Source organism: Pelodiscus sinensis, chromosome 1 (assembly GCF_052426305.1).
Source record: "Pelodiscus sinensis isolate ZL-2025 chromosome 1, ASM5242630v1, whole genome shotgun sequence".
Taxonomy (NCBI): Eukaryota; Metazoa; Chordata; order Testudines; family Trionychidae; genus Pelodiscus; species Pelodiscus sinensis.
Genome location: NC_143052.1, coordinates 292,679,802 through 292,952,625, shown reverse-complemented (window position 1 = coordinate 292,952,625; position 272,824 = coordinate 292,679,802). Strand labels below are relative to the sequence as shown.

Below are 272,824 nucleotides of genomic sequence, written 5' to 3'. Positions count from 1 at the left end.
CTCTCCTGCCCCAGCTCTGACTCACCTACAAAGCTGAAGCTCTCATCCTCATCCTCAGCCTCACTCTGGAGCCCACATTTTAGTCAAATTATATTGGGTTGCAGGCATCAACAATTTTCTTCAACTTGGTCATGAAAAAAGTTTGAAAACCAGTGTCCATAAAAGAAAAGTTTGGGCAAATGAAGCACCACAAAAATTCATAGGAGACTTTGTACGACTATAGTAAGCTGCTGGTGAAGAGGAAAACACTCTTGAACAATTATACCAACCTTCACCAGAAGCTGACATATAGGCTGTGTCTAGACTGGCAAGTTTTTCCGCAAAAGCACCTGCTTTTGGGGAAAAACTTGCGAGCTGTCTACACTGGCCGCTTGAATTTCCGCAAGAACACTGACATGTAAGAAATCAGTGCTTCTTGTGGAAATACTATTCTGCTCCCGTTCAGGCAAGAGTCCTTTTGCACAAAGCTTTTGCGCAAAAGGGCCAGTGTAGACAGCTCAGATTTGTTTTGCGCAAAAAAGCCCTGATCGCAAAAATGGCGATCGGGGCTTTTTTGGGAAAAGCGCGTCTAGATTGGCACGGTCGCTTTTCCGCAAAAAGTGCTTTTCAGAAAAGCGTCCGTGCCAATCTAGACGCTCTTTTCCGCAAATGCTTTTAACGGAAAACTTTTCCGTTAAAAGCATTTGTGGAAAATCATGCCAGTCTAGACATAGCCATAGAGAATTTTTGAACATCCGTGATGTATGCTGTCCAATGTGACATAGAGGGATATCACATTTTGCAACATTGAAAGCACTCAGCTCCAAGTTCTCCAGTTCATTCATGATGCAGAGCTGAAAGACGCTTTCCAAAATGTGTGCATAGTTTTGAGGATTCAGCTTGTGCTGTCAGTCAGTCATGAGTGGTGAGCGCAACTTTTTGAAGCTCAGGTTCATTAAAACATATCGGTAATGGCAAATGATAGACTGACATCACTTGCTATTTTATTGCTTGAAAATGCATTGGATCTCTCTGACTCTGCCCTTGTGACTGAAAGTACAAACTCAAGAAAAGTGACCTTTTGAACTAACAAACTAAGGTCTAAAGCTGTCACCTACTGTAACATCATTTAATACAGGTCCACACAATGTTGGTAACATTTCAGTGAGTCTTAAAATTAAAATGTCTTTAAGCTTAGAGGAAACAATTTTTAAGTTACTTTTATATCACATGAATAAATATGGATTTGGTCCTAGCATTAATCTTATGAGACGGAGATAAATCATGCCTGCAAATTGTGCATCAAAGTTGTGAAATGGGCAAAAAATGCAATAAAATCAGGTATACAAAAGTTTAACAAATGGAGAGGGGTGCTGAATCCTCTCCTCACTGAGGCTCTAGTTAGCCTAGAGCCAGGCATAGCATTAATAAATGAAATTTCTCAATTCATTTTTAATTTTATTCCTCTGGTTCATCAGACATGAGTCTCAAAGTTTTTAAATTTAATTTGGAAGATCAGTTCATTTAAAGAAATTGCTATAGAATAATGATTTCTACTGTACCATTTTACAGATAATTTAAAACATAGCAGGAAGAGATAGCTCAGTGGTTTGAGCATAAACCTGCCAAACCCAGCTTTGTAAGTTCAATCCTTGAAGGGGCCATTTAGGGATCTGGAGCAAATCTGTTTGGGATGGTACTTGGTCCTGCCATGAGGGCAGGAGTCTAGACTTGGTAACCTCTCAAGTCCCTTCCAGCTCTATGAGATAGGGGTATATTATAGTAATAAAATTAAAAAACAAGGATTTCAGCATAGACTGAGAAACTGCAAAAGGCAGTTCTATTGTTTCCACTAAAACATCAAATTTAAATTTCACAGTAAACTTGAAGTAACAGACTTATTGTTCATGTTGACAGTTAAATGTCAGCTGGGTCTCAACATTATTTTGTATATTCTCCTCATTATCAATAATCATTAATCAAGAACAGTTTGTTTGAAACATGATATAAAAAAGAACTCAGAGTCTATACTTCCAAAGATGATAGTGGTAGGTTTTTTGACAGCTAATTCATTATATCCATTTCAAAGTATAGTTGCTCTAACAATTGACAGTGAGAGTAAAAACAATCTTCTTTTGGGGTGAGATTAAGAAGTTTGAGAAATATGGTCTGAAGTGAGAACACCCTAAAGTTTGCAAATATTATTTAAATACAACCAAAAAAGAGAGAAAGCGAGAGAGAAGCAACTGTCACGCTTTCATTTTTCCTCAACACTTTGGGATTTTTCCATTGACTTTAACAGCATCAATGCTTTTCAGAATACTATGAGTGAAACTATATAGTTCAGAAGTTTGATACTCACATCTCAATACTTCAAAAGCTCCTCAATTCCTAACATGGAAATACTTGGAAGAAAGTTTAGTAGTTATTGCTCAAAAGATTCCATCCCTTCTCCCTGAAAACGTAAAATATAATTTAAAAAAAATATTCTTTCCTGTAGTGAACTATTTAGTTAACATATTATAACATTGGGCACAAACTTTTTTCCCCTGCAGTATTTTTTAATGTAGTTTATAAAGCAGGATTTCCAATACCTCGTTTGGGAAGAAGCTGGTGGCCAGATAATAAAGCTATGCTTGGTTGAGCAAACTCTCCCTTGATACCTATCTAGTCTGAGGTCTCAAAAAAATTGACCCATTTTTCAATGAACTTTTAATGCAGCCTGTGTATAGTGTACTCGTCAGAGCATGTCTACACAGCTATGTCAATTACATAGCTTAAGTCAAAATAGCTTATTTCAGCTTTTGGCGCTGTCTACAAAGCAGGAAGCACTCTTCCCCTGACTTCTCTTACTCCTCATAAAATGAAAGTTACAAGAGTTGAAGTAAGAAGTCCTCCAGCTCAACATTATGACAAAATAACTGCTTGTAGTGTAGTCACGGACTATGTTATTTCAGAATAACATCACTTATTCAGAAATAACACTGCTGTGTAGACAAACCCTCTGTATCTAAAATATCCTTTCTACTCAGAGTAGCATTCTATGATGAAAAACATGTATCAACATTTTTGTAGGTGGGATGTAGTTTTAAGAGATCCCACTGAACTGTTATATCGTTTGAATATAATGCTATATAGACTGAATATAATCTTCTGGCCTTAAATTAAAGATAAAGAAAAAAACTTTAATAGATCAAATACAGTTTTCAAAGAAAGGATTAGCTAAAAACCTGGAGAAGTGAAGTGAAAAACAAAATCACAAAAATTACTTTATGGCTCAGAAAACGTGGCCCATGATAAAAGGCTTAGGGAACTAAGTCTGTTTATCAAAAAGAAGCTAGACCATAGTGAAGTCATTGCTCAAAGTACCATCACAGGGAGAAAATGTCAAGACCTAAAGGCCTTTTTTAACCTAGCAAAGCAAGGCACAACAAGAACAAATAACTGGAATTTAAAGCCAGATAAATTTAAATTGGAAAGAAGGCACAATTTTTTAAATAATGAAAGGAATTAGCAATTGTGTGGCAAGGTCCTTGCCTAGGCCCCTTGCCCTAGGACCCCTTCTTCAGCCACAAATCACCAGGAGACCCTCTCTTGTGCAATCACCGGTATCTTTTTATTGTTTGTGCCAACTTCCCACCATCTTCCGTTTACAGAGCTTTGTTTTCCCAGCAGCTAACTCAACTACCATCGCCTTCTGGCTGGGGAGCACACTCAGCCACTCTCTGGCTCCTCCCCTCTGGCTGTCTTATCAAGCCCTGTGGCTATTGAGGCCCTCAGCTGTTTCCATTAGCAGTTCAGGCCTGGGTTTGCTCAGCTGGCTGTAATTGGCCTTTTCATCCAGGCTGTAGTGGCAGGAATCTGGTTTAGCCAGCAGTCTGTGACTACTGTACCAAAACTACCATCTCCAAGGCTGTGTCTACACTGGCGCGATTTTGTACAAAAGTGGCCGCTCTTGCGCAAAAACTTGCTGCCTGTCTACACTGACTGCGTGTTCTTGCGCAACTAAACTGACGTTCTAATGTATGAAATCAGGGCTTCTTGCGCCAGAACTCTGACGCTCCCGCTCAGGAATAAACCCTTTTGCGTGACTGTTCTTGTGCAAGAGCCCAGTGTAGACAGGCAACATGAATTTCTTGTGCAGGAAAGCCCTATGGTTAAAATGGCCATCAGAGCTTTCTTGCGCAAGTGAGCGTTTACACTGGCAAAGATGCTCTTGTGCAAAAGTACATGTCAGTGTAGACGCTCTCTTCTGGAAGAGTTTTTGCAGAAGAACTCTTCCACAAAAGAGCTTTTGCGTGAGAATGCTCCAGTGTAGACGTAGCCCTCGTCTTGATCTCAAGATAAGGTGCTGGAAGATATGCGTTAGTCAAACACAAGTTATTGGTTCAACAAACATAAATGGGTGAAATTCCATGGTTTGTGGTGTTATACAGAAGGTCAGACTAGATGATCCAATGGTCTCTTCTGGTCTTAATCTCTATGCATTTATAAAGGCATCCAGATGAGAGTACTGCAAAGACATATCTAGAAAATAATGGAATAGAAATACCAACATGCAGAAGACTTCTAATAGTAGAAAACACTTCAATTTAGCAGAAAAAGCTATAACAGAATCTAATGGTTGGAGGCTGAAGCTAGATAAATTCAGACTAGAAAAAAAAGGATTATAATCTCTAAAAAACATACTAGCCATTGGAACAATTTACCTAGCCCTAGGATGTAGTAAATTCACCATCTTAACTCTGTGAATCAAGACTGGATGTCTGTCTAAAGATATATTTTAGATCGGCCAGAAGTTAATGCAGAAATTAGTGGGTAAGATTAATTGACCTGCATTATGCAGGAGGTCAGATATGATGATGGTACCTTCTAATCTTAAAAATCTCTGAATCGTTGTCTTTGAGACATAGTTTACTTTAAAGTTAACAGTAATTATATTCATCTACTATAAATCTCAAAGGAATAATCTGAATTAATCTCAACTCAGTGAATAAAGAATTCTTCCTTGTAGGACAGCTTTACATTGAAAGGCTGTATTTCTTCCTGTAAATCAGTTCCTTGTTTTCATATAGGACACCAACAGCAGCAGCAGCTTTTCTAAAACTCAAATCATTCAAGGCTTCTTAGTTTCCCTGGGGGAACTATCTCAGCATCTGGTTCATCTTCTCATTTTAAATTATGGTTGGAAACTTTAATTTATTCAGAAATATTTCAGTTCTTTTATTATCTATACTCCCCTCGGACCTACATGAATCACAGAAATAAATGTTTTTTCTCCAGGGGATCAGATATTCCAAAAGTCATCTAGATATGTTACTATACTTGATCTCCAACAACAACAACAAAAGCACTGCTGTTTTCATATGTCTACTTTGAATCATTTAAAGTATTACAACACAGATAAAACATCTGTGACAGATTCAGTTAATTAATAAAACATAGTTTTCTACATTGTTAAAAACTTTTTTCTTAATATTTTCTCAATTTTAGAATTTCACATTTTATCGTGTGAATTTTACATTATTCTTTGCTTTTCTTTTGCTATTCCATGACAAATAATTGCTATTAAAGTGCAATTGTATGCTGCAAAATTAATTTTTAAAATGGCATTGTGGGGTTCCATGTTTATTATCTTTCAAATTTGCACAGTTTACAATTTTTTTCTGTCAGCCCTGCAAATTCAGCCTGAAATGTGATTGTAAAAATTAGTCAATTCCATCTTTCACACCATCACTGTTATAAAGACTAGCACTACCCATCCTGTTGTGACAGTCGGTGTACACTCAGCTTGGCCTGGTTTGGAGTTGCAACTTCCCATGAGAAGGTAAACCACTGACATTCAGAGAGTTCAGGAACTCAGCTGGATAAAGAGCTGCCTGATCATTGTCCTGAACTGTGTTGATGCTTTTTAGGAAGACACATTTCCTGGAAGCTTTTCCGTAATTACACTGCTGCATTTGCTGCAGTCAATATGGCTCTCCTTTGGATTGGCTCTCCTGCAGGAGCCAATCCACATATGATGTAAGTCTTCTGGCTTCTTTGGAGTGGCCCAGTTGCCTGCAATTTTCAACTCCCATATTCCATGTCAGGTTGAGCACAATGCAGTGATGCCACTGAGGCAACTGTTTTAAACTTGTATCAGTGATTGCTGATTTCTGTCCATGTCAAACTACTGGAAGAACTTGGAGAAAATCACCCAGCAGGCCCCCATGTTGTGTTGTCATCTCCAAGCATTTCAGCCTGAATGAGATGTTCAGTGATACCTGGCCCAGTAACAGTCGTCCCCCCCCCCCCCGCCCGCTCCTCCAGCCATGTGTCCATGGCCTGAGTAACAACCTCCTCCCCCAGCTATGTGTCCTCAGCCTGAGGAACAGGCCCCCCCAGCTGCTTGTCTCCCGGTGGGAGGAAAGTGAAGCCATGGTCCAGTGGGCTGCCAACCCAGGAAGTGGCTGATCACTGCTTCAGCCACTGCCATTTTCTCATCCCCCACCCCCTTTTCTCCTGCGTGCATACGTATGTACGTCTCTTCCTGCCTTCCCCCTCCTCTGAAACAGGCTCAGCAATGCTGAATCCACCTCAGGCAGGCTCCAGCCTGCTGATGTAAGTTTTACATTTGCATAGAGATCTCTGAGGCCTCTGCAGCAATCTGATAGTTTTGAGTGGCACAAGAACACTGAACCCCTCACGCCTGCTGGATTTAGCTGGCCTGCCAAGGCACTGGAGGCAGCACTCATCAGGCCACTTCATACCTGGCCTTCTGCCACGGTCTATTGGGCTTCTGCCTAACCTAGTAGTCCATGGCCCGGCAAAAGGTTACCTGCATCAGCAGGTTTTTCATTAGTTTTGTGCAGTGGCAGTATTGTAGCCAATGAGGTTAATCTGAGGTGCAATTATTGCTATTGGAAAACTTTTCCCAATACCCCGCTATGAGGACTTGAAATATAGTCAGCATTATCAATTTTTGACAGTGTCTATGGAGATGGAACAGCATTGTTAAATAATAGAATGTGTTCTATAGCCATGTGTTTGTGCTGTAATTGTTTGTTTGTTGTTTATCAGCTGCCTTTTAGCTTTCCTTTGTATTTTTAACTTCTAAATGGCTTTTGTGAGCTGTTTTTATGGTTTTCTTTTGGAGCTTTGTGCTGAAAGTTCTAAGGCAATAACTCATTCTGCCATTTTCTAGAAACTTCTTGGCTACATCTACACTGCAAGCCATTCTTGTGCAAAAACTTGCAGAGCGTCTACACTGCACATGTGTTCTTGCGCAAGTAAATTTACAGTAAAGCATCAGAAAAAGAGGGCTTCTTGCGCTAGAGTTCTTGCACAAAAGATCTTGCACAAGAGTGTGTCCACACTGCTGTTATGCTATACAAAGCACACGGGATCTTTTATAGGGGAAAAGGCAGTTCGCTGCATTTATTGAGAATACAAGAGAAGCATATGCTTTTCAGTCACTCACACACAAACACTATACACACAGACCCACCAGACGATGTTATAGTTACCAGTCCAGAGTCTGGATCAATCTAGTGGCCAGCCAGACTGATCACAGAGGGGGAGCCGGGCTTTGCTGGTCGTGATCTGATGCTCTCCTAGGGTATGTCTAGACTACAGGGTTTTGTTGACAGAAGTTTTGTCGACAGATACTGTCGACAAAGCTTCTGTCGACAAAGAGCGTCTAGACTACATCCAGTTCTGTTGACAAAGCAAGCCACTTTGTCGACATAACAGTGTGGACGCAAAGGACAGTGTAGATGCAATAATGCCTTCTATCGACAGAACTCTGTCAACAAAAGGTGTTATTCCTCGTAGAATGAGGTTTACATACATCGACAAAACTGCTGAGTTTTGTCTACATTATGTCGACATAACTCAAAGGCAGTGTGGACGCAGGTATAGTTTTGTCGACAAAAGTCCACTTTTGTCGACAAAACCCTGTAGTCTAGACACACCCGTAGAGTTGGTGGCAACATGAACCCAAAGTTCCACAGCAAAGCACCCTGCTTTTATAATCCTTTTCTCTGTTGAAGTCTATGGATTTTGCTGTGCTAGTCTGTGTCTGGTGTGTTATCTTTTTGATGTTAATCATTCCCAAAACATCTCCAAAATCAATTGTAATCAATTGTCTTTTGGGAGTGCTAGCTCCAATTTAGAGTCATCAATCTACCAATCTGATCAATTCTTAACCATGGGTACGCACTGATGGTTTTTCTGACACCGAGGATTCTGTCTTCACCCACACCTCACTCCTCCTTTCTTGGCCATCTGGCTCTGAGGATAACCTTTGCACCTTTATCTCAACACATACATAACACTTTCACACATAAACAATCTTTACAAAGATCTTCAAAGAAAAGCATAAACAACAGTGTCTCATACTGGGCACAGCAAAAGACATTGTAAATCAAACAATTAAGACTCCAGCCTTCAACATTCCTCTAATCTCATTAACATAGACACAATACCAAAACTCTGTCTCTTTACTTACTAAACTCACTAAACTTTAAAACAAAGAAATGTATATTTAACTAAAGGGCTTAATTAATAAAATGTTAAATGTGTTACCTTACATTACTACATTATTAAACCTAAAATGCAAATATAAAAAGATATAAAACTCTTACTCCAACACTACCATGTGCTTTTGCACAAGAGATGTGCTTTTGTGCAAGAATGTCCATGGCAGTGTGCACGCTCTCTTGAGCAAGAAATTTCTGATGGTCATTTTAGCCATAGGGGTTTCTTGCACAAGAAACCCCTGTTGCCTGTCCACACTGCCTTCTTGTGCAAGAGTGTTTATTGCTCATGGGGAGAGGAATAACGCTTGCGTAATAATCCCTCTGTTCCAATGCTGTAACGTAAATTTACTTGTGCAAGAACGCACGTGCAGTGTAGATGCGCCACAAAGTTTTGCGCAAGAACAGCCATTGTTTCGCAAGAAGCCTGCAGTGTAGACATAGTCCCAGTGTATTCTCAAAAGTTCTTTGTGACAAATGGCATGACAGATATCTCTCCTTTTATAATACTTTAGATTTTGCAAGCCAAATTAGACTCTGAGGCTGTTTCTAGACTGGCATGATTTTGCGGAAATAATTTTAAAAGAAAAGTTTTTCTGTTAAAAGTATTTCCGCAAATGCGCGTCTAGATTGGCACGGATGCTTTTGTGCAAAAAGTGCTTTTGTACAAAAGCATCCGTGGCCAGTCTAGACGCGATTTTGCGCAAGAAAGCCCCGATCGCCATTTTAGCCATCGGGGCTTTTTTGCGCAAAACAGTTCTTCCCTGTCTACACTGGCCCTCTTGCGCAAGTATTCTTGTGCAAGAGGGCTTTTTCCCGAGCAGGAGCGTGAAAGTATTTGCGTAAGAAGCATTGATTTTGTACATTACAAAGTCAGTGCTCTTGTGCAAATTCAAGTGGCCAGTGTAGACAGGGAAGAACACGCTTTTGCGCAAAATCTTGCCAGTCTAGATGCACCCTGATTGATATATGTGCAAGCCCATTGTTGCCAGGGAATTTTCACAAATTTCACTGATTGGTACTTAAACAATTCCTTTGATAATCCATAGAATTGAACAGAATCTGCAGCTCATTAATTCTACCTACTCTTTTGGGGCTACATCTACACTTCAGGCTTTTTGCACAAGAACAGCTGTTCTTGAGCAAAAACTTAAAGAGCGTCTACACTGCACACGTGTTCTTGCGCAAGTAAATTTACAGTAAAGCGTCAGAAAAGAGGGCTTCTTGCGCAAGAGTTATTCCTCTTCCCATGAAAAATAAGCCCTCTTGTGCAAGAGCTCTTGCACAAGAAGGCAGTGTGGCTAGGCAACAGGCTAAAATGGCCATCAGAGCTTTCTTGTGCAAGAAAGCATCCACACTGCCCTGGACGTTCTTGCGCAAAAGTCCATGGCAGTGTGGATGAGCTCTTGCGCAAGACCTTTTGCACAAAACCTTTTGCACAAAACAGTTCTTGCGCAAAAAGCCTGCAGTGTAGATATAGCCTTGGTGGTTACTTGTCCAGACACTATGAGGGTTGGTTTGTTATTATTTTAGTAAATAGCTTTTAGATATGTTGACCTCATGATCACTCTTCTCATACAACAAAAAGGTGTTTGGACACCTTCCAGCTAGATGGTATCTTGTGCATTTCCAAGTAATGGTTAAACCGACAGTTTCCCCACAAGTCTTTACCTCTAGCTCTTATTTTGATTGTCATTCTATTTATTTCTGGAGCTTTACCTTACTTTATTTGATAAATCGCAAGCCCAATTTCATTCTATGCTGGTGGTGCAGAGATTAATTGATGAAAGACTGCTAAAAATCTCAGGGGCCAGAAAAAGGAGAGCCCTCTCAGGGTGTGTACACACAGCAGGGCTTAACTTGAAATAAGATGCATGAATTGAGCTACATCAATTGCGTAGCTTATTTCGAAATAGGGAACATCTCCACAGCACTTATTTCGAAATACAGCACTCTTCCTCTGACTTCCCTTACTCCTCGTACAATGAGGGTTACAGGAGTTGGAGCAAGAAGTCCTCCAGCTTGACAGTATTTTCATACTATTTCAAAATAACTGCCGGCTGTGTAGACATAGATTAAGTTATTTTGGAACAATGCTAGTTATTTCAAAATAGTGTTGCGGTGTAGACGTACCCTCAGAATGTACCTACAACTGCAGTACACTGATAAGAGACAACTCGATCAACTATTTCTTTTAGTACAAATTAATTCTCAACTTGGGAAGAATCAATCTCGTTCTTAGACCATTTCACAAATCCTATTTTTAACATCTCTTCAGTTTGGATTTAATGATTTTAAGCTTCTGAACATATAAATAAATTCTGAGTCACTATTTGCAGCCAGATTGATAGGAATGTAGGAGTTAAGATCCTCGTTCAGCAAAGCACTTTATATGCTTAAATCCCAGTTTAGCCAATTTATAATTGAATAGTATTTTAAAGCTGCCCGTACCTAAGGGAGGCCCCAAGAGAGGATGATAACTACTGCTCACCTTGTCCCATAACTGAATGTCCCCAAAGGTACTGCTTTCCCTTGACACTAGTGGGGCCAACAATTTAATTTGTGGCCCTTGAATCTTGTTGATCCTCTTATAAACAGTTGGCTTCTAGACCTGTTTATTCAAGTGAACGCACATTCTGGACTTTCTCTTTGGCAGATGGCTGTGATTGATCCCATAAGCTGTTAGAAATTATTCCAGAGGCCAGTTCAGTCCTATCAGGTGGAATGATCAGAATAAGGGAAAGCTCACCTACCTTTCTCAAATGAGAATAATTTTGCTTTTTGTACCTTCCATACCCTATATATCTTATTAATATAAGTGAAAATGTACAAACATAAGAACGACCATACAGGGTCAGACCAAAGGTCCATCTAGCCCAGTATCCTGTCTGCTGACAGTGGCCAATACCAGATGCCTCAGAGGGAGCCAACACAACAGGTAATCCTTACGTGATCCCTCTCCTGTCACCCACTTCCAGACAAACAGAGGTTAGGGACACAATTCCTACCCATTCTGGCTAATAGCCATTGATGGACCTAATCTCCATGAATCTATCTAGCTCTTTTTTGAACCCTGTTAAAGTCCCAGTCTTCACCACATCCTCTGGCAAGGCGTTCCACAGGTTGACTGTTGTCTGAGTGAAGAAAAACGTCCTTTGATTGTTTTAGACCTGCTGCCCATTAATTTCATTTGGCGACCCCTAATTCTTATATTGTGGGAATAAGTAAATAACTTTTCCTTATTCACTTTTTCCACACCAGACATGATTTAATAGACCTCTATCATAGCCTCCCCACCCCCAAGTCTGCTCTTTTAACTCCCCTCCGGCACTGTGGCCAAGGGCCAGGATGGAAGGAAGGAAGGGAATAAAGGGAGGGGAAAGGGTTTGTGACAGGGGGAGATGGTGGCACCACAGCCTTAATGAGCACTCTCTAGGTGGCATGGTTGCCCCCAGTGAACACTCTGCAGGGTAGCTTTAAGAAATATCTGCTGCTTATCTTTAGAATAATTATCTATGGGCTTGAATTTTTTGGCATTTAAGACTTGATAATGCATTTCTTAAAATGTATTTTGATCTCCATTGTTTAGAGACATTCTTCTCCTTGAAAACTTGGCAGAAACGGACAAAGAGATGGCTTTTTGGCAAGAATGTTGTTCTTTTGATCTCTTCAAAAATCAAACATGTTCCCTCCTTTCCTTTGGATGTTTAGAAACTAAGCACATGACAGAATTATACCCCTACACCTATTCATTTCTCCAGCAGGAGTAAAAAAAGCCCAATTAGTTCTTCAAGCCACACTGGCAGGAGAGGAGGTTCTGTCTGAAGGCCAGAAAAGATAGTTGAAGAAATATTTTTTTCAAGAAACAGTCCTCATCAAATATGATTTGTGATGGGTGATCACTCATTGCCAATATGATCATCTTTCATGGGCGTTATGGACCCTCAGATGACTGATAAGCTGATCCTTGAACCATGGAGTTGTATTACAATGAGAACAGATGTTTCCAGGTACAGCAGGAGGCTGTTGACCATGGCTTGTTGGTGGGCAAATTAAAAATGCAGGCGGCCATGGCATAGGACTTGTCTCCATTTTGAGAGCTCCTCAGCAAGTGTCTCCCAAGTGTCAACGTCAATGTTGCACTTCTTTACATTATCCTTTCGCAAGTCCTTATAATGCTTCTGTTGCCCTCTCACTTTACGGTATCCTTCTTTTAGCTGAGAAAACAGGACCTGTTTTGGGAGGTGATGGTCTGACATCCGAATAACATGAGCAGTCCAGTGAAGCTGCTAATGGATGATCATTGCCTCCATATTGGTGGTCATCACCTCTTCCAGAACACTAATGTTAGTGTGCCTGTCTTCCTATTTGATCTTCAAGATCTTGTGGAGGCAGCGTTGGTGATACTTTTCAAGGACTTTCAACCTGTCTGTAGATTGTCCAGATTTCAGACTTGTATAATAGTGTTGGGAGAATGAAGACTTGATAGACAAGACGCTTGGTATCTGATTGAATTTGTGATCTTCAAAAGCCCTGTGCCATGAATAAGCAACGATTGCACTGGCACAGCTCAGATGCTGTTGGATTTCTACATCTTGGATGAAAGATAACTTCCAAAGTAGAGAAAACGATTGACATTCTTCAGTGTCTCTCCCTTGATTTTAATAGATGGAGCTTATGGGACCTCATTTGGAGAGGGCTGATCATTTGGTCTTCTTGATGTTGAGAGTGAGACCAAGACATAAGTGTTACTGATATCCTGCTTGGGTTCCAATGTGAGGTGGTAGGTGACAAGTAGGCATGAGTGGTAAGAATTTATTATATTATTATATTAATTATTATTATTTCCTGTACTGAAGAAAATACCCTCTTGTCGGTATTTGGGTGGCCCCTTCTGTGATGCCAGCCCTAGAGGGGGTGGTGACCCTCTGTGGATGTGTGGGAGAAGGAGACCCTGGAGCATGTGGAGGGGGAAGAGAAGACTTGAAAGGGGCAGTAACACTTTTGGGGGCAAGAGGAGGTGCTCTGGAGGACGTAGTGAGGGGCAGGGCAGTGGTCCTGGAAGGGACAATGACACTGGGGGAGGCAGCCCTAGAAGGCTGCCTGAAGGGAGGTTCCAAAGAGGATGGAGAGAGGCTGTTCTCAGTAGTGACAGATGGCAGAACAAGGAGCAATGGTCTCAAGTTGTGGTGGGAGAGGTCCAGATTGGATATTAGGAAAAACTATTTTACTAGAAGGGTAGTGAAGCATTGGAATGGGTTACCTAGGGAAGTAGTGGAGTCTCCATCCCTAGAGGTATTTAAGTCTCGGCTTGACAAAGCCCTGGCCGGGTTGATTTAGATGGGATTGGTCCTGCCTAGAGCGGGGGGCTGGACTTGACGACCTTCTGGGGTCTCTTCCAGTTCTATGATTCTATGATAAGGGGATGGTTGGATGAAATAACATGATCTTGGTAACTAATTGACCATTCATTATCAGTTGGAAATAGGTCAATGGAGGGATGATAGGAGTTGCTATAGGGAACTTTCTGGGTGTCTGGTTGGTGAGTCTTGCCCACATGCTCAGGGTTTAGCTGATCGCCATATTTGGGGTCGGGAAGGAATTTTCCTCCAGGGTAGATTGGCAGAGGCCCTGGAGGTTTTTCGCCTTCCTCTGTAGCATTGGGCACAGATCACAGCTGAAGGACTCTCTGCATGTTGGGTCCTTCAAAGTATTTGAAGGCTTCAATATCTTTGATATAGGTGAGAGGATTATTCTAAGAGGGGTGGGTGAGATTCTGTGGCCTGCACTGTGCAGGGGGTCAGACTAGATGATCATAATGGTCCCTTCTGACCTTAAAGTCTATGAATGTCTATGAATGAAAGCAAAATGCAGGACAATGTAGCACTTTAAAGACTAACAAGATGGTTTATTAGATGATGAGCTTTCGTGGGCCAGACCCACTTCCTCAGATCAAATAGTGGAAGAAAGTAGTCACAACCATATATACCAAAGGATACAATTAAAAAAATGAACAAATATGAAAAGGACAAATCACATTGCAGAACAGAAGGGGGATGCGGGGGGGGGGGGGAGGAAGGAAGGTAAGTGTCTGTGAATTGATGATATTAAAGGTAGGGAGAGTGGGATGTTTGTGAGTTAATGGTATTACAGGTGATAATTGGGGAAATAATTGGTGAGATAGTTCAAATTCTTGTTAAGTCCTTGTTGGCAAGTTGCAACAAACCCCGTTGCCAGCTTTGTCCACATATTCATTCTGCTGATACCATTATTGGACCTAACCAAGTGAGTTATAAGATCAAGAACACATATTCCTGCGCATCCAGAAATATAATCTATGCTATCATGTGCCGAAAGTGTCCGTCTGCTATGTACATTGGACAAACATCTCAGACACTTCGCCAAAGGATTAATGCCCACAAAACAGATATCAGACAAGATCACAAAGAGAAAACAGTTTCTTGCCACTTTAACCAGAAAGGTCACTCTCTAAATGACTTAGCCACCTGCATTCTGCTACAAAGACCTTTTACATCTGCACTTGAAAGGGAATCCTCTGAACTGTCATTCATGTTAAAATTCGACACTTGCCAACAAGGACTTAACAAGAATTTGAACTATCTCACCCATTACCAAGACAGTTTCCCCAATTATCACCTGTAATACCATTAACTCACAAACATCCCACTCTCCCTACCTTTAATATCAGCAATTCACAGACACTTACCTTCCTTCCTCCCCCTTCCCACCCCCCCCCCCCCCCCCCCGCATCCCCCTTCTGTTCTGCAATGTGATTTGTCCTTTTCATATTTGTTCATTTTTTTAATTGTATCCTTTGGTATATATGGTTGGGACTACTTTCTTCCACTATTTGATCTGAGGAAGTGGGTCTGGCCCACGAAAGCTCATCATCTAATAAACCATCTTGTTAGTCTTTAAAGTGCTACATTGTCCTGCATTTTGCTTCAGCTACCCCAGACTGACACGGCTACATTTCTATCACTATTCTAAATGAATGAAAGGCGACTGACACTGGGGGGAGGGCAGGGAAGTGAGGGGCAGCGGGAAGGTCCCTGGTGGTGACAGTGGGGGCCGTGCTGGAGAGAGCGGGATGGGGTCCCCGGGGCGGCGGAGGCAGGCTCTGGCGGTGGCCCCGGGGCGGCGCTGTGGGCAGCAGTCGGGGAGGCGCCACGTTCAGAGCCGCCCGCCCCCGCGCTCTCGGCTGCTCCAGCACCGCGGCCCGCCGGCGCCTCCGAGCCCCCGCACGAGGTAGGCGGCGGCGCGGCCAGTCTCCCTGCCCCCGGGCCGCGCTCGCTCTGCAGCTGCCCCACGCATCTGGCGGGCACCGGGAGGGCCCAGGCCGCTCCTCCGCCGACAGGCCCCGGTCCCCGCGGGCAGAGCCAGGAGCAGGCGGCCACTGTACAAAGCGGGCCCGGCCCCCCTAGCTAGTCCTAGCCCCCCAGCTCCGGCCTGGCCGCGGGGGCCTGTCGTGCCGCTTGCACAAGCCCTGCGGGGAGAGCAAGCGGCGCCGCCGGCAAAACTCGCCCATGGCTGTGGGGTGGGGGGTTGTGCTCTCAACGAGACTCCCGTCTGCTGCTCTGCGCTGGGGGAGGGAGCGAGGGAAGCCCCCTCCTGGGTGCCAGTGTAGACAGCACCATGCCCCCCTGTGCTCAGTGGCTGTCTGCAGTCAGAACAGCAGACAGGCTGCCAGGAGGTGTGGGAGAGGACTAGAGACGGTCATGATGCCCCATAGCAATCCATGGGGCTGTCGTTTGGAGTGCTGAACGTGGCATTGGTCATCTCTACTGCAGAGCTAGAGGACACTGCAGAGAAGCCTGGGTTAAGGGCATGGAGTATCCCATGTGAAGAGAAACTTTGAGGATTGGCTTGTTCATTTGAGAAAGGAGATATGATAAAAGCGCGTCAATTAATGAATCTTTTAAAAAAAGGTAAATTAGGAACTCCTTGGAGTCACCTTGCCTGACTCCTGTATTTCTAAAAAGTTCCAGTCAGGTAGTAAAGGAAACAAACAAAGCCTGAAGGAAATCTGTGCAATAGTTCATCATAGTGAGATAAATGCAATTGTCAAATGGGAGGGAGAAATCATCCATGCACTTTGAGCTTCTTTGCTTCAACACTTCCAAAATTAATTTCTTATCTGACAGCAGGTAACCTTACAGTCTGGCCCTGGTAGTTTCATCTCTGTGCCACTGAAGGTTCCTGGCTTGAATTCCTTTCTAGCTCTCCTTCCAGTTGCCTTTTTCTCCTTCAGTAGTGACAGTGTTTTCCCCTTACTACTTGACATGGGTTTCCCCCATGTATTAAGTAAATGTATATATGATCCATTTACTTTTAAAACTCTAACTCCATCAGGCTGTCTGTTCTCCGATATTCCTTATGGTTTGTCCACAATCTAAGCTTTGTTTCCTTCCCCTGTAGTTTTTGTCCCTCTAATTGTACTGTATAATGTCTCTGATTTAACATGCATCAATGTCTTTCACTTCAGAACCCACCCACCCCCCATTTCAGAATCAAGTACCATCCAAAAATAGGTGTACCTCCTACATTTAAAACTTAGAGAAGGTGGTTGGGGTAAGTTTTTTTTTTTTTTTTTAAACTGAATCTGCTTATGTTGGTGAGAGGCGTGAGCTTTTGAGCTGTATGGTGCTCTTCTTTAGGTCTGACCCGCGTAGCTCAATAACTTGTGTTTCTCAGCAACAGAAGTTGGACCAATACAAAATATTACCTCACCCACCTTTTCTCTCTAATAATACTTTGGGACTGACATGGCTAAAAGATGGCATACTACTAAAACTTACCAGAAGTTAGGTGTCAACAAACCAGTATAATTTCTGTTCTGTATTATTTTATTCCTTGCCAGGGTTGGAAAAAGTGTTTGCAGATGAAGAATAACACAATGATCCCAAAAGAATAGGTTTTAAATGTAAATACATTCGTGTTGTGTAGGAGTAGATGCTGCAGAATAAAAGCCTATAGATTGCAAAGGGTGACATGACTTCATAAGAAAAAAAAAGTTCAAGTCTGTCTACCCCAAAATAATATTTAAGAAGGTGTGTTAGTACCTTGATCCCACCCCCTTCATACCATTGCTGTTCTCTCCTCTGTTAAAAGTTTACAAAAACCCACTTGTTGAAGAACCATAAATTTGTTACAGTTATGAAAGCTGAAATGTTCTTGTAAGGCAACTGAGATTTTGTTTCTGAAATCTGGAATTTGTGTATCTGGAAAAAGATAGATGTTGTTTGTAGTCACCTGAAGATTGATAATCAAAGTATTTAAAAGTCTGTTGGCTGGAAATACTCTGTTTTGAGAAATTGTAATGCTAAGTGAAGATGCCACAGATTGAGTGTGTTTACTTTTTTTCTTAAAACAGCTGAGAATATGGCACTGAAACAGATTTCCAGCAACAAATGCTTTGAGGGTTTCCAGAAGGTATTTGAACATGACAGGTAAACATTGCTAAATTTTTAGCAATAGTTTAGGTTGTAAAGGGCGAATAATAGCAGTATTGTATTACTTCCAGTATTTCCATAGTCAAAAGAAAATAATATAAAATTAATATAGAATGATACTAATATCAGTGTTTAGTAGTTTCATTTTTATATTAATATTTTATCTTCAGCTTACTGGTTGCTTTATTCTACATTTTTAAACTCTTAATACTAAGCTTTGCAGAAGGCAAACATTAATAGTAAATTTACTGTCATAGAAAATATCAGTGTCCTGAGAATTGGTCTTATCACTTTGGGCTGCTGTGTTTACAGTATGGAGATAGGAACATATATTAACTTTCATGTGCATGAAGCAGTTAAGTGTTTTATTCACATGACAAAGCTTACAACAAACTGAGTCAGTAGTAGAAAAAAACTTGTAATGAGAAGAAATTACCTTTACCAGTGGATCTCAAGCAGGAGTCCAGGGCTCTCTGGGTTGTGAACATGTATCAGGGTATCCTTCAAGCATGGCTAGTATTAGACTTGCTAGAGCCTTGGCCTGAAAGCCGAAACCCCACCACATGGGGCTAAAGTCTGAGCAATGTAGCTTCAGGCAATAACCCTGCTTCTGAAGAAGCCTTAATGCTGGCTCTGGCTTTTATATGCAGAAAACCAGTTTTTGTGTCACAGGTGGAGGTTTATAGCATGCGGGGATAGGGGGAGGCTCAGAAAGAAAATGGTTGAGAACTCCTGACCTGTGCAACTATTTATAAGCATTTAGTTTTCATTTTTGGTCTCCAAGGGGAACACATTACTCATGAATCACCAATTCTTTGCTGTGAAAGAGAGACTCTTTTAGATAAATTTCACACTCCAGTTGCTTATCTGAGACTTTTCAGCCTGTTTGCTTGTGCATAAATCAGTATAATTCACATGAATTGCAGTATGCCTTAACTTCCCTGCTCTGGGAACACCTGTGGTTTGGACTTCTGCAGGGAGCACAGGAAGTGGTTCTGTGCGCTGCTGCTCCCTTCCTTCCCTCCTACAGCTTCTCTGGAAGCTTTTCCTCTGCTGCTCTCGTACAGGGATGTGAATGGCTCCAGCCTGCCCACCCCAGTTTAATCGATTAACTGGTTAAACATAATGCTGAAGTGGTTAAGTAATTAAATAGGATTTTACATCCCTGCTCCCATAGAGAGTGTGGGAGGGTGCCTGGGAGCTGGGGAGAGGAAGCAGAGCCATCTGTGTCCCTGGGAGTGCTGCATCAGGCAAGCTCCTCACCCTTCTCCTCATGCACCCTCCTTTCCGGACCCCGTGCCAGCGCCATCCATTGAGCCAAAAAATCTTTAATCTGGTATATACCCTATTTCCCAGGGTTGCCGGACTAAAGAAGTTCAAGTGTATTAATTAGGTGCTTCTTCATCTTTTGAATTATTATGTTTGCATATATGTAATCACACATACACCGCTCTTGGAAGATCTTGCATCTAAAGAAAGTAGCTTCTGAAGAAAAAATGCTTTCTACTGGCAGTTTTAACATTTAATAAAAATTGGGCAATTGATTATTCAATCAATGTGGGAGACTGAAACAACTTGACATTTGCTTCTGTATGGAATGCACTGTAAATGATGTGAGCTATCTGTATGTGTCCTTAAAATAAGTCTCTCCGATTTCACGGACGAGTTAGGTTGAGTGTTGGTATGTCTTGAATTCCAGTGCTAATTTTCAAAATATTCCCTACCAGCCAGACTGTCAGGATCTGGTTTATTTTGTATTTTGTTAATTGCAGTCATTATTACTCAGTAGCCTAATGTTGAAACAAAAAACAGGACTATAGCACTTTAAAGACTAACAAGATGTGGGTTTGTCAGTTAAATAGTGTTGTTAATCATATGTATTTTGTTGCCACAGTGTAGAGTTAAAATGCAAAATGAGGTTTGGAATCTATTTGCCACCAAAAGCAGAAATTGGGAAGTGTCCTGTGCTGTACTGGCTCTCAGGTGAGTAAGGTGAACTTCAGTATTTTTAAAACTTGCTGTTAGGTTGATGTAGGTAGCAAAACTTACAGTATCTACAAAAGAGTGAAGAAAAATTGAAATACTTCTGTGGCAGTTTTAAAATTGCATTGAACACTGCTTTTGTTTGGGTTTAAACATTGCGCTGTAATGTGGTATTGTGCTAACACATGAATCAGCCAGTTTGGAAGGACCGAGGGAGGGACAGGCTCCCAGATTATGGCTTTTAGTTTTCCTACTAGCCAATTAGGCCATCATTTCAGGTCTTCTCTCCTGAGCTCCCTCGCTCCGTCTCTCTCTCTCCTCCTACTGATCCCCCCCCCCCCCTCCCCCTCCTCTGCCTCTCACTCTCCCTTTCTCTTCTCCTCCTCCTCCTGCCTCTCTCTCCCCTGCATCTCTCCCTGCCCCCCCCCCCTTTCCTCCCGCCGTGGCGCTCGGCTGTGAGCTGCCTGCTCAGCCGGGCTGCCGTGAGGGGGGGGGGGGGGGGGGCGGTGACGTACACGGCTAGGGGGCGGGGCCATGTAAGTCACCACCCTGCCCCCCCTTCCCTTCCTGCCATGGAGGAGCCCAAAGGGCCCCTTGTGCTGCTGGCTCCCCCGGTGGCCTGGCAGAGGGGAGCAGCACTCAGTTGAGCGCCACAGCAGGAGGTGAAGGGGGGGGCAGTGACATACACGGCCCCGCCCTCTGGCCGTGTATTTTCAACACCCTGCCCCCTTCCCCTCCCGATGTGGCAGCTGGGCTGAGTGCTGCACCCCTCAGCCGGGCCCCGGCGGGGGAGGGGAATGGGGGCGGTGATGCAACACTCAGTCCAGCCGCCATGGAGGGAGGGGAAAGGGGGCGGGGCTGTGTACGTCACCGCCCTCCTTTCCCTTCTCCCGCCAGGGCCCGGCTGAGGGGCGCAGCACTCAGCGCTATGGCGGGAGGGAAAGGGGGAGCAGTGACGTACATGGCCAGGGGCATGGCTGTGTATGTCACCGCCCTCCCTTCCCCTCCTGCCGTGGTGCTGAGTGCTGCGCCCCTCAGCCAGGCCCTGGTGGGGGAGCAAGCGGCGGCAAGCGGCTGTTTGGGGTCCGCTCTCCCCATACATGGGGAGTGCGGACTCCAAATGGCCGCTTGCTGCCACTTGCTCCTCCGCTGGGGCCCAGCTGAGCGGCACAGAGCACCACGGCACAGAGCACTAACGTCTGTTAGTTCGAATTAACTTCGTAGTGTAGACATACCCTAAGAGACTTAACCCGGCGTTGCCTGAGTCTCACCATGCACCCTGTCCTGGCCAGAGGTATGAGCCTGCGCACCCCAACTGCCAGTTTTGCCCCCTGTTCTGGGCCAATGCAGGGAGAAACCAGCTGGGACAGCGGGGCCATGCAGGATGCCCTCCGTTGCTCCCTGGGCCCAACCTAGGGGCAGAGGCCGTGCCAGCTACCCTTCCAGTGCTCCCTGGACCCGGCTGGGATGTCAGCTGCTGTTGGCCACTTGCTGATACCCTCTCCTCCCTGGCCCTATGGTCATTCCTCAGCTTAACTCCCTTGTACTGGCGTCTTTCCTTTCTGTTTTATAAGAAACAATCTAAATCTGGGCACATCCCATTGTCCTGGCACAACCAAACTCTGACCTTACTTTAAATTAGGATAAGAGAAAGAAAGCATACTAAATTTGGTGGTTCTAGCTCCTTTATAGTTTAGGAGTTTTTGAACAAATGGACTCAAAGCCAGACATACATTTCTAAAATAAATAGATACCAATTTAAATAGTAGTTGTTGAAATCAATGTTTTGCAATAAATTGTAATTTTACCAGTAGGCTAATATGCAGCTATAGCAAAGCTTAATTTTGTTACTTTCGTTGTTTTTCCAATTACTCTGTATGAATTATCAAACATTAGTAGATTTATATTAGTGATGGTTGACAAAATTAATAAATGACTCAATTCAGTGCACGAGCATAAGTCACTAAAATTTAGAGGCAGATATGCTTCTACTAGCTTAGTGCAGCCCACATTGAGAGAAGCTGCTAACGGGCTGCTCCAGTTTGTTTATCCTTGGCTGGAAATGGTGAATCAGAGCCAATGGGAGCTGCCAGGCTCCATGGTTCTGGAGCCATTATCTGCTAACGGGCTGCTCTGGTGTATCTTTCTCAAAATGGGCCCCACTGTCCATTTTGAGAAACACTGCACTAACTTTAACATAACTGTAAGGGTAGAATAGGCTGGCAATGGTGCTTGACTCCTATTATAAGTGAGTGTTGCTATCATTCCAGTGCACAAATTGCAAAAGAGTGTTCACATCTAATATTGGAAGCTCTTTGTAGGTTAGAAGAAATTGTTTGAAGAGGTACCACAACTCTTATAAAATACCTAGAGTAAAATAATTAATTACAAACAAGCCACTAGTGCTAATAAGTCAAATAGTTGAAGCTATTTAATGCTTACCACAAGCGAAGATTAAAAATTACTGTTCGTGAATGGCATTGTGAAGACTCCTTAAAATATTGGTCTAAGTTATCATAGAGCAGTTCAACTTCAGTCTCACACCTGTTCTGACATAAGAAGCATGTGGATATCAGGATCCACTATGCTTATAATCATTGCTAATTAATTAAATATAGGACTATATTTGTCATTTAATATTTTCTCAAAGGACATATTACACAGTGTCTGAAAACTCTACTTATCGAAAATGAATAAGCCCTTGCTGGCTCTGTGGATGGTTCATTCAGTGACCAAACGGTCAAAATCTAACCATGGATAAAATCCCATAATCTCTAAAAGGAGTGGTGGTTGGTCCAAGTGGGAGATGAAAAATTTAGTATGTTTAAACCTTTTTTACTGTGAAAATGTAACTGAGTTTTTCCCTGGGCTGTTATACTGATATTCCTGCTTAAAACCGGAATCCCATTTTATATTTAATCTTTTCTAGTATATGTTGGAAACTGGAAAGCCAGGAGTAGTATGTAACCAGTTATTTTTACCTCTAGGATTAACTTGCACGGAACAGAACTTTATAACCAAATCTGGTTTTCATCAAGCTGCATCTGAACATGGCCTCATTGTAGTTGCACCAGATACTAGCCCACGTAAGTGTCTTCAGGTTTTTTGAGAACCTTCAGCATATAAATGTTTACTACTGATTATCCCAAATAATGGAATGATTCATGCTACTATTAAATGTATTGATGTAATTGTATCTGAATTTGGAATGTTGTTCCATCTGTTGATTCTATAGTTCATACCAAATTGCTGGATTAAAATATACTAAATCAGGGCTACTCAACATGCAGCCCGTTTGCATGCAGCCCGTGACGCCTTGAGCTGCTTCCCGGGCCACCTGCCTACCTCATCGTTGTCGGCTCTAGTGGCAGCACCTCCTCGTGAGCCGAGCTGCATTGAGACAGGCTGCGTGTGCAATAGCTGCTGGCCAGCCGGGGGGAGGAAAGGGTGGCAAGAGGCAACAGCAGAGCATGCCTGTTGTGTCGGCCAGAGTGGCAGCACCTCCCCGTGAGCGGAGCTGCATGGCACAGCACTGAGCCAGACCACATTGGCATGTGTGTGGGAGCTGCCAGGCTGGGGGGGAGCAGCGCAGCAACAGGTAGTGGCAGAACACATCTGCCAGGGTGGCAGTGCCTCCCTCCAAGCGGAGCTGTACGGCAGAACGTGCGCAGGAGGCAACAGGGGAGCGAGGCACATGGCAAGGCAGTGGCAGAGCTGGGCTGCAAGAGAGTGAGGCGGTGGTGGAGCCAGGCAGCGAGGCCAGAGTGAGAGAGGTCTGCGCTGGGGCTTGGGTAGGGTTATACATCTGGTTTTTCTTGGACATGTCCTTGTTTTCACATGTTAAATCACCATCCGGACGGATATTTTAGAAGGTAAAAAATGTCCAGGATTTTTTGCCCTGCAAAGGAGATCGGGGAGGGGGCAGCGGCACGTGCCTTCAATATAATGTTCAGAGCTGCACACCCGGACCATTCATAGCTGCTCTGCACACAGGCTGCAGCGCCTGGAGGGAAAAGAGCATGGCTCTGGTTTTGACCCAGGGCATTGCCCTTCTCCCCGGTAATGTCCCCGGCTCTGGGGAGGGGACGGGCATTGGAGCAGAGGACTGGGAGGTACCTGGCTCTGTGGGAGGGGAGGAGCATTGGGTTTGAGCAGGAGGGCTGGAGGGTGCCTGGCTCTGGGAGACGGGTGGGTGCACTGGGTTAGAGCAGGGAGCTGGGCATTAAAACTTCTGGCTTCTTTCCTTTCCTGTATGTGGGCAGTGGGTCTGTTGGTTAGATTTGGGGGTTCCAGTCTCTGCTCTGTGGGAGTTGGTACTTGGTGGGGCAGGCAGGGGAAAGGAAGGGATTCTGGGAAGCAGGATTCCTGGGTTCCTTTTCTAGCCATGTCACATTCTCCCCTCGGTGCCTTTAACTTCACATTGATTGTACTTGTATTTCAGTAAATATTGTATTGGCAGTTTTTGTTTGATTTGTTAAAATTGTGAAGCCAAAACAAAAAAGTTGTCAATATAATGGTTTTCTGTGGATATGCGTTTTAGTAGTTAAATTCCTGGACTGTCATTGCTTATTAAAAGTGCTGTCATATGGGTGGAAATTGGGCAAATATTGCATTTTATTAATATAAGCAGAACTGACTTAAATGGGGCCTGTGTGTTGTGAAGTCTTGCCTTAATTTTTGGATTTATGCTCTTCGATGTGAAATAAGCTATTTGCATATATTTGCATATCTATATCTACATATCTATATATATATGCAACTGCTCTTAAGTTGCTGCCCTCCGCATATACTTTGGGTATGATTGTGGCCCCTGGGGCTTCCAAAGTTGAGTAGCCCTGCACTAAATGAATTGTAACTTTAGAACTCCATTATTAAAACTATGTTAATAAAAGTGCCCTAAAATTAAGGTGAGGGGGCAGTTCAGCTCATACATTGACAATGTCAGACTCTTGTCTCCCTGCCCCCCATTTTTTTCAGGTTCTCTGGTCTCAGGCTTACACTCAACATGGCACCCATGTGTAGGTCCTGATACTCAGACTGAGGCTGGAGACCTGCAAGTGCCTCTTTTAGGGATGTCAGTGTGTAGTCCACTACATGATTAACTGATAAGCCTTGGCTTATCAGTTACTCTTAGTGACTACACACACTCCCCATTTAATAGGATGGCAAAAAGTCACTTTTGTAATTCTGATTTGCATAAACAAAGGCATGTTATCAAGAAAGAAAGTAGTAGTCCCTATGTTAATGGCATCTTAAATACTACATTCAGTACTCAGGGGACCAAATTCAGTGATTAATCCTGGTCACATCCCACCTGAGGTATATTGCACATATGCTAAGAAGAAGAGTTCTGGGACCATTATTGTCAAATCATCGGCAAACTGAAGAGGGATAAGGAATGGATGGATGGATGGACTGTATTTATGGGAGACATAAAAATCAAATACTGACATTATAGTCTTGGTGAAGGAGCATATGTCCGCAATTATTCAAAAGAGGAAGGACTTAAGTTTTATAAGAGGTTATAATTGACATGAAACAAAGAAGAGATGAATTTAATATTAATTTACAGAAGATATTTCTGATGGCAAGACTTAGTAGACTGGGAATCTCCCAGGGAAAGAAGTGGAACATGTAATTTGAATAAGTCAAAAGTAGACTGGACAAAATATACAAAAGTATTTAGTAGCATAGGGTGTCTTGTACTTGGCAAGAGAATAGACTGCATTTTCTGTTTTGAATATGTCCCTGGACTTATTTGATAAAAAATTCACAGTTTAGACAGTAAAAATCAGTCAAGTTAATAGCTGACTGTAAATGAGACTAGTTTTGATAGTTTAAAAAAATTAATGTGTGATTTAAAAATGCTTTTTATACACACACACACACACACACACACACACACATACAACTCTTGATAAATCTGTGTACAACATTTCTGTATTTATCTGAAACCTTTTTGAAAAGGATTTAAAGGATGAAGAAAAGTGAAAACTTCAACACTTTGCATCAAACATCTGATAAAGATGGGACAATAAATACATATTTTCATGGTAGGTGGCTGCAATATTGAAGGAGAAGATGAAAGCTGGGATTTCGGCACAGGTGCTGGATTCTATGTAGATGCCACTGAAGAACCATGGAAAACCAACTATAGAATGTACTCATACATAAAGGATGAGGTGACTTTTTCCCAATGAAATTAATTATGCTAAATGTGTTAAATTCAATCTCATTGTTTTGTCTTGATTAGAAGGACTGATCTCTTTTTAATTGGACTGTGGTAGTGAAATGGCTGCTTATCATACATATCAAAGTTGAACCATTTTCATTAGTTAGATGTCATCAAATTCAAAATAGAATGCTTGAGCAAAGCTATTAAGATGAATAACAAGACACAGAAGTCTGTTAATTTGCAGCATGCCTGGTTCAGATTAAAAACTAATGTTGACTGGAACATGAAATACAAAAGCTGCACCAGAACAAGTTGTCATTCTGCTGATTTTTGTGAGAACATATTTAAGGATTTAGCTGCTCCAGGTAGGCTCCTCCTGCCTCAGCCCTGATCCCTCAAAGCCAGAGCCCACTCTTACAGCCCAAAGCTCTCATCCTCAGCCCCAACCTGGAGCCCATATGCCAGTCAAATTAGGTTGGGTCACAGGCATCAATGATTCACTTCTACTGGGTCATGATAAAAAAGAGTTTGAAAACCACTGGTTTACAAGATGTTAATTGGCTAGACATATTACTGCAATACATTCATGTAAATGTGCATGTATTACAAGTCTGTGACCCAACCTAATTTGACTGGCATATGGGCTCCAGGTTGGGGCTGGGGATGAGAGCTTTGGGCTGTAAGAGTGGGCTCTGGCTTTGAGGGGTCAGGGCTGAGGCAGGAGGAGCCTACCTGGAGCAGCTCCTGGTCAGCGGTGCAGTGGGGGTGCTAAGGCAGGCTTCCAGCCTCTCCTGGCACTGCAGACCTTGCTGTGCCCCAGAAGCAGGTTCCAGCCAATGGGAGTATGGAGCTAGTGCTCAGCGAAGAGGCAGTGTGCAGAACCCTCTGTGTTATTCTCTGACCCTTCCCCCCCCCCCAACTAAGAGCTGGGCCTGCATCGCAGCCCACAGCGCAGGACAGGCAGGTAGCCTGCTTTAGCACTTCCGCTTGTCACCTGATTCCCCTTGTAACAAGAAGACCCAGTGCCTGATATTCCACGACTCAGTAGTGGTTTATGACCCATAGTTTGAAAATCACTGTTATAGACCATGAGATTATTGCAGTGTCAGATGTTTGAAATGTTTCCTTTTAATAGTGGTATTCAAAAGTTGACAGTTTTCAGACTGTCACCTCAACTGTTGAATTAAATACAAGTACCAAAGAAACATGTGGGCTGTGTCTACACTGGGCCACTTATTCCGGAAAAGCATCCGCTTTTCCGGAATAACTTGCCAGCTGTCTACACTGGCCGCTTGCTTTTCCGGAAAAGCAATGGCGATCTACTGTAAAATTGTCAGTGTTTTTCCGGAAAAACTATGCTGCTCCCGTTCGGGCAAAAGTCCTTTTCCGGAAAAACTATTCCAGAAAAGGGCCAGTGTAGACAGCACAGTAGTCTTTTCCGCAAAAAAGCCCCGATCGCGAAAATGACGATTGGGGCTTTTTTCTGGAAAAGCGCGTCTATATTAGCCATGGACACTTTTCTGGAAAAAGTGCTTTTCCGGAAAAGCATCCTGCCAATGTAGACGTGCTTTTTCCGGAAATACTTATAATGGAAAACTGTTCCGTTTTAAGCATTTCCGGAAAAGGGTGCCAGTGTAGACGTAGCCGTGCAGGTTCAACCTCTCTAGCCCAGCACACTCTGGTCTGGCAACATCCAAGGTCTGGCATGAGTTTAGTTAGCTGGATGCCCACTTGCCATGGGCTTGGCCAACTTTCTCATGATCCCATAAAGTTTGTTTATAGCCACCTGTCCTGGGTCTGTGTTCTGTGCTGTTGTTCAGTTCTGATTTACCCCGAAATATCTATTAAAACCCCACTAATCAGTGGAAGTGCTGCTAGACAATACTGACCTCTGTGATTCTGCAAATTCTCTGGTTTGGCACCAGTTAGGTCCCCAGGGTACCAGACTGGAGAGGTTCAACCTGTACTTCTAATCTGTTGGTTTTTTCTGAATTAAAACGCAACAGTAAATTACGTTAATTTGCATGACTCTCAAAGTCCAAATTTATTAGTCTTTTTTTGTCACACTTAATTTTTTCAGCTGCCTAAATTAATAAAAGCCAATTTTCCAGCTGACTCAGAAAGGATGTCTATTTTTGGGCACTCAATGGGAGGCCATGGAGCTCTTATCCTTGCTTTGAAGAATCCTGGAAAATACAAAGTAAGATGCTACATTTTATTCAGTCTTCTAGAGAAAAACAGTAAAAAAATCAAATTAAAGTTAAACTCTATTTTTACAACCTGCACGATAATAAATATCTTTAATGTTAATCTAACTTTAGCCTACTGGTAGTTGGTACTACAGAATTTAAAAAGTTAAAAATTGAGTTAAATCTCTTTTCCAGTGGAGACTATAAAAAAGTCATATTGCTGTTCTATCCAGACTATTGTAGTTAAGCAGTAGCAATTTCACATGGATGTAGTGTACCTGTGGCATCACATAGAATGGATTTCCATCTTAAACAGTACTTTGCAAGTCATCTTTCTTCATCATGAGAGAGTATGGGAGAATTTGGACTTTTTAAATCCCTCAAAAATCACATCTTCCAATCTCATTTTTGACTGGTCTCATTAGGTATGAGAAATCCCATTTAATTAGTTAACTGGTTGAATGTTATGTTTAACCGGTTACGCATTTAAATAGGGGCTGGAGGGGGGGGGGCACAGCGCCTTCCCCCCAACCCTGCTGTGAGCAGTGGGAGGCGGGGCAGCTGCTCTGGTCTCTGCCAGTTAACTGGTTAACTAGTCACATCCCTAGCCTCTTGCTCTACTTCCTTTTACCTCAGCTCTGTAAATCTTTTACAGAAATATTCCTTTTTCGGCCCCTTGGACAGGACTCCATCGTTGCAGTCCCTGTTTGCATTTGGGCATGACTGCAGCTTGCCAGAATCATCCAAGTTTCTCCTCATTTGTGACAAAGTCAAACCAATAGCTGTTAAGAATACACCATAACGGCCTTCCAAGGGAAGTAGTGGGGGCAAAAGATCTATCTGGTTTCAAGATTAAACTAGATGGGTTTATGAAGGGGATGGTTTGATGAGATAACATGATCTTGGTAACTAATTGACCATTCATTATCAGTGGGAAATAGGTCAATGGAGGGATGATAGGAGTTACTATAGAGAACTTTCCGGGTGTCTGGCTGATGAGTCTTGCCCACGTGCTCAGGGTTTAGCTGATCGCCATATTTGGGGTCGGGAAGGAATTTTCCTCCAGGTTAGATTGGCAGAGGCCCTGGAGGTTTTTCGCCTTCCTCTGTAGCATGGGGCACAGATCACAGCTGAAGGACTCTCTGCATGTTGGGGTCTTCAAAGTATTTGAGGGCTTCAATATCTGAGATATAGGTGAGAGGATTATTCTAGGAGGGGTGGGTGAGATTCTGTGGCCTGCGCTGTGCAGGGGGTCAGACTAGATGATCATAATGGTCCCTTCTGACCTTAAAGTCTATGAGTCTATGAGATATGGAAAACTGTTTAGTTTTCTGTCCTCAGCTGTTTTAATGATTTTGTTTCTGCTCTGTATTACAGGGTAGTCTCACCACCACATTGAAAACTCATATCTTAGTAGTCACACATGTATCATGTCATCCAAAGTCCTTTGAGAAGCACGTGTGAGAGTCAGTGTTTGCGGGGAGCCAGCTTTTAAGCAGGCTCACCACAAGCACTGGCTCTCATGGAGCCACCTACCCACGTTAACCAAAGAAAAAAAACAACCCAAAACAAAATGCTTTTTAACATCCCTACTATTGGAGGAATTTTATCATGGTGTATATAATTGTGTGGGGTCGATGGTAGCATTGGACTGAGACGCAGGAGTACTCAAGGGTTGGATTCTTTTTATTTCTAATGGATTATGTAATGACAAAGCTGATGTAGGCCTATGTACAAGATGCGGAATTTAAAAATTCATCTTTAGAGGATGTTATTTTTCTCCCCCATGTGACCTTTTTCCTGTTGCTATGCAGGATCATGCCTGCTCAATTAGTGCTTCAGTAACTGATCTCTACATTTAGAACCAGGAAGCAAAAAACCATAACTCATGTGTGCAAAGGTCACAGTGGTTAGTTCATACATCAACAGAATAAATTAGAATAAAATTCACAGTGGTACAGATTAGCTGTAGTTAACACTAAAATACTACATCTCAATTTATCCTCTTCTTACTCTTAATTCAAACCAGGATAAAACAATCAATCTTAAATATATTTAATTTAAAAATGATTCAAATAATGAGGAAGAGAATTGCTATGTCACAACCCTGATCTATAACATTTCCCTTAAACACAAATTTTGAAACCATGGCAAAAGGACAATTTAAGGAAGATACGACATCTCCACTCAGAAAAATTACTAACCTTTCTTACTACTAAACTATTTCTGTCTTTTGTTAACAAAAAATTAAATTTCACAGTGTGAGATCTTGAGAAGAAAGATTTCTTTGCAAAAGCTAATTAGGGAGAAATTCCAGAGCTATTTTAAAGCCTTAGAACTGTAAGATTAAAAAAAAAAAAAGGTTTGAAAAGTAACTATATACGTTCATGGAAGTTAGGTCTCTCAATGGCCGTTAGCCAGGATGGGCGGGGATGAAAATCATGCTCTGAAGAATCCCTAATCTCTGCCAGAAGCTGGGAATGGGCAATGGGATGGATCACTTGATTACCTACTCTGCTCTTTCCCTGTAGCTCCTGCCATTGGCCACTGTTGGAAGACAGGATACTGGGCTAGATAGACCATTGGTCTGACCCTGTATGGTTGTGTAAGATTGTTTAAAAATGTCTGAAAGTTTGTTCTGAGTTAATTCCCAATTCTGTCCCTGCATTGTAATTTGCATTTTTAAACTCTTCTTTCTTCCTCGACATCTTCAATAAATGCGCCCATTTTAGGGCTTTAGAGATTTCAAAATTCGAAGTAACCCCTTGCATTTTTGGTTAGCAAATCATTTAGAACACTATTGTTAGTTGAGTGCCATTAGTTTCAAGATAGGAGAGGTGGAAGAGCTCGTTGTCCCTTGTCCCTTTTGTTGTCTCTGGGCATTTATTTGTGGGTTGTGTTCCTCTATGCATAACGAAGTGGGGTGGGGGATATTCAGATTGTTACAGGGCAGAGACTGACTGCTACCTAATGGTGAGACTAGTGCAGTTGTTCCCCAGTGTGCTAAAATTGTAACATTAGGTAGGACAACTTTTGAACATGCTATCTGCTCACATCTTGCTTATCAAAATGACATTTCTTAATGCTTGTGTTTTCTAAACAGTCTGTATCCGCATTTGCTCCTATCTGCAATCCAGTTCAGTGTCCATGGGGGAAGAAAGCCTTTGGTGGCTATCTGGGATCAGACCTAACTCAATGGGAGGTATGTGTTGGAGAGTCCCGTCCTTTAATGAACCGTAAAAATGATTGTGACTGCACTGTGCAGTAGGGAAGCAGAACATGAAATGATAATGTATCGTTCAAACAGAAGTCATCCCAACAGCAAACACTGAACCCTGCTGCACAATAATTGTGTAGTTACTGATCACCATGATACTTCTGGCTCTGTACAAAAGCCGTATTTTAATGGGAGGCTGCTCTTACCACATACAGTAAGTTCTCTCTTCACTTCTGAAGATCTTAAACTGTGAGATAAGTAGGAATATGAGCAAGCTGTGGCTTTCTGGAAACCTTAAACTGATGCAAATCTAATCCCCCTTTTAGTGGGATGAAAAGCACTGCAGGCACCGCTTACAGTGTGTACACTGCAAGTGAAGGTGTTGTCATAACATGGATAGGCTAACTTTAGTTGAGTTAGCACATCTGACCATAGCAGTGTAGACGTGGTGGCCTGGACATCAGCCCGGGCTAGCAATCAGAATACATATGTAGGCCAGTGATTCTCAAACATTTTGGGCTCCGGAGCCATTTACGTATGTAAAAATTTATGCGGCACCGCAGCGGTCCACTTATGTGCAGAGCCCCAGTGGTCCACTGATTGTATGTATTGTACCTATCGATGTTTCCAGTATGTCAACCTCGCGGAGCCCCTGGAGATGTCTCGCGGGACCCCTGGGCCTCCCCGGAGCACAGCTTGAGAAGCACTGACCTAGGCTAACTGAAAGGCTTATATGCTGACTGCTCACCCATGCGATAAGGATGTAAGCAACTAGTTGAAAACCTGATAAGCATTATCGGGTAGTCGAATAGGAACTCAACTAGTCGCTTTCCCCCTCTTGCTGCTTCTATCAGAGAGAGGCAGCCACGGGGGGAGCAGGAGCCGGTGCTGGGAGGAGCCGTCTTAAAAGCTGGTTCCCACCAGCGCTGTCTTTGTGGGGGGCGGAGAGCAGTGGGGAAATGGCACAAGCGGAGATTGAAACAGTCCCGGTCACGCCGGTCCCGGCTAGTGCTCCTCTGCCATTGAAATGTACAATAGCCGCCTGCAACAGCTTGTACATTTCAAAGGGAGAGGCGCAGCAGGATAGCGAGCACTCTCCTTATCGACTAATCAAAATTTAACATCCCTACCATGCTACCACATCTAGCTAAACTAAAGCAGTCAGACTGCGCTGACCTTAGCTACAGTCAGACATTAACTTACAGTCTGCATATCCAGATTGTAGATTTCTGTATTTTCTGTGCACAGAGCAATTGTTTCTCTCAGTAAGTGAGTCTGAATTCTGTTGGGACAGGCTGACAAAACCTTTGGTGGTTTGATCATGATTCAATGCTATGGGCAGTGATTCCAAAATAACAGAGTTAGAGTCCATGTGAGAGAGAGATAGGGTATTGGCCTTAGAACCCTACTTTGAATTAAAAAAAATCAATAATTCACATTCAACATACTCTATAGTTTGGATAGCCTTTTATTATTTTTACTTTGTGTAAATATTGGACACCAGTTTGTTGCATTGTATGTCCCTATCCTTTACTGAACAATTATTCTAACCTAGTTGTTCCTGTATTTAGTTAAGTGAAAAACCACATTCTTCAACAGTGTGTTACACTTTTAATTCATTTTATTTCTACAGGCATATGATGCTACCCATCTTGTGAAGTCTTATCCAGATTCCCATCTTGACATCTTAATTGATCAGGGCAAAGATGACCAGTTCCTATCAGCAGGGCAGTTACTGCCTGACAACTTTATTGCTGCCTGCACAGAGCGGAAAATCCCAGTAGTCTTTAGATTGCAACAGGCAAGTACCAAAATGTAGCTTTTTTCCTCTGTTTGATGCATTCTTCCCATATCTACTGGATTGACTCTGGCTAGCTGCTCCAGCTTTTAGGCACACAGACAGTCCCAGTCCTGAAATAAACAAGACAGGCAAAGACTGAAGGGCTACAGAGAAGTCAAGTGATTTGCCCTAGGTCACACATCAGGTCATTGGCAGGGGACAGATGTTCTCCTGATTCAGTGCAGTGACCTATCCCCTAAACCCAACTGATTTAATTACATTTAACCACTCCAGGGGCAGCTGACTTTTAGCTTAAACATTACAGGGTGTTCAGAGTGCAATTCAACCTACTGGCAACAGGCTCATGAGGGAAAATACATCCATTTTGTTCAAGATAAGTATCTGGCTCTGTTTTTAATGTGATATTACAGTAACTTATTACAAGAACATTTTCATCACAAATCCTTTTTCTGATTTCGCATCTGTATACATTTGAACAACTTGCGAGCAGGAATTTGTTACCCAAAAATTCCCACTGGAGATCACTCAGGGTTTCACTAGTATGGAATTAATACTCCACTATATGGTTAAACTAAAGAGGATTTATTGATTGAGGAATTAATATTCCACTATATGGTTAAACTAAAGAGGATAGAGCTGCCACTAAAGATTTAAACTAAAGGGGAACCGACGCTCGCTCTCTCTCACAAACACACACACACACACACACACACACACACACACACACACACACACACACACACACACATACCTTCATTCATTCACACACATTCATTCCTGCCCTCAGGCACTCACACACTTACATAGGCATATGGGTTGCAGAAGGAGCCAAGGCATGTAGATTCCGGAGGGTCTGTCTGCTAGTCGTGGCTGGGGAGCTGGTCGGAAAAGAAAGAGAGCTTCTGGCTGCAGAAAGAAGTTTCTCAAAGAGCTTCTACCATGTGTTCTCTTCTTTTATTGCCTCTCTACAACTCCTGTGACTCATCCACATTCGTCTCCAGGGAGCATGCCCAGACTTCCCTTGATCCAGCAGAGCAGCAGTCTCTCTTTGATTGGTTTGATGACTTTTCACCTGGTTCCCTGTGCTCAGCCTTGCAGTTTCTAATCCCAAACACACAATTGTCTCCACTCACACCTTCATATCTCAGGGGAGAATGCAGTTTAGAGCAAGTTACAAGCGGAATGGATGAAAGTTGCAAGGTTTAAAAAAGATTACGAGTTGCAGAGTTTAAAAGGCAGTACAGCTGAAACAATTACAAAGCTTCAGAGAATCATTTACAAATCATCAGTAAAGAAGTGATTTAGAAGTCAACTGTCCTTTCCCGCCCTCCCCCAACCCCCCAAGCAATGCAATCAGCAAGAGGTTTTTGTCAGTCCCTAAGTAATGTGTTGGCAGGACCTTCAGTTTAGAGTATTTCCAGAAAATCCTTGTGTAAAATCAAGTAATAGCTCAGGAGGAGGCTTTATGCAACAGAAGTGGAGAACTGTTTACGTGGTACATGGTTAGCCTTGGCTAACAGAATTAGTTGGGAGGCAAAGAAAGAGCCCCCCCCCCTTTCCTGTAGCATTAAGGCACAAAATAGCACTAGCCTGAAATTCTTCAGGGTGTTTGAAGTGACTCTGTCCTGTCTGCCATGTCCTCTCACAACAGCTCCTGCCCACTTAACAGGGTTTTTTTTTTAACTACTTCTCCTCCCTCTCTTTTTGGAGTATGCCCATCTTCATCTGGATGTACTAGGGCAGTCTAATACCTAGCCAGTACATGTTGCCTCTTGGGCCATGCATAAATCTGAAACAAATAACCTCCTTACTCCCTTTTTAAAATGAGTAGATAGGCATTGAATGAGTTGTCACTAACAATACTCAAACATACAGCATTACAGTACCTTTTCATTGAGTACCTTCAGTTGTTGAATCTGCTTTTCTCTTTGCTAGGGCTATGATCACAGCTACTTCTTCATCGCTACATTTGTTAATGATCACATCCGGCACCATGCAAAATACCTTAATGCTTGAACCTCAGGCATTTCCTCTTTCCAGGACAAGACAGTACGTACACACATGGAAATAAAAATCACTTGCTGAATAGCGCCTATTAAAATTGAGTCATACTGATTGTACTGCTACAAAATCCTTTCATTCTGCGTACTTCAAAATAAATATTTTTGAAGCTGCTTGTCTGCTTTGAAAGTTGTTTAACCCTATTGGGAAAAGCTTCCTGAGGTTCAGAACTGAATGAGGTATTTGGCCAGCTCGCATGTTCTAACACTGTTTCTCAACCAGTGGTGCGAGTATCCTTAGGGGGTAGCTAAAACAAAAGACAGAACTATGCAGCACTTTAAAGACTAACAAGATGGTTTATTAGGTGATGAGCGTTGGTAAAAAATTGTCTGGGATGTTTCCCTGCAAAGGGGAGTGGGGAGAGAGCAGTGGCATTAACTTGTCAAAACTGAACATTTGGAGTTGCATGCCCAGCTGTTTACAGCCACTCTGCGCACATGCCTGAGCACCTGGCGGGAAAAGAGTGTGGCTGCAGCAGCGGCTCTGGTGAGACCCAGGGCAGTTCCAAGTTGGTGGGAGAAAAAATACCAATCACTTCCACAGCCACCTCGCCTGGTTCATTTCTTCTCCGGTAGCCTCCCTGGGGTGCTGCAGCAGGGAGGGTGGCTGAACCTGGAAATGCACGTTCCCACCAGCAGCTCAGTACACCACATCCTCCATCGCCCCTTCCCCATGGCACTGCGGAGAGGAGCTAAAAGGCAGTGAAGCAGCACAAACTTTGATCCAAAGGACCCCCCCTCTCCCCAGCATCAGCAGCATAGCGAGGGGGACACGGGCAATTGCCCCCAGGTGCCATGGTGGGAGGGGGGCACCAGGCTGGGGTGGTAGAGCACAGTCCCACTGGCGAGCCTGGCACTAGTAGGTCACTTGCTTCCTACAGCTAAGCTGCAGCGGCAGGTTACCATACATCCAAGCTGCGTCTATACTGGCATGATTTTGCGCAAATACTTTTAATGGAAAGGTTTTTCTGTTAAGAGTATTTGCGCAAGAGAGCCTCTACACTGGCATGTGCCTTTGCACAAAAGATTTGCTTTTGTGCAAAAGCATCCGTGCCAGTGTAGAGGCTCTCTTGCACAAGAAAGCTCTGATGGCCATTTTAGCCATTGGGCTTTCTCGTGCAAGAAACTAACGTGGCTGTCTACACTGGCCCTCTTGTGCAAGCATACTTGCGCAAGAGGGCTTATCCCTGAGCGGGAGCGTTGGAGTATTTGCGCAAGAACCACTGATTTTGTGCATTACAAAGGCAGTGTTCTTGCGCAAATATTTGTGGTCAATGTAGACTGGCGGTAAGATTTTTCTGCAAAAGTGGCTACTTTTGCGCAAAATCATGCCAGTCTAGACACAGCCCCAGTGTCTGGCTTTGGGGGAGGGGAGGGGCATAAGGTTAGAGCAGGGGGTGTGGGGCTGGGGATGCCTGGATCTGGGGGAACTCAAAATTTTTTTTTAAAAGGGGAACTTTATAAAAAAAAGTTTAAGAAACACTGTTCCAACAGAAGATCTCAACCCTGTATTGCTGCTGTGTGCCATGTTGTAGGACAGTGTTTCTCAACCAGTGGTAGGAGTACCCTTGGGGTACTCGAGAGATGTCTGGGGGGCACATCAACAATTGAAATTTGGAGAAAACTGAATTTTTGTTGCAAGTTTTACAGCACTTTTGTACTTTTTACACCCAAAAATTTCATTGCTGGCCCAACTACAATTAAGTTGTTTAAGCACGTGTTGCAATGGTAGAAAATGTTTGTGTGTCTGAAAACTGTAGGTACTGAGGGTACTTATAATTTTTTTTTAAAAGGAGGTACTTTATAAAAAAAGGTTGAGAAACACTGTTGTAGGACACCTGTGATGGTGTGGTGACAATTATCAACTGTGTAAATATGTAAAACATCTCTTCGTTCATTCTGAAATAGCCATGTAACTTAGCAACATCTGGTGCAGTGATTATTGCATAGAGTTTGAAGTGTTTTATAGCCTGGCAGATTATCTGTTGGGTATTATTTCTACCCTTATGGGGATGGGAGACAGGACTCTCCAGCCCTTTACTCCTGCCACTAGCTGTATGTATTGCAGAGGTAATTTGCACAGCCTCCTCACTGCAGTTTACTTTGCTGTACAAAAGGAATGGTAGCTCTGCTGCCATGGAACTTTGCAAACTATTAATTTATCCTCATTTGAAATTTGTATGATGCTCATCTCACCAAGAGCAAAGTAAATTTTTCAGTGGAAGCTAGAGAGCTTCTACTCAGAATATGCCATTCACAGGGCATTTCCTTGACAACCTATACATGTAACTAAGCAGAAACCATTTTAACTAAAATACACAATTCCTACCGGCATCTCAGACATTTATCATTCTACAGTAACAAGTGACAGGCATGTGGGTGCTATAAAGTATTGAAAGCAGGTGTGAAAAGTTGTTGCATTTCCTTTGAAGTTAAACTTAAAATTTTACTCCCTGTATTTTCTTTCAAATATTACATCATTGATGTATCTTAAATATATTATTAAACAGGGTCATTTAGCAATGGTAGGCAGAGTGGTATGTTGTGATAAAACACAGCTCACCACCAGCCTCTGAGAAAACAGGCTCATACTTGTTGCATGTACAAGATCTATTTTTAAAATTTCCCTCTGAGGCCCTTTTCTACGAGCAATTGTTTCAGAGAGCACCACAGAGAGGTGATTTAAGAAAATTAACTGAAAGAAGCTTCAATAAGACAAGTCCCAGCTCAATAAAATGCATTTGCTCCTTTGACTACCAACAGAAGTCACTGGAAGGCTGATTTTAGGAAACTAGATCCCTCTCATGGCAACTGCAACTGTAACACTATTTTTCACACCAACTTTCTTTCTTCCTGCCAAGATTTGCTGACCTTGCAGTAACTGACATGACAACTGGCACTGTAGCAGAATCTCTGCCATTTGTGATGCTATCACCTCATGGAGCAGAAAAACAGAATGGGGCCTGTGAGTTGTGTAGTCTTGCCTAATCTTTGTATGAAAGCTATTTGCATATATATGCAACCACACTTAAGTGGTGGCTCACGGCATGTGCTGTCAGTATCATTGTGGCCCCCCAGGGCTTCCAAAGTTAAGTAGCCCTGACTTAGACACAGGGATTACTACCACAATCAAGGGTATTAGTCATGGTAGTTAGAGCCTCAGGCCTCGGATTGTAAAGCCTTCAGGAAAGAGACCTTTCTTCTCAGCTGTAAAGAGCAACAAGTTAAAGTATATACCCCTGTAGAGGTTATTTTAATGCTGAGGAAAACAGGTACAATTATTTCCTTACCAAACCTTACTTTCTAGGGACTAGTTGCAGGTCTGTAAAATGATCAGATAAGTTTCTGCCTTTAATCCCACATTAGAGAGAGGTTCCTGATTTTTTTCCCCCTTTCTTCCAGTAGTTATGTCACCCCACAGCTCTACTGTCCCAAATCGTGGGCAAATAGACTAGAAACTGAAGCAGGATCATAATATAATCCAGTGAAGTTGCAGACTGATTTAAGCAGAGAAGATATCTACATAGATTTTACTGTTGTCTCAGCACAGAATGCATCAAAGGAAGCTTTTCCAGTGAAATACAGCTGGGCCAGAAGAACACACCCATAACAACCCAAACACTGCAACTGTCTATTTGCATGGTGGTTTCTAGCAACTTGTCTGGAAAAACAGAAGTCTGTAAGATCAAAGGACCTTCAGTTAGCTCTCGTTGGTTTCCAAAAAAGGCAGTATTGCTCCTTTTATTTGCTTCTGATTTCCTTCAACAGCTATAGACTGATGGTCTCATACCTGAGAATTTGTACAATCAGTAAATGAATACAAATAAAATGGCTTAATTGCAGCTAGAGTAAGGTTTGCACTATATACACAATGTTAATTGTTTATGGTATTGACAGGAGGCCATGCAGTTTTTATTGCACATATAAAGAGTGTACAAAGATTCATGAAGACTCTTTTTAGCCATACAGGTTAAGACTGAATAAAAAAGCTGTGTTACAAAATATTTAGAGCTATTTACAGTCAACTTTAAGCAAATATTGAAAGTCTCTATTAGGAGAAAAACAAATTTTAATTATGAAAAACAGGATTTGTCAAAATAATAATTACAATGCTTCATGTTGCGTATATACATTGTAACAAAAAAATACTCAGGAACTAGCATTTTACCCTCAATGCAGCAATCAATATTCCTATGTAAATAGTCAATTTCTGAATGCTTTCAAAGTTTGATACACTGAGTTGAAAACCTATTTTCTTTATATTGTTCGTGCTATTTGACAAAACAGATTTTTGTGCAGTTCTGTAAAATATTAAAATGTTTACATTTAGTGTTAAAGTGCACAATTACATTGTATAGGGAACCATATGCTAGCTGCCAATCAAAATTTCAATGCAAGTCAATGTTCCTGCTATAGAACAAGTGCTTTTGTTTTGGTTGAAATAACTGACTATTCCATCCATATTTTATATATCATTATATTGTGCCTGAGTTTACGTTTTTCCCTAGCAGATTGTTATTGATTGTGTGCCATAATCTGTGATGTTAAAATCGCAGAGTCTGGATTCAAACACTGTACATATTCAGGATTAAAAATATAATTAATTGGAATACTGGTCATTTTTAAAATGCAGTGTCTTTCTGTGAGAACACTCATATAACTCTGCCTTGAATATGCAATATTGTGACAAGTGTACACATTCTTTTAAACTGATTGTTATTTCTCTTCATAGCCATTTTTATTATTCAGTTCACCCTCTATCTTGTCTCACTTTTGCTGTAATGCGTTTCTGACTCTCCCTTCTTAAATGTTACATGGACCCCTAACAGCCATCCTTTTTACCACATGCAACTTCCCTGTCTTGTTTGCCTAAATTACTTATACCACTGGATCTCCACACAAAAGAAAATGGATGTTCCTAAGACTGTGCTAGAACTTTTCTACCAAAAATATTGGTCTGATAATGACTGAACAATAAATTAAGAGTTTTAAAACCTCCTTTTGATATTAAAAGGAACAAAAAAATCTTTAATTCTTACTGCTGAACTGAGACAAGGGGTCTGTCTGATCCTGCAAATACTCATTACAGAGCAGTGTGCATAGTAATATGAGAAATACCACGGAAGTTCATTAATTGCAAGAGACCACTCACAGTGGTAAGCACTGCAGCCTACAGTACGTATTTGGAGTATCAGGCTTTTGCAATTGCAATGAAATTATATTTTCTTGACAGAACCTCTTTTTTAAAAAAGCAAACATTTTTGACTATGTAGTCAATGTTCTTTTTTCCCACCTTTCTTGTGCTATTTTTTATTTCTTCCATAGTGCTGTATCCTTTTAAAATTACTCAAGTTACAGTGCAAAATTATATTTCAAGACATGTGATGCTAATGCACATCACTTATTTGTTGTAATAAAAGTTTAATGTCTTGTGCATAGTAAAATAAGTATCAATCAAAAATATTTGTTCACATTTATGTTTTCAAGTTTAATCTTTCCTTTTTTTAATAATAGCTATATACAAATAAAAAGGTGTGCTTCTCTTTAGTTCAACCAATTTCATCTAATGGTGGGGGGAGTGGTGCTGGAATGTTAGACACTAACTGGAATGCAGACAAACTATACCAATCTTCCACAAACCCAAATACAAAGAATGTCATCCCAGCTTAACGTTCTTTTCATTAAAGCACCTATTTTTTATTGTTTATCATACATATTAGAAAATATGAATATGGATACCTAGAATTACTGCACACCAAGTAGAATAAAAATAACTAAATATTTATATTAAAATAAAGTGTTTAACCACAAAAAAGCAGTAATAAAATACAGTTTCCTAATTTACATTTTGCATCCAAAGGATGAATAACAACTCACTAATAAATAATATTTATATAAATATTTTAAGTCTGAATATTTTTAAAAGGCAATGACCTGAAGCAACTGCAGAAAAACAAACATGGTAAAATTCAGTTTTTTTTTTTTAAATTAAGATGCTCTTGGCTTTAACAAGATGAACATATTTTGTTGCAAGGCAGCTGTACTCCACACTTATGTAAGTAGCAGAGAGATGGCTGTTTTAAGAGGAGCTGTACAAAGTAAGCTATAAAAGCAGTGAAATGCTAGCAGTTTGCTTTATAAAATGATTACTAGTTTGCAGTTTGACATCTTTAGATAATCCGAAAGATTATTTCAGTTCAGAAATGTAGGAATATTCTTTTGGAACAGAAGGATATTTTTCAATGCAGTTTGAAAAGATGAGCAATGTTTTGATATTTTTATGGCACACTGGAGCGGATTACAGCAGAAATAGTAGTTTCATGTGAATAAAGCTTGCTTCATTGTGGTTACATCTAGTAATGCTTGAACTGTTAGGCTCACTTTTACCAAGCCTCTTTCTTCTAGGATGTGATGTGGTAGGCAGAGCTTCTCCTAGAAGAAAAAACAGAAGAGTAAAGATCAGACCTCCTAGTTCTTATTGCAAAATCTTGCTGTGTGCAAATATAGCTATCGGGACTCATTTAAATTACAAAACTTTCTACGCTTTCCATATAAACGATTCTCTTGTTTTGCTGACAGCATACTTGGCCTACTTTGAGTGTTTTAAGAGTCCTGGCCTACTTAGGGCTAATGGGAAACTCTTTTATTCTTACATTTTTAAAGTAACACACACATTTTAACACTTCATATTTGCAATTTGTTTTCAGCAACAAATCTGATGGCACATTCATTTAGGACAATCACTATAAAAACACCAACACCACAGGAAATAGTGAGATACTGAGACATGTTACCATTTACTTAAAAAAAATTCCTGGGGTGAAATCCCAAGCTTGCTGAAGTGAAAAGTAGTTTTGCCGTTGAATTCAATAGGATCAGATTTTCACAGTGGAATGTACACCTCGAACAGCAGTGATTACAATCAACAGATTGAAACGTGAAAAACAACATTCTACATTTAATGGAATGATTTTCCAAATGATTCCAAAGCTCTTTACAAATTTACATTGCTGTACAAAGGGATTACTTCATCCATCCATGGAATGTAGCAACCATTGTCAGAGATGAAACCTACCAACTGTTTTCTAAAAACAGCTACACCGGAACAAACATCTAGTCTATGATTCTGACTCTAGCAGTAGATAATACCAGATCTTTCAGAAAGAGGTGCAGAAACTTCAGGGTGGATCATTATGGATCTCTTAGTGGTTGGTTTGTGTCTTCTAACAATGCTTTCCCTCTTTCAAATGTGGATATTCCCATTCATAGAAACATCTAATCCAATTTGTTATCCTGCTAAATTCTTACTGATATGTAATGGTAATGAATTAGTTCCATAGGTTAATTATTCAAAAAGCTATTTCCTTTTATTAGCTTTAAATGTTGTTCATTTTTTGAATGTCTTTTCTTTTAGAATGTGAAAAGGAGCATCTGCTTTATCTTCTCTATACTATGCATTACTTTGTCGTCCTCTAATATGTCATATATATATATATATATATATATATATATATATATATATATATATATCTCACCACTCTAAATTAAACAGTCCCAATATTTTAAATCTCTCTTCTTACGATAGTCTTTCCCTTTCTCTAACCCTTCTTAGTACTGAATGTAAGATGACATACAGCATATAATAATGACGTGATATTTTCTATCCTACTATTTATGCATCCTAACATTGTTTCATTTTTTACCCCAGTAATAACTGGATTTCCCCCGAGTCACAGCTCAGTAAAAACCCAATACTTTGTCTAAATGGCTGAAATTATTTCTTTTAATGCACATGGCCCTGGCCTTGTTAAGTATGAGAATTTTATCTGTCATTGTCCTTTCCATACCGTGAAATTCCTCATGATCTTCTCTAGCCTTGACTAACCTAAATAATTCTGAATCACCTTCAAATTTTGAAACCTCAGTGATTTTATATAACTACACAGGTTCTGGTATGGATCTGTGTGGCACCCACAGCATGAAAGGGATTTTGAAATCATACAAACAATCCTAGTGAGACCTATCTTATTTGACTGAGGTGCTGCAAGCTCCCAAAGGGTCAGACAAGATGCCCTTCACTTCAGCTTCCTCATTTTCTTTTTTTAACAGATGTACAGAGGGACATTTCTTTTTGAAGAAATATATAGAGAGACCCTGTAAGGCTTAAAGTCTTTCCTTTAGATGCAAACTGTCATGCAAGTTGATGTATGATTGGTAGTGAGGTATCTAAACAAAAAAAAATGCTTTCAGTTTCAAATACAAGACAAAAGTGAAGGCTTTCTTCACTTCTTGTAATGTTAAGTTTTATTGAAATACGTCTTAGGTCAGGTCTACAGTAGACCTGAAAGGTTGGCTTAAGAATACGTAACTGGAGTCGGCTTACCAAATGTTCCCGTCGATTTCCCTTACTCTTCACGAAAGCAAGGAATACGGACGCTGGCAGGAGCTGCCCTCAGCATTCAATTTATGGGTCTAAACTAGAGCCGCTAAATCAAACACCAGAACGTCGATCTCTGGTGCGGCAAGTGAAGATGTGCCCCTAAAGGGGTAGCCATGTTAGTCTGTACTTGTAAAAATAACAGGAGTGTATGGCACCATAAAGATTAACAGATTTATGGGGGCATATGCTTTTGTGGGCAACGACCCGCTTTGTCAGACTAATGACTGACTGATGTATCTGATGAAGTGGGTCTTTGCCCACAAAAGCGTATGCCCAAATAAATCTGTTAGGCTTTATGGTGCCACAGGACTTACGTACGTTAGGGAACTGTGGTCAATCTAATGTCTCAAGAGACTCCTGCTCATAATGTCCTCAGTTTTAGAATCTCTAGGAATAAAATATTCTGATGCTAGTTTCAGATAAACATATTTGTATATTTTAAAGTCAAATGATTTTTTAAAAGTATTTTTCTGCTCCTATTGGATATGGCCCCTCTCAACCAGGGGTTGGACTAAGGAAATCCAACAAAAAGTGACATGTATGAGGTCTGTCTCTGTATACCAAGCGTTTCATTACCCTTACATTTTCAGACACAAACTGCTGTACATTAAATTATTGGAAACTGAAGTGAGTATTTGAAAACAAAAGGAAAAAGTTACAAATCTTTGATAAGAGACTCAGAAATAGCTTTAAAAATCACTGCTAGATATTTGTAACTTTGAATGCATTCTTAAAATGAAATGTTTGTTCCAAGTCACTTCTACTAAAGCCATAACTAAATGGAACGTAGTTCAGTTTAAGGAGACTTATACCTCACACTTAAGACTTTTATTGTAAAAACTATTCATTGTTCATCTAGCCACCTATATCAGTCAGAGAGCTTTTGTTTTACCTATTGATTTTCCATGGCTACAGAATGTTTATTGTTTTACAATTACGCACAAAAAGAGTAATGGCAGAGAGTAAATGAGTTAAGTCATCCATTTTAAACCATAAAGTCCTCCCCAATACACTTTTGCTTTCTCTTTAAAGAAAATGAATTAACAAGTTCAAAGCCTAATGCTATATTGTAGTCAAATATAAAACCAGTATCTCAGAGCTCTATTATGAAATAAAGGAAGCTTTTAAAAGACCCATATAAAAGCAGTCTCTAGGTTTAATTTCTGGTTTTTAAAGCATAAATAAGAACAGTACTTTGTATCCAGCACATTCACTTTTCCCATTATACATCTCCCTGTATAGCTTTTGCTCAGTTCCCTTAGCTCTTTCATATGCTCAAAGGCTTCTACGTTACCAACAAGACAATGGACATTGCAAAGTCATAAGGAACAACATCAATGAACAAACACAAGGGTTATGCGTTTTGACAAATATTCCAGAACAGTTACTGGATCCTGTACCATCCTATAAAAAAAACCTCTCCTCTCAACTTTTCATTTTCATAACTAACTCAATTCTTATTCACCTCAATAAAGAATCTAAGTGCTGAGCTTTACATTCCAGGTTTTTAAGTTGTTCACATGATCTAGCACAACCTTACTACCGCCTCAAATCCAAATCCTTTTCTGAATCCCTATTTTGTTCAAATCACAGCTCAACAACATTCTAGCACATTCTTTTTTTAAATTAAATCTTACCAAGGGCTTTATCCAAACTCCAAGGAAGTCAGAAGGAGCCTTTCTAAGACTTCATTGGGCTTTAGATCAGACCCCAAATCTCCAGAATTACTCTCATTCAATCATTTTTCCTAAAATTTGGCCACTTCCTCTTCTCCTCTGTCCTACCTACCTAACTAAGGGTACGTCTAGACTGCATGCCTCTGGCGACAGAGGCAGTAGATTAGGCTACCCAGCATAGGAAAATGAAGCGGCGATTTAAATAATCGCCACTTCATTTAAATTTAAATGGCTGCTGCGCTGAGCCGAACAGCTGTTTGTTGGCTCAGCACAGTAGTCTGGACGCTCCATGGTGGACATCAAAGGCATCTGTCAACTTCCCAGGTATGCCTCCTGGGATGAGGTTTACCTGGGAGGTTGATAAATGCCTTTGATGTTGACCGCGGAGCGTCCAGACTACCGCGCTGAGCCGACAAACAGCTGATCAGCTCAGCGCAGCAGCCATTTAAATTTAAATGAAGTGGCGATTATTTAAATCGCCGCTTCATTTTCCTATGCCACTCTGTCGCCAGTGGCATGTAGTCTAGACATACCCTAGGACAGGTGTTTTCAGACTTGGTTTGTGGACTTGTGGGCGCAAGTCCCTGGTGGACTCGTGACACTTTGTTTACTCAAAACTTCCACAGCCACAGAGGCTCGCAAGCTCCCACTCACTGTGGTTTGCCATTTCTAGCCAAAGGGAGCTGCAGAAAGCAGCATCTCAGTCTACACCGCTTCCCGCAGCTCCCTTTGGCTGGAAATGGCAAACCACAGCCAATGGAAGTTGTGAGGCTCTGTGGCTACAGAGCTTTAGAGCAAACAAAGTGTCACAGGCCCACCAGGGCTTTCCCTGGCAGGTCCATGACTCAGGCTTGAAAACCCCTGCTCTAAGACATAAGTAATGTACTTATTTTACAGCTGTCAAACAATCAGATGAGAGAAACACACTACATTACATGACAGCATAACCAAACTTTTATAGAAATCCAGCATTTCTAGGCACTATTTATTTATTTATTTAAAATAATTTTTACCCTGCCTCTCTATTTAAAATATTTGAGGCGGCTTTGAAAATTTTTTTTCAACACTATATATATATATATATACATATATATATATATACATATATATATACACATATATATATACATATATATATATATACATATATATATATACATACACACACACACACACACACACACACACACACACACACACACACATTTTAAATATAAGATATTCTATCCATCTTAAATTGGCATAACACCAGTGTAACTCCAATAACTTCAACATAAAGTATGATTCATCTCTCAGTAGTATCTTCTTTGAAGTCAATGTAGTTATGTGACTTGTAAAAACAGCGTAAGAGTGATGTAGTTGGGCACTATATTTCCAATACCTGTGATGGTCTTTGTAGAATCAATCAACATAGAGGAAGTACCACGGACTTCTGCTTTGGCCATTGATGGGTCTTCCCAGAAAAGCACACACACCATGATGAATTACCTAGAATCTGAGGCCTGGTTCTGCTTAGAATGAACTCAATGAATTCATTGCAACAAGACTAACCAAATTCTAAATTTAAATTGATCTCAATTTAAAAAGACGGATATAATCTGAATGTTATTTGCAAACTTATGTCAAAGCAAGGAACAAACTTCTTTCAATCAAAAACCAAAGCACATTGTAATAGAATAGAGAGGGGAGAAAGTCACCAAGTTTCACCACACAGCTACTAGCAGTGAAGACAAAAATGTAGGTATAGTCACAAATGCAAACACTACCTTCAGAACAATCTTGTAGCCACATAAGATGGTTGATTTAGCTGGGATGAAGGTAAACAGGAAAATGACAGGCAGCAACAATAAAAGGAGTCCATATGAACTTGGCAAAACATATCTCAATTTTCTGAGACATTCGTTGGCTTAAAGTTAAGGCTACTGAGTGAAATGGAAGTGTCTGTGACCTCTGAATCATATAGACACATAATAAAGTAATTTGATTTTATTTACAGATGTTAATGTTCAGGACCCAGCTATATTTGCCAGCAAAAAACAAAGAGTGAATGGAATTTGCAACAGGGCAAATGCTGTTCTCTGCTCCTTTTGTTTCTTTCCCACATTTGTAGATATACGATTTCAGAAAAATTGAAATTTTCTGATTGTTGAAATGTGTAGCTACTTAGAGAGTCTAAATAAGAAAATGAATCTTATGGTTCCCACATAAATTTATAAATACTTGACTCCAAATATTTAAGTCACTACAACAAAAAGGACTAACATAGTTTTAAACAAAAACCTCTCAAATACTTTTTACATTTTATATACTATAGTATAGACATTACTTTTTATACCTTTCCTTGTTCATATCTCAGCATCAGTGATGGGGATCTGTGGGAACACTGAGTTGCAGCACACAAGAATTAAAATAACTGGTTTGGTGTGCCAATGACAGATGAGTGCTCATTCACAAACATAGGGCCTGATGATGTCTTTAGCCTCTTAGCCAGAAGCTGGAAATTGATGTTCACCTGTTCTGTTTTTTCCCTTTGGGGCACCTAACATTGGCCACTGTCAGCAGACAGGATACTGGGGAAGAAGAACTTTGGTCTGACCCAGTATGGCTGTTCTTATGTTCTTACGATTTTCAGATGCAGACTTCACATATGCATGTGCAATATAATATGCCCAATTAACAGCATTTGCAGATGCTGTCAATAAGAAACTTCAATGTTATGAATTGCACTGTAAGTAACTGTATGCACAAATATTTTCAGAAACAAAATTTTACATTTCCAACTCAGAAGGTGGGCTGGAGGCCTTTAACAAATCAGGATCTTCATATTCCAGAGATGTTCCTTGCCATATTTTAAAATAGATCAAACATGTTTCCTAAATATTTGACAATTTCACTTTGATATTCTAAGGACACAACAGCCTTAAGCTAAAAGGAGAGTTAATTCCAAAAGCCTAATACTGATAAATAAGTATATTAAACAGCAATAGAAAAGAGATATCTATAGTAAATGAAATACAAATACACCAGAATCTCATAGGTAAGTATTCATATTTGTGAGACAAGAGCTAGTGAAGAATTTCAGTTTGTACTGTGCATAAAGTGGAAAGATTCAAAAATCCCTGTTGTGCAACTCTTCTTTCTACTTAACATTCAAGTATTAAAATACGAGGGGAATGAAGTACCATATATACTCATTCATAAGCTGACTTCTTTTTGGAAAAAATCCCGCTGTGAAGAGCGGAGATCAGCTTATGAACGGATTGAAAAGGCAGAGCAGCAGTGGGGGACCCGTCACAACCTCCCCAAACTTACAGAGAAAAAAAAAGATAAAACTACACAGCAGTCCCAGCTCACACTGGGTCCCAGATGCTGTGGCTCTGCCTTTTAAATGTACTAACAGCCACCATTTACATTTAAAAAGCAAAGCCTCAGCGTCTGGGACCCAGCGTGAGCTGGGACTGCTGTGTAGTTTTACCTTTTTTTCTCTGTAAGTTTGGAGAGGTCGTGCCGGGTCCCCCACTGCCGCTCAGCCTTTTAAATGTAGTAAGAACCTAATGGCCCATTAGGCTCTTACTACATTTAAAAAGCTGAGCCCCAGCATCTGGGACCTGGCACAACCCCCCCAAACTTGCAGAGAAAAAATGGTAAAAAGTCACTGGCCCATTTATAAGGTCCCAGGACTGCTCTACTCTGGAGTCAGCTTATAAATGGGTCAGTGACTTTTTACAATTTTTTCTCTAAGTTCGGTGGTCAGTTTATAAACAAGTGGGCTTACATTTGAGTATAGACGGTAATTGAGTCTACTAAAATTATTCTTGACTCCTGCTATCTTAATTTCTACACATGCACATATGGAAGTGGTGCTAGTTTTTATGAGAATGTGAGTAAAATGTCAAGGACACTTCCTATTCACGCAACATTTCAGAGACAAATAGTGCTGTCATTATAGCTTTTAGAACAGAAAATAGGATTTCACCTTTATTCGCAAAGGACCTGATCCAGCTGCCATTAAATCAATGGCAATTTTACAAATTGGAGTTGGCTCATGTCCAAAGTGTCTCCAATTAGTTAAGCTTTGAGAATAAATCTATGAAGCGAAGAGGCAGATGGGAAGGCATCACACTGCATGCTACCCAAATAGTATATTCAATGCCATGACAATGCCACATGCTCTATCTATGGATTGGTATATTTGGCGTAGATAAATAATGTCTTTAAATATCAGTTTATGTTTACATTTCATAATATGCAATGATTAGCATTTACATAAAGTTTTTTCCCCTGGAGCTCTCAAAGTGAAAGGAAAACCACTGAACAAACATCTGTTTATATTGTTAAATAAATCGTCTCAGATGTGTTAAGAGTATATTATTATACCTGTTTTTATAAATGAGGAAACAGAAAAGAATGTTATTTAACTTGCCCAATGTTACAGAAAGAATCAATGACTGAGAAGCAAAATTTAGGTCTGCCACTACCCACTCTGATTCCCTGCTCCTTGCACCATGTTGCCTCCATTACCTTCCTCAAAGACCCTACATTCCCTAACAAATGCTGGGTTCTTCGTAATTTGGAAGGGAACGTGGCATGCATTGAAATAATGCATAGCAACACTACATAATTTGACAGATAACTTTCCAAAAGAAAACTGGTGATCAATCCAAGAGAAAACTGTCATCTTCTGAATTGCCAGGATCACTTCCTTCAGCACCTGGGTTTTCCTTGAGGTCTCACCTCCAGACACTGATCAGGTATAATGCTGCTTAGTTTGTAAGAACTGATGAGATCACAGCCCAAACTGGGATAGATGCAGCTTACTGCATCTACATAATCTGGGAGCAACCCAGGCAGTGTGGAAGGAAGCAAACTGAAAAATCAAGATACATGTAGGCATTTGAGCTAGGGGTGGGAGAAGTGCGGGGTGGGTTTCCCTCTACAATCAATTCAAGATTCTGCTAACTCTAGTCAAGAGATTAATAGAGAAATTACAGAGGGTGGAAGTTTGAGAAACAAAGAAAGGAAATCAAAGTACCTGTAATGTATCAGAGAAAAAGCAGAAAGTTTGTGTGCACATGCAAACAGGTTATGCTGTTAGCGCATTCCAGTGATAAGTTATGTACATCAAGACTATAAAAAGTATGTGAAAAAGACAAAAGCCTATTAGATCCCAGGAGCGAAAGGTAGAAGTTGATTGTGGGGTTTTCTCCCCGAGAGCCAGCAGAGTGTCAACAGTCTTTCGAATGTGACGAATATCCGACTGCAGGATGTCATACGGAGAGCAGAGGTCAGCCTATCCCGAAGGGCAGCCATTAGAACAGAAAAAAACAGTGCATAAAATTAAAAATACAAAAGATAAGAGATTGATAAAGTATCACAGTATTCTACTACTAGTATAAATAGGTAGGAATACATTATTTCTTTCAAGTTCCCTTAATTTATTAGATGCATCATCTTTGTTTCCTCTAAATAAGTAAGCTATTGAACAATATAGAAACTCTAGCATAAATATTTGGTGCATACTAAGGGCTCAATCCCGCAAACCTTCATAGACATAGTTCCATGTAGTCAATTAAATGGCACTAATTGCATAATTAGGATTTTGCAAGACAGGTTCTATAAAAGCAAGAAAGTTCTCTTAGCAGCTACGACAAATCATGATACTGAAATCTCAGAAAAACACACAAAAATAAATTATGAGTATACATACAATTGTTCACTTAACATCACATGCACCCTAAAATCTGGTGAGTAAATCATTTACTTTGACGGGTACTCTGGGATGAAAATTGAAAGAGACAGTCGTTAAATAATAATGATCAGTTTAAGAAAATTTCCAAGATGAGGAATTTAAAGTTCAAACTTCTTTTTTACAAATTTAAAATTAAAAATATGTGAACGTAGGCTATTCATACAACTCAATGCACACACATAAATAAAATGATCTTTATTGAAAAAAACAGTTATGTAAGATGTAGGTAAAACAAAGACCCATTTCAGATGTAAGTTCCAACTTGTTCTGGGCTAACTATATTTGGTTACTAAAGAAAAGAATACCTAGTATATAATCTAAGAACATGAAGAATCTGCAGGTTTAGCAGTCTAAGGTACTATGTTATAAAGCTTCAAAATATGAATTCTATAAATATATATCAATGCTATAAAGCTATAAAACATAGTATTAATTATCAAATTTTCAAAAGCATTAAAGAGCTCTTTTACGCTGAGAAACTACTCTGTAGAATTTCTGTAGGGAAACTTGTCCACAGAACTTGCCCCACAGAATCCGTGATTATTGTGTATCAAATGTTTCTAAAGCAAATTTGCTAGTACAGAGTTTTGTTGTCCTCCTCAATCAGCAGGCTCGCACTTCAACCTGGGATCATAAAGTCAAGCTGGCATCTTTCCTCTCTGCAAATCATTATCCATAATAAAGGTGTTGCTCAGGCCTTCAGTTACACCTATGTCATGCCAATAAATAACAGCGAGTTTGCACTGATGTGACAAACAGGCCATGTCTGCACTACAGGGACAATGCTGGCATAGCTATGCTCATAGTATAGATGCAGCCTACACTGACAGAAAGGCTATTTTTGACAGAGCAGAAACAACTAGTAGGGCTGTAAAAATGAATGCATATATTAACCATGTATCCGATAAAAATTCGATCAGTTACACCATTAACTGCTCCTGAGGGTGCCAGCTCTCAGCCTGTGGGGCTGTCGAGGCTCCTGGCCCCACGGCTCCCTTCCCTATGGGGTCATTAGGGCTCCCAGCTCTGGGGAACTGCCAGGGCTGGCAAGGCTCCCGGCCTCACAGGGCTGCCAGCAGCAGAGTTTAACAAGTAAAATTCTTACATCCCTAACAACTACCTCCCTGAGGAATGGCAGCTAGGTCGATTGGAGCTGCCTTTCATTGACCTAGATGCATCTACACTAGGGGTTAGGTACACACAGGCTATGTCACTCAGAGGTGTGAATTTTTCCTAAATTTTATGTGTAGGCCAAACTTCAACAAGCAACTTTGGTAATGATATTACAAGAAGGAAGATAATTCACCTTCTTCTCTCTTACCATTGTTGGCTCTAGCTTTAACAGTAGAAAGCAGTAAACACTTAATTTTGTTACTCAAGCAATCAGTGCAATACTTAATATACATAAAGAAAAGATCTGATTAGAGATAGTGGGGTCGTTTTTACACAGTCACTTTTCAGAGAAACATATTTCTAACTTGAAATTCGAATGTTATATACATCCCCCCCAAAACAGCACTGGAATATGGAAAAAAAGATGGACACACTTAGGCCATGTCTACACTACAGAGAAAAAACTGAAGCTGCTACAGTTGATCTTCCAGGGTTCAAATTAGCAGGTCTAGTGAAGGTGCTCCCTTCGACGGGGTAGTCCTGCTCCTCTGAGTAGTAAGAGAAGTCAAAGGGAGAGTGTGCTCCCATCGACCTCCCGCAATGTAGACGGTGCCAAAATTTGATTTAAAATACTTCAACTTAAGCTATGCAATTAACATAGTAGGAGCTGCATATCTTAATTCAAACTTATCCCCTGGTGTAGATTTAAACATACAGTTTAAAAACAATACTAAGTTTTGTTTGTAAATCTGAATTAAAACATAAGATTGAAAGAAAGATAAAATTCATACATTGGTGAGCTTGAAATGCTCACGTTTGAGCACAGAAGCCTGTAAAATCACAGATATGGAATATCATCTTTTACTGAAGATTACTAAATATTTCATTATCTTTTTGATCTGATCAAGTACAACAGACTAAATTCATATTTGTCAAAAACATACCCATTTAAAAAAACAAATATTTTGAAGCTAAACTAAGGTAATTTCACATAATTTTAAAGAAGGATGTTGCTTTTTTCTCTGAATGGAAATAGATACCTTTGGAGCAGACTGGAAGGAAGGAATTACAGAATTACTGAAGAATGAAAGCAGCTGGTAATGGGTCTAATTTTACAGACAGCGAGGTAGGTATTTGCTGACCAGAGACTTCCCAATGGAAGATCATTCAAGAAATGAAACCATGCAGAAGTCACCAAAGCATGCAGGAAGAATTTCCTACAAGAACTGCTGATTAATATTTAAACTGGTGAAATCAGACCATGCCTGACAAAAGTCTGACTATTCTGCAAGTTTATTTGCTTTATTAGTGTTTGTATATACAAAGTAAATATTTCTCAAATTAGAAAACATTTCAAGTATAATAGACCATTTCCTTCTGAAGGTACTAGGTAAAATCTTTCATATTATAGATGTCATCTTTTGTTTTTGAACAGGAAATCAGAATACAATATTCTTTATCTATTCAATAACTAAATATAGAATGTCCAACTAGTTATCAGCATTTTAGTGACTGATGTTAATCTGATGTGAAATTAAAACAAAAAAAATCATACAGCTAAAGAGTACAATATTACAGAATAACAATTCTGCTTGGATAAGCAACAATTTCAAACAGTATGCTCCCCTCATTAAAAGCACAATTATTATTAGTCACAACTAAACATCTAAGCACAGGTATTGTCCCAGTTACAGTAAAACCTGTGTTATCCAGCATGCTCGGGGATTAGAGCGTTCTGGTTATCTACAAATTCTGGTTATCTAAGGGTTCCATCAACCTAGGAAAAACAATGGACAATAATAGTAAAACTCAAGTTTTTAATATTGGTAGTTTTGTAGTGTGAGGCAGTCGGTCTCACATTTCTATTTTGAGTTAAAGATGATTAGTACTTCTTAAATAAAAAATTGTTAAGCCAATCATGGTAAACCAAGCCAGGCCTGTGCGCCTGCAGATGTGACAGTATTGTGGCTGGGGGCAATGCCAGTTAAAGTTTTCTGGTTAACAGAGTGCTGGATAACAAAGGTTTCACTGTATAATTTTTTTAACGTATGTGCAGTTGCATACCTAAACGAATCATGTAGCTGCCAAAACTGTGCATATAGAATAAATATTTTAATGGAGTAGATAGATATGGAAGGTCAATCACATAACTGGCTGTTTGGATGCAGAAACTCCTCTCATCATTCATTCATCTGTAGTAAACCAGATAATCAAATCAGGTGTACAGTTTTGAAAACCAAGCCCATAATATTTTTATTCCTAAAAATACAATTTCAATGGTAAGTACTCAGAATTGCATGAAAGAATGCACAACTAGGTGTATCTACTATATAATAAATACCTACTAAGCAACTTAAGAGTTAAGATTTGAACAGCATACTGTACTACTTGTAACCATACTGCAGTCCAAATAGCGTATACTGTCTCCCACAGTTGGAAAAATCCATACCTGCTATAATTGAATTGCAACTCCTTGAAAGTCACTGGAACAAACTCTGATGAGGCAATCGATCATAATACAAGCGTAAGAGGGAAACAGGAGGGCAGCACGGGTGTTGCAAATAGCACTGTAGCAGTGAAAACAACTAATAGGTTGGTTATACGATAAAGTTTTAACAGCAACTCACTCCTGTCCTATTACCTACATCCATCAGTGATGGCAAAATTCAATAGCTTGATTCTGCTAAAATGAACAGCTGTAAAATGGTGAACAATTTACTCCTGTTTTGAATTCTACTCCTATTTCCAAAGCACTTGCAACCATTCCCAGTTGGTATCTTCCATAAATCTTAGGAGCATATCATCTATGCCATTATCCAAATCTTTTAGGAAGATATTGAATAGAACTAGACATAGGACAGATCCCAAAAAGCTCCCGCTCAATATGATATTGCCACTCTTATTCCTGGGCTGTTCCTGGTGGTGATTCTGTCTTGAGAGCTTGGTGGTCGGGTAGCAGTGGTGCCGGAAAGATGCCTGAAATTAAGGATAGCAATACTAGCATTCCCTCCCTTGCACAATAGGCTTGCAACCACCTTTTACTAAAGTCTGCCTTCTTAAAATCCAGTCTTTATTCTGCTATTTTACCGTCTACCATTCCTTAGATTAATGAATTCTGTCATTTCACAATCTTGCAAGATGCCTTCCACCTTGAAACAGTTCCTCCTCGTGGTCTGAATCCCTAGTTGCTTTCGCCTCCTGCCATAAAACGTTGTCTTCAATGCATTCCTGGAACTTGTTGAATAATCTGTGCCTTGCTGGTTTTCCCCAAGAGGTGCTTGGTAGTCATCCATTGCCATCCAGTCCAAAGCTTAGGATGTGCTAGTTGTTCAAAAAAGCCACATCCGCCTCTTCTTCCTGGTTAGACGGTCTGTAGGGGTATGTCTAGACTACATGGCTCTGTCGACGGAGCCACGTAAACTAGTTTACTTGGCATAGTCAATGAAGCGGGGATTTAAATAATCCCTGCTTCATTAAAATAAACATGGCCGCCGCGCTATGCTGACGATCAGCTGATCCGGTACAGTGTGGAAGTCTAGACGCAGATCTGTTGGCTGGGGAAGCCTTTGCTGACCGATCCTGTAAACCTCGTTCCACGTCTAGACTGCCGCGCTGTGCCGAATCAGCTGATCATCGGCACAGCGTGGCGGCCATGTTTATTTTAATGAAGCGGGGATTATTTAAATCCCCGCTTCATTGACTATGCCAGGTAAACTAGTTTACACGGCTCCGTTGATGGAGCCATGTAGTCTAGACATAACCTAGGAGATCCCCTACCACAAGGATGGGCAATAATTTTTGCAAGTGGGCCACTTAATTAATTTTGGTACTTGGTCAGGATCCAGCTCCACCCCCGGAAGGGGTGAGATTGTGGACTACCCTTCCCCTCAGAGTTGTCTGAAGCTGGAGGTTTTGAATTAAAAATACAGCAAAAGGCTGGCCCCACCACTCCTGGTGCCAACACTCCCATGTTACCCTGCAGGCACCTGTGTTGCTGTCACTATTTAAAGGGGTAGTGCTGTGACCCGGAGCTGAGAGCCAATTAAACAGGGTCCTGCTGCCTGAGCCACCACCTGGAAATTCGGTGGCATGGGCAGAAGGATATAAATAGAAAGCAACCAGATTCAGTCCGTGAGATGGATCAAAGTGTTAGGCGGGCCGTATCTGGCCCCTTGGCCACATCTTGCCCAGCCCTGCCCTTCCATGACACCACTCTTGTTTTTTACCCCATTTATCCTTACTCAGAGACTTTCAAAAGTCAACAATTCCTCCCTTTTCTCCCAGCCTGTCCTTCCTAAATAAGCTATACCCTTCTATACCAATATTCCAGTCCTGTGAATTATTCCAGCAATTATTCCACTGTGATGCCAAGTATGTTATAATTGTAATTATTCACTAGTTTTTCTAGTTCTGCCTGTTTATTCATTTAAAACAGTGGTTCTCAACCAAGGGTACATGTATCCTTGGGGGTACATAGAGTTTTTTCAGGGTGTCGCGTTGTAAGTATGCCCTGTCCCGAGGCAGTGCAGCCCAATGGCCATCATCTGTAAATTAGTCCTAGAGTCATAGAGTACTATGGCCTTATGGCCAGAGTCCACAAAGTAACCCTTGAGTCACAGGGCAGCATGGCCCAAAGGCCATAGTATAGCCCTGGGGTTCAGGACAGCACAGGCTATGGACTAGAGTCTCAGGGGCTTGGGGCAGCAGCCCGGTAGGAAGGTTTGGGCCTACCCTACTCCACTGTACCCTGACCTAGGGCCCTATCACAGGGGGAGTGATCCACCACTTGCTCAGCAGGGAATCCCACTGTAATGTGCTAAGTTCACTCGGGTCAGGGATACCACTCGTGCATCCTCCTTGAGTCACTTCCTATCAGTTCTGGCATTGGGTGATTCCCATAGTTTCAGGTCATCAGGCTCCACAGCACCATTCTTCTTCTATAGGTCCACTGAGAATGGAGGCTCAAAGCAGTCTCCCGGGTCTCCGGCTCCCAGGGCTTCTGGCTGGTCCACCTCTGGAGCTCCTCTAGTAGGTCCTTCCTCTCCAGCGTCCCACCCAGACAGAGTGAGCTGCTCTCTTTTATATTACCCCATTCCTAGAAGAATGCCCAGTGTAGCTTGAGGCGGGACTTCCTCCACCCACAGGGCATTAAGCCTGCCTGTCCCCGTGCGGGGTATGCACACCACATCATACAGGGGTACATCAATTCATCTAGATATCTGTCTAGTTTTGCAACAGGCTGCATAAAATGAAGTCAGTACAAACTACAATTTCATACAGTCATTGACTTGGTTATACTGCTCCATATACTATACACTGAAATGTAAGAACAATATTTATATTACAAGTACTGTACTGTATTTGAAAAAAAAAAATCAAACAAAATACTTATTTTTAATTACCCACAGGACCAAGGCCACATATTGATAAGTTTGCATAAGGCCCAGTAGGGAAAATGTTTGACATTCGACAGCTGAGAGAGGAGATCCTGAGAACTGGAATTGTTCAATTATCAGTATGGTATTAATAGTCATATTGTAGTCCCTATATACGTGAGTGGCATTATCCTTGCTTCAGTGAGCAGGCAGTGTCAACAGTTTGTGTACTTAAGGGCATAGGGAAGAGATTTCTTCATTCTGCAATGCTTTCAGATGCTTTCCAACCACCCCTTTGACTACATAAGGCACAGACCTTGTCTTCTACAACTAACCATGTTTACACTAAGATCGCACATCCTTTGAACAACATCTGTTTCAAACCAGTAATGCAATACAAATCTTGTATGCTGTAATCATACATCTGAGCCTACCGTGTTCAGGAATATCTTAATACAGTAAACTTCCGATAATCCAGCACCGTTAGGACCCGGGGTGCCGGATTATCAGATATGCCGGACTATCGGAAGGGGGGGCTATGAGAGGTCTGAGGTGGGGTGGGAGGGATGCCACCCTAGACCCCTCATAGCCCCCCCTTCCAATAGTCCAGCTTTGCCCCAGGCGTCCCTGATTCATCCGCTGCTGGTCAGTTTCAGCAGCGGCTGAATTGGGGACGCCTGCAGCAGAGTAGCTGGGGTGCTGCCGGGTTGGTCCCGCAGCGCTGAGGGGCGGCGCTACGGGACCAACCTGGCAGCACCCCAGCTGCTCTTGGGGACGTGTTGGCGCTGCAGGACCAACCCGGCAGCACCCCAGCTGTTCTGCCCCAGGTGTCCCCAAGAGCAGCTGAGGTGCTGCGGGGTTGGTCCCGCAGCCCTGAGAGGCAGTGCTACAGGACCAACCCGGCAGCACCCCAGCTGCTCTGCCCCCGGCTTCACCGATTCAGTTGCTGGTCAGTTTCAGCAGCAGCTGAATTGGGGAAGCCGGGCACAGAGCAGCTCCAATTGTCCGGCTGCCCGGAGCACTTCCAGGTTCCTGATGGTGCCGGACCATTAGGAGTGCCGGAGCATTGGATGCCGGACCAATGAAGTTTTACTGTATTCTGTTTTCTTTAAAAGGACAGATGCTACAAAATACAACAAAGTGTTGTGTAACTGACCAGGCGTGCTTCCACTGGAACTGATGGCAAGTGCTTGCAATGTTGCAGTGCCGTACATCCTCCTCTCTGGTACTCCCATACTTACATACCCCACTATATCCCAGTTTCAAAGTCTCCTTCCAACTGCAGGTTGGACCCCCCAAAACCAGGACTCTCTTGCCTGGCGACATCTGTGGTATTCCTGGACCAGGGAGTCCTGGCTGGGAGTCCCAGTGATAAGAGGGCTGGTGATTCGGAGACCGGTGGAGCTGAGGCTGGGACTGGAGCCGGAGCTCTGGCAGCACAGCTGGGGCCATGGCAGGCCCAGTAATGGGGCTAGGGATGTGGCAACTCAAGTAGCAGAGCCGGGGACATGGCAGCTCTGGTAGCAGAGCTGGGGCCGGAGATGTGGCAACCCTGATAGTGAAGCTAGAGCTGGGAATGCGGCAGTCTGGTGGTGGTGGGGGACAACTAAGCCTGGCAGCCGGGAGGACACGTGTGCTGGGGGACTAGTAGCAGGGGACCTCCCCTGGTTTGGCAAATTCTCTTGTTTGGGACTTGTCAGATCTGGAGGGTGCCGGACCAGAGATGTCCAATCTGTAGTGTGTATAATTCTGGAGTCTCTTCCATTGACAATCACAAAGAACATGCTGCTCATGTGCTTCTCTGTCTCCTACATCAATTCACCAAGCTTCTATATCAATTCACCTGGGTTTGTATTTTACACATGATACATCTCCTTCATAGAACAACCTTTTACATTTGAAACAACAGGAACTATTGTAAGACCATACTGAGCCTTTTCTCCCAACATGTGATTTAGTGATGGAAAGGCTTGTAGAGCAGAGATCATACACAGCAGCAGAATAATTACAGCTACTTTTGTTGATACAACTATTTTCTCATTTTTCTACTACTTGGTCTGCATATAGCTTCATAGGACAGGACATTACCCTAAACCCAAAGGAGTTTTTGAGGAAGAACTTGTGTGCTCTTTATCCCTGTTTACAGTTGTAACTAACTGAAACCAGAGCAGGGAAAACCATGAAAATTCCCCAACCCTTCTGAGCATGCAAAACTGACCAACAGGAACTGGAAATGGGGATAAATGTCACAAGAAATAGGTGTAGATAGAAGAACCTGACAAAGGGCTGGCGCTTACGATAATCTAGTCAGAAAATAAAACAATTCACTATTAATGTTGTGTTCCTATTACTGCATTCTCCTGAGAAGTAGGCTATATAAGAATAGTCAACGTACACACAAATCTTAGAAAGTGGGGAGCGTCTTGCATGGCACCTTTATAGCATACTGTTCCTAGACAGATTCTAGATTTATGTAGGCACTGGAGTCCTGCTAGCTACTCGCTCAGCCATATCTACCTACCATTGAACTTTGTTCCCAACATTTTCTCTCTCACTCACACTTAGTAAAACACAGCAAACTCTAAACACTTTCTCTCTTCTAAGTGAGCTATGAAACACAATGAATTTTCCACAAATTGTAACAGTAAATTTGTCAAGTGCCATTCATGCTTAGTAAACATGAATTCACTTACACAATTCCACAAGATCGCTTAGAAACTGCAAACAAATGTGATTGTTACATGAATGACAATTTATAAGAGAAGAAACAAATGTTTGTTTACTTAGATGTATAAGATTTGACCATTTGCTTAATTCTCTATGAAAATTTGCAGTATACAGTTAGTCAAATGGCACCAAAAATCTATAACAAGTATGCAATATTAGCAGAGAACATTTTTATTTCACTGAAATATAAAAACAAAGATAAAAACAAATGTAAACCCTTATTCACAGAGGCAATGCATGGGGGTGGGGGAGGAGCAAGAGGGGTCACCTTCCCTTCCCCTGATTTCTCTCTGGGTTTTAATGCCATGCACTGAACCCCACTGTTTACCACACAAACCTTTAAATTGTGACCCCCTTATCAACAGTTATGTGTGGTCTCTGCTTAATCACTAACATTTAAACAATTATTGTTGTCCCAGTAAGCTGACTTACTATAGTTTAAAAAGGAAATTGAGAGTGAAGATTATTGCCCTCATTCAACAGATCTCATATTAATGTACCACTTCTCAGATATTTTTATGGCAATCAATTTTCTTTTTTTAAAAAAGACCAAGTTTAAAAGAGCCACCATCTTCCTCCTCCTTCCCCCAAAAGGCCACTTCTTGGCAAGTGATTATAAGTGCATCAGAGGGTTACTCATGTATCACTAAACATTCCACATATAGGCTACATACATTTTGACACAATATTCTCATGACAGGGAGACATGCTTTCTGATTTCTTCAACTAATATCCTCAGCCCACAAAGTGCAGCCATTTTAATATTATCATGAATATTTTACATTACATAACTTTATGAAAACAGTTGATATGCATTAATAAACTGCAACAGCCACCCAATATAAAGATTTGTAAAATAGAGGTCCAGTTCATAACATTATGGATTACAAAATGTAATTTTAATAGAAATTCATTGTAGCCATAAGAATAAGCCTCCCTTTCAAGCCCTCTTCAAATTGCAAAAAGGAAAAATTGTTTGTTTTGCTGTCCTTCAAGCAGAGATTAATTTGACTAAAGGATTTTCTTCACATTCTGAAAAAGGAATCCTTTTATAATTTAAAAACTTTGCATTCAAGTCTCATCCCAAAGAAAAAACAGAACACAACATGATTCTAGACTCCTGAAACTAACACTTAACATAAAAATGCTCTCAGACGACCCTTAGTTTTACTGTCATGTTGTCAAAAATACAATCAAAACATTATGTACAGTTTTATGTCTGTGGTTTTATATTTTACAGCATTAAAAACTAGTTTGTATACAAACGAATTCCTCATACTGAAGGCTAATTTTTTTAAATGAAATTGTCTTTAATTACTTCAGGCATTTTTTAGATACTGGAACAGATTCTGATCTAAACTGGATCAATGTAAATCTAGAACAACTAAATTGTATTGTTACTTCACAGTAATTTTTGTCAGAATATAAACTACTAACATTTTCTACTGAAAAATGTAAAATCCTATACTTTCTTGAGTTTGCTCTATTAGTCATTTCACATTTCTATAATGATATTTTAATATTACAATAGAACCTCACTCATTTGCATTTTGCTTCATGTGAACATTCCATAATTTACACACATGAAGTTGTCTTCTTTCCTTACATCTCACCAAACATGTAACAGAGGCTCAGGTGAGATATCATACGGCCAATTTCTCTGACAAAATGAATTACAAAATATAAAGTATAAATACTTAAAACTAAACTGACCTTGTAAAATAAAAGCTCCAAGTAAAACAGTTAGCACTCTTTCCAAACTATAACACTAATGCTGTATCTACTTATTTACTAGCTATTCTCGATAGAAAATATAAGGAGGTATTAGGACTACTGTAAATACTTTCATCTACCTATGGCAATATAGGTATTGTTTTCAAAAATGACAATTATCCATTTTGTGATATGTTGTACATGGCTTTATAGCTGAGTTTGCTAATTCACAAAATTCAGTAATTTCTTAATGGGCCTTCTAGTCATGAGAAGAAATTAAATCTCAGTCCAACAATGTTTTTAGTCTCACTAAAAAGACAGTTAGACTATAAACTTGTGAATTTTTCACATGAACACATCAATGGAACAATTAATGTGCTTAAAGCTAAGACCATACAGAAATAACTGTTGAATTCTGGGTGGTAATGTTCTACTGTAATATTTCATAAAATAAGACATGAATAATTTTAGTTCTATATAAAACAAAGAGCCTTCAATTGTAAAATAACATACAATTTATGCTTTTTGGTGCGTTGTAGCTCATATAATATTGATGGGCATAATTAAAAATTACCTCAGGTATACCCAGTTTCCTACATGCATCCAGGAAGTTTTCCACATTTCTTCTACATTTGGCCATGCTAAGTTTAGGCTGCAAAAACAAGAAACCAGAGATTAATGCAACAGACATTAACAATGTACAGGAGCCATCATAAAAATCTGCCTATTATATAATGTTTCTACTGCCGAGGCAATATTGAAGTGCGACTGTTCCTGTTGGTAAGCTACCTCCCACTGGCCCAGGCACTCTATATACTCTTTTTTATGCAGGTACATTCAGGAAAGTGAAAAAGCTCATGTGGATTCTCTCATCCAGTACAGGCAGTCCCCGACTTATGTCGGATCCACAGTTACGAACGCGGCTTTTCTCGCCCCGGAGGACACGGACAGCGGGACAACGGGCAGCGGGACCAGGAAGACGCGGAGCAAAGCCGCGGAGGGGCTCGGGCAGCCGGGCAGCCTGCGGCTTTTGCCGGGAAGCCGGCGGCGGGACAGCCCAGGCGCACCTGGACTGTCCCGCTGCAGGCATGCTCCAAGGCTTTGCTCCCTGTCTCCCTGCAGACCAGGGAGACGGGGAGCAAAGCCACGGAGCACGCCCACAGGGGGACAGCTCAAGTGCGCCCGGGCTGTCCCGCTGCGGGCGTGCTCCAAGGCTTTGCTCCCCGTCTCCCTGCAGACCAGGGAGACGGGGAGCAAAGCCGCAGAGCACGCCCGCAGGGGGACAGCTCAAGCGCGCCCGGGCTGTCCCGCTGCAGGCATGCTCCAAGGCTTTGCTCCCCGTCTCCCTGCAGACCAGGGAGACGGGGAGCAAAGCCGCGGAGCACACCCGCAGGGGGACAGCTCAAGCGCGCCCGGGCTGTCCTGCTGCGGGCGTGCTCCAAGGCTTTGCTCCCCGTCTCCCTGCAGACCAGGGAGACGGGGAGCAAAGCCACGGAGCACGCCCGCAGGGGGACAGCTCAAGCGCGCCTGGGCTGTTCCCGCTGTGGGCGTGCTCCAAGGCTTTGCTCCCCGTCTCCCTGGTCTGGCCAGCAGACCAGGGAGAATGGGAGCAAAGCCTCAGAGCACGCCAGCAGTGGGACAGCATGGCGCGCCTGTACTGTCCCGCAGCCCGCGTGCTCTGCGGCTTTGCTCCGTGTCTCCCAGGTCAGCAGACCAGGGAGACGGAGCAAAGCCGTGGAGGACTTGGGCGTCCCCACCCCCGTCTCCCTGGTCTGCTGGGGGGGGGGCGGGCAACTAGTGCCCCCTCCAGCAGACCAGGCTTTTTTTGCCTACCCCTGGGGTAGAGCAGCTGGGGGCTGCTGGGTTGGTCCCGCAGCGCTGCTCCGGACCAACCCAGCAGCACCCCAGCTGCTCTTCCCCAGGAGTCCTGATTCAGCCGCTGCTGGTCAGTTTCAGCAGCGGCTGAATCAGGACGCCTGAGGCAGAGCAGCTGGGGTGCTGCTGGGTTGCTCCAGTAGCGCCGAGGAGCCACGCTACTGGAGCAACCCAGCAGCACCCCAGCTGCTCTGCCCCAGGCGTCCCCAAGTCAGCCGCTGCTGAAACTGACCAGCGGCTGACTACAGGAAGCCCGAGGCAGAGTTGCTCTGCCTCAGGCTTCCTGGAATCAGCCGCTGATCAGTTTCAGCAGCAGCTGACTTGGGGACACCTGGGTTTCTTAAGTTGAATCTGTATGTAAGTCAGAACTGGCGTCCAGATTCAGCCGCGGTTGAAACTGATCAGTTTCAGCAGTGGCTGACGCCAGTTCCAACTTACATACAGATTCAACTTAAGAACAAACCTACAGTCCCTATCTTGTACGTAATCCAGGGACTGCCTGTATTAAAGTGGTCTGAATTCATTGCAGCTTAATTTTTTAGAAGACCACTTTGCTAACATGCAGCTTTTGTGCCTAATTGTGCAAATTTGTGAAATTTGGGAGTGCATCCAGCTCATTGCTGGGTTTCCGAACATGCAAGTCCAACTTAAAAGGTTCTCAAAATCTGCCCCCTCTCCTAATCAAGTGCAGTGGCTTATCTGCAAGAAGTGGCAATACTTCTTGAATGGAAATTTTACAACCCAAACATCTCAGGCTGTTTTAGAATGTGTATAAAGGGAATCATAGTTCTTTCACATTTAACTTTTGGATATTATGAAAACCCAACGGAGGATTTAAACATACATTAAGGAAAGTTGTATGAGCTCTAATGTAGTTTCTATATTTTTATATTAGTTCTTTTGTTGCATCATTTTAAATTAAAAGCTTAAAATTCACTTTTACAATAAATTCCTCAGTATTTTAGGATTTCAAAGATTCTATAATGATGCCTCTTTGTCTGACTCAAGAATAGCAAACCTCTTACAATGGCATTCTGTGTCACCAAAGCTAATACATTATTTTCATATTTTAACAGAAAGAAGTGATGATATTCCTGACCTTTAATATCATCTTAAACTGAAAACTCATTAACACAAAAAGAGACATTAACTGTGTAGCATTCTCCAAAACATTTCTTCTCAAGGTTAACTATATGTCAGTAAAATAGCACCAGAAATGTAAAAAAAGACATGCGATGGGGAAAAAGTGAGTCTGTGCCTTTGTTTTGTTTGTTTGTTTTGCTTCTTCGTTATATATAAAGAAGGACAGAAAGTGTTTTGTAAGACACTGAGAACACCTTTTAACTTTTGGAAATTCAGATCTTGTTTATTCTGTGAGTCTCTGCAGTGAAATGTGACATGACAAGAATCAAGTGATTTAAAACAACTGAAAATATAAAACGATGGTGTTTAAATTAGCTATTACCACTCAAGAAAGATCTTGGAGTCTTTATGGATAGTTCTCTGATAACACCTACTTGTGCTGTGGCAGTCAAAAAAGCTAACATTGTTGGGAATCATTAGAAATTGTTGGGAACCATTACATAAGATAGAAAATTTCATACTGTCTCTATATTAAGCCATGGCAAGTCCGCAACTTTAATACTGAATGCAGATGTGGTCGCCCCATCTCAAAAAAGATATATTAGAACTGGAAAAGATACAGAAAAGGGTAACAAAAATGACTAAGGATATAGAATAGCTTCCATACAAGGAGAGATGAATAAGACTGGGACTTTTCAGCTTGGAAAAAGAGACAAACAAGGAGGGCATGACAGAGGCTTATCAAATTATGACTGGTATGGGGAAAGTAAATGAAGTATTATTTACACCTTCTCATAACACGAAGATTAGGGTCCAATAATAAATAAAAGGAAGTATTTCTTCATAACACAACACACAGCCAACCTGTGGAACTCTACCAGAGGGTGTTGTGAAGGCCAAGAATATAACAGGGTTAAAAAAAAGAACTAGATAAATTAATGGAGGATAGGTCCATCAATGGCTATTAACCAGGATAAGAAGGGATACAAAATCATTCTCTGAAGTGTCCCTAGCTCTGTTTGCCAGACATTGGGAATGGGTGACAAGAGTTGTATCACTTAATGTTTTCATCTGTTCCATTCATTCCCTTTCAAGCATTTGCCAACTGACCACTGTCAGAAGACAGAATCCTTGGCTAGATGTATCATTGGTCTGACCGAGTATGGTCACTTATGAAAGGGGGACAAATTTTTTTGGCCAACATTGAAAGCTCTTTGTTTTTTGTTAAAATTCTGTATTTTTAAAAGCCTTAGCAGATCACCTTTATAATATGCATACCTCTCCCAGAATTAAGGATAAGGTTTCATTTAACAAACATTTAATGAGAGGTACACTCAGAAACAACTACACAACTTTATGCATCATATTTTGAAAACACAGGAAACCTCTTTAGAATCCAAGTGATATAAGAAATCCAGAACAGAAATGTCCCCACCAAAAGGGAACCGAGTCTTCCAGAAATACAGGAAAAATTCAGAAGACATTTGAAAAGAAAAGGAACTAAGTTTGAAAAAAGCGTATGCAAGTAGATTTGACACAAAAAAAATCCCCATTGGTCCTGGTCCTGCAATCAGATCCATGTCTTAGTGGCATTGGGCAGTCAAAAATTGCAGGATTAGGTCATATGTTTCTTTTATGCTCTGTGTATGACCAAAAAATGAGTTTTTTCCCCATATTTAACAAAAAAAGAGCATATCTTGCTATGTAGAATTACTGTTAACTCATCACTAATCTAATCGCAACGTAACATTTCCCATGTGCATAGAGCCCTGTTAATCTGCGGATATCCACTTTATATCTAGCGATATATGCATCTGCAGATGTGGATGCAGATATCCATGGACCATTTTTACAGATCACTGATTGGATCCGGATACAAATTTTATATCCACCCAATACTCCACATATGCTTATTTGAATACACTATACATTATACTGTGTGCTATGATAGAACACATTATCAATGCATCAGGAAGTGGAGAACTGATTTTTAGGAAAGTATCCACTGGAACAAAATCTAGTCAGAGATAACGATTGCCTGTTACAATTTAAACAGTAAGACATTATGAAAAAATCTGACCTGCTGCCATTTGGATGGTATAGACAACAAACCTATCATGAACTTCAGCCAGTCACAGACCAGTTTATTCATAATAAAACAGAGAGAAATTATGTGCTTATTTTTAATAGCTCTAGTACTTAATTTTAATTAAAATTTGATTACCACCCACTTGGAACTAGAAAAAAAAATAAGGTCCCTATCTGTAGCAGTGAACACTATTCATCACCCAATGACCTGTTTTACTGAAGCAGATTTTGTTGTTTAGTTTTAATTTTATCAAAAAAATAGTTGACTTACTACGGCTGGTGAAGGTACATGGATACTTCCCACAGACCGAGGACGAATGTGATTGACTAAATGACAGAGAACGACCCCATCCATAAGAGCAGATCCCAAGTCTTCAGGCAAACAAATCTTTAGTCTCATTTCAATGTTCTGTAAGAGGAGAACAAACATGTCACCACTTTTACACAGAATTAGAAAGAACCCCATTCCCCAAAAGCAAATACCCATATTCTGTACCATCCTACCCATTACAGCAGTGACTCCTCACCCAATTCCAGTTTGTCAAGCCACCAGTATATCTTCATTTACATTGCTCCTAGTTCCCCCCCCAAAAAAAATGAGTCAGGGTGGGGGAGATAAGATTATTGTAGGGGGTGTTGTGGTACTGCTTTCGTAACTTCTGTGCTGCTTCTGCTGCTTGTGGGAGTGCTGCCTTCAGAGCTGGACAGCTAGAGATTAGCTGGTACTGGTGGGGAGACTGGCTGTCAAGGCAAAGCTGCCCCCAGCAGCAGCATAGGAGTTAAGAATGGCATAGCATGATATTGACGCCCTTATTTCTGCACTGCTGCATGGAAGCTGGGCCCTCACTCAGCTCTCTGGCTGCTCAGCTCTGAAGGCAGCAGCGCAGAAGAATAGAATGGCATGGCATGCCGTATGACCACCTTTACTTTTGCACTGATGCTGCTGGTAGTGTACTGCCTTCAGAGATGGGTGCCAGCTAATAGCTGCCGCTCTGGGGCCACCCAGCTCTGAAGGCAGCACAGAAGTAAGGGTAAAAATATCATGACCTCCCTCCCAAAATAACCTTGCAACCCCCTGCAACTTTTGGATCAAGACCCCCAATTTGAGAAATGCTGGTCTTTCCCCATAATATCTGTATAGCGTAGGATAAGAGCACACAAAAGACCGGGCTTTCATGGAAGGAGACCAGATCTCACTGTCCATGATGCATTGTTCGTGGCCATGTATTTGGTCAGGCCCCTAGTGATAGATTGTGATTGCTGTTACTGATTGGTTCATTAGAACTACAGATTATGCAGATTGCTAGTCTGTTCTAAAATAGTTTAATATAGTGGCTCTTGTCCTTTTTCTTTCATCTCTTTGTCCATGTTACCCAACTCTTCTAACTTGTCCTTTAGATGATATATTCTTTGGGGCCAGGACAGCTATTTATAATATGCTGTATTCAGTTTATCAAAGGCCCTTCTGAGGTCTCTAAATTCCACTGTATTATAAACAACAGCAGTGGTAGTGAAGCGAAAACAAACTATGCAGATCCCAGGTAGGCATGTGTATAATGTGTAAGAGAGGCAGAAGAAGTGGTGTTGTGCCTAAATAAATAACCCTTTCAAATATTATCTGGGGAGCAGAAAACTCTTAAGTTATTTTAGAAAAGGATTTTTTTTTAAATAAATCATTACACATTTCAAAGTTCTATCAAGAAAATACCTTATGTTTTAAGTTAGTCAATGGACAAAATTCAAGTTAATCATTCTAATGCCATATGATGCCACTATTTACTTTTAACACCAAATGTATTTTAAACCAATACTAATGTAAAGTTGTGTCATACAATTTAAGTAGATGTAAAGCAATTAACACTGTCTAGGGCTATCAAGTGACAAAAAATAATAGAATTTTATTTAAATATTTTGGATGTTTATTACATTTTCAGATATACTGATTTCAATTATAATACAAAATACAAAGCCCGTTTTACATCAATTATATATTACAAATATTTGCACCATAAAAAAAACAAAATAAATATATTTTTTCAGTTCATCTAATACAAGTACTGCAGTGCACTCTCTTCATCAGGAAAGTTGAACTTGCAAATATAACAATGTACAAAAAATCCTGCATTCAAATATAAAACAATATAAAACCTTACAATTTACAAGTCCACTCTGCCCTACCTCTTTATTCGGCAATTGTTCAGAAGAACAAGTTTACATTTGTAGGAGATAATGCTGCCCATGTCTTGTTTACGTCTCCTGAAAGCGAGAACAAGCATTTACATGGCGCTGTTGTAGCTGCTGCTACAACATATTTATCTACAGGATGTGCTACAGATTTATACGTCCTTTCCACATTTCAACCACCATTCCAAAGGACTTACATCCATGCTGCTGATGGGTTCTATTTAATAATGATACTTTTCTTTAGAAATCTCACACAGTACCTTCTTTGAGTTTTTGTCAAATCTGCAGTGAAAGTGTTTTTAAAATGAATATGTGTTTGGTCATCAACTAGGACTGCTATAACATATATGGCATAATGCAGATAAAATAGAGCAGGATATAAATAATTCTTCCTCAAGAAGTTGAGTTATACATTTAATTAACACTTTTTTTTTAATAAGTGTCATCAGCGTGGAAGTAAGTCCTCTGGATGGGTGGCTGAAGCATGAAGGGACATATGAATGTTTAGCATATCTGGCACGTAAATACCTCACCATGCTGGCTACAAAAGTACCATACAAATGCCTGTTCTCACTTTCAGGTAACACTATAAATAAGAAGTGGGCAGCCTTATATCCCATAAATGCACACAAATTGCTTGTTTTAGCAATTTGCTGAACAAGATGTAGGAAGGAATGGACTTGCAGGCGCTAAAGTTTTACATTGTTTTGGAATGCAGTTACATTTATTTTTATTTCAAATATTTGCATCATAAAAAACAAAAGAAATATATGTTTTCAATTCATCTAATACAAGTACTGTAGCGCACTCTCTTCATCAGGAAAGTTGAACTTACAAATATAACAATGTACAAAAAATCCTGCATTCAAATATAACAAAATATACATATTTGTAAATTGTACTGTCACAATGAAGAGATTGTACTACAGTGCTTGTATGTGGCAAACTGAAAAATATTATTTTTCGATTATCATTTTACAGTACAAATATTTGTAATAAAAAACAATAGTATAAAGTGAGCACTGTGCACTTCGTATTCTTTGCTGTAATAGAAATTAATATATTTGAAAGTGTAGAAAAATATCCACAATGTTTAATAAATTTCAACTGATAGCTTATTATTTAACAATGAGATTAAAACTGTGATTGTCTTTAATTTTAATCACTATTAATTTTTTGGTTAATCATTTGAGTTAACTGCCCTAGTACAACACAAGTAAAAACACTTTGTATTAGTGACAGCTTGCAACTGAAGCTCTTAACATTCATTACAGTAATTATCTCATCTGTTTCACAGATAGTGAAACTGAAGCACAGAGAGTTTTATAGATTTTAAACACTTTAAACCATCTTAACTGAACTGCGGCACAGCCCAAAGACTCTCACCCAGTAATTCTGCATCAAGACTATAACTTCTGTTTATGCTATTGTGTATCTTTTAGACACCAGTTTTGATTTAAAAATCTTCAATGATGGAAAATCTATCACATTGCTAGATAAATTGTTGCAATGGTTAATTATCTATAGTTTAAAATTAATACTTTATTTCTAGTCTGAATGTGTGTAGTTTCAATTTCTAACTATTGACTCTCACTATGACTTTATCTGCTAGAAACATGCTCACCATTAGAAACCTTGTAGAGTGAAATTAAGTAATCTCTTAACCTTTTTTGAAGAACCACTTAGATCAGGGATGGGCAATAAGGTGGCAGTTGGCCAGGGTTAGCCCAGGAATTTCTGTGGGGAAGGGTGTGAGCTGTGGAAGGGGCTGGTGGCAGCTCCCCCCACCCTTTGTGGCCAAGCTCTGCCTCCAGCTTTGCTCCTGAGTGAGGAAGGGGGGAATCAACCCTAAGCCTTACCCAGCTGACCAGAGCACAGGGGAGGGAGGCTGGGACAATGCGCTACTCCTGCCTTCTCTAGTTTAGCCAGAATCAGCCCCATGGTGGACTATGAAGGAGCATGGGGAGTGTGCACCCCTCTCCCCCTCAGTGTACAGGCCTGTAGCCCCTGACAGGCTGCCACCACCATATTTACCTGCACAGCTGCAGATACCAGTGATCCACAGCCAACAGGGGCTGCAAAGACTAATATCTGAGTCTGTGCAGGTAAATATAACAGTGGGATCTCACCAGGAGTAACCTCAGCAGACTGGATCAGCTTCACGAGTCAGTATTTGCCCACCTCTGACATAGATAGAGCTTCTTAAGTTTCTCAATGTAAAATACCTTGTCTAGACTTCAAATAATTGTGTGTTCTTTTTGAAGTATGTACATCAAATGGCATACAGTATTCCAGTCATGGTATTTTAATGCTGTATACAGAGATAATGCCATCTTCCTACACTTTGATTTTCCCCTGCTTACACAGCCAAGGACTGCTTTTACTCTAAGATTAGGCGACTTTCCCAAGGGCAAACAGGAAATACATGTTTAGCCACAAATCTGTAGCCTCTCTCGTGATCTTTCACATACCTCGCGCAATTGCTCCACAAGCTCTTTCTCCTCTCGCAACTGTTCCATCTTCCTCCGAATTGTAAATTGAGGGTCTATAGATTCCAAATTTCTCTGTGGCCTTAAAAATACTGCGATTTCAAAGAAAACAGAGATTTAGTAAAAACAAGCCATCAAAACCTTTTGGTTTATTGATTTTCATATTAAACAAAATCCTTAATCACTGTCCCAGTCATCCCACCAGTGGGAGTGCACTCTAAGTTTGATTTATTAAGTCTTAACTAGATTTGCTAAATCAAATTCCAGAAGAATGATCACAGCAGTATCGATCTTCTGTTTAGTAAAGACATGGCCTGAGTAAGTATGGGTTAGTTCAGAAGTTAATCCTAAACTGCAGAGGACGACAACATCTCAAATACTTATATGGGCCACCACTTTTCATCTGATACCACTGGGTTAGCCACTGGCAGCAGTATGCAACCTAGACCTGTCAGCAGCAGGCTCAACCACCTCTATGCATGATACAGACACTAAAGAGGGGGTAGAGCACCACCTGGCGTAAGCACAGATAATGGTTATTTTCAGATTTTAGATCCTGTTGCACTGCTGTTTTTCTTTTGTGAGGATTATTTTCCTCAACTAATGCTTTCCTATTTTTGAGAAGTCTCAGAGGGGTAGCCATGTTAGTCTGTAACTTTAAAAACAAACAAACAGTCCTGTGGCATCTTAGAGACTAACAAAAATACATAGCATCATGAGATTTCATGGGTAAGATCCACTTCATGAGATGAATTGGAGTAGAAATAATAGAATCCAAGATATATAATACAGCAAAAAAAGCTATTGGCTTCATTAACAAGGGTCCTAACATTGACAGGTACCTTTTTTGCTGATAAACATCTTGGATTCTGTTATTTCTACTCCAACTCATCTGATGAAGTGGGTCTTATTCACAAAAGCTCATGACACTATATATTTTTGTTAGTCTCTAAGGGTATGTCTAGGCTACATGGCTCCGTCGACGGAGCCATGTAGATTAGGTTTCTAGACATAGGAAAATGAAGTGGCGATTTAAATAATCGCCGCTTCATTTACATCAAAATGGCTGCCACGCTGTGCCAATCAGCTGTTTGGTGGCACACCGCAGTAGTCTGGACTCTACGCAGTCGACAAGGGAAACTCTTGTTGACTGCCCCTTTATGCCTCATGGAATTAGGTTTACTGGGGCGGTCGACAAGGGCTTCCCTTGTTGACCGTGGAGCATCCAGACTACCGCGCTGTGCCACCAAACAGCTGATCGGCACAGCGCAGCAGCCATTTTGATGTAAATGAAGCGGCGATTATTTAAATCGCCGCTTCATTTTCCTATGTCTAGAAACCTAATCTATATGGCTCCATCGACAGAGCCATGTAGTCTAGACATACCCTAAGGTGCCACAGAACTACTCATTCCTATTTTTGGTCTCCTTGTGAATGCTGAGATGGGAGTGATCTGGTCCAAGTGCAGGAAGAGGTAGGTAACCAAATTCCTCCATAAGACTCAGCGGCTTACTCTCCGTCTCCCTCATTTCTGCATTGGTGGAGGTTTTTGGGAACCAGGACTTGTTCAAAATGTGGGAGGAAAAGTGGGAGATAATGTTTTGGTCATTAAAATATACAAGACTTCTTCATTCTCTGTGTATCTGTATATGCAAATGTCCCAAGGGGACAAACTGCTAACAGTCATTATTGGTGAAGGGAAGAGACCCTCAGCATTTATGTAAAATGACAGCCTGAGAAAGGAAAGCCTTGAGTCAGCAGAAAGAGAAGTGATTAGTAAGAGCTGGCCTTCTATTTGTTTCTCCAGGAATTTTCACACTGTGGTTTCATGAGCCCCTCAAAGATTGTGAGGTATTTACTTGGGAGTCATGAGCTGTCTGCCTCCAAACTCTGTTTCATCTACAACATTAACAATATTGTTAAATATTTAAATGTGATTTCAAATTTATAAGGAGGTTGGGGGCTTGCTGTGTGAAAGGGGTCACCAATACAAAAGTTTGAAACCCACTGCTGATTTTCAATCTTTTTTTCATTTGTGAATACCTACAAAATTTCAAACAGATGTATGGCCACCTTTGGAAATCTTACATGTGGTCTGTGAAAGGACCATAGGCTGAAAACCATTGCTCTAAATTAAATATGTTTAGTAATTCAAAAAAATAAAACCTGAAGTCCAACAATTTAAAACTACCTCCATTCAATCCCATGGGAAGTGAAACTACAAATGAGCCCTTCAAAAGCAAATAGCAAAGCTGTTGGTGCCACCAACTGGTAGGAATTAAGAATTAAATTATTCTTTTAAAGTGCATAATAAAAGGAAACAAAATACAGGACTATGTAGCACTTTAAAGACTAACAAGATGGTTTATTAATAAACAAACTAATAAACCATCTTGTTAGTCTTTAAAGTGCTACATAGTCCTGTATTTTGTTTCAGCTACACCAGACTAACACGGCTACATTTCTATCTCAATAAAAGGAAAGGCACTATACGGAATAGAAATGGCAGTTCACTACTGACATTATTTCATGCAAATACAATCTCATGTTTATTTAGGTTGTGTTTTGGATAAATGTTTTAACTTTTACATCAATTTTCAAATTATGAAACACGCTAGGAAAAAAGAAAATGTAACAAACGTTCAAATAAATTCAACACAGGGTGAGTGCATGCTTGCATGAGGCCCAATCAATCTGAAGGATCACTAAGATGAACTGTACTCAGGGATTTTCTGGATCCTTGACATGTTTGCTTCTGTACTTGCATTAAGATCTTGGAAGAGGGAAAAAGGGTTCCTGCATGAGATAATTTATTTGATGATATTAAAGTGGCCAAATGAAAACTCTGTTTGGAACCAATGGCTTAAGGAATAACCCTATTCTGGATAAGCTGATGGTTGCAGTAACTGCAAAGTACAATGCTTCATTAAAAGAACTATTTCAGGAAATGCCACAAACTACACAGTAAGAGAGTCTAGTAGTTAATCAATAAAAAACAGCCCATCAAAAGATCTCTACAAATATCTTAATTTGAAGAGCAGCATAAAGCAAAGATCACATATTTTCAAACTATGCCATGGGGATTTAGCTACGTGAATGCCATTAAACTCTAAGGCAGTTCTGTGAATAAATTCTTGTGCACCATAGTTAAAATTCAAGGATAACAGATCACAAGCTAGATATCAAGAGCTCCCTTCAGATATCCATAACAAAGCAAGACATATGAAGAAATGGAAGACTACATTTTTAACAGTATGGTAAAAATGAATATTGTGTTCCCGTATCATGCCAATTTTTTAAACTGTTCCTACTGTTACTATAAAAAAAAGTCTACATTTACTAAGAATATCAGTTAAAGTATTAAGTAATTATTTACATTTCAAATTAGTAAACAACTTACTGTAAAACTTAAAATAAACAACATTTAAAATTCTGGAAACTATTTAGATGTGGATCTATGTAGTATGTTCTCTTCAATATAAAAGAAAATAGGTAAATACACACACATAACCATATAAACATGCGCCCACCACAAACTGCAATAGCAGACTTGAAAACTCCGTTGACATCTCCATTCCAGTTTTAGCAGCTGCAATACTTTAAAGAGCACTGTACATAAGGTATGCCAATGGACACTATCATGTGTTTTTTGTTTGAGTCTGCATCTATCTTGGACATTTTCATCATGGCCTTCAATCAATGTAGCCTTGTTTATCTTTCTTATGTGCTATATTGAACTGGCATGCACCCGCGTAACAGAAAAACTGAGCTTTCTTTGGTCCATATTGTAACGTACAGAAGAACAGGAAAAGTTCTAGAAGGAAATGCTATTATAGGTAAGACTCAGTTTATTCTCGGTGTACTATTATTCCTATGTAGGATATAAGTCTCGTGAGAAAAGATGCTTATATTTGGTCTTTGAGGAGAAACTCACCTGCTCTAGACATTATTTCTCAACATGATCACTGTCCAGTTTGCTATAAATTAGAAACCCTAAACACAATGAGGTACTTCAACTTTATGCTGTTTTGTAAATAAATGTCAGGAATGGCAATCATCTCCTCATGGAAAATAAATATTAAAATTATTCATTCCTTTTAACTTAATGAGAGACATATATTCTACCTATAGGCAACAAAGGACAGAGCTTAAACATATAGGTAATTCTTTCAAAGTGTTATTCTGAAAACACATTCAAACAAAATAAATTAGCAAGCAAGTAAGATATTCTTTCATCTCTGTTATACACTAAAAATATCAGAAGTAAAGTGTTCTAATTCAGGATGTTTCAACAATACAGAATATGCTAGTTATTCTGCATTATATATTTGTTCCACCAAGGGGAGCCAAAGCCACACAAATGTATGCCTCAGAAGGTATTTTTTCAGATCAAAGTACAGTAGTTCTCTTCACTGCTGGTCAGCATAGCCTATTTATTTCATATTAGTTTCAATAAGCCCACATTGGAAAACATTTTAAATGTAAGTAAAAACAAATTAAATTAGCAATAATACTTAGCCCAATCCACAATGTGTGGTAGGTTTATCTCTCTTTGTTAAAGATCAGACTTCCAATTGATGATTTCCATTTTTGCACGTTCACTACATTGTAGGAACAGTTTTCTTCAGGCAATTATTTGCAGGCTAAGTTTAGGACACTTAATACTGCAAATACTTAACTTGCCAGCCCAATCAAGTACCTAGATGTCTAAATAAGAAAAACTGCAACTGAAAATACCTGTGGTTGCAAAAATGCCAGGGCTAGTAACCAGTGTTCCCTCTAAGCTCCAGGGCAGTACAGTTTCACAGGTGATTAATCAGCCCCACCCAGTTAGAGGGGCAGGGCTCCCTAGACCCAGCTGACTGACTAGGCTGGGCTGATTAATCACAGTGAAGCTGTGCTGCCCTGAAGTCTAGAGGGAACACTGATAGCAACCCTTAGATAAAGCAAGTCTGAACATTTGAAAAATATGGCTCTATTTCTTGTGATCAATTCTATTCAGTTTTTTAAATTATATATGCTTCAAGTCGATACGCAATAAGTGACTCTTGTATACTAAAGAGACATCTGAATACCACTGAGAGGAAATTCAGTGGTCAGGAAACTAACCTATAACTTATGAGCCTGAGTTCAAATCCCTGCTCTTCTCTAGACTTCCTTTGGGATTCTAGGCAAATCACTTAGTCTCTCTGGGCCTTGGTTTTCCACCTGGAAAAAGGGCTTAATAGCACTTCCCTGCCTCATTTTTGAGGAGTAACATTAGTTCGTACCAAGGGGTTTGATTTGAACTAACATGGCCCAGAGCGCACTTCCTGGTTCAAATCAGCTGGAGATCGGAATAGCGCGCGGGTGAGATTATGCTAATGAAGCGTGGGATATTTAAATTCCCGCTTCATTAGCAATTTTGGTCGCCTACAGTTGCATCCCTAGTTCGAACTAGGGGGAGAGTGTAGACGTAACCTTAGTGATTATAGATCTTACATTATCTCTTGTACTTTACTTAAAGATTAGTGCAATTAAATGAATAATCATTAACTTAGGAATTACTGTGTTAAATGGAGAGGTATTAATGTTCTATACTTTAAGCATGCGGGGATTAGAATTGTGATACTGTTCAGCAGTTTAGAGTTGAAAGAATTTGATTTCAAACCATAGAATTCTGTAAATGGCACAAACATTGGAGGCAGTGATCATAATGAACAATGCAGGTCACTTCAAAATTATTTGGATTGTTTAGAAGACCAGGCTAGATGGTTAATGCTATTCATTATTGAAAAATACAAAATGAATTAGTCTGGAGAAAAGGAAATAATCTGGAGTTTATGCACTAAATAGAGCAATCATCCAAGAGTGCTGTTAGCAGTACAGGTCACTCACTGTATGAGGAGAAGGGCACAATATAAGGCAAAAAATGATAACCAACTTCAAGAAAAAGTTATGAAGAAATGTTAAGAGAATCAGCAAATTTCTTTTCCAATGAAAAAAATCCTTATAGACCTTTGTTCCCAGAATTCCCTTTATTTTAAGAACAAGCAAGACTGTTTTTCTTCATTAATATACCAATTGTCCATTCTTTTCATTTAAAGAAAGATCTGCTGGGTAGATAATTCAATGTTTTACGTGTTGCACATCTTTCATTTTCATTTCCCATACTCTACCATGTGAACTATGGATAAGGGCTTGTAATGATGAAATAGATTTTTAATATTGGAAAGAACCAGGAAGCCTTGTCTGACATTATCTTCTTAAGCCATTCAGAATCAGCTTGTAACTCTTGGAGAATGAAAAGAAAAAGAAAAAAAACAACAACAAAAATCCCAGGCATGATGCTGAGGATGCAATACTTTAATTTTAAGAAACTCTCAAATCTCTTTTTAGTTTTTCAGTTCTCCTTAAACCAGAAGTGCAGGATTTCAAACTTTAAAGCATATTTGCATATACTCTATGCTTTAATTTTTCAACAATGTGCATAAATACTGCCACCACATGTGTTCTATATACATAAAAAAGGCTTATTCTTTAGCCTAATTTATTAAGTTTCAGTTTTATAAGCCAGACAAGTAGGAATAGTTGGCTCACAATGAATGGACAGAACAGATTTCTTATAGCCCATTTCAAAGGGCTCCACATACACAACAAATGAATTATTCATATATGTTCCTTGTCTAGCACTCAGAGAAACACCTGCTACATCATATTCAACTCTTCTTTTGGTGTGACAGCATGTTAATAAATAGAATGCTGAATTCTAACATATGAGCACATCTTGTACAAGATAATGCCAATAAGAATTCTGGTGAGTGACCATCATACTTTCGAATGTTTCAACGTTACAGCTTTCTGAATGGCCTTTTTTCAATAATGTCACATAATATTAGATTTAATTAAGTAGCAGAAAAAACAAAACTAAAAATACTTCAAGCAACCATTGTGCAGGGCATTTAGTGTATTGGATCCATTATCAGATGAGACATACAGCACAATAATGTCCACAGGAGTAAAGTCAGATTAACATTTACTGTTGTATCCCGGACTATGGGAGCTGTTTTAATCAAAAGCACTCAGACTCAACAGCTATGCACATAGCAGTGAACTTTATAGATGACTGCACTGCAGCGGATCCACTAATTCCCAAAAATCTTGCTCCAGTATGCAACGGGTTCAGACTGATATGTGGGATGAATTCTCAAGGGGGACTAGTATCTTCTGTGTGTCCAGACAGTGTTCAGAAATCTGGAATATTCTTAGGAAATCACATTTGATCTGCTCTTTCATGAGAGATAAAAATTAAGAACTGTTCAATTTTGGTCAGTGCTTTGTTTATTGTGCATGATCACATATGTATTATATGATCTTGAATATTTCATAGATCTCAGGTACTTGCAAATATGGAGAGATATTGTCTCCTTGGCACATTGTGCTGCTGACTGTAAAAAAAACTCTGAATAACTTTCATTCTCTGAAAAATATGCCATCAAGTCTAGCACAAAAATCTATGCAATTCTCTTATTTAGCTCATGTATCACTGGAAAAAATGATGGCACAACAGCTTCTGCTTCCAAACAGATTTTTGGCTGAAACAAACTAAAATTAAAGGACATTCGACCTATCTACTTGACCTACCTGTCTTTTTTACACACCATAAACACTGCTTTATTCACTAACATATTTCTCTCTCTCCCTTCACCACTGTTTGATCCCTCCATCAGAGAATGAAATGCAGATAAGAATTCTGGTGAGTGAAATGTCTTTTCATTGGCCTCATAGTGACATAATGATCAATTTGATTTTTCTACATTTCCTGCTCACGGACTTCTTAGACTGCATATTCAACATTCTTATGCACTAATTAACATGTACCATCTCAGTCTATTGGTTTCTAATTCCTAAGTTTTATTACCTATTATGAAAAGGGCATGATTAAATGTCCATCATCTTTAGCTTTGTGGGAAATAAACAAACATATGAATTGTCTGAAAAAAAAACAAATTAAATACATACAGATCACCTACCATTGTCACTGTCCCCTTCAGATGGGATACTGTAGCTATAGTTGTCCCATGTTTGAGCCTGCGTAAGTTTGTTGAAGGAGATAGGAGGAAGAGTGAGGGGTGGGTCTGTTGCAGGGGAATGAGAGCCAGAAGTATACAGACCAGGGAAAAACCACAGGAGTAGCAGCATTTCATATATGGTATGAGGATTTCATGGTAATGAAGAGGATGCCATTCAAATGAGATTAATATAAAATGTATAATTTTGGAAGAAAAGAATGAAAGATGGTGCACAGAATAAAAAGAATGAAAAATTAAATGTTAGTATTTGTAAATCATACATTATATGTGCAGCTAATGCTGTTAATCTTAACAAGATTATTACAACATTGCACTTTACATAATTACGTTTACAACCAATGCCTATGAAGAAAAATACCCATAGATTACATACTGTGGGCTAAAGAAAGGAAACCCTAACACTGTGAAATGATGTGTAAATTTATCATCAATGCAGTTGCAGCAGTAAAAACATAAAACCAAGCAGAAAACATTAGAGAATAAACATATATTTCAGGTTTTCGGTGTTAGAGGAGCATAAACACAGTTTAATTAAATTAAGATTTTTCTTGGAACATTTTTTTTAAGTACCCAATTCTGTCTTGGATATACTGGTAGTAGCTCCTTTGGTTGTCCCTTCTATCACAAAGAAAATCTTATGATTCTTGTGACTTTATTCCTTCCTTCTTCAGCTGTCATCTTTTAGCTCAAGCAGCACTACTTCTCCCCTCCTATTAACTTCATCATGCACAGTCCTAGTCTTTTATTTGCCTACCTTTGATACCCTTACTACAGCCTTCTCCTCTTCTGCATTCTCTTTCCTCTTTGCATAAGATCTTATAGACTGTTTCAAACACAAGACTTGTAACCTCTCTCCTCAACACCGTCGCCCCTGCTACCAATTTTCTTCCTCCTTCTTGTTCCTCCTCCCATTATCTAAAACAAGGCTTCACTCCTGGGTGTCAAATCCACCACCATTCTCCACAATCTCTTCCCTTTCCCCCTCCTAACCTACACTGTCCCTTTCTCTCTCACTTTTGATTACTTAATGTTCCTCCTCTCTTGCTTCCCCCAAGCCTCGCACTGCCCCCCACCCTGTGGTCCTTACAAATCATAGCTGCCAATGATCATCTTTGCCCACCACTCTAACCACTTCATCTCCCTCTTTCAACTTCTTGCTGGCTCCCTATTTTCCATCATGTACAATTTAAGCTTAGGGCCCTGATCCTGAATGAGGTCTTTGGATGCTATTAAAATACAAATACATAAATCATCACCATGTTGCCAGTTTGAATGCCAAATTATATTTTTAATTCAATTTAAAATAAGTGTGTTTACAGTACTTCACAGAAATCTGGGTTTGCTATAAACATGAAAATTAGCATTTAGATTTTAAAAGGCAATGATTTGTATTGCTTTAATTAAAAGTTATTTTTAAATATTAAAATGGAAAAAATGGAAAAAATAAAGCCTCAGTAAAAAGACAGCATTCTCACCCCACTTCAAATAAATGTAAGGGGACTGTTACCCCTTACTAAAACTCTGTGGGAGTTTTTTGGTTTACCAGCTTCAGAAGGGGAAGGGTTCATGAGACTGATAGACCCCAGAGACAATGGAAAGCAGTCAACACTCCAGCTCAGCCTGACTGACAGGTTGTAAGTGGGGATTGTTCTGGCTCTGTCTCTGAACAAACAAGCTGTGTGCAGAAGAGGTCCTGCAAAGACAGAGAGCTGAAAGAGGAGTACAAGAAGAAGTCCTGCAGCGACAGAACCAGACACAGACTGGCCAAGCAGTGCAGACCCTGTGTTGAGCAGCAGACTGGCAGTGCTCAGAAAGCCAAAAGGAACAGAGAAACAACACAAGGAGCTGGAACTGGCCAAGCAGCACAGCCTGCAGCTGGATGTGGTGAGCTACTGGGACCCGCAAAGTGTGGGGAAAGGCTCTGGACTGGGAGAGGGGTCTGGCCACTTAGAGACTGAGGCTGTGTGGTCACTGCCAGTGCAAGCGTGTCCAGCCTGCAGCCCCTTGCAGCACATCCAGGGCTTCTAAGGAAGAGACTGTGAACTGTCCTTACACTCTGCAGACTGCTGTGTTGATGTCCCCGTGCTACAGAGCAGGGCTGTGTGTTCCCATTTAACCATTCTCATTGTTTCTTATTCTATTCTCTTTAATCAGTTGATGTTTAATAAATTGTATTTGCTTTGAACCTTATGAAGTGGTCACTGGGCCAAGAAGGCCTGCAGTGTAAAGAGAGCACCTCGGAGAGGGGACACCCTAACTCCTGCCCCTAGTGACTACAAGGTCAGGGATTAAGCCCCAGGAAACCTGGGCCCAGCCTTGTTGGGGTTTCAAGGGCTCTGCTACTCAGGAGAGTGGAGGGGGAGCCCTCAGGATCAGGGAGCCGTGGGGTAAAGGAAGTGGGAGCGAGGACTCAGATCCTTTCGCTGGTTCATTTCACCGGGGTGTATAGAAGCCAGGAAAGTTCCCCACAAGAGCGGGACCATTCCCCCGCTTACATAATGCTACATCTATTAAAAGAAAAAGAATTCACCCTTTCTGGAATCTAACAGATTAACCAAAAAGTAATTAAAAATAATACCCCAAGACCACCATCCTCTCTAAGTCATTAGGTTTGGTTTCTCTTAGTGTTCTTTCCCTTAGAACCTGTCTGTTCCAAACCTCAGTTCATTCTGTCTCTAGCTACTCCTAGCTCACTAATATCCTGTGGGATAAGGAGCCAGCTGCATCAGTGAGTCACCAAAATGTAACACACTTCCAGCAGGATCAACACCTGCAAACATATGATGTATCTGAGGCAGTACTGTTATTCTCATTTGTTAAAAATGATTCTCATGAGTTTCCAAAGTACACATACCAGCCAATTCACTTCCTGGGAAGAAAGTAAACATAACAAATTAGAAGATGGTAGTTACTATTTTTCTATCAATGAATAAGGAAAAATATTTCCTAGTTGATTATCACTTACTCTTTGAAACTGATAGTTTTCCAGCACATGTCCATGAAAACTAAATCTGCTTTAATGCATGAGAGTTAACAAAATGAAGAGACTTGATACAGATACGGATTTCAGAGTTTTGTTGCAATTAAATAATTAACAGTTGATTATTCATTTCCTTGGAATTTCTACTGCAGAAGGCCTTCAAACTTCAAATTTTTTTTCAGTACTTTATGTAGATTTTGAGGACACAAGTATTGTTCCTCAGGCTTGCAAGCCACTCTGTTCAGTAAAAGCCATGAAAGAAAAATTAAATATGGCACAAAAGAAGCAATGAATACTTTTGAATACTGCAAAGGGTATTAGATGGCATGGGTACAGACAATCAAGTTCTGAGTAAAATTAAGGTTTCATAGTGAGAAACATGGCAAGAAGTTTAGGATATTCTCAAATTTATCTACAGTAGCACCACTATTACTAATATTGCTTTGATATTTTTGAAATCAGGAGTAAATCCATGAACTGCTCTGAGCTATTCCTGCATACAGTATGAAAGTGTTTTTAGCAACAAAATTATTGCTAAAAGGAAATTCATGTTATTTATTTCTTTACAATATTCAGTGATGTTCAAATGTTTTTTTTACAATCACTAATGGGAATTAGAGAGGTCTGCTCCTCAAACATGTAGACATAAGACAAACCATTTAAAAATGCTTTGAGCTACTCCTTTTACCTTCTGTATAGCAGAGTTTGCCCTGTTTTAAAAAAAAAGGTACATACCAAAAGGTCAGGGCAGCATATTCATTACTTCTGAAAAACATTTTCTTTGGATACTTAATTAGGCATCAGGTATGGATTTTTCCCATGTTTGTCTAGCCTTAAAATGTGAATATAAAAAGAATGCATGAATGCAAATCTAGTATGTGCTGACAGAGAAGTCAAAGTAACTGTGGTTTATCCTCTGGAAGCAGGCTTTGTGTATGTACTTAAAAAAGCTGGAATCATTACCAGAAGTCTAGTACTCTGTTTATTTTTATCTTTCCTAGAGACATAAATCACCATGAAACAGTGAAATAATATTAAATAGAAATAAAAACATTAATTTTAAGTAGAATCAAATAGGAAAAATAAACTATAAACTCTGAAGGGCATGTTTAAATATATTTTGCTTGAAAGTCTGCCCCATTATTTTTTCCCCGCTGGTATTTTCTTTGTTACCACATATCCTTCTTGTTTCTATTTTTGTTTTTCAAAGCAAGACTTACAAATTTTGGTAAGAACCATTTAAAACAAATCTTGCACTGGTATTAAACAATTTGAAACAATCTGCTTCTGTAAAATTTAAATTGTAGTAGTAAAGTGCTAAACATTTTTCCTAATTTTTTTAAGTTCTCTCCTAAGGGGCCACATATTATTTAAATAAAAAAGCTATTAAACTTCAACTCTAAACTGAACTGAAAATTATAATACTAACTTTACTGGTCTACACAGCATGCTTGGATTCCAAGACCAGATCTATGGCAATAAGGATGTAAGTAATTAAGAAGCAAACACTGATTGAAAAGGGTGTAAGGGTTTAGATTAGTACATTCATTTAGAAGAAAAATGAAAGCTTGAAAAGTACAATGGCATTATTTGAAGAAATTAGAATTGTGCAAGGTAACCAGCTTTGATTTGAAAAGGCAAATACAAATTCACCAAAAGTACAGGTATCTTCACACTACACTGGTTTTGTCTGTATAGATACTTTCAGCTCCAGTGTGGGGGTAAACCAAATTAAAGGACTAGATGTAACGCCTTAATGAAGTGCTTACTTTTTCAAGGGAAATGTGATAGGTAAGGTGAGAAGTTCCCAAGGTGTTAAATTTCATTTGTAAGTTTCATCATACCATACTGTATCAACTAAAGGCACATGATCAACTAAGGGCACATCTTCACAGCTGCAATTGATGCAGCAGGCATCAATTAAGTGGATCTGGTAAAAACAGGGTAAGTTGATGGGAGAGTGTTCTTCCATTGACTTCAGTACTTCACCTCCCCAAGAGGCAGAAACTATGTTGATGGGAGAGCATGCCCAGTCAACACAGCATGATGCCAACACCGCTGTAAATTAATTTAAGTTACATTGACTCAGGCCTGGTCTACACTGGGAATTGAGCTTGATCTTAACCACATTAGGTTGAATTAGTCTCATGAGGGCAGGGGACTGGACTCAATGACCTCTCAAGGTCCCTTCCAGTCCTAGTAGTCTATGATTCTAAACAATGAGTCCACACCACCAAGCCTGCTCTGTTGTCTTTAGTGGTCGCTGAAGCTGATTTTGGTATTTCTGCTTTTCACAAGGAGTAACACTAAATTCAACCTTGCATGGTCGACTTCATGGAAATACAAACACAGCACTATGAAAGTTGAAGTCCTTGGCTTCTGAGAGGTGCCCACATGGTGATCACTCTGGCCAGGACCTTCAACTCTACTGCTATCCATATGAACAAGAAAAGCCCCTAGAAAATTTGAATTTCCTGTGTGGCCAGCGTGGCGAGTAGACCACAGAGCGGGAAGCACACCTCATCATGTTTTCCCAGGGTCACAGATGAGGACCAGCATGGAACATGAAAGGGATCCTGGAACTCACTGATATGTGGGGAAAGGAATCTGTGCAGGCAGAACTACAAACCAGTAAAAGGAACACAGATATCTATGCCAGGATTGCACAGGGCATGGAGGAGAAAGGATACATCAGGGACACCCAGCAGTGCTGTGTGAAAATAAAGGAGCTGAGACAGTTAACAAGAAGACAAAGGAGGTAAATGGACAGTCTGGATCACTGCCACAAACGTGCCACTTCTATGAGCTACTATATGCAATCCTGCGAGGGGACCCAACCAGCTTTCCTAGCCAGTCCATGGATTCCTTCCCAGACACTCCTTTGGAAACCTCAGGCAACAGCATGGAAGGCAGTGTGGTTGAGGAGGAGGAGAGTGGTCTGCAAGCAAGTGGGGCAATTTACATCACCGACAGTTTTATAACTTTGGAGACAATGCCCTCCACTCAGAGTGTCTCACAATCGGGCACTGATCCTGGGGAGGACACTTTGGGTGGGCTCACATTTGTTATCATGCTACAAATGGGTTAAGGCAATTGGGTGTGATCTGTGATGGACACTGTGCCTACACAGTAAAGGGTCCTTGGAATAGTTTGTTCAAGTGTCTGGAGATGGAGCAGGAATCTTTCATGCACATCTCCATAAAGTTCTCATAGAAGAACTCTTTAATACTTCTCACAAGGATACTGGGGAAGCTGCCTTATTCTGTCTGCCCTGGTAGGATACCTTTCCACACCAAGCCAGCAGTGTAAACTAGAATCATTGCAGCACAAATCATTGCAGCATAAGGTCTAGATTTCCAGCCACAATCCATCAGCACCTGCTCCCTATCACTATGTGTGATCTGGAAAAGACTGCTCTCTCATATGGCAACCCATAAGGAGCAGGGGAAGCTTCTGCAGTAAACCTCCATTTGCTCATTCCCAAGGAGGCATGGCTTGAGCCCCTGCCCTGTACCGCCATCATGCCTAGATGCCCTTCCCCCTTCTGCCCATATGCTCCTGCAGGAAGGGAAAGTTGCACTGTCCTGGCAAATGGAGGGTGCTGAACACACAGGCACCACATGAGACCCTGCCCTGCTGCCATATCTGGAAGTCAAGAACCAGGAGAGATTCTTGAGGACCATGGTAGATGTGATGAACCACATGGCAACCTTCCAGGATAGCTACATGCACAGGCAACCTCCTCCAGTCCTTGCAAAACCACGTTCTCACCTCACAATGTTCCAGTCTCCTCTCCCGGAGCCTTAGAACATGTGGGTGGAGGGAGTCAAGGGATGCATGACACTCAACCCCCTAGGGATCCGCCTCGAAGCAAAAAGCTGTCCTTCCCACAATTGTGATCACTGCTCCTCCCAAGCTCCCACATGAACTCCTTTTTTGTCCCTGTGTTCCCTAAATAAAAATACATGATTTCTGCACAATTGTCTCTTTATTGCTTGTGTTGAAGGGGGATGGCTTTCAGACAAGCACACTGAATGCAGGGGCAGCTTGTTGAGAGCAACATGCATGACACTCAATTCTGGACACTCATAAAAATGTCTTTCAAAGCCTAATTTGCAGTGCCTCTTGCTGTGCCCTCCTTATTGCTCTGGTGTCTGGCTATTCATAATTACTGGCTAGGCACTATGCTTTGACCCTGCCATATAACTTTCCTCCTTACTCTCACAAATGTTATGGAGCTCACAGCAGGGTGCCACTACAACAGGGATGTTGCTTTTGCTGAGGTCTAACCTAGTCAGTAGACTGCAGAATCTTACCTTCCAATGCCCAAAAGTACATTCCACTACCATGCTGCACTTGCTCAGCCTGTAGAAAAACTGCTCCTTACTGTGGTCTAGGCTGCCTGTGAACAGCTTCATGAGCCATGGGAGCAAAGGATAGGCTGGACTGTCAAGGATCACTATTGACATTTCAGTGCCTCTGATGGTAATTTTCTGGTCTGGAAAGAAAGTTCCAGCTTGCAGCTTTCTGAAGAGGCAGGAGTTCCTAAAGATGCCTGCGTCATACACCTTTCCTAACCATCCCACGATGATGTCTGTGAAACGGCTCTTGTGATCCACCAACGCCAACCACACCATTGAGAAATATTCCTGGCGGATATGTACTCCTTGGCAAGGTGGTCAGGTGCCAAGATAGAGATGTGTGTTCCATCTTTCACCTCACCACAGTTAGGGAACCGCATCGTTGCAAAATCCTCCACTATGTCCTCAACATTTCCGAGAATCGCTACCTTTTGTAGCAGAGGGTATTGATTGCCTTGGCTACTTGGATTGCAACAACCCGCACTGTAGATTTCCCACTCCGAATTGATTCTCAATTGACCAGTAAGGTGTCTGGTATTACAAGCTTCCATAGGACAACTGCCACTTGTTTCTACATTGTCAGAGTGGATCTCATTCTGGAATTTTTGTGCTTCTGGGCAGGAGAAAGTGATTTGCAAACTACCATGAATTTGGTCTTATGCATGTGAAAGTTCTGCAGCCACTGCTGGTAGTCTCATAGTTGCAGGCCCTCCAGTCTGTGTTTATCGAATGACAGCAGCATTGGCTACTTGTTTATGTGTTTCACAAAAGAATATGTTCATGACCTCCCGCGATTCTCTCTCATTCAGGCAGATCCTGGATGTACTCTAGCATAAGGCTCCCCAGGGTTACAATAATTTCCATAATGCTTTGATGCGCAACAGAATCTACAATGGCTTCCATGGTTATGCTGTTACGGCTTCAGTGCAGGTAATCATGGGAAAAAAAGAGCACAAAAAGACTGTTTGCCATTGCTTTCCAGTGGGGCACCATGGGAGATGAGTGCCTTATGGGAAACTGACAACATGAGCACTGTGAGCATAACCTAAGATGCAAAGGAGCACAGGAACTGTGGGATAGCTGCTCACAGTGCATTGCTCCCAAGTTGACAGTAGCCACCCTACTGGGGATGAGCTATTTTGAACTGCATTGAATTCTTGCACACAGTGGGAACATGCACTTTAGACCTTACAAAACCAGGTGCTAAAAAAATCAAGCTTTATAAATTTGACCTTATCTCTCAGTGTAGACAAGGTCTTAAGTTATGTATCTTACCTAATTTAAGAAGCGTAACTTAGATAAACTTACCTTTTTACTGTAGAGCAGGCCTCTCACTAATATTATATAATGGAAAAAAGACATTGGGACTGATGCTGATTTCACATTAGCATAATTCCATTATTTTACTCTGGTGTAAATGAGGAGTAATTCAACTGAAATCTACAAAAATAATGGCTTTCAGGTTGTCTTTCATAAACTATAATATTGAACAAACAACTGGGACATAAGGGCTAAACTACATAACATATTTACAAAAGAATAGATCTTTTTTGCACCTTGGGTAGTTCAGCTTGGAGGGCATTGCTGTGCACAATTAATTGAATTATATATAATTAATTGAATTCTTATGTAAAAATACATAAGAATGCTTGAAATTTTCAATTTGTTAAGCTGCTATGCATTGGTTCTTAACACATGTTAAGCTTTTGGGTATCAGTTACATTGTTTACTTTTCCCATCATTTAAACTGAACAGTGAATTTAAAAGCTCTCAGTGACAACTCCATTTTTGGTTGGACAGCATTTTCTTTGTTTCATTATCACTCTTAATGTTTTAATAAATTCTATGGGTACAATTTCTTATAATACATTCAAATATGAAAATGTTCTGCTATTACTGGAATATTTCATTATGAAAGCAACAAGATTGTAGTGACTTCTCAGCATTTAATTAAAAGCATTAGTGGAGAAAGAAAGAAACCAGAATCACATTTTTAGAAAGCTGAAATATATTGAAAAAAAATCTAAGCAATGATATACTTTAAAGACAGTGTGAGATAGCTTCCAATACATTATCTTTCAGCAAACAAAAGGAAAAAACCCCTGTCCTCCTACATTTGATCCCATTTTAAAGAGTTTGTTCATTTTTAATAATCTAGCAATTAAAATTGGTTCATATGATCATACTAATTAAAATGTCAATAATTATGCATTAATACATACTAAAATATAAATATAAATACACACACACACACACACACACACACACACACACACCCACCCACCCACCCACCCACCCCCCCATGGAAAAACTCAAATATATTTTAAAAACAATGCATAATTATTACCCACATAAATCTTATCATCATATGCATTTATTTATTCACAGATTTAAAATGTATTCCTTTGTGTCAACTAGGTGAGCATAGGATTTAAATGAATGTATCAGGCATATATATAATGTTTTTATATATGAAAAAATGAGGGATGAAAACTGATCCATATAAAAATGCGCTGAAAAGTTAGTAATTTTTCCAGTGTTTTAGGGACAGTATTTTTTCCTCCTTTCTTACTAAATATATATAATGTAAGTGAACATTTATCATCATAAGCACAGGCTTAAGAAATTAAAAACAGACTTGTTGATTCCTGCTGGATGGGGATAGAACAGACGAAATTTAAGGTTCTTGAGTTTCCTGGAGAAACAGCCCTGTTGTATTTTATCTTTCCCCCAGTCTTACCTGATCGTGGCTTCAGGCCAAAAGGAGCTGTGTTGCTTGTAGTAGGAGATTGTATGGGAGTTTTCTCTTTACTCTGTGTGTTTCAAGACAGATATGGGTAAGAAACTGTACTTCTCAGGATAATTGTTCACACAAAATATAGAGGTTCAATCAGGCAGCATAACAATTATTACTCCCAAATTGTTAACATTATAGGCTCAACTTCTGAAATCCTAATTATCTGTTTATTATATCAAATCTCCTAGGATATGTCTACACTAGCTCGTTAGTTTGAGCTAGGTAGGCAAATGAGGGCAACCAGAGTTGCAAATGAAGCCCGAGATTTAAATATCCCAGGCTTCATTTGCATCTTCCCGGGTACTGCCATTTTAAAATCCCCCTTAGTCCGAACTCCGTGCCCATGGCTACACGCGGCACCGAGTAGGTAGTTCGAATTAGGATTTCTAATTCGAATTACCGGTTCACCTCGTTCCACGAGGAGTAGTTCCAGAGATCCTAATTCGAACTACCTACTCCGTGCCGCGTGTAGCCGCGGGCACGGAGTTCGGACTAAGGGGGATTTAAAAATGGCGGCGCCCAGGAAGATGCAAATGAAGCCAGGGATATTTAAATCTCGGGCTTCATTTGCAACTCCGGTTGCCCTCATTTGCCTACCTAGCTCAAACTAACAAGCTAGTGTAGACATACCCCTATTGACTACAAAGGGGATTCTGAGTAAGAACTGTAGGGTTTTTGTCACTGTTCTAATTTTATCTGATTATTTTTCAGTTTTTTTTCACATCATCACTTTATTATTACAAAAAACATTTCACATGAACAATAATTCATCACTATAGTGCAGGATTTCAGAATGAATAAGAAAAGCATTCCTTCCTTACATACATTCTGTTCTTTCAGTGCATTAATTCCCTTCCTTGCCTAATTGCTTTGCCTACTATGTTGTGAAATTCCGCGGAAGGAAAAGCAGACAAATCCTAACGAACAGAAACCAGAACAGGAGATGTTATTCAGACATCTCAAATCATCATCCCATCTCCCCGTAGATATTGAACTGGGTGTGTAGATTTATGCTGGAGTAGTGGAAGGAATACAGCAAATGGTGGGAGAATGGGGAGAATAAACACTTCACCTTTCCGTACCCTGGAGATCTAAGATTGGAAAGATAGTACAGCACAGACTGTATTATCTTCCTGTATCCTCCATGGTGGGAATAAACCAGTAAAGAGGATTCCTGGGGGAGCCACAAGTTTTGGGAGTCACATCACCAAGGCTCCACTGGAGCTACAATGGCAGAAAGTGGATGTAAGTCTCTGCAGATCAGGGAACAGCCACTAAAGCAAGACCCCAATGGCTCTGGCCTTCATCCGATGCATTGATAGTCTATGGAATTTCTGAGCCATGAACACATGGGTTCCCTTGAGAACCACTAAAGAGATATCTTCAGAAGGAAAAGCTCACGGGTTCCTTTCCTTTAATCTCCTCCTGAGGGTGTTTCCATAGAGGAGAATAGGGCCAAGGAAAGTACCTTTCCTTCTGAAACCTACAATACTAGGTCACTCTTAGCAGAGTGTACTTCATTCAGTAAGTAGTTCCACTGAAATGAACTGAAGTTCTCGTGGAATAGGGTACTACTCACCACATGAAAGCTGGCAAAATTTGGGAAAATATAATGAAATAAAACAGAGGTATGCCCTTACACAGAATCAACATACTGTGTATTACACAACAGAAACAGTTCCAGAATTGCATTTTTGTGTTCAATTAAACATTAAGAAAACAATCAATTTAAACAGATTACAGCAAATAGTAATGGAAAACAATCACTTATGATTGTAACTCACTGAGTTGTGATGTTTAATTACCTACTTAATTTTCAGTAGGTAGAAATATTCAAATACTTGGTATAGTTAAAATACAATGCAATGGGATAATATGTAAATCCAAACTAAATTTTACAGTAACACAAACAACAGTATTATCTCACCTCATTGTGTGAACTGCATCCTCCTACATTCCAGACAATCAGATCATTCTGCATGTTTGAAAAGAAATAGCGTGCTTGGTTCAGTAAAGTAAATTAATAATACATTAAAGAGCACTATGCTAGAGAGATAGATATAGGAGACCTATGTAATCCTACCCACACTCATCTGGAGAATGAGTAAATAAGTACTTAAAAATAAGAAATACAGCACAATCCTAATAACTAATAAGAATACAACTTAGCATTTATATAACACTTTTTATCTTCAACAATTAGTTCTTCAGTGAAACAATTTTTTCCAGAAGAACACACAAACATTTCTATTCTTAGATGAGCTAGTGAGTCTCATTAAAACCAAGCAAACTTTGAGTTGCTTCTGTGCATTGCAACAATACATTTCTTAGCATAGAAAAAATTCATCTCTCTCTATATTAAAAAAACCTTTTCCTGAGGGATGACAGAGTGACATCATCACATCACTCAGCGCCCCGCCTGCCTCCACCCTCCTTCCCTCCTCTTTCCTCAGTGTTCGGCTGCCACACGGGGTCTCGGGAGGCTTTAGAGCAGCCCCCCTCTCCAATGCTGGGTGGGGGCCTGCAAGCCATGTAGCCTCTCCACTCCACGGTGCTCCAGGGGGCCTCCCCCTCTCCGGTGATCCTGGGGGGTGGGAGTCGTGTTCTGTCCCTGCACCCAGCCCCCTGACACATCCCCTAGGTTCGGGGAAGAGCCGAGCCAACCTTGCTCCAGCCCCCCCTTCCTAGAATCCAGGGGAGGAAAGAGCTGGGGCTTCTAGGTTGGGGGGAGGAGGGAGAGCTGGGGAAGCCTCAGAGCTGAGAGCCAGGGAGGCTTCAATCTTTCTCGGTTGGGGGAGGGTGAGCCTTGGCCCAGCCCAACCCTCCCCCCCAGAGGTTGGGGGAAAGAACCGGGGCTGGCCTGGCCTCGGGTGGCCAGGCAGCCGGGGGGAGAGAGCTAGGGCAGAGTTGCAACACCGTAGCTTGGCCCTCCCTGGTGGCGGGGGGGGGGAGGGGAGGGAAAGCTGGGGCTGCCTACCCCCACAGTGGGGGGTTGGCGAGCATAGCAAGCAGGGGGCACCGCCTCCAGTAGACTTTAAAAATATAAAATCTAGCTCTATGTAAGTTAGTTAAATTTTTTTATACCTTGTGAATCAAATATAATACAGAGTTGGTTCATAAGCGGAGAGGTTAATATTTCAGGATATATTATGGCATTCATAATTTAAACAAGCACTAAACAAAACTATTTTAATTTAGATGTAAAGGTTTTCCAAAGTTATTTCAACAATAATGTTATAACTTCTCTTTTGCTACTCAAATATAATCAGACTGGCATGTATGCTGCATATTTGATAACATGATTTACAAGTACTAATATTTTTCATTGATATTTAAGCCAGTAGGCATTTACATCAGTTATGGAACGCAAAATAAAGGCCAAAACATAGTTCAATGAAATGCCTTTTCCTCAGGGCCAGCTTTAGTATAACAAAAACATTCTGTAACAAAAATAAAGCAACACGGAACACTTGGTCCCAATCACTAGGACTGTTTCCAGTTTTCACAAGCTGGGATGGGAGACGGCACACCCTTCCCCTGCATAGACTTTCCTGTGTACCAACTAGGCCTACGGCCAAGTCTTAATGAAAGGACTTCTCTCAGAGTTTTAATCAACCCTTATCCTCTCTAGACTGAATAAAGAGCATTCTAAGTCAGCAGATACCTCTCTATCATGTGTCCTGCCTAGAGATGACAGCTTTCAGGAACCCTTTGGCTAAGGGGCTATGTCCTTATAACAGATCTGTTACCGTATACAATAAATATGCTATATGAGAAAAGTCACTTTCATAACACTGATATGTTACACATGCTCTGTTAATATCACTAGCACCATCAAACGTTTCAATCTGTGCACAACATTACTGACATGAAGAGCTTTCACTTGCATATTGTAGGCCTGACAACTGACAGTAATGGTGGGACTACTTTGTAAGCTGCGATACGCCACCTGCCTGGTATCAATGACCATATTCACAAGTCTCTGCTCCAGTCTGACAGACAGAGACAAACACCTACTAGATCTTTATTAGGCATTCTTAAAACTTAAATACTAACCTGAGAAAGTGAAGAAACAGATTGATAGAGCTAGATAAGTCCCAGAAGTTACCTATTTCAGGAGAGGCCCAACAAAGAAAATAACAGAACACCACAGGTCAACACCTACAGCCCCCAGCTTAAGCCTCCCCATCATTGACAATTTACAACCTTCCCTGAAAGATAATCCCTTGTTCTCAAAAGCCTTGGAAGACAGGCCAATCCTCACCTACAGACAGCCTCCTCAACCTGAAGCAAATGCTCACCAGCAGCCACATAAAACGTCACAGAAACACTTACCCAGGAACCTATCTCTACAACAAACCCTGTTGCCAACTCTGTTCACACATCCATACAAGTGACGCCACCACAGGACCTAACCACATAAGCCACAACATCAGGGGCTCATCCATCTGAACATCCTCCAACATGATATGTGCTAGCAATGCCCCTCTGCTATGTATACTGGCCAAATTGGACAGTCTTTGTGCCAAAGGATAAATGGACACAAATCAGACATCAGGAAATGTCACACACATAAACCTGTAGGTGAACACTTTAACCTTCCTGGACATTCAGTAATGGATTTGAAAGTAGCCATCCTTGTACAAAAGAATTTCAAAACCCGATTACAAAGGAAGACAGCTAAACTGGAATTTATTTGCAAATTCAATACAATCAATTTATAATTGAATAAGGATCTTACCTGGTTAACACACATTACAAAGGCAATTTCCCCTTTTTTGATAGTCTCATCTCCACACCAGATGCTGACTTAGCCATTTCTACCCTGACTTGATTAGCATTGTGTAGCGGTGCGTCGGGGTTCCCTCGCCTCCTGCACCCCCGTAATGGCACAAACAGACTCCACCAGCCAGTAGAATAGAGGGAGTTTATTGCTTCTCCAGGATATAGCACAACATAGATGCAATCCAGTTACAGGGCCAAGCCTAGGATGCCTCAGCCCCCCTTGAGATGGGGGAGACTGGGCCCTTAAATCCCAGCCCCCTGCTTAGGCTGCTTTCTCCATGATTCCAGACAGAAACTAAAAATCTCTTCCAGCCCTGCCCCCCAGCCAGGTGCTGGTCTCTGCCTTCCTTCCTTTGTCTCCCTCCCTGGGAGGCTGAGCCTGGGCATCTGGGTTAATACACATTAGTGAGAATCTCCCATCACAGCGCAGGGGGACCCCGGGTCACAGAGCAGACAGCACCCCCACTACGCCACACCTTGTTACCCAAAAATTCCCACTGGAGACCACCCAGGGTTACACTAGTACAAATTTGTTGATTGAGGAATAAACACTACACCATATGGTTAAACTAAAGAGGACAGAGCTGCCACTAAAGGTTTAAATTAAAGGGGAGAAAGCTGTTTAGAGCAAGTTACAAGCAAAGTGGGTGAGAGTTACAAAGATTGCAAAGTTGCAAGGCTCAACACTCACCAAGCTTACAGTAAGTTTCTGAACTTATAAGCAAAGTTTCTGAGAGTCACAAAGTTGCAAGATTTTACAAAGATTATAGTGTTGCAAGGTTAACAAAGATTACAAATTGAAGAGTTTAAAAGGCAAAGCAGCTGAAATAATTACAAAGCTTCAGAAAATCATTTACAAATCATCTGTAATTAAGTGATTTAGAAGACAACTGTCCCCCACTGCCCAGCAATGCAGTGAGTAGGAGGTTTTTGTCAGTCTCCAAGTCATGTGTTGGCAGGACCTTACAGTTTAGTGTATTTACAGAAAATTCATGTGTAAAATCTAGTAATAGCTTGGGCAGAGGCTTCATGCAACAAGCCTAATTAACACAATCAAAATATATGCACACGCACACACACACAGCCTCCATAACTTCCACTCCAATTCATCTGATGAAGTGAGTTTTACCAAGAAAGGCTTATGCCCTAAAAATCTGTTAGGGTGTGTCTAGACTACCTAGTTTTGTCGACAAAAAAGGACTTTTGTCGACAAAACTATACCAGCGTCTACACTACTGCTGAGTTCTGTCGACATAATGTCAACAAAACTCAGCAGTTTTGTCGACGCTGGTATACCTCATTTTACGAGGCATAACACCTTCTGTCGACAGAACTCTGTCGACAGAAGGTGTTATTGCCTGTAACATTGCGTCCAGACTACGGAGTTCTGTCAACAAAGCAGCTTGCTTTGTCGACAGAACTCAATGTGTCTGGACGCTCTTTGTCGACGGAAGTTTTGTCGACAGTAGTATCTGTCGACAAAACTTCCGTCAACAAAACGCGGTAGTCTAGACGTACCCTTAGTCTCTAAGGTGCCACAGGACTCATTATTTTTGCAGATTCACAAAGAGACTGAAGCGTTACGACACTCAGAATTGCAATGCTTGACTTCTAAGAGCCATGAAAATCAGAGAAACAATAAAGGGATGGACACAGTTGGGGTCTGATGCCTAGCTTCCCTGTACAATGAATGAGGAGAGAGAGGTGGCTAAGAATAGGATACACAAAACCAGTATGCTAGGTGTGAAGCTCTAAAAACTAGCTAATAGGAGATGCTGACAAGAGGTGCATCCTAAGCTTCGTCCCTCTCAGGCAGTATGAGTGCCTTATGTTTATGCTAAGACATAAACCCCTTAAGTAGTCACATTTTATCCTATAAAACACTACTTTGACTTGTACACCAATGAACAGGCGCCTCCATACCTGACTCAGTAGTTGCTTCTCATCCTGCTCACATGCTATTTTGGCTTCAGTCTTGCTTTTCTCTATTAACAATTCTCTTTGCTTCAGAAATTTTAGTTCCTCCTCTGTTTTTTCATTCTGCAATGGACACAACTGATGAGACTTTATGCACACTGTTGGGGATCAGAAACAAATACAGTAGACTTCCGATAATCCGGAATGTATGGGACCTAGGTGGTGCCAGATTATCAGATATGCCAGACTATCAGAAGGTACTATAAACTGGTTATATATATATATACTGTATATATTATATACTCTATATAAAGTGTTCTTAACCCTTTTTATTGTACATACTGTATACTGTATACTGTAATGTTTTAGTTTTTTTAAGCCTTTTTTAACCTTTTAGCTCAGTTCAGCTGCTGCCGCTGTTACCTTGTGACTCATTTTTTGCCAAAGCTCACTCACTAGGCTCTTGCCATTTATGATGCTGGACTATCAGGAGTGCCAGACTATTGGATGCCGGACTGTACCCACCTTTTTTCTTAACATATTCTTACAAGTGGTTTTGTACAAACACTTTGAAGAGCAATCTAACAGTGGATGTGAACATATAAAAATATGAAGACAGACAGTCCTAGTGTTTATCAACAGATGATTTTGAATGCCTGAACAAATAATTTAACAAATAATACTGAGTTCCTCAGCATTCACTGGACTGAATATGAATCAAATTGTAAGCAACAAATATCAAACTAAGTTCCAAATCAAAGTCACATTCAAATTTTGTATATCTATAATGACAATGTTTTGTAGAACTAATTCTTTGGTTTAATAGTCAATATAGTGCTTTGAGATGATTAATGATGAATGGTACTTTATAAAAGTAAAATACTGTGTAATGTATTATAAATACATTAATGTACATCATATTTCAAATGCTATTACTGGAGGTTAAATGTAGTACAACACTTCATAACTATGTGATCTTTTAATAAGTACTAAAACTGTTAATGATTAATGTGTGCACATACATCAAATGAGGAACACAATGGTATAAGAACTTATTGCCTGAATGTTCTCTGGTATCCCTCCCCAGACAGCAGCATACACTAAAACATAGGACAAACACTACCAAGTGCCACGTAGGAAGAAGGCAGAAAGAGTAAGATATCGGAGACAATGCCTAGTTGAAATTTATCTGATTTGATATGCACATATAGGAAGTTATTACTCTTCAATAATAGCAATAAAAGAGTGAGAATTACACACTCTTATTTGGTATCCTCATGTACAAAGTGATTTTATCCAGATGCCAACTCTAAAACCTACATTTTAGTACACTGTCATGGTGATGGTAATTCATTGAATCCTCATCCAGAGTGAAAAGACCACATCAGGAGACTGGTTTTAACTTGCATGGTTCTGCCCTCAGTGTTGACAAAGACAATTCAGACAAAATAATTTTTGGAGACTTATCTTCTAGTCTTCTGATCAGTTTATATATTTTTGTGCCATATCCATATTGGGGACAAAAGCTGTACCAGATAAAATGATATCCCAGTGCAGATTTTTTCATGGTGTAAACCAGGAGTACGCAACACGTGGCCTGCGGGCCGCATGTGGCCTTTGTATTCATGCCAGTCAGTGTGAAAGAAGCTATTTGCATATATTTGCATAAATATTTGCATGTACATGCAACCACACTTAGGTTGTGGCCCTCGGCATGTGCTGCGAGTATCATTGTGGCCCCCAGGCTTTCAAAGTTGAGTAGCCCTGGTGTAGACAAAACAACAGTGTCCAGGGGGAGATTATTACATAGCTCTTTCTCCTGCCAGTTGGAGCAGGGGTGTGCAATAATTTTTAATGGGGGCCACTCCAAAATTTTGGTAAGTGGTCAAGGGCCACACTTCTGTGGAGGGGGCATGTGTTCTGGGACAGCAGGTGGGGTATAGAAGGGAGCTTGGGATAGAGGACTGTGGTGGAGAAAGGAGGGGCTTATGATCGGGGCAGGGGCTTGAGGTGCAGGATCCAGGAGGAGTTATGGGTGCAGGAGAGGATTCTGGTCTAGGGGAGAGGTGTAGGAGGGGGTGCAAGGTCTGGGTGCGAGTTGTGACCGGGACAAGGTGGGGAGAGGGGATACAGAGGGTTTTGGTGGTGGTCTGGGGTAGACAGCTCGGTGGCTAGAGGGGGTGGGGTGCCAGAGGCAGGCTCTGGCTGAGAGGTGTTTACCTCAGCGGCTCCCAGACAGCAGCCCTGCAGGAACCTGACACAGAATCCCTGCCTATGTGCTGGGCAGGCTGCTTCACGTGGCTCTGCTCCAGCACAGGAAAAGAGAGAGGAAAGGGGAAGGGGAAGCGAGGGAGTGAAGAGGCTTCATTCACTACCCCTGCCTTCAGCAAAATTTCTCAGCTCCTATTGGCCAATGGGAGCTGAGGGATTTTGCTAGGGGGCAGGGACAGCGCACAAAGCTTTCTCCTCCCTGCCCAGGCTGCATAGCAATTAGCAGCCTGCTGTTTAAAGCGGCTGCAACTGCTTTGTACTAAGGGTGCCGGCAAGGTGGCTGTGGGCTGGATCCGGCAGGGTGGAGGACTGGATTCGGCCTGCTAGATGCCTCTTGCCCACCTTTGGGTTGGAGGCTCTTTGGCTACATTATAATTTTCCAGCACTAAAAAGGATGAGATAGGAAGGGGAAAAAAAGGGCATTTAGCAAAGGGCTATTGACTCTTACTTGAAATATTTGGCACAGTAGGACAGATACAGGCAGAACTATGATTGCAGCAACAAGTATAGTGCTCCCAATGAAGGCAAAAGACTCTATTAATTTTACAAAAAGATATGAAAAGTCATGCAAAGATATACAGAAAAGAATGGAAGCTATATTTTTTCTCTTGCAGACCACTAGATTTTGTTCATTTAGCAGCCCAACTGCTAATGTAATTACTGACCCATTTTCAGGATCTCTCTTGGATATTATATAATATAATGGAAACCTACCTGATAGATAGCAAATTCCTCCATCTGCATTTGGCCACTGTACGGGGAGATAAAAATGTAAATGTGTGTTGTGATTTGTAAGAAATCTTGAATATGAAAGTTAGCAAATCCATTATTTTCTGAAAAAAGGAATATAAACACACTTTACTGCTGATTCCTGCAATCTTAAATCTGTTGCTGGATCCACAGGATACAGATTTACACCACTGCTCTCTGTAATATCCACGCTTAATCTGTAAGGTGTGAAATAAAAACAATGCACTGGAGTATGTACACCTGCCTACCTATACATCACTAATTTCAGCTCCAAATGCAAGAATCCAATATTAAAACTTGCTCAGTAGGTTACATAAATTATTATTCAACCTCACATATGCACATCAGCTGAATACTAATTTAATTATTCTTTAAAAGTGGTTTGGGGCTACCACAAATAGCAAAATACGAACCTGGCAATTAGTGCAACTTGCTCTTTACTGTTCAGACTATAACCATGTAGTTAAACAAATCTTAAATTTACAAAGAAAAAGAATAATTATGTCTATATATTTTATCTTCTAGATTTCTCTTTATAGGTTTTGTATATACGTATGGCATGACTGGCTATTCTTAAAAACAATATTTGAAAGAAAGTGCCCCTCTGACTATTCACAGACAAGTGAGTATTGCAAATGTATTTACTTAATAATGTATATTTAGAATAAGAAAACTAGTTAAACTGAAATATTAAAACATCAATTCCTTTCATTTTACAGATCTGTTTTTAGTAGAGGAAAGGATATGTGTGGTGTTATGGGTTACAGCATTGAGTTAAGTGACAGAATTAGTAGGGATGTGAACAGGTGATGGGTTACCCGGTACCCTGGAGCAGCCCCCCTGCGTGCCTCCCCCCCTTTAATCAGTTAACTGGTTAAATACTATGTTTTACTAGTTAACCAGTTAAATGGGATTTTACATCCCTAAAACTATTAAACATTTCTAAATGGCAAGATTTTTTTTTATATACAAAGAACTATATCTGGCTAGAGCCAGATTGGGCAAAGCCACACTGACCGCTGCGGGGAGCCTATGTCCCTCCATCTGCCTTGGGTGAAGTCAGGGATTGGGGGGGAAGGCTTGCCTTTGCTCCACACAGATGCCTTGCCAGCTCTTATTGTGGCCAGGCTGTGAATAAAGTTCAATTTTATGCAAAATCATCTACTTTGTGTACATTCAGTGACTTATGTTTGCCCGGACCAGTCTTGAAATAGTTTTTGTGAATTAGATGTTATTACAGGGCCAGGAAAGTAAGTTAAACCCAAACATCCTTTTGTTTCAGTACTTTCCCAATCAAATTACAACATTTTTCTCATCGGTCAAACTTTGTCCTTAAAAATGTTGACAAATGCTAGTAGCAGATTTAATGGTAGTATCTGCCTAAAAATACGGTGCTTCCCTTAAATATAATTAATTTTACAGCATTCGATACATAAAAGTGCACTGATTTTAATACAATTTTCACTGTTAATCAATACACTATAAATAGTAAAATGCAGACAATGTGTATTGTTATATAAATGTCATATATATTGTTTTATTCATAATAAGCTGGTAAGGAAATATGCAAAAGATAAATTAAATTTTGGTCATCTAAAAGTTATAACCAATATTATTTCATTATGTCCGTAAATGAATACTTACATTCCTTCTGTTTGCCAATGTGTGTCCTCTTCTATTCTCAGTAATTCATCACATTCTGCTGCTCTGCCCTGCGAACAGATATTATACTGAATATGAGAACAGAAATTTGCCATTAAGTAGTCAGATAACAAGTTTCCTCTTAAGACTCAGCACTGACCTAGTTCATTGCTTCAATTAGCCACTCTAAATTGATTAATCTAAGATCTGTGCTTCATTGCTATTTCTCCACTCCCAACTAAGTTACTGATTACCAAATTGTATTAAATTGTCACATTTTATTGAGAGCAAAGACTAACCTCATTTAAATATAAAAATAAGTCAATCAACATGGTTATGTACTGAATGCCCCCCACTTCTCTCATATCCTTCTGATTTATGCAAATAACCCATTAATTAAGCATGCACCTAGTTCTCCTCCAATTCACACTATGGTAAATCAAGAGTAACCACTGAAATCAATGGTTAAATTGTCATATGTGGGAGGAGAATCAAGACCATTTTGTCACTATTTAAAGACAGATTAATACAAAAAATACACTATTGCTAAGTGGTGCATGGTCTGTTTTGTACAGTAGTTGCAATAATGTAAAGATGTGTGTTTGTGGGTGGAGACAAACAGAACAAACAACTGGTGACAATTTCTCATTTCCTTGTCTTGATAAGATATGTGTTAGACATGTGTACAGCAATTCTAAATGCCTCAAAGTTTTTCTACATTAATTTTCTAGGTTTTTTTAAATGAGTACTTGAGGATTGGCAATGTATGAGGAAGGTGGATCACTGGGGTTGGCATTTGAAGTGCAGCAAGAAAATATGTATTTGTCACCAAGTACATGTATATGATGAAAAATACATTCTTGCAGATAAGTGTAGCATCTCATGGCGAAGGTTTGTGTGTTTTGTCTTCATCAGTCAGGCTGTATGCGTGCTCACCGAACTCTTCATTATCCAATCATGATGACATGTGCCCACCTCCAGTCAACCAGGTTAACTGGCACAGAGTGAGATTGGGGCAATCAAAATAGTTTGTGTCCATCAACCTACCACATAGTTTGCACTTGCTCAGCTCCCCTTCAACACAGCTGGTACACATAATGCACATATTTTCAGTTATAATGTGAATAATGGCTACAAACCATATTAAATCAATTTTCAAAAGAATCAGATCTTCTGATGTTTCACCTTTCTACTAAGTTTTGTGTAGACAGATAATACTTTAAAGCAATATCAATTAACAATGAAAGTAGATCTGCCAGTGATACATTTTAGCCAGAGCCCTAATCCAGAGGTTTCCTGTTAGAAATTATTAAAAGAAACAAAACGTATACCTCTTAAAAAAATTCTTAAAAACTAATTGCAGGAAACTGCATTAGCCAATTTGTCATCTACCTTTAGGAGGAAAAAACCAAGAATGCATGCCTCATTCTAATCCCATTTTAGAACAGAACTCCAATGGTGGAGTCACTAGAAGGTGCCTCCATAATTATGAACTGATGGTTAATATTCCCAAAGGTGCATTGGACACTTACAATTCCATTTGGCACTTAATGTATTTTCTTTTACTGTCATCTCTGACATGCAGAAACACTCAAGTAATTCAATTGCCAATAAGGATGGAAGCCCTCTGGAATGGACGTGCATTTGCACTGGCAGGGAATGAATAACAGATAAAAGGACTAACTACTTTCAACACCATGTGTTTGGCACATCCACCTCAGGAATCCTGTATCAATAAATGCCATCTGATTTTGCCAAATGTATCACTGAATTGTGCTTTGGTTTTGCTAATATTCCTCATCATAAAATATGCTTTATTTCCAAATTCAGTCCCCAATAAAGTTATACTTTTCATGTTATTTTTCATTAAATGAATAATAAAGCATTTGATCACTCCATTGGAAATGCACAGATATTTTATGCAATGAATAAAACTATCCTCACACTATTTACGCCACAAATCTGAATTAATAATTACTTATGTTAATTTATTTTAAAATATGATAATCTGTACATATGTCTAACTTTAATTACAAAACACACAAATTAGGATCAATCTCAAATGTAAAATTCTCCCAAACCCACTAAAAGTAAGATGTGGTCTTTATTCTAAGTTGCACCATTTCACAATATTATGTTTTAAATCAATTTAGCTACATTGGTGGCATAACCTGCTTTGGATATGTTTCAATAATTTATACCGGTCTTAAAATCTCCCATCTTTCCAAAATACATCTTCGGAAAATACATAAAATCGCCAGTGTGAACTACAGAGTCCAACAAATTCAACTCTTGCAGATCAAGATGGAAAATGCCTTTCCTCAACCATCCACTTGATTAACCCTGTGGACTGTTAGCTCAGGCATTTTTGCTAAACCCACTTGTTACTAGCATCAAGAGGATATCCAAATCAACACTTAAGATCATATTTTTCCATTCTGAATTTTTTAACGGAACCTCTGCACTATGAACTCAGCACTGTAACACAATCTACAATGAGATGCTAGATTATAGCCAGGTTGAGGGCACTGTTGAGGGAATAGTTAATAGTTCTGTAGCATACTTTGGAAGGGAGAAAGTACAGGCAGTCCCCGAGTTACGCGGATCCAACTTATGTCGGATCCGTACTTACGAATGGGGCTTTTCTCGCCCCGGAGGACATGGGCAGCGGGACCACCCAGACGCGCCACGATCCCGCCGCCTGCTTCCTCCGCGGCTTTGCTCCGCGTCTCCCTGGTCTCCTGGGGGGGGGGGCCCCAGCAGAGCAGGGAGGCGTGGAGCAAAGCCACGGAGGATGCGGCCAGCAGGACCGCGGTGCGTCTGGGCGGTCCCGCCGCCCGCGTCTCCCTGGTCTGCTGGGGGGGGGGGGGACACCAGCTAATGCGCCCCCCGCTCCCCCAGCAGACCAGGCTTTTCTCACGGACGCCTGTGGTAGAGCAGCTGGGGCGCTGCCAGGCTGGCCCCGTAGCGCCGCTCCTCAGCGCTACTGGACCAACCCGGCAGCACCCCAGCTGCTCTGCCCCAGGCGTCCTGATTCAGCTGCTGCCAAAGGAGAGCCCCTGACAGCCACGGCAAGCCCCTGGGGACAGCGGGGGTGCACACTGACATTGATCGTCTCCTCCTCTTTTCCTCCACAGCCGGACCCTCTACCCAACAGGGGAGCAGCACACCCGCCCCACCACCATCCTGGACCTGTGGCACCCGCAGGCACTGGCGGGTCTACACAGACCTGCTGAGGGAGCATGTAGTGACCCTGCAGGACCCTCCAGCAGAGGACGGAGGCAGAGGCTGAGTGGTGCACCAGGCTTCTGGCTGAGCTGGTCCAGCAGTGCACTTCCATCTGTGCCACAATGCGGGAGGTCCTTGGCTTGCCTGCCTCTGTCACGGGCACCACTCCTCCTGCATGCCAGTCCCCTGCTCCCCTTGCTCCACTAGCTCCTCCAGCCCCCTCTTCCCCTCGAGCCCTCACAGGCCCCACAGCTGCTCCCCCATCCTGCCCAGGCCAGGACTGGCTCTCGCTCCATCCGATCCTAAGGCCGTGGCAATGCCAGGACGCAGGAAGGTGGCAGGACCCTGCGATCAGGGAAGCAGCAGCCAACTTGAGCCCACTTTCCCCTTTCCAGGTTTTCAGTCCCCTACCACCTCAGATGAAGGACATTTCCGTTATGTAACAAAATCTTTATTTTTGACTGACAGATTTACTTTGTTTATAAACAGTTGAACAGTAAGAAGAGAAAGGTGTTTTATACACAGTTCACACCTGTTCTGTACTGCTAGTGTTCTAATAAAAAAAATCCTGTTTACAAAGAAAACCGGGTCTATGTCTTCTTAATGGGAAGAGAGTGAGGGTTGTGGAGAGAAAGGTAGGGGTGGGCCAGGCCAGCCCCTCCATGCGGGAAGCCCTGGGGAGAGTCAGTGGGCTCCTTCTGAGAATCTCTCCCTCAGGGACTCTCGGATTTGGACACCAGCCTGGAGGATGGCAGCAGTCCGGGGCTGCTGAAATTGCCTCTCCTGGTCATCAGCACCTGTCTCCCACCCCGGCAGGAAGACCTCTCCACCAGGTTATGGAGAGCGCAACATGCAGCCACCATCTCCGGGATATTGCGTTCGCCCATCTCCAGCTGTGCAAGGAGGTAACGGAACCTCCCTTTCAGCTGGCCAAAGGTGCATTCCGCCTGGATGCAAGCCTGGCTAAGGTGCATGTTGAAAAGCTCCTTGCTTGAATCCAGGTGGCCGGTGTAGGACTTCATGAGCCATGGCATTAGAGGGTAGGCCACACCGGCCACCATGCACACCGGCATCTGCACGTCCCCAAGCGCAAGTTGCTGCTGGGGGAAAAATGTTCCTGCCTGCAATCTGCGGTACAGGTAGGAGTTACGGAATATGCGGGCATCATGTGCCTGCCCTGACCACCCGACACAAATGTCCATAAAGTGTCCCCAGTATTCGATGAGGGCCTGCAGCACCATAAAATAGTAGCCCTTCCTGTTTATAAACTGGGCTGCTCGATGGGGCGGTGCACGGATTCTGATGTGTCCCATCTAGGGCTCCTCCGCAGTTCGGGAAGCCAGGGGCGGCAAACCCAGCAACGATGTTGTCCAGGTCCCCCAAACGAGCCTCTTCAGCAGCTCCACATTGATGGCCCTCACCACCTGCAGCACAAGACAAATAGACAGAAACCAGGTAGTTAGATAGGTTACCTAAGCACTTGGGAGGAGAACCTCCCCCCCCCACCAACCCACCCCTTCCCTTGTCAGGACGCCCCCCTTTCCTGCATCAGTGCAGCGGTGGCCGAGTAGCGGCCTCCAAGTGCCACTCCATCCCCCATTCCCTCTTGCCCTTGCCTGGCAGTCCCCCTTTCTCAAACCCCTCACTCAGAAGGGCCTGTCCCCCGAAACTGACTTACCTCCATCAAGACGGTAGACCTCCCCATGTCAAACTGGTGTCCCATGGAGCGGTAGCTGTCGGGGGTGGCCAGCTTCCACAGGGCGATTGTGACCCACTTCTGTAGGGGGATGGTGGGCCACAGGTGGGTGTCCTGGTGTTCCAGAGCAGTGGGGAGCCAGGCACAGAGCTCCAGGAATGTGGCCTTCTGCATCCAGAAGTTGCGGAGCCAATGGTTGTCATCCCAGAGCTGCGTGATGAGCTGGTCCCACCAGTCCGAACTCGTCTCGTGCCTCCAAATCTGCCTGTCCCCGAAAATGTTTGGGGGCAAGTACAGAGCGCCTGCATCTCGGAGGAGGGTCTCCTTGGTGCGGTCCGGGTCCATATGGGGCAGGAGATTCATGACAGAGTCATGCAGATGCAGCAGAAGCTGCAGTATGGCAGCGTGGGACCATCACCCGCCCACGGGGCAGCTCAGGTTCCTTGGCCAAAACACGGTGAAAAGCAGAAAAAAACCCTGCAAATATACTGCTGTGGTGTCCGAGGAAGCATCGCAATCAGAGCAAGAACTTCAGCAGTTTTGCTTTCCCTCTAGGAGGTAGGTAAGCCAGAAGCAGGAGCAGAGCAATGGCTGTCCAGGGGGATCCCTTTAAACACGCGTCTCTGCAAAGGGCATGCAGCAGCACAAAAATGGCAGATATTAAGGGAAGGCAGAAATGCCTTTCACAAAGGTTATAATAAGAATGATCAGTAACTTGACCTAACAGCTTTTAAATAATAGTTATGATTAATCTCCCTTTTTATGTTGTACTCTGTGGCAGTGGGTGAACTGATGATGAATATCAACTGCACTTCTTTTATTAAAAGCAACGTGCCAAAGTTTGTAATTTAAATAGTCAAGAGATTTTTTTCATTTAAAATTGACCACAAACTTGCCTTGATGTAGCTCATAAATTCAGCAGTGAGGGGCTGTGATCCTTCAACAAACTGGTTTCCTGAGTCTCTTGACTTATCAATGTGAATCATATCAGAAGGTCCTTGACGATATTCCACTAATGAGAAATGAGAACAGAAAACCCCAAAAGATATAAAATTATTTCTGACTCAGATTTGCATTTAAGTCAGCTAAGTAACCTTGTAAATTTAGCAGGGCATCTCACACAGCCAAAATTAAATGCAAAAGGTACAAGAATAATAAAAACAGGAAATAAGACCTGGACTACAGTGGACCAGTCCTAATAGAGCATAGGCATTATACTTTTAATGCAAAAGGTATTTTATATTGTGACAAGAGCAGATTCTGATTCCTCACAAGTGAAATTCAGGAACAATTCTGCTCACGTCAATGAGATTGCTCCCAAATTACACCAATGAAAATATGACTTATAGAAAAGCAATTAATTTTAAATGCAAAATATGTCACTAACACATCCAAAAATTAAAGATACACAGACTTGGGTACATTTTATGTCAGTCCAGGAAGCAGATACCTGAGCTATAACTTCTACTCCCACATCCCAGGTGGATGTTCTAACGCAGTGTTTCTCAAACTTTTTTAATAACTACAAAAATAAAGGTGCTTCATATATTTTCCAGGAAATATAGTGGTAAACTGAAAGCACAGGTTTTAAACATGTTGTTAGTAGAAACTTGGAAGACTATCATAGGTTGGGAGGTCTTTTGTGAATGGCACTCATATAACATTACATAAAGAATAGTTGGCAGAATTTCTGTTATTGTTAACTTTCTCTTCTTTATTGTCAGACCTTGTACTAGGTTTATATGGTGACCTGAATCTTCTTTTATAATCTGACCTTCTTCCAGAATGTTTGACATTGGTGCATTAAGGCTGAGAGTATCTTCATCAGAGGGCTGAGGGAAAAAAAAAAAGATGGGGGTATTAGATGAAAAATCAAACAAGAGGGAAATGTCAATTGATGTTATATGAATTGCTAATAAAAAAAAGTATGTAAAAGATTAAATAGTAACTTATAGGAAAGAGGCTATGTGTCTATACTTTTGGCTCATGAATTCTACATTCACAATTCAGTGCTTTTAGTAAAACTGTATCATGTTGTGTACACGAAAAACTGTGTTAAAAGTTTGTGACAAGGAATCAAATAAGTGTCTAAACTACTTTTATAAACGAGATTCTCAGCTACATGTGCTTTTCTTCATTTGCTCAAAACAGTTATATCTTTATAAGATGATAGTGCTTAAGATCAGTCAAATTACTGTCAATTATTTTCTTTTGGAGAAATCATTTATTATCAAAGCCACAAATATCTAAAACATATTAAGCACGTCTTATTATGCCATTGTACGTACTTTGACCAAAAAATTTAAAACAAACAATTTTGTGCAATATGTTCAGGAATCTGAAAAACCTTTGTCTCAGCGATAAAGCTCAACAATGAAATAGCTTAGTATCACACAGCTGCTTCTATTTGTCAATTCTTTATATAAAATACTGATATGCAATCATTCATTTGTTTAAAAATTAAAACCAGCCACAACACAAAAAAATCTAGGCATGCTGATAACCAGAATTATCATCACATATTGATGACCATCAAGTAATTTAAAAATAATCATATATAGGAAATAAATAAATTCAGACAGTCATTAAATCAGAGCAGCAGTAATGTCCCTTTCCTCCTTTGCAGACACATTCCTCAACATTCCCACAAATCCTGCCAAGCAGATGGCTTTTTCAGCATATCCAGAAGATTATTTTGGCCCGCAGATTCAAGTCTTGTTAATTTAGCAATCATCAACCAAAACTAGTGCAGCACACTGGCATGTTCAATTAGCATGATCACAGATTCTAATAACTGAGGTTTAGTCAGGATTGTTTGATCAATGAAGTTATGCAAACAGTTTAGAAATAGTGCAAACAATTTAGAAAGAGTGTTAAAAGGTAAATGAAGCTTCTTGCATTGGCAATCATTCTTTACAAAGCTATTCAGGGTGCTAGATTTTTTTAAACTATGTAACTGATCTTCCCAGGTGCTTCCTGACAGTATAGAGCCAAACAGGAACTATCCAAAGCAGCTTTGTAATTATACAAAGTCATCACAGCTTTTTTACAGGTGAAATATTGTATCTCATTTCCTTCATTTGTACTTTTATTTTTATTCAATTAGCAATGGAAGCCATTGGCAGACTTTTAAGGATCAAAGATGTAAAAGATGAAAAATCTAATTTTCTTCTTCAATATCTAAAGGCACTGCAGCATTAATTTCAAACAACTTTAGTGCCTGATGCAGTGATTTTGAAAGTTTCTGACTTCATATGAGAAAGACAAGGTATGTGAGGCAATATCTTTTATCGGACCAACTTCTGATGGTGAGAGAGAAACTTTCAAGCCACACAGGGCTCTTCTTTAAATCTTGGAAAGATACGGTGGCTTGAAAGCTTGTGTCTCTAATCAGCAGAAAGAAGTTGGTCCAATTAAAGGTATTACCTCACACACTGTGTCTCTCTAATATGCTGGGACTAATAGAACTACAACTACGTGTCACAAGTGAAACTTACTTCATAGTAACTGTACATTCTTTGAGAGGTGTGATCCCTATCTATATTGCTCAGTGGAGACAGTCATCCATTTTCATTTGCTCTTCCTCCAAAGATTTAATTTTCTTACCCTTTTCTTTTTTGCAGTCCCCTAGTCTCCCAGCAGCCACCCACCATCCATTGACTCTTCTCTCTTTCTTCTTTTAAATGTACAGTATACGTTGTGCCTCCAAAAACTGGCACTCTCTGGACCAGCAACATCCCTCATCTAGCAGGACCAGAAATGCTCCTGGACCAGAGAGACTGGGAGCCTAGGGCCCAGAGGGACAGCCAGGATGGGGCAATAGGGTCAGCAGCCTGGTGGGGGCAGCGCAGGACTGGGGCTGGAGCCCTGCAGCAGCCTTTAGCAGCCCGCAGCAATGCCGGGGCCAGGCTGGAGTCCCCCAGCAGCATGGGTTGGCGTGGAGCCGAAGTTTTTTGGAATCCCCCCAGGAGCGTAGGGCCAGGGTATCGCAGCAGCCCCCGGAAGCATGGGGCTGGAGTTGAGCCCCGCGATAGCTTGGGGCTGAAACCCACCGCAGCCCACTAGAGCACCAGCCGGCCCTGAGTCCTGCAGCAGCCCTCTGGAGAATAGGTAAGAACTCCAAAGCAGCCCTCTGGAGCACGGGGCCAGAGTCCCACGGCTGGCCCTGGAGCCTCCCAGCTGCATGGGGCTGGATCTCTGTGGCAGGAGATTCTGGCCTGTGCTGCACAGAGAGCTGGGCAAGCAGCCCCCCCAGGTTGGGGGAGAGGAGAGGGTGAGGCAGGGTTCTTCCTGGGGGAGCTTGCCAGCAGCAAGCGATGGGGCTTGGGGCAAGAGACCATCCCTGGTCCAGCAAATTCTCTCATTTGCGACTGGTGAGGTCCAACCTGTATTTTAAAAATTGCATCAAGTCCAAATTAATTCCTTGGGGGCACCCACCTCTAAAGACTCTATTTTGAATTTGGGGCTTCCAAAAAATGCCAGCTCAGCTGCAAAGTAGTGTGCCTGTTGTAATGCATATTTAGAGAACAAAACAGTCAGGTACAAGAACATTACAAAGCAGCGCTAACATTCAGAGTCTGTATCTTCCCATGGCTTTAGACAGCAAGAAACTGAAAAGAAGAGCTGAGCGGTGGAAGTAAAATAAAAATTTAGAGTAAGATTTTCAAAAGGACCTAAAGGAGTTTGGTGCCCAAGTCTCACTGACTTTCAACCATAGCGAGACAAATAACTAATTATCTTAGGGAATAAAATCACAAAAGCAACAATCAACATGAATTTCTTCAGTAACGTATTCTTTAAACCTTTTGAAATAAGTATTTTGATAGCCTCCTCTACAAGGCTATATAGCATTAAAGATACTCTTTTATCCTCATAATTTCACTCTTTACTTTTGTAGAAATTTCTTACAGAGTTTAGCCACATATTTTTGATGCGTAGAAGACATATCCAACTGAAAGTATAAAGCAAAATGGCTTGAAAAAGCAAAAATTCAGGCAATTTACCTCTGTAGCAGACAAACGTTTATCTCCATTATCACTGCCAACACCTGAATCAGAATCCTTCTTACTTGGATATATGTCGTCAATGCTAAATGTAAAACAAATGCCAACAGAAAGTTATCTTAGTGTGCAGTAAGAGCCTGATCCTGATCTTAGTGAAGTCACTGCTAGGGATGTAAAGTGTTAACTGGTTACCTGGGTGATGCTTACTGATTAAGTGGTTAACCAATGGCCTGGACTGGCTAGAGCAGCACCCCAGCTGTGGTGCAGTGGGCCTAACCGGAGCAGACTGTTGCCTGCACTGCAATGTGGTGAGCCTGGCTTGAGCGGCCCTTACCTGTGGCACAGCATGGCCAAGTGGGCCCAGCCGAGCTAGAGCAGTCCCCCACCCTCATTGTGGGGGCCACTCCAACCTGGCCAGGGCCACCGTGCTGCACCACAGATAGGGAGCAGGGGAACCACAGGCGGGGGGCCACTCCTGCTGGCTGGGCCCTCTGCACCTTGCCACAGGTGGCCCCCACCACAGCATACCATTTAACTGGTTAACTTTTGGAATAAGCTTTTACATCACTAGTCAGTTCCAAAACTCCTATTAGCCTCTATGTGAAGTAAGACCGGCAATGTTATTGAGCAAATGTTCAATGACAAGTTTAATGGATTAAACAAACAAGTCCACAAGTTATTAGTTTAAAAGATTTATTAAAAACATGAAAAAATAAGCTACTGTTAAATCATCTCTTTAGTTCACATTCTGATTTCTTTGCATATCCCCAAGGTGACTTTCAAATAAACTAAAATAGCTGTACTCAGACTATAGTCAACTGAATTGCACATGAGCACTAATATATTAAAAATTAATTAGTATTGGGTGAGAGGGGCTTGGCTCTCCCTAGAGTGTGAAGTAATTAATGACGTATATACCTTTTTGATATGCACTAATTTTAAAAATCCTTGAAGTTTAATTATTTAAATCAGTAAACCATAATAATGTGAGGTACCTGCTGCTCTAGTTTCATTGCCTATTTTGACCTTTACTCATTGTACAATACCCGTATTAGTCATATGTTCATGCTCCTAGGATAATACATTGACCATCACATTTTTCTACATCACACATTTCTATTTTTCATCTAAAAAAATGTAAATTGTAATCTTGCCTAACTCTGCACAGTGTCACTTTTCTCTGCAACTAGACCTGTGTACCAATAAAAAAGAAAAATACAATTTTAAGAATCTTTGTAAAAGCTAAGTCTCAGATTAAGGCTCAGTTTTTACCATCTGTTACCAATAAACAGTGGAATTTTGCATGAAATAATCTGTAGAAAGCCCAGAGATTTTGTGTTTCTTTGGAGGCATTATTATACAATTATGATGATAAACATGAAAACAATATTTTTCATAATTTTTGGTTTTTGTTGGCTAGTGGAAAAGTTAATGAACACAAAAGATATATTTGTGTTAAAGTATATGTGCTAAAATAATAAAAGTATAACACAAGCATTTGGAAAAAGGCTGGTATTCATAATGGGTCCTCCACCATTGTGTTTATAAAATATTATTATTAATGTGGGAGTATCTTGGAGTCCCAATTATGAACCAGCATCTCATTGTTCTAGTCACTTGTAAGAACACAAAACGAAAAAGATGGCAATGTATTTCCCATGAGCAAATTAAATGAAAGCCTTTTCAACTTTGACAGAGTAGATCTCTCTTAGAATAAACTATATGCTCCTCTTACCATTTTAGCGATACTGGTCACAACTAGGGATGTAATAGTGTAGTTGATTAACCAATAAGCAAAATGCATTTCCTCCCCCTTCCACCAGGTAAATTTTTTAGCAGGCTGGCCAGCAGCCCAGCTCAGTTCCAGCTTGTGCCAAAACCAGGAGCTCAGACACTCTCCCACCCCCGACAGGGGCTGCTGTCACCTTGCTTTGCTGCCTCTATCAGAGGCAGCAGCGCGGGGCGACAGGCAACCAATCCACAAGGGGAGCTGATTTTTAAACTGGCTCCCCTTGAGGATCAGCTCTCCCCTGGCACCTCTATTAAAGAGGCAGCAGCACCGAGTAGCAGGGAGCTTCTTAGGAGTGGGGCTGGAGTGCACTGGCTGCCGGTCCTGCCCCCAGGGACTGTAGAATAGTCGAGTAACCGATAATTCATGAGGTTAACTGACATTTAACATCCCTAATCACAACTGCTGAGCTTACACAGAATTTACCATACCGTATTTTCCGGCGTATAAGGCTACTGGGCATATAAGACGACCCCCTAATTTTTTAGTTAAAAGATAGGGTTTCGTCTTATACCCCAGCGCCCTTCCGCCTCCCCGGCTTTGCTCCCGGTGTCCCCGGTCTGCTGGAGACGGTCCCCAGCAGACCAGGGACACCGGGAGCAAAGCCTCTGAGGACGCCCCGGCAGGGGGACAGCCCCAGCGCGCCTGGGATGCCCCACCGCCGGCTTCCCCCGAGGCTTTGCAAAGCTGCATACCCGGCGTATAAGACGACCCCCGATTTTTGGGGGATGTTTTTTAACATCAAAAGTTGTCTTATACGCCGGAAAATACGGTATATCATATCCATTCCAAATTTACGAGGGTTAGGATTTGAGAACTTACCTATAATTCTATCAATTTGTTTGGGAGTTCAAATTAGTGTAAGAATGGATTCTTTAAAAATATGTATCACCTGTTGGTCTTTTTTTTTTTTGTCCCAAATGAGCTTAATAAGGAACAACAAAGACTTTTTAAACTATGTTGATAATTAAAATTCACAGATCCATAGCATACTAGAACTGGAAGGCACCTTGAGAGATAATCAAGTCCACTCTCCTGCCCTTGTGGTAGGACCAAGCACCATCTAGACCGGGGTGGGCAAAAAGGCCTCCACAGGCCGAATCTGGCCCACCAAGTGGGTTGATCCGGCCTGCGGAGGCCCTGCCGCTCCCCCGCCCCCAAGGACAATCAGGCCTTGGGGGCGAGGGAGCACTCAAAACTTCCTCTTGCCCTGTGAGCAGCGCTCAGTGCTTTGAAGCACCACGCACTGCTCACAGGGCGGGAGGAGACATCTCGCGCTCCCCCGCCCCCAAGCCCTAGTGGCCTGGGGGCAGGAGGAGTGTGCAAAGTTTCCTCCGCCTCCTGCTCTGCAAGGAGCACACAGCACTTCAAAGTACGCTCACGCAGGGCAGGAGCAGGGCGAGGGAAGCATTGCACAGCTCCCCCGCCCCCAGGCCAATCAGGGCTTGGGGGCAGGGGAGCACGAGATATCTCCTCTCACCCTGTGAGCAGCATGTGACACTTTGAAGAGCCGCGTGCTCCTCGCAGGGCAGGGGTAGGGCCTGGGGGCGGGGGAACTGCACAAAGCTTCCTTCGCCCTGTCCTGGCCCTGGGAGGAGTGCATGCTCCATGGTCTGGGGGTGGGGAAGTCCAGAAGCATCATGGCCCCACCCCTTCCGGATCAGGCCCCGTTCCTTCCCGGCTGGCCTGGGGCCACTTAACATTTTTTTGAAAATTATTGCCCACCCCTGATCTGGATCATCCCTGACAGATGTCTATCCAACCTGCTCTTAAATATCTCCAGTGATGGAGATGTCCCAACATCCCTAGGAACTTATTCCAGTGTTTAACTACCCTAATAGTTAGGAAGTTTTTTCTAATGTCCAACCTAAATCTCCCATGCTGCAATTTAGGGCCATTGCTTCTTGTCCTACATCAGATGCCAAGGAGAACAATTCTCCCTGCTCCCTGTAACATACTTGAAAACTGCTATTATGTCACCTCTCAGTCTTCTCTTTTCTAAACTAAACAAGCCCAATTCTTCAAGTCTTCTCATAGCTCATGTTTTCTATTCCTTTAATCATTTGTGTTGCTCTTCTCTGGACTTTCTCCAATTTTTCCATATCTTTCTTGTAGTGTGGTGCCCAGGACTGGACACAATACTCCAAATGAAGCCTAATCAGTTCACGAGAAGAATAATTTCTTGTGTCTTGCTCACAACACTCACGTTAATGCACAATGAATCCTGTTTGCATGTCACACTGTTGACTCATATTTAGCTTGTAGTCCATTACCCCTAGATCTCTTTCTGCAGTACTCCTTCCTAGACAGTCACTTCCCATTCTGTGTGAAACGGATTGTTCCTTCATAAGTAGAGTACTTTGCATTTGTCCTTATTAAACTTCAGCCTGTGTACCTCAGACCATCTCTCCAGTTTGTCCACATCATTTTGAATGATGACCCTATCCTCTAAAGTACGTGCAACCCCTCCCAGCTTGGTATCATCATCAAACTTAATAATCATACTCTCTATACCGTCATCTAAATCATTGATGAAGATATTGAACAGAACCGGACCCAAAACAGACCCCTGCAGAACCTCACTTGTTATGCCCTTCCAGCAGAATTGTGAACTGTTAATCACTACTCTCTGAGAATTATCCGGCTAGTTATGCATCCACCTTATAGAAGCCCCATCTAGGTTATATTTTTCTAGTTTATTGATAAGAAGGTCATGCAAGACCGTATCAAATGCTTTACTAAAGTTTAGGTATGCCACATCCACCGCGTCTCCCTTATCCACAAGACTTGATATCCTATCAAAGAAAGCTATTAGATTGGTTTGACATGATTTGTTCTTTACAAATCCATGCTGGCTGTTCCCTATCACCTTATTATCTTCCAGTTATTTACAAATTAATTCCTTAATTACTTGCTCCATTATCTTCCCTAGCACAGAAGTTAAACTGACTGGTCTGTAAATTCCTGGTTGTTTCTTATTTCCCTGTTTATAGATGGGCACTATATGTGTCCTTTTCCAGTCTTCTGGAATCTCTCTGGACTTCCATGACTTTTCAGAGATGATAGCTAAAGGTCTTCTGATACCCCCCTCTATCAGCTCCTTGAGTATTCTAGGATGCATTTCATCAGGCCATGGTGACTTGAAAACATCTAACATTTCTAGGTAATTTTAACTTGTTCTTTTTTTCTTTAACTCCTAAACCTACCCAATTTCCACTAGTATTCACTATGTTAGGCATCCTGTCATCAATCTTCTTGACAAAAACTTTTAATAATGTCCCTTCAAAAAACTGCCGACTCTCTTCAGTTGTTTTTCCTCTCAGTCTTGCTTCCCATGGGACCTTATCTACTAGCTCTCTGAGTTTACTAAAATCTGCCTTCCTGAAATCTATTCTCTTTATTTTACTGTTCTCTCTTCTACCATTCCTTAGAATCATGAACTCTCTGATTTCATGATAACTTTCACTCAAGCTGCTTTCCACTTTCAAATTTTCAACCAGTTCCTCCCCATTGGTTAAAATCTAATCTAGAACAGCTTCCCCCAGTAGCTTTCTCAACCTTCTGAAATAAAAAATTGTCTCCAATGCATTCCAAGAACTTACTGAATAATCTGTGTGCTGCTATGTTAGTTTTCCCATCACCACCAAATCCTGCGCTTTGGATGATTTTGTTAATTGATTAAAAAAGCCTCATCCATCTCTTCTGTCTCGGTGGGTAGTCTGTAGTAGACATCTAGCATGACATCGCTCTTGTTTTTTACCCCTCTTAAACTAACCCAGAGGCTCTCAACAGGTCTGTCTCCTACGTCCATCTCCAATACAGTCCAAGCATATATATTTTTAGTGTATAAACCAATACCTCCTCCCTTTTTTCCCCTGCCTATCCTTCCTGAGCAAACTGTACCCTTCTACACCAATATTCCAATCGTGTGTATTATCTCACATCCCATTATCCCATTGAAGTCTTGTGCATACACCATGTTTGAAGAATTTAGGTTGCAAATAAGATAATTTAATAGAAAAATAAACTGTCTCTGACTTGTTGCTTACAATCGCAGAGTGAGGACTTTGTTTTCTTCCACAGATATTTTTATATAGGCTACCAATAGGATCAGCCCTGCCCATCCTTTCATTCAAATAGTGCTAGTTCCTGTAACACAGCTCTCAAAACCAAGAAACTGCCTGAAAATTAAAGGCATAATCGACAAATACAAAATACACTTTGGCTCTACTCTAACGATGCAAAGGTGATGTAATGCCAGTTTCATTGGCCAGTAAGTTCTGGCTGCTTTGTGCTGCTCTGGTGTACCAATGAATTTGCCCATAACAATTATATTTCTTAAAAATATTAAAGTCAATACTACTTATCTTCCAGTCATTAGAAATATCATATTCTAGCATGGGAGCAGTTACTGTTTAATTTGTGTCTGATATTTTTTAAACAAGGAAATCCCTAGACAAAAAGCGTATTAACTTTGAGGTGAGATTGAGATGACAAATTGGTAATTAGGATCAACATTTTATCACATTATTACAAAATTTAGAATTATAAAGCTAAGAAATTCAGAGTAAATAAAAGAAATCCAAATATACTAACTTTTCAAAGTGTATAGTTAAGACATCTCAAAAACCTTAACTCTGCTGAGCAGTGACAAAATGAGGGAGAAAACATGAAAAACACTCATGTGCATTTAAAAATTAATTGATTCTAATCTGAAATGAATCCATCAAAAACTAAAATGTCTTAATCAAGTTATATGGTTATGGTGAAGGAATGGTATTTAATAATCATCAAGATTACATTTAGGTTATGTTAAAATGTTCTAATCATTCTGAAGTAATACAGCAGTTTCTCTGGAATAAATATTATTAATTTAGATCAAAGTTTTATTCAAAAAGGTACAACTGACATAAACCTACACTGAAAGCACTTGAAGTAAAAATAAAAATAAATTTCACTTGTTTCCAGACCACTAGAACTGATTTATGTGAACAAAGAAGGCAGTGTTAGGCTTTTATACTTACTTCTCTTCCACAGGTTGCTGCAAGTGTGGTCGCTCTATGACATTAAGATAAAGTGAGTCTGCTGTTTTAATCTGGCAAGCCTGTATGCTCAGATATTTGAATATGTGCACTTTACCCTTCATACAAATCTATTAGGATGAGAAAAAAGTTACAACCATAAATACTAAAAAAATTATTTGCTCCAAATTTGACCTTACTGCTATTAACTTTCTAGAAAAATAGCAGACAAGATGTTTTCTATGATTTTACATCATTTAAAAAAATTACAACAAAACAGTGTGCAAACTCATTTTGCAGCTATGGAGAAGACATTAAGAAGTAGCAATGGAGATAATGAGAGTTTTACCAGTGACTTCAATTGTGGCATGTCCACCATGACCCACATGGGTTTGGGCAGGACAGGCACAATTATGTCTTCTATCACGAATACATTCCAGGAGCAACACACATCTCCCTTACCATAAAGAACAACATAAGGATGTAGAAAAAGCAGGAAAAAAAGAGGCAGCCAGTCAACATACGATACATTATAAATCCAGGAGGAAAGTATCATTCCCCTCCACAATGGAGAAAAACAAAATAAATAATATTTTCAGTTTCTAAGTAATATTTTTTTATTTTAAGAAAGTGGTAAATAGGGCACTCAAATCAAATGAACTGTCTCTTTCTATTTAGTTATATTGTCTTTACAAGTTTCTATGCATTTGTCGAATGCCCTTATTAACATTTGAGAAAAAAAATGTAGCCGTGTCTGATTCACTTAGGCTACGTCTAAACTGCACTTTCTTGTGCAAGAAAATATGCAAATGAGGTAAAGCAGTGACTATCGCCATGCCTCATTTTCATAGTTAATGAGCCGCCATTTTTGGGCAAGGGGCCTTTGCACAAAAAGGAGCCATCTATACAGCTCCTTTTTGCGCAAAAACCCCCTCTTGCGCTAGAGCCATTCTGCTGCTTTTTTCAGGCAGAACGGCTCTTGCGCAAGAGGGGGTTTTTGCGCAAAAAGGAGGCTAATTAAGTATGAGAATGAGGCCTAGCGATATTCACCGCATCACCTCATTTGCATATTTTCTTGCGCAAGAAAGCGCAGTATAGACGTAGTCTCATAGTTTTGAATCAGCTTCATGGTTAGTGAAAAACAGAAAATATTTTCTTTAAGCAAACTATGTCTTATTCTTCTCCATGCCAATCGATCAAAATAATTTTAAGCTCTCAGAATAGAGCTGTAATAGTTTAATGAGTCCAACCAATGACAATGGAAAATTTTGAATATTAGAAGCCTACAGAGAACAATGACATTTCCTTCAGTTATACTGTAATACTCACTTACAGAATCAGAGATTTACTTGGACACTGCAAGTATCCACATACAACAAAATCGAGACTGTGTTGAGGTTCCTAATATATCCCACAACTAGTCTCCTTTTATGAGCCACTAGAAGATTTAGACAGTGTTGCTTGGGCCCTTAACTCAACTGATTTTTTGTTATCTTCATTTCATTCATTGCTCTGGTGTGGGGATGGGGGTTCAGTATGAACACTGCCTCAGGAAGAGAGCAGCAGTTTGGGGCCAGATGAGAAGCGTCTCTCCATGCCTGCTACAGCGCCAGCAGGCACAGATGGGGAGAAGTGCATGTACCCCAGCTGGGTCAGGTCCAGGTTCATTCACCCCTGCATTCCCCTGTCAGCCTCTCTGCCTTCCCTAAAAGGCACCAGGGAAGGTGAGAGGCTCAGTCCTGAGGCAGTCCTGGAAGTGAGGGGTGGAGATGCAACCCCAGTCAGCCCTTTTCACTTGCCCAGTGATTCTGTCTCTTTTCTGTATGATAAGCCTCTCTTCTGTATGATAAGCACTTTCATCCCAGGCACATCCCATTTTCCTGTCACAACCAAACGCTTACTTCACCTTAGTTTATGATAAGAGGAAGCTGTATGCCGAATTTGGTGGTCCTACCTCTTTCCATTTAAGAGTACTTCTTGGACAGATACAGACAGACGGACACATACACAAGCTCCCATAGAGATAGGAACCTGCTGAGTACCACCAAATGTTCTAATGATACCCTCTGCAGTAATTGTTGAGCATCCTCAACATTTGCCCTCCCCTTTCTTTCAGTGAATCTGAGTACCAATTCTCAATGCAGTACAAAGGATTTAAAAAAAAGATCACAAAGAATAAGTTGTTTCGTTTCTTAAGTACAGTAATCTTCCGATAATCCGGCACCTTTAGGACCCAGGGGGTGCTGGATTATCAGATATGTGGGACTATCGGAAGGGGGGGGCTATGAGGGGTCTAAGGTAGTGTGGAGGGGATGCCACCCCAGATCCCTCATAGCCCCCCCTTTCGATAGTCTGGCTCTGCCCCAGGCGTCCCCGATTCAGCCGCTGCTGGCTAGTTTCAGCAGCAGCTGAATCGGGATGCCTGCGGCAGAGCAGCTGGGGTGCTGCCGGGTTGGTCCCGCAGTGCCGAGGAGCAGCGCTACGGGACCTATCGGCAGCACTCCAGCTGCTCTGCCTCTGGCTTCCCTGATTCAGCCACTGGTCAGTTTCAGCAGCGGCTGAAATGGGGAAGCAGGGGGCAGAGCAGCTCCAATGGTCCGGCTGCCCGGAGCACTTCTGGGTTCCTGATGGTGCCGGACCATCAGGAGTGCCGGACCATCTGATGCCGGACCAATGGGGTTTTACTGTACTCTGTAATGTCATCTCCAAAACAGGAGTACATTTGGGATTTTTCCAGTTGCATACCTGCAGTTTCTTTCTTTCCTGGATGGGTATAAAATTTTCCTTTTTCTTGGCATGCTAGACATGTTCATTTCTGGCTATTTATTAGTAGTAGCCATTGAAGGAAGTCAGGTGAATGATAAAGTTTAAAGATGTATTTATAAGGAAGCTGAAATTTTAGTGGCAATATATTCTAGAATGACTGTTCAGGTGCTATGTATGCTCAAGAGCACAAGTGCTTGAAGAGACCTACCATCTCCTATTTAAATTTCACAAAAAATTCTAGCTCAAATCAATTGACTGCAATAATTAAGACCCCACAGATAACATTGCTGAGCTTGCAGTCTTCGGAAAACAACAAGATAATGAAGTTTTATACTAGACTCAGGCTGTTCTTGATATCATCTAGCCTACCTTTATGCTAAATCACAACTTAAGTGATACACATTACTTACTTGTGCTGGTGGAGACTGCAGAGGATTGTTTTCAAGAAGTAATACTTGTAACTGCACCATCTTTCTAAAACAAATTGGAATCACGAGCACTTTATTGCAGGAAAAGTCAAACTTTACCAAGGGAAGATCTACTAGTTCTAAAAGTAATAGAAAGGATCATTGTTATTATATTTCTTTATGTGACAAAATAAATGAAATATTTTGGGGTACGATCCTATTTTTAACTGGAAAAAGTAAGCATTCCACAGTATAATGAATTCAATATATTTTTCCTCTAAAAACAAGTTGTGAATGATCCTGTTACTTTAGTTATGAACTCTGTAGACCTTATAAATACATTCAGTTTACAATGTCTACCCAGTGCTGTAGTCACATTCTTAAATTTCCAAACCAATTTGGCTGCTGGCGGTTGCTTAAAATAAAATCAAATACCTTTCATGTTGCAAAAGGAAGTACGGCTATTTTTAATCTATACATTTATAAACAATGTTTTACAAAGAAATTCTGTACCATATTAAGTAGAAATAACTGACAACTTCAGTTTCTAGTCATATAAACTATTGTTTGTAGGTTGGGGTACAATGTATTGCACTGTTTTTTCAAAGGAGTAATATGGCTCCTTCAAGTCACTCTCAGTCAAAGATACCTTCTTTGGGATTGCTGATCAGGCAGAGTCAGGAAAGAAGGCTGCTTTCTAATTTATGCTACAGCATCAGATTACTAAGGGATGATCAGTACTGATGACAAACTCTGGAAATCCTGATCTCTCCAAAAGCATTGCCACAATAAGCAATGCTGCCACAATAAGGGACAGAAATTGGATTAAGAAAGAAAATAACCAAATAAAGTCTCTTTCTCCCAACATATTATTAATGTTGATGTTAATTTGGGTGACTAGAAAGAATCAAAGCAAGCCAAAAGAGTAACTGTTCCCTTTTGTGGGCAGGTCTTCATTATTAGCACGCTCAACTTTTTTTAATGCTTTTTATGACTAATATTGAATCACTCAATCATTTAATCCTTACTTGTCCTCAACAGAAATTTTGTTGGAATAAGAACTTCAAAAATATAGAGCAGTTTTTAAACTAAAAGCTGGGGAAAAGCTGATGCAGAGGAGCACATGGATTGGACAGAGACATCTCTTAGGGGAGAGTCTATTAATACAGATTCTCTATATTCCAGTAAAGAGGAGAGGATGGAAGATGATAAAATATGGATACAATCAGATAAGAAACAGTCATCTGAAAAAATCAACTGAAAACAGTCATCTGAAAGAGAGTGCCATTCAAATACATCAGGACATGGCAGCCAGCTAAATAGTGATAAATTTTTCAAGTGATAATACACAAATGCTAGAAGTCTAAATAATAAGATGGGTGAACTAGAGTGCCTTGTATGTAATGAGCATATTGATATAATAGGCATCACAGAAACTTGGTGGAATGAGGACAATCAATGGGACACACTCATACCAGCTACAAAATATACTGGGGGAACAGAACAGGTCATTCTGGTGGGGGAGTGGCAGTATACATGAAAGAAAATGTAGATTCAAATGAAGTAAAAATCTTAAATGAACCTGCATAATAAGGGTATTGCAGAAAGGACATATTTTCACCTGAGCAGGATAGCGTTAGTGACTATGAAATGTTAAGGAGATCAGACAGGCTATCAAAATAAAAACTCAATAATGGTGGGGGATTTCAACTATCTCCATGTTGACTGGGTACACATCATCTCAAGTCAGGATGCAAAGATAAAAGTTTCTTGACGCCTTATATGACTGCTTCTTGGAGCAGCTGGTTCTGGAACCCATAAGAGGAGAGGCAATTATTGATTCAGTCCTAAGTAGAGCACAGGATTTGGTCCAAGAGGTCATTATAATTGGATGGCTTGGAAATAGATACCATAATGTAATACAATTTAGCATCCCCATGGTGGGAAAAACACATCAGAAGCTTAACACTGTGGCATTAGCTTCTGTACCTAATGACTGGAAGATAGATAACATCAGGCTAATATTTAAAAAGGGCTCTAGAGGTGATCCTGGCAATTACAGACTGGTAAGTTTAATGTCAGTACCAGGCAAATTAGTTGAAACTATAGTAAAGAATAAATCTGTCAGACACATAGATGGTTTCAGTAAAGGGAAATCATGCCTTACTAATCTACTAGAGTCCTTTGAGGGGGTCAACAAACATGTGGATAAGAGGGATCCAGTGGATATAGTATACTTAGATTTCGAGAAAGCCTTTGACAAGGCCCCTCACCAAAGGCTCTTAAGTAAAATAAGTTGTCCTGGGATAAAAGGAAAGGTCCTTTCATAGACTGATAATTGGTTAAAAGACAGGAAACAAAGGGTAGGAATAAATTGTAAGTTTCAAGAGTGGAGAGAGGTAACTAGTAGTGTCCCCCAAGAGTCTGTAATGAGACAATTCCTATTCAACTTATTGATCTACAAAAGGGGTAAATAGTAAGGTGGCAAAATTTGCTGATGATACCAAACTGCTCAAGATAATTAAGACCAAAGCAGACTGTGAAGAGCTTCAAAAAGATCTCACCAAATTAAGTGATTGGGCAACAAAATGGCAAATGAAATTTAATGTTGATAAATGTAAAGTAATGCACATTGGAAAAAATAATCCCAACTATACATAAAATATGATGGTGACTAATTTAGCTATAACTACTCAAGAGAGATCTTGGAATCATTGTGGATAGTTCTCTGATAACATCCACTCAATTTGCAGTGGCAGTCAAAAAAGCAATTTTATGAATCATTAAAAAAGGGATAGGCAATAAGACAGAGAATATCTTATTGCCTCTATATAAAACCATGGTATGCCCACATCTTGAATACTAAGTACAAATATGGTCGTCTCATCTCAAAAAAAATATATTGGCACTGGAAAAGATTCGGAAAAGGGCAACAAAAATTATTAGAGGGTTGGAAAAAGACTTTTCAGCTTAGAAAAGAGGAGACTAAGGGGGGATATGATAGAGGTCTATAAAATCATGACTGGTGTGGAAAAAGTAAATGAGGAAAAGTTATTTACTTGTTCCCATAGTATAAAATCTAGGGATCACCAAATGAAATTAATAGGTAGCAGGTTTAAAACAAAGAAAAGGAAGATTTTCTTCACACAGCGCACAATCAACCTGTGGAACTCCTTGCCAGAGGATGTTATGAAGACTAGGACTTTAACAGGGTTCAAAAAAGAGCTAGATAAATTCATGGAGGTTGGGTCCATCAATGGCTATTAGCCAGGATGGGTAGAAAGGGTATCCCTAGCCTCTGTTTACCTGGAAATGGATGACAGGAGAGGGATCACATGATGATTCACTGTTGTGTTTACTCCCTCTGGGGCATCTGGCATTGGCTACTGTTGGCAGACAGGATAGTGGGCTAGATGGACCTTTGGTCTGACCCAGTATGGCCATTCTTATGTAACTTCAAGATTTAGCCCAAAAAGTATCTGCTTTCATAACTGCATCTTATCCCCACAAATCCCGTAAATTTATAATCTTCATATCTAGACTCACCTCATGCATTATGATATATACATGCCTAAGGTATTTGTAAGAACCACCCATTTGATGTCTTATTGCTTTATCATCATCAAAATACACATATACCATTTTATGTCAATACTGCATGTCAATGTGTAAAACTGACCCACAACAGTTAATGGTGTTGGTAATCAAGCACCAGAAGAAGAGGTGAGGGGACAATATAGAATTTCTTCTGATGCATTTCCGAAGGTATCATTTAGACAACAGCATAATATGCAATTTCAACTCATACAAAAGCAGTTCTGACCTGATTATGCATCTAATTCAAGTACAGGTACAATGAATTCAGTAATAAAACACAGTACTTTTATTTTAAGTACTTCATACTTTTCTTCAAGATTCCTAAAATAATTCTAAGACACTACAGGGGTTGATCCTCAGCCAGTATAAATTTTCCTAACTCCACAATAGAGCTAAAACATATCCCAGGAGAGGTTCTGTCTGCATAAGTCATTAATAAATAATAAACAAATTATTTGAAGACAAGTATAAATCCACCATGAATCAGAAAGATAATTCATTATAAAAAAGACCCACATGTTCCCCCTGCTAGACAGTAAGTACTGTAAAATTTTGCTTCTACTCAGTAATCCAAACTGAACTAATTATAGCACATGGAAATTGTGAGGTTTTTATTCTTACTTATTTACATTATTAAATACATGCATACGTTCAAAGTTTTGATTAAAAGAATTTTAAAGGTCTTTATTTTATTTTTTTTACCTTGTGGTAAAACCTTGAGGTAATTTCTTCTGATATTCAGTTCTCTTAGAGATTTCAACTGGCCTATCTGCTGTGGCAAAGCAGTGATTTCATTGCAGCTGACATCCTACATTAAAAGCAATAAGGAGATAATGAACTACCTTTCCTCAAGACAGTTGACTATTATGGGTGTGAAATCAAAGTACTTTGTTGATCTATTAAAATATGTGTTGCAGGTTAATGAAATGTAAATCCTTATAACCTACCATGTGTCATCTTTGCACTGAAAAAGATGTGCAAGCCATGTGATAAATGTCACATCACATAAAACCAAAATACAGCATTTACTTAGATTTGCTAAGTGAAGTTACACAAAGTGCCATTTGGGCTGCCTGTTACTTTTTCTACATCTGTTTTTGGTTTTTCAGTATTTTCTGAACAACTTGGCAATCTTTTGGAGGTTGGAGAGAACACTGATAGGAAACAATCTTCTAAAATCAAGTTGCTGTCGTTTGATGGATTTCTAAATTACTTACTTGCAGGGAAGTTTGGTGAGGACATATTAGAAGTTGAATTTCATCTTTTTAAAATCAATTTCAATATTTTTCTTTTTTTAAACACCAAAATGCAAGAAACACAAAAGTGTGACAACTGCAGTTATTTTTTGTGCAGTAATTTAAAAACTGGATATAGGAAGGGGCTCACAATTACTGGTAGGTATGCTTTTCATACTTCAGGCTTACACAGAGAAGGAGGGAAATCTCCTCTTACAAAAGACACCTATTACACAGAGAGAAAGAAAACTTGCAATTTAAGATAATGGGAAAAACTCTCCACTTTTACACTAATCACTTATTTTATGGGAAATATGGAGGATGTTAAAAAAGCAGTAAATAAAAATTTTCAAAAGCATGTGACTTAAAAGCATGAGTTGCATTGAAAACAAAGGAATTTAGATTCCAAAATCATATAGGTGCTTTTCCCCTTTTTTATAAAAATTAGAAAATTATAGCATGCTAGAACTGCATGAAGTCATTAAGTTCAGTCCCCTGCCTTCATGGCTGGACCAAGCACCATCTAGATCATCCCTGACAGATGTCTGTCTAACCTGCTCTTAAATATCTCCAATGATGGAGATTACACAACATCCTTAGGCAATTTATTCCAGTGCTTGGCTACCCTGACAGTTAGGAAGTTATTCCTAATATGCAACTGAAACCTCCCTTATGCAATTTAAGCCCATTGATTCTTGTCCTATCATCAGAGGTTAAGGAGAATACTTTTTCCTCCCTCCTCCTTGTAACACCCTTTTATGTACTTGAAAGCTGTTATGTCCCCTCTCAGTTTTCTCTTTTCCAAACATGCTCCCAGAAAAGAGAGCCCTGGTTTTGGGAGATGCAACATATATACCATGTCTTCCTCTTCCCCTTTATTCACAAGGCTTGTTATCCTATCCTATCAGGTTGTTTTGACAAAATTCATTCTTAACAATCCATGCTGTTACTTATCACCTTATTGTCTCCCTGATGTTTGCAGATGGATTCCTTAATTATTTGCTCTGTTATTTTTCTGGGCACAGAAGTTAAGCTGACTGGTCTTTAGTTTCCTGAGTTGTTCTTATTTCCCTTTTTATAGATGGGCACTATATTTGCTCTTTTCCAGTCTTCTGGTATGTTTCCCGACTTCCATTACTTTTTCAAAAATGATAGCTAAAGGTTTAGATGCCTCCTCTATCAGCGCCTGGAGTATTGCAGGATGCATTTCATCAGGCTCTGGTGACTTGAAGACATCTAACTTTTCTAAGTGATATTAATTTGTTCTTTTCCTATTTTAACTTCTGAACATACTCAATTTTCACTGGCATTCACTATGTTAGGCATCCAATTGCTACCAACCTTCTTGATGAAAACCGACACAAAGCAGGTAAGCACCTCTGCCATTTCCAAGTTTTCTGTTATTGTTTTTGCCTCTTCACTGAGCAATGGGCCTACCCTGTCCTTGGTCTTCCTCTTGTTTCTAATATATTTGTAGAATGTTTTAGTATTATCTTTTATATCTCTAGCTAAAATGAGCTGGTTTTTTCGCCTTCAACTTTCTAATTTTGCCCCTAGATACTTGTTTTATTCATCTTTCGTACTTTGACCTAGTTTTCACTTTTTATAGGACTCCTTTTTGATGTTCAGATCATTCAAGATCTCCTGGTTAAGCCAGGGCAGTATCTTGCCATACTTACTACCTTTTCTACATGGTGGAAGGACGTGCTCTTAATAATGTCCCTTTGAAAAACTGCCAACTGTCTTCAATTGTTTTTCCTCTTAGTCTTGCTTCCCATGGGACCTTACCTACCAGCTTCCTGAGTTTAGTGAAGTCTGCCTTCTAGAAATACACTGTCTTTATTTTACTGTTCTCCTTTCTACCATTCCTTAGAATCATGATCACTTTCACCAAAGCTGTCTTCCACTTTTAAATTCTCAACCAGTTCCTCCCTATTTGTTAAAATCAAATCTAGAACAGCCTCCCTCAGTAGCTTTCTCCGTATTCTTGAAGTAAAAAATTGTCTCCAATACATTCCAAGAATTTGATGAATAATCTGTGCCCTACTGTGTTACTTTCCCAACCGATATCTGAATAGTTGAAGTCCCGCATCACCATCAAATCCTGTGCTTTGGATGATTTTGTTAGTTATTTAATAAAAGCCTCATCCTACCCCTTAGGTAGACTGTAATAGACCCCCTGCAATGACATCACCCTTGTTTTCACCCTTTTAAACCTTATCAGAAGACTCTCATCAAGTCTGTCTCCTATGTCCATCTCAACTTCAGTCCAAGTATATACATTTTTATAGTATATACAAGTGTGTGTGTGTGTGTGTCTCTCTCTCTATATATATAGAGACACACACACACACACACACACAAATATGTGTGTGTGTGAGTGTATATATAGAAGTTTATATAAAGCAGCACATGCTCCCTTTTCCCCTGCTTATCCTTCCTGATCAAGCTGTATCCTTCTATACCAATATTCTAATCATGCGTATTTTCCCACCAAGTCTCTGTGATACCAACTATGTCATAGTTGTGTTTATTTTCTTGGTTAAGTTTGCCGCACCTAAAAATTATAATATATACTTTTAATCAGAGAACTTTGCGAATTCATAATGTATATAAATTGTCTAAAACAAGGGATGCAAAACACCTAGAAGAGAGAGCACTCCGCTGGTTAATTTGCAATGACGAGTGCGCATCTCTGACCCTAGTGAGCGCTATGTGCTATGTTCCCGTGATCACAATTTCTAAAAGAGCGATTGCTAAAAAGGCAGAGCTTCCCACAGCTCCCATTGGCCAGGAATGGTGAACCACAGTCAATAAGAGCAGCAGGAGGGGGAAGAGGCTATTCCTGTGGATGATTGATGTAAACAAAAGGTCTCACAGCCCACCAGTGGATTATTCTGAAGGTAATCATGTGCTGAAGCCTGAAATAAATGTATTAATAAATACTGTTGATACATTGATCAAGATTCTAAAAAGCCTAAAATCAGTACCAAAGATCCCCTTTTGCAATTGCAGTTTTTTAAAACAAGATCAAATTAACTTTCAGGCTTTAGCTTTATGTTATCAAGCATATCAGTATGAAGCCAACATGAGACTGAAAGGAATGCAGAACCTTTCGTATAAACCTGTGATGCATTGTCATTTGACTAGCATGGTCCTGAAGGTTTCAATGTGCTGTATAATAGGGAGATCAATAAAAGTAAGGAGACACTGTATCTCCAAGAGTATAATTTCAGTAGTGATAACACTTTTTCCTAAAGAGAAATGGACATTTCCTGAAGACATTAACCCCTACTTTTATGGTTATTGTTTCAAGTGGGAGAGTTGCACCATACTCATGAGCTCAAAGATTAGGCAGTTCCCCCAAATCAGGTTTCAAATTTGAAAGGAGTTTCTCTAATACTATTCAAAGATATTATGTCAATTCCATTTACAAATCAGGAATTTCTTCAAAAAATAATTAATTAGTGAAAAAAATGAAGGGAAAGGGGGCTCTATTTGTCAATAATGAACTAGGTATCAGACACACAAGTCTCCTTATCAGTATCTCACTGCAGCCAAAACTTCCTTCCCTTGTCAAAACAGAGCCAGGAAATTGTTTTAAGTTTTAGACAATGAAATTTAAAAAATCCTTGTTAATGAGTGCACTGGAAGCTGTCTCTTGTGCAAATTACTGTAAAGTGTGGTTAATTACATTGTTCTTAGTTCAAATATTTTTAGAGCTTTACTGCCCTCATTTTAATCTAAAGACTTTAAACAAGTTTATAATTAAGCATTTACCTTTTAGAACAAAGTTTAAAAAGTAAAGTCATCCTCTTGCAGAGAAACTGTAGAGCAGGAATGGGTCTAAAAGGATATTTCTGTGTGTCTATGAATCCTTAATAAAATTAGCTTTGGTTTCAGGATGCAAGAGAATCTTTCCAAGAAGTATAATAATTTGATGGTTGTTAGTAACTCTAAGAATAAAGTCTGCAGGTGACATTTTAAAAAATCCAAGAATAAAACTCCTTTGCTGAGTCAGTGTTCATAGACACAAGATACCCAGAGACAGGAGTATCTTTTATCTGACTAAACACTGCATACAACTTTTTTTATTTTCTGATTGGGTACATAATGACAAATCAAGAGCAATGTACTTCTCCTATATAATATATTACCTTAGTTTGTTTGTATTGTTTTTGTTGCAGCAAATCCTCGTCTTAAACTTTGAAATCATTTTCCAAGCACTATATCAATGTTGTCAAATTAGAACCCAAGAATTTTCTAGTTTTATTAATTTTTAAAATAAACGGACAGTTTTGAATTTTGGTTTCAAGGACTCCCTCGTATAATTAAAATAATGTGCTCCAACTGTCTTTTCAAATGCCAAAGGTTAATATTTGATGAAGGACAGCTTTCTTCTAATAATGTCATTAAATTTTTATCCATTGTCTCCCTGGACAAGCTCTCTTAAATAAGACTAGAGAATAACAGTCAGTTTAAGTTTATTTCTATGGCAAGTGGAATTTGGAGCTCTACAGCAGCATGCAGGTTACCTCCATGCAGCTATGCTCCTTGTACAGAAGGAATGAACAATTCCATCCATAGGCCACATCTCCTCAGCAGTAGAACCAAAGTAATGCTTTTAACAGGCACCTCTTCACAGTCAAGGAGAAGATACACCCCTTAAGATACATATAAACAATCTATATTAATTTCAGTGAAGTGTTAACTGTAAGACTTCTGTTTCAATGTGTGCCCATCTCATTTTTCTAAACTACTACAAATGTTTGGGCCTGCGGGGGGTTTCAACCATCTCAGTCCCATCTACGTCAAAAATCTGATAGCACTTTGAACGCTGATAGCACATAAAATAAATCTTCTGTCTGTTGGCCCACTGGATGATTTGTCAAGAGTCATGTATTTTCCCATTAACTACTAATTCAATTATTGCATTGAAACAAAAGAAAAACTATGTTGATTTCATTATTTATTTTCAAATTTAAATTTTAAAAAGTCATCTTTAAGGTACCTTTGTTGGTTACAGAATTTCATTTTGTTTTTTACTCATAATTAGAACCAACTCAGATAAGGACAGCTAGATTCAATTCTGGTTCAAGCAGACTTAATTTAACAATATTTCAGTTTCAGCATATAATAGTTGCAGTTCCACCTTCATTATCCCTTCTGAAGATGATTAGTTTGTCCAGCTGTACACGAGGACAGAATTTAGTCTGCAGAAACTTTATTACCGGTGATGAAATAAAAAAAATAAAAGAATCCAGATTGACTTTTAAATCTCAGGGTTGAGTTTGCAACATTGACAACAGAAAAAAAAGTTTGCTTATAAACTGAACATATAATATGAAATAATTGAGATGAACAAAATATCATGGAACTCTCAATGTTGTTTTACTGAGTCACTTATCAGCATGGGTCTACAGTCAAGTTGACTGAAACAGAAAAAAATGACCTCAAAGGATTATCTAATTGTGTTGCTACACAGGAACAAGATTAATTTCACTCAACATCTTTAACTTGTAATGATTTCAAATTAGTAGAAAAGACAACTATAGTGTGGTTCCATTCATTTTGGATTTCTTTCTAAAATTATTCTTATAAACGATAATACACATTTATTCTAACAGATGGTCCAAGCAAGGACAGCAATCAGTAGGTTAAGGATAATTAAACAAATGGTGATAGTGGTGGTATGGATATCGATTTTACTTTAATATTTATTAGCTGAAAGGTCAGACATATAAAATGACATTTAAAAAGCAAAATTTTTGCTTTGTTAGAACTTTTTCACCAATCCTACTGAAATCCATTGAATAAGATTCCAGATAGCTTTCAGATGATTGAAACAGTTAATAGTATTCCACTAAATATTCATAGGCCTTTCACCAGATTAATTTTTTTGTTCACTGCCTATTAAAACATTTTCAATTTGGTACTTACTGAAATTTACTATATTGCCAAAGGCCAAATAATTCCTCAACATGGGGACATATGAGTTTACGCAAATGCTCAACACTGACATGAATTTCACCCAGCACATCCATCTAAAAACTCATGATTCAGTTATGAGCTAAAGATTTAATAACCAAGCCAGCTCTTTTAGAGCTTATGCCGTCTCAGACCATATTGAATGCAAGGGAAAATAACTGAACTACTCAATTGTAATTAATTGCAATAACCACAGGAAAGTTATTTTCCTAAATAATATGAGAAAAGAATCTGAATATTCCACTGAAGGGACAGCATCTTAATGGAAATTAAAAAAAACATTTCAATGCTTAATTTCAGAGATTAAAAACAGATTTACACAACAATTTACTTTATGAAATGAATTCATTAAAATTTGGGTACAATAAATAGGGAAAAGTGTGTTATATCTCCATCAGATGGAGAAGGTACATGTGACGTGTGTGCATATCCCACACTGAGATAAAAGGGGTTAAAATCCTGTGGGTGAAGGAAGTCCCACACCTCCAGCCAAACTGGGCATGCTCCAGGTGCTGGGGCAGTATAAAAGGGAGTAGCATAGCTCAGTCTTTGCTGGACAGGAAGGAACTGCTACAGGAGTTCCAGAAGCGGACCAGCAAGAGAGACAGCTGATGGGGAGCTACATACCCAGTAGACTGTATCAATCCTCTAGAACTAATGAAGCCTTAGGGGGACGCTGGTGCTGCAGAGTCTGAAGACCCCCGAAACCATATGGTTCACCCCAACATCCCAAGGGCTACTATATAGACTATGGCCATTAGCCTGCGCTGCCCTGAACTCAAGGGCTATGTTGCAGACTCTGGCAATTAGGCTGTGCTGCCCTGCCTCAAGAGCTACTGGACAGACTCAGGCCATTAGGCCACACTGCCTCACACTGACTCAGGTCACCTATGAACCGACAGCAGTGCAAGCAGCATCTACACACCCCTGAGCCCTGCCCTCACAAGACAGGGTGTGCATTTGCCGTGACAGTAAAATACATTAAAAAAAGTTACATTTCTATAAAACGGTGTTGTACAGCAGCACAGAAACATTTTACTGGTATATACTTTTATTTGGAATACGAAACTCAGCTTAATCCATGACAACCAATCCATATAAACATCTCTGAATTGTATACTGCAGCACTATATCAATATGCTTTAATTTATATTTCTCTTTGACCCATCCAATACACCACGGATTAGCACTTTCTAAACAAATAATCCAATTTGAATAGCAACATAAATAATTGCAATGGGCATCAATGCAAGGGGATTAGGTCACTAGAACTGAATTAACAAAAGATTTAACACACCTTGTGATTTAACATGCTATATTGCAACAATGCAGAAACAGGAAAGAGATTAGTCATATTTTCAGCTTGCACAGAGGTTTTTCTACCTCATGTGCAATTCCTGGTCAATGGGAGCAGTGAAGCTAGTCCTTGGGGCCATGCATAGAGCCCCTGTGGTCACTCCTGAGCCAGAGGGGCATGCTGGCAACTTCCCAGGAGTTGTGTGTCATCATAAATATGACAACCAATGAAATACACATTAAAAAAAAAGCATTAAACATAAGCTATAAATCCCAAGGGAAAGAAAGAAAAATAGAAATCTCCAACTGCAATTAGCCCAATTGTAGTATGGAAGACCTAATCCTGTGAGGTGCTGAGGACTCTCCGCTGCTACTTAAAGACTTCACCCCAGCTTTGTAACTAGCTCCACAGAGGGAGAGACAGTTGGAGGACTGGGATCAAAGTTAACTCAATGCCGTGTAACAGGTTCAGACTCTAAATACAGTAAATTCTTAAATAAAGTGGGTGAGCCGACACTTTCTGACACCAAGGTGATAGACACCTTAGAAATACCCAAGAAAGAAGCAGTAGGTAGGGGGTTGCAATATGTTGCTTTTCTACTAAGCATTCAGGAATAATTCCAGAGCAACTGGTTCATTTACCAATGGCTAAGGTCAAGAGGGCTACATGATCAGAAATAAGCGGAAGACAGACCAAACTCAAAAGAGTTTACAATCTAAGAAAGCAAGTAACATATGAAGGGGAAGGAAAGGACAGAGGAGAAAACATTAAAATACATACAGTCTTTTACTGATTTACAATTTAAAACAAAATTATAAAGTGCCATCTAATTCCTGCCTTCCAACCCCTCAATAATTGGTTGATTTCTCACAGTCATGATAGAAAAGGTAGGTTTTGAGAAAAGGGGACAGTGGTCCATATGGATCACTTCAGAGAAGGCATTCCATGCATAATGGACAGCATGGAAATATTTGAAAGAGAAACTAAAAGGATCTGACAAGATTAGAATAATTTTTTAAACAAAAAGAGCTAAAAAAGGGGGGGGAAAGACAAGTTGTGAGGATCAGCACTAGGAAGTAACTTGAAGGCCAGAACAAGAAACTTGAACACTCTGCAATAAACCAGGGAGCCAGTAGAGAGATTTGAACGGAGGAGTGACTTGGTAGAATAACAGCAAGATTATCATTATTGATGTGCTTTATATGAACCCAAGGAGTATGATGTGTAAGACAGGGAGCCTGCAGAGGAGACATTTACACTATATCATTTTCCTATCAGATGTAATTAAGAAGTTCAGCACATGTTAAGAGGCATTAATTGTGTAACAGTGATTATTGCATCATTGAGTTTTGGCAGGATGTTATTTACAAAATTGATTATATTACAACTAGTAATAAAACAACAAAAACAAACATCCAAATCAGTAACATACCAGTTCCATTAACTGTTTTAGCTGACCTATCTCTTCTGGAAGGGAACCTAGCTTATTGTTACTTGCAATTAAAACTTTTAGAGGAAGACCACACAGGCAAGCTGGCAAAGAAGAAAGCTGATTTCGACTGCAACAGAAGAAACAAAAACAAACATTAAAAATACAGGTTACATTTTGTTGTATGCTCACTTAGAAAATCTGATGTGCTGCAAAAAAAAAATTCCAGTTATTAAGATATCTTAATATATCAAGTTGAATTCACACAAAAAAGTAAATGAAAGTTTTGAAAAAAAATACATTAAAGCATCACACAAGTAAAATTAGGGGAAAAACACCTCTGTTTGCAGAATAAAATCACTTTATGGAATAGCATTATTCTGAAGCAAATGAATGATTCTTTTTATCAGTTTATACATGAATGTATTGCATGAACAAAGTGACATCAACTTTAACAGCTGTTTTCCTTCACAACAAATGCAGGAAACTCAAATGAGGGCAGTAGCTGCAAGCATTTAAAAAAAATCTATGATTTTACTGCAGTAAGCATAAATATGAGACTTTTTTTCAAGCTAACTAAAAGACAGGCCAACAACGGATCATAGGAAAACACTGGCATGCCTCTGGTTTTTAAAAACACAGTTACATGTGAAGACATTTCTGTGTCTGTAGCAACCCATTTTTCACCCAAGTATTTAAAACTGAGCACTGAAAATTCTTTACAGCCTGAAACTCTTCACATACCTCAGATCAGAAGAGCCAAATTGTTTATCCTCTTACCTGATCATTCACTTTCGGCAACTTGATCTTTCAAAACAGACCAAAATGTTTCTCCCCTCTCCAGTAGCAACAATAGAAAAGATGGCAAACAACCAAATCTAACATTTATTTATGAACTTTACTATAACACATACTTCATGTATATTAAAGTTCCATATGAGCCAGAAATATGTTTGTTACCATACTTATTCTGCAGATGGAAAAACTAAGGAACAAGAACTTCGATTACTTGCCTAAAGCTACTCAGAGTTGAAGAGTATGCACCAAGGAAGGCTCTTGATTCCTAATCCTGTGATTCAACCACATACCCATCATTTTTAGGGTTGCCAGATGGTTTCAACAGAAATACCGGAACCACTTGACATTACATCACAATCTACATTACAGCTTATTTAGAAAATACCAGACATTTATATTTTCTCAATTTGTTTCCCGAAAAGAAAGCTTAAATACTGAACTTTCCAGTTCAAAACAGGACACCTGGGAACCCTAATCATTCTCCCACCCTTGATAATTTTCTTCTTCCTTGTTCACCCTTCAGTCAGGCTCCCCAGTTTGAGACCATCGTTATAGGCTAGCCAGCAATCCTCGTTCCTAACAGGAACTTCCTTTTTTAAAACCTCATAGGCTGGGTGGCTATAGTAGTCAACTCAGTAACACACACAGAGTTAACTGCTAGTTTGCTTTTCTGTGATTTTGATCAGAATAGACAACTAGGGCTGTCAGGTGTCCGGTTTTGAACTGGACAGTCCAGTTTTTGAGCGCTCTGTTCAGGAAACAAATTGAGAAAATATAAATGTCTGGTATTTTCTAAATAAGCTGTAATGTAGATTGTGATGTAATGTCAAGTGTGTCTGGTAATTTTGTTGAAACCATCTGGCAACCCTATAGACAACAGTTTTCTTACCAGTAGAACCTGACAGGACTCTCAGAATGCAGAGACTAATCTGAATGGAACCACACCAGCTATGATCCCAATAATTTCTTCCCTTAAAAGAGGAACTCAGCAGAGGGCGATCTTCACCTTTCTTAGCCAAATGCAGCAGTCACCAATGCCTGGTCAAGGTGGCAGCCTGGCACAGTTTATTTATCAAGGCTTCAACTCTGTCTGACAAGGAAGAAACTACAGCTCAATTTGAATATGCTCAGATCCTGATGAGGAAGGACACTGATGCTGTGATTCTTGCAAGCAATTCTTTAAGCACAATTGCCTATCAGGAAAGTTCACGGTCAACTGAATCCTTCAAAATGGATTAACAGTCAATCAATGTTTGTAAAGGCTCTGTTCCTGCAGAGAAATTTTATAAGTAAACCATTTTACAAGGTCTTGTGCTCATCTTAGCTTCTTTCTGGTGTATAAATATGGGCTGAGAGGGTTTGTGGGTTTTTTTCCTTCATTAAAAATAATTGGACATCTTTGCAAACAGGCCATCCTTTCAATTAAGAGGAGAGCAATCGCAATGCATTCCTGAAGTGAAAAGTTCAGGATTCTTGGCATGGGATGATGGAAGAAGCAGAGTTACCTGTATATCTGAACTATTAGTAGTGCCTAAATATTCTTAAAAAAAATAGTCCCAAATAGGAGTAACAGTTCAATCAAGGAGGAAATGTTCCCTCCCAACAGACTGATCCACAGTGCTCTGCAAGCTACCAATGAAGTGCGAAATTAGCAGCCATACGTAGAAGACATACGGTTGCCAGATGGTTGAAACAAAAATCCCGAACACCAGCGTCCCCTACCCCCCCAAAAAAACTGGGAAAAAATTCTGTTGAAGAAAAAAAAGAGGGGGGAGCCCAAAGTTGTTGAGCAAGACTTATTAAGAAAAAAAATTAAAATAAAACAGCATGAAAACAGCATGTCCCCTTTAAGAGTGAGTGCAGGGATAGGAACAGGGGAGCGATTGAGCACTAAGACCCAGGGGAGTCATTGCTTCCCCTTGGTTTTTTTGCCGGCAACCTTGCAGAACCAAGTAAGCACAGGGTCGGAGGTCTGGGTGTGTTGGGGGCCGGAGAGGGACTCGGGGAGGGAAAGGGGAGAGGGAGGCCGGGCGTTGAGTGTTTGTAGGGTTGCCAGGTGCCTATCATTTTCACCTCCTGGCCGGGGGAAAAAAATCAGAAAATACCGGATATCTTAGGGGTCCGGTATTTTCTGAATTTTTTTACCAGACAGGAGGCAAAAATACCGGATGTCCAGATGAATACCGGACACCTGGCAACCTTAAGAAGACATCCAATGTCATTACAACTGATAGCTCCTATCATAACCTTTCTGAAATTCCTTCAAACTTTTCTAATGTGAAAAGCAGAGAATTATGGATCCCAATGTCTTTAAACTACTTGAATAGATATAGCTGATCTGTAAACATAACAGCAGTAGGCTACAATTAAAAACTGTTTAGCCCTCAAATTAAAGTTTTCTTGATCGCTCCTAGCAAACACAGTTCTAAAGCAGGCTCCTCCCTCAAAGAAGCATTAGGTTCCTTAAGGAGGTCAAACAGAAAAGAGTTAAGTTAGCCTCATGGAAGAAAGTTATTGATCGGAAAATTATTCTTGGAGTCTGTTGAACTAGAGCACCGATTTAAGATCCAAGGTGCACTAGGCTGTTTCCATAGCACTCAGAGTGAACAATTAAAATCCTTTCTTGTCCTTTAACCAGAAATACTGGAAGACTTGTGGAATCGATCTTCTCCAATAAGTTTCCAAACTGCATTGTGGAACAAATGCTTCTTAGCGGGTAACCTAGTTCTCATGAGTTCTAACTGAGATGGAGATTTAAATATTTGTTTCAGACACAATGGAGACTTTTTCTTCCTGAAGAAGAAGGTGAGCAATCTAGATAAGAAGAGATGAGTAGGGGCTTCAACATTATGTATTTGGCTGAATGGTTTATCAAATAAATAAATCCCTTAAGACTCTGGAGGAAGCATAAAAAGAAAAACAAGACTGGCTTCTCTGGGACTTTTCCTTGGTGAAGAACAAAAGGAACCTTGTTTAGATTGGAACACTAAACATTCATTTACTCAAGAAAGTACAATAGGGAAAAGAGCAGGGAGCTAGGAAACTACCACAAGGTGCTCACATGGAGCTGAAGAGCATTGAAGTGCCTCAGCATCTCTTTTATGCTTTCTTGTTCTCCAGAATCTAGGTTTTCATTTAAAATAAATAAAACTAGGACCCTAGTTACCTTGTTCAGACAGCCTCAAATACATGAACTGAAACAGACACTTTTGCAAATGTTTGCCCAACTTGGAACAACAGCTCTCAGAGTGTGACTTGCCTTATCCATTTCAAAGAGCGCTAACTACAACACCCAATGATATTTTAAATGTCAACACAGTTAAAATTTCACTGATCTTCAAACATATAAGGTGGAGTAAGAGAGGATCATATTATGAACAGATGCTTAATCTATTGTGTCTGACCGTTTTGGCACCACAAATGACTGAGATTGGGAGTGTGCTGCCAGATCCTCCCACAAATCGAGAAACAGTCAAAGGCTCACAGACATAGAAGCTTCACTGCAGGTAAGCCAAACAAAGGGCTTTGCAGACCCCACTGATATATTCAGAATCTACTGGCGAGCAGCTGAGTTCAAGGAGATCAGGGAATACAAGACTATGTTTCTGAACATCTGCAGAGTCTACTGTAAACAGCATCCCAACAGAGGAGAACCCCTGTTGTGGATAGAGTTCACTACATTTCACTCCCAAATGCAATAAGATCTCTGTTTCCAATAAGGTTTACTCCTCTCCTCCTACTCGTCCCCCACATACCTGCTTCAACTAGCTGTGCTAGAGGGACTGTTCCATTGGGTAAGCTGCTTTTTCCCCTTCTGACTGAGGGGACTGAGTTCTGAAGAGGGACTGCCAGATCCTACTTCTAGAAGAAGCCAGAGCAGTCCAAATAGCAGGTGCTCTCTCAATACAAATACAACATACCAAACAAGCAGCGGGTGGGCAGCTGCTATAGGAAACACACTCCATGAAACTTTCTTAGCAGAATGCATCCACAAGTGGTGCAAAGACCACAACTTGTGCATATGGGCCACATAGATCACCCTCCTGCATCTTTGCAGCAGCAAGGTGATATTCCAACCGGGAGCTGCATAATAGCAAATAAAAAGCCACCGGGAGGGAAAACAGAGGAGGAGATTCTTCACTGTTGCCATATTGCTTCTTAATTTTCCAATCACAGGGGAAAATACTCTTTGGTCTGTGATGGACAGACCAAGCCCTACATGGACGTTTTAATGTTATGAAACAATAAAATAATAAAAGCGGTGAGGAGTCCTGTGGCACCTTATAGACTAACTGAAGTGTAGGAGCATAAGCTTTCGTGGGCAAAGACCCACTTCGTCAGATGCTTATGCTCCTACACTTCAGTTAGTCTATAAGGTGCCACAAGACTCCTCGCCGCTTTTGCAGATTCAGACTAACACGGCTACCCCTCTGATACTTAGTAAAATAATACATTGTTAAGAGGCCTGGAAGTTCAAAATACCTTACTAATAAAAAAAGGAGAAGGGGCTTCCCCCACAACTTGACATCATCCCCTCATTTTCAAATTAGTATCCAGCGCCCTTCCAGCATAAGGAGTAAGGATTGGCACCATACTGTATTGGATGCAACGTATTGTGTATTAAAAGCCGGTTCCCCACAGCACCATCTCTGCAGGTGGCAGGGGAGGGGCAGGTGAGTAGCGGGGACCCAGCACCAGCCATGCCAGCTGATTCCTGGCCGTGCTTCTGCTTTTTAAATGTAGGATCTTCATACATTTAAAAAGCAGAAGCATAGAGGGGGGACCCAGCGCGAGCCAGGAATCAGCTGGTATGGCTGGCGCCGGGGTCTCCACTGCTGCACTTCAGCCTTTTAAATATATTAACAGCCTGCTGGCTCTTAATACAGTTAAAAGGCAGAGCCGCAGAGGGGTTAGCTCTCGGGGCTAACCCCACTGCAGATCCCCTGTTTATTGACTAATCGACTAGTGTTGATTAAACAAAATTTAACATCCCTATTGTCATGGATTAAATTCTCTCACTCAAACGATCATTAATTCTCTAACTTAGAGAGAGTTAATACACACAGAATGCACATGTACAACTACAGTGGGTTTTTGATTAAATTAAAATATGACTTGATACTTTTTTAAATATAAAACCATAAATCAAGAGTCAACGAAGGCTGCTGCTGTTGGAAAAGAGATGACAAAACATGCTTTCCTTGAATAATATCAGCAAACACTTTTGTGGTGAACGCAATGATTTTATTTCAACCTGTAGTTAATCAGCATTCACGTATCATTTTTACCAAAAAGTTAAGCATGAGCACAGGCACAAATCATCTATCATTCACTTCTTTCAGGCAGTAGGAGTCATATCCAATCTGCTGTAACCACAGATGCCTAGGAGGCCTGCAGGTGTTCGGTATTAACAAATAGCTTATGAAAAGAAGCTAGGGAAAGGGTTAGCAATATAATGAATCTGGTGCTGGAAAACAAGTTATGACTAGACTGGAGTAAGGCTATTCACTGTTCCCCATTTCACTGATTTCTATAACATACAGAAACCCAAGAAATTCATTGAGAAAGACCATTAGAAATAAATTTACAAAAAGTTAATTTAGGAAATAAGAAAGCCCTTAGAAGGAACCCATTATCTTATTCATATTAAAATGGCTATACTCCTAGTGAATAGTGAGGGGGTGGAGGATTGACACAGAGACTAAAAAGGAGTCATATTTGACAAGGGCACCTGGGCAGATTTAATTTCCTATCCCTCCTACGCTATTTTAGAGACGTTGAAGGAGGTTTGGAAGATGGATGGTGAAAGGAGGAGGCATGACTCTTAGCACAAAATAAAAATGTTAATTTACTTTGTGATTTGGACTTATTTCTTGAATAAAGTTTCTGAGAAATAAAAATCAACAGAGTGGTTTGCTTTCAACTCTTGATTTTCCCATGAAGCTTAATATTTTTCTAACTCAAAACATCTCGTTTTCTTTTCCTTACAAGTTAAAATCCTGCACCATCTACCGTTAATGTTAATGTACATTTATACCTTCTTAAAAGCTATTTTAGTCATCCTCTAAATATATGTCACTGCATGACCATATTTTGAAAACCCAAGACACATTTCATTTAAAATTGCATTAAATGTCCTACATTTAAATTAGACCAAATCAAATTCCCACATAAGCTCTCTCACATTGCTCTCCATAGTTTTTTTATCCAATTCATAATCTAGACATCTGTTCTAAAAACAGTGCTTTTTCGAAAGAGAGCATCGAGACTGCCTGGGTGCTCTCTTTCGAAAAAGCAGCTCTCTTTTTCGAAAATACTGGTTGCAGTCAAGACGCTCTTTCAAAAGAGGCTTTTTTGAAAGATTCTTTCAAAAAAGCCTCTTTTGAAAGAGGCTTGTAGTCTAAACATAGCCAAAATACCAGCAAAATAAACTTAAAAAGCAGCTAATTTTTCTGTTTTGGAAAAACTAAGAATAAAGATAAGAAGAATATAGCAAAGGCATACCACAGCCCTGAAGAAAGTCAAGCTAATGTGTATTGGGAGGAGAGTATAATGCAATTTTGACGACATACATCTGTGCTATATTTGGCTATATTCGGGGGTTCCAACCAATGACTATTTTCCCCATAATAGTTATCCAGAATACAAACAAACAAATTTGCTTCGCCCTAAATCATTTAAAAGGAGAAGCTGCAATAAATTCAGAGCACATGTATAACATCACCATAGCAACAATGGCAACAACAATCTTATTTCTGTCAGTTCTCCATCTCCTCACTTTATCAGTTCTTTCAAATGGTACTTGGAAATCATAATTAATTTATTCATAGAAAACATCCTCAGTTCACTCTTCAAAGTGCAGTTGAAGATTGGACCTTCATGTCCAATAAGGATTTCCATCTAAAATGTAATATTTCAGATCACTCATTAATGGTGAGAGTGATTAAATTTAAATAATTAAAACTCAAATAGAAATTATATTTGGACTTGGGAGGACAGACCCAAATTTTGTTTCCAGTAACCATACAGCTGAAGGACAAGAAAACTACTCAGCAACAGGAAAAAAAATAGTATACCGGTCAAATTGTGTAATTAAATTTAAAACTAAATTTGCCATGTTTCTGTGCCTACAAAATGACAGAATGTGCCCTCAATTATTTTAGTAACAGTGAATAGAGCACACAGTTGGTAGAATAGGATATATGACAGGAAAGTCAGACTGGGAAGCAGAATTTACTTTCATCACAGAGCCATTAAATAATAGATGGAAAAATATAACCTCATTATTGCTGAAAGTACAGAAACAGGAGAGAGTACATAGAGACACCAAGAGGCTCTGTCCATCAGTGGTGCTAGAATATGGTACAGGAACAATTATGTTAATTAAACAAATATTTCTTTCTCTGCGTTGTAAGGTCCAACTGTCTTACAGCCTACAAATGCAGCTACAGAGGCAAAATCAGACCTGTCAAGTTTCTGATAAGGGAGGGCTAACACACAAGCTAACACAGCGTCCACAGAAAAAGATAATCCCTCATTATCTATGCCTATTCCTATTGCAATAAACAATGAATCCCTATTGTAGAGCATAACTTTTCCTGACCAAAATTTGAATGAACCTAACAGGAATTTTTAGCCTACTGGTCAAATAGATGCTTCAAGCAGATCTGTGTGGATTTTAACTCAGAGAAAGTAATAAATAAATGTTCCTATGTTCTTTCATCTACAAGGTCCACAAACCCATTAACCAATGGCATTGTTTAGCAATAACATAGCCGCTTGTCTCAAGGAAGATTTAATACAGATGGTTTTAAATTCCTTCTCTAATTCTGCAACCACTCAGCTACCAAAGACAGCTTTCTCCTAAGTAAAATGTTGAGAAGGTATGAACTGTCTTCCCTGCAGCTCTCATATGATAAAGAAGATCTTTCAGTCCAGGAGACTCCTGCTGCTCTTAGTAAATGGACTTTGAGGCTCATTGCGGGGGGTGGTGTCTGACTTGCATGCTTTATGCATGCACCATCTCAACCACCCTGAAATGATAGATTTTGAGGTTCTTTCCTTGAAATGCTGGATGGCAGAAAAAGAATAGAGCTTTACACTTGTGAAAAGCCTGCATGTGACAGATAGAGGTCAAATGGTGTGTCTGAATATCCAATACATGCCAGAGCTTCTTTCTTAGGTCAAATGGGAGAAAGCATGTGTCTATGACTCCTGGCTCACCTTTTCAGGAGGAAAACGAGGGTGCAAGGTGTTGCATTTCATGTGTACAGGCAGTCCCCGGGTTACGTACAAGATAGGGACTGTAGGTTTGTTCTTAAGTTGAATCTGTATGTAAGTCGGAACTGGCGTCAGCCGCTGCTGAAACTGATCAGTTTCAACCGCGGCTGAATCTGGATGCCAGTTCTGACTTACATACAGATTCAACTTAAGAAACACAGGCGTCCCCAAGTCAGCTGCTGCTGAAACTGATCAGCGGCTGATTCCAGGACGCCTGGGGCACAGCAGCTGGGGTGCTGCCGGGTTGGTCCGGAGCGGCGCTGCGGGACCAACCCGGCTGCCCCCAGCTGCTCTACCCCAGGGGTAGCAAGAAAAGCCTGGTCTGCTGGGGAGGGGGGCACTAGCTGCACCCCCCCCCACCAGACCAGGGAGACGGGGGTGGCGGGACCGCCCAAGTCCTCCACGGCTTTGCTCCGTCTCCCTGGTCTGCTGACCTGGGAGACGCGGAGCAAAGCCGCAGAGCACCCGGGCAGCGGGACAGTCCAGGCGCGCCGCAGCTGTCCCACTGCTGGCGTGCTCCGAGGCTTTGCTCCCCATCTCTCTGGTCTGCTGGTCGGGAGACGGGAACAAAGCCGCGGAGCACGCCCGCAGGGGGACATCTCAAGCGCGCCCAGGCTGTCCCGCTGCGGGTGTGCTCCGCGGCTTTGCTCCCCGTCTCCCTGCAGACCAGGGAGACGGGGAGCAGCTTTTCTTGCCCCGGAGGACGGGGGCGGCGGACCGCGGCACATCTGGGCGTCCCGCCGCTCCCGTCCTCCGGGGCGAGAAAAGTCCCGTTCGTAACTGCGGATCCGACATAAGTCGGATCCGCGTAACTCGGGGACTGCCTGTACTATAAACAGGTCTACTAGCACAGGACACCAAATTTCATCATTACACAAGAACAGACGTACTGGGTCAGACCAAAGGTCCATCTAGCCCAGTAGCCTGTCTACCGAGAGTGGTCAACACTAGGTGCCCCAGAAAGGGTGGACTGAAGACAATGATCAAGCGATTTGTCTCCTGCCATCTTTCTCCAGCCTCTGACAAACAGAGGCCAGGGACACCATTTCTATCCCCTGCCTAATAGCCTTTTATGGACCTAACCTCCATGAAATTATCTTGCTTCTCTTTAAACTCTGCTATAGTCCTAGCATTCACAGCCTCTTCTGGCAATGAGTTCCACAGGTTGACTACAAACTGTGTGAAGAAGAACTTTCTTTTATTAGTTTTAAACCTGCTACACATTAATTTCATTTAGTGTCCTTTAGTTCTTCTATTATGGGAGCTAAAAAATAACTTTTCTTTATGCGCCCTCTCCACACCACTCATGATTTTATATACCTCTATCATATCCCCCCTCAGTCTCCTCTTTTCTAAACTGAAAAGTCCCAGTCGCTTTAACCTCTCTTCATATGGGACCTCTTCCAAACCCCTAATCATTTTAGTTGCCCTTTTCTGAACCCTTTCCAAGGCCAAAATATCTTTTTTGAGGTGAGGAGACCACATCTGTACACAGCATTCAAGATGTGGGCGTACCATAGTTTTATGCAGGGGCAGTAAGACATTCTGTGTCTTATTTTCTGTCCCTTTCTTAATAAATCCTAGCATCCTATTTGCCCTTTTGACCGCCGCTGCATACTGTGTGGAAGTTTTCAGAGAACTGACTTGCAGGTCTAGTTCTGCCTATGTAGCTATATGTACGGGTGAGTGCTAACAGGGAGTTTAGAGAGGGAGTTCTCCAGGTAAACGAGAAGCAGATACAGGACTCTTGAGGGAAGTGTGTTTTGTTGTTGGGGCTTTCTTACTGTGTGCTGAGCTTGTGTCTGTTCGTGTGTGGTGGTGTGGTGTGGGGTTTTTTTTTCTTTCTTGTTTGTTTTTGTGTGTTGTGTTTGGGGCTTGCTTGCTGTGTGGTGAGCTTGTGAGTGAGGGTTGGTGTGTGTTTTTTGTTTGTTTGTTTGTTTATTTATTTATTTATTTTCCCCGTGTTTGAGAGTGAGGCTTTCCCCCACCCCCCCACTTTCCCTTTGCCCTCCCCCTCCCCTTGATGGAGATTGTGCTGTGATTGGCTATGATTCGTAGGGGCTCTGATTGGCTGTGACTGGCAGGTGGAAACTGTTGGCTTCTAATTAAAGTTTGAATTCTAGATGCCTCTGCGGATTGGCTGAGCCTTGGTAGGGGGAGGGGCTTTATAAGGCAGTGGGCAAGCGACCAAAGAGCTTGCGAACAGGTGAGTGCTAACAGGGAGTTTAGAGAGGGAGTTTGGAAGGGGAGAGGGAAGGGCGGGAGGTTCTCTTGCCTTTCTCCAGGACAGCAGTGATGGATGGTGATGGGTCTGCTGCTGTTACCTGCACAGCCTGTGCCATGTTTGTCTTCCTCCCGGAAGACAGAACAGATTTCATCTGCACGAAGTGCAAGCTGGTCGACATTTTGGAAGAAAAATTTAGAGGACTGGAGGCCCAAGTGTCGACCCTACGTTCGATCAGAGAGGATGAAGACTTCCTCGATAGAAGGCAGCGTTTAATCCTTCAAGCACGGAAGGCAGAGGAAACAGAGATGGCAGTACGTGACCAAGAAGAGAACTGGCAGCATGTAACTTCTAGAAGGGGAAAAAGGCCAGCATGGGAATCCCCCGATGCTATAGAAGTAAGTAATCGCTTTCAAGCTCTCTCCACAGGCTCTGCAGAGGTGAATTCTTTGGAAGGGACCTCACAAGGAAGAAACCAGAAGTGAATACCATCTACTGGAAGGCATGGGATGCGTAGTCCTAGGGATGGGGGTTCCACGGCCACGACCCCCAAAAGAAAACAACGGGTGGTGGTGGTCGGGGACTCCATTCTAAGAGGGACTGAACCATCCCTCTGCTGTCCGGACCTGGAATCTCAAGAGGTGTGCTGCTTATCGGGAGCTCGCATTCAGGATGTGACTGAGAGGCTTACCAAACTGATGAAACCTTCCGATCGCTACCCCTTCCTGCTTCTCCACATAGGAACTAACGATACGGCCGAGAATGACCTTGAGCGGGTTACTGCGGATTATGTAGTGCTGGGAAGAAGGATCCAAGAATTCAGAGCGCAAGTGGTGTTCTCGTCCATCCTCCCTGTTGAAGGGAAAAGACTGGACAGGGATCATCGAATTGAGGATGTAAATGCGTGGTTGCGCAGGTGGTGTCGCAGAGAGGGCTTTGGTTTCTTCGACCATGGGACTCTGTTCCGGGCACAGGGATTGTTAGGAAGAGATGGGATCCACCTAACGAAGAGAGGAAGGAGCATATTCGCGGGAAGGCTTGCAAACCTAGTGAGGAGGGCTTTAAACTAGGTTCGTCGGGGGACGGTGACCAAAACCCTGAGGGGAGAGGGAAAGTCGGATACCGGGAAGAAATGCAGAGAGGAAGGAGCAAGAAAGGAGGACCCCGGTCTCGAATGGAGAAGATAGGGCAATCAACTAGTTACCTGAAGTGTTTGTATACACTAACGCGAGAAGCCTGGGCAACAAACAGGAAGAACAGGAGGCCCTGGCCCAGTCCAAGAAATATGACTTAATTAGGATAACAGAGACTTGGTGGGATGACTCGCATGACTGAAGTGCTGTCATGGAAGGGTATAGACTGTTCAGGAAGAACAGGCAGGAGAGAAAAGGAGGAGGAGTTGCGCTATATGTAAGAGAGCACTACGATTGCTCTGAACTCCAGTATGAAGAGGGAGAAAAACCTGTTGAGAGTCTATGGGTTAAGTTTAAAGGAGTAAACAACAGCAGTGATGTTGTGGTTGGTGTCTGCTATAGACCACCGAATCAGGTGGATGAGGTAGATGAGGTTTTCTTTGGACAACGGAGCGAAGCTGCCAGATCGCAGGCCCTGGTTCTCGTGGGGGACTTTAATCACCCTGACATCTGTTGGGAAACCAATATGACAGTACACAGGCAATCCAGGAAGCTTTTGGAGAATGTTGGGGATAACTTCTTGACACAAGTGCTGAAGGATCCGACCAGGGGCCATGGGCAGCTTGACCTTCTGATCACAAACAGGGAGGAACTAATAGGGGAAGTAGAGGTGGATGACAACCTGGGAAGCAGTGATCATGAGATTGTAGATCTCAGGATCCTGACCAAAGGAAGAAAAGAGAGTAGTAAAATACACATCTTGGACTTCAGAAAAGCAGATTTTGACTCCCTCAGAGATCTGATGGGCAGAATCCTTTGGGATGCTAACATGAAGGGGAAAGGAGTCCAGGACAGCTGGCAGTATTTTAAAGAAGCCTTATTGAAGGCACAGAAAGAAACCATCCCGATGCGTAGCAAGAGAGGCAAACATGGTAGGAGACCGGATTGGCTTACAGGGGAAATCCTTGGTGAACTTAAGCACAAAAAGGAAGCTTACAAAAAGTGGAAACTTGGACAAATGACCAGTGAGGGGTTTAAATGTATAGCTCGAGAATGCCGGGGGGTTATCAGGAAGGCGAAAGCGCAAATGGAATTGCGACTGGCTAAGGATGTGAAGGATAACAAGGAAGGTTTCTACAGGCATGTTAACAAGAAGAAGGTGATCAGAGAGGTTGTGCAGCCCCTAATGGATGAAGGAGGTAACTTAGTGACAGATTATGTGGGGAAAGCTGAAGTACTCAATGCTTTCTTTGCCTCTGTATTCACGGACAAGGTCGGCTCCTGGACTTCTGCGCTAAGTGACGCAAGATGGGATGAAGATGGACAGCCCGTGGTGGGCAAAGAACAGGTTAGGAACTCTTTAGAAAAGCTAAATGTACATAAATCCATGGGTCTGGACTTAGTGCACCCGAGGGTACTGAGGGAGTTGGCAAATGTCATTGAGGAGCCTTTGGCTATTATCTTTGAAAAGTTGTGGAGATCGGGAGAAATCCCGGATGATTGGAAAAAGGCAAATGTAGTGCCCATCTTCAAAAAAGGGAAGAAGGATGATCCAGGGAACTATAGGCCGGTCAGTCTTACCTCAGTTCCTGGAAAAATCATGGAAGGGATCCTTAAGGAATCCATTTTGAGGCACTTGGATGAGAGGAAAGTGATTAGGAATAGTCAGCATGGATTCACAAAGGGAAAGTCATGCCTGACCAATCTGATTAGCTTCTATGATGAGGTAACTGGCTCGGTGGACATGGGGAAGTCAGTGGATGTGATATACCTTGACTTTAGCAAGGCTTTTGATATGGTCTCCCACAATATTCTTGCCAGCAAGTTAAGGGAATGTGGATTGGATAAATGGACGGTAAGATGGATAGAAAAATGGCTAAAAGGCCGGGCCCAGCAGGTAGTGATCAATGGCTCGATGTCAGGATGGCAGTCGGTTTCTAGCAGAGAGCCCCAAGGTTCGGTTCTAGGACCAGTTTTGTTCAATATCTTTATTAATGATCTGGATGAGGGGATGGATTGCACCCTCAGCAAGTTTGCAGATGACACTAAGCTGGGGGGAGAGGTAGATACGCTTAAGGGCAGAGATAGGGTCCAGAGTGACTTAGACAAATTGGAGGATTGGGCCACAAGAAATCTGATGAGGTTCAACCAGGAGAAGTGTAGAGTCCTGCACTTGGGACGGAAGAATCCCAAGCATAGTTACAAGCTGGGGACCAACCAGCTAAGTAGTAGTACAGTGGATGAGAAGCTGGATATGAGTCAACAGTGTGCCCTTGTAGCCAAGAAGGCTAATGGCATATTAGGTTGCATTAAGAGGAGCATTGCTAGCAGATCCAGGGATGTCATTATTCCCCTTTATTCGGCATTGGTGAGGCCACATCTGGAGTATTGTGTCCAGTTCTGGGCCCCCCACTACAAAAAGGATGTGGATGCATTGGAGAGGGTTCAGCGGAGGCCAACCAAAATGATTAGGGGGCTGGAGCACATGACTTATGAGGAGAGGCTGACGGAGTTGGGTCTGTTTAGTCTGGAGAAGCGAAAAGTGAGGGGGGATTTGATAGCAGCCTTCAACTTCCTGAAGGGAGGTTCCAAAGAGGATGGAGAGAGGCTGTTCTCAGTAGTGACAGATGGCAGAACAAGGAACAATGGTCTCAAGTTATGGTGGGAGAGGTCCAGGTTGGATATTAGGAAAAACTATTTCACTAGGAGGGTGGTGAAGCACTGGAATGGGTTACTTAGGGAAGTAGTGGAGTCTCCATCCCTAGAGATGTTTAAATTCCGGCTTGACAAAGCCCTGGCCAGGTTGATTTAGATGGGACTGGTCCTGCCTGGAGCAGGGGGCTGGACTTGATGACCTTCTAGTGTCTCTTCCAGGTCTATGATAAGGGGATGGTTTGAGAACATGATCTTGGTAACTAATTGATCATTCATTATCAGTGTGAAATAGGTCAATGGAGTTACTATAGAGAACTTTCTGGGTGTTTGACTGGTGAGTCTTGCCCACATGCTCAGGGTTTAGCTGATCACCATATTTGGGGTCGGGAAGGAATTTTCCTCCAGGGTAGATTGACAGAGACCCTGGGTTTTTTTTGCCTTCCTCTGTAGCATGGGGCACAGATCACAGCTGGAGGATTCTCTGCATCTTGGGGTCTTCAAAGTATTTGAAGGCTTCAATATCTGAGACATAGGTGAGAGGATTATTCTAAGAGGGGTGGGTGAGATTCTGTGGCCTGCACTGTGCAGGGGGTCAGACTAGATGATCATAATGGTCCCTTCTGACCTTAAAGTCTATGAGTCTATGTAGAATGAGAAACTACTGGTTAATGCATCTATGGACCTTGTAGACAAGAAAGAATGTCATATACATCCTGTTTATGGGCCTTCCTGGGATGTGCAGGAAAGTGTCTGGTACATCTCCCAGGATTAACTACCTGAAATCAATGAGTTGCAAGAGCAATTTGGCTCAAGCTGTTGGGCAAAAATACAAGCAGACCACATTTCAGAATCAAGTGGCAATTCAAAGCATGATACTCCGCAAAACAACAAGGGCTCTATTCTACTGAAAAATTTAAAATACCAGTCGTCAATGATTTATAGTAATTTTTCTAGCTTTAGTGGTTCCCAAAATAATATAAACCACATTATTTAAATGATATATGAATATCTGCAATATCTTACATGAGGCAAACCCACAGCCAAATCAAAGCTACCAGGACTAACTCCTTCAAGAGAGACACGAGTCGTCATTCAGGCATATGGCAGCAACTCAGCTGCGCTGATGTATACCTCCAACAGAGACTACAGTCACTTACTTCTTGGGCATGTGGAAGCAGCCTATTCCTGAGCAGCACCTGGGTCAGCTAATCCCCAGGCTCCGGCATTTCACCAACCAAGAACTGCAAGTTAGCTATTGGAACCTTGTTCCTATTCTGACCTTGCTCTAGCACAGTTAATGAGCCGTTCCAGCCCTGCAACTGAAAATTGGACTCATTCCTAGCTGGCTTTGACCTATGGCCTAAATCTGGATTCTGGCTACAACAGTGGTTTGTCTTGCCCATGACCTTAGTCCTGTCTGAGCCACAGCCTGTTCCTGTACACCCATTTCAGCGCTTCTCTTGGCCCAGTCCCGACCCTATACCTAAATTCAACCTCTGCGCCAGCCACCAGGCCTCAACCTAGAACAAGCAGCTGATACCCTGTGTTTTTAGAATAGCACCCTGGTCTGTGATTGAGTCAGCTACTCCTGAATTTCCAACCTGAAAGATAACATTTTCAGGAGTATCTTCTAAATCCAGAATAAAAATATATATTTTACATCATTCCTTTTAAAGTTTCAATTCTGGGTTGCTTTCCCATGAAATCTGTGTAAGCCAGTACTGACAATTCTCATGATTGTTTTCCAAATGACAGAATTTCAGAGGAAGCTTGAGCTCTTCTTATGATAACATAAAACTCTCCAGATCCCTTGCAAAGTTCAGCTCTGAAGGAAGCAGAAGAGTCTCTCTCATCCACAGCTGAGGAGGGAGCAGAGTGCCCATTCACTTATCTTCCATTCAGAACAGAAACATCTCTTCACCCTTCTCCTCTTTTTCTCTGTCTGCAACACTAGAAAAGAGGAGGCCAGAGGCTCTACTACAGCACCCCTTGCCTGAAACAGGATTGAAGAACACCCTAAGATCTATGGCAGAGACCTACAGTAGCAGAAGTGGAGATAGGGGAGGGGGACAAAACTGACAGAACTGGTATGACAGGCAGAAGTGGAAACTGAGGAAACAGGATTGATTTGGACACTGAGAGGGGCAGAACAAATTGGTGGGCAACAGACCATTAAATGACAATCAAATGTAGCTTTTTTTCCCCTCTCTCCTACAGATTTTTACTGAGTCTATCCAAAGCGGAAATGGCTTCAAAAGTCAATTAAACAAGGGACAATTTTACATTGCCTAATAAGAACAATGACACATTTTATTATTGTTTATAGTATGTTATTCAGTGTTATTGTTATTAAATAACAATTCTAACACTATGGTTTGGTTCTGTAACTGCTATCCTGGGTTTATGGCAACACGTGCAAATCACACAAATTGCACTATCAATAGTATGTGAAGTCACCATAATTACCAGATTCAATTACAAGTTTATTATATATTGCTTGAAACTGCTACTTGTTAATCTAACCAATTCTATCTCACTGTTTCTGGTACTTCCCCCATCTGTCTACATCTTATACTTGTCCCTTGTCTTATACTTAAATGGTAGGCCATTGGAAGCAAGCATGGCCTTTTTGTTCTGTGTTTGTAATGCATACTGACTACCACAATGGGTAGTCCATGACTTGGGATTCCAGCTGCTATAGCAGTACAAATAAACAATTATAATAGTTTTGTATATATCCAATTGTAGCACCATTACAAACTACAAGTGACTGTTTCTATCAGGAACTAGAGTGATTAAAAACACTTTACTCGTGTTCTAGGTAACTGTCCAAACTCATAGCCCTGATCGCTTCTAAACTACCGCTCGGTAAGAATATGACCAGGATTTGAAAAGTGTCCTTAATACCTGCAAGCCCGAAGCCTAAAACTAACAACCTTGATGAAAAATGCTCACACACCACCAAACCTTGGAAGGCCTCACACACCTGCAAAGTCACACCTGGTTATACAGAGAAAGAGAGTGCTATATCTTCATCTCCTCAACAACAAATCTGCCTTCAACTTGTCTCCACATAAAGATAAATTATAACATACCCTCTACCCTCACTTTAATTAATACTTTTTCGCTGTGTGGGTCACTTTGTTTACTCTCACCTCCATAGGAAAAGGCAAAGTCTCCAACTTCTCTTCTGCCTCCAACCCCCCTCCACTTCCTTTACAGAAAAGAAGCAGAACCTGTGCCAATCTGTTTCACTGCTAACAGTCTACAAAAAGTAACTTCAAAACCCTCTATTTCTTTTCTCCAATACCCTGTTGCTCCTTTCTTTATACATGTCTTCTAGAAAAGGTCCCAATGACTTAACCAGGGCAAAATCTTTATTCCTACAGGACAAGAGGCTTTTCTCAAGCCTTGCAATAATCTTATCAAACAGTCTGATTAACTTTAAAACAATTATACTTACATGCTTTTCTGTAGTACCTTATTTGGCCTTGTTTTACCACTCAGGAGCATTATGAGGTTTTATATCTCTAACTCTTTCTGAATTCATATAGTGCTAAGTATTAATAATACAATATTTATTTAGCATTACCTCAGCATGCTTTTTATTTTTAATACTGGAGAATTAGAATAAATTTGGTATCCATTATTCTGATTAAGTTTTCTCAAAAGTTAAATATTTTGGTATATCCACAAAGCATTTGCATAAATGCAGGATAATTACACAAGTATTATAGATACTATTTCCAAAATGTAATACGTTTTAGACATGAACGCACTGAACTTTTCTGAAAAAGGTGAATAAATGTTTTCATACTATTTAATGTAGTTCTTTTCAGATGGAGACAGACATTTAATGTTAGCTTAAATTAAAAATAAAAGAATGCATATGCCACACGTATTTTTGTGAGGCCATGTAACGTTTATTACTGTCATAATAAAATTAATGCAAAGTTGGCAATGGATTGTGTTGCTTTAATTGGCTATCATGATTTGCACAGACAATACCAGGTAGGAAACAGGAGATTACTTACCTGTAACTGGAGGTTCTTTGAGATGCACAGTCCCTCTGTGTATTCCACACGTGTGCATTTGCACACCATGCACCTGAATCCCAAAGTATTTCTTAGCTGTGTCCATTGACCCACATGTGCATAGTGCTCACAGCTCAGGGTATAATAGTGTGGGTCGACAACTCTCCAGCTTCCCTCTTACTATTATGGAATCCAGTCCAAAGCAGATGGGCTGTAGAATACAGGTAAGGACTATACCTTTCAAAGAACCTCCAGTTACTGGTAAATCTCCTATTCTTCTCCAAGCAATTGTCCCCGGGTGTATTCCACATACTGGTGACTCACAAGAAGTAATCAGCATGGAGGTAGTTTCAAGGATGTCAGTGGAAGTGCAGTTTGCAGCACAGCTTTGTCTACAGCAGCATTTATAGCTGCACTTGCATGACGACACAGTGTGCCGTGAATGTGTGAAAAGAGTCTAGACTGTTATGACAGATTTTCCCGCAATCTTGTGTGAGTAAATCGGGGAGTATGAGAAGGTAGAAGGGTGTGCAGGTGGAGAGTGAGGTAGTCTGCAATCCAGAACTGATAGGGCCAGTGTGGGGCTATAAGTATGGCAATGGCTCTATCCCATCAAACCTTGTGTGGCACTTGCATAGGAAAAGGCATGGGGGAGGAAGGGAGTAGCGCCCTGAGAGCTGTCCCCTGTTGCTCCAGTGGAAGAATATCAGGACAGCTTTCAGTTCTCGTGAGTGGCAAAGAGATCCCATTGGGGAGTGCCCCACTTTACAATGAACAACTGGAGCATGGCATCATGTAAGCCTCCACTTGTGATTGAGATAGAGTGTCCTGTTGACCATATTGGCTAGGAAATTCTGGGTGCCCGGTGGATGCGTGGCTTGCAGCATCACATGGTTCTTGATGCACTAGTTCTAAAACAGGACCTATTCATGGCAGAGAGAAGGAGACCCCCCACTGCCAGTTTGTTGATGTATACCTCTGACACAATATTGCTGGAGAACATGTGGACATGGAGGAAATGAATGAGCGGGAGGAAGGCCTAGCATGCTAACTGGTCTGCCTACAATTCCAGCACATTTATGTACATACTGACTTCCTGCGGCAATCACATGCAAGAGGCTGTATAATTATGTAAGTGGACTCTGCACCTCAGAAGGGAGGCAGCCGTTTCATGCAATATGGGAGGGTTGAAGAATCGATGCTTCTTCATTTCTTCTGTAAGAGCTTATTTTAAAATATGATGTATTCACATACAAAATTAACAGAGGACAGAAAATTCTACTGGAAACTGGCTTCTGCCTTACACAAGTCAATAAAATGAGCAACATAGCCAGTGATGTTTCCAAAGGGATGCAAAATGTAGAGAGAAAAAGAGTCATCATAGCTGACAACATATAGAAAAAGTGGTAAAATTAACTTACCTCAAATTTAAATAAGTCAGCATCTGTAAATTAACTATGGCATCTGGAATAATTTTAATACAATTGTGGTACAGATTTAGCGTTTCCAGTGACACAAAATGGCACAGCTCCATAGGAACTTCAGTTAATCTATTCTTAGAAAGATCTGAGGATAGAAAAAGAAAAAGTATATTTTTGAACCATCAAATATATATACTTTAAACCAGTGTTTCTCAACCTTTTTTTCATAAAGTATTCCTTTAAAAAAAATTGTAAATATCCCCAGTATCTACGGTTTTCAGTCACAATTTTTTTTCTACCATTGCAACACATTTGTTTAAACAACTTAATTGTAGCTGGGCGATGAAATTTTTGGGGGTAAAAAGTACAAAAATAATAAAATGCTGTAAAACTTAAAACAAAAATTCAGTTTTCTCCAAATGTCAGTTGTGTTGATGTACCTCCTCAGACTTCTCGAGTAACCCTAAGGATTAGGGTTACCAGGTGGCTTAAAAAAATAATCAGACATTGATGTGTCCCTCATGTGGGGGGACACCAGCTGGGAGGGGAGCGGGGTGGCCAAGGAAAGCGGAGGGGGAAGGAAACCGGCTGGCGGGAAGCAGGGCTGGCGGGGGGGGGAGGAGGAGGGTCGGGGGCAGCAGGGCTGGCAAGGGGAGATTGGGGGGGGGGACCAGCCAGTGAGAAGCAGGGCTGGCTGGGAGGGGGTCAGGGGAGCAGAGCTGGCCAGGAGATTGGGAGGGGGGAGGAGGAAAGAAGCAGCCGGTGGGAAGCAGGGTTGGTTGGGGGAGCGGGGCTGGATGGGGAAAGCAGGGGGTCGGGGGCAGTGGGGCTGGCCGGGGGAGATTGGGAGGGAGTCAGGGGGAGTGGGACTGATCCAGGTGCATGGAAATCCCGGGGTGCTGCCCGTCCCGCATACGGTCCCGGCAAAGCACAAGCAAATCCGGCCCCAGGGATTCCCTCCCGCCCCCTCCTCATGTCGTTGCGTATTGCCTGGCTGATAGACACACTCATGCAGTGTGGGCGTGTCTGCCAGCCAGGCAGTTCGCAACTACGTACTGATACTCCGAATAATAAAATGTACCTAATTAGAAAATACCAAACATTTTATATGTCCGGTATTTTCTCAATTTGGTTTCCCGGACAGAACCCTCAAATACCAGACTATCCGGTTCAAAACTGGACACCTGGCAACCCTACTAAGGGCGCTCGTACCATTGGTTGAGAAACATTGCATTAAACAGCTATATTTCATTATTAAAATAAATATTGCCATCTTAGTCATAAAGACGGGACTATCACACTAGTTTCCATAATACTGAACAAACTTAGTAATGCCTAGAAGCCTGAAACCGAAGTCTCTTTCTTACTGAATGTAAAATATGAAATATTAAACTGCCTGTTATTCAATTTCATTAAAATAATTATTCACTGGACTCAAAATGCTAAGAAAAAATGCCATCCTATTAGGCTTAAAAGCATAACTCCTGAAATGTGCACTTCATTGCAACAGAATATATCAAAAGATTAACAAAACTTTGTAGATACTGATGCACAGCTCTTTTCAACCAGTCCACTTTCTAACAGTCACAGAAATGCATTCCTTGATAGCAACAATATGAATATTACTTAGGGCATAGTCAATGTTAGTTTAGCTGTTTGTTTTCTGGGATTAATTTATAACTTTTTCAAGAACAACAAATGAAGAGGAAATATAGTAAGACTACAGAAGGACTATCCGATCCATCAAACAAAAGTCCATATCTGACAGATTTACTTTAAACAATTTCACTTTAACCACATAGTTTTGTGAAGTAGTAAAATAGCTAAATGACAGACATACGGTGAAGGTACAGATCAAAGATTTACATTCCTTTTTCAATTTCTGGAATCCCAAGGTGTTCACTATCTTATACAGTCTCAAACATGTAAACACATGCCTAGGTCCTGTGAGCTGCTTCCTGGGTGCTGGTGCAAGCGCCATCAGGACCTGCACTCCCGACCCTCTCCAGCATTCTAACCACCTGAACTGGCTCAGAATCTCCTTCTGCTCTCAAACTCCCTCCCTCCTACCCCCCCTCACCTCCTGTCTGAGCCCTGAGTCCCTTCCTGCACCCCAAGCCCCTCATCCCCAGGCTCACCCCAGAGCCTGCACTCCCAGTTGGATCCCTCACTCCCTCCTACACCACAGCACCCACCTCAGCCTGGTGAAAGTAAGTGAGGGTGGGGGAGAGCAACCAATAGGGGAAGGGGGGAAGGAGTGAACAGGGGGGCAGGGCAGAGCAAGAGTGTTCAGTTTTGTGTGATTAGAAAGCTGGCAACCCTAATGTGAAGAACAAAATAATTTAGGTTAGTAGTTTGTTGTTTTGTTTTTTATTAAGAACACAAAAAGAACATATAGTGGGAAACAAGTGTAAGAACAAAGGTAACTTAATTCCTACCAAACCTGACACTCTTTTTAAATATACAAAACCATGTCAAAAGGTTGACATGTGGCCCAATTCATAAAATGTGCATGGGTGCGCGCAATGACATTAGTTAAACAAAATGGAGCTGCACTTCACAGGACATCCCTCTTCTCTGAACAGTGTGATAAAACTATCACCAATCTTCACCACCCTGACTAGAACAAATAGACTTGTCACACTACAGCTTGCTAGCCTCAAATTCCCCTACCTCACAGAAAATGAGAGCTACAAACATAACAGCAGCAAGACTGCAGCTGCTCATATTTCAGAGCATTCATGCTTCATTACTAACAGTATGACAAATACGCTCCCTCCTCCACAGCCGAATAATTACTATGCCTAGCTCCTCAAGAGAAGTCTCAGAGGGTAGCTGTGTTAGTCTATATCTGTAAAAACAAGTAGGAGTCCTGTGGTACCTTAAAGACTAACAGATTTATTTGAGCATAAGCTATCGTGGGTAAAAACCACTTTGTCAGATGCATGGTCAAGAAAAGTACTTTTTATTTATCAAGTGACTTGTCAAAAAGGTCTTCCAAGTATCAGATTTTACTTCTGACTTGGAGTTTATCCACACGTTTTTAGAGTACCTACTAATCATCTTTTTCGTAAAGCTATTTCTTCACAATTAAAGTAGAGGAAACCCTTTAGTCCAGTCTTCTGGTTCCTGAAATTTCAGTTCCTAGGTTTAATTTCAAAACACTTTATTTTCTATTTTTAATCCCTTCGCCCACCCCCACTTACAGGTCTAAGTGCTAAACAACTGAAAGAACAATATTGTCCAAGTGGCCCAGCACAAAATCTCCTTCCCTCCACATGCCAGGGATATTGGAGCTTGCATCCTGTATCAGTTGGTCCCCTCTTGCTCATTTTTCTCCCGACAGCCTACCTGCCTCCAGGTAGCCCACGTTTACTGCCTCCAATCTGGACTCTAGGTCTCACAGTCTGACCTTGTGGTCTCCAGTTCAGCGCACAGTGCAGAGAAAATGCATTGTAATCTAATTAACTCCTGAAAGAAAAGCTGGAGAGCTAGAGGCAGCTGAAAGTAAGTCCTAGCCAGATAGGAAGACACCAAGCAGAATGGTTGAAACCCAGTACTAACTCCATCTCCAAATAACAGAATTTGGATCTTCAAAACTAGTCAAGTCCAGAAGCCACAGAACTATGAAATCTTAAAGCCTCTGAGCAAGAGAAATGAAGCAGTTCTGCTTCTACACCCTCAGTTTATGCTGCCTCTTCATGTTCAAGGTTATCGCCACAATCATAAGGCCTAGAAATATTATTTTAATTAAAGCAAACATTTTAATAAACATTTCTGCGACAAGGAGTACATTTCAGGACTAATTATGGGCTGCAGAATTATGGAATGCAGGGAGACATAAAATAGAGATTATTAAGCATATCATGTATTAAAAGAGTTAGCTGACAAAACTCAACATCCATTCATAGTCAGCTTACGTACCTAGCTGGTACAGGACCTAAAACTCCTTTGAGAGAGGCTCTCACAATTTGCAGCATAACATGCCTCAAATTCAGGCCTTAAATCACTGATATGCATAACATTGTACTACAGTATTAACATTTTAATACATGGAATATATTAGCACAACAAGTGCCACTGAGGACATAATTTAGCCAGAAGAACCTCTCTTACTGATAAGGAAACAACCCAGTAAAGTATATTTAAAAAGGAAATTTCTTGCCACAATTTAGATACAGCAAATAAGGTATTGGTTAAAATAGATTTAGATTACCTACATTATGTAGTCATGGCAACCATTACATAACTTCTTTATTTCTGCAACCATGAAAATCAATGGGACTACTTGCATAATAAGCTAATCTTCAAATATCATGCAGAATCAGAGCACGTAACTCATGGTTACTAGACCAAACCAAATTTACAGCCTGGAGTGATAAAAAAGAACGAAGTATAAAATAATCTTTCTAAAGAAAATGCAAAAAAGTGAGAGATGCTGTGGTATAAAACTGCAACTTGTACTGGATTGGGATAGCCTGTTTAAGTCATTTGAGGTGTCTCACCATTCAGAAACGTTATTATCCATACCTTGTGCCAAGGAAAGAAAAAAAAATATGACTGGCAAGAAATACCATTTTTTTAATTTTAAAAAGACTTTTGTGCATTGTAAGATGACAACACACAACTACAAGACTGGCAAAGAACTACTGGAGAAGTATGAATAAAATTTCTCCCCTTTCACCCACTTCTATCACAGATTTTCAGTGTGAAGCAGTATGAACAAAACAGCCCTTTTTTACATGTTTCCTTATCTGTTTATCAGCATCTGATAACAGGTAGGAAAACCAAACAATTCAAATTTGGAGAAAAGTCCACAGAAAGTTATAACAACCTAAGGAGATCAAATTATTAGACTCAACCATTGTCTGCTTAATTATATGTTAAGTCTTAACAGTTAAAAATTCATTTAAATTTATACACAGTTTATATCAGTTAGCCATGCAAAATAACTGGATGCTTATAAGTTAACAAATTATTTGGGGCTATTTAATAATGTATGCTACTCAATTGTAACTAATTTAAAAAAACAGAACAGTCAATAATGAAAATTAGCCTAGATTTCACTAAGGTTATGATGAAACTAACTTGCTAGTATGTAGGGGGTAACTGTCTTCTTTTGATATTTTTTTCATTAGTCCATAAGCCAAACATTGCAACTCTAGCAATGGGCCACCCTGACAGTTAAGAAGTTTTTCCTAATGTCCAACCTAAACCTTCCTTACTGAAATGTACATGTACATGTAATTGTATATTTGAATAATTGTTAAGCTACATTTTTTGTTGTTGTTTACCTCAAACAAGCATACACTGACAGGAAAAAAGATGAAAATTTTACTGTCAGCACTCAGCTGACAGAACCCTTGACTTAGATAGAGCTCAGGTTTGGTTCAAGTCTCAAGACAAACAAGTAAAAGCCACTGTCACATGAAAATAGTTTAGCTGACTTACAGATGTGCACAAAGCAAGATGCCCTTTGGTTCATCAGCACAACTCCAGCCTACAAACTAGAAGTCCCCTTTAGCCCCAATTATGGTTAGATATAGGATGCAGAGATTCCTGTCATTAGATGAATGGGTCCAATAATTTATACCAGGATGTTGTGATGCCACATTGCAGTATTTAAGGAACATTGCTCTGGTATTTATTGCACCATTTTGATATTATATTAAACCAAGTCCTCCATTCCCTGTCCTAGGATATTTTCCATATGAAAATTTAAAAAATCCCATCTCTTGCAAACTGGTGGTGGGAAGAAGAGAGTAATATGGACAAGTTAAACACTCTACCTCAATAAATAAACAAACAGGTTTTAATATCTGCATCTGTGTAGAAACTCTTGCAAAGTACTTAATTTTATATTTAGTGGTACTATGCTATGAGTTTTTATTTTATTATTGTATCCTTTGGGTAATCTATAAATGTATATTCTATGATGATGTGGTCTGTTAATAGAGTTTTTCTTGGCCTGGAACAGAGGATTCTGGCTTAAATAGAGCATTCCAGTACCCATGAGTGGCTCAACCTCAAGTCAATTTGCATGGTACCTAAAATAAATGTCAATAAAAATGTTATTGCGCACTTAACTTTTTGTTCATGCCACAGTTGACACACTTTTCAGATTATTTTTGCAAAAAGAAATATTTTTTTAAAGAGGATTTAAAACATACACAGTAAATTTTTAAACACTCTAAGCATTTCCAAAAATAAATTTTCTGAATACAAAGTAAAATAAGGAACCCATTCACAAACTTTTTTTCTGTCTGAAACTCCCAAGCCCTACTTGCTTCCAAATATCTTTCAACACCTAAAACCACCCTCTCTCAGTGATCTGAAGACTTATTCTTCAGCTGGTGGAAGTCCAGAAAACAGTCTCCAGGTGGGTGGAAATATAAAAAGTTACTGGATCTAAGCTTTCAATAATGGGAGGGGGAATGAGAGGCAGCTGTGCGCAATCAACTGGAATATTACAAGGATTACAGGGCACAAGATGAATAATAAAATTGTTCCATGATTTGTGGATCATTCAATGGCTGTCGAAGTTAAGAAGTGTATTTAATAGTTACCAAGACCATACATGTCATTGGGGTTCCTGGAACAATTTTTGTAGTGGGGGTGCTCTGAGTCACTGAACGAAACTTTAAACTCTGTGTATAATGAAAACTATTTCAAGCCAGGGAGCATGGCATCACCTTCTTTCCTATGCATGTAGTCTTCACCTGAGCACTTCTATATGTGCATAAATATATAATCGTTTAAAACCAAAAAAAAAATCCTGAAGCAGCTTCCTAAGGTTTTTAATTGATGTACACAGAATTTTCAAATGGTTTGTCTTCAAAAAGTCTTTTGCCTACCGAAAAGACAGTTTTTGAAATCTCCAAAATAATGAAATGTAACACAAACAAGCAAGTCATGCTAGAAAAACACTAGGTGAAATCTTTATTGTTAAAAAGTCAGCATAATTTTGTTGCGATGATACTGTTTTTGTAGGAGAAATAGTATCATACTATTATGAAAACTGGACAAGCATCAAATATAGTATCTAAAACATACTTCCTTGGCTATATGTAACAATAAAAAGAAAATGGCTCATGTAGATTAGAAAATAAGGTAAATTCTATTCTTGGAGTCATTTTTGATATGTACTTGTATAGTGTATTTGTACAGTCTAATTCGTGAACCCTTGGAGATTCGCGAAATGTTATAGGGGGTTCTCAGAAAAAATTCCATAATGGTGAACAGTGGTATCCCTAGGAACCCTTGGCATGAGAGACAAGGGCAGAATTTCAGGAGGGTAGTGGGGGCAGCAGCCATGTACTCTGGGATGCGGCTTCCATTTCATCCCGTTCCCCAGAGTATCAGGGAGTGAGGGGAAAGTACTTGCATTCTGTGCATGCCTCATGCACCTGGCTTGTGAGCTCCTTTCAGTTGTCCAAAACTACAATGCATAGTTTGTGGTGGTGTTCTAGCAATCAGCAGCCTCAAAAATTCTCTACTTTGATGCAATTTAGAAACGAGGCATCCTGCACAATTCAACAAGCCTGCTGATTTTTTCACTGAAAATTAACCAAATGGAAAAGTGACATTACCAGTTTTGTATCTAAAGCTAATAGTGATAACTAAAATGCACTTGAAGCATCCTACCAAATGAGCTACTGAGTAGGAAAAGCATGATAAGTACATTCTACAGCAAAGAGCTTGATTGGTCAACATATAAAAGACTTAGTTCACTGCATGCTTGGAGAAAAGGCTGCAAATAGAATGACATAATACCTTTGTCCAATTATACATTGTCGTGAAGAATTAATGACACATCAAGTAATGTAGAGACCAAAGTTATACATAGACTGAAAAACAGTCCATTTTATGCAATATAGTTGGATGACTCAATTGATGTTTCTAATCTATTTTGCTAAAGTTTGTACATTACATGAATGAAGGTCTGGTTGAAGAACATTTGTCATTTCACTGACCATTGAAAGAACCTACAACTGGAGAAGATATCTTTAATCTGACTAATGTATTTTTTCAAGAAAAGGAAATAGATTGGTCATATTGACTAGGCATTTGTACTGATGGGGCCACATCAATTACCAGGAGGTATACTGGATTTGTAGTTAGTACAAAAAGATTACATCAAATGTTTTCGACACTCGGCAGTATCCATAGACAAGCCCTCACAGCAAGACACATGCCTGAGTGACTGAAGGAAGTGCTAGACAATGCAATGAAAATTGTGAATTGCATAAAATCACTGCCAATAAATTCCATATTTCATGTACTTTGTGAAGAAATGGGTAATGTACAGAATTGTCTATTGATCCACACTGAAGTTACATGGCTCTAAGACGACAAAATCCTTGTGCACTTGTTTTGAGCTTAGAACAGACAGTGTTTTTCAACAGCCACCCTTTCCACCTCACCACCTCGATGCAGTGGGGCTGACAGCTACAGCTGGCTCAGGGGCAAGACGGCTCCACACCCGTGAAGGGGTGGTGCCTCAGGCAAAAGGGCAGGGCAGAAGGCAGTAAGCCCTTAGCGCCATCCTATGATTATGAACTGAAAAGGAAATTCAGAAATCCATCACTGAACAACTTCTGGCTGATTTAAGAAATAAATACCCCCTTCTGGCAGAAAACTACTAGTTTTGTAACTGTTTTCAACAAAATACTTATGTGAGAAAGCATTTTCCTCATATGCACATCTGAAAATCAAGTTCAGAAGCAGATTCAGCACTGAGCCAGACCTAAGACTATCTTTCTCCAGTGGTTCCAGACTTCCAAGAGCTAAGTAAATCCATCATACTTAGGAGATTTAAACTTCAAGATTCCTTATGAGAAATGGAGAGGGAGGAGATTTTTTGCTGCTTTTAAAATTAAATAGGTCACTAGTGTGGTTTTTATTATGAAGAACAAGTTTAAGCTTTGTTGTAATCATGTGTTTGCCTGGACTGCTCAAGACCGGAATGCTTGTGTAGGAGGAACTCTATTTAAGTTGGCTTCTTAAATATCTTCATGCTGTTTCATGTCTGATACTACTTGATGAACAGAGGCCTTGACTTCTAATGAGCTTAATCTAGTGGTATAGTGAAATCTGGAAGAGAGTTGCCATTTTCATAATGTAATAAAATTAATACTATAATGGTAAATCACATTAATAAATAATGTTTAATAAGCATGTTATGAAAATCAAATTTATATTTACAAGATCACAACTTTTATAATTTACGCTCAGGTAAGGGAGGAAATCCATTGAAATATTAATTTTTATAATGGAGTTTGCGAGATTTGACATTTTTGTGAAATGGGTTCATGGGTTGGTTGTTAAAGTTTGGGAACCACTGCTGTAATCTATCAGAGGGGAGCCGTGTTAGTCTGAATCTGCAAAAGTGATGATGAAAGCTTATGCTCCAATAAATCTGTTAGTCTATAAGGTGCCACAGGACTCCTTGTCGCTTTTCCTGTAATTTAGTATGGCTTTATACTGTGTTTCAGACTATGTATAAACTACTGCTTATACTGGCACAATTTATGTTACTCAGAGGTGTTAAGTCAGCCTCCTGAGTGACATAAGTTACACTAACCTAAGTGCTAGCTTCTTGGAGAAGCACTCTCACTGAGACTACTGATACCGGTCATGAGGGTGTATTAATTAAATCAACAGGAGAGTTTTCTCCCATTTGCTTAGAATGGCTACATTAGACAGCTTGCAGTGGTGGAACTGAATTGGTACAGCTGTACGTGGGGCAGATGTAAGCTCTCTAGTGCAACCACAGCCTCAGTCCCTGCAACTATTTACTGTCTCTTGTAAGAGTTAGGGAGTTAACTCCGTCTGCATAGTGTCCTACAGGATGAATGGCAAGTAGCAATCATGGCACTCTCAGTGATGTCAAAGTCATGCAAAAAAGTGTAAGAATGATTTCCATGTGAGTCAAGGATGTTAGTCTCTCTCAAGTAAAGAAAAATATATTTTGTTCAATAGGCATTATTACAACAAATACTGAAGGATCAAGAAATGACGATGTGTAGAGTGTGCTGCATTCTGGCAGGCTTGATGGTAAAAGTTTTAAAATATAATTCTGATTTTATATGAGAAAAAAAATTTAATGTTGAAGCTACAGCTACCAATATAGACCCCAAAAAAGCTTGATTTTTTTAAACGGCATATTGAGGACGCATGAACCCCAGGACTGGAAAGCAGCCATCACTGGTATAATCCTGTGTGCCTACCAACGTACAAATACTGACTGACAACAATGTTAATCTACTGTTTGTACTGTGCTCAATTACATGAAGGTACCATTCAAAGTAGTTATGGTGAACATCCCAGAGAGCTATGCCCATTGTAGACATGACATAAGAGTTTAGACAGGCTCACATAAATAAGACTATGTACAGGTTGAACCTATGTGGTCCAGGATTCCCTGGTCCGGCAACATCCATGGCCCGGAAGGCAGAGAGCCCCAATGACAGAGTTTGCCAGCGGCTCAGACTGGAGCCCGCTGGCAGGGCCAATAGGGCCTGCAGGGCACTAGAACCTGCAGCTGGCGGGGCAGGGAAGCTGAAGGCGGGGGCAAAGTTCACAGGGCAGTGGCCCTACAGCCAGATGGGCCAATAGGCGCTCCAGTGGGGCCCCCATGAGGCCGGCAGGTCCAGGAGGCTGGGGAGAGGAGTTCAGCATGGAGGCTGATGCCTCCCTCCCAGACCTCTCCTGGTCCAGCAAAGTCTCTTGTTTGGGACCGGTTAGATCCCCAGGGTGCTGGACACCCTGTAGTAACTCTATTACTTTGGGCATCATTCTTAAAGATCACTGTTCTGTATTGTGGTCATTCACCATATTTTCCTTTCTCCCCCCATACAATAACAGCTCACTTAATGTGGCAGTTATGATCCTGAAAAATGATACTTCAAGGGAAATGATGTTAAGCAAATCCAATTTCCCCATAAGAAATAATGCAGGTGCGGGAGTTAGGGTCCATGGAAAATTTTTCAGCAGATAAAAGGCAGTATATACATATAAATTACAAATTTAAAATAATTTAATACTGTACATAGCAATCATGATTGTGAAGATTGGTTGAGGTGGTGGAGTCAGAAGGTGAAATATTTCCCAGGAAATATCTTGCTACTAAATGATGAACTTGCACTACTTGTTCTTAATGAAGCCTCACACTCTAGAGCCGTGGTGTCCAACACGCTAGCCACTAGCCACATTTGGCCAGTTGTGTGTGGCTAGTTCGCTATAGCAATAGCCACTACTGCTTCAGAACTGGTTGGATACCACAGCTCTAGAGTAGGGATGTAATAATGTAGTCGATTAACCGATAAGCATAAGCTTATAGGTTAATGCTATAGACTACACACATTTCCCCCCCCCACCCCACCCACCCACCCACACTTCCACCAGCCAGTAAATTTTTAGCAGGCTGGTCAGCAGCCCAGCTCAGTGCTGGCTCACGCCGGCTCTGGAACCTACCCCCGCTGAAGCTCTGCATTTAAAGTGTATTAGGAGCCAGGCGGGCAGGCAGCCCGGTTCAGTTCCGGCTTGTGCCGGGTCCGGGAGGTCAGCCTCTCCCCTGGGCAGGGGCTGCTGCCACCCTGTGCTGCTGCCTCTGTATCAGAGGCAGCTGGTACGCGGTCCCTTGTGGACCGCTCCTACTTGGCACCCATACAGAGGCAGCAGTGCGGAGTGGCAAGGGTCTCCTTGGGAGTGGGTTCGGAGTGCACTGGCTGCTGGCCCCTCCCCAAGGGACAATAGAATAGTTGACTAAGAGATAAGAATTCTTGAGGTTAATCCACTATTCAATTAACCAATATTTAACATCCCTACTCTACAGACAGCATGGGCTGACGCAGAAGGATGGAAACACAATGGCCACAGAGCAAACACCTTCCCTGCAGAAACTGAACATAATGATGAACCCACACTATCTCAATGGAGTGCACCACTCTGTCCTCCAACAGATGCATACATGGCTGCAGGGTGTATGAGACTGAAAGAGAGACAGGAGTTTTTGAGAGAGAGAGGCAGACAGAGATGTGCATAGCCCCTTTAAGAGTACAGTACTGACTCCACTTGAAGTACACTGCAGAAGCAGACCAGGAAGTCCAGACTCAAGAATCTGTAGCTATGTTATCCTGCTTTGTGGAGATGGGGTATATTTGGCAGGGGGGCACAATAAAGGTTGGGGAGACATCCTGACATCAGCACCCCTCCCCCTTTTCCTCCACACAGCAAGAGGCTCCTGGGAGCAGCTCCAAGGCAGAAAGCAGCAAGGAGAATGGGAGTGGGTGGAGGGACAGCCAGCCGCATACTTTAGAGAGAATTTAGGGAAATTGATGAGGGGCTGCTAGATCACCCTGGTTTCAAATCCCCACGTAGACAAGCTGCTTTTCCAGAAAATCCTGCAAGTAGAGGACAAAGCAGGAAGCCAAATGATGTTATGAAGGAGCATTGCACAACTTTAAATAAGCATGTGCTCTAATAGATAAGCAACATAACAAAACAACATTAACTGGGACAATGTTAAGTGAAGAGTTACTGTATTACAGTTAATATAAGAATTAACTTAAAAAATATTAGTCTCACTGTCACAGCTAATTAAAAACTATACCATTAGTGAAGCGAATTTCAGAAGAAAGAATATAATATTTTTGCAAGGGCTGTCAATTAACCACAGCTGACCCACGTGATTTACCTCTGGGGATGGGATATGGCAACAATCAGATGAAGAGGGAGGCAATGGCTGCAATAGCCAGCAGGAGATGGCCAGAGACAAGAGACTGCAGGTGATTTATAGAATCATAGAGATGGAACAGACCTCAGTAGGTCCTCAAGTCCAGCCCTCTGCCCAAAGCAGGACCAATCTCAACTAAATCAACCCAGCCAGGGCTTTGTCAAGCCAAGACATAAAAACCCCTAGGGATGGAGATTCCACCACCTCCCTAGGTAACCCATTCCAGTGCTTCACCACCCTCCTAGCGAAATAGTTTTTCCTAATTTCCAACCTGGACCTCTCCCACTGTAACTTGAGACCACTGTTCCTTGTTCTGCCATCCGTCACTACAGAGAATAGCCTCTCTCTATCCTCTTTGGAACCTCCCTTCAGGAAGTTGAAGGCTGCTATCAAATCCCCCCTCACTCTTCTCTTCTACAGACTAAACAAACCCAAATCCCTCAGCCACTCCTCATAGGTCATGTGCTCCAGCACCCAATCACTTTGGTCACCCTCCGCTGGACCCTCTCCAATGCGTCCACATCCTTTCTATTGTGGGGGACCCAGAACTGGACACAATACTCCAGATGTGGCCTCACCAGAGCCGAATAAAGGGGAATAATCACTTCTCTAGATCTGCTGGCAATGCTCCTCCTAAGGCACCCTAATATGCCATTAGCCTTCTTGGCTACAAGGGCACGCTGTTGACTCATATCCAGCTTCTCATCCACTGTAATCCCCAGGTCCTTTTCTGCAGAACTGCTGCTTAGCCAGTCGGTCCCCAGCGAGTAACAATGCTTGGAGAACAGTTAAACATCTTTGTGGGAGAGAGGAGCCTGATCCCTCCAAAGACAACATCATTCCCTCCCCAATGGATAAGGCCAGGCTTAGAGATGGGGGGGTCACTTCCCAGGGCGTTGTACTCAGGGAGCATGTGCTTCATACTTCTGGAGCAGGTATCCCATGCTCCCGCAGACCCGCTCCACCCCATGGAGCCACCGCTGCTCTGACCAGAAGCCTGCCTCCTGTCTGCTGCTCAGAGAGGAGGTAGAGCAGCTGATTTTGGAGTGTCCCCATCCCATGTACCCAGTTGCTACAGAGCTGTGGTCAAGAAACAGGGGAGAGCTTCTATGCTGCTGCGGATAGCAGCTATTGCTACTGGCTGAAAAATAATCAATCAGGCTCCAGAGATAATTCTCTCCCAATATATACACACTCCCCTGCCCCTCCCAAACATACACAAAAATGCAATATTTATAATACAAATAATATAAAGTGTGCTTGATATACTTTGTCTTCTGGGTTGTAACTGAAATCAATATATTTTATTGAGTGCAATTAAAACTATAATTAATCATAATCTCACAATTATCATGATTGTTTTTTAGTCGCTCCACAGCACTAATTTTTTAATCTTTCCCAAATAATGTTGTAAACTAGCATGTTAACAGTTCAGTACCCTCTCCTTCCTGCCCCTGGAAATAGAAAATGAGCTTTTTTACTCCTCTTTGTTCCATCTACTGCCATGGTGTCACATGGACGACCACGGTGAGTGATTATGAAAACTGATAATATATGGACAGCTTAATACTAATTTCCCAATGACACTCAGGTTTATATTGACAAACCTAATTTAGACTTACCAATGTAACAAATCTCAAGAGTGACCTGCAGGGATCTAAACCCAGCATCCTCAACACCAAAACCACAGGTCTCTTCCACTTGAGAAAAAGGAAAACTGAGCTCTGAGAAGTGCAGACAATATAATCAGTCATTGCATCCAGCCACTAGAGGGAGTCCTGATCTCACACACGAAGTCAGTATGTTACACCAGCATTCATTAATATATAACTTTTTTTTTTTTTTTAAGAGAAATGAGGGATAGTATCAGAAAAGGGCTAAAAACATATGCAAAGTCAAACTAAACTACACAGAGCTTATATTGTGAACATGTCATTTCATACAATCATTTTTAAAATCTGGTGCAAATCACCTCAACTTATAACTTATTGCATCAAATTAATATACCAAATTCTGTTAAGAAAACAATCTTACAGAAAGTTTTGCTGTACAATGGTTATACTTAAAAATTTTAAATATTGCCTTAGCTAATGACACTAGAGAACTTTAAACCAGTATTGAGGTATTTCCTGGGAAAATACTGAGGGATCAAAATCCAGCTATTTAAGGCAACTGACAAATTCTAAAGCCTTATTTATATGTTTTTACCAAAACGTTAATACAGGCAGTCCCCGACTTACGCGGATCCGACTAATGTCGAATCCGTAGTTACGAACGGGGCTTTTCTCGCCCCGGAGGACACGGGCAGCGGCGGGACCGCCCAGACGCGCCGTGGTCCCGCCGCCTGCGTCCTCCGGGGCGAGAAAAGCTGCTCTGCGTCTCCCTGGTCTGCTGGGGGGGAGGCCCCCTAGCAGACCAGGGAGACGCGGAGCAAAGCCGTGGAGGTTGCGGGCGGGACCGTGGCGTGTCTCGGTGATCCCGCTGCCCGCGTCTCCTTGGTCTGCTGGCGGGGGGGGGGGGGGCGCCAGCTAGTGCGCCCCCCCCAGCCGCCCCCCAGCAGACCAGGCTTTTCTCGCGACGCCTGGGGTAGAGCAGCTGGGGTGCTGCCGGGTTGGTCCCCGCAGTGCTGAGGTGCGGCGCTGCGGGGACCTACCCGGCAGCGCCCCAGCTGTTCTGTCCCAGGCGTCCAGATTCAGCCGCTGTTGAAACTGATCAGCGGCTGATTCCAGGAAGCCCAGGGCAGAGCAACTCTGCCTCGGGCTTCCTGTAGTCAGCCGCTGGTCAGTTTCAGCAGCGGCTGAATCTGGACGCCAGTTCCGACTTACATACAGATTCAACTTAAGAACAAACCTACAGTCCCTATCTTGTACATAACCCGGGGACTGCCTGTACACTGTTTTACACAATCACATTTCCAGACCTTTTAACCTACCTCATGTTTCATACTACTTTATTTCATCATACTTGAAAAACTGCTAAACATGTTGCTTTTCTACTGAATACTGCCCTGTAACTCCCAACAAGAGTTGTCAAGGCAAGTATAACAGATGCATGGTCTATAATTCCTGGCAGGCAGTCCGCTATGCCCAAAAATCAAAGCATGCAGCAGTAGTAATATTATGGATAACATGATGGCCTATGACACCTGGATAAAGACCAAATATTTAAGCAAATTGAAGAATTTGGTTTGGACATAATCACTAAGCTCTCTTCTGTGAAGTGAGGAGTAACACAAAAAGGATTGTGGTACCATAAAAAGCCCCTGGTGGTACCGATGGAGTGGCTATATAGCATACTCCAATTCCCTGGGAGCCCATGGAAGATCCATTGACAAAAGAACTATTGCACAAGTCTGGGCTGGCTATCTGCAGAGAAATGCACCTGAGAGAAATTTGCAGCATAGACACCGACAGGTTACACATTATCCTCAAGAGGAATGAATGTAAAATGGTTTGGGGCAACTGGTGGCAGAGAACCCATTGAAGGTTCCTGAGAGAGCTGTATTGCCATAAGGAATATGGGCCTTCCTACAAATACCTTTTAGAATCGTGGGATTTCCTGCTTTAAAGCTCCAGGAATCAGCACACAAGGAGATCCAAGTTAGCCTACCACTCAATTTTTACAAATGTATTATGTGAAACTTGCAGAGTTTACTGATTGTTAAGCAGTTTTTTTTACCCAGGTAGGACATGAGAGGACTTAACTTTCACATTTCTTACTAAGCAATGAATTTTGATAAGGGGATTCATGAATGTATTGCTCTTGCACTGGATTAATTAGCTGTTGAAGAGGGTCAAAGTAGTGAGAGCATCCTCTCAGTCTGAACCCAGTAAGTCATCATGGATAATTTTCCATCTTCAAAGCCCTCACTTCCACAGGCCCACAAAGCTCAAACTTCTGCCCCATCCTATTCAACATGAATTTAGCTAATGAGGCTACACGGACTCACATATCCATAATGTATACAGAAGACCCCCATGTCTACATCTCTTATATCAAACCACTGAAACCAGCTCCTGAAAGGAGAGCTGGCTGAAGCTGATCACAAGAAAGACTGAGACCTGCACTAGCTCCAAAGTCAGGAGTGAGCAATAAACAGCAGTAGTTTACCAGCGCTAGCCCTTGGTGGGCCACTGACACTGTATTTACCTGCACCTCTATTTACCTGCAGGTACATGTGATCGCAGCTCCTGATGGCCATGAACAATTATCTGAGGCCAATAGGAGCTGTGACCCCCCCGTACCCGTGGAGGCTCAGGTAAACATGGTGGTATGGGGGCTTGCTAGGGGCTAACCCTGGTAAACGGCATCTGGCCCACGGGCCAGTATTGCCCACCCCATCTTAAGTAAATTCAAGGTCTCATCCTGATATTCAAAATCCTTAATGGGAATGGCTTTGGCTACCTAAGACACATACTTGCTCCATGACACTTATATCCCACAAATTACATTCCATAGGGAGACTAACTGGAGACTCGGGAGCCTACTTAGTACAAGTTAGGATTTTCATACGAGCTAATCAAAGACTATGGAACGGCTTCCCAAAAGAATAAAAACAGACGCTATTCTCATCACATTTGGAACTAAATAAAAAATTGCACAGCATGGGCATACATAATCCTTAGTTCTAGTCAAGAATTTGTTTCTGCCTGCTGCAAAGGAAGAGAAGGAATTTTCTTAAATTAGTTTTCACAAATTGCTCAGATGCTACAGTGACAAATGAAACATAACAAAACACATAATCATGAAGAGACAGGCAGTCAGCAAACCAGTATATGAAACCATATATAATTCTGCAGACACATTTTTCTGAAAAAAAAACCCCCACAACCTTCTGAAATTTTTCTCTTTCAATCCAACGTTGGCTTTGTCCACACACACAGATTTTTTTTTTTTTTACCAAAGAAAGACATGCAACTAATATTAGAAGCAATTCTTGCGTCCGAGAAAAATCAGTTTGAAATTTCCTGACTACTGTAACTGCCTTCCCTGAAGTAGCTATTGAAGCTGTAATAACAGTCAAATTAGGAGTTTTCTCAGTGGCTGTCAGAAAAGGAAGTTTCCACAACTCGGGAGCAGATTTTAGCCTCCAAGGCAGAAAAAGGTATGCTGTAGGAGGAAACAGGAAGAGAGGGGAAAGAAGGCTAGTAAAGAAAACTAGCTTTCACCAGAACAAATTTAGTTACATTTGATTTGACAGAAGCTTATCCTGTAGCTAAATGCTTCTCTTCTCATTTCTATTGCATCAACCACTGCAACATATACACCATATACTACATAAGCAACAGTATCATTTCTGACAAAAACAGCTATGACTCTCCACTTATTTCTTATTTTAAAATTATTTCACAAATAGAATAATGTTTGTGGTTTGTTTTCCTTGAGAAAAACCTCACTAGATCATCTTGCGGTCACTGCTGTGGGAGGAAGATCATAGACAAAGAAAGGAGTTACATTCCACAGGAAAGTTAGCAACACCCAGTTTTATCCTACTCCCCAGTGATAGGAAATTGCGAAGAATTCCATTATGAATACCTTGCTCCAGCTAGAGAGAGCTTCTCCTAAGGAACTATCAACTTCAGTTCCCCTGATGAACCCAGCATTCAGTATGGTGTTTTCAAAAACACAGTGAGAGCTTTAAAGGTGAAAAAATCAGTGTCAAGTTTCAAGATTCAAGAACACTATTTTGGCTTACATCTTCCTAATTTTTAAAACACCGTGTTTTTTTAATATATAAAAAAATTATAAGAAATTCCTTGTGAATCTTAATTTATATATATATAAATTAAGATTCACAAGGAATTTCTCAGTTTCTAGTCTCATGTCACAAATTAAATTACAATACTGAAAGATAAATAAACAAGCGTTCTAGTAATATTTTCTACACAGCTAAATGCTGAGATTAATATGAGAAAGAAACAAATAGAAATGGATGGACAATCAATCAGGGACATTTCAACTTTGACAAGTTAATCACCCTAGCACTTTCAATAAGAGAAGGGAGCATTATTTTATGGATGGAGAAACTGCCCAGTGCCAAAATGCAAGTTAATTAACAGAGCCAGAAATGATTTCTAGTTCCAACTACTTTAAACAGAATTATTTTAGTCAATATAAAATTTGCCTCAATATATATTTATATTTAAGTATTCTTGCCAAAAAGTTACAGATTGTGAGGTATTTATTAAAGTTTTAGAAACTCAAAGTTGATCAAAAAAGAAAAAAAATTGTAATTCATGGCATTAAATTGTCCAGGAAAAAAAATGCCCTTTCAATCCAGTCCTGCAAAACACCACTGGGCCACAGGGAATCAAGAAAGGAGCTGCCTTCATTGTCTTCTCACTGCTCCAGCCAAGTCTGGCTCAGCTGCAAGCTTGCCCAGAATGCTATTCATGTAAGCCATTATGTGCCTTATTACATCTTCTCACAAAGTAACATCCATTATTTCATTTACATGTGTGACAATGGATACTGTTTCCTATTGTATAATAAAAAAGTTATAAACAAGGAAAAATACATAAGTATATCTCAACTTTTTTTTCTCTATTGAAGGCATGTGGGCAAAGCTATAAAAAAGCAACCTGATGCTAATTTACAATGACATGGAAAGTAAGATTACTTATGTAATTACTGCCCTTGCTATTTGTGCATCTCCACAGATGCCAGAGTTGTAATATATTATTCATGTTGTCCTTCCAGTAAAGTTCTTGAATGTGATACAAAATAATGTTAAATCATCAAAACAAATGTAATTAATGCCATGAAATATGACTAATAATTACTTTGCATTTATAAAAGCAACAAAATAATCATATAGTAATTATATGGAAGCTATCATATTAGAAACAGCTGTCAAATTACTGCACAAGGCAAAGCTAAAAAATTATTCAAGCACCTTACTTAGAACAGTTTCCTTTATAGCACAAGTAACACCAAGCCTAGTATTTTGGTTTGGGGCAACCCACTACCACCTCCTGTGCTGTTTCTGTTTACATCCTCTTTTGATCAGTTTCTAATCCAGAAAAAAAACCCTCTCAATCTGTGATACCACTTAAAGCAATTTTTATCAAAAGCTTTTTTTGAAAATCCATATTAATTATATCAAACTGTTCTCTGTTCACAATTTTGTTATCATGTTCAAAGAATTCTAGTAGACTGGAAGGACACAATTTTTTTCCTCACAGAAGTCATGCTTTCTGTTTTATGCCTATCATATTGAGCACCTCCAACTGTTGTGTAACTAGGGTTACATTTATATATATCAACTAATTTACCCAAATGTTTTTTTCCATCAGTTTATTACAGAGAATAATGGGAAAATATCAACTTCAGAGCTATTCTTTGGAGGGAATAACTATGAAAAAAACAAGACATAAAATTCTAGAACAAAATTGATAATTTAAATTGCAATCAATGAACAAACATCAGATAATATTCATTATAGAGTTCTAAAAAAAGTTAAGAATGAAATGGCTGACCTGATACAAATATGTAGTTTTTCATTACAATTAGATAATATTCCAGGAGATTGAAAACTAATCAATATTGTCTCTATCTTTAAAAAAAAAAAAAAAACCCTACGAGGAACCCTTGGAATTTTAAATCTGTAAGCATTGCAGCAATGTCCTACGTCCTCTTAATGGTTTCCTTTCTTCCCTGTTTAGTGGACCCACAGATTCTGTCATGTTTCCTGCTTCTGATATACAAAAATAATTTCTTATTATTCATTTCTATAATCTTAGGTATTTGCTCTTCAAATTCCCTTTTCAGCTTTCCTACATTTTTCTCCAGTCTACATTTTACTAATCCTAGTTTATGTTCCTTTCCATAAATTTCCACATTTTGAAAGAATTTTTGTTACTTAAATTTTTACTTTGTGATTTACTCTTAGTAGGATTTTTATCCTTCTTGCTTTCCAGCTTCCTTTTTTATTTGGGGCATTTGTATTCACCACTGTGTTTAAACAAAGTACCACTAATGAAATTCCATGTTATAACATTCGCTTATTGAATACTGATAAAATAGCAGCTGGTCATTTTTATAGATTTCTTCCTAACAACCAGAAAAACACAAGTCAGCTCTTCACTCAGTGCACTAGGAGGAAAGATAGCTGTACTATTTTATTTGTATTTCTTTTATTATTGCTTTTGACTTATCCTATTTGCCGGTCTCTTGCACAGAAAAGCTACTACACTAAACTAGACTTAAGGGCACACTAAATTTACTTAACAAGTATGTGGGGAGTGTAGTTACATGGCAGTCTGCCAACACAAAATGTATACTCAAGTGCCTGGAATGCCAGTGGCTTACACTGGAAAGTGCTACACATATCTATTTTATGCTATACACCGAATGCTGTAATAAACTACCATGTAACTTCAGCAATTCCAGATATGTTTTGGAAAAAAATATGCGAATATTGTGTTCTCAAACTACAATGATCTTCTATATTACTTTGAAAGTGCAGTAATATGAAGAAAACTAGTATAACAGAGGAAGTAAAATTATGTTACTTTACAAATACTGATATTAGCAATTATTACTGGCACATGCACTATAGCTCTCAGATGTAAGCAAGAAAAGTAATGTAATTGCAGAAAGGATGATGAGGTGACTATACATTAGGTAACGTATGCTCTTCTGTTTGTTTATTTACTAGAAAATGTACCTGGTGAGCTTAGGTCGTTAACTCAATTACATTTTGTTTTGTTTTTTTTCATTTAAATCATTGTTCTGGACCTAGGGATGAGGGGTTCAATATACAGGCTGCCCTTAGGAGATGGGACTGCCTCAGCCCTCTCTCACCGCTGCAGCTTGAACCCAGATGAGAAGCACCTCTCCACCGCCACTGCAGCTCCAACAGGCACAGCTAGGGTATGTCCTCCAGCTGGAGCAAGTTCAGGTTCATCTGCTCCCTACACTCCCCAGCCAGAGTACAGAACACAACAAACTGTGAACTTTCCCCTCACTCCCTGACCAAGGGGAACGGCCAACAATGTTCCCATGTGAATGGGGCAGGGGAAGAGCTTTCACCACCTGCCACCCTCCCTAAATGATGCCTGGGGGTGGGAGGCTCTGGGCTGGGGCAGTCACCAGAACCCTTTTACCCGATTTTGTGTCTCTTCTGTATGGTTGTACGAGAAGCAATCCCACTTCAGGCACACCCTATTTTCCTTGCACAACCCACCCTGTAACTTGCTTTCAGTTCAGATAAGAGGAATCTGTATACCGCATGTGGTGGTCCTAGCTCTTACTGTGTAGGAGGAGTTCTTAAACAGACAAGATAGACACACAAACTCTCCTAAATATACAGTAGATGGCAAGAAGATACAATTCATTCCAGCAGTGTGCTACTGAGTATTTGTTGAGAAATAAGAGAGATACAGGGCTGGTGGAAAGGGGTCTGTTTGATGATTTCAGGAATTTGTCTGCACAACATGAATTCTAAATTAATACTGTAAAACTGTTCTTATAGAATAATAGAATACTAGGACTGAAAGGGACCTCGAGAGGTCATCGAGTCCAGTCCCCTGCCCCCATGGCAGGACCAAATATTGTCTAGACTATCCCTGATAGACATTTATCTAACCTACTCTTAAATATCTCCAGAGATGGGGATTTCACAACCTCCCTAGGCAATTTATTCCAGTGTCTGACTACCCTGACAGTTAGGAACTTTTTCCTAATGTCTAACTACTGCATCATGGGATATTCTATATCTACGTGTATCCAGCACTGCTGACAAGATTAAGCATGTCTCATCCAAACTAGTTCTATTTGAAAGTAGTTAACATTAATGACTATACTTGAATTTCATAGTTTCAGGTATTTAAATCTAAATTTAATGGTATTGTAACAAAACATGAATATGTATTTTAAAATGGCAAAATATAAACATACAAGCCCTTAAAAGTCAATGTTTCTCAAACTATGGTTCTGAACTGACTTGTACAGATGGCTGGCAGGAAAGCAGTGGCTGAAGGCCAGATGCTCAGCTCTGAAAGTAGCGCTGTTGCCAGCAGCAATACACAAAGGTGGCAACACTGTGGCCCACTTTTAGATAACGACCCCCATGCATTTGGTCTTTTACACATTTTTACACTATAGAACGAGGTACTTTTATAGTATAGGGTAAAAATACACAAATGACCAAATTCCATGGGGGAGACCAAATTTCATGGTTCCTGACATGTATTTCCTGGCCATGGATTTGGTGGGGATTTAGACTCTACCCAGTCAATAAGTATGCAAAGTATGAGTGAAGCTTGGAGAAGTCACTTTCTCCAGCTTGTCTATAGGAGGCTTGGGTTGGAGAGTAAAAAATAACTAGCAAAAAAAAGGGGAGGGGGGACGACTCAAGACATTCAGAAAGAGACAGGAGGATTGGGGCAGGAGAAAGGGAAAGAAAAAGACATATTATGTAGCAGAAAGTTACAGTATAAATGTGCGACCAAGGTAAGGTCAAAGCAAGCTGATCTGAAGAGATTTCATGATTAAGATCAGATGAACACTGCATCAGAAAGATTCTGGCTGGCCCCAAAGTACTTTAACTCCATCCCAAATAATCCTCCAGAGTTCTATTTTCCAATCTAAAGCAGAGAAATGTATATTAGGAATGTCAGCAACTAGTCGAGTAGTCCAGTGGTTCCCAATCTTTTTATACCACGGACTGGCAAACCCATTCACAAACTTTCGGCAGACCAATAATATTTATTTGCATATTCTTTATGCAATAATTATTATGTAAATATGTGAATAAAATGTTACCAGTTTACCAAAAGCCCTGGCCCTGAGAGCTGCCACAAACAGCCAACTTACTACATTTAAAAGGCCGTACAGTTTCCCCCATTATCGACAAATCAAGTAGTTGATGGAAATTCCGTTGACTGCTTGATTAGCTGATTAAACACAAGTTAACATCCTTCATGTATATAGGTTTTATGTTTTTATAGATCTGTGTACTTTTTGTGTGATTAAGTAAAGAGAAGTGGTGGTTTAGAAGGCTGTGCAAAGTCTGCATTTAGACATTATATCAATTTGTGCTCTTGAATAGTTAGCCCATGGACCCAGTGCACCAACATGGGCACTCTAAGCAGATAGAAGAAACTCTTATAGCTTTTCTACGCTACCGTTTAATTCGATGTAGACTACATTTCTCAGAGATGTGAAAAAGCCATCCCCCACAGCAACGTACAGTAGTATCCACATCACACTGTGGTGGTGGGAGGCACTCTCTCACCAAACATAGCTTTCATCTCTCATTGAGGTGGAGTAATCATTGCAATAGGACAGCACTAAAGACTTTGTTGTGACTAGAAGATCATGATTCTTTTCAGACATTAGAATGCCACACGACTAAATAAACATGGTGTTAATTATAGAGGGCCAACCTGTAACGTTAGTAGTCTTGAACAGGTTTCCATTCGGGGTGCACCTTTAGCGCCCTCCCTCCCCATTTCCCTGGCACGGGAGAATGCCTCTGTCACCAGGGCTTAAGCCCTGGATAGGCTGTGGCAAATTTATGCCAAAGAATGACCCACACATTTCTTGTTTGGAGAGTCTAGGTGAAGGCCACCTCAAGGAAAAAAAATCTGCAGAGGCTTTTGGCAGAGAACTCAAAAGAAGAAGGATCAGTTCCTACAGTTGTTACTATTAGTTCAACCTCCCAAAGCCTGGCAGCTCTTAATACATTTAAAAGGCAGAGCTGAAGCACGGTTGAGAACTAACCCTTCCGCAGCTCTGAAGTTTACTCCCTTATCGACTAATCAAGCAGTTGATGGAATTTCCATCAACTATGCGATTAGCTGATTAAACGCAATTTAATTAAATGCAATTCTTCGCAATTTAATTAAACTCAACTGTTCCTAGTTTAGACGGGGGCTATTTAAATACCTAGACAAATACAGTTCATTGAAGAGATGTTGATGATATTGCTGGAATAAAATAATGTTTTTTAAAAGGTCATATCTTATTTGTGATGTGTGAGATGCTACTAAATTCCTTATTTCCTTTTTTGTTCATTCCTATTGCTTAAATCCAGGGGAGGCAATAAAGCATGAAAGAGTGATGGATGTTTTTCTTCTTTCCTGTTCTTGGTAGTTCAGTTTAAATGTTTGCTGTAATTTGGATGCTCAGACATTCCAAGCAACAGCTGACCTATTTCATGCTAGTCTTTTTATATACGCATTTACAGTATTACTAATAATAACATAGTTGACATTTTCTCCTAATAAATTCATTCCGCTGAATATAGTCGGAGACTCCTAGCTGCAGAAGTTTTATCGTTTATAAAAACATATTTTAATATCTTTTTTTGGACCAATAATCTCAGGATAAAAATTTCTGAGACCGGCTATGATATTCTGTTAAGAACCCCTATTCTAAATTTGGAGTCTGGAACTGGCACACAAACACAGTACATGATGGTTATCCCCCACACCATACCACCCCACGCCCGCCTAGCCCATCGAAGAAAGGTCATCATAGAGCTAACAACCCAGGATGGGAGACAGGACATAACACATTCAATGCTGCTAGGAATAAATGCGCAATTGTCAAGTACTCCTAATGTCTCTACTTTAATCCCCAGATGGACAACATCTATGCAGAGATACCTTTCTGAAACTGACAGATACATTGCCAGTTAACACATAATTGATAATTGATGTCTGCTTTGTTTAAATACTTGTTTTACTAGATATAAGGTATTATATAAACTATGGGCGGAAAACACTATGTACCTTTATATTATTGCTCTTATTTTGCCTCACAATTAGCATCTATTCAGGGGATCCCCCCCTCCCCATATCACTTGATCTGCCCATTGAGCATCCTATATAATTAGTTGTAACCTACTGTCTGGAAGTGTTCACTGAGCGTAACAAGCGACGTGACACTCCGCCAGCGCTGTGTGTAATAAACTTTCCTGCTTGCTTCATACATGGTGTCCAGATTCTGTTCCTACAGTGGAAAGACACTCATTCCAGCTTCACAGAGCTCTTCCTCAGGTGTGGGAAAGGTAACCAAGTATTCCCTCCTGAGACCTGAGGAAGAGCTCCGTGAAGCTCAAAAACACACCAGCATGGCAAACCATATATTTAATTTTCCTTCTTGGACACTAACTACTAGGCAGTGGCTTCTCAAGTAAAAACACAGTCTCCTGAAGAACTGTGTAAATAATTAAAGGAGGAAGTTATTTTTGGCCAGGAGGTGATTTAACATTGGGGTTTTTTTACAACCACAAAATAGTTCTTTTATTATTTGGTTTTAAACGGAAGACAGGGCAGAAGAAAAATACATAATTTTACAATCCTCATGTTTGTCTTTAAATACAGAAAAGTCTCTGGTTAGTTCATGTTTCTACCATTCTTATAATTTTAACTGACTATCTAATAAGGCTGTAAATGTTTAATTTATTGATGAAGGGAAAAAAAACATGCCAACCCCTCCGCCACCTCATCACAGAAGGGAACCAGAACTCAAAACCACACCGTAAAACAAAAAATATGATTTTTTTTTTAAAATCTATCAACTGGAGCTTAAGGATGATGCACCTGCATATTGTCTTTATATGAGAGGATTTTCCAAATATCTCTCGCTGCTTCTGCTTACTGCACAAAGCTTAAAACTTTCTTTGGAAACTTGTAAAATACATCAAATTTCAGATGCAATAAAGCAAAATTCATTAAAATAGTTATTTTCATAGTATTAATAAGAAGGAAAATTACTTATTTGAAGATGAAGGGAGAGAGGACAGGGGACTAAGATGTCCGCTGTGTTTTCTTTTTTGTCATACTCCCTATATTAAGGGTGGATTTACTGGGCTGAGTATAATCTCTAAGATAAACACATATGGAACAATAGTGTCATACTGACCCACTCTGGGAGGGGACTGATATCTTAAGAAGATGTGTTGGGCCTGCATGTTTTGACAGCTACCATGCAGTGGTGACCCAGGAGCATTTCAACTTGAAGGATCCAAAGATCAGATCTGGACTAGACAAATTGTTAGAAATTTGTTCATGGATTTGACCTGTTCATTACAAGCAGTGAGGTTTGCATTGGTTTATTATTTTATTTATGCCTTAGCAGAAATTAATGTATAACCTGTTGCTCCATATTTGTAATTTAGTTCTCGTATGTTTAGGATTTTCAAGGAATTATTTATGCATTAATAAAAGCCAATATCTTTAAGAAGTGCTGTATTGTTAAACTTCAATAGACTAGGGTTAACATAAAAATAATAAAACAACATGATTTGGAAATTTAATTTAACTTGGTATATAATCACTGAACAACATTGTAAAGGACTGAAAGGTTTGTTTTCAATTAATTTTGAGTGTGTTTATAATCTAAATATTTCTTTCTAATTTGCTTAAAGCACCAGAAGTACATTTTTAAAGCCAAATTCACAATATTACTAAAGTAGTTCAGGTTGTATTCAAAAGAAACACTGTTGTACACAAACTAAAAATTGGAGGATCATGGACAAGGAGCTAATGAGGAATGGCAGTACACGCTGTGGTCATCAAACCTTTCCAGACATCAAAGATTTCTGACCTGTTTTTAGTTTCACGCCATTATGTAATTATATTAGTATAACTGAGGGCAATACTGCAGCTCTTGGGATAGTATAATTGTTTCAGCAGACCTAGAGTGGGAAATTCATGTGCTTCTTTCCCTCCCATGTAGACTCTACAGAGACATAAGTATTTTTTAATAATTGCTTGATGGCTGAGTGATTTATTTTGTATAAAGGTTTAGATATTATCTCCAAATTATAGCAATCTCATTGAACTGTACTGAGGATAGTTCTGAGTTGCTGCAAAAAAGTGAAGACCATGAACAGCTGGAAATGAAATGAATATACCACAAATAACTCTGCATTCGCATGTGAGAATCCAGAAAACGTTTTAAAAATGTAGATTGCTCCAGCAGGCAATAAATTATCTTTTCTTCTGACTGGAAGTTGCGTTAGGTGACTCATTGATATGCACCCTGTTAACCTTAATTCATCCCTCGCCCCCAAAAGAAGAGAAAAGTGATCACTGCCTTATTTCTGGCTTGCAGATACAAGCAGTTATTTCAAATGTCCATTCCTGTTTATTCATGTTTATCACACAGTGACAGCTTTTGTCATATACATTTAATCTTCCATGTATAATTGATGTTTCCTTGGAGCTATACCAAAAAAGTGTTAGTGAAGCTGGCACAACCTTGAGAAATATTCTTTCAAACTTGTCTACTAAACAGCACAGAATTTATAAGGAAAGTAGTATGGGCTTTCCATTTTTGTTCAAACACTGTAACAAGAACTGCTATAGCAGTTATTGATGCAGAAAATGAATAACAGTATTTAATATTTTATACAGCTGCAGCATGAGTCTAACAGTCGAAAGAAACTTGGCGTAAGAATTGAAATGACAGTTTTTTAAAGAAAATGAAAAAAACTGAAAGTGCTTAATTTATAGAAATAGCTAAAAATGTTTAATGATTTCAGACTCCTACGAATTCTTTGATCAGTCTCCTGTGATAGAGTTTATCAGCAGTAAACCTAAGTCAGCTGTTAAACTATATGTGAGGCTCATCACAAAACATGCCTCTGGTTGTTGTACACTTAATACCACCTCTGTGGAGGAAAGGGAGATTACTTCTACTACTATAGCTAAAATCTGTGGAACCTTCTATTGATAAAACTAATGTATGCAAGTCTTCCTAACATAGATGCACCTTATATTGTGCCTCAAAAACTACCATAGTAGCAAATCACCAGAGAAATATACTCTGCTTTCAATTGGGGAGAACTGTTTCCCAACAACCAAAAATAAAACGAGGGAGACAGGTTGGACCTCCTGGGTCCAGTACCCTCAGGACCTGACTGGTCCTGGACAAGTTTGCAGGATGAGGAAAGGTGTGGGAGGGGGGGATTCCAGCCTCCCCACTGGACTCCTCTCCCCAGCCACCTGGCACCACTGCCCAACACTCTGGCTGCAACAGCCCCAGCAGCCCTGATGGCTGCAAGCCTCTGCACACCCTTCCCCCTCTCCCCTCCCCCTCCCACACACAATGGGAGTCTTGCTGGCTGTGAGCTCTGTGGCCTTCCCCTCTCCCCTTTTCCCAGTCCTTGCTCCTCTGTTTCTCTGGTATGCCTTATGTTTAAATGTTTACTTAATAGCAAGGACAAAACTTTTACTTACTCGATTTCCCTAATCTGCACACTTGAGAACTTGCAAACAAAAATGGCTTTCTCCCCCAATTCTTAACAGATATTCAGTAGCAGAATACTAATGTGGACTCTCCTCCTCAGAAAATCTTATTACTTTTACAAAATTCACTGCAAAATGTGTACTAATCTGTGTTACAAATCTTGTTGAATATCTCCTTTTGGCCACTCTGTAGATTGCTATTCGAGGACCCAACTCACTGGGTCCTGTGTGCTTAAGTCTCCAGAGTGTGAAGCTGGTGTATATGATGGCCCCAATTAGGCATCTCCAGGCTCCCTCTATCTAGTACCTGCTCATGGGAACTGAAATCTCAGAGCTAAATGGCGTAGTCTCCATTTTCAGTGTTGAATCCTAAAAAGTAGTCTATACTACTGTGCTACACTGGCACAGCTGTACTCGAAAACAAAGGTCTAGGAATTGGAAGATATGGGTTGTATTCCCAAATCTACCATTGACTTGCTGCTCAACCTTAGTTAAGTCACTTATCTGTGCTACAGTTTCCTCAACAATAGAGTGTACTTTATTCACCAGCCTATTATAAGGACTGATGAATGTTTGTAAAGCATTTTCGAGATCTTCTGATGAAAGGCTGTGTAGAAATGTAAAAAGCATTCTATTATGAGAGGCAATATTACAGCAATGTTACTGGCAGAGTAGTGGTGATTTAAATTATGGTGTTGCGGTATTCAGTATAGGATTTAATGTTGCCAATGGGACACTGGATTAGTTTCTTCACTATAATGGTAATTGGTAGAGATAATGCTTTTACTGTTGTATGATTTAAAGTCACCAGTGCCCATTTGAAAACGAATTATATTTTACCTCTAAATTCTAAAACTAAGATGACAGACAGACCTGGAGTTGAATTACTCTGAAGAAGTAATTCAAAACTAGATGTCAAATGACTTTTCTTTCACAGACAAGGAATGGTATGGTATTAGAGAGGCAACCAGAAATGCATAGCACACCCCACTAAATAGGATTTCGATAGATTAAAAACCAGTATGCATAAAAAAATTATACAGAAATGTAACAAATAAGTCACACATATGCAACATGGGGCCTTTGTCAATGACTTTATAAAGTAAGTAATTTAAATGAACGTCAAATATTTCACACCAAGACAGCAAAGTTCTCCCCACAGAATTTAGGTCTGGCTCTCTGAAGAGTAGGTGGAGCCTTAGTTAGAACCTTGGTTAAAACTGTGTTACAGAGGTAAGTTTGATTAAAATTATGCTAACACTACGGTTGCCAGGTGTCCGGTTTTGAACTGGACAGACTAGTATTTGAGCTTTATTTATTTATTTATTTATTTATTTTTCATTGTATCCCTATGGTGTATATATGGTCATGCCAATTCTCTTCCAGAATTTGATCTGAGGAAGTGTGTCTGGCCCACGAAAGTTCATCACCTAATAAACCATCTTGTTAGTCTTTAAAGTGCTGCATGGTCCTTTCTTTTGTTTCAGCAAGATCAGACTAACACGGCTACGTCTCTATTACTGATCAGGAAACAAACTGAGAAAATATAAATGTCTGGTATTTTCTAAATAAGCTGTAATGTAGACTGTGATATAACGTCAGGTGTGTCTGGTATTTTTGTTGAAACCATCTGGCAACCCTAACACCTTGATAAGTTCAAACAATTACAAAACAGTTAATGGGGTATCACATGCTTCAGAAGACAGGGAATCCAGAACACCAAGTGCAGGCCAACATTAATCTTTATTGTCTTAACATTTATATTGTGCTTGTTTAGTACTGAAGTTTCTGGCAAAGTAACTTAGACATTCAGGAGCCAAAGTCTCAGACAGTTACTGGGATTTAGGAGCCTTTGTGCATAGAACCCATTTTCAAGTGGGATTGAGTTGCTTTTGAAAATTTTACCACCGTATTGCCAAAATGCATATCAACTATACTATGCACTGTAATCAGAAAGGGACTCAATATGAGGTGAAAACAGAATGTGGCAAACTCAAACTATACACACTCTGTATGTATTAGATACAAGGGAAGACTAGGACCCAAATATTGGGATGAACTAATACTCTGAATCGAATAGGGGAGATCAAAATAGTCACTGTCTACTCAGTTAAGATTCCTCACATAAGTCAGCCATAGAAGTGTGTCTAAAAGAGGAAGCAATCTCACTGGACTGAACCACTTCTTCAATATAGACTGAACCCTCAAGAAGTTCTCACACAACAAAATTGTTTCAAAATTATAATACAGGAATAACTACAGTATGATAGACCTGTAAGATATGTTAATATTTTGACTATTATAATACTTCACAATAAGTCCTCATAACATATCTGTAAAGTTGCAATTAGAAAAATTGTAGCACAATTCAATCTGTAGTAAATTGCAATATCTATCACCTGACTCCGAGAAATAGCGTATACATTACCCATTAGACATTTGCAATAGAAAATACAATAGTCATGGGACTAAAACACTCTCTCCAAATAGTGTTCCCTCTAAAATTTGCCATCCATGAGCGGAGTGAGTTTTTCTTGTGCAACAATACTGAGGTCATGTGCACTTGTTCGAATGTGTGCCACTGTAGCACACAAGTTATTAACAAATATCTTATACATGTTTTTTAAAATGTTATGGTAGCTGGGTAAGGTCTGAAGCTGAGGCCAGGGCCACATGGTAGCTGCCCAGGTGCTCCTAGGGGGCAGGGCTGTGTGGCGGGAGCCATGTGCCAAGGCTGGAGCCGGGGCCGGGGGGCTATCTTTAGTACCATAGCCTCGGCCCCTATAGCCACCATGCAGACACGGCTGCTACAGGTTGCACCTCTCAAAACCAGGACTCTCTTTGTCCAGCAACATCTGTGCTCAAGCAGGAGCATGGATGTTCCTGAACAAGAGAGCCCTGGGACAGGAGGGTCAGCAGCTGAGAGCCCAACACCCAGCGAGGGTGGCGATACTGGGGCCAGGGTCTCAGCAGCCCGGTAGCTGGCGCTGGGGCAGCCCGTGCATGCCACAGCAGCCTGATCTAGGCTGCATGGCGGCCCTGCAGTGGGGCTGGTGCAGCAGCAACCTAATGTAAGCTATGTGAGGGCCTGGTAGTGGGGGCAGAGCCACAGCAGCCTGGCTGGTAGTAAGGCCAGGCTACAGCTGCCCAGCAGAGGAAGCCTGTCTGGGGCTGCAGCAGAGGAGCTGGGGCCGTGGCAACCCAGCTGGGGCTGGGGCTGGGACAGGCCAGCAGCCGATTGGGGTTGCGTGCCAGCCAGCAGCAGTGCTGGTGCTGCTGTGACAATCAAGCTGGGACCAGGGCAGCTCAGCCAGGGCCACATGCCACCCAGCAGAAGAGCTGCTGCTGTGTCCTGCCGTGCCAGGATTGGGGCTGTGGCAGCAGTTCTGACAGCGAAGCCGGGGCAAACATGTCACATGGCTGGCAGCGGGGAGGTGCAGCAGGTTGAGGGGGCTGGAGGCAGAGGACATTCCCTGGTCTGGCAAATTCTTTCATCTGGGACCCCTCAAGTCCCGAGGATGCCAGACCAGGGAGGTCCAACTTGTACTTTTAGTACCGCAGTCCCGGCCCCAGCTGCTCCTGGGGCATAATTGCGTGGCAGGAGATTGCCCCATCTGCTGGGGCTGGAGCCAGGGCCGCTGTGCTATCTTTAGTACCATGGCCCCTAGCCCTTACAGCCATCATGCTGACCAGGTTGCTATTTTTTATACCATGGCCTCAGCTCCTGCTGCTCCTGGGTGGGGCCACATGGTGGGCAGCTGCCCGGTATGCCGGGGCTGGAACCTAGGCCAGAGTGCAGCTCCTCCTGGGGCCTTGGCCACAGTGCTATTTTTAGCCCTAACTCCAGTAGCCACCATGCCCAAGTCACAGCTCCAGCTCTGAAGCTGAGGCCAGGTCTGTGTGATGGCTGCCCCCAGAGCTGGGCCACATGGAGGGCAGCTGCCCCATGTGCCCGGGCTAGAGCTGGGGCCGTAGCATAGCTGCTCCTGGGGCCAGGGCTACGGTGCTATTTTTAGTATCACAGCCCAGGCTCCAGCTCTGGAAGCTGCCACATGGCCCACCCTGGCTGCAGCTCCAGCCCTGGGGAAGAGCTGAAGCTAGGGCCACGGCTGCATGGTGGCTGACCAGCTGCTCCTGAAGCAGGGCAGCTGCCCACCACGCAGCCCCATCCTAGAGCAGCTAAACAGCCACTACACAGCTCTGCTGAGGAGATGAGCAGGACTCAAATTCTTGGTGCACGCAAGAGGAAACTTAGCCTCCAACATTTCATTTGGCACTGAAATACTAAGATGCACATGTGCAGCTTTGGCATACTTGTGAGAAAAATAAGTTAATGAAGTACAATGAAAATAACATGATAATATCAAGAGTGTAACAGGAAGTTGATAAGTAAGTCTTTCACGTTGTACTATATGAGAATGTTTCAAGACTACCATCAGTAATGGAAAATAAGTCCCTGTCTACATCACATCTATGTGTGGTATGTTTTAAATTAATTGCTCAACTGCTGCTCAACTGCTTTTAAATTAATTGCTCAATTGCTCAACTGCTTTGACACGCAAAGTCACTGAAGACCAAACTTATGTATTAAAAATTTATTAGGCTGCTTCTACTTTGTGTTTTTTTAAAAAAAAGTTATTTTAATTTTAAGAGGTCTCAGTGCATAGATTCATCCAGCTAATCCAAATATACATTCAAGGTCTTTGGGCTGTACTCACACTGACCACTCTTAGGGTATGTCTACACTAGCCCCCTAGTTCAAACTAGGAAGGCTAATGTAGGCATTCGAAGTTGCAAATCAAGTCTGGGATTTAAATATCCCGTGCTTGGTTTGCATCTTCCTGGCCGGTCGCCATTTTTGAAATTTACAAATCCGGACTAACTGCCTGTGTCTACATGCAGCAGGGACCCGGTAGTTTGAATTAAAGCCCTATTTCGAACTACCTGTTATTCCTCCTGCAAGGAGGGATGGCTATGAAAGGGATAGGGTAGCCAGACTGAACAATCTCGAGGACCCATCTGTCCGTAGTGATTTTTGCCCATTGATGTAGAAAGGGCCTCAGCTGGTGGTGAAAGAGCTAGATCGTACAATTCGTGATGCTGGCTGTGACTGTCTGCTCAGCCCCGACCAACGCATCAAACCTGTTGCTTGTTGTTGGGAGGCATGTTCGTCCTGCCATTTGGGTTTCGGCGTCGCTGAGGCCTCTGGCGAGAGCGTTGGTTGTCGAAGGGCCTCTGTTGCTGGTGGTGTTGCTGCCACTGATGTCTGATGTAGGAGTAGTCATATCTGCGCTGGTATGGTGAGTACCGGCGTCTCTTAAAGGGGGGCGTCTCTTAAAGGAGTTCGCAAGGTTGTTCGGGAGTCTTTAGAGGAGTGTAAGATTGAGTCCATGGTCTCTGCAAAGAGCTTATCCTTGACGAAGGGTAAGTCCTTGACTTTGGCCTGTAGTTCCTTTGGAACTCCCGCCACTTGAAGGAAAGAAGCTCTGCGCATAACGATGGCAGTAGCAGTGGAGCGAGCAGCGGTATCAGCAACGTTCCATGGCTATTTGGAGGGACGTTCTCGCTGATGTGTAGCCCTCTTAGATTACTGACCTCAGGATCGATTTCTTAGAATCAGGGAGATGATCCATGAGGGGGGTGAGGCGTGAAAACGTATCAAAGGTGTGATTGGAGAGATGTGCCGAGTAATTGGTGATTCTAAGGAGTAGCGTTGCTGAAGTGTAGACCTTCCTGCCCAGGAGGTCAAGTCTCTTTACGTCCCTGTCAGAGCCCTGTTGTTTGAGGTGTGGGGCTCAGCTGTGTCGACTACTAAGGAGTTAGCCTGTGGATGGGCAAAGAGGAATATTTCCTGTTGGCCCGTTTGTTGGTCAGAAGAGCCAACACTGGAGCATGTCACACTTCATCAGCCAGTTCCAGGATGCCTTCATCAAGAGGAATGGCCAGACGTGACCTATGCTGAGGTTGGAGATTCCTGAAAAGCTTCTGTTGCTTGTCTTTGAGTTCCTGCAGCGGGATCTCTTGTGTGATAGCTACTTGCTTAAACAACTCTTGGAATTGACGGAGGTCACCTGGTGGAGACCTGTCACCCGGCATGACTGCCTCATCTGGCGGGGACGAGTATGGGATGGAAGTCCCCAAATGTTGGTCCGTGAAGGGGGTATGTTCCAGCTCTGATGGATGGTGAGATGGTGATGGTGAATGGTGCAGAGGAGTAAGGGGAGCCGGAGCTGGAGAGCGCCTGCGTGAAGCATTGTCAAAGGCGGATCATGATCAGCAAGAATACCCACTGCATGAATCTCGGGAGTAGCAGTCGCCGTGATGGTATGAGCCATGTTGCGGTGAACAGTCATCATGGTAGTTAGAGCGGCTGCAATATCGATAGTGGTACGGGGAGCAGGGCGAACAGGAGCAGATGTGTGATGCCCTGGAGGAAGCAAGAGAAGCAGAGAGCTGCATGTAGTAGTGCCTGCGATGAGACGATGCAGCAGCTAGAAACAGGAGAAGGCAGTCTGGAGGAGACATGGGGAGACCCATGTCAGTGAGTGGTCCAGCGTGGAGATCACAGTGCCGGCAGAGGAGACGGGAGCGAGAGCAGCTGCGGCGCGGAGATAGGAGAGGAGCAGGGCTCTGCGGTGGTTGTCTGGCGGCATGCGCTGAAGCGCTAGCCGCTGGATTACTCTGCTCCGGCGGCTCAAGGGAAGGAGCCGCATCAGCAGTGGAGCGGGTCGGCGCCATGTAAAAATTTATTAGGCTGTACTCACCGCGTCAGCAGTGGAGCAGGTCGGCGCCGTGTAGTCCGGCACCACGCAGTGACTCAGAGGGGGTGCCGGCGCCGGGATGGTCGGTTCCGAGGCTGCTCTCGGAGCCGGCTCAGCACTCTGCGCCGGAGTGAAGGGAAGCGGCTGAGCTGGTGCTGTATGGGGAGCCAGCGTTTGGGAAACCTCCCGTGGCCGCTTAGGCTTTGGAGCCACTGAGGCAGGGGGATGTGGCTTTACATTGCCAGACGTCCCAGGTGTGTCTGCCTGGTTTTCCCTGCCATTAAAGGCAGCTGGTAGGGATCTCGCTGGGGACAGCCTTGCCTTCTTTTGGAGTCCCGTAGTGGGGGAGGAAGCCCGGCATTTGTGTGGCTGCTGATCAGAGTCAGGCTTGCTGTGGTTGCAGGGCTTTGTCAAAGAGGAGCATGCAAAGGCACCTCTCTCTATCTTTTCTAGCCCTGGAGGTGAGTCTTGTACAATGGGTACACTTCTGGGGGATGTGAGATTCCCCGAGGCAACAGATGCACTACGAATGGCCGTCAGAGGCTGGCATTGCCTCCTGGTAGGAGCCGTATTTTTTAAAGCCGGTCACAGACATTTTGCCAGCAGCCTGAGGCAGTAGTCTGTTTGTTTTTAAGTAGCAGAGAGAGAGCTAGTTATTCAAATATTGGTAACTTGGTGATAATGTCTCTGTTCTGTTGTCTTTGTTCCTTTTCTCTTTTTACTTTTTTTTTTTTTTAAGGTGAATGCAACTATGTACAACGTAGTTGACGGGAGAACAGCTGAGAGGCGGGAGGTAAGAGTGGTATGTGGTTTCTGTTCTTACTCCCGATAGTTCTGTCTTTCTCTTTTTTTTTTTTTTTTTTTTTAATAAGGAGAAAAAACAAGGGAAAAGGAGGAAATAGGATTGTATGTACAAGGAGGAACTAGAAGGAGTCTAGTTCAGTCAGTGAGGTAAGGAGCGCGGTTCCAAGCGTCTGCAGCCTGAGGCGGTGAAGAGGAACTGGCGGGGGGACGGACCACGCGAGACAGAAAAGAGCGCGAAAGCCGCGAGCCCGCGGCACATGCGCAGTCCTGACGAACACTGCTTATCACAAGCTTCCGTCTGCGGGGCCGGGGCAAGCCCAGCACCCCATAGTGGGGCACCCGCGGGGACATCCCCAAAGAAGAAGGTATAGCTATACAGATACAAAGTTAACAGTATTAAAAAAATCTTGCATCCTAGAGAATTCGTTTGTCTCTTCTTACTTCCATGTGATCAAGGGCTATAATACATGGCTTCCACTGTCAAGCCCTCTCCTGTAACGGAAGCATCTTTTTCTTATAGTCACACTAGGGTACTGTGTGTAGGTGTGAAAATCCATCACTTGCATGTGAGCAGCATGTCACTTTCTATTATAATAGCCTTACATAATTAGCTTACAGTCTTTGTAAATAAGTTCCTATCCACAAGCCACAGCAACTTCCTTTGCATTTGGTAGTCTAAGTGAGATCATCAAAGTTTGCTAGTCTGTTCATCTTGGGACCATACAAAATGTCCCATCAGGCATTGCTTTGCTCAGGGACTTCTGATGTCCTTTTGTGTCTTTTTTCTAACTACCATTCTGTGCTGTGCACTTCAGCATCTGCAGGGAGAAAGAATGGACCTCATACTTCTTTTGCATGCTGTGTAAACTGTCATGGGGATCTCACGCATGGCAGTGGAGATCATCTTGAAATTACAGACAGAAGAAGACTCAGAAGATCCTAACAGCATGCATGATATGGACAGTGGCAATGTCTAGCTGCATTTGGCACTTATAGAGCAGCTATACAAGGTAATATATGACATTTTGCTACCGTGTAGACAAGCCCTAAATTTTTTTTTTAAGTCTTCTTCCTCTCAAATTCCATATCAGGTTGATTGACTTTAAAAAAAAAAAAAAAAAAAAAAAAAAAAAGACAGTTATTTGAAGTGACTCAAGAGGTTGAGGTATTACAATAAATACCTGGGGAAACAGATTAGCAGGGTGATGGAACAGAGGTAAAAAAGCAGGTAAAGCAGACAGAATGTAACGCCTGATTTTAGAATGTATCACAACATAGGAACATCTGAATGCCATTCTGGGTCGGACCAATGGTCCAACTAACCCAATATCCTTTCTTCCAAAAGTGGCCAGCAACAACTGCTTCGGAGAGAGAATGGTCATAACAGTGAAATTATTGAGTGATCCATTCCCTGTCTCCAGTTACATCTTAGAGCAATCAGAGGTTTAGAAACACCCAAAGTATGGGGTTCCATTCCTGGCCTTTTTGGCTAATAGCATCAAATAGACCGAACTTCAATCAGCTTACCCTTGTTTTAACTCAATTGTACTTCTGGCTTTCAAAACATTGACTGAGGTTGTGTTGAGAAGCTCTTCCTTATGTTTAGTTTAAACTTGCTGTCTCTTACAATAGAACCACTACTACTGTAGTAGCCAGGAAGGGGTTAAAGCAGGCAGGAGGAAGCCTGTGTAGAGCCCTGACCAATCAGAAAGAAGCTTTTAAGAAGCCAACTTGAGGGTGGCTTGCTGAGGCAGCCCTGTATAAAAGGAGCTGCTCATCAGAGAGTGAACAATTAGGTCCTGACCAGGAAAGGTACAGGACCTGGTTGCAATAGAACCACCTTCATAAGAGCAGTGCTGGGCAGGCTCAGCGGGTCTAGAGAGGGAGACTCTAGCCTGTTACCTGCCAGGCTGCAGCTCTTGCTACAAGGGCCAGGAGGATGCAAAGGGTAACAGGGGACAGTAAGCAGAATAGGAGAGTGAAAGAGGGCAGGACAAAGCTGCTGCCAAAGGGTCCCTGGGTTGGGACCCAGAGTAGTGGGCAGGCCTGGGTAGCCCCCATGCACCACACCTTGCCACCAATGTGTCGCCGATACGGACTGTGGCTTGCCCCTGAGGTAAAGGACTATGCTTTAGGGCCTCAGTTGGCCAAAGTGGAGTGTGAAACCTTGAACTGCTACCACCTGCCTGGGAGGACGGTGTGGCCCATACAGACTGTGGCTTGCCCCGAAACAGAGGGGCTGGGCTTGGAGGCCACAGTGGCAGTAGAAACACAGGACTGCCAATAAACTCCCAGAAGGGGGTGTGAGATCACTGGAGTGGGCATTGCCAGAGGGCAGTGTCCTGAAGAGAATGCCCCATGATCGGGGAGTGACGCAGGTCCGGAACAGGAGCATGGAACATGGATAGGGGAGACATGAGCCCGAAGGAGGTGCCTTGCTGACGAAAGGACTAATTCCCCAGAGCTACCAGCAGGAGGAACTGAAGCAATGAGTCCCTTCCCGTGAAACCTACCGTAAAATCTCAAGCATAATGCGCACTTTTTTCCCCGGTTTTTTTAGCATCAAAGACGGGGTGCGCATTATCTATAGGAGGTTTTTTTTTTAAAGTTTTAAACTCACCCTCGGCAGGCACGAGCTGGGCGGGGGGGGGAGACCCCCCCGGCAGGCGCGACTCGGCGCACTGGCAGCTGGGCAGGGAACACTTCCTTGGAAGGCGCGAGCTCAGGCAGCAGATAGCTGGGTGGGGGACACTCCCCTGGCAGGCACGAGCTTGGCGAGCCGGCAGCTGGGCAGGGAATGCCCCCCCACAGGCGTGAGCTAAGCATGCGGGCAGCTGGGTGGGGGGCAGGTTTCCTTCCCGTTCCTTCCCTCCCGTTCTCCTGTATAATGGGTTCACATTATATATAGGAGTTTGGGTTTTTCATGATTTTAAGAGTCTAAACTCAGGGTGCACACTATACATAGGTGCGCATTGTACTCAAGATTTTACGGGGTAGTTTTGCGAGAGTAGCTCTTCACAGTCTGCTTTGGACCTTACTATCTTGAATCATTTTGTATCACCTGCAAATTTTGCCACTTCACTGTTTATTCCTTTATTCAGATCATTTATAAATACATTGAATAGCACTGATCCCAGTACAGACTCCACTGTGAAGACTGACCATGTATCATACCTTTCTTTCCTTTTAACTGTAAGGTTTGAGGCATTTTTCTGCAGACATATTAGGAGAACAGCAACCATGAGCCAAGGAGCAGAAAGTCACATCCCCACAGACTAACTAAATTACAGTATTAAAACAATGTAATTTCAGGCTGTTAAAATGATGATTCTGTCCTAAAGGTGACCACCACCACTAGATAAATAAACAGATCTTAACATGTTTAAAGAAAAATTTCTACATTTCTATCACTAAAGAAAAATTGTTTGATTACATTCAGTCTGGCAAGGAATCACCAACAGTGTGAGTGTGAAATCTCTAGTTCTTTATTGTTTTAACCTTTATGGTACCTACTTCTCTGTTGTTCATCTGTATGGTTTCTGTTTGTTACATAATTAATTTTGCAAAATTTAAATCAGCTAAGGTGGTGAGGTATGACTGGGTAAAGAAATGTTTTGCACTATGTTAGGATTGATCAAAGAATTATTTAATAATATTTTAGTAAAATGATTGGTTATGGTATAGCTAAACAAGACTCGAGTTGCTCTATATAAACTGAAGTCCAAAAGGAAGTTCTTTAGAACCAACTCCATGACTCAGCCCCAAGATCATAGCTGCCAGATCTCAACACTCTGCCAACTATATCATGCAGAAGCTGGAGTCTCCAGACAACATGTTCCTCACTGGACAGCAGGAAAAGTTCATCTGCCTTATTAGGAGTGATGAGCACTGTATGACTAGCATGTGTATTCTGTTTTGGTAACTGTTAATAAATAGAGTTTAAGGATATTACAGCCTCTCTCTGAGTTACAAACGAGTTACGGACCAAACACTTGGCCGTAACTCAATCCGTTCATAACTCGGACCCCACTGAGTTGCATGCAACAGCGTTGTTTGTAAGCGTAGGTCACGCTCGTAACTCGGGGACCGCCTTTATGACCGCTCCATGGGAGCTTTGGTCATAAGGGTGAACAGTCGTAATTCGACCGTTTGCAACCCGGGGAGTGGCTGTACTGCGTAAGGTCTTGCAAACCTACAGAAGAGTAGGCCCTAAGTCCATTTTAGATTAGTTGGTCCCAACCTTCCTTTATGAAATTTCCCAAAAGTTTGCCACTCAGAATAAATGCAAATCCCCACTCCTAAAACCATTATCTTATCCACATATTGACACCCCACGGGGATTTCTGTCTAACTGGCTCTCTGTGTGAACTAGAAGTATTTCATGGAATGTTATCGTGGACGTCCTGAACTTTAGTCTCTTAACAAGCAGCCTAAATTGGCCTGCTGAACCGCTCTCCTACCTTTTCCTACGTCACTGGTACCTACATGTACCAAGACCATTGGCTCCGCCCCCAGCACTGCACATAAGTCTATCGAGATGTCTTAAGAAGTCCACAACCTTGACACTTGAAAGGCAATTCACCATGCATTTCTCCCAAGTCATCACAAAACCAACTAACTACAGGCAGTCCCTGAGTTACGCGGATCCGACTTATGTCGGATCCGCAGTTACAAACAGGGCTTTTCTCGCCCCGGCGGACTGGGGCGGCGGGACACCTGGTCCCGCTGCGCGCCTCCTCCAGGGCGAGAAAAGCTGCTCCCCGTCTCCCTGGTCTGCTGGGGGAGTCAGCAGACCCAAGAGACAGGGAGCAAAGCAGCGGAGGTCCCGGGGCCGGACCCGCGGCCGCTTCCAAATCAGCTGGGGAGACGCTGAGCAAAAGCCGCGGAGGACCCGGCCAGACCCGCAGCGCTTCTAGCTGATCTGGAAGCAGCCGCGGGTCCGGCCCCGGGTCCTCCGCCGCTTTGCTCAGCATCTCCCTGGTCTGCAGACCAGGGAGACGCTGAGCAAAGCGGCGGAGGACCCCGGCCGGACCCGCGGCGCTTCCAGCTGATCTGGAAGCGCCGCGGGTCCAGCCCGGGTCCTGCGTGGCTTTGCTCAGCGTCTCCCTGGTCTGCAGACCAGGGAGACGCTGAGCAAAGCCGTGGAGGACCCGGGCCGGAACGCGGCGCTGATCTGGAAGCGCCGCGGTCCGGCCCGCGTCCTCCGCCGCTTCGCTCCGCGTCTCTCTGGTCTGCTGGGCGGGGGGGGGAACGCAGCTAGTGCCCCCCCCCCAGCAGACCAGGGAGACGTGGAGCAAAGCCCGGGGCCTCTGGTAGAGCCCTGATCAGTTTCAGCAGTGGCTGAATCAGGACGCCTAGGGCAGAGCAGCTGGGGTGCTGCTGGGTTGGTCCAGTAGCGCCGAGGAGCGGCTGCGCTACTGGACCAACCCAGCAGCACCCGAGCTGCTCTGCCCCAGGCGTCCCCAAATTAGCCGCTGCTGAAACTGACCAGCGGCTGACTACAGGAAGCCCAAGGCAGAGTTGCTCTGCCCCGGGCTTCCTGGAATCAGCTGCTGATCAGTTTCAGCAGCAGCTGACTTGGGGACATCTGGGGTTCTTAAGCTGAATCTGTATGTAAGTCAGAACTGGTGTCCAGATTCAGCCGCTGTTGAAACTGATCAGTTTCAGCAGCGGCTGAATCTGGACGCCAGTTCCGACTTACATACAGATTCAACTTAAGAACAAACCTACAGTCCCAATCTTGTACGTAACCCAGGGACTGCCTGTACCTGGTAATAACTGAATCCTCCACTGCTACGTATCACCTCCTAACAACTAGGGCTTATTCCCCCAGAGCAACATTCTTGGTGCGAGAGGATACTATGACAGAATCTGTAACGACAGTCCTAACTATGGGATTGTTTCCCTCTGCTCCAGCTTGATGTTCTCCGTCACTCAGATTTTCATCCTCTTAATCGGCACAGAGGCTGTCAGTCTGGCAGTGGGACTACTCTACATGTCCAGAAATCTCACCTATATACCTCTCTCAAGAGCCTATGCCTGATTCCTGAGGGCTATGAATTGCTTGCACCAATTGCAGACATATGCCACCTGCCCTCAAGGTAGGTTATCATACAGGCTGCATCCACTGCAAGAAAATGGATAGCCCCCTTCTGCTGCCAGACTTCCACCAGTGTTGTTATTTTACTCTTGCAGAATTTCATTTGTTTGCTCTTTGTGTGTATGTTTTTTTTCTGGAGGGATGGGGGGCAGTTATAGACCAGTTTTTCAAGATTTATTAGGCATGTCTCGCTGTCATGCTCCTTCTCTAAATTCCCTCAGGAAACTCCCATTTGCTGCTCCTGTTTACTAGCTGCTCTAGTCCATTGCAAGCTGGCTTTTTAAACCCCTGTTCTAAGTTAGCTCTGCCCCCTAGTCAAGGGATGCTAAATGGATTAGGGATGAAAGTATGACAGGCTAGAGCAAGCCTGGGCAAAACACCTTCAGCGGGCTGGATCCGGCCCACCAAGCCACCGGATGCAATAGGGAGCCTCGGGCAGACTCCCCTGCTTGTCCTAGTCCCCACATGCTGCTCAGAAAAGTGGCTGTTGGGCTGCTTGTGTTTCTCAGGTGTGAGGAGCTAGGAAAGGCTGCTCCTGCCCCCAGCACAATCCCACTGGCTGGGTTCTAGCCAATAGGAACTGCCTGTTTCAAGAACACGCAGCATGCAGAGCACCTCTCGCCCCTCCCTTCAGGCTCTGCACCCTGTGTGGGGGAGAGGCAGGCTCCTGCCTGAGAAACATGCTGGGCTGCAGGGCAGGAGTCTCACAGATAAGTCTCCCTGTCAGAGCCTGCCTCTGGCAACCCAGCTCCTCCCTCTCGACAGCCCCCACCACCCCACTCCTGCCCCCACCCCACATAAGCCAAACCCTCTGCCCACTTCCTAAGACCATACCCCTTCCCAGACCCTGCATCCCAATTCCCTTTCCTAGGTCACAACCCCCTCCTGTCCTAAGTCACTACCCAAATGCCTGCACCCCCTCCTGCATCCCAGTCCCCTGTCAAAGTCACAACCCAAACCCCTGCACCTCAGTCCTGTGTCTTAGGTCACAATCCAAACCCCTGCATCTCAATCCCTTACCCTAAGCACCCTTCTGCACCCAATGTCCATCCCAGATCCCACACCTCCTCAATTAATATGGAAGAGCGCAGCCCTCAACCACGTTCCAAAATTTTGGAGTGGCCCCCCCATCAAAAGTGATTGCCCACCCCTGGGCTAGAGTATTCTTAGGAAGTTCTCAGCCATGCCTAAGTGGTCACTAGCTCAGCCTAGAGCCACTCACATAGACCACACTATAAAAGGGTCACATAGTTGCTGCTCCTCCTTTACCTAGAAAATGTTAGGCAATTTGTCACATGAATTTCAAATCCATATTTTGTTGTGTGTTATATATAAAATATATGCATGCCATATAACATTTCAACATTTTAGATTTTTTGTGAACGAATAAGTTTAACATTCAGCTTCACTACTTTAAACGTAATCTTACCACATATATGTTTAAAGATTTTATATATTCAGTTTTAGGGTGGGAAAAAGTGAGGGAGAAACGGAAGGAAGTTGTCGCAATTTAGACAATGAGTTTATATATAAAATTGTCCTTTGTTGAAGAATGCAATTAACAATCATGGAATTCTTACACCATGCCACAATAACTCTAAGTTGACAGTATAAACAAAACTGCAGAAACAAAGTTAAAAACTCTTTGTAGTCCTGTGTCAAGTAATTCATGGACATTTTTCAGACATTTAAAATAGTTTTGTGAATTATTTTCATCTTTCATACATCTACATTATTTAAATTACAGAAGGGATAACCCTGTGACTTGGCAGCAGCACAGGGGACAATCAGTTCATGAGCAGTTTCATGTCTCCAACTCCCACAAAGAAGCTAGAGAGCTAAAAGCATGCATGTATTTGGATATAGGAAAGTGATACATTTGAGCACATAGTAAAGATTATGATTAGAGCCCTGTGCAAATACAAAATTTGTATCTGCATCTGCAAAGATGAGCCATGGATATCTGCATTCACATCCAGGATGCAGATACCTGCAGAAATAAAGCAGATAGCTGCACATTTGCAGGGCTTTAATTATGACTATTCTTGAGGGCCAATGCACAGAGAAAGAGGCAGCAAGGGGGAAGGAAATGAAGGGGGTGCTTCAAATTGGCAGTGCCACATGAAATCCAAGGTCTGCCGCTTTGAAATGCCATGGGGAACCACAGGTCAGCTAGGGACTCCCCCCGCTGACCCCAGGCTCTGTGCGGTACTGCCACTTTGAAATGCCGTGTAGAACCTGATGCCAGGCTCCCTCGCTGACCCCAGACTCCCTAAAGCACTGCTGCTTTGAAACGTTGTGAGGAGCACGTAGCCAGCAGGGGATTCCTTGAGTCCCCAGCTGGCCCCGTGCTCCACGCAGTGCTTTCGCCTTTGAAGTGTAGCAACAGCCCTGGGACTGTTGCTACACTTCAAAGGCGGAGGCACCCTTATTGACTAATTGATTAGCCAATTAATTAAAATTTTACATCTCTCTGGAACACAGACCAAAAAGTTTGAGAACCACTGGCATAGAGGAATACTAGTATCAACATCCTATCTAGAAGATTAATGCCTTATTTACAGCTCTGAGCAAGTCAAGGTGCTTTAAAACAAAACCCTTTCAAACCTGAGATGATTTTTAAACCTTCTTCAGGAAATACTACCTATCTCTAGAATACTCAGTAATTTCTCAGATTTTTGTAACTCCACATTTAGAGACTTGAGAAATAAATAATCTAAATACATACTTTAAAGTGTCCTATATACATACATGCATATCTTAACTAGAATTCAGTGGATGCCAAGGGAGACTTCTTTAGATTACACTCATAGCTTTGTAATTAAGATATTTTTCATGAGTGCCATACCTAACAGTGATTTTTTTTGTAAATCTAAGTAAATTGTTTTTGAGATTTACTAGCATAAAGAGAGAATAGAGTCTCATACTAAAAATCTTCTTGATGCCTTTTTTCCTGGACAAATAAAAAGTGAACTCTGAACATTCAAATCTAGCATGTCAATAGCCTCTTGTGAGCTGGGCATGCTTTGCCAAGTGGAATTCTTAAAATCCAGTTTTGGGAAATTAAATTCCAGAAACTGTTAAGCTAATGTGTCATTGAAAAAAATCATTAAATACCAAAATTACAATTCTTGCAAGGACATGAACTGAACTATGCTGCTTTCTCATAGCACTTTCTAGTATAGTTCTTCTTCACCAAGTTGCTCAGTATGGTTACATTTTATGTTATTACATGGGTAGCACAGAAAGACCCAACATATGCAATAGACTTAAAGATCCTACCAAAACTTTAAGTTTTGCATTACCTGATTTGTTGCAATTAACCACAATCTTAACAATGAATTATTACAAATGTAGTAATAGCTATTTATGTATCAATTTAAAGCATTATGCAATCACATTCTCTATAGTTACTGAATAAACTTGCTTCTTTATATTAGCTCATGATTACCACATTGATAACTAAATTAAGCTGCAAGTTTTTACTTGAACTCCATTTCCCACAGCTATGAATTAATGTTACAATACTGAATAAAAATAAGAAATTCAAGCTAAAGAAAAACACTTTTTTGTTTTTGCTGCCTTTCTGTAGGTTCCTATACCGCCATGGATAATCAGTAGATGATACTAAGGTGGGAGGGATTGCAAGGGCTTTGGAGGACAGGGTCAAAATTCAAAATGATCTGGACAAACTGGAGAAATGGTCTGAGGTAAACAGGATGAAGTTTAATAAGGACAAATGCAAAGTACTCCACTTACGAAAGAACAATCCGTTTCACACATACAGAATGGGAAGTGACAAGGACTACTGCTGGAAGAGATTTAGGGGTCATAGCGGACAACAAGTTAAACATGAGTCAATAGCGTGACACTGTTGCAAAAAAAAGGAAACATGATTCTGGGCTGCATTAACATGAGTGTAGTGAGCAAGACATGAGAAGTTATTCTTCTGGACTCTGCACTGATTAGGCCTCAATTGGAGTATTGTGTTCAGTTCTGGGCACCACATTTCAAGAAAGATGTGGAGAAATTGGAGAAGATCCAGAAAAGAGCAACAAAAATGATTAAAGTTCCAGAAAACATGACTTATGAGGGAAGACTGAAAGAATTGGGCTTGTTTAGTTTAAAAAAAGAAGATTCGAGGGTATGTCTACACTGCACGCTTATTTCAAAGTAAGCTACTCCGGAATAGTTATTCCAAAATAGCTTATTTCAAAATAGCACATCTACACTACAGGGAAGCCTCAAAATTAGTCCGAGGCAGCACATTTACATTAAGGAAGCCTATCTCGATTTAGAGCCCCAGGAGGCACTGGGGAAGAAAAACTTAGAATGGCATTAGTGATGGGGATATTTTGAAATGGCAGCAGTGGAGCATCTACTCACACCTTATTTCAAGATAGCTATTTTGGAACAGGCATTATTCCTTGTAGAATGAGGTTTACAGATTTCAGAATAAGCCATCTGTTATTTTGAAATTATTTCAAAATTACAGAATGGCTGTGTAGACACTCGCACTGTTATTTCAAAATAACGCTAGTTATCTCAAAATAACGGTGCAGTGTAGACGCACCCTGGGAGGGGACATGATAGAGGTTTTCAAGTATCTAAAAGGGTATTAACAAGGAGGAGGGAGAAAAATTGTTCTCCTTGGCCTCTAAGAATAACAAAGAAGCAATGGGCTTAAACTGCAGCAAAGGAGGTTTAGTTTAGGCATTAGGAAAAACTTCCTAACCGTCACGATGGTTAAACTCTGGAATAAGTCGCCTGGGGAGATTGTGGAGTCTCCATCACTGGAGATATTTAAGAGCAGGTTAGACAGACAACTGTCAGGGATGAACTAGACCATAAGTTCCCAAACTGGGGGGGCGCACCCCCCTGGAGGGACGTGAAAAAATTCCAGAGGGGGCACGAGGCGACCCACCCTCTGCTCCCCAAGAAAGAGCCCAGTCCGTGAGCTGGCTGGGGTGGGAGGGAGGAGGGAGTGTCCCGGGAAAACTTCAAAATGACCACCTTAAAAGGGCAATGCCTGCTCTGCTCTTAAAAGAGCAATCTTTTTTTTTTTTTTTCTCAACAAGTTTTGCTGCTTTTTTTTGGCCAGGGGCAAGGGACCAAAAAGTTTGGGAACCACTAATCTAGGCAGTGCTTGGTCCTGTTATGAGGGAAGGGAACTGGACTCAATGACCTCTAGAAAGTCCCTTCCAGTTCTAGGACTTCCAGGGCTTAGAATCATGGACTGTAATGCTCTGCTATTTACAATTAAATCTTATTAATCAATTATTTACAGGGCATCCCCTCTATAAGTTGCCCCAGTATACATCCCAATTTCTGACCCTTTTCCCAGGTCTCCATGTTTTTGGACTTACCTATGGGGTTTGGTCACCTGCCCCTTTTAAACCTAATTTAAAGCCCTCTTCTTAGTAATAACTAAAAACTAGAATAGTGATAGAAATGTAGCCGTGTTAGTCTGAAGTAGCTGAAGCAGAATGCAGGACAATGTAGCACTTTAAAGACTAACAAGGTGGTTTATTAGATGATGAGCTTTCGTGGGCCAGACCCACTTCCTCAGATTTTCTTCCACTATTTGATCTGAGGAAGTGGGTCTGGCCCACGAAAGCTCATCATCTAATAAACCACCTTGTTAGTCTTTAAAGTGCTACATTGTCCTGCATTCTGCTTCAACTAAAAACTAGACATTCCAACTGAAGAGCTAGAATCTCTCCTGCCCCACTTCTCTTCCCCCTGCAGCCCTGCCCTGTCCTGACCCTTCCACTGAAGCACTGCTGTTTCCCTGCCTTTTCCCTGATGTCCTGCCCTATCACCACTTGCTGCTTTTCCCGGCCCAGGCCAGAAGGAATTCACTTGCAAAGCCAGGACTGAGAGCTGCAGCAGCCCGATGCAGATAGGAGGCAGCCTGGGCTCAGTAGGGGCTGGCCAGGGTGATGGCACCTTCCCTGCCCACCCTGACTGGACTTTGGGTGTCCAGTCAGTAGCTCTGACCAGACACTGTAAGGTCCCCTTTTCAACCAGACTTTCAAGTCAAAGACCAGGCACCCGGCCACTCCATTAGAAAGAGCTTTGTGGTAACTTAAAATCATGGGCAATTAGGCAGTGCCTCTTGCTCTACTCATCTGAAGAAGTGGGCTGTGCTCACAAAAGCACATGATACTGTTTGGGGTTTGTTTTGTTTTAGTCTCTAAGGTGCTACAGGGCCACTCTTTAAGTGTTTTTGACCTGCTAAGGAATTCACAGTGTAGGCAGGGGATGGTGCAGCCTAGAAATAACCTGGGAGGGAGGGAGGGAGGAACAACACCTTTGTCTCCACCCAAGAGAGATTACAGGTGGTGAGCCGGAAGCCTGTAAGAGGATGCCCTCGCTGAATCATGAACGGGAATACAGATGCAATTACCCTGAACTGGGACACCCATTACTGAAGATTTTTAAAAACAGGTTAGACAAACACATATTATGGACAATCTAGAAATAGTTAATCTTGCCTCAGAACAGAATGGACAAAAATCATTAGGTCCCCTTCCATTCCTACATATCTTTGATTCTCAAGAAAGAATACTGTGTTTTATTAAACGGTTAAAAAAACCCTTCAGGAGTTTCTATAAATTCATTTCGTGTAAGTTCTCTCTCCTTAGTTCATTATCTTTCCAAACAACACAATTTCCTCAATCCACAATGCAAGTTCTTAAAGAGCTATGTCTTAAGGGAGATTTTTCCTTCCTTTGACATCTACATACACTTCCGTTAATCACATTCTGTTGTTTTGGGACAACTATTAATTATAAAAAGGCTTTTTAAGATCATTTTTCTTTCATAAATTAAAATTCTAACTGAAGGAATGTGAAACCTTGACCAAGTCACTAATTAAGCTTCATGAACAACAACATGTTTCAAGTACACATTTAAAGAATAAAAATATTTTAATTAAAAGCCATATCCAAATGATTTTTATCTTGTGGATTTTCCTTCCACTCAGGTGCACAGTGCTTCAAAAATCAACTACAGAGCAGCTTGGTCCCTCTGGACAGCGGAGTTCCTGAACTTACCATTTTTATAGTGAACAGGCATTCAGTCGGGGTCACAAGAAGGATACACACAAGTAACAGGAAACTTGTCTCCAACTGCTTTGAACAGAAAATATGTTTTCATATAATGGTATTTCTGGGAATGATTGTAGATACAGAATAGGAAGGAATCTTGATTTACCTTTTGTTTTGGCATGTCCAATGCATTTCTTCTGTGAAGTCATTTGTCATTTTTCCTGGTTCTGTGTTAGAAATATTTATAATAGGTCCAAATCAGTTTCTAATTGTTCTCTATACAGGCAGTCCCCGGGTTACGTACAAGATAGGGACTGTAGGTTTGTTATTAAGTTGAATCTGTATGTAAGTCGGAACTGGCGTCCAGATTCAGCCGCTGCTGAAACTGACCGCCGGTTCCGACTTACATACAGAATCAACTTAAGAACCCCAACCGTCCCCAAGTCAGCTGCTGCTGAAACTGATCAGCAGCTGATTCCAGGAAGCCCGGGGCAGAGCAACTCTGCCTCGGGCTTCCTGTAGTCAGTGCTGGTCAGTTTCAGCAGCAGCTGACTTGGGGACACCTGGGGCAGAGCAGCTGGGGTGCTGCCGGGTTGGTCCAGTAGCGCCCAGAGCGGTGCTGCGGGACCAACCGGCAGCGCCCCAGCTGCTCTGCCACAGGCATCCGGAGAAAAGCCTAGTCTGCTGGGGGGCGGGGGTGTACTAGCTGCGCCCCCCCCACCCCAGCAGACCAGGAAGCCGCGGGCGGCGGACCGAGACGCACCGTGGTCCCGCCGCCTGGATCCTCCGTGGCTTTGCTCCCAGTCTCCCTGGAGACCAGCAGACCAGGGAGACGGGGAGCAAAGCCTCTGAGGACGCCAGCAGCGGGACAGCCACGGAGCGTCTGGGCTGTCCCGCTGCCGGCTTCCCCCCGAGGCTTAGCAAAGCCGCGGAGGGGCTCGGGCACGTCCCCTCCACGTCTTTGCTCCACGTCTTCCTGGTCTGCATACCAGGGAGACGCGGAAAAAGCCCCGGAGTACACGGGCGGCAGGACCGCGAGGTCCCGCAGTCCGTGTCCTCCGGGGCGAGCCCCGTTCGTAACTGCGGATCCGACATCAGTCGGATCCGCGTAAGTCGGGGACTGCCTGTATTAGTTTTTGCAGAGTACATAAGCATCAGTTCTAACCAAGGGCAGAAACTTCCTAGATCACTGTATTTTTTTTACCTGTAGTCTATAAAAGGACTAGTTCAGCAACAGGCTGTATCATGTAATAAGTCCAAAATTTCCAGTGCAGGTATCTTTCTCAACAACTAAGAAGCCTGTTTTCAAAGAAAATGAGAACATTCAACTCTCAATGAATTTAAATTTAGGTCTGAACTTCTCTATACTAACAGAAGGACCCTGATACCAAATAACTACGAGAGCAGGATCAGTCACAAAACGAAAGTCTCATTTGTATGTGTAAACGAAAGCCTCACCTGCAGAATGGGTGAGATTTTTTAAAAGTTCTCAACTTTTACTTCTATCGAAGTACATGTCTGTTCAACTCTGAAACCACTGTGGCTAATTTGAGTTTTTCAAAGAAAATTACATATAAAAAAAAATACAGCTACTTCCTACAAAAAGTATTCTAAGTCTTCCCTGATTACAGGTGGACTGAAAACTGTGTCTGGGGCAGGGTCTGAGCTCCCAGACCCGGCAAAAGCCAGAACTGAGCCAGGCTGCTGGCCAGCCTGCTAAAAAATTTACTAGTGGGAGCAGGAGGGGAAAATGCATGTAGCTTTTGCTTACTGGTTAATTGGTTAATCAACTATACTTTTACATCCCTACCTTAGAACTTATTGGGCACAGTAGCTGGGTCCAGAGTCAGTTATTGCACTACAGATTACTGTATATTTACACCCCAACTTGCGTGCATTAATTCTTCATTTAGACAAGCCCCAAATCAGGGATGGGGAATCTCTAGTGCAGCTGTGGCCAACTCGCAGTTTGCGAGCCACATGCAGCTCTTGGTCCCCAAAAGTACAGCTCACGAAGCCGCTCCTGTGCGTACCTGCCCTCTCCAACCCCTGCTGGCTCCTCCCAGCCCCCGGCTTCCCTGTGCTTACTGGGTCGGAGCTGAGGAGTTTTAAAAATGGTGCCCAAGATGGCAGCCATCTTAAAGGGGCAGCCTCCTTTTTTAAAAACATTTTTTTTAATATTTTTGTTTTTGCTGAACAATTCTGTTCGCGGGGGGGGGGGGGGGGTTTGCACTTAACAATTCTGGTGCGGCTCTTCGTATTTTTTCCGCCACTGTTTTGCTCTCTGTTAAATGGGTTGGCCACTCCTGCTCTAGTGTGCTGGTCACATGATTCATCAAGGTTAGCCACTGGCAGGGGTTGCCAAATGTTTTGTTTACTTGACTGCTCGCAGATGTTAGTGGCTGTGGCTCACCAGACCTAGCCAACGAGTGCTACAGGAAGCAGCACAGACCACACACTGCTTCCCACAGGTCCTACTGGCCAGGAAACCATAGCCACTAAAGGAACTAGCAGGCCCAATGCCTGTGGATGCTCAGATAAATAAACCATCTCACAGCCAGCCAGCAACTAACCCTAACAAACCATGTCCAGCCCAGAAGTTCCCTCCCTTTCATGGAGCTCCTGAGGTTACAAAGGAAGGTGGTGGCAGAAGAGAGACCAGAACCTGCATCACCTGAGTCCTAGACTAGTACCCTAAGCACATCATCATCCTTCCTCACTTGACAAAGACATGTAACTAAATCCCTCTTATATTGCAGATTTTAACATCAACTGAGGAAAAAAATTATTATAGCACCAAGGTCACAATGCTAGAGTTAAGAATAGAGATGTTAAAAAGCAGGTAATCGGATAACCAGGGCTCGACAATCTTTGTAATCCGCTCGCCCGTGGTGAGTAGATTACAACCCGGAAGAGCTGGGTTCCGGCAATCTACAATCTGCGCATGCGCAGAATGCTGGACAGTGCAGCTGGCGAGCGGGGCTCGCCGCGGCTTGGCGAACCCTGCAGATAACTATATAATTGTTGACATCCCTCCACAGCATGGGGAGACAACCAAGTTCCCCAGGAGCCAGCTTTTAAGTCAGCTCCTGGCATGCACCATCAGAGGCTGTATCAGAGGCAGCAGTCTAGGACAGCAGCCAGCTCCCTGGGAGCAGGGTGAGAACCTGAGTTTAACCATTCACTATAACCAATAAGCCCAGGTTTATCCGTAAACTGTGTACACAGTTATCCTATTACATCCCTAGTTGAAGAATGAGACAGTCATTCTGTTCTCAGTTTATTATTTTTAGTCCCTTATGAAATTTTTTAAAAGATATCTCTTTGGTTGAAATAAGATATTTGGCTTAAATATCAATGAATGCCCTCCATATTAGGGAGAGGCCATAGTTGCTCAATAGTTAAGACAGAAGCTAACTTTCCAATATAACACTGATTTTTTTACACCCACACCCAAACTGAAAACAGTGCTTCTGAAATTTCACATCACATCTTACCACGAGCTCTTACATAATAGCAAAGACACGTGATATTGATTTTTACATCAAATTAAGACTCAACGTTATGTTAGTACTTGAATTATGCTATCTACAATGAAGTAAAATTCTCTCTTAGGGACTTCAAGAACCATAGCCTTCCCTGATTTTTTTATGGATTTTTCACATATCTCATTGGTGTTACTATTCTCTAGTATAGTTAATGAAAAAGCAGCTTTGCAAAGTTAAGAGAGTTTTGTTACGCCAAGATTCAACTGGCATTGTTTATTCTTTATAAAAATCTTCAATATTTGTGGAGTCCAAGTCAAATTAACTTTCCTTGGCATGTATTAGTGAAAATAAAAAACCACTGACTAATGTGGAATTTTGTGTTTTCATTCTACAAAGCACTTTGAAAAAATGCTTACTTACCTTGTAACTGTTGTTCTTCAAGATGTGTTGCTCATGTCCATTCGAATTAGGTGTGCGCTCTCCACATGCATGGATTCCAGAGCCTTTTTTCCCCCAACGGTATCCGTCAGGCCAGCAGAGAGCCCCCTAGAGTGGCACTGGCATATCGGTGCATACCTGGCTCTCCCCTCCCTCAGTTCCTTCTTGCCGGAAAACTCTGATAAAGGAGAGGTGGGCGGGGGGAGGAGGAGGAGGGAGAAGAGTCGAATTGACATGAGCAACACATCTCAAAGAACAACAGTGACAAGGTAAGTAACCATTTTTGAGGCAGGCGTTCTTTAAACTTGTCCACAGCCAAACAGGTGTTGTATGTATAGCTGCTTATCATTGCCTGCTGGTTGGCAACGTGCAGCTGAAGGCCTCCCATAGCGTACGCCTTCCTACCCAGAAGGTCCAGTTTTCTCAGGTCCCTGCTCTTTGGGGTAGGCCCCAGTTGACCCTGCCTCTCCTTCTGCCTGGCTGCTTGCACTACTAGAGAACCCGGGACCGGGTGGGAGCACAAATGATCATGCTCCGTCTGGGGGACAAAATAATGCCTCTCAACCTCTTCCTGAGTAGGCAGGATTGATGCTTGTATCTGTCACAAATTATTAGCAATTTTAGGCACCATCTTATTAAGTGGCAACTCCAGCCTCGGTGGTGCATCTACAGACAAAATGTCCACCATGGGATCGGAGTCCTCGTTGACAAGCTCCGCTTGCACTCCCAAATTGGCTGCTAATCTAAGCAGCAAGTCCTGGTGGGCCCTCGCATCCATAGAGGGCATGGACGGAGCAGGGTCAGCCAGTGCCTCATCAGCGAAGGACAGTGAGGACTCCCTTATTTCGGGGTGATCCTGGGGTGGCATTGCCACCTGTGAGATCGATAGGGACTGAGCACAATCTTGAGCTCCCAATCCATCTCCCTCTCCCTGATGACGTGGCATGTCCCTCTGTGGTCTGCCTCTATACTCCGAGGTGGGGACCCTGCATAAGGGGGGGTCACAGAAAGTATATCCCTGGAATGTGACAATCCAGGCCCTGGGGTGACATCATTGGGCCTTGCATCTGATGGTAGGCCCAGGGGGTCCAGAAGGGCCACTGTGGCTGCAATGGAGGCAGCCGTGTCTGCTGAGCCTGGTACCACCGATGGTGGGGCCGGTGCCACAGGGAGGACCTGTGTGAAGAAGCACCCGACCATACCAATTCCACGTTGGACTCTGACGAATAGTCCAATGCCAACCATGGTGGCACCAATGAAGGTGCTTTTGAAAGGTGCCAGGGTCAGTGCCGCACAATAGACTCAGGTTTATGTTGATGAACCGGAGCCGGGGGTCCCATCGGTATCACAAGATGGAGCAGCTTGCGCTTGCTGGGCCAGTGCACCATGATACAGTGCCACTGAGGCCACCAGTCTGATCTTTCCCTCTCTCAGTGCCAGCAGTCCCAGTGCTGAAGAGGTCGACCCTTCCACAGACGCTACCGTCACTGATGCTACCATCGGTGCTGACAAGGATCCCGGTGTCACCAAGGCCATTGGTGCCCAGGCCAAATGGCTTATTTGCAACAAGTGTCTGGCCTGCTGCGGCATCGGGTCCAGTGCCGGGGAAGAGACCGGCGAAGTAGTGAGCTCTAGAAGATCCCTCGCAGCGTCAAAGGTCTCAGGGGTTGATGGCCTGACTTCTTTGAAAGACCTTTCTGGAGCCGGACTTCTTGACTCCACCGAGCTCAATCGATGCCTAGAGGGACTGGGAACGTCTAGGTGACGATGGGGCAAGCCCTCCAACAAGGTTAGGTCTTGGTGCCAGCCTCCGTGCCCCTGCTTCAGAGGGAATCTTCCTCTGTGCTGCTTCCTCTTCTTTGGCACCAGATATTGAGATCGGTGCCTCAGTCTTCTGCGGTGCCGAGGTGCATGACAGTGCCATGGAAGACTTGCACACCGACGCCAGTGCACTCCGCACTGCGGGTGCCTGTTCCAATGCAGGCTGCAGCACAGACTCTGAGGAGCAGCTTTAGGTGGGAATCACGTTTCCTCTTAGTGCAGCACTTAAAACTTCTGCAGATTTTCCAAGAGTCTGCAAGATGCTTAGCACAAGTTGCTCAAGGTTTGAAACCTTGCAGACCTGGAACCCTCCCTCCCAGGCATATATGCCTTAATCTTTTGAAGCTGCAATGTCTATTGCCAAACTGGCTGCAAAGCATGAAAACTGACTAGGAAGAGATCTGAAGCAAATAAGATGCCATGTTCTGCATGATATATTTTTTCCCCAAGCCCTCACAGTATCATCAGGTTACTCTGGTTTTGCATCACTGTTAAAATCATCTAAAAATCATAAAGTATAGAAATATAACAAAGAAAACAGGTGAAAACTAGAGGAACAAAAGTTGTGACAAATGAAGTAGGCTATATCCCTGACAATGCCTTTTTTTTTCCTCCTCAGTTCAGTACTCTCCAGTACGTGTACAACCCAAGTTTAAATCTTTCTAGTGATAGTGATGATGCTGTCAGATTTGCCCTGACACTGTTTTGCCCTTCCTCATATCATAACTGCAAATTCACATGGACACTTTTTGCTTACTAAAAGAGAGCACTGTTGTAGAGTTATAGTGACATTGTCATAAGGAATTTGTAAGAAAGTTAACTATTCACTTCAGGGTATATAACAGTCTAACAAAAGAAAATTATCAAAACTAGCAACTGTACATACTCACTGGCTAGTTTCTAAACTTAAGTACTCCCGAACCTTTTCAATCCAGCAACCTTGGGAAACAGAGTATGCCAGATTAAGGAATTTTTGCAGACCATGGAAGGAAATGGGGTGGGATCTGGGAGGTAATGAGGGTCTGTTAGGAGGATGGGGCATTTACCTAGCATCCCGCTCCCAGGGACAAACAAGGTCCTGTGCCCCCAGTCGCTCCCAGGCACCATCCGCACCGCTATGGGAGTTTTGGGAGAGAAGCCTCCAGAGAAGCGCTTTGCTGCATTGCCATTCCCCCAGGTGTGGGGACAGAGGGGGCAGGTGGCAGCATACAGAGCCACTTCCTCCTCCCCCTGCCAGGGTTGAACCATGAGTGTTCCCAGATCAGGGATACCTGGAGTATGGAGGTTCAGGTAGAATTCCAACTTTAAAAATTACAGCAAAAAGATTTGACCTCTTAAATCTCTGCAAAATATTGTTTTAGGATGTGTGTGGCAAGTTTTAAGAGGGAAAAAACTTAAATCTTTTCATAAGAAATCTTTTTAAGCAACTACACATAGGAAAACACTTGTTAAAATAATTTATATCTATACTGACAATATCAGGCCAGGTTTCAACTTCATGTGCCTTAAAAGAGCAAATAAAGTGAAAATCCAAAGTAGTCATTGTTTTGCAATAGAAAAGCCAACTGTCTGTTACTTATAACTTCAGTACAAAGCTGTATCACTGCTACTAGCTACTAACCTGCTGTGTAACCTTGGTCAAGCCACTTCACTTCTGTTTCCCCTCTCATTTTTTTTGCTATATTTCTATTGAGGATGTAAGCTCTTTAGGATAAGGGCTAACTGCACATTTGTACAGTGCCTAACACAACTGGGATCCCTGATCTTGACTGGAGCGACTAGGCACTGGCATACTAATCATAACAACAGCCACACACAAAGGGGCAAGATTCTTTAGATCCCATGTGGACCTCCACCATCCTGCACACTGAGCAGGTCTCCAGGATACATTTATATCAGCCTAAACACTGTTTTGATCTATACTAGCTTTCAGGGGCCTGTTAACTACCAAATTGCAAGAGCACTAGACGCCCAGGAACAATAAATTGTGGCCAATGGAAGCTGTGGGCAGCCGTACCAGTGGATACAAGGTAAACAATCTCTCTGGTGGCCTGCCAATGGCTTATCCTGATGAACTGTGTGCGGTCCGTGGTCATAGGTTGCCCACCACTGCCTTGTACTGAAAGTCAGAATGGGGGGGGGGAACTTCTTTATCAGTCACTACAGGGTCTCCTTGAACCTTCTTAGGAAGCATCTGTTACTGGCCTATATTGAAACCTTATTTCTGATGGTACAGACAATAGTCTGCAAAGCAAGATAACATCTATGTTCCAGATTTTATACTTTTTTTTTCAAAAGCAGTAATGCTGTCATTATTCAGTTTGCATCATAGTTATACTAGAAGATTTACCTGGCATTGCTTGGGTCCTTAATTCAATTTTTTTTTGTTTTTCATTTGAATCATTGCTCTGGGGCTGGGGAAGAGGAGTTCAAGTATGCAGGCTTCCTCGAGGAGAGAGGACTACCCCAGCTCTCTCTCACCACAGCACAGCTGAGAGAAGGGTGTATGTCTCCTGGCTGGGGCAGGTCCAGATTCATCTGCGCCCTGTGCTCCCCAGCCAGAAGGAATGAAGCAAACTATGCTCCTTCTCTTTGCTTACCAATGAAGGGGAACAGCCAGCAGTGTTCCTGTATGAATGGGGTGGGGCGCTTCAGCCTCCTCCATCCACCCCAAAGGGCACTGGGAGGGGGAAGAGGCTCAGGGTTGGGGCAGTCTCAGAGATGGAGGTGCAATCCCAGCCAACCCTTCTTTCACCTGGTGATTGTCTCTTTTCTGCATGGTTTTATGCGTTGTCATACATACCTGGGGGGGAGGGGAGGAGACACACACAACCAAACCATTATCTTGCTTTAAGCTATGGTAAGAGGAAGCTGCATACCAAATTTGGTGGTCCTAGCTCTTACTGTTTAGGAGGAGTTCTTGAACAAACAAATGGACAGACAGACAGACATGCTTGCTCACTCTCTCCAATATATAGCCGATTAACAGTTTAAGCACCCTCGACCCTAAATTAACAATTTCTATCTAAGAATGTTTTACTTTTATTAAAGAAAAACAAAGGATCCATGAAAATATAAACTAGATTAATACAGGAAGCTATTTGGGCTAGCAACAATATGGTTTTCTAGAGCACAACACTCTTAAATGTTCTCATGATAAACTTTTTGCTAGCGGCGCATAATTGTCTCTAAAGCAAGACTTTTTGCCTTCCTGCCTGCAACTCCCCTAAATGCACAAGAACAGAGCTACTCTCCTGCACACTTCCTATAAAGCACATTATCAGAACTGTTCTCCTGAAGACCCTTCGGGCATTTGTAGCAACCAGCCTCTCCTCCTCCACAAAGCTCAGATTGTAAAGCACGATTGTGTGGCAAAGCATTAATTCTTTGACAAATTCTACGGCTGTGGAATGAAGGAATACATACCTAACTTTTAATGCTTTCTTCAGCATTTCTGGTGTCTTGGTAAATTAAATGCATGTTAATTTCTGTACTCTCAACAATTTTAAAAATATAATGCACAAAGTCTTATTAAATTCTTGTAACGCTGACAAGTCTTTTTTTAATATGGGCTTTAAAATTCATAACAATATTAACATGGCAAGAAGATGGAAATAGTCTAAATATTAATGAATTAATAAAACAATACTTAGATCATTTTCAAATATAAGACAGCCTTCTGAAGTCACCTCAGTTTTCCAAGCCATTCTATATAGCATAAAATTCATATAGACTTGAGTAGCGATATAAATCTTGTATTAATGAAGTGGCACAAACTCTTCTAGCATTCAACAGTAAAGCTTTTGGCTTGTATAGAAGTGAAGTTTTAAAGGCTGGAAAGGATCATTTTTAGGAATGCAATTATGGTATGAAAATGGACCACTAAAAAGGAAGCAGAAATTTTCACCAACTATTCTGTACAGGCAGTCCCCGGGTTACATGGATCCGACTTACATCGGATCCCTACTTACAAACGGGGTGAGGCAACCCCGCACTAGCTGCTTTTCCCCAGCAGACCAGGGAGACGCGAAGCTAGCGCCCCACCCAGCAGATCAGGGAGACGCGGAGCGGCTTTTCTCACCAGACACCTCAGCTTGAGAATAAAGGACTGAGGGAAGTGAGGTGTGGGAGAATAAAACTGAGCTCTGGGGAAATGTTTGGCTAGAGTTTCCCCTACAATATGTACCAGTTCCGACTTACATACAAATTCAACTTAAGAACAAACCTACAGTCCCTATCTTGTACATAACCCGGGGACTGCCTGTATATAGAAACTTGTGTGTGTGTATTAAACCTGACTAGAATATCTGCCCTTTACATCACAAGGAAACAATGAACAGAATGTTAACAAGTACATGGGCGGCAAAGATGTTTTTCATTCAGAAAGTAAGTAAAGCAAAGCATCTTCAATAAATTCTTCAGAAAACTGCTAAGACAAATCACCAGACATGTACCTTGACATAGGTTTGAGGCATGGCTAGCTACAAAAAATATTAGTTTCCTTCCTAACAATCTTTTAGTGTTGTGTATATTAATTATTCCTGAAACCAGGAAGAAATGACTACTGACCTCTTAAAGTCATAGTCCCATCATGTAATAGAAAACAAAAACATTTAAATAACTAAAATGCAGAAATATATTTAGTTACATATTTTAAATAATCCAGTATTTATAGTAACACACAAGCAGGACAATAATAATAAATACATCAGATTAGCACTTTGAGACCCAGTTACTATGGTGAGGGGCATATTAAGTGTCATTAATTAAGAGTTTCAGAGGGGTAGCTGAGTTAGTCTGTAACAGGAAACACTTAAACAACAAATAGACTAGTAGCACCTTAAAAACTAACAAAACATGTAGATGGTATCATGAGCTTTTGTGGGCACAACCCACTTCTTCAGGGTCATCTGAAGTGGGCTGTGCCCACAAAAGCCCATGATACCATCTACGTGTTTTTGTTGTACCAAATAAAAGCAAGCAGGATCTTATGAGGGGGACAAGGCAAAAAGCCACATTTATTGTAAAGATAATAATAAAAAAAATAAAGAAAAGATGGAAGCAAACAACGTTGTTTAACTACTTATTCCTATCACTACTTAACCCTTATACACTTATATATATATATATATATATATATATAAAACCATTCATTCATACATCCATTCATTCAAGTTCTGTGTATAGTTACCAGCCTGGAAGTTGCTTGTGACAGAATACTGGCCAGGTACTCTGTACACAAGTGATGGTAGTGGGGAGCGAAGTCCTGATCAGATGCGCATCTGACGCTCCTGGTAGGCTGGCAGCAGAACCTTGGACTCTGATTCCATAGTTTTTTAGTCCAGTTCTTATAGGAATTTCTTCCTATGCCAGTCTATGGAAATTGCTGCATCATGCTGATGTCTCCAGGGTGGCTGCCAGGTGCTCGTCAGTGATCTCATCGGGTGGACCTCCAGTACTTGGTTTTCTCCACTTGACACCTTTTGGTTGCACTGGCACCTGACGCCTTCTTCAGCCCTTTGTTGCTGTATTCTTAGGCTGGCACCTCTCAGAACCATTCACTCATCATCCAAGCACTCTCTCATACATTCATACAGTATTTTGTATAATAAAAGTTGTAGTTACAGAAAGTTTCTGGGTGGTATTGCTTAAAACATTCTCTGAGTGCTGAATAAAGTTACAATGTTTTAAAGAGAACAGGCCTCAATTAAGTAACAATGCCCTTAGTCAATTACAGGGCTTGGCTCCCATAGCAGAGTTAGTGGCTTGACAATGCATTGTTACAATGTATCTCTGCAATGTCAATTTCAAGCAGCCCCTTGCACAAGCTTGAGCATGCCCTGGAGCAGGGGGGGGGGGCTGTTTCTGGCTACATAGGATTATATTCTTAACAGTTCTAAGTTACATGACCTAATACATTATATTCTAAAGGGACAATAATAATAATAAATCTAAACATTTAACAATCTTAACTAATATGATGAAGATGAAGATGAAGATGAAGATGAAGATGAAGATGAAGATGAAGATGAAGATGAAGATGAAGAAGAAGAAATCTAAATGCTAAGTTGTGGGGAACAAATTATGGGGAGTCACTTCCATTTGGGGGAATCATTTTCAATACATTAATATGTTATCCCTACATACTGTTTGTATTAATTAAGAGTTCTATAAAGGAATCTACAAACTGCTCCTCTATATAAATGGCACAAGTCTGCCCTCAGAATTGATACTATAAGCTCTCCTATTACATATAAGGCAGCTTCCAATTTTTGTACATGAAACTTTCCTTTTCCCTCTTTTTTTGTCTACATAAAAATGCAAATTCTGCAGACAAATATATATGTACATATATACAGGGCTCGACAAACCGCAGTGAGATCTACTCGACAGCCCTGCACCACACATGCTCCAGACTGGTACTGCGCATGTGCACAGTGCTAGTGAATGGGGCCACGGGCGAGTAGATATACTGATTTGTCGAGCCCTGCATACATATATAAAAAGTAGTGGTGGCAAAACTGTGGCTCATTAGCAGGACCCTACCAATTTCAGAACCATGAAAAACGTATTATGGGCTGCGAAATCAGCCCTTCCCCATGAAATCTGATCTCCTTGGCTGCTACTAGGTATTAGTCTGGTCATTCTGGGTATGGGCAGGAAATGTTCTTCCCCAACACAGCCACTCATGGTGAAGAGACCCTACCCAATTGCAGGGGTAGTGCAGAAACTAGGGTGATAGACCCTCTCTTATTTGCTGTAACGGTACAGAAACTGGGCTCTGGGTTTCTGTCCCACCCCCAGTCCTGGGACTCATGCCCCAGATCCAGCAATTGTACAACCTCTTCAGTAGCAGTCTTTGAAAGTGGGAAATTCTGAAGCAGCATATGCCTGTTTCCCTTTACAGCATGTCGACAATGAGATAGTCAGCACAAATTGATGCCATTAAACCAGTCGCATGGCATTTGGACTCTGTGGGGAAGGCTTTAAGTGAGCTTGAATCTCTTAGGCTATGTCTATACTGCACTCTTCTTGTGCAAAAGCCTATGCAAATGAAGTGTGGATTAGCATATTGCTGTGCTTAATTTGCATAATTAATTAGGGGCCATTTATGCGCAAAAAGGAGCTGTGTAGCTGGCTCCTTTCTGTGCAAAAACCCCCTCTTGCGCAAGAGCCATTATGAAAAAATGAAGAACAGCTCTTGCGCAAGAGGAGGGTTTTGCAGTAAAAGGAGTCATCTACACAGCTCCTTTCTGTGCAAAAGCTTCTTGCACAAAAACGGCCCCTAATTAATTATGCTAATCTGAACTTCATTTACAAGGCTCTTGCACAAAAGAGGTGTAGTGCAGACATAGCCTTACTCTCACAGCCTTGGCTCACACTGAGCTTACGTCAATTCAGAAGTATACATACAAATTCGAATGAATTTTAATGTTGTCCATGTAGATGAAGCTGCTAAAAATAACCCAAGAAACTAATCCTGTAACTGACACACACAATGCTACATTAGATGTGGAGAGGGATAACACTGAACAAATTCTTCAAGATATTCAAAAGATTTGTGATCAATGTGACAATCCTGTATGAGTCCGAATCAGTAGCACAGGGTACTGACATTTCATGAGTTTCCCCACCAGTCATAGCCTAATATCTCAATCTGATGCAGAAAGGACTATCAAATCAATTTTGCAGGTTGGGGGGTTTGTTATAATTGACTCCATTAAATCTGATCTTACACGTCAATTTGAGTCACTGCAACAATCTGTACCCTTTTTGGATTCCTTCAGGAGTTCAGAGAACTAAATAATGACGCTCTATATTCAGCAGCTGAACAGTTTCAATAAAGGTACAACGATATTTCAAGAGATCTATATGACGAGACCATCTTCCTGAAATGTATACATTCCACCAACTTTAAATCAGACTATAAGCCAAAAGAATTGCTTCAAGAAATATTTGAACTTGGCCTGTAGACTGTTTTTCCTAATATCACAATTGCATTACGTATTTTTTCCAGTCTCCCTGCATCAGTGGCTTCAGGTGAATGCACATTCAACGTGTTAAAACAAGTAAAGAACTATCATTGTTCTACAATGGGACAAGAATGTTTAAATGGGCTCTCAATGCTTAACATTAACAGTGACGTTGCACTTAAATTAGATTTTTCTTCAATTATAAACGAGTTTGCACACAACAAAGCCAGAAGAGCATTCTTAAAATGAAGAGCTTTGCTTCCAGTGGTAACTCACAATTAAAGTTACATTTTTAATAAACATGCTATTGGTATAATGACTTCATTGTTAATAAATATCTCAAGTGTTCATTTTAATATATTCTTTTGGTTTTAGTATGACCCTGTGGATGAGAAGTTAGCTACGTCAGAGGCCTCGGTCTGGGCTGGGCGGGGCTGGGCCCTCTAAACTCAAAGTGGCCCGGGCCTCTGTCATTCTCTGGGAGGGCCTGGTTATGCCCAGGAGAGAGATCTCTCCTTTCAACATAATAAAACCAGCTCAAAGAGCAGCGGTAACTATGCTGACGGAAGAGTGCCTCCTACTGATATAGTGCTTTGCACAGTAATGTTTTACATTGCTTGTGGGGGTATCTTCTCACACAAGTTTTGCCAACATAGGTGCTAGAGTAGACATGGCTTTAATAAGGATTAGGGTTGCCAGGTGTCCGGTTTTTAACTGGACAGTCCAGTATTTGAGCTTTCTGTTTGGGAAACAAATTGAGAAAATATAAATGTCCGGTATTTTCTAAATAAGATGCAATGTAGACTGTGATGTAATGTCACGTGTGTCCAGTATTTTTGTTGAAACCATCTGCCAACCGTAATAAGGATCATTTTTAGATCTACACCTGCCATGGATACAGTATGACACTTGGAGGATTTGAGACCTGATGTTGGCTCTCATTAGCATCCTTCTGATACTGGTGAAAATGGGAAAGGAGAAAATAGCACCTCCTTAGCTGTCCTTTCAGCTGTTGAAGGTTCTGAGGATATGTGTAGCTTATTGAAAGGTGAATCATTTCAGAAATGTGAGATACAATTCATAAAAGAGCTAGTGGAGAACCACATAGCCATTCAATCCATTTCTCCCAGTGCTTCCAATTTCTGTTCCTAGTGAAGTGTCATAGGTACTATACAAAAAAAAAAAATCTGTAATCCAGAATGTTTTACTAAATGGAACAATTTTTATAAAAATCAGTGCAAGACTAGTTCAGTTTTTGCCATCTCTGATTTTTAAATTGTGTATGAAACTTGCAAAATGGATCCTGAAAAGCCAAGTTAATACTATGTTGTAACTCTAATAGAAAATATTTTGCATAGTGGCTTCTGCATATTTATTACACATTCACATAAAATATGTTAATATAAATAATGTCCTAGTTGTCACGGAGTGTAGACATTTACAAATGTGTAGAAATTATTAAGGGTATGGGCTGCTACTCTACTTTCTCCCTTTTGGTGGTGGTTCTCCCAAGTTAATGTAGCTTTTTCCAAACATCAGAACAAAACTGACATAACTGCAATTTCCAGTGCTGACCACAGGGATATGAGAAACTTCAGATTTTTCTGGAATCTGTTTCTTTGGCAGTGATGCGAGCAGCTGCAGAGACTAAGTTGTCTGCCAACACAGAAGCTCAACATGGTAGCAGTTTAGATTTGGAAGACGATCTTTGCATCCTCAACAATAGTATACAACATTGCAATATTACAGTATTATTAACCTGATGTTCAAAGGTGTTCAGCATCTATGACTGTCTCTGATATTGCTGGGAGCTTTAAGTACTTTGCTTTTTAGAAAAAAGAAATTGATAACTTAGCTGCCCAATAGTGAATATTTTTCAAGTAGGTTTTTCCAAGAATTAGTTAGTGAAGTTTCAAAGGCTTAATTTTCAGATAAGGCAGGCACATTATGTTCAGAAATTCAGTGCTTTATGCATACTACCAGCTACTTTACTAACAAAACAAACACCAGGACTGTGCAAAAAGTAGTTTAAAATATTATTCTTCCCAACATTATTTCAAACTGAGGGTGCACAGTTGATTGTTATATTAGTTCTCAGCTCATGCAAAAGATGGACATCAATCCAGAAGCAATCTTTGCTCATTAGAGACAATGTACCTGCAACAATGTAGAAATACAAATTTTTGGAAGATGCAAAATCCGTTTTATTTTCCAGGAAAGACAGGAGGTAATTTAATAAGCTGTATTTATCAATTTTCCCTTTAGAGTAAATTAATAAAAACTACTATAATATTTGCTTATTATTCTTAACTTTCAGTTCAAAGATTATTCACTCCCTAGGATCGTTTGTAATGCATTTATATTAGTATTAATGAAAATCTGTAAAAATCCTACAGTAGTGCCTTCACACAATATAGTTCAACCTCAATAAAGTCAAGGAAGTAATATATACACATGTCCAAAGTCTGCAACTTTGACAATCTAATTGCCATTATGTGGATAAATGCTTCAGAATACACTTTGTGTGCTTATTTACCCAAGTGACATAATACCAAAATCTGATAATCTAGTTTTAAAAACAATTCTACACAGATTTAGCAACACTCTTGTGATTTAACTGTTCACTATAAATACTTTTCAATATTCAAATTCTCCCAACAAGTCCATGTTATTTGACAAGGTTATCATTCAATTTTTAAAAAGCTATCGGTGTTTTCCAATGAGAATTACATATGTAATTGCTTAACTAATTAGGCTTACACTATTTTCTAAACAAAAGATGTTCAACAGCATTTTTCTCCCTACAATTTGTCCTACGCATTTTCAGCAGTTTATTATCACCAAAAAGTTAGCTGTTAAAACTAAAACACATCTTCATTGAACCTAAAGGTGAATCAATGTTATATGCAGATACTTGTGGGAAAAAAATAGTATTTGCCCACCATATATCACCTACTTTATTCCTCGGAATTTTATCCTTCTGCTGGGAACATCTTGCACCTATAGTGATAGTTTTTCCCTCCTGTGCTTACGTTTAATGATCAAATACAGCTTAGATTCATCCAAACTCAGAACACAACTTGCTAATATTTTGATACTGAAACAGGACAGTTTCTTTTACTTTTGCTTTATCTATTTATATCCCGTGACACACAATTTTTGTCATCTCAGCAACTTTAAGAATAAATACATGAAAGCACTAGATTAAGTGAAAAACATCTACTTTCTCATTAGCACAGCTAGTAAAAATTACTCATACCTGAAGGAGCAGGCACAATTGATAAAACTCATTATTAAAAGTGTTTTTGACAGGATATTTATATCTTTCATTTTTTGTACTTAACTGAATATGTACCAATTATTTGGCAAGACCTAAATCCTACGTAAGGTAAACACTTGTTCTTGGAGACAACAAGAACTATGAATGAAACCATGGTGCCATTGAAGTCAATAGGAGTTTAGCCACTGACTTCACTGGGGCCAAGAATTTCACCCATGGGTTTTATTAATCTGAATATTATTTGTGTGCATGTGTCATAATTTTTCAGTGAAAACGTGCATTGCATTTTACCTAAACACCACACAATCTAAATCAGGGCTACTCAACACAAGGTCCATGGGCCGCATGCGGCCTGCAGCCCATTTATTTGCAGCCCATGGTGCAGTTTGGGTTTATGTGGGGCTGAACACGCGGCCCGCAGGTAGGATCCTTTGAACATGGCCTACACTGGGAGCACGCTCTACAACGGCAAGGTGTCTCCCAGGTGGGGTGAGTATTGAAAGATGCAAGCAGATGGGCTGGCTGGAACAGGGTGTTGGTGTTTCTAGTCCTCAGGGAAGAGGTGCTAGGAGCGTTGGGGCATTTGGGAAGTGCTGGCTGCTTAGCCTTGTAGGCAGAGCCTGAAAGGTGTTGATTGGCTCACATTGGCCAAGTTTGGGTCCGGCACTATGGCTTAATCTTTGTATTCACGCCCGTCAATGTAACAGAAGCTATTTGCATATATATGCAACCACACTTAAGTTGCGGCCCTTGGCATGTACTGTGAGTATCATTGTGGCCCCTGGGGCTTCCAAAGTTGAATAGCCCTGATCTACATGCCATAATTTAGAAATCTCGCTTTACTGTATAAAGTGGAAGAATAAGACTTTGGGAAAGAAATACTGCTGGAAAATATTGTTTCCTTGCAGGGTCCCACCTCACCAGAATAAGACTGTATTTGTAAAGTGCCTACCACTAGAGAGTCCCATTCTTGGTTGGCCCATCTTTATGCATTATCATAATAAACAAGCTTAATTAAAATGTCATTTCTCTACCTGCTTGCAAAAAATGCTAACTTTGAAAGAGACCCAAAAAAACAATTACTGCATGAAAAACCGTTGAAAGAGCTCTGATTATCACTGATCAACATAAAATGTAAACTGGAGATATGCACTGGACTGGTCGTGAGTGGTCACTGAGTTTTAATTGACACTGTTTTTGCTTACTTATGTACAATATTTTTGAAGTGCAAAGGGTTAAAATTTCACACAGTATTTAATCACCTTTCATTATTAGAGGTGAACTTAAAATTCAGATGATCCCATTACTACTTTATTACCTGCTTACTGACATCTTGTATCACAGAAACAAAAAACAATGTGTATTAATATGACTGTACATTTTATATTAATCCCAAATCTCACAATATTAGGAATGTCAGCTAATGCAATCTCTATGAAAGCATCACCAATTTGTAAAGTTAAAATATTTTTTAAATGTAGTAGCTGTCAACACAAATGTTTTAAAACACAGACACAAAAATCTAAGATTTAGATAACACCTTAGAGCAGTGTTTCTCAAACTGTGCTCTGTGGAGCCCCAGGACTCTGCAAGACATCACCAGGGGCTCCGCGAGGTTGACAAACTGGAAATATTGATAGGTACAATACATACAATCAGTGAACCGTTGGGGCTCCGCATAAATTTTTACACATATAAAGGGCTCCGGAGCCCAAAAAGTTTGAGTACCGCTGCCTTAGAGAAATCATGGCACTCCTTTCACTTAAAACAGGGAGGGGGAAATAGGATGGCATTTTCATATTGACACAATGTCTCCTCAAGGCTGGCACACTGTTAACAGCTGGTAGGGATATTTATTCAAATTCCAGCTCCTGGAAGTATGTATTTTTATTGAGGCACACATAGTAGTTAAGCTAATTTAGAAATGACACTCTATTTTTTTAAGTCAGCACAGCTTGGGAAAGCTCACAACCAAATACCAGCAATTACAGATCATGGGGTATTTTGGAGCTGCCTGGAGTAGACTGATTTAAATCACAATTTAAATCACCCCAAAAAATCATTGATTTAAATCAAGTTTTCCACTGGTATTTCTTACATATTTCTTAATGGTGCAAATCTGATTACTAAAACATGTTAATTAATAACCCAATACAGCATTTTACAACATCTAGGAGGGTATACTTTGTGTCTTTTTTTTTAAGATAAATTAATAAGAATCAAGTTATGAAATAATACATAATACTCATTACCTGTGTCATGCTGCAGATGAAGCAGCAACACATTAGGAATGGTAAGAACTAAATCACACACACAAACACAACAGCACTTACGTTTTATTAAATTAAATCTTAAAAACTACATAAATATTTCACATTTGCAATTGCAGCAGTCTCCTGACACTTGCCTCAATCCTCAAAAGCAGTAAAACCAAATTTGTTACATAATGGAAACTACTGTGATACAAGATGCGCAATAATAATTGTTTTGCAGCATTTCAATTAACTATATAATTATGTAATTTAAAATATTTGTTTGATGAAAATTAAGTCTAAACTAAGTATATAAGTGATAAGCCTGCTTACTTTGTGTGGAAGAGCCTTAGAATGAAAATGTCTAAAGTAGTGAAATTTAGGCATGTGAACGAGTAACGGGTTAACCAGTTACACTGTAAGCATCACCTTTTCCTGAGTGATGCTTATCGGATAACTGTTAACCAGCGCTCAAGAGCAGCCATTTGCCCATGGCCAGACATGGGTAAAGGGTTGTTCCAGCTGCATTGGAACAGGAGCAGCAGCTCTGCAGGCTGGGGTCCACTCTAGGCCCCACCCCAGGACCCCGTAATCAGTTGACCGGTAAAACCAAGCGTTTAATGGGTTAGCTGATTAAACGGGATTTTACAACCCTAGTCAAAATACTCCTGAATGTCACAGAATAATGGGTTCAAAAGTCAGTATCTTACACTCTGGGAAATACAACTGAAGAACTCCCATTCTTTTTTAAACCAAGTTGACTTACAGATAAACAGGGACTGTGAAACCTAATGATAAAATTAAGTTTATATTTTAAAAGACAGTTATTTAAATGTATGCAAGATGACTCAGCAAGGCAGGTTAAATCATACTGTTCTGCCAGAGGTCTAATCTGGGAGGTGAAGGAAACCTTGATAAATAAACCCATGCACCAAAATTAGAGCACAAAAACTAAAGAAAATTAAGGCAAAGTACAAACTTATCAAAATTGAAGTCCAATTTTTGTAATTTATTTTGATACTGGAAATAGTTCTGAGTAAGAGTTAGGGATGTGAAAATGCATTTAATCAAGAAACATTTAGCTGCTGAAATTTTCTGCAGTTACATGGTTACACGTGGGGGGAGGACGGGAAGGTGGCTTCACTTCTTCCCCCACACCACTGCCTCTGACACAGACAAAGCAATGCAGGGGGAGGAGACAGACAGCTCTCCGGGAGCCAGTGTGCACCAGAAGCCAGTTTTTAAGCCCACTCCCCACAAATACTGGGAGTCTGCGTGTAATCATGAAGGTTAAAGATGAGCCCAGGTTAAACGGTTAACCATGTACATGGTTACATTTTCACGTTCCTAGTAAGTGTCTTAATGTATTTTTAATTATGTTTACTTGAAAGGAACTGTTTCAACATTTCACAGTGACTTTTTAGAAAACACTTTTTTATCTGTAGGACACAATCCAAATCACTGTTCCTTTGCTGTATATATGCCTCTAGACAATCTCCCATTGTATCTGAAATACAGTAAGGGCATAATAAAGAACTCCTAATAATCTTTCAGTTCATATCACAACATTCAGTCTAAAACTTTCCAAGTTCATATAACAGCAATATAAGAAAGAGAGAATAAATTGATCTTTTAAAATTTATTTCAAAAGATGCATACACCATGTAAACACACACAAAATGAAACTAACTCATAATAAAAGATCTAATCACTGTGCCTGCCTATTACAAGCTCCCATTTTTATTGGAGACAAGTTCGTATCTGCTTTTCAGATTAATATGGGCTCATTCTATTTTAGCAGAACAGTAAGCCCCAATATGCCCATTAAAACAAATCAGTAGATTATTAATAACTTTCTCAAACAACATAAAAACGTATACATTGAGGGATTATTTGCAACTGGCAAGGAATGAATAAGGAAAATTTAACTGTCTTTTGCAAAGCTCTGTTTTTAAATTAGAAGTTTCTATTGTGTGAAATTTAGTGCCTTACAAATGACAACATGGATAAGTCATTCTAATAGCATGCTTTCTTCTGCTGTTCTCTAGCATTCAAGAACAAATACTAAATGTAATGTAATCATGCTGAAGTCATACCCTAAAAAAAAAAAAAAACTCTTTACACTCATTCAGTGGTATCAATTCAAACTTGTTGAAAAACTGGGAATATATTTTTCAAAATGTTGTGCAACCAACATCAACAAGATACATTTTAAAATAATTCTGTGTACACATTAAATCACTAATTTTTCGAGTAAACCACTTGATTATCCATTATTTCTCAGATATTCTAATGATAAAAATGTATAAGTAATAATTCCCACATGCTTTACACCTAGCAAATATCTGCATACACATCTCATCTAACCAAGCCCTAGTATTAAAAGTTAATATGCAATTAAGAAAGTTTTGGCTCCCTGTCCTCACTTTTTAAGCTAATTTCAATATATTTTCTAGCACTTCTCTTACATTCACTACCTAAAAATTTCCCAGAATCTGAACCTTGCACCCTGAATGCCATTTATATGGCAGCCACCTCCAATTTTTCCTCCATTTTCATCAGTTCTCTAACATTTTCTTATTGCAGTAGTCATTAATCCACTGCTAAATAAGTAACAACTGAAGCAGAGCCCAAATAAAATAAATTGCCAAGATGCACAGTTTGTTAAGAGGTCTAGTGTGCTGCTGGAAAAACAGCTACTAGGCACGTCAGCTAGATAGAAAATTCAGAGTAGAGGAAACCTTTTAAGAGCACCAACTGCACAAGGAATCTGGTGCAAAACACACAGGCTGTGTCTACATTGGGCCACTTATTCCGGAAAATCAGCCGCTTTTCCGGAATAAGCTGCAAGCTGTCTACACTGGCCCCTTGAATTTCCGGAAAAGCACTGACGATCTATTGTAAGAAACCAGCTGCTATTCCGGAAAAAATATGCTGCTCCCGCTCGGGCAAAAGTCCCTTTTCCGGAAAACTGTTCCGGGAAAGGGCCAGTGTAGACAGCACAGTAGTCTTTTCCACAAAAAAGCCCCAATCGCGAAAATGACGATCAGGGCTTTTTTCCGTAAAAAGCGTGTCTACATTGGCCACGGACGCTTTTCCGGAAAAAGGGCTTTTCCGGAAAAGCATCCTGCCAATGTAGACGCTCTTTTTCTGGAAATACTTATAACAGAAAACTGTTCTGTTTTAAGCATTTCCAGAAAATCATGACAGTTTAGACGTAGCCACAGAGGACGTAGCAGGGAGAAGCAAGGAAGATATGGGAGAATTAAAGATTATAGAAGAATGGGAAGGACGAAACATATGGGTGGGCAGGAAGAATGATGATAGAAGGGAAAAAAAGGGCAAGCTGTGATTGTAAACCACTGTATATGGGAACAGCATTTTTAATTTCTGCAACCTCCAGTGCAATGGTGCCTTTATTCTATGTGTTTTGGGTGCTACCACAGTACAAATATAGTTAATACTATGAGTGAAATAGTTGCTTTGGAAAGGGAAGGGAAACAATTCAAAGGAAGACAGCATGGATCCTCACTCTGTTCCTCCAATTCCATTTTCCTTTCCTCAGTTATTCACCCCACCTTGTCCTTTACAGTGTTTGTTAAATAATTTCTTCACCTTGATGCATGAAATGTAGTTGGAGTTCCTCTATCCCTCATCCCATTAAATCAGGACTGGGCAAAATACGGCCCGCCAAGCCACCGGATTCAGCCTGCAGATGCAATGGCCAGCCCCACGCAGGCGTCCTACTTGCCTCAACCTACCCGCATGCTGCTCAGAAAAGCAGCTGCTGGGTCGTTTCCAGTTCACAATTGTGAGCCCAGAGGGTGAGAGGGCTTCATGAACTGTCCCTGCCCCCAGAACAATCCCACTGGCTGATTTCTGGCCAATGGAAGCTGCATCTTTGAATAACAGGCAGCACATGAAGCACCATGCTCATGCTCCCGTTCCCCGCCAGCTTGTAGTATTCAGTCAAACACATGGTCCCTGCAGCCTATGCAGGGGCACGGCAGATAGGGAGGCTGCCTCAGAAATGTGTGGGGTTGCTGGCCATGAGTCACCCAGGTAGGGCTGCTGGTCAAAGCCTGCCTCTGGCACCCCAGCCCCTCTCTCCCCCAATTCTCTGCCCCCCACTCCTGCCCCCCTTCCCCACATAATCCAAACCCTCTGCCCCCTCCTGCACCTACACTCCCGTCCAGAACCTGCACCCCAATCCTCTGATCACAACCCCCTCCTGCCCTAGCCCAAACCCATGCACCACAGTCCCCTGCCCTAGGTCACAACCCAAATCCTGGCACCCCAGTCCAATGCCCTAGGTCACAATTGTCTCCTTCACCCAAACTCCCTTCCAGACCCCACACTCCCTCCTGCACCCTAATCCCTTACCCCAAGTTCCCTTCTGCACCCAACCTCCATCTCAGACCCCACACCTCCTCCATTAACATCATGGAAGAGTGCGGCCTTTGACACATTTCCAAAATCTCATAAAAATTATTGACCCACCCCTGTTTTAAACACCAGCAAGCTTTATTGGTCCCAAGGGCTAGGCTGCAATAAGCCACAACCATCTTTTTCTCCACCATGCCTTCATGCCATAAATGCTTTTGTCCTCTTCCAGTTGTCCCCAAATTTTCCTGAATTAATTCACAACTACTGTTGCAGAGGCAATCACCTGAATTCCAATACCACCCATATAGTCCTAATTTTAAGGCTTGGCACTGAATCCCTCTCAGTATCTGACTGCTATTGATACTTTCAAAGCAGTTCGTTATGCATTGGTCACAGTATGTTTTGAACAATTGTGATGTCATTTGTATTCTACCAAACACTGTTTCTCATAAACTAACACCCAAGAAATCCACATTCCATAGAACCAAAACTTCCTGTTTCTATAAACAGAACTATCAAACAGTTTTCTGCAATAGATGCTCCAGAAGAGATTTCTAATTTCATTAAAAGAGCTTTCTTTCCTGTATTTAGGCTATTAATTTAAAAACTTTCCTCACATTTAGAAATAACCTTTGCCATTTTGTCCCCATTTCTTCTGGCAAAGCACATGGTTACATATTTTGCTGAATTGGAGCCCATAGTATTTATATTATACTGCTTTAAAAAAGGTTGATAGATACTTCCCTATTGTAGTACCAGTTTCTGCTGACACAATTGACACACCACTTTTTTTAGCCTGTAAATAAACTACTTAAATAGCTTTTTATGAGCTTTCAGTTTCCTTTACTTACCAAAAGAATCAAAATGAAACAAAAATGAAGTTCAAGAACTTGTTTTGTTCACCATAGAAGCCTTAGAGAAACCAGGTGGGTGAGATATTATCTTTTGTTGGACCAACTTCTGTTGGTGAAAGGGAAACATTTTGCGCTTACACACAGCTCTTCTTGAATCCAGACCTGAAGAAAAGTCCTGTGTATGCTTTAAAGCTTGCCTCCTTTGCCAAAAAGTGTTGGTCAAATAAAAGAGGTCTCTAATATCCTGTAATCAACACCAATACAACAACGCAAACATTAAAAATCTTATTAATTTCGGCGTGGTTGTAACAAGCATTAACATCTAGTCTGCTCTCAACATAGCAAGACAAAAATTCCTCAAGCATGTGTTATGATGATGCCTCTCAGGGCTTAATTCTCAGATCAACTAATTCAATTGTTTTCAGTAACAGAATGTAAAGCTATTGTTGATAAGATATGCAGACAAAATGAAAATTGGAGGTGAGACAAATAATGAAAGGAGTCACTGGTACAGGAAGATGTGGATCACTCAGTACAGCTCTTAATACATTTAAAAGGCAGAGCCACAGTGGAGTTAGCCCCCACTGGGGATCTGCAGTTTCCTCCCTTATCGACTAATCGAGTAGTCGATGGAAATTCCATCGACTATATGATTAGCTTATTAAATGCAGTTTAGCATCCCTAGCCCAGAAGAGAGGATGCAGACACACACTTGGGTTGGGGACACAGGATCTGGGAGGGAGGGAAGGAGGGAATGTGAGGGTAATGGAAGTGCTCTGAGAAAGAGCCAAATTTAGGGTAACTGTCAATATTTTGGTGAGCTTTAGTAAGAGGAGTTCAGTTAGAAGGTAGTAAGTATTAATGCCAAACCTCTCCAATGCTTTATTTACACATCACATGGAAACTTGTTCTAGATTCAACCACTTTCCCAAAAACTCTTTCGAGAAATGTGAGAAGTACCTTTTAAGAAATGCAGCTGCTTTTCCAATATCAAGTTTCTGACATTATATCAGCTATGTTCATAGAGTCCACTGCTTTTTTAGACATTTCCAATTTCCAATTAGTAAACCATCTTGAAAAGCTGTACTCTGTTTCAGCTGTATTTCCATAGTACCAAATTAATAAAGCCTTACAGCAGGAACATCAATCACTAAATAGCATTAAACCTGATTTCTGAAAGTGTGTTAGGACACATGGAATTGTGTGCACATGTTAACGGTCTTTAGTCAGTACCCTGTTTCAGCTGTATTTCCATAGTACCAAATGATTACATCTCCTAGCCAGAGTATTCTTAAACATTTTAATCCCAAGCACCAACATAAAATTCTTTCCACATATTCCAAATCAGATATTCTGAGAATCACAAACTCATTTTTAAAAAGCCTTTTACCCCTGGTTTTAGTATCCCATGTAGTCGTAATTCATACTTCACAGCTTCAGTAAGTAAAGTCTTCCCTATTTTTAGTGCTTCTCTATACAGCACAGCAATGCACACTGGAAAAGCTTGAATTCTAAAGCACATCAACATACTGTGCCCTTGTTGGCCCATGTAGAAAATACTGGCATGAACTAAAAATTCACTCTTGGAGTGTGCCAGTAGGGTCTACCTGGACCACTTAGCTCACAGCACACTGGGGCCCTCTAGAATTCACACCTTTCTAGTAAACATTACTGTGTTAGATAGAGAAGACATTAGAACTTTTCATTCATGAACAGTAATTTTTCATGTTAAAATAATTACTCTCTCTCATGATTCCCTGAATATAATAACCATAATTGAAAGCAGTCCTCAGCAAAAAGATTGTGAAATAATTCATAATTGATTTCTCCAGTTCCATAATCACAAAGATACACAACAACAATACTGTATACAAAATAAATATTGGTGCAGGCCCAATTTATCAAGGGTCATGATTGATTCGCCATCACAAGTAATTTTTAAATCAAGATTAGGGAGGTTTTTTCCCCTGAGAATATGCTCTAGGAATTATTTTGGGAAAATTCTGTGGCCTGTATTATACTAGAGGTTCAATGAGATAATCAACTGGATTAGATGACTACTTCTGTCTGGCTTTGGAATCTATGATATACAGTAGAACCTCAGCGTTATGAACATCTTGTAAGCAGCTGTTCATAACAGAATTGTTTGTCACTCTCAACAAAACATTATGGTTGATCTATGAAAAGTTTACAACTCAACATTTACTTTACACAGCTTTAAAAGTTTACTTTGCAGAAGAAAAATGCTGCTTTTAACTAGGGATGAAAGCAAGTAGATGACTACTTGTTTTCTCCCCCTTGCCTCTGTATCAGATGCAGCAAGTGGAGAGAATAGAAATCAGTACTGGGGGGGCCCCACCGCCATCTCTGCGGTGCCGCCTTCCCCTCTCCCATGCTGCTGCCTCTATCAGAGGTAGCAGCATGGAGAGCTGGGGGGTAGGAGAGGCTGCTCCAGCAGCAGCCTCTGTCCAAGATGGGTCCCAGAGGTGACCTGCCATGAAGCACCCCCTGTCTGCAGCAGCCCAGTTCTTACTACATTTAAACAGCAGAGGCACAGCAGTCCTGGCTCTGTCCTGGCTTGTGCTGGTCCGGGACCTACCATCACAGCAGCTCTGCACTTTAAATGTAGTAGGAGCCAGGCTGCCTGCGCACCAGGCTCCTATTACATTTAAATTGCAGCGCGGCCTGGGGGGGGGGGGAGGAGAGAGGGGGTGTTCCTGGACCAGCACGAGCTGGGACAGAGCACCTTCCCTTATCAACTAATAGTATAGTCCAGTGGTCCCCAACCTTTCGTGGCTGCCGGGCGCCAAAGGGTGGGGCCGCTCACGTGCCGGGCGTCCGGGGGAGGGACCGCTCACACGCCGCGCTTCTGGGGGTGGGGCCACACATGCGCCACGTGCCCGGGGGTGGGGGCCACCCATGCACCCTGAGCCCAGGGCTGGCACCGCGCATGTGCCATGTGCCCGGGGCAGTGGCCGCCCATGCGCCACACACCCGGGGCCCGCACCACGCATGTGCCATGCGCCGGGGGGGGGCCAGCCCAGATGTTTCGGTGGGCGCACATAAATGCCCTGGCGGGCGCCATGGTGCCCATGGGCACCGCGTTGGGGACCACTGGTGTAGTCAATACAAATTGTATCAATTACACAATTAATCAATTACCTGCCTCTCAACATCCTTACTTGTAACCACCTTAATGTAAATGAAACAAGCACAGAAACAATTTTCTTATCTTTTCCATTTTTAAACTTTCCCTTTATTTTTGTTCATTTATGTTTAAAACTGTACTGCTGTGCCATACAGTATTTCTTGTGCTTTTTTTGTGTGTGGTGGGGGTGGGAGGTTCTGCTGCCTGATTGCCTACTTCTGGTTCCAAATGAGGTATGTGTTTAACTGGTCAGTTTTTAACTCTAGTGTTCATAATTCGAAGTTTTATCATATCAGTTCCTAATTGTTTAACCCAGGGGTTCCCAAACTTTTTGACACAGGGTCCAGTAAATCCATTCACGAGCTTTGGAGGACTGGTAACATTCATTTGAATATTTGCATATTCATTAAGAAAATGATGAATATGCAAATGAATTGTTTCTGGTCCTCCAAAAGCCTCCAGTGCCAGCTTTAGCAAAGCTTTTGATACAGTTGTGGGAGAAAAATCAAATAACTCCAATTGTGTCTAAAGGGGGGACTGTGCAGGAAATAAAAACTCTCTAAAGAAAACTGCTGTAAGGGTTAAAAGTTTTCCAGGCCTCTCTCCCTGTAACAGAGAGAAATCAAATTAACTCTAATCAAGACCCTTACAATGCCTCCTATCTCAAGTTCATGAAAACTCCTAGTCTGTCACAATTTGTCATGTAAACTCTCTCATTTGCCTTTGTTCTGCAAAACTTACTTCTAGTACTCCTGGTGTGAACAGAGACGTCTCAGAGTACTTCTACTGAGACTTTGATATGTTAAAGAAAAACAATCAACAACTACTGTCTGAACATACTGTATAAAGAATCCCTGAAACTGTCTCTCAGGGCTGACTGCTATTGCTCTGCTGTCAGCCTGCCTGCATGCATGCATAATAAAGTTTTCCTTCTGGGTTTCTCTCCTGCCTCACTGATTTGACTTCCAGCCTCGGACCCTTCTGGGGCTCTGTACCCCAGGGAAGCAAAATTTCCCCCACACAGTCACCCACGATATTCTTGCCAGCAAGTTAAAGGAAAATGGATTGGATAAATGGACTGTAAGATGGAGAGAAAGCTGGCTAGACCAGGGTTTCCCAAACTTTTTACTTTAGTTGGAACCTGTTTTTTTTCCAGTAATGTTTTTTGCAGCCCAAAAATATAAACACATATAAAAAAAAAGAATGAAAAATGAATACATTTTCACTGTTTCACCTGGCTGCTTCCTCCGCCCAGTCCGGGCCAGGGCTTGGGGGACCTGGCACCGCACAGGCACTCCGGGAGGCAGGAGGGAGCAGGAGCAGATTGGGGGTAGGGTATCTAGCTAGGAGGGAGGGCGCAAGGAGGGGACTTGGGTAGGAGTTGGACCTCCCTTGTCTGGCACCTTCAGGACCTGACTGGTCCCAGATGATGGATTTTTTGGACCAGGGGAGGTCATTTCAGGGCTCCTGGTTTTCCCCCTTCTCACTAGGCTTCTTTGCACCTCCCTCCCCTGCAACCCAATTGAGCTGCCCACCTCCCCTGGTTCCCTGCACCTCCCCCAAAACAATTCCCTACACTCCAAGGGAGCGCAGCACCAGTTCCCTGCAGCCCCTCACAGCCCAGCCGAGCTGCCCATCTGTTCCCTATGCCTTCCCCCCTCCACCTCAGCCCAGTTGATCCCAGCACTGGTTCCCCTGCATGCCTCCCCCACAGCACCGCTGAGCCCCATTTCCCTGCACCTCCCCCCAAACCCCGCAGAACTGCTGAGCCCTGCTCTGATTTCCTGCCCCTCTCTCCCTCCCTCCCCTTTAGTCTAGTCCCGCGTTCCCGGCACCTCCGTCCTCCTGCAGCCAAAATGATCTCTGAGCTCCACACCTCCCACCAGCCCCCTGAAGCCCAACCCAGCCCACCACCCCATACCTTCCCACTCCCGCAGCCCAGCTCAGCCCAGCACCCTGCACCTCTTCACTCTTGCAGCCCAGCTGAGCTCCATTTCCCTGCACCTCCACCCAAACCGCGCAGACATATTGAGCCCAGCACTGGTTCACTGCCCCTCCCTCGTGCCCTCCCTCCCCTCGAGTCCAGCACCGGGTTCCGGCACTTTCCTCCTCCTGCAGCCCAGGTGAGCCCAGCGGCCCCCCCCCCCTCACAACCCAGCCTGGCGCCCCTCTAGCGTGGGGCCCGGGGGTAACTGACCCTCCTGTTCCCTCTTCACTACACCTCTGTCGGGAGCCCGGAACATCCGGCTGCATCCTCCGCCCAGCCCGGCCCAGGGCTTGGGGGACCCGGCGCCACATGGGCACTCTGGGAGCCCAGAACATCCCGGCAGCCACACTGAGGCCCGGTATTTTTTTTCCTGCGGACCAGCACCGGGCCACAGCCCATAGTTTGGGAAATGCTGGTTTAACCCATTGTCACATGAGAAAAAAGCTCTGCTCTCGCTAACAGTACTAGAGACTTCACAGGCTTGTTTGATATTCAGTGTGCATAATCTCAAAGGCATGGGGAATATTTATAAAATTCTCACAGTAAATCCATGTATCACTTCTCATTTTTAACATCCATACAGAAAACAAGTTTAAATTAGTTCCTTGCCTCCTTCCCCAAGAAAGGGCATTATCAGTTATTTATAGAACCACTTTGTATTATTCAGGTTTTCAGTGCATCCTAGCTAAATGTGGGTTACATATTTCTGATAAGCTGGAGGCAGGCAATGTCTTGTAGCTCTATCTTCCACAACTAAAATGCTTCAGACTGCCAATTACTGCAATTATTTTACTTCCATCCAACACTGTTCAACATTAAACAGAGATAAAGGATTCCAGGAGCTAGTTTTCATTTTTCTGCACCACGACAAAAATAACCTTATTCTGCTCATGAGGAAGATAAATGTACAAAGAGCTGGAAAGGAAGAGAAGGGATAGAGCACTTTTGGTCAAAATATTGCTTCTTTAAAGTTCACATTCTCATTTGGAGAATATCTGATTTTTAATCAGTCACCAATCTAGACAACAACCTTTTCACAGGCTGCACATTTCTGAATCCTAGCTTCATGTCTTCTCTCTCTGCATTCTAATGAAATGCTCCAGCTGTTGCCAGTGTTTCATGTTTTTGTCTCTGCATAGCATTAGTGCAAAATATTTACATAGATGGCACCCATGCTCTAAAACAGCAATGAAAGCTTCAGAGACTAGCCCTTTGAATGATCCACATGTATAAATGCATATCTTAAAAAAATAAAACTAGATAAAATACCACTCCACCAATTTTTACAGACTCTTGAACACATCTTGATCTAATTGATAACATAAAAAAATGGGAGTCAGAGATAGATTCTGTTCCCAACTTTTGCCATTTATTTGCTCTGGGATCTAGATCAAGTGACTCAAAACGCTCTGCTCCTCTGTTTTGTATCTGTAAAAACAGGGAGTAATACAGTATTTTGTACCTTTGTAAAAATGAAATCATCTGAAAGATGCTACATTAACAGACTAGTATTACTAATTTGCACAGAACAAGGTCTGTGTTATCTACTAAAGCTAAGGATTTACTTCTTAAAATAATTATGTTAATGTAAAATCGCTTTGTGACGTTTTTAACTTGGAGCAAGCCCAAGAAATTCCAAGGAAAGTCGTGTGTCTGCACTGAAATCACACATGAGAGACTAGGAATTTTTGAGAGTCTCGTGTATGTGCTGCTTCGTACTAGGGATGTTTGTGACTAGTCAACTAGTCCCGCAACTGGGGGTGGGGACACCCAGCACAAGTTGGGAAGCAGTTGCCCATCAAATAGTCGATTCGTTGATTAAACAAAATTTAACAGGCCTATTTCGTACTATGGATGTAAAACGTTAATCAGTAAGCCTTGCCCTTTCTTCTCCTGCCGTGGCCCCCTCCTCTCCCCTCAGCACATGCCCTTTCCTCTCCTCGCCCCCCCTTCCCCTTAGTTCTCCCCCAGCTTATTCCCTAACTTTCTACTTTCAACGTAGAAAGCAGTTTGCGGGGACTGGAGCCGGGACCGCGGTGCTCTTTTTAGTACCAGGTCCTGACCCCAGTAGCTCCTGCAGCCCCGGCCCTGAACCCAGCCCCAGCCACTCCCAGGGCAGGACTGTGTGCCAAAACTGGAGCAGAGGCCGCCCGTGGTGCTATTTTTAAAGGGACCTCAGTACTAAAAATAGCACCAGAGGCAGCGCCAGTTCCAGCTGGAGTAAAGCGGCAGCCGCACAGGTTGTATTGCACGGCTGTGCAGGCATGTAGCTTAGAGGGAACTTTGACCCCCACCCTCTGCCCTGAGCCCCAACAAAGATGAGCAATGCCAGGTAAACCCTCTAGTAGTGTATAAAAGGCAAGGTTTTCTGGGAATTCTTTGTCAGAACTTTTCTTATCTATTTAGTTAATCAAAGATTCCATCACAGTCAATAAGTTCCCATATAGGAAGTAGAAATTTGATACTGGAGGGTCTGTCAGTCAAAAAGCAAAGGCATAACAGTATCCAATGGCTAGAAAGGGAAGCTAGATAAATTCAGACTGAAAATAAGGCACAATTTTAACAGTGAAGGTAACTAAATATTCGAACAATTTAGCCTGGATGGTTGTGGATTCTCCAACACTGATTTTTTTTAATCAAAACTGGATATTTTTTGTAAGAGATATGCTCTAATTCAATCACAGACATTCAATCTGAAACAGGAATTAAAGCAGGATAGTCCTACACATTGTGGTAAGCAGCATGTTATACTAAATGATTGCAACTGATCTCTTCTGGCCTTTAAGTCTATAAATTCTTTTTCTTTTACTTTATATATGAAGATCAGCTGAGAACGCTTCAACTGATACAAAACACAGCAGCTTAGCCACTTCGCAAAACAAATTATTGTGAACATATCCTGGTGTTCTGCTGTCCACTCCCCCACTTAGCAAAACAAATTATTGTGAACATATCCTGGTGTTCTGCTGTCCACTCCCCCACCTACCCTGTTCCTCCTGCTGAGATGAATTCAAGTTCTCTGTCCCAATATTCAAAGGCCACCACGGGATTCTTAGTAGCTATCTCAGATCACCTCTCTCTTAGGCTCCGGACCTCCCACTCCAGCTGTGCACCACTGAAGCTGTGAAACTGTCAGCAGACTTGTGATCATGATTGTCAAAATTTTCACAGGCATTCCTAAGTATGAAACTCACTTTCTCTAAAACCAGGAATAATTACAGACCTCATCATATTCACAACTATAGGCAACTCTCATCTTATTTGGCTCTCTTTCAGTAAAATCTTCACATGCACACGTAAGTATAAACATAATATTACTATTTCTCCTACAGGCTTGGATAGAAGGAACAAAGATAGCTTTATTTGTATTTCTAAATATGTTGAAGTGTTCCAACACTATGGTGGTCAGTACCATACAAGGAGAGAAAGCAAAAGGCAGGCTGGCCAACAAGTCAGTCTGATAAAAAGCAAGATGACCACATAGGGTAGATAGAGTCAATGCACAAGTCTTCCCAAAAGGGTACATTTACTCACAACTATATCAGGGAGGAACTATTCTTTGAGATGATACTGTATAAAGACGAAAAGGAATTCCTTAAAACATTCTAGAAGCCCCTTTGATATGAGTGAATAAACATTGGTATGTTTACTATACCCCAAAGTCTAATTGGGAGGCATTGTGGTCCAACCCACTGCATCTGGAACCAATAGTTTTTGATCTATTTCTGTCTCTGCCACTGACCTATTCTGTGAATTTGGGAATGTTACTTATTTTTCTCTCTGCTTCCCCATATGTTGAAAGGAGATAAAGATACTCAGAACCAAATTTAGAAGGGTATTTTAGGTGCCTAATGATGCACATAGGCACCTAGGGGGAGTTTTGAAAGTAACAGTTACTTAGGAGCCTAAATCTTATTGACTTTTAATGGGAGATAGGTCCTAATTTATTTAGGCACTTGTAATGTTGCTAGATGCCTATCATCCTGGTGAGTCTGGCCTTTGCCCTCGGTTACAAAATAAAGCACTTTAAGATTTACAGATGAAAAGCACTACCAATACCCCAAATTTCAAATCTCAAATTTAAATAAAAATATCAAGATTTGCTTGATCAGAGGCCTGCCAATATTTTTGGGACCCATAGACTTGGCACCCAGATTCCCCCAATAACTGAAGAAGGAGCCACGAGCAATTTACAAACTAGGATGACAATTTCAAACGGACTAGAATCCAACTTGTTAACGACAAGAGCAATGCTATCACTGAGATTTTAACTCTACTTAATAAATTCTAAATACAAGAGCTGGTCCAGCTAGCTAGGCTAGGTCTCAAAACTGCAATACTGTTTACCAAGCCTAACCTTTCAGTACTGATTTTTTTTTAAATGTTGTTTTCAGTCTCAAAGATGCCTTTCTTTATTTAAGCTGACGTATTTGGCACTGATGGACTGTTATGGGATACACAAACCTCACACTTGGTAAGAAAGGATTAAAAGACAATACTGAGCCCAGGCAGCCAAGCCCCTTCAGTCTTGCGGAGCCTGTTTCAATCGGAGAAGGGGTTGAAAAGGAAGCTAACCAGCTCAGTAAGGGGAGACTGGAAAGGAAGACAGACCGACCCTGAAGGCTTCTATCAAAGGTGCTGGAGAAGCCTTGCTGAAGGAACAAGACTATATGCCTCTTCGGGCTAATGGGTTAGTTTCCTTTACTTCATCTGGGACCAGAAATTATAGGAGGAAAACAGTGGTAGGAAATGACCCAGGCAGGGTAACACAGAGGGCCCCCTCAGAGCCCAAATGCTGCTGATCTTCCTACAGCATTGGCACACCCACCATTGTCCCACTACTAGGTGGATGCTAACCACTAGCCTCAGAGCACATCAACAACCCTATTACATGGACATTTACAAAAGAAGCCTAAACTCTGACTTTTAGGAGGCAGGAATGGAGAGTGGACATTCAAAGGTATGGGCACAGGAACTAGTCCCTCCAAAAGCAAGCAAGAAACATCAACTGTGGGTCATGCAGCATACAGGAAGGAATAGCCATCAACGTTTTGTGGCAAGAGTTATAATAATTTTTCATTCTGTCCTTGTATGTAGTAGAATAGCCACATGAAAGACCAGCCCTGGAGTTTTGGGGAGAGGATATTTTGCATTTTTACAACCATCAGCTTTCTCCACTGCATGGAAAGAGAACTCCAGCTTCTTGTACTGGCTTTCATGTATCCTTGTCAACATTTTAAATTAGAATTAAGTGGACATGTCTGCACATAAATATATCATCCAGTTGATGGACTACCTAATCCTAAATAACCCACAATATTAACATTACTGCTTAAAATCTCACCTTTTCCTTCAAATTTGAAGATGTATGATTTCTCTCAGAACATAAAATTCAGCTAGTCTTTTGTGTAGGTCTCTTGTTTATTTTCTTCTTCCAATTCTTTATTCCCTTTACTCTTCTTCCATTCTATCCACCTCCATAAATTTTCTTTCATTACTACTCTGTAACTGTTATCTTTGAAAAGCAGGTTTTCATTCATCCTTATATCCATTCCCTTCTTCAGGCTCACATTATGTTGCCTCATTGCTATTCTTCCTTTTTTTCTGCCTCTTGCACATCCACAAATTTTCATTTCACTCCCTCACACTCGATTCTTCCTATGTTCTAGCTACCCTCCCCCCTCCTCATTTTCCTCCAAATCTAATATTTAGCACTTAACAGCACTCTATAAATACTGAGTAATTAATAGTCACATCACTGTGAGGATATTAACTATTATCAGTCCCTTTTCACTGTTAGAGAAAAACTGACCAACACCACCACCCAGGGAATTAGTAACAAAAAAGGTATTAAAATACAAAAGTAGCTGGCTCCCACTTCCACGCGCTGTTTTTCACAAAGTTAGCAGTCACACTGAATGTTCAGCAGAAGAGCAACTCTGTTTTTGCAGCTGGAAGAGAATTTGTGGCAAAGCGTCTACCCTCAGTTGTCACTCCACAACCACAAACCAATTGGGGGTCTTCCCCAAGAGGGAAAGTAACAGGGTCACAAAGGCTAGCTGCAGGAGAATTTAAGGAGGACTTGCACAGGTGTTATAGCAAAAAATATATAAATCAGTGACAAACTTTCAACATTAGCTATCAGCTTGTATCACAAAATCTTCAAAGTTCTGCAACAAAAAAGGCCTATTAGATACTTTTTTGAATGATTTGTTTATCCTTGACATTAATAAGCTCTCAAAACCTGAAGGGAGGACCACATCTACCAAGGGCCCCAAAGCTTCATGGGCCCAAAACTAAAAGAAAAGTGACTTCAGAAGAGCTACGCTATGATTATAAATCACTAGAAACCTTTGCACTTCTGAATGTTTCCTTCATACTGCAAGATCTTCTATGAAAGATGACCCTTCAGAAAAAAGAAACTTGAATATGTTGATGCAGCACTCTCTAGACTAAAAATACATTTTAAAGACGTTTCAGTCTAAAAGAACAGTTCTGTTTTGACAGTTGGGTAAACAATGCTGAACTTCTGTTTATTTACTTGATATGATTTTTCCACTTTATACATTTCTGTATTTCTCTTAAGCTGTGTTTTTAATGGCTCTGTACTATTACAATTAATTTTTCTTATGTTAACTTTCCTCTCATCATTGTTCCAATAAGTTTAGTGTAATATTTAGATAAAAGCTACACTGAGTAAAGTCAGAAGGCCTTAAATACAAGAAGTCTGCCGTAAACGATTAAACGTCAAACATCTAGGCTCAAGAGAAACTCACAGATACTCTATCAGTCTTATGATTGATTTCTAAAATGTGAAAGATCTTGCTTTTGTAGGATCAAATCATTCTTATTTTGGTTTATACTCAGTTTAATTTTTTCAATATCTTGTGGTAGATTGTAATTTGTCATATACTCTTATAATTTCGTTAAATTACAGTAATTTTGTTGAATGAAGCTTTTTGTGCAAAGTCCAATTTATTCATTTTAGTCAGTGTCCTTTCAAGGCAACAATTATGTTCTCCAGATGAGGGAAGCAGAGTAAGCATTGGGAAAGGGAAGGAAGCCAAAGAGGAAGTGAATAGGGCCTGTCAAATATCCACACTTATTTTCTTCTATAGCTTACACAACAAAATCTTAGAGAAAACTGGTTTTGAAAAATGAGTGTTTATTTGGATTGTCTGATTGTTCAGAGAGAAGAGTAAACAATCTACATCCACTTGAACATTTACTGATCTAATTAGCAAAATTACCAGAAACAGAGCATTGTCAACAGCAACTAGGAGAGCAGAGGGGCTGGAAGGAATTAATTAGAATAAATTACATTAATTAAATGTGTATAACTTATAAAAAGAATCTGTGGCAAATATGATTTTGTGGGGAAAAACACTGTAATTAGTAATGAAGACTTGAAATAATGGATAATAATGTAAATCGATTACAATGTAAGACAATAAAATAAATAGTCAGGTCAACTAAGGAGTAGAGCTAACTTCTAAGAAGAGGTAGTAGAATCAAAGTGTACTACAAATTATTGTGGTTTAAATTCACCTTGAACTAAAACCAAATGAAAAGCAATGCAGAACTTGTTAAGTTTTAACATATTTAACATGTATAATTAAAAAATCAAAAATTCTTTTCTGAGATTATGAAGAAAAGAATCCTTAGTGCCAAACTCTTATGTGTCAGATTTCAATCAAAATTGCCCATTAAAAGCTAAATAAACACTTTTGAAATCTATCTCCTAGATTCCTGTGTTTATCATCAGAGAATCTGGAAAGCAAAGTCACATCCTCATTTGTAGCTATCTATTTGAAGATGGTTTTGCCTCGACAGCACAGCACAGAAATAACCATCTTTAAAGCATGGCACAGGTGAAACCTCTAATCCAGCATCTTCAGGACCTGACTAGTGCCTAGCCAAGAGATTTTGCCAAACCATCAGAGGTCAATATTGTCTAGCAGCATTACCAATACTTCCAATGCTTACCAGGCTCTTAGAAAACACTGAGGGGTAAATTAGAGCTAAATAACAGCACAGAACACTGAGAGCCAGGACTGGTGGCTGTAAACAAACTGTATGGGACTGTGAGATACTTGGCCACAGTCATGATAAGTGGACATTCAGCTAACTAAAATCATGCCAGACCATGGATGTTGCCGGACCAGAGTGTGTCTGACTAGAGACATTCAATCTGTATATGGTCTTGCTAATTTAAGCCATTAAAAAAAATCATGTTTCTGCCAAGTAACTATGCTTAAATAGTTTTGAATTTTTTTAAAAAGGTTTTGTTAACCAAGTTAAAAACTCAAATCCCATTTCCTGCCTTCCTTTACTCATCCTTTAGTAATCCTATTCGCGTGTGCAATCCTTACACTGAAATCAATGGGGCAACATGGGTATTAGTCACACAAGAAAGGGTTTGCAGGATCTGTCTTTAAAACCCATCCAAGCCACAAAGAAAGAGGTTATAGTGACTGACAGACACAGCCATGATTGTGTATCAAAGTAACTTTTCTTTTTATAAACTAATATGCTTCTAACTTTCCCAGTGGTTGTATGGAACATAATTACATACTCACTCTAGAAGTATATGATTAGTGTGCCACTGTCTTTTGCATAATCCAGTCTGTAATACAAATGATAAGAATAGCATTTATTTTTGAACTGCTTGTGCAATGCAGCCACACTGATGTGGTTTAGAACATCTAACCAGAAACTTTACATAAAGAGGCTTTTCTGTGCCCTAAATTGCTTTTGATAATATACTTTCATTAATAGTTAATATGCAGTAAAGAATCTGAAAATTCAGTTTACTGACTCATTCAGTTCTTATTCAGGAAAAACTCATAAATGAATACCATGAAGTATTAAATAACTTCAGATTAACAAATATTTCAAAAATACATCCTATTTAGTCACCCTAATTTTCTTGTCTTCCATATTACTACTGCACATTTATGCAAGATTCTCATTCATACCTGCAGTCCAGTGCTACTTCTAAGAGAGTTTACTTTAACGAGAGTTTTGACACTGACCTTACTAGGAGCAGGTAAGGCCCATAGTGAGTAAAAGCAAATCTGAAATACTGCTTAAAGAGCTCTCTACAATAGGACTTTATCTACTAAAGTAAGTTTACACTAATAAAGAACCAACTTTGCGTCATTTTTAAAGATATATAAACATCAAAAGCTTCATTTAAAAATGTTGTTTAATCAGAATACTTCATTCTGGTTATGATTTTTTTAGATGCCTCAGATATCAAACCCTGTAAATTAAATCTGCACATCTATAAGCATTTTTAAAAATGAAGTGTTAAAATAATACTGTCCACTACATAGCTCCCAGAAGTTCATTTCATCTAGTAGATTTTTTTCCTTTTATAAGACCTCTTTAAAGTTAAATTTTCATGTTTAATTTAAAATGAGAAGTGGGGTTGTGATTTATTTGAGCATTCTCCCAGATATTTATATCCCAAACATTGTGCCGGTGCATGATAGTTTGGAAGTAAAAATGACTGCAGTTTATTTTCATTATACAATTTGAGTGACAGACAAGTACTAAATACATGCAAAATACAAAAGGGGCACACACACACCCCCCAGTCTTGCAGTTCTAGTAATCTGGATTGTTTAACTACATAAAAAGGGTATTGTGTATTTAAATATTATTTTAACAAAAATATACACCTTTAAGAAAACATTCAAAGATATTTTACTCTTATGTATGGTATTTCATCAAGTAACCCCATTTAGCTTAAGGAAACTTGGTACTATCCAGTTAACCTTTTCTTATCTCAACCTTTGCTTACATTTTTACTAATATTTATAAAAACATTTTGTATAGATACACACAACACAGATGTTTTACACACTTCCATTCTGCAAAGACATTTTTCAGCAACCTATTTTCAATTAAATATTTTGCGTAGGTTATTTACATAGCCACATTTTGCAGCTTATTTTTCATTATACCTGGCTAAAACACCAGTAGCATGTTCTGGAAGCACTCTTGAAAATCTTTTATTATAAAGTACTTGTAATTTACCAATTATGTTGAAAACAACCTATGTAAAAAACCATGCAACTGATAAATCTGGGATCCCAGAAAGATGCTGTCAAAGTACAGGTAAGGTTTTACTTCAGTGGAAGTTTCCTATTACTCACATATCTGAGCTCAAAGCTCCTGTCTCCATGGGCAATAAAGTTTACAAGCACCAAATATCTTTCCTAAAAAGAAAGTCAAAGTAATTATCTGCCAAAAAGTAAATGCCATCATACCTATTTACTAAGTACCACTGCAAGAGAGCACTGTCTTTATAAAATATACATTTAAGGAAGGGTGAGACAAAGATTATTGTCACAAAAATGTCCTGTAAGAGTTAGAGCAGGGGTGGGCAATAATTTTTGACAAGGAGACACTTCAGAAATTTTTTAAGTGGCCCGGGGCTGCCCCAGAAGGAGCAGGACCTCAGGTGGATGGGGTGGGGCCAGAACACTTCCATGCTTCCCTCCCACAAACCCTGACTGGTCTGGGGGTGCACGACCATGTGAAGTCTTTGTCCCCACCCCTCCCAGAGGAGGAGACTTTGTGCACTCCCTCCCTTCCCCCAGGTCAATCAGGGTCTGGGGTGGGAAAAGCACACAAACTCTGCCCCCACCCTGCAAGGGAGCACCATGCTTAAAGTCACCACCGAGCTGAGCAGCAGCTGGCAGCTGACTAAGTGTGGAGGAGGAAACTTTGTGCACTCCCCCCATCCCCAGGCCAAACAGGGCTTGGGACCAAGGGAAGCATGCGAAGTCTCCTCCAGCCATGCCCCTGTCCTGCAAAGAGCATGCCGCACTTCTAAATGCCACGCGCTCCTTGCAGAGCAGGGGCAGGGCGGGAGGAGACTTTGCACACTTCACCTCTGCCCCCAAGCCCTGATTGGCCTGGGGGAGCGCAAAGTCTCCCGCTCCCTGCTCTCTGGTACACAGTGCTTGGAGTCAACTGTCAGGGTTGATTCTAAGTATCGTGCACTCCCCCGTCCCTAGGCCCTGATTGGCCTGGGGGTGGGGATTGGCAGGACCTCTGCAGGCCAGATCAACCCACTTGGCGGGCCAGATGTGGCCCACTGAGGCCCTTTTGCGCACCTCTGAGCTAGAGTGCTTGGCCATGTATGCCCTCCAACAGTTCATATAGTCTGGTTTTGTAATGCAACTAGTGAAACGACTGACTGGCCTTCCAGAAATATCAACTCACGACATAACTCACAGAACAGGCTGTTCACTTTAACAGGTTACAACATGCTGTTAAGATGATACAACTACTTAATTTTTTTTTCAAATACAGACAGTCCCTGACTTACGCGGATCCGACTTACGTCGGATCCGCACTTACGAACAGGGCTTTCTCGCCCCGGAGGTCGAGTGGCGGATTACTACCTGCAAGCTCCGGGGCGAGAAAGCCCCGTTCGTAAGCTGCTCCGGTGCCCCTGGTCTGCTGGAGACCGTCTCCAGCAGACCAGGGGCACCGGGCGGGTTCCCGCGCTTCTGAGGCTTTGCCAGAGCAAAGCCTCAGAAGCACGGGAACCCGCCGCTGCTGCCGCTTCAGTCCCGGTGCCTGTGGTCTGCTGGGGACCGTCCCCAGCAGACCACAGGCACCGGGACTGAAGCTGCAGCCACGGCGGGGTCCCGCGCCTCTGAGACTTTGCCAGAGCAAAGCCTCAGAGGCGCGGCACCCCGCTGCCGCTGCGGCTCTGCTCCCCGTGTCCCTGGTCTGCTGGGGGGGGGGTGCAGCTAGTGTGCCCCTCCCCCCCGAGCAGACCAGGCTTTTGTTTTGGACCCTGGGGCAGAGCAGCTGGGGTGCTGCCAATTGGTCCTGCAGCGCCGCTCTGGGCACTACTGGACCAACCCGGCAGCACCCCAGCTGCTCTGCCCCAGGTCCTGATTCAGCCGCTGCTGGTCAGTTTCAGCAGCGGCTGAATCAGGACGCCTGGGGCAGAGCAGATGGGGTGCTGCCGGGTTGGTCCAGTAGCACCGAGGAGCGGCGCTACTGAGCAACCCAGCAGCACCCCAGCTGCCCTGCCCCAGGCGTCCCCAAGTCAGCTTCTGCTGAAACTGACCAGCGCTGACTACAGGAAGCCCGAGGCAGAGTTGCTCTGCCCCAGGCTTCCTGGAATCAGCTGCTGATCAGTTTCAGCAGCAGCTGACTTGGGGACGCCTGGGGTTCTTAAGTTGATTCTGTATGTAAGTCAGAACTGGCGGTCAGTTTCAGCAGCGGCTGAATCTGGACGCCAGTTCCGACTTACATACAGATTCAACTTAAGAACAAACCTACAGTCCCTATCTTGTACGTAACCCGGGGACTGCCTGTACATAAGTTGTAACTCCCCTCAAAATAATAAGGTTACAAAGACTAATCATAATAGGGCAAATGCTACTCTTTCAAAGTCAAGATACGGAATGCTTCTGCAGCCTTCATGCAGATTAAGCAAAACCAGAATAAAAATCCCCTTCTTTGTTTTGTTTTGTTTTGTGCAAACACGTCACCTAGTATAGTTATAATGTTACAAGAGTACTCATACTACAACAGATAAAATGCTTGAAACCTGTATGTTCAAATGATATTTTTTCCTTTCTACATTTCAATTAAACATTTTTTTAAGAAGAGTAAGCCTATGGCAAATTTGTACATAGGCATGTAATATCTACAAGTGTACACTAAATACTGTATTCATCACATGTAAACATTTGAGCACTCATGTACATACCTGAATACTAAAAGTATTTGTGATTAATACACAAGTTATGTAATGGTACATAATTAACTCGTTGCTATACAAAGATAAGCTACTTAATAGGACTTTAAAATTAGACATTTACAAGGATAGATGTACTTGAAAAATGAGAGTTTGATTTTGTTTTGTGTTGTCATTATGAAGGCGATAAATCCCAATGCTTCAAAGGAAAACTCAAAACACTAATTCCTCTACAAACAGGTTGTCTACTACAGGGTATTTGGATCGTCCGTAAAATACCAGCGTGCATAGACCATTGATATGATCCTGCATGATAATTCACATATACATTTTCTTGTATATTTCACCTTTTCCCTAGGTACAAACTGCTTGAAGCACTGAAACTAATCATTCTCAGAACTGGTTACCAGCAGCAGCCACCCCAGCCAAAGTTAAGGAACTATTAAACATAAACCTATCCTGGGTTAAATCACATACATGCTCCTTCTATAGGAAATAGATTATACAGGCAGTCCCCGGGTTACGTACAAGATAGGGACTGTAGGTTTGTTCTTAAGTTGAATTTGTATGTAAGTCGGAACTGGTACATATTGTAGGGGAAACTCTAGCCAAACATTTCTCCAGAGCTCAGTTTTATTCTCCCACACCTCACTTCCCTCAGTCCTTTATTCTCAAGCTGAGGTGTCTGCTGAGAAAAGCCGCTCTGCGTCTCCCTAGTCTGCTGGGGGGGCAGGGGGCGCTAGCTTCGCATCTCCCTGGTCTGCTGGGAGGAAGCAGCTAGTGCGGGGTTGCCTCACCCCGTTTGTAAGTAGGGATCCGATGTAAGTTGGATCCATGTAACCCGGGGACTGCCTGTAGTTCTTATTCTCTGCAGGAAAGGTAGGAGTCTGTGTGATCCCAATGTGTGGATGCCATACTGAGTGGTTATGTGGGCCTCAAGAGGTACAAAGTCTCAGAGGGGGAGCCGGGTTAGTCTGTATCTTTAAAAACAACCAGTCTGTGACACCTTAGAGATTAACAAAAATATATATAGTATCAAAACTTTGGTTTTGCCCATGAAAGCTCATGATTCTCTATATATTTTTGTTAGTCTCTAAGGGTACGTCTAGACTACATGCCTCTGGCAACAGAGGCATGTAGATTAGACTACCCGGCATAGGAAAATGAAGCAGCAATTTAAATAATCGCCGCTTCATTTAAATTTACATGGCTGCTGCGCTGAGCCGATCAGCTGTTTGTCGGCTCAGCGCGGTAGTCTGGACACTCCGCGGTCGACATCAAAGGCATTTGTCGACCTCCCAGGTATGCCTCATCCCAATTCATTTTCCTATACCGGGTAGTCTAATCTACATGCCTCTGTCGCCAGAGTCATGTAGTCTAGACATACGCTTAGGTGCCACAGGACTACTTGTTGCTTTCAGTAAGTACAGATGTTTGTGCCCTTGTACCTATGAATGGATGAGTATGCATATGATGTATGTAACCACAAGCGTGTGTAGGTATTTAAATCCCCCAGCAGCAGGAGTACCACTACCAACATCAGTGAGCACATGCAAGAGTGCCTATAGGTAAACCCAAATGTTTGTGGCGAGGGAACATAGAGAGTTCATGGGACATACTCTCATACTAGGAGATGAATTACTAGTCTACACAAAAGGCACAGGATGGGGGTGAGTTGCAGCTGACCCCAGGAGTACACACAAGAGGTACTTGTTCTAGGAGGATGCATGTAGTGAGATCAATATATATGAGGAGAGAGGGTGGCACATAGGAGGTTTTGTGCATGCAAGAGGTGGCTGACCCCAAGGGGAGCACGTATGGGAGATGAGTTTCTCCAGGGTGGGGTTACATATGGGGAGTGGTTACATGCAGAGAGTGGGGTCACTGTGCCAGGTGTGATGGGTACACATGGGGCTGAGGAGGACTGTCCCAATGGGGAGGTAAAGTATGCACACTGTGAGGGCTAGCTGTCCAGGAGAACGGGGTGCCTACTCCAGGATGAAGGGTATAAGTATGGTGAGTACCCATGGGGAGAGACAGATGCCTGTCCTCAGAGGAAAGGATACACACAGGAAAGGAGGTGAAAAGTAGCAACCGCTAGGGTATGCATGGGGGGGAGCATATATGAGGGTGGGTACACAGCTAGGTAGAGGATTCCTCTCTCTGCTGGAGGAGTACACTTGAGAAATGGCTATCCTTAAGGGAATGAAGGTGGCTAAGGGGTGCCTGCCCCAGCATGGTGTCAAGACACATGGAGGGTGGGCACACACAAGGAGGCTGAGGGGTGCTTGTCCTGGGATGGGGGTGAGTGGGCACACACAGAGATACTGAGGGATGCCTGTCTCAGGATGGGGGTGGGTGAGCACACACAGGGAGGCTGGGGGTGCCTGTCCCGGGATGGAGGTGGGTGGGCGCACACAGGGAGGCTGGGGGTGCCTGTCCCGGGATGGGGGTGGGTGGGCGCACACAGGGAGGCTGGGGGTGCCTGTCCCGGGATGGGGGTGGGTGGGCGCACACAGGGAGGCTGGGGGTGCCTGTCCCGGGATGGGGGTGGGTGGGCGCACACAGGGAGGCTGGAGGGTGCCTGTCCCGGGATGGGGGTGGGTGGGCGCACACAGGGAGGCTGGAGGGTGCCTGTCCCGGGATGGGGGTGGGTGGGCGCACACAGGGAGGCTGGAGGGTGCCTGTCCCGGGATGGGGGTGGGTGGGCGCACACAGGGAGGCTGGGGGGGGTGCCTGTCCCGGGATGGGGGTGGGTGGGCGCACACAGGGAGGCTGGGGGGGGTGCCTGTCCCGGGATGGGGGTGGGCGGGCGCACACAGGGAGGCTGGGGGTGCCTGTCCCGGGATGGGGGTGGGCGGGCGCACACAGGGAGGCTGGGGGTGCCTGTCCCGGGATGGAGGTGGGTGGGCGCACACAGGGAGGCTGGGGGTGCCTGTCCCGGGATGGAGGTGGGTGGGCGCACACAGGGAGGCTGGGGGTGCCTGTCTCAGGATGGGGGTGGGTGGGCGCACACAGGGAGGCTGGGGGTGCCTGTCCCGGGATGGGGGTGGGCGGGCGCACACAGGGAGGCTGGGGGTGCCTGTCCCGGGATGGGGGTGGGCGGGCGCACACAGGGAGGCTGGGGGTGCCTGTCCCGGGATGGGGGGTGGGCGCACACAGGGAGGCTGGGGGGTGCCTGTCCCGGGATGGGGGTGGGCGGGCGCACACAGGGAGGCTGGGGGTGCCTGTCCCGGGATGGGGGTGGGCGGGCGCACACAGGGAGGCTGGGGGTGCCTGTCCCGGGATGGGGGGTGGGCGCACACAGGGAGGCTGGGGGTGCCTGTCCCGGGATGGGGGGTAGGCGCACACAGGGAGGCTGGGGGTGCCTGTCCCGGGATGGGGGGTAGGCGCACACACAGACTGAGGGGTGCCCGGGGTACCCGACCCCCGGCTCACCTGCCCGCACGGTGTCGGAGAGGTCGTGGCCGGGCGCGCCCCGCGGAAACTCCTTCAGCTTCCTGGCGCTCAGGCTGAGCCCCCCGGAGTGCGCCGCCTCCTCCAGAGCCCGCTCCAGCGCGCGGCTCAGCGGCAGGTTGTAGCCCAGCGCCCCGGCCGCCGCCAGGCCAGCGGGGAAGGGCTGGGGCTCGCCTCCCAGCGTCGCCATCTTCCCGGCCTGGCTGCGGCTCGCTCAGGGGCTGGGGCTGCCGGGGTCGGGCCCGGCCCGCGGTGCCGCCGAGGAGGCAGGGGGCTGGCAGGGCGCGGCGCGGAGGCGGCGGCCGGGACCAGCGCTCGGTCCTTCTCCGCCTGCCAAGCGGCTGCCCCAGCGCGCATGTCCCGCCGGCTGCCCCCGCCTCGGGGCCCGGCTCGGGAAGCGCCGCGGCGGCGCAGCGCCACCTCCCGGCCGCAGCGCTCCCCGCCCGGCGCTCCCTGCCCGAGAGCCTGGAGCGCGCCCGCCCGGCTGCTGGAGCTCGGGACGCCGCTGAACCCCCCTGGTTTGCATCATGGACCATCACAGCCCCGCCCCGTGGCTCTCAGCACCCCCACTGCTCTGACTGCCCCACGCCCCCCCGGGCTGCCTCCCCCCGGTAACCTCTGTGCTGCCCACACACAAAGCTCGTGTATCCAGGCTCAGTGCTGGCGCTCCTCACTGCCAGAGGTGAACGTGGGCCGGTACCGTGTACAGGGAAGAAGCAGCTACCGCTCCCGGCCCGTACTTGGCTGATGTTCCAGCGCTGCCACACTCCGGCGGAGCCGCCGGCAGGGGGAAGCTAAAGGGCCAGTGTAAAAGGACCCGGGGCGCCCGACTGCCACTTCACATCGCTGCTGCAGCCCCGGGACTCCCAGCCACCGCTGCAGTGGTACCCACGAAGGGCCTGCTGGGAGCTGGCTGGGGGCTTGTGGTTTGAACGTGGTGCTGTTTGGGAAGGTCTGCCTGTGGGGCCTCAGTAAAGCTAACATCTTTATGCTTTGGGGCAGGAGTTAAACCTTCTCCCATTTCCAGCTGTGATTCCTCTCTGCTCTCTGTAACCATATTGACCAAAGGCATAGACCAAGTCTCTTCCTCAGCACTGCAAATCGAGTTTACTGCTATCTCCCTATTCGGGAAACCCTTCAACCGATGTTCCCTCTAATGTTTTCCATCCAGGAACAGAATAAATTTTGTTGTGTGCACCAAGACACAGGGTAGGTGTGCACCACAAGTACAAAACACATGCTGCCAGCTATGGGTGGCTGCTGGTGCTCTGCTAATCAGCAGACTCGGGCTGCCAATCAGCTAATCTGTCCATAATTCTGTCTTGTTACCAAATAGGGCCATATATGGAAGATGTCCCTGCAATCTGTACTGAATAGGTCCAGTGGGAAAAGGGAGGCAACAACAGAACAAGTATAAGCAATCATGCTTCATGTTCCAAAAGGTTTCATTTTACATGAATTCTCTTCCTTCTAGCATCAGGAAAACTATCACCAGGCAATGAGATTTTGTGCTGGGGTGGCTTTTTCTCCTTCTTTTGTTTCTTCCTTCTGAATAGATTGGTTTGCCATGCACCCAAGTTCTATAGCCTTCTAGAGTTGCTCGAATATGTTTGGCTGGACAGAGCTCTGTGTTTGTCTCCTACAGATTATTCCTGATTTTAACCAGTGTATTAAGTCCATCAGTCTCCAAGAGCTTAGTTTACTTAAAAATACAGAACAGTTATGAAGGGTAATGAAGTGCACTATTTTTATTTAGCACATCGTGTTATATATTGAAACATCTGAACTATTTGATCACCAGAATACTGAAAGGACATATTCTGTGTGACATTTCCAAATCACCAGAGTCTCAAAGGCACATGAGTGACCTACTAGCACTGAGCACTCTGGTGCATGAAGTACAACATCAAGTTCGCTGTCTGATAAGTGAAAAATTACCTAGGCCAAATTCTCAGCTACTGTACTTCAGCATAGTTCTGCTGAAGTCAATTACAGCTATGCCATTTGACATAATCCAAGGGTTTGGTTTTTGTTACACACACATGCATGCCCACACCCATGTTAGAGAAACATTAACAATACAGAGTCAAGCACTCAGAAATTAGAAACTGCTATAATTAGGGTTGCCAACACCAGTGGGGCCAACAGTCACCATGGGCCCTGGGGCAAGGGAAGTGGAGGGGGCAGCCAGTTCTCCACGTCACCTGGGCCACAGTGCTGCCCCCATTGCCAGCTCTCAGAACCAAGTTGAGTGGCACTCTGGCACTCTAGAGGCAATTCAAAGGGACTCAGAGCTCTGGCCACCACCATTGTTACTGTGGCAGTGGTGGCCAGGGCCCCGGGCACCTTTGAATCACTGGGTCCTGGGACAACTGGCTCCATTGCCCCCTGTCAGCAGGCCTGGCCTGCACAACAATTTTAATGTCCCCAGTTAGTAATGTGCCTATACCATAGGTTTTCTTGAGTTCTTAATATACAGGTTGGACCTCCCTGATCTGGCACCATCGGGACCTGACTGGTCCCAAATGAGAGAATTTGCTGGATCAGGAGAGGCATCCCCTGCCACCTGCCCCAAGCCAGCTGGTCTCCTACCTCTGGTCCCCTCTACTCCCTCCCCAGATGGGCTGTCTGTTATGCTGCCGCTGCCCCCCAACTCCAGGCTGCCATAGGCAGCTGGGGTTCTCTGGCCCCCGGCACTGGCCTTACGCTGCTGCAGGTGGCCAGGTTTTGCTGGCTCAGTGCTGCTGTATTCTGCTAGGCTTCTCCAGCCCCCAGCCCCATGCTGCCATAGGCAGCTGGAATTCTCCAGCCTCTGGCTCCACACTGTTGTGAGTAGCCAAAGTTCCCTGGCCCCACACTCCCGCGGGCTGCTGGGGTTCTATGACGGCAGCCTCATGGGCTCCTGAAGCCGTGCTACTCCCACCCCTGGCTGGGCTGCTGGCCCTCCTGCCATTAGGCTCCCGGACTCTCTGGTCCAGGAGTGTCCCTGGTCCTTCTGGACCATGGTTGTTGCCGGACCAGAGAATGCCGAATTTCAGAGGTGCAATCTGTACTTCTAAAAACATATTTTCCTTCGTTCTGCCAGCTACGGATTTTTCCCTGATGTCTTTATCTTTCATTATCAATTTTCTGCATTAACTTCAAATTCACATCAATTTCTTCCCTTTGTTCATTTGTTATATATTGCTTTTTATTTCTAATTGCTGCCTTTATTTCCCCACTGAATCAGGAATAAGTTTTAGCCAAAGTTGTTTTCTTTCTTGGTTGTAGAACTGTGACTCTGTAGCAATCTAATAAGTTCTCCCTACATTTTCCTCGTTTTTTTATCTAATCTTTTCCCTCCCAGTCAATATCACTCAATTTTAGTCAGCATTGGCAAATTAGGTATCAAGTATATATATACAGGCACACACACTTGATGTTTCAAAAGACTTAATTTATATAACTGTTCTGGACTCTCTTCTCTTTGTCAATATTGAATATAATCAAGTCATGATCACTGGTCCCTAGGTAACCACTAACTTCTATTTCTGTGCTTGATTCAAACACAATCATAGCACATACACAAGAAAACTGAATTAAGGTTGCATGGGCAACTTTAATTCTGGTACTTCTGAACTTCAGAGTGCTTGGTTTTGAATCCTAGATACGGTTCTTTGAATGTTTGTGTTTCTGTGTGTAATTTCCTAATTTTTTAAAAAACAAAATGAAAAACATGAATTCTAGCATGTGGCATCATACTGATATGGTTCATCAGCAGGGTTAGAACCTTGAAATCCATCACACAGACCTCTGCTACTTGAGCTAACAGTAACTAGCAACAGTAGGCTGTTTTCCTCTATGACCCCCTAGACTGAGTCCTCTAGCCAGGAGATGAGAAACTTTGCCAGGGGTTTCACAGCTGAGGAATGGTGGGATTCAGGAATCTTGGGTTCCACTCTAGGCTCTGGAGGGATGTCTGCCTGTTTTCCCCAAGTTTGACCCCTTCTGCCCCATCACATCCAACCTATCCCTGTCCTCATCCTATTTTCTGCCTATTTCTGGCTCTTTGACACAATCTTAATTCTTCTGGCTTCTCATCCCAGTCTCAATAAGTGCTCTTCTGACTCCTTCAGATTCCTGGACTTTCCCTCCTGCTCCCATTCCAAGTTTCCTTGCCCAGCCAGTCCTAATACCCCCACCTCCTCACCTGATGTGTCTTTCTCTATTCCACCCACGTTCCTCATCTCCACCAATTTCCAGTCCTCGTCTCCCTTCCTGGGTTCTTCATCCAATCTCAGTGTCACATCACATAACCCTCTATCCCAGACTTTCCCCCAGCCACTCACAGTTCTCCCCCAACACACTAGCTCCCTGTCAGATCTGCCTTGCCTTCACCTCATCATCTTCCTCCCACGCACATGACTCCCAATTCAAGTGAGAACTACTGAAAGCTTAAAAGAACAGTGAGAAATGTCAAATAAAAGCAGCTTTAAAAAAAGGAGCAGTGGAGATGGTATTTAAGGATAAGGAGTCAAAAGTGAAGAGAGGTAGAATCATCCAAAGATGTGAGGGGGGAGACATTGGTATTTCAGATTCTTATGCCATAATTGTGACCATGGCACCTGAGCATCTATTTTTTAAAGTGGCAATAAGGAAATGAATTACAATGAAAACATTATGAGCATAAGCGACGAGGAGTCCTGTGGCACCTTATAGACTAACTGAAGTGTAGGAGCATAAGCTTTCGTGGGCAAAGACCCACTTCGTCACATGCATCTGACGAAGTGGGTCTTTGCCCACGAAAGCTTATGCTCCTACACTTCAGTTAGTCTATAAGGTTCCACAGGACTCCTTGTCGCTTTTGCAGATTCAGACTAACACGGCTACCCCTCTGATACTTGACACCATTATGAGCATATGAACCAAAAAAGTGTATGGGGGGAGGGGAAGCTGGAATGACTAGTTTGGGAGATAGTGTTACGTATTGAGTACTATTGTAGTAATCACACAGCTTGCCCAGGGGGCCAGAAATTCTTTTGGCCCCCCTAACTGTGAAGCTCAATCTGTGCACTGCTGGGGACTTGTATTCAAGTAGAATATTATAAAAAAGCACGTTAGCCAATCAGAATTCAGTTCTGCACAGGCTGTACTCAGGTGAATTCATATCTAACTTCCCACATCTTTCACTGAATACACATACAAATTATACAGACATGGAGTTCTCTGAAGCAGAAGTGCCAGTAAGCATTTACTGCTTAAAACTTGCGAGGAGCAAGGGAAGGGTGTTCTGAATCTTAACTTTCACTTTCCTCTGTGACTACCTCTGTGTTTTATCTGGAGCTGCTGCTCTCTGTTGGAGGCACACCCATGGAAAGCCCGAGCCAGATAAGGAAGAGAAAGAAGAGGACTGGTGAGATCCTACAAGCCAAAGTTACATAAGACTGAGAGGAGAGTTAAACTTAGACTTACAGCTGGGACTTTCCTCAAGGTACAATGTTATGACAACAGGAAAAACTCATTCTGTGAGTGTCAGCTGCATCTAAGCTATGGAGTTATACTGACACAGCTATGTCAACATAGACACTGTAGTGTAGACACATCCTCAGCTTTCATGTAGAAAGTAATCCAGTGTCATCATTTTTTAATTTGGCACCTGATGTTGGTCTGCCTGACATTGGCTGTGTTCCCAAGATGAAGAATTTTGCATTGACATAGCATCTCTCAGAGGCTATGTTTCATTTTTGCTATTCCAGGAAAATTAAGGAGGCAGCAGCAGGAGCCTATAGAGTTAGTAGAAGGCTGTATACAATCTGGCTGATACAAGTGTCATGTAGACACAATATTTTTGTGCCTGCTGTTGATGACTCCCCCGCAGTTGGGGAACCCAAGGGCAGCAAAACCAGCCATGGTTGCGTTCAGGTCCTTGAGACAGACAACTCTGCGCAGCAGCATGGAGTTGATGGCCCTTACAACCTGCAGAAGGAAACAAAGAAACACACAAAACAGAGAATGAGAGAGGGGTTGCATGAGCCCTTGGGAGGTGCCCATCCCCCTCCCCTCCACTCCTTTCCCCACACCCCCAGTCCACCCTTTACAATCCCTCCCCCTGAAGGTCCCCCTTATCCAACACCCTTCCCCCATGCAGGGACTGCAGCCCGTGAGTTCCTTACCTGCATAAGCAGGGCTCCAATGGTGGACTTCCACACCCCAAACTGGTTGGCCACCAACTGGTAGCTGTCTCGGGTTGCCAGCTTCCAGAGGACGATTGTGACCTGCTTCTGCAGGGGGATGGTGGGTTGCTGGTGGGTGTTGCATCTCTGGAGGGCAGGAGCGAAGGTGGACTTCCTCATTCAGAAGTTGTGCAGCCACTGCTGATCATCCCACTGCTCCATGACCAGCCGGTCCCACCAGTCCAAACTGATCCCCAAGCTCCAGAACCTTCTGTGTATGGTGGGGTGCCAGAGTGGAGCAGCCGCAGAGGATGACTAGGAGGAGTTCCGAGTCTACATCCAGCATGAACATGTAGGCAGCTAGAAGCAAATGCTGCAGGAACTGCAGCATGGCCATGTGGAACAGTCACCTACCCAGGTGCAGCTCTGGCTCCATGGCACACAACAGGAAAAAGCTGTGGCAGCCCCAAAAAGAACAGGGCAACCACAACAGACACTGCTGACACATTGCTGTCTCTCAACAGAAGTCCGCAAGCAGACAGCAGAAACAGAGAAACGGCTGTCCAAGGTGGGTCCCTTTAAGTGCGTGTCTATACGGGACTCCGGCAACCGCACTCAAGAGCAACTGGTGACCTAAAGCCCAGCTAGAACCAGTTGCGGGTGGTTTTATCTGCAAGAGAGCATCTGATAAGTGTGGATGTTTTCTTGCATAAAAGCACATCTCTTTTGCAATGTGCTTTTATGGTGTGGACGTGCTCTTGCTCAAGAAATTTTTGCAGAAGATCTCTTGCACAAGAAGCCTGTAGTGTAGACATAGCCAGAGTTATTAGGCTGCATGCCCTCCAGGAATGAGGCGTAAGACTGGTTCAATCTGTTTCTCCTCACTGTTTCAATGATAGAGCCAAAGAAAGGCTCCATAAGGAGTCTCTTTTAAATTTACTCCAGTGGATGCTGGAATCTCTTGGCTGAATTGTGCTTTGGGCTAAGAGCTGAAATCACTAGGTTTGGCCTACAGCCAAATCCACCACAAGCCAGCGGAAGATGCGATGAGCAACATGATGACCAGCTAGCAGGGCCGCAATGGAGAGGCATAAGGAGCAGCCAGCAGAGCGGCAGCAGTGAGGGGTGATGAGTGGCCAGCGGAGCGGTGCCAGAGAGCAGTGAGCAGGTGGCTGGTGAGTGACCAGTGGAGTGAGTCAGATGCCTCCTACCTCCCAACACTCAGGATAGAAGGTGAACTCTGCAGATGCAGCTCTGAACACTGGGTCTGCCTTGACCAAGGGCAGCAACTGTGAGTGAGGTGCACAGAAGGGTTGGGCACGTGAAGGGACTGAAGAACCTGTGAGGAAAAGGACATTGCTCAACCTTCTTGAGCTGGGACATTTACTCGTGGTTTGGTTATGAACTCTGTCCGTGGTGTTTTCCATAATTAATGCCACGTTACTTCCCTCCCCTTTTATGAAAGGTTTCTTTTCCACACTCTGTGCTTGCGAGGGGGGAAGCATTGCCTCTCAGAGGCGCCCAGGGGTGTTGTGTGAATTTCCCAAGTTACTGGGTAGAAGCTTGAGCCAGTTCTGTGTTGGGTGGAGAGGAACCCCTAGATATCGAACCGGCCCTGGCTGCTGCTGGCGCTACCTAGCAGAAGGGTTGGTTATAGGAGGGGGAAATGGTCTACTTTCCCTCCAAGAAATGGGTGGTTAGTGTAGGAGCCTGGGCCTTTCCTCTCCTCAGGGCCTCTGGCCTCATGTCTCACCCAGGATCCTCCAGATGTTAAGAGCAAAGGGTCCTGTGGTCTTAGGCAAAGGCTGACCCCTGCTCTCAGGCCTGGGACAGCTGCTCCTAGCAGAATCTCTCCGGCAGCCAAGACTCCTGCTGTACCCTTCTTCATCATCTCCCCAGGTCAGTCTTTCATTCTGTTGTCTCCCCTTTCAGAGCAATCTGGCTCTAGGAGGCAGTGCATCAGTGAAAAGGTGCCTCACTTGGCCAAACGGGGGAAGCATTTGGCTCTGTCTTCCTCAGCTCAGTGGGGCTGTCAGTCCACTCCTCTTGTCCAGGAAACTGGAAATTCACTTTGTTCTCAGGTCCATCAGGGAGTTTGGTCTGTTAACATCTTTGCCCCTTGCTGGGGGCTGTCCCTGGATGGCTTTCTAGCAGTCTGCTGAGGCAGTTCCTTTCTTCTGCCTGCTCACTCCTCTTTAGCAGCCCTTCCAGTCTGTTTCCCAGCCCTTTGATCCTCCAAGCTGCTGTTAGCCTGCCAATCAGCAGTGGCTGACAGTGGTTGTATTAACCCTAGGATCCCACATGCTAGCTCAGAAACCATACACCCCATGAGAGGCCCCTATTGAAACTTCTCCTCCAGCTGGAGCAGTTCTGCTTTCTAATACTTCCTGACCCAGTGTGCGGTTCTGTATCCCATCAGAGGCACCCTAAAAGGCACAGCCCCTGCAGAACCTTGGTGACAGGATCTGATAGAGAGGAGCTGGTGCATCACCATGCCTGTGATGTCCTCCAACCTCAAGAGAACGTCAGAGACTTGGATGTCACCAAGAATTAGGGAGGATTAGTGACAACTGACACCCTGGGATGGACTTGTCTTCCTCTCTAATGACCTCCGGTGCCAAATAACACCCCTCCCCCCCACACACCCCATTGCAGGGGGAACTCCTGCCTCCATATCCCTATGACAACTGTTTCTTAGCAGCTTCTCATTGTCAGATTTCTCTGTCTGATGTTTGTGACTGCATTCTTCCATTCCGATTGGATTGCATCTCTGGCCCCACAGAATAGCAGGGTTCCCTATGGTGGGTGGAGTATCCTGGATGCCTGGGAAGGAAGGCTCATTTCTAAATGGAATAGGGGAAGGAGGAGACAGACTCATCCTCCAGCTGGGGCCAATCTCAGAGGATTTGGTGAATTTCAGCAGGACTCCCATAACCCAATGGGGACAGTCTCAAATGGGGGATGGATCAATTCTTCAGAGGTCTTGTTGCCTGGCTTCTGTCAGGGTATGTCTACACTACAGCGCTATTTTGAATTAACTTAATTCAAAATAGTTAATTCGAATTAAGCTAATTCAAAATAACGCATCTAGACACAAAAACTAAATCGAAATAGCATTTTTCTAATTCAGAATAGCACGTCCACATTGAGTGGACCCTGAATCGAAGGTAAGGCTGGCTGGAACCAGTGCTGGTAGGGCATCAGAGTCAGACCTAGTGTGCAGGGCTGCTGCCTCAGACTATCTGAGGTCTGTGCTTAAAGGGACCTGACCCCCCATCCCAGACAGACAGTTCTCAGGTTTCTCTGATTGCTGGTCTACCTCGCTGAGGGACAGCAAAGCATTTGTGTCTCGGAGTGCTCTGCTTGCCCTCACTCGGGACACCACGGCACTCTGCAACATGGAACAAGACCTTTCCCTGGGCACGCCGGTGCACCTCGTGGGGTCATTGCCATCGGACTGGCTGCACTTGCTGCAGGCTGCCATCTGGGAGGTCCACTGGGGGCAGTCAGGATCCAGAAGACCCAGCGGGAGAGCGTCCGCCCCTCAGAGCCACGCTGGTCCTCCCCACCGGGGGCTCATGCCCCATTCCTCCCTCACGTCCTTCCACTTACCCCTCCCTAGCTCCCCTTCCTGATGTCAAATAAGAGACACGTTGTTTCATAAATAGGAACTGTCTTTATTTAACAAAACTGGGGAGGGGGAATGAAACTCTGGGGAGACTGGAGAAAGGAGGTGGGAGAGGGGAGGAGAGAGAAGGGAGCTAGAAGGGGGAAGCAAGGGGAAGAAGGGGGAAGGGAAACTCAGCGCTCAGGGGTGGGGGGTCTCATCGGGCCACGTCTCCCAGCACGGCAGGTGCAGGGGCCTCGGCGGCCCCGGGGGATGGGAAGGAGGATGTGGAGGTTGAGGTGCGGGGTGTGGAGATTAAAGAGGAGGAAGAGGTGAGGGGAGGTCGGAGTGGGAAGAGGAACAGTAGCTGGGGGGGGCAGCACAGGGCAGCACGCTCTGCAGCAGGGCCTGCAGGTGTGAGCACATGGCACATGGCACAGGCCTGCAGGTGTGAGCACATGGAGCTGCAGGTCCTCCTGCACCCAAGCCTGGATGGTGCGGTGCAGGGCTCGCAGGGCCCCCATGTGCTGGTCCCGGTACCCCTGCTGCATGCTGATGGTCCGGAGGAGCCCTCGGGTGCGGGAGCATGTCCTAGGTGGGGTGGTACGCCCTGCACGTGCAGGTGGTGCGGCTGTGGAGAAAGACGGAGAGTGGTCATTTCTCCCTGGAGATGCAGTGGATGATGCCCAGTGCCCCCTGCGAGGTGCGGATGACTATGCCCTGCACTGTCAGAGCCGACGTGCTTGCACAGAGGCCATGGTCGGGAGGGATGTGTGGCTCTCCCCAGGAGTGGGAGCTGCTCCAAGACTGCACCCATGCCCCTGTGCCGTGTATAGTGTGGCCAGGGTGAGTGGGAGATGTCCCCTGCCTCTGTGTAGAGGGGGCGTGTGAAGGGAGGGTGTCCTGCTGAGTCCTGACCCGGGGTTGGGAGCCTGTCAGGTCTCTTCACACACGCGTGTGCCTATTGCACCACGGCCCCTGGGAGTCACCAGCTGGAGCCACCTGCCTAAGGGTGGCATGGCACAGCACGTGCTCGCAGGTGCACAGGTGGCTGCATGAGCCGTGGGAGGCATGGCCCATGTGCGCAGTCCCTGGTCTCCCTCTCCGCTTCCCCGGGTAGGGGACAGTGCTAGCACTTACATGGTATGGCCTCCCGGACGACCCTGCCGACTCCGGTGCCGGGACAGTTGGTGGTGGCCCCTCTGCTACACCTGGGTCAGGGTCCTCAGCTCCCGGCTCACTGCCTCCAGAAGTTGGTCAAGGGCGGGGAAGTAGAGGCAGGTGGCAGCCCCTGCTGTGGCGCTGCCCCTGGCGTATGCCTGCCACAATTCTTTAATTTTGAGGGGCGCACCTGCTCCTGGGTGTGCATGTGGCCTTTCCTGGCCATGGTGGCCACTATGTAGCCATAGACGGCCGCATTCCTCTGCCTAGTGCAGATATCATGGACGTTGGGGGTCTCCCCTCAAACCTCAATGAGGTCCATGATCTCCGCACTAGTCCATGAGGGCGCACACCATCTACGGCCCCTGGCTGGCCCTTGGGTGCTGAGGGACTGGGCGGGCGACGGCTGCAGCTGCTGGCAGGCCTGGCTCTTGCACGTTCCCAGTGGCCAGACTCTACCCTTTTAAGGGCCCCGGGGCTGGGGAAGAGAAGAGTTTTCCTGGTTGTGCCCAGAGTAGCCACCAGGGGAAACTGGGAAGGGCTGGAGGCCCCCTAATTCGAAATAAGTGTCTACACAGCACTTATTTCGAATTAGCTATTTTGAATTTGGTGTTATTCCCTGTAGAATGAGGTTTACCAAATTCAAAATAAGCGCTCCGCTATTTCGATTTAAAATCAAAATAGCGGTTTGCATGTGTAGACACTATTGAAGTTAATTCAAAATAACTGCTGTTATTTTGAATTAACTTTGTAGTGTAGACATACCCTGAGTGTCACTTTCCTATTGTGTCCCATATCCCAGCTGGGCTTTCTTACCTTTGTCATAGCAGCAGTTTGTGGAGTCAGTAAATCCACACCCTGGCCAGCCAGCCAATGTCCTTGGCTTGGGTCACTGATTGACAGTCACAGCTAAGCCACCAAGTTCCATAGTTTGGGGAACTGTGTTGAGTTCTAATGGTAGGGAAGGAGAGGGGGCTCCATTAGCATTATATTGTCAACTCCCAATTGGCCCTGGGTCAGGAGTCTTTCTCCCCCATGTCCCTCTGCTGCAAACACTGGGGGAGAGTCGCTAGCGTTAGACCCTCAGCTCCTTCTGCCCCAAATGGATCCTGGAGCAAAGGGATGTGGGCAGGGCCCTTCATGAGGACTTGATCCCACAGCTGCTCCAGGAAGACAAGGAACCCAAGGTGAACCTGGCTGGAGCTGAGGTTGGAATATGGTCCCCTTAAAGTCCAAGGATCTCCACTGACCAGAAGATGAACTCGACACAAGTCTATCTCATTCCCTGCTCTTACTCTGCCTTCCCAAGAGGAACACTCCCAACCCACAGCCTGCCTACACCTGACATCAGGAAGCCAGGGTCAGAGTTTACTTACGTCAAATTCAGGGAGGTAGATGGTGAATCAGAACAGGTCTCTGCTGTTCCTTACCGCCTTGGCTCTCTCCTGGGACACTCTGGATCTGATGCAGAAGTTGACACACTATTGGGGAGAGTGGAAAACCAGAATCAATAGACCAGTGTGTCTGCTGTGCAAACATGCCCACCCTCATCCCTGACATTGTGTTCAAGGACAAATATCTGATTCATTGATCATGGCACTGAAAAAGAACTATCATAATTTGTCTTTGTCTCTCTAGACTGGGACAGTGTTCAGTGTCTGGGATGGTCCTATCCTTTCATAACTCTTCATTCAAGAATAGGTCATCAGGATGCAGACAGACCCCTTGTCCCTTGCTAGATCGAAAGCCATTGTTCAGAGGAAAGGAGTTACTGTGAGGACTATCCCCCTCTTCAAATCTAAGTGTCTGTAGTGAAGAAGAGCTGCTTCCCTTCAGGCTCACCTGGTTCTCTAGGAATTAATCTGTGACTTGTCTGTGAGCACAGCCTCCTGGATCTCATGGCAGGAGATGGGGAGGTTAGGCAATGGGTGGGAGATTTGATATTCTGGGTCCCAAAACCGTCCATGGCCCTGACTTGAAGTTCCATCTTCTTCCCCTGTCCCTGAAGGAGGAAGGGCTCTGACCAAGCATGACCCATTTGGGTGCTGGCCAGGAGGACCGACTGGAAAATAGATTTCCAGACTCTCCAGTTCTCCCCAGCACTAAAGCAAAACTGTCCACTGCCCCTCCTGACCATGCTCACCTTCAAGATGTATTGGAGCCTTTCTGTGTCTGGGGACTCTGCTAGGTGGTTCCCCAGCATGGCATGCCTGAGGTCAGACAAAGCCTTGTGCAGAGCCTACAAAGGAAGGGACAGACATGGGTCACAGTTGGGAGATTGGGAAAACTTTTTCTGTCAATAGCCCCCTGCTCTGCCAATCAGCATTGAGACTCTGAGAAGTGGAAGTCTGAGAGGTCTTAGCAGATGTCCCAAAGGATGGCTCAGATCACCACCAGAGACGATCAATTCCAGAGCAATTCCAGCACCACTTCTTTGAGAGGGCCTCCCACAAAGCCATGGAGGGGTGTGTGTGTCTGAGGTTGTTCCTGCCTTGTACCTCTGTCCTGCCTGGCTGATGTCATGGTCTCTCTGTGAAGTCACCACCTCCCCACCACCTTTCCCCAGGTCCTGCAACAGGCCATTGTGAAGTCACTAGCCACACCCACCTCTTCCCTGCAAGGCTGATGTCCTGACCCTAGCCAGCTCCTCTGGGCACATTTGTTAGCCCAGATCTATGATTTTACTGGTCAGAAGATGGGCTGTCTGCAGTATCCTACCCCCTCGGCATCTCTCATCGGAGTTTAGTGTAGTTGAGATGCAGGCAGGTTAGATAAAACAACAAGATATTTATTAGATAACACAAACAACAAACTACAACTCCCTGCAACATAACAATAATGGCTTGGATGTTAGCACAGATGTTACCATAGGGGATGAACCCCAGAGGCCAGACCCTTCCAATAGGAGAACAAGACAATAGGAAAGGACTATACCATGTCCTGAAGACACTGCGATGACACAGGGGAGGACACAGGAACTTCAGGAACTGGATTCCAAGAACCTCTGGAACAGGTAGGTGGACTCCCCTTGATTTTCTGTCCCACGCTGTCCTGCATGTGATATGTGGACACTCCCTGTCTGGTTTTGTGGGTGGATGTATGTTAAAGGGTCCCTTCTAGATGTTATCTCCCCTGGCTCTAGCTCTCAGGAAGGCTGGCTTGCTGTGGGAGGTCTCTGTGCCCAGCTGGCTTGCTGTGGGAGATGCAGAGCCCTGTCACAGTGACAGACACTCCCCTATGTGCTCTCCAGTTGCTGGGCAGATTTTCTGTCACATGGCACTCCGTGTTCCCTCCCTTTCCTCTGTTTTGACACCAAAAGCCTGGAGAAGAAGGGGCCCCAAGATGGAGGCCAGGCTGTCCTTTTGCCAATTCAAAATGGAGATTCAACCAAAATGGCAACCATATAAATCAAACATGTACTTAACCCATTTCTTTCCAACACATTGACTGATCAGAAATCCAGTGCTCTTAAATGAGCTATAGACCAACAACTGTTCATACTCATTAGAGTATTAAAGACATTATTAAAGACATTGTCAGCATCTATTTGAGAAGAATTGGCATATTAGAATCAGAAGCTGCGCAGAGAAAATAATTGCAGAGAAGCAGCACAATCAAATACATGATTGCTTGTGACTTATTTGTTTGGACTTAAGAGAACAAAATGATCTGAATCTTCCCTGTCAATAGCCACTTGCTCATCAGCATTGAGATTCTGAGATGGGGAGGCAGAGGAGTTTCAGCAGATGTCCCAAAGCATGGCTCAGGTCACCACAAGAAAGGATCAGTCTCGGAGTACTCTTCCAGCCCCACCTCTTTGAGAGGGTCTTGTGCAGTGACAGCAAACCCTCCTGACATACACACCCCTCCTTAGAGGAGACAGGAAGGAATGGTGGTCGGGGGGAGCAAGAAAAGAGAAAGAGGGCAGGAAAGAGAAAAGGAGAAACCTAAAAGGACAAATTCCCAATGCCTCCAGTGATTCTGCATGGGATAAAATCCTTGGTAGGAAATTAAATCACCTTAACCTAGTGATTTCTATGCCTAGAATTCATCTGGTAGCAGATAGATCAGACAGAACAGATTCCAAACTTCTCTGAGGCTCTTACCTTCTAAGCAGGGACTACCAAATCAGTAGTAGGGAAGGAGAAAACTCGAATGAGGTTCCTCCTCATGCTCACGTACATTAATCCTAATTCTGTCTCAGTCCCTAAAGAGAGACCTTGAGAAGGTGCCTTGCTGCTGCAACACCACGAGAGGCTCTAAGGTTGGCCCTGCCTTGCACTTCTGTCCTGCCTGGCTGATGTCAGAGTCTCTCTATGAGGTCACCACTTCTCCACCAATGATGGCCAACAGGCCTTTGTGGTGTCATTGCCACACCCACCCCTCTCTTGTAAGTCATGTGCCCTGACTCTTGCCAGCCTCTCTGGATGTTTGACTTCTCCTGGGAAGCACTGATCAACCTGGGAAGCAGTGATCATAAGATGGTAGATTTCAGGATCCTGACCAAAGGAAGTAAGGAGAGGAGCAAAATATACACCCTGGACTTCAGAAGAGCAGACTTTGACTCCCTCAGAGAACTGATGGCCAGGATTCCCTGGGATGCTTACATGAAGGGGGAAAGGAGTCCAGGAGAGCTGGCAGTATTTTAAAGAAGCATTATTAAAGACACAGGGTAGACATATCCTCAGTTTTGATCCAAGCACACACCAGAAAGGCAGCTAGCCTTCATTAGAAGATATCTAGAAATTTAGAATCCATCACTTGCTTTGGTAATTTGTTCCAATGGTGAATCATCCTCACTGTGAAATATTTGTGCCTTATTTCTAACACGAATGTGTCTGTTTTCACTTTCTAGCCCCTGGTCTTGTTCTGCCTTTTTCTGCGGCATTAAACAGCCCTTTAATACCTGACATTTTCTCTCCAGGAAGGCACTTAGAAACTTCAATGACGTCACCTCCCAGAAGCTAAACAGACTGGACTCCTTTCAGTAGTTCACAAAAAGGTGTTTTTCTTCAACCCTCAAAACATTGGGGTCTTTGCTGCTCCATCTCCAATTTTTCAGCATCTTTTTAAAATGTAGCATGTAACACAGGCTGCAGTATCCAGTCTCAGCCTCATTGGTGCTGCATCACTTCCCTGCCCTGTTCACTCCTCTGCTCACATGTCTAATAATGGCTTTAGCCGTATTCACACCATCCCAACCTGCCCCTTTTCTGGCCAGCACTGGCTGCTTGCTGTAGTGGCTAGTGAATGTGCACAGATGTTTATGACTCTGGGCCAGGGCTGCGCAAGATGCGGTCCCGGGGGCCGAATGCGGCCTGCCTAACACTTTGATCCATGATCCAACCCACAGATTGCATCTTGCCGCTTTCTATTTATATCCTGCTGCCTATGTCAATGAATTTCCAGGTGGTGCTTCAGGCAGCAGGATCCTATTTAAATGGCTCACAGCTCATGGTCGCAGCACTACCCAGGCAGGGGCCAGAGCTGTGAGCCCTTTAAATAGCCACAGCAACCCCAGGCAGCTCCCAGGCAACATGATAGAATTGACAGATAGTGGCTTAAGGAGCACCCCCTACAAATGACACATGCCAAGCAATTTTAAAATTAAATATTCAACTAAGGTAAACCTTCTAAAAAGTAGGCATTGAATTAACAGAACGCTTTGAAGAAAAATTGTGTGAAATTGTTGTTCAACTAGATAGAGACTAATCAGCCAAAGACTCCACCCAGTAGGAGCAGAAGCGGCGAACATAAGGACAAACAGCACACCTTAAAAAGATATACAAACATGGTAAGGAATAGGACACTTAAAATATCTAAGCAGCCTTAACTCTGTGGTGTAATTACCACATGAGGGCAAGGTATAGAATATTCTAATGCAGTGGTCCCCAACCTTTTGGGGCTGCCAGGCTCCCAGGGCAGGGGCCACGCATGCGGCACACGCCCGGAGGCGGCACCATGCATGCGCCGCACATGCACTGCATGCCCGGGGCCGGGGGCCACGCATGTGCCGGGCGCCCGGGGCTTGGGGCGCAAGAATGGCTCGGGCCGGCCCTGGTCACTTGGCGGGCGCGCATAAATGTCCCGGTGGGTGCCATGGAGCCCGTGGGCACCATGTTGGGAACCACTGTTAATGCATCTCAAAGATCCATTCGATCTAATCCTGGATTAGTCATTAATATGCTTTAGCATGGTTGGTTGTATGGTTACTGACAACCAAATGCAAGAGCTGGGCTGACTACAAAGTCTAAGTACTAAACAGAGTGCCCTTTTGCTGGATTCCTTCTTGCAGCAGGAGTCCCTCATAGGGTAGAAATTTTACAACTTTAACTATCCTAGACTGCGTAGGAAAGTCCACATAGTCACCCAGTCTCTCCCTGCTGGTCCAAAGGTACAGTCCTTTTTCCTAATAGCAGCTTCCCAACTTTGAACAATGAAGCTGGCTATTGATTGCTCTCCTTTCCAGAATTTGTCCTGTTTGGCTGAGAGATGAGCCCTGCCCTGTATTACACTACACTATAAAACTGAATCCTGGTCCCAGGCACTAAACTAAACAGCAACCTGGGAGTTTTCCAGATGACAACAGTAACTGTGACACCACTTCCTCTCTTAGTGGATGTTTGTTCCCCTTTCATGATCGATGTGCAGAAGGATGCCTGGAACAGGGTAGTTGAAGCAAAATGCAGGACAATGTAGCACTTTAAAGACTAACAAGATGGTTTATTAGATGATGAGCTTTCGTGGGCCAGACCCACTTCCTCAGATCAAATAGTGGAAGAAAGTAGTCACAACCATATATACCAAAGGATACAATTAAAAAAATGAACAAATATGAAAAGGACAAATCACATTGCAGAACAGAAGAGGGATGCGGGGGGGGGGGGTGGGAAGGGGGAGGAAGGAAGGTAAGTGTCTGTGAATTGCTGATATTAAAGGTAGGGAGAGTGGGATGTTTGTGAGTTAATGGTATTACAGGTGATAATTGGGGAAACTGTCTTGGTAATGGGTGAGAAAGTTCAAAGTCTTGTTAAGTCCTTGTTGGCAAGTGTCGAATTTTAACATAAATGACAGTTCAGAGGATTCCCTTTCAAGTGCAGATGTAAAAGGTCTTTGTAGCAGAATGCAGGTGGTAAGTCATTTAGAGAGTGTCCTTTCTGGTTAAAGTGGCAAGAAACTGTTTTCTCTTTGTGATCTTGTCTGATATCTGTTTTGTGGACATTAATCCTTTGGCGAAGTATGGGCTGCCAGCATTCCTCCACTAGCCTTATGAAAATAAGAAATAATGTAACCAGCCCTCGATGGTATACAATAAAGACAGAAGTGCTTATTCAGAATGCTTCAGCTCTGTCCTACATCTCTGCTTATTTCCTCTTACAGAGAAGTGCGAAGAGTGAGAAAAGATGCATCTTCTCTTGTGGTCTCTTCCCCGCTCTGCGGCCTCATGCAGTCGCCTTATGCTTTAAACAGTATCACATCCTTTTTTCTTTTTCTTTTTTTGGAAGGCATCTTACATTGCGCCCCTCACTGAGCTTGCCTCCACATCTCATATTTGAATTGATTGTCTTAATTTATCAGGAGTGAAATGACAAACAAGGGCCATGTCTTTAAACGTAGAGCACCGTGTACGCTGAAGTTTCAGAACAACCTCTCAATAACAGTGCCATGAGGTTTTGGTGAGCTCGAGCTTCGAGGATGAAGCCTGGGCCTTTTTGACATCAGAGTCTTTCTGTATCTCTCGAGGTACATTATCAGTGTTCGATACTATACATGGAAATCTTCTGGCAGCACTGAAACATCATGGAGATGCTTCTGCCACATGGCTTGTTTAGCAGTTTGACAGTCTTCCAGCAGCTTGTAATCTGCTAGGAAAGCAGACATACTGTTTAAAATTGCAGCCGCTGTTTCTTATTTACAATGAATCATTTCTGGTTTCCCTCTGAAGTTTTTTTCTCCTGTTTGTTCCTCTTTATCAATAGCTTTGATCTTTGTCATCTTCTGACAAGGAAGATTACTAAGCCAAATATTTATCTTTGCCTGTTTTCAAGATTTAAGTTTGTGCTCTAATATACTAAAATTAGAAATCTCTCCTGCCTTAACCAGAGCACTAGTGTTATATTTACAAGTAATATAGAGCTTGTTTGTATCTTTGGGCGTGTCTAGACTACAGGGTTTTGTTGACAAAAGTAGCCTTTGTCGACAGAGATTTGTTCACCAGTTCTGTTGACAAAAAAGGCCTCCAGGAAGAAGCCCTGGTGGGCAGTTTAGCCTTTACATGTACAGCACCTTTGTGGTTCCTGGCAGAAGCCTCTTAAAGGCACAGGCACCCAGACAGGCCTTGTTGTCCGGAAGCTAGCCAGAGCACCCAGCTAGCTCTGCGTGTGGTGGAATCTGGGTTACCCCATCACATCATGGACCTACCCCTTGAGGGAGGGTCCTCCAGACCCCAGAGGCCTCCCAGGTGTCTGTGGACAGCGGGGAGGGAATATCAGGTGAGTGCTTTGAGGGGTCACCACACACAGGCGGGTTGGCAGTGGGGGGGGGGCATGTAGTCCCATTGCCACTGTGGGGCTCCTGTGAGGCTTTCAGGCCGCTGCCCAACTCACAAGCGTGTCACGTGTAACACCCCTGAATCTCCTGCCCAAAGGAGAGCCTCTGACAGCTATGGCCTGCCCTCGGGGACAGCAGGGGTGCACACAGACAGTGATTGTCTCCTCCTCTTTTCCTCCACAGCCAAACCATCCACCTAACAGGGGAGCATCATACCTGCCCCACCACCATCCCAGACCTGTGGCACCCGCAGGCACTGGCGAGTCTACACGGACCTGCTGAGGGAGCACATAGTGACCCTGCAGGACCTGAACAGGACGCTCCAGCAGAGGACGGAGGCAGAGGCCAAGTGGCGCACCAGGCTGCTGGATGAGCTGGTCCAGCAGTGCACTGCCATCTGTGCCACAATGCGGGAGGTCCTTGGCTTGCCTGCCTCTGTCATGGGCACGGCTCCTCCTGCACGCCAGGCCCTGCTCCCCCTGTTCCTCCATCCCCTCCTGCTCCCGAGCCCTCACAGGCCCAACAGCTGCCCCCTCCCATCCTGCCCAGGCCAAGACTGGCTCTCGCTCCACCCGATCCCAAGGCCGTGGTGATGCCAGGACGCAGGAAGGCGGCAGGACCCTGCAATCAGGAAAGCAGCGTCCAACTTGAGCTCCCCTCCCCCCTCCAGGTTTTCAGTCTCCTACCACCCCAGATAAAGGACATTTCAGTTATATAACAAAATCTTTATTTTTGAGTGAAAGATTTATTTTGTCTATAAACATGTGAACAGTACACGGAGAATTTTTTTAAACAGCACATTTTCTTTACTGATAGTGTTTCTAATAAAAAAAGTCTGTACAAAGAAAACTGGTTGTGTGTGTATTCTTTATTATGGGAAGAGGGTGAGGGTAGTGGAGGGAAAGGTAGAGGTGGGTCAGGCCAAACCCCCCATGGGGGAGGCCCTGGGGAGAGTCAGTGGGCTCCTTCTGAGAATCTCTCCCTCAGGGCCTCTCGGATTTGGACACCAGCACGGTGAGCATGGCGGATGGCAGCCATCTGGGGCTGCTGAAATTGCCTCTCCGCGCCATCAGCACCTGTCCCCCACCCTGCCAGGAAGGCCTCCCCTTTTCTCTCCACCAGGTTATGAAGGGCGCAACATGCAGCCACCACCTCTGGGATGTTGCATTCGCCCATCTCCAGGCATGTGAGGAGGCAACGGAATCTCCCTTTCAGCCGCCGAAGGCGCATTCCACCTGGATGCGAGCCTGGCTAAGATGCATGTTGAAAAGCTCCTTGCTCACATCCAGGTAGCCGGTGTAGGGTTTCATGAGCCACGGCATCAGGGGGTAGGCCACGTCAGCCACTATGCACACCGGCATCTGCACGTCCCTGAGTGCAAGGTGCCGCTGGGGGAAAAATGTTCCTGCCTGCAACTTTGTGGTGCAGGTAGGAGTTGCAGAATATGCGGGCATCGTGTGCCCGTCCCAACCACCTGACACAAATGTCCATAAAGTGTCCCCGGTAGTTGACGAGGGCCTGCATCGAATAGTAGCCCTTCCTGTTTATAAATTGGGCTGCTCGATGGGGCTATGTGCGGATTGCGATGTGTGTCCCATCGAGGGCTCCTCCGCAGTTCAGGAATCCAAGGGTGGCTGTAGGGATTCCGACTCCCCCTACAGCGTTGTCCATCGTGGATTTTGGGGAATTGGTTCCGACGGCGGCGGCGCTATTCTATTCGGGTCACTATCCTCCAACAGTGCCCACACAGCCTGGGCTTTACCCCTTCCGGGGTAAGTTCGGGGTGTCCAAGCGTGGATGGAATAGTCTGGTGCCCTCTTGTTCTGCGCCCTTATCGTCGCCTCCTGTGACTCACCTTTCTCGCCGATCCCCAGCGACACATGTCCTTCTTAGCTACTCTGGGAGAGGGAGAGAAGTAGTGAGAGGAGAGGGGGGCCTGGGCCTACCCTCACTCCCAGGCCCCAGCCCAGGGCCCTAAAGGACACGGACCGGTTTTGTTCCGGGTCTGGCTGACAGGGGCATCCGGCCAAAACCTGCCAATCTGCGGGGCTCTTATATGACCCCACCTTGGGCTACTTCCTCTCTTTTCCGGCTCCCCTCCCCTGCTGTTGGCTTACCCGGCCCTCCACGGGCCAGCTGCTCATTGCTCCGGAATGCCTTCTGGACCCCATTGCTCCACGGGTGTCTGCAATATCCTGCCTTCCGCGGCCGCTTATTCATGCGCTCGCCCGTCCTCCGGGGTTGAAGGCTCCGATCTTTGGCGTTTGTCTTCCCGCCGCATCCCCCTCCTCTACATGGCTCGGGGGTGGTGTTTAAAACTCTCACCGCGCCCGGAGGGGGACATCATGCTGATGTCACCGGCTAGCTCCGCCCCTCCCGCAGCGTCCGTGCCGC

At 42.4% G+C, this 272,824-nt stretch overlaps 2 protein-coding genes, 1 long non-coding RNA gene and 1 other non-coding gene across 14 annotated transcripts; 2 read left to right on the top strand and 2 right to left on the bottom strand.

Moving 5' to 3' along the window:
* The first annotated feature begins 6,821 nt into the window (after window positions 1-6,821).
* On the top strand, window positions 6,822-6,962 carry LOC112545773 (U4 spliceosomal RNA). The gene has a single exon (XR_003089316.3). It is a non-coding gene; the product is annotated as a U4 spliceosomal RNA (small nuclear RNA).
* An 8,654-nt stretch (window positions 6,963-15,616) lies between these two features.
* On the top strand, window positions 15,617-35,510 carry ESD (esterase D). Of its 2 annotated transcripts, none has more exons than XM_075919032.2 (9): window positions 15,617-15,767; window positions 17,893-17,968; window positions 19,866-19,954; window positions 22,942-23,040; window positions 26,012-26,136; window positions 28,210-28,329; window positions 31,422-31,520; window positions 33,169-33,336; window positions 35,272-35,510. In XM_075919032.2, exons 2-9 carry the CDS (start codon window positions 17,901-17,903, stop codon window positions 35,350-35,352), a joined length of 849 nt encoding a protein of 282 aa, XP_075775147.1. In that variant the 5' UTR covers window positions 15,617-15,767; window positions 17,893-17,900; the 3' UTR covers window positions 35,353-35,510. The 2 variants fall into 2 exon arrangements, with proteins under 2 accessions (XP_075775147.1, XP_006123027.2); XM_006122965.4 differs by lacking the exon at window positions 15,617-15,767 and adding an exon at window positions 16,310-16,447.
* Window positions 35,511-36,790: 1,280 nt separating this feature from the next.
* Window positions 36,791-251,353, bottom strand: LRCH1 (leucine rich repeats and calponin homology domain containing 1). 7 transcript variants are annotated; one of them, XM_075919031.2, is made up of 21 exons: window positions 250,943-251,056; window positions 243,348-243,394; window positions 155,484-155,628; window positions 134,942-135,068; window positions 125,692-125,797; window positions 121,396-121,532; window positions 118,223-118,350; window positions 111,410-111,494; window positions 108,133-108,238; window positions 107,303-107,418; window positions 101,486-101,553; window positions 99,949-100,038; window positions 99,806-99,842; window positions 96,827-96,943; window positions 92,046-92,093; window positions 90,062-90,134; window positions 79,921-80,025; window positions 71,891-72,000; window positions 67,507-67,644; window positions 62,764-62,841; window positions 49,113-50,802 (listed from the first exon to the last, which is right to left on the bottom strand). In XM_075919031.2, the coding sequence occupies exons 3-21, from the start codon at window positions 155,594-155,596 to the stop codon at window positions 50,596-50,598; spliced, it is 1,989 nt and encodes a 662-aa protein (XP_075775146.2). In that variant the 5' UTR covers window positions 155,597-155,628; window positions 243,348-243,394; window positions 250,943-251,056; the 3' UTR covers window positions 49,113-50,595. The 7 variants fall into 7 exon arrangements, with proteins under 7 accessions (XP_075775143.2, XP_075775145.2, XP_075775142.2 ...); XM_075919028.2 differs by lacking the exons at window positions 49,113-50,802; window positions 243,348-243,394 and adding an exon at window positions 36,791-41,828 and having other exon boundaries at window positions 250,943-251,346; XM_075919026.2 differs by lacking the exon at window positions 243,348-243,394 and having other exon boundaries at window positions 108,181-108,238; window positions 250,943-251,351.
* Window positions 251,354-260,771: 9,418 nt separating this feature from the next.
* On the bottom strand, window positions 260,772-266,145 carry LOC149525761 (uncharacterized). 4 transcript variants are annotated; one of them, XR_016348477.1, is made up of 6 exons: window positions 265,987-266,145; window positions 264,815-265,073; window positions 263,723-264,119; window positions 263,257-263,361; window positions 262,697-262,831; window positions 260,772-261,350 (listed from the first exon to the last, which is right to left on the bottom strand). It is a non-coding gene; the product is annotated as an uncharacterized LOC149525761 (long non-coding RNA). The 4 variants fall into 4 exon arrangements; XR_016348475.1 differs by having other exon boundaries at window positions 264,024-264,119; XR_016348476.1 differs by having other exon boundaries at window positions 263,723-265,073.
* Between the last annotated feature and the right edge of the window lie 6,679 nt (window positions 266,146-272,824).

Coding starts and splice junctions, on each gene's coding strand:
- LRCH1 (XM_075919025.2), bottom strand. CDS start 251,150: ATGGCGACGCTGGGAGGCGAGCCCCAGCCCTTCCCCGCTGGCCTGGCG. Junction 90,135..92,045: donor GATGCAGTTCACACAATGAG/GTGAGATAATAC, acceptor TGAAACACACAG/AGTAAAGAGAAAACTCCCAT. Junction 67,645..71,890: donor TTGTGGAGCAATTGCGCGAG/GTATGTGAAAGA, acceptor CTCCTCTTACAG/AACATTGAAATGAGACTAAA.
- ESD (XM_006122965.4), top strand. CDS start 16,408: ATGATAAAAGCGCGTCAATTAATGAATCTTTTAAAAAAAG. Junction 17,969..19,865: donor AAGGTATTTGAACATGACAG/GTAAACATTGCT, acceptor TTGTTGCCACAG/TGTAGAGTTAAAATGCAAAA. Junction 19,955..22,941: donor TGTGCTGTACTGGCTCTCAG/GTGAGTAAGGTG, acceptor TTTTACCTCTAG/GATTAACTTGCACGGAACAG.